This window comes from Sceloporus occidentalis, unplaced genomic scaffold, assembly GCF_023333645.1.
Source record: "Sceloporus occidentalis isolate IW3139 unplaced genomic scaffold, rSceOcc1.0.p SCAF_13, whole genome shotgun sequence".
NCBI lineage: Eukaryota > Metazoa > Chordata > Lepidosauria > Squamata > Phrynosomatidae > Sceloporus > Sceloporus occidentalis.
In genome coordinates this window covers 19,859,658-20,119,821 of record NW_028316993.1, presented here as the reverse complement: position 1 = coordinate 20,119,821, position 260,164 = coordinate 19,859,658, and the positions used below count along the sequence as shown (strand labels likewise).

The 260,164-nt window shown below is 42.8% G+C and overlaps 5 protein-coding genes across 8 annotated transcripts; all 5 read right to left on the bottom strand.

The window, feature by feature from the left end:
* Positions 1-9,229: 9,229 nt before the first annotated feature.
* On the bottom strand, positions 9,230-13,103 carry LOC149305156 (mediator of RNA polymerase II transcription subunit 18). The gene is made up of 3 exons (XM_089478793.1): positions 12,948-13,103; positions 11,224-11,309; positions 9,230-10,186 (listed from the first exon to the last, which is right to left on the bottom strand). Exons 2-3 carry the CDS (start codon positions 11,294-11,296, stop codon positions 9,633-9,635), a joined length of 627 nt encoding a protein of 208 aa, XP_089334919.1. The 5' UTR covers positions 11,297-11,309; positions 12,948-13,103; the 3' UTR covers positions 9,230-9,632.
* A 34,706-nt stretch (positions 13,104-47,809) lies between these two features.
* On the bottom strand, positions 47,810-102,160 carry LOC149305155 (sestrin-2-like). Of its 2 annotated transcripts, XM_089478456.1 has the most exons (10): positions 101,906-102,160; positions 64,928-64,993; positions 59,537-59,734; positions 58,011-58,193; positions 57,013-57,225; positions 55,503-55,662; positions 54,921-55,039; positions 53,807-53,997; positions 52,360-52,504; positions 47,810-51,506 (listed from the first exon to the last, which is right to left on the bottom strand). In XM_089478456.1, exons 1-10 carry the CDS (start codon positions 102,002-102,004, stop codon positions 51,420-51,422), a joined length of 1,461 nt encoding a protein of 486 aa, XP_089334582.1. In that variant the 5' UTR covers positions 102,005-102,160; the 3' UTR covers positions 47,810-51,419. The 2 variants fall into 2 exon arrangements, with proteins under 2 accessions (XP_089334582.1, XP_089334583.1); XM_089478457.1 differs by lacking the exon at positions 64,928-64,993.
* Positions 102,161-104,358: 2,198 nt separating this feature from the next.
* Positions 104,359-170,138, bottom strand: FAM76A (family with sequence similarity 76 member A). Of its 3 annotated transcripts, XM_089478611.1 has the most exons (10): positions 170,026-170,138; positions 166,774-166,838; positions 164,878-164,932; positions 164,038-164,190; positions 161,618-161,772; positions 160,615-160,701; positions 159,927-160,058; positions 143,349-143,484; positions 142,276-142,377; positions 136,373-139,556 (listed from the first exon to the last, which is right to left on the bottom strand). In XM_089478611.1, exons 1-10 carry the CDS (start codon positions 170,104-170,106, stop codon positions 139,470-139,472), a joined length of 1,053 nt encoding a protein of 350 aa, XP_089334737.1. In that variant the 5' UTR covers positions 170,107-170,138; the 3' UTR covers positions 136,373-139,469. The 3 variants fall into 3 exon arrangements, with proteins under 3 accessions (XP_089334739.1, XP_089334737.1, XP_089334738.1); XM_089478613.1 differs by lacking the exons at positions 136,373-139,556; positions 142,276-142,377 and adding an exon at positions 104,359-104,416; XM_089478612.1 differs by lacking the exon at positions 159,927-160,058.
* A 2,854-nt stretch (positions 170,139-172,992) lies between these two features.
* LOC149305153 (digestive cysteine proteinase 2-like) lies at positions 172,993-188,724 on the bottom strand. Its single transcript, XM_089478865.1, has 11 exons — positions 188,685-188,724; positions 187,696-187,767; positions 187,025-187,117; positions 184,931-185,103; positions 184,175-184,415; positions 182,938-183,139; positions 181,348-181,541; positions 180,459-180,550; positions 179,110-179,271; positions 175,429-175,618; positions 172,993-174,174 (listed from the first exon to the last, which is right to left on the bottom strand). The coding sequence occupies exons 1-11, from the start codon at positions 188,722-188,724 to the stop codon at positions 173,987-173,989; spliced, it is 1,647 nt and encodes a 548-aa protein (XP_089334991.1). The 3' UTR covers positions 172,993-173,986.
* Positions 188,725-201,728: 13,004 nt separating this feature from the next.
* LOC149305152 (digestive cysteine proteinase 2-like) lies at positions 201,729-253,226 on the bottom strand. Its single transcript, XM_089478715.1, has 11 exons — positions 253,163-253,226; positions 239,797-239,856; positions 227,885-227,977; positions 224,204-224,376; positions 213,666-213,909; positions 210,337-210,532; positions 209,412-209,605; positions 208,374-208,465; positions 207,010-207,171; positions 206,211-206,400; positions 201,729-202,101 (listed from the first exon to the last, which is right to left on the bottom strand). Exons 1-11 carry the CDS (start codon positions 253,212-253,214, stop codon positions 201,914-201,916), a joined length of 1,644 nt encoding a protein of 547 aa, XP_089334841.1. The 5' UTR covers positions 253,215-253,226; the 3' UTR covers positions 201,729-201,913.
* Positions 253,227-260,164: the final 6,938 nt, after the last annotated feature.

The following is a 260,164-nucleotide window of genomic DNA, read 5'->3' as shown; positions in this document are numbered from 1 at the left end:
AGCTGTTCAGGGTGGTAAGGAGTTTAACACAACTGCCTCCCACCCAGAACCCTCTATTAGAGTCAACCATAGCTTACTGTAATGCTTTTAATGATTATTTCACAGATAAAATCTCTCGGATAAGAGCTGATTTAGATGCCAACTTTAAGTCAGAAGCAAGGAGAGAGGCATCCAACGCCTCCGCCATTACTGTTAGACTGGATCAATTTGAGTCGGTAAGTACTGAGGACGTGGACAAACTCCTTAGTAGTCTGAAAAAAACGACTTGCCCTCTTGACCCTTGCCCATCCTGGCTGGCTGTCCAGGGGGGTAATATAGTCAAGCTGATGCTGAAAAATATAATCAATGCATCCTTCAGGGAGGGTACCCTGCCTTCTTGTCTTAAGGAGGCAGTGGTCAGACCACTCTTAAAAAAGCCCTCCCTGGACCCTCTGGATAGAAATAACTATAGGCCAGTCTCGTTGTTGCCATTCTTGAGCAAGGTGATCGAGAGGGCGGTCGCCAATCAACTACAGGCAGTCTTGGATGAAGCTGATTATCTGGACCCATTTCAAACCGGATTCAGGGCAGGATACGGAGTTGAGACGGCATTGGTCGCCTTAGTTGATGATCTCCGTCTAGACATTGACAGGGGAAGTGTGACCCTGCTGGTGCTCTTAGACCTCTCAGCGGCCTTCGATACCATCGACCATGGTATCCTTCTAGAACGCCTGAGAGAGTTAGGTATCGGAGGCACTGTTCTACAGTGGTTCCGGTCCTACCTCTCAGGCAGATTCCAGATGGTGGCACTAGGAGACAGTTGCTCTTCTAAAAGAGAGATAAAATTTGGTGTACCCCAGGGCGCAATATTGTCTCCTATGCTGTTTAACATTTACATGAAGCCGCTGGGAAAAATCATCCGGAGACATGGGGCAGGATGTTATCAGTACGCTGATGACACCCAAATATATTTCTCTATGTCTCAAACTGATGCAGTGTCTATGGATGGCATCTCTCCTCTGAATGCCTGTCTTGGGGCGGTAATGGACTGGATGAGGGAAAACCGACTCAAGCTGAATCCAGGTAAGACAGAGGTACTTGTTATAGGAAACCCAAGCCCAGGTATGGAATTATGTCAGCCAGTTCTGGATGGGGTCACACTTCCCCTGAAAGACTCTGTCCGCAGCTTAGGGGTGCTCCTTGACTCGTCGCTTCACCTGACAGCTCAGGTAGATGCGACAGTCAGGAGCACTTGTTATCAGCTTCAGCTGATACGCCAGCTGCGCCCCTTCCTGGAGCAGGGAGGCCTTGAAACAGTAGTACATGCGCTGGTCACCTCTCGATTGGACTTCTGTAATGTGCTCTACATGGGGCTACCCTCATGCCAAGTTCAGAAACTTCAACTTGTACAAAATATGGCAGCCAGGTTAATTACAGGTTCTCGTCATAATGATCACGTAACACCGGTTTTGAAATCCCTTCACCAATTAGTTTCTGGACAAGGTACAAGGTGTTGGTGATTACCTTCAAAGCCCTACATGCCTTGGGTCCAGAATACTTAAGGAAACACCTTTTTCCCTACTGTTCGTCCCTCGTCCTCGGGGAAGAATCTACTTCAGCCAATAAAATCTAGGCTAACTTCAGTCACCCAGAGGGCCTTTTCCATCGCAGCTCCGAAGCTATGGAATGACCTGCCGAAGGAGATCCGTGACATTTCTACTCTTACAGCCTTTAAGAAGGCTCTTAAAACGGATCTCTTCTGGCAGGCCTTCCCTACCTAGTTCTACTCCCCATTTACTGTGACTTATGTCACTCTGTCCACCAATTCTTCTCTTAAATTTAATGAGAAGAATTAAATTAAAATTAATTAAAATAAAATCCTTGCCTCAAGAAGAAGAGCCCTCCCTCCATGACATCATCATCAGACCTGGGAGGGAGTGAAAAAGAGAGGCCCAACTTCCATCAGGCCTAACTGTGAATGTACTCACTTCACTCTCTGTAATTTTATTGTATTTTATTTATTTATTGTATTTTATTTTATTATCTTTATTTTTACTGTTGTAACCCACCTGGATTCCTTGTGATTGGGCGGGCTATAAATAAATCATTATTATTATTATTATTATTATTATTATTATTATTAATTCCCCCTATCAATGGGTCTGCTCTTATTTGGTTGGTAAGGACCTCCAGTGATATAAATAATATGCCATGATTCATAAATAACTATGACTCATGGCAACCCTGTGATTGAGACGTGCCTAAGATCCCCTATTTTCATCCACTCTGCTCAACTACTTGCTTACTTTTAAAAAGAGTCATCTGACTGTTATCAACCATCGTTCACTGTTACAAAATACATCCTTTCCCCAGCCACCTCATCGTCCCCACAGCACCCACAATAGTGTATGATTGTAGTGCAAGAAATAGCATTTGAACAACAATGGGATATTCTGCTATTAGTGTGGTTGCACTTCTGTAGTGATAGAACTACAAACTCATTACACATTGCAAAAAGAAACAGTGTTTTTCTCCATTATGTTATAGCTGTTGTTGGAGAAAGGAGTTAAATACAAGCAGCCAGTTGTTTGCAGCTAGAAACTTCCAAACTCTGGACCCAATATTATTCCTTCTGTAGTTCTTCATTTTCCATTTCTTTATTCAGTTTGTGCAATTACAGGTGTTTTAACCTTTATATTCCGCAGTATTCAGGGAACCTTAGCCAGGCTCTGCTACTGAGCTATAGCCCTTTTGCATATGTGAAATAAAAGTACAGCCTCTACATATGATGTGGCATTAGAGCAAATCAGGCCATTGGTGCATGAACTATTTGCCACTACCCAGTTGCAACAGGGTAGTGGAAGAACCAAGAATGAGGATTGCTTAATTTTGGGGCATTTGATTGAAGAATGCTCTACAAAGGGGGTTTCTTCTGGTCTAGAGACCTTATATTCTTTACTGAAAATCCTGAGTTGTGACAAACTGATTTTTGCACAGAGAATGTCAGCCCTACTCTTGGTTAGGGGTGATGGAAATGGTACTCCAACAGGATTTTTGACTAAGAAAGGCTATAATGGACAAACCTGAAAGTCAAGGAACCTGTTTCCCCTTTAGAAAGCCACTACAGTTACACAGAACAGGACTGGACATCTGGAGGGCACCCAGATGGGGAAGGCTGATCCGTTACATTGCAGGGAAATTTATGATGTGTCCTTTGCTCATGAGCTGTTAGTGCTCATTCTGTCATGAAGCTCACTGCCAGTTTTGAAAGCTTATATAGCATTATCCTCAGGACAAATGTTGTGTAATTATCTGATACTGGAATTTTTAAAATAATAAAATCTGAAGATTATGCTTTAACCACACAATCTGTGCTTCCATTATTGTGTGTGAATGTGCCTTCAAGTTGCCTGTTTAATTTGGATATTTGGTGCTACATTGCTCAAAGGTTTTACACTTTTTAAAAAATGTTTGTTGGTACATCCTCACTTGTTGGTTATCAAAAATTAGATGAACAGTTTACAGCCCACCATAATTTCATAAAATAGGCACATGTCTCCTAAAAGATCATTAATTGCCTTGGCCGCATAATGACACATAATGCTGAAAGCTCTTCTCCCATGGCTTCACATCAGTGTACAATTGTCTATTCCATACTTGCTTCTGAAGCAGGGAGCGTGAATACACCAATCTTCCTGATCCTACCCACCCACCCAATCTTTGTGTTGGACTAAAAAACCATCACCTGCAGTCAGCCATAATCAGAGGCTGTAGTCCAATGCATCTATGGAGCACCAGGCTGGGGAAGGCAGGAAGAAACTAAGGATAACAGAAGTAGATTCTGTGTCTGTGTCTCTTTAATAGGCAGGAGCAATGCTATGGAGATATGGGGAATCCATAATGGAGGGACCACAACTTCTTACAGGCTTTATAAGATATTTTGCTGCCTGAGGCAATGAACAAGATGTCTTTCCATGAGGGAAGAAAGGAAAAAAACTCCAAAAAGGAATCCAAAAAGGGTAGAAGGTGAGGTCATTCTGAGGAACGAAGATGATCCACGTCCTGCTAGGAGCAAGGCAGGAAACTAAACTGGACCTCCTGGGTCGCCCCTCCCATTAGGGGGCAGGGGGGTCCTTTTGTTATTTAAATCTGTCCCTGCCTTCTAGGAACTCATGGGAGGAAAACCCAATTTTCAGGAGGATTTCACCTTCTCCGCTGGGAAAGGTTTTCTCTCTCTTCTCTCAGAAGGCAACTAGACTAACAGTTGGGTCTTCCTTCCACAATGGTGATGGGATAATATTCTCCAACTCCCTTAAGGCTAGCATAGAGCACATCTGTCCAATCTGGAACACACCCAATAGGAACAGGTTGGTGGTACTACCAGCCTCCGCACATCACTTGGCTGGTTTGCTTAATGGTAGGACTTCCCTGGCTTCTCAAATCTTGCCTGGTTGTTTGTCAAGCAAAGCAACTGATTGGAGGGGCCCTGGCTTTTTTCTCCTTTCTCTTTTTCCCCCATATTCAGGCTTCCTTTAAAAATTATCCCCTGCTCATTGTTTAAAATAGGATGGAAAATAACCTTATTAACTCATTTTTAATTCCTTATTTATAATTCCTTATCAGTAGGATGTTAGGGGTGGGGAAAGGCCATGGATCAATTCACACTGGTGGCTTCAATATTAGTGGAGCAGAGAATCCCCTCCAAGTTTTCATCTGAATTTTAAAGGTGCTGTCCAAGGTGCTGAACCGTGTCCCCAAAACAGCTTGAGTACTTTGGGTAGGTTCTTTACATTTTAGAATAAAACCAGACTTGATTCAGTGCCCCTTTGATATGGGAGGCACAAGCCACCAATGCTTTGTATACATCAGATTACCCCATCCCACCCAACATGATTTTTTCATCTCTCTTCCTCCTACACACAGCAGCATTTTTAATTCCCTTTCATTATTCACAGTTTAATGTTCCATTACAAAAAAAAAGTAAGAATAAAAGAGGACAGGAAAAGAAATATGGAAGGAAACAAAGCCATCTCACAATGATATCAGTGAAGACAACATGAACATTGATTAAGCATACAGGTGAATGTATGCAGTCTAGACCATAGGATAAACATTCAAATGCAGATACAGCCATGAGATCTCAAAACCACTCAGTTATAGATCGTGTTTATCTTTTTAACCTTGGCAACTATAAGTCTTTGGCTGATTTGTATGGACACAGAGAATCCATTTACACTGTCCATCTGTCAAAATCAGCTTCAAAAGGATATAATCTAATAGAAGACATCCGCACTTAGCATCTGCAAATATCAAGGAATTTTGTGCTTGTATGTTAACTTTTTTGAAAGACACCCCTCACATCTCTGCAAGAGGCGAAGTATAAACAATAATTTCCAGTGAAGAAGCATTAGAAAAGCAGCTTTCTATCCTGTTTTGTAATACCTGATAACAGTAGAGAATTTTAATTATTTTTGGCATTATTACTTTATTAACTACTCACCATCCAGGTAGCTGTAATTACATGATCACTTACCATACAATGGAAACTATTTAGTGGAACATTATGGCCAGTTCTGAAAAGATCCAGCTCAGAGAGGATGAGTCTTAACACCAATTATGTAACACAAAAGAATAGCATAATTCTTCTGTGTGGTACAAAGGATGCTGTAGGCAAAGTCACATTCTGTTATTGTGAAAGAATTAAGCACAACTAGCCAAGTCATAGTGAGGGATCATCACCTTGGAAAAACACAGCAGGAGTCATTTGTCATTATCTTGCCTTCATACAACACTTTGAGTTCCAATGGCAGCAACCAAGAAGTGACATACTACTTATTCTGAAACACTGAGCACTGGGGCAGGTTACAGACCGCCGAAAAGTGGCGGCCTGTACCCGCCCCTTTCCCCGGTGTATCGGGGCTTCAGTGGCTAGAGCGGCAGCCGCTGAGGCCCCGACCCACCGCTTTCCGGGCCGTGGGGAAGCGGCAAAAGGCCTCTTCCTCGCAGCCTGGAAAGGGGTGTCCTTGGGGCTTCAAGCCCCAAGGACATCCCGCGGTGGCGGGGAGGAGGAGAAAGGGGCCGCTTGGCCCCTTTCTCCTTTGCGTTGCTGGCGCAGCCGTCTGAAACGGAGCTCCTTCTTGCACTGTGTAAAGGGCGCTCAAAGCGCCCTCGTGCGGCACGATGGCGTCATGTCTGCGCCGCCTCATTTGGAGGCGGCGCGTTTGTGACGCCATCATGGCGGCCCCCATGTAGATGGGGCGCCGCCATCTTGTACGTCCTCAGGACCTATTAGGCTTGGGGGCGTCAAGAAGTGATACCCCTTTTTAAAACTAGGACGTCCTGAGGACGTCCCTTATGGCCGTTTGTAACACGCCTAAGTATCAGCATTTCCATGGTTCCCAGTGGAAAAGACAGAAATGTAGCATATGTGGCCCTAATATATATTTTTTGCAATGTATTTTATTGAGTTTCATTAAAAAAAATCAATTTCATACATGTTTCACGAATACATATAAGCTTCATTTTCTTTTCTTAAACTTCTGTAGCTTTACAATCAAATATTTCATCATTACTTCCTTTACTTATCTCTTCAGTTGTTTAATTACCTTTTCATTCCAGCTGTCTTTATCTCTGATTTTTCTTTCTCCTAGTGAGATAAATGTCCGTCAATTGTCTTAAAGTCCTTTAAAAATATCTATTTGTTTAACTTAAACTACTCATCTGTGATAGTGTTTATAGAACTGACTGCACCATATATTTAAATTCTATATCAATATTTTATAATGCATTTCTATTTTTCAAATAAAATTACTGCATATTTTCCTTCTTTCTCCTTCAGGTAATTGACCAACGGCTCCCATATTTAACAAAAGTCTCGATTTGACTTCCCTTTCATTAACATTGTTAAATTATCCATTTCCATATATTCATACAATTTCAGCATCCATTAAATTTGGAATTTCACTATCTTTCCACATACTTGCGTAAACTATCCTAGCGGCGCACACCATATAAAATATTAATTTACCATATTTACGTTCCAATTGTTTTTGTTCTAACATACTCAATAGATATAGCTTTGGGTCGTTATTATATTCCATTTGTAATATTTCTATCATTGTTTTATGGATGCTTGTCCAAAACTCTCTTGCTTTTTTACATGTCCACCAACAGTGGTAATAAGAGCCAACTTCTGTTTCACATTTCCAACATGTATTTTTACATTTACTATCTATTTTAGCCAATATCTGTGGTGTCAGGTGCCATCTGTATTGCATTTTTAATATATTTTCTCTTAAGCCATAATTAGGTGTATATTTCATTCGCTTTTTCCAATTTTTTCCCCATTGAAATAGAGCAATATCCTGTCCCATATCCTTCGCCCAATCAATCATACATTTTTTTATCACTTCTTGTTCTAAATCGCGTTGAAGTAAAATTTTGTATAATCGGGAAATTTCATGCTTTCCTTTTTCTCTAATTATCTTTTCCATTTCCACATCTGTTTTTCCAATTCCTTTTGTTTTTTGGTCCATAAGAAATCTTTTTTTAAATTCTTCTGTATAGAAACCAACTACATTTAAATCCTTCGTTATTTAATTCTAATTCAGTTTTTAATTTTCTTTGTCCATCTTCCATTTTTGTGATATCTTCATACATAGGCCATTTTTCACATGACATTTTTTCGTTTTTAAAGTGTGCCTCATTAATGGATGTCCATAATGGTATTTCTGTAAAACAATTCTTTGAGTTTCTGCCATACATTTAACAGTGATTTTCTAATATAATGGTTGTTAACTTCTCGATTAGCTTTAGTTTTCTTGTACAGTAAATATCCATGGAGACCAAATATTAGAGCTGCACTTTCCAGATTAAGTATCTTGTTTTTCTTAAGTCTCATCCAGTCTAATATCCAACTCATTACCGACGCTTGACAATATAGTTTGAAATTTGGTAGTACCACCCCTCCTCTTTCAATTGTGTCAGAAGTTTCATCCTTAATATAATAATAATAATATGATTTATTTGTATACCACTTTTCCTACGATCAAAGCGGTTTACAGCATACATATGCATATACAAAACAAAGCAAGTAACAACCCCCCCCCAAAAAAAACCTCTGGTTCTCTCCCCTCAAGATGGAGGTCGGGGGGAGGGCTCTTCTTCTTGGCAGGCAGAGGCCTGTTGTTTCTTGCCTGCTTCTCTCCCCTCAAGATGGAGGTCGGGGGGAGGGCTCTTCAACTTGGCAGGCAGAGGCCTGTTGTTTTTTGCCTGCTTCTCTCCCCTCAAGATGGAGGTCGGGGGGAGGGCTCTTCTTCTTGGCAGGCAGAGGCCTGTTGTTTCTTGCCTGCTTCTCTCCCCTCAAGATGGAGGTCGGGGGGAGGGCTCTTCAACTTGGCAGGCAGAGGCCTGTTGTTTTTTGCCTGCTTCTCTCCCCTCAAGATGGAGGTCGGGGGGAGGGCTCTTCTTCTTGGCAGGCAGAGGCTGGGTTTTCTATTATTCCAAATAAAGTTTGTACTGTCCTTATTCCATGTTTTAAAAGGGAATTTGTTTGTTGTAATTGGTAAGTTTTGAAATAAATACATCATCTTGTGGCCCTAAACTTCTGTGCCTTTCTTAGTCACCTCAACCACATTGCTACAATTCAGAAAGGAGACCAGGTTAACTATTTTTTAGACACAGGGCTGAAAAACCTGCGGCCCCTCAGATTGGACATAAGTGCACAGAAGTTGTTTTTTACTTACTCAAACCACAGATTCATCTAGCCCAGTACTGCCACATGGGACTAGAAGAGGCTTTCTGGGGCTCCAGGCAAGATTCTTTTCTTGCTCTACCTGGTTATCCTTAGTATTTCCTTGTGATACACTGTTCAGCTACTAATCAAGGCTGATGTTGCTTATTCCAAAATCAGAGAGTAACAGGTGTGTTCAATGGATATGAACTCCAACACCCCTCACACATTGCCAGATTGGTCAGTGCAAGTGACGATGGGAGTTGCAGTTCATATTCTAGAGGGCCCAAGGTTTCTCAGTTCTGTCTTAACAAATGTTAACTAATCCTAAATACTCACGATTTGAAAATTTACTATATAGGTGGATCACATCAATTTCTGAAAAAAGGTGGGGAAAAGGAGACCACACGGAACAACCCAAGCCAGCCTACTCTGGGATGTTTGATCCTTTTGTCCTGCATTTTTACCTCAAAAGAAAGAAAGAAAGAAAGAAAAGAAACAAGAAACATAATATTCAAATAACTTTCCTTAACAAATGCAAATTTAATATGCTTCTGCATACAAAATAAAAATTCCAAGAAATGGTTCACCACAAAATAGTTTGAGTTATATGAACCACTGTGCCGATTCTGAAAATGGGAAGGAAAAATGGTTCTGCTTAATCTTGTGTACTGAAAATCTGACCAAAATTCTGATATAAAATACAGAATCCAATATTGCTAACAGTGCTGATCACCTTCTTAATTTGGAATCACTAGAAAATAATCTGTCTGTGAATCAGCATGAGGCCAATCAGACCAGGCTAATTTTGCCTTCTGTAAGGAAATATGAGCCAAATAAGCCTGTCTGCACTGACCAAAGCTTTCATAAATCTTTCTGTCTCAGTAACAAAATGAATCTAGGCTTAGGTGCAGCTAACCACTCACATCAACCTTTTAGGATCAATTTTTTCTAAGTGAACTAAAGGCTTGAGCTGCTCAGCAAAACTCCTCATGTCATCAGAAACCATGTCTTGTCCTGCTGGTGCTACAATGCTGAGCTCCACAAGGTAGGAAAGAGACAAGGGCTCAATGTTGTCAGTATTTCCTGGGATCAAGATGCGGAAGATCTTGTATACCACAATCTTCATAATGCCCTTGCGGAATACATGCCCCTTGGCAACAAATTCATGGTCCATACGAAACCCCATCTCCACCAGGAAGTCTGTCAGGTTCTCAGAAGTGGCAATATCAACACAGTTGCGTACCAAGGCATGACGGTTTTTGTCTCCCATTTCTGGCTGCCCAAGATACCGCAAATGCCAAGGCATGCCAGGTTTGTCCATGGAGCGCCGTGTGCGGAGGACAAATGGGCTGGCCTGCTGGCCCTTCAGGAGGAACACCATCTCATGATCCAAAAAGGTTTCAGGCTCCATGTTGTCACATAGGCCACGGAGTCGATGGAGGAAACTCTCCAAGCTCTGATCCAAAACACTCCCTTTGCAAGAAAGGGAAGACAAGTTACACCATTTGAATCAATAATCGTCTCATTAGCCAAAGCAGAGAATCCCCCGTCCTAACACATCTGCTAGATTTTTTTGTTTAAAAAAACCTGTGCAATGCTGAAAATAGCACAAAAGCCTCCTTAGGCACAATATGATCATAAACATCTCCAAAAAACCCAAAATCCTGGGGAAGCGTGATTTTAGAAAGAAAGGGATAGCTTAACAGAAATATTTCCATTTTCTTCTTTAGCAGTGTTTCTTTGACAGTGGTCTCTTGGCAGTGTTTTTTTCCCCCTTAAATATTTGATATCGTTTGTCGTGCTTTATTGTTATGTTATCATGCTCAATTAATGATTCTCATATAGAATTGTGCATTGCCAAGCTGTAGATCATAAAAAATTATAGCAGATTTTTTAAACAAAAGATAAAACCATGATTTTATCTTGGCATTAGGGGTTTATACACTTGAAGGAAACTTGCGTTCTTCAACATTGCCATTACACAAATACACTCTAAGAGCCAGGATCCAAAGTTACACAAGAGAAAAGAAACAATAAAAGCTAACCATATAATCCAATGCAATACTATCTAATTAAGTTATGATTAAAGTAGGAACAACAGCCCAAGTTTAATAAAAGATGAACAAGAACAGGCTCAAAGCTTTTAAAAAAGATTTACAAAGGGCCCTGATGACTTCCTGATTCAAGTTGTTACCAGAAGTATGAGGCTATTACCAAAACAGACATCCTCTGTTTTTCTTAACTTGGCTGTTCTTGGTGGTCAGCATGTGAAAGCCCTCTTTTGGTAAGTTCAGACACTGATTAGCACACCTAGGCTTGCTGTTCTATGATGTGCAAAACAACCAACAATTGCCAGCTCACAGTCTAGGTAGCTGACCTGTCTTTTTCACAGTCCTGTTGCCATAAAAAGAGTGCATGTGCGTTATGAAATGCCTGTGCATTCTTCTAACAAAATGCCATACTGCATGAAGGAGATAGGAGAACCAGGACAATCCTTACTGGTGACTTACCTTGAAGTAAATATTCCATCATGTTAATGGTACCACCAGTGACTGGCATCATTGTGACAGGAGGGGCCTCCATGGTACTGTCTTCCCTACACAAAAAGAAAGGATAAAGAACAGTGCATTTTACTTTGAAAAAATTGTTATATAGAATCTTTATCATTAGTGATGTAAATAATTACATTTAGGTCCTTTAGAGAAAATATATCAGTGATATCTCCAAAGGACACCCCTGCTTTGCTCTCTCCTCCAGCCCTCCCAAGCATTACAGGTCCTAGTACATCAACTCCACACTCGCTTGTACTAGGAATATGTTACTGAAAGTGCTTGCATTAGATTAGTGGGAAGATTTCCCCCCACATATAATCTAGTGCAGTGTATTAGTATCCATTTCAACCAGGAAAAGTAGTCCTATATAATCAGGAATGGAGACTTCAAGAAACAAAAGAAGCACATCACATGACAACTCTATAGTGACAGAGTTTCTGATGCAAAATCCACACATGTGCTCATACACCAATTCTATGGATCTCCCAAGGATATTTGAATGTATACACGATCACTAGAGTTGTTCAGGTTTAAAATACGCATAAAATCATAGAACTCGATGGGGCACCATAGTCTTGCCAGCAAACCTTAGATGCACTTACTCAAAAGTCCCACTGACTACAGGGAAGAGCTTATCCACACTACATTCATAGCATGTACCTTCAAAGCATGTATATCACATGTATCTTTATAGCAAGCAATAGCAAGTACATACTTATCAGTGCACTTAAGCACTCCTGAAGTGGTTTAGTAAGCTAATTGCCCCCAACAATCTTTGATAGTATGTGCCTTCAGAGCCAGCCGGTATGTGGTTTGAGCAATCGACTACAACTCTGAAGAGCAGGGTTTGAATCTCCGCTCAGCTACGGAAACCCATTGGGTGGCCTTGGGCAAGTCACACACTCTCAGCCTCAGCGGAGGGCATGGGAAAACCGTGAGAGTGGGCTTTGCTTTATATGGGCCCCATGTAGAATATCCAGGATTCCCATCGTCTTGCTGTCATCTCTATCGTTTTATTATTGAATGTTCCTTTATTGTTGTTATTGTTATTTGGGAATTTTAAACGTTGTGTGGGAGGCAGGGATAATGGATTTTACCAGCTATACTGTGAACCACCTCACTCCAACCGGAGAGGCGGGGAATGAATACATTTTCAAGTTGGAGACGCCTTGAAGGCAAACGACAACAACCACCAGTCACCTTCAGGGATATATCTATTCTAGGTCCAACATCTGAAGAGTGGGATGAACACGCATCCTCCCAGTGTCATTGGACTGCAGCTCCCATCATGGGCTAACAGCCCACCCTTGCCCTTGCGGCCTCTTGAAATGGCTCCAGGAACATGTCAATGTGTAGAAAATGAAAGCAAGGCAAAAAGCCAGCCAGCTCTTGGCTTGCTCTGGGTCCATAACACGCTGTGGAAATAATCCCACTCTGAGACCTCTTTTATTACTCTGCCTGTGCCAGGGAATCCTGGGAACTGTAGTCTATTGTGGCACCAGAGCTTTCTGACAGAGAAGGCTAAATGTCTCACAAAACTACATTTCCCAGAATTCCCTAGCATTGAGCCAAGAATTAAAGCGCTCTCAAACTGGGATTATTCCTGCCTGCAGTGTATTTAGGAATCTAAGGCGAGAGCCCTGCTTTGAACTGAGAAGGCTGAAGGAAGGGAGGCAGAGGACCTTTGAGGAGAAAGTCGACCACTCCGGGGTCCAAAGCGCAGACAGGAAACCGCCCTTCGGTTCTCCAGAAGCTCAGGCTGGGTGAGGAGCGTAATGGCAGCCTGAGAGGAAAACGACCCTCAACCTGAACCCCTTCTTCTCCTCTTCACACGAAAAACCAAAACGCGCATGCGCATTACCCCCCCCACGTATCATGGCGCCATCATTTTCTGCCCGAAGAAACAAAATGCGCATGCGTGTTCCTCCCTTCCATTTCCCCCCTAAAATGGGTGCTGCCCTCGCCTTCGTGACGTCAGAGACGACGGAAGCCTCCCATTCATCCTCCTAGGTGAGCTTATCGCTTTTACAGTCTTAAAACGGTCGCTTTATAAACGCAGTCCCTGCCTTCCTGTTGCATTTTGGGGGTTGTAGTTTATAGGAAGGGGCGTTTAGAATATTCACTTCAGAGACATAGGGAGAGAGAGAGCCTCACTGAAACGCCGAAATGCAACAGGAGGCAGGGACCACAATTAAAAACGACCTAGCCCCGCCCCCTCGCTAAAAATACATAAATAAAATGCGCATTTCTCCCCAATATTTAATGGCCGTCTCTATCTTCTCTCTGACGTCAGAGGAGGGAGCGTTCCTATTTTTCGGTAGGCCTGAGGCGAGCGTGCGCGCGCAGCAATGTTTGTACAGGGAGAGAACGGAAGGCTTTTTTGGAGCAGGGTCTTATTTTTATTCGCTTGCTTCCTTTTTATGCTGCCTTTCTCCCAAGGGAGGGGCCCAAGGCGGCTCACAAATAAAAAACATGTTTAAAAAATTTCAAGAAAAATATTAAAATAACTAAAAACAGCAAATAAAGCCAGTATAAAATGACATTCATGCCTTAAAAACTGCAGTATACACCCTTCACCTGCTGCTTTGTCAGCAAAAGCGGCTTCCTCACACAACCTGTTCCTAACAATAACAGCCTCAACAAATCCAGAGATAGCCCTGTTAGTCTGGAGAATCAGTATCTAGAGAGATCTGGTAGCACCTTTGAGCCTCACTGAAAGAAGGAATGCAAACAAAAACCCATCAGTGATACCTTTATTGGCCAACCGAAATGCACAATAGACTTGTTGCAAGCTTTCGAAACTCCATTGGCTTCTTCATCAGGACGATGCTACAAACCAAAAACATACTGTGTGACCCTAGGTTGGGAGGAGTGATTCCCATGTTAGTCTGTGTATTGTTCTGTTGATGAATGGCAAGGCACAGATAATACACAGATTAACATGGAAACCACTCCTCCCTATCTAAGGTTACACAGTGTGTACATCTTCAGAGAATGCTGGCATGAAAGAAAGTGGGCTCTATATATATATATATGTGTGTGTGTGTGTGTGTGTGTACCCCACTCACTTCTCTGAAGATGCCAGCCACAGATGCTGGCAAAACGTCAGGAATAAACTCTTCTAGAACATGGCCACATAGCCCCGCAAAACCCACAAAAAACTATGGATACTGGCCATGAAAGCCTTCGACATCACAGATAAAAAGAAAGTTGGGAGGGTAATCCATAATGGATGTTTGTGAGACTGAACAATTCAAAACCGACTACGAGACTGAATTCAGAACAAATTAGTTTTTTTTAATACAAACCTTCTGCATTGAGTAGCTGGAGGTTTGTGGGTTTCCAGTAAAAATAAATAAATCTAGCCACAGATTTGATCTCGCAAGAGAGATACCTACACAGCCTGCTATTTGGAGAAGTCTTTATTAAGCAAAAGCCACAAGAATGGTTTAAGCCTCTCTTGCACCAAGACATCCTCGCCTGGATTGTCAGACATCCTTACCTATTACTCAGTTTCTATGATGACTGAAGGAGATTATTATGTGCAAGCTTTTGAATCATCATATTTTTTTTTTGAAAGATTGCAAAACAATTGCAAAGACCTGACTCAGAACAGCTGCATATTTTCTTATTACATAAATTGTATGCTTTCTCAAAAGCATATGGTTTGTGGGGAACCCTTGCTCTTCCAGATATTTTAGATTACAGCTTCTGGATGCTTCACCTAACATGGCCACTAGTAAGGGATTGTGAAAGTTGTAGTTCAAAGCATTTGGAGGCCAAAGGCTTTTTACCCCTGTCCTAGCCAGTCTTTGTCCAGACACTTTAAAACAGGGGTAGGCAACCTTTTTGAGCCGGGGGCCAGGTTGGTGTCCCTCAGACAACTGGGGGGCCGAAGCCAGGGGGTGGAGCTTCCACCCCCCAGGGGTGGGGCTGCGTGCCGGGGGTGGAGCTTCCACCCCCCTGGGGGCAGAGCTTCCACCCCCAGGGGCTAGGCCACCTCCTCTTTGCCGGCCCCTGACGGTGCCCCAGGCCCTGTCAGAGGCCGAGAAAGAGCCGGCGGGGACCGCCAGCGCTGGAGGCCTCCCTGTCTTTGCTGGCCCGCTGCCGCCAGGGGCCCGCTGCCGCCGTCGGAGCCCTCCTGGAGGGCCCCTGCGACGGCAACTGGCCTCCCAGGGGCCCGCTGCCTTCGCCGGAGCCCTCCTGGAGGACCCCAGCGACGGCAGCGGGCCTCCCAGGGGCCCGCTGCAGCCATCGGATCCCTCCATTTTGAAGGGCAAAATGGCGGCGCCCATTAAGAGGCCCGCTGCGGCCTCCGGAGCCCTGAAATGGGGCTCCAGGAGCCGCACTGGAGCTCTGGGAGGCCCGCTGCCATCGCAGGAGCCCTCCTGGAGGGCCCAAGGGACAGCAACTGGCCTCCCAGGGGCCCGCTGCCGCCGGAGCCCTCCTGGAGGGCCCCAGCGACGGCAACTGGCCTCCCAGGGGCACACTGCAGCCGTCGGATCTTTGAGTACATCAGAAAGTAACAGTGTCGCTATCTTAGCCACCCATGAAAAAAGTTTTGGGTTTTAGAATACTTTTGATTTTGGAAATCTGGATAAGGGAGACTCAACCTGTAATTCAGTTTTGCAGTGGAGGCAGATTGATTAATATTTCCTGACTCAAGTGTGCGGCTTCATATGTTCCTATGATATGTAAATGCAAACTTAACAATATTCCATGGCTGTGATTTGTTTGCTTCTCGGTGACTGCATTCCAGGTTTTTCTTCTCTAATCTACTTGATGGCAACATCTCCTATTTTTTGATGTCTTCACATTTTTCTTACAATGGTACAGAGCATTTTGATACATGCAATAATGCCTTGAACTCGCTGGAGAAAAGGAGCATAAGAAATGTCATGAATACATAAATAACAAAAATAATGATCAGAGGTTCTCTGACTGTTGATGGAAATGTGAACGTTACAGTCCTTCAAAGTGCTTGTCCCACTGTCAAGTCCCACCAAACTTCCTGGGAACGTTGCACTGATCTGTTGGAAGGGCGGTATATAAATAAACATTTTATTTTATTATTTATTTATTAATGTAAATGGAACACTGCTCTGCAGAGAAAAAAGATTCTTAAAAGCAAACAAAAACAGATCTACAGAATAGATGGGCTGAAAAATATTTTCAAATCAGGAGTGGTTCTCTGCGAGACTTAGGAAAAGAGGGGTTTTTTTTTGAAATCCATTAAAAGGGAAAGGAGTTTATATAATCTGCGCTGCAGAAATAATACACTTTTGACACTACTTTAACTGCTGTGGTTTAATGCTGGGGAACCCTGGCATTTGTAGTTTCTTGTGGCACCAGAGTTCTATGACAGAGGAGGCTGAATATCTCAAAAAACAACAAATCCCAGAATTCCAAGGCACTGAACCACGGCAGTTAAAGTGGTGTCAAACTGCATTATTTCGGCCGTGCAGATTAGACCAACACAGACAGATTGTCTTTCTCTGAATATGCTCTTATTTAAAGGAGATCCCTTCAAAGAAAGCCCTTAGTTCTGTCATTCTGACTTAGGACGATAACAGGATGGTTTCATGTTCCCTTTCTTGATCCTGCAGCATCTGTTTACAATAATTTTTGAAAATTTTTAAAAATCTTTATTATTTTCAATACCATAAAACAACATAAAAGACTGCTACATCAGGACATAACACAAGCAAAATATTTTTTAAAGTGGCCATTGTACCTTGTACCCTTGTGCAAAGGGATCTTGTAGCACCTTTGAGACTAACTGAAAGAAAGAAGCTGGTAGCATGAGCTTTTGTAGATTTCCATCTACTTTCTCAGATCTATGGGGTGGAATGGAGGTCCAGGGACAGACAGACTTATATAAACAGGCTGTTTGTGAGAATGCAACAGCCTCAATATAAGTCAGCTTCTTATAGACATAATTCACAGGCCATCTGTTACCTTCTGTCCTCTATCACATCTATGGCAAGATAGGAATCTGCTGTAAACTGTTTTACTGCTGGTGATCTTAACCCATCTAGGAGCCAATGTGCACTTTAGCATGTAGAAGCCATTCACGCTTGGACTTCAGATAGCTCACCTCATAGGTAGCATGAGCCAAGGCGGAAATAGTTTTGATGAGTCCCAAAAAATGGAAACCAAACTCTGCCAAGAACTAATTCTTCACCAGCCTTGCAGGCATTTTCACTGGCCAGAATGGGGAATGATATAACTTGAGGATCAGCTATTTTGTATTTGATCCAAACCCACAGAGATGAACTAGTCAAAGGGGTTGGAAGTAATGGAATCCTTGGGTGAGAACGACCATGCTGTCTTAGGATTTGTTATACATAGGAAAGGGGAAGCCAGACTTGGACAGACTTGGCACTGTGGCTTTTAAAGGATGTTATACTGTTCCATGTGCAAATTTGTTATTGCTTTTAAACTTTTATTGTAAATGTATTTAATTTGTTATTTCTGGATACTGCCTTGGGTCCCACTTTGGGAGAAAGGCAGCATATAAACTAAATAGAACTGCTAGTACTGGTTTGTTGATATAGATCAACACATCTGATAGCTTTTCATATTTGCATTGGGGCCATATATTTATATATATGCCCCCAATACAAGTATCAAAAGCTATCAGATGTGTTGATCTATATCAACAAACCAATTCTAGCAGCTTTCACAGCCATCAGGGCAGATCTTTTCCAAATCTACTGCCTCTGGGTGCCTTCAAGTCATTTCCAACATATGGTGACCCTAAGACAAACATTATCATAGGGTTTTCTTCGTAACATTGCCTTCCTCTGAGGCTGAGAGAGTATGATCAGAGATTCAAACCCTGGTCTCCTGAAGTCCTAGTCCAGTACTCAAACTACTACACCAAACTGGCTCTCACACTTTCAAAGCTAATGGGTCTTAATTCAGGACTAAGCCACCCTGAAATACTTTACATAGCAATAGCTCAGAACAATACATATATTGCTTTGGGGAATTTTTATTTTCATAGAATCATAGAATCGTAGAGTTGGAAGAGACCACAAGGGCCATCCAGTCCAACCCCCTGCCATGCAGGAAATCACAATCAAAGCATCCCTGACAGCTGGCCATCCAGCCTCTGTTTGAAGACCTCTAAGCAAGGAGACTCCACTACACTCCAAGGGAATGTGTTCCACTGTCGAACAGCCCTTACTGTCAGGAAGTTACTCCTAATGTTGAGGTGGAATCTCTTTTCCTGGAGCTTGCATCCGCTGTTCCACGTTCTAGTCTCTGGAGCAGCAGAAAACAAGCTTGCTCCCTCCTCAACATGACATCCCTTCAAATATTTAAATAGGGCTATCATATCACCTCTTAACCTTCTCTTCTGCAGGCTAAACATCCCCAACTCCCTAAGTTGTTCCTCATAGGGCATGGTTTCCAGACCCTTCACCATTTTAGTCGCCCTCCTTTGAACATGCTCCAGTTTCTCAATGGCCTTTTTGAATTGTGGTGCCCAGAACTGGACACAGTATTCCAGGTGGGGCCTGACCAAAGCAGAATAGAGTGGCACTATTACTTCCCTTGATCTAGACACTATACTTCTATTAATGCAGCCTAAAATCGCATTGGCCTTGTTAGCTGCTGCATCGCACTGTTGACTCATGTTCAACTTATGGTCCGCTTGGAATCCCAGATCCCTTTCACACGTAGTTTCATTCAGCCAGGTGTCCCCCATCCTATATCTGTGCATTTCATTTTTCCTCCCTAAGTGCAGTACCTTACATTTCTCCGTGTTGAATTTCATTTTGTTAGCTTTGGCCCAGTTTTCTAGTCTGTTCAGGTCATTTTGAATCTTGATCCTGTCCTCTGGGGTATTAGCTACTCCTCCTAATTTGGTGTCATCTGCAAATTTGATAAGTATGCCCCCAATTTTGTCCTCCAAGTCATTAATAAAGATGTTGAATAGCCCTGGGCCCAGGACAGACCCCTGTGGGACCCCACTGGTCACTTCTCTCCAGGATGAAAAAGAGCCATTGTTGAGCACCCTTTGGGTTTGGTTGGTCAACCAATTACACATCCATTTAACAGTTACTTTGTCAAGCCCACATTTTACAAGCTTGTTTCCATGAATATCATGGGGAACTTTGTCAAAGGCCTTACTGAAATCAAGATATACTATATCCACAGCATTCCCTTCATCTACCAAGCTGGTAATTTTATCAAAGAAAGAGATCAGATTTGTCTGGCATGACTTCCTTTTTCTGAAATCCATGTTGACTTTTTGTGATTATGGAATTGCTTTCTAGATGTTCACAGACTCTCTTTTTAATGATCTGCTCTAGAATCTTTCCTGGTATAGATGTCAGACTAATTGGACGATAATTGTTTGGATCCTCTTTCTTCCTCTTTTTGAAGATAGGGACAATGTTTGCCCTCCTCCAGTCTGCTGAGACTTCTCCTGTTCTCCAGGAGTTGTCAAAGATTATTGCCAATGGCTCCAATATTACATTTGCCAGTTCTTTTAATACCCTTGGATGTAGTTCATCTGGTCCTGGAGACTTAAATTCATTTAGGTTAAACAAGTATTCCTGTACTATCTCTTTACTTATTCTGTGCTGAAATTCCTCTTTTCTGTCCTCTGCTCCATTATCCTCAGATTGAGCACCCTTTTCCTTTTCTGAGAAGACTGAGGTAAAGAAGGTGTTGAGTAATTCTGCCTTTTCTCTGTCCCCTGTTAGCATTTTGCCATCTTCTGCACGCAGTGGCCCTACCGTTTCCTTCTTCTTTCTTTTGCTGCGGACATATCCAAAAAAGCCTTTTTTGTTGTTCTTAACCTCTCTAGCAAGCCTGAGTTCATTCTGTGCCTTGGCTTTTCTGACTTTACCCCTACACAGGCTCGCTATTTGTTTGAATTCCTCTTTGGTGATTTCCCCATTTTTCCATTTCTTATACATGTCCCGTTTTAAACTTAGCTCAGTTGAAAGTTCTTTAGTCATCCATCTTGGTTTCTTGAGACATCTCCCATTTTTCTTCCTCATTGGAACTGTTTGAAATTGTGCCTTCAGTATCTTTTAAGAAACTCCCATCCATCTTGAACTCCCTTCTCTTTTAATATTGCTGACCATGGGATCACACCCAGTATTTCTTTAAGTTTACTAAAATCGGCTTTCCTAAAGTCTAGAATGCGTGTCTGACTATGCATGGCTTCTCCTTTCCATTCTATAACAAACTCCAGGAGAACATGGTCACTCCCACCTAAGGATCCCACCACTTGCACCCCATTAACCTAGTCATCCTTGTTGGTTAGGATCAGATCCAAAATAGCTGATCCTCTTGTTGCCTCTTCCACCTTTTGGACAATGAAGTTGTCTCCAAGGCAAGTGAGGAATTTGCTAGACCTTAAGGATTGCAAATATCAGGATAGTTGAAGTCACCCATCACTATTATATCTCTCCTTTCTGAGTGTGTGGTCATCTGTTCTAGAAAGGCATTACACAATTCCTCCATCTGACCTGGGGGTCTGTAGTAGACTCCCACCATAACATCCTTGTTGTTTCCCTGCCCTTTAATTTTTATCCAGATACTCTTCACCTGGATTCCAGGATTGATGTCCTGGATCTCTTCACTGGTGTAAATGTCCCTGACATATAAGGCTATTCCTCCTCCTTTCCTGTTTGACCTATTTCTCTAAAAAAGGTTATACCCCCCTATTTCAACATTCCAATCGTGAGACTCATCCCACCAGGTTTCAGTGATGCCTATTATATCATATTTGCTTTGTTGTACTAGGAGTTGAAGTTCATCTTGCTTATTTCCCATGCTCTGTGCATTAGTGTAAAGACATCTAAGACCATGTGTTCCCTTTACTTGCTGCCTGTGCAAGTTCTTTTGCCTCCCACTTTTGGGTCCTTGCACTGTTTGCCTTGTTCCCTCTGTGTCAGTTTGACTATTTTCTCCAGCCCTTTTGCCTTCCAGAATACTGTCTCCCTCCCCCACATAACTCAGCCCTCCTGATCAAATTCTTGAGACTATTGGCAAAAACGTTTTTGCCAAATGGCGTGAGATGCAAACCATCCCTTGCCAGAAGTCCCTCCTCATGGAACCACAGACCATGATCCAAGAATCCAAACCGTTCTTGGCGGCACCATCTACGGAGCCAGTTATTTACATCCGCTATTTTTTTCCCCCTTCGTGGACCATGTCCTTCAACTGGGAGAAGAGATGAGTTGACAACCTGTGCTTCCATCTCTTTCAGCTTCCTACCCAAAGCCTCATAATCCCTTATGATATTCTGAAGGTTGTGCCTTGCAGTATCATTGGTTCCCACATGAACCAAAAGAAAGGGTCAGTAGGCTTGACAAGTTTTGTCAGCCTCTCTGTCACATTACGGATCTTTGCCCCAGGGAGACAGCACACCTCCCGAGACATCTTGTCAGGCCCACAAACCACTGGTCCAGTGCCTCTCAGCAAAGAGTCCCCAACGACCACCACACGCCTCCTCTGAGGCTTAGCAGCGACTGTTCCCTTTGGTGGAGCTCTCAGGGTCCCCTGCTCTGTCCCTCATCATCCCTGATAGTGTAGAGAGACTGAAATTGATTCTGTAGCTGCAAGCTTACATAATGTTCCTTGGTTTCCCTACTTCTGTGTGTGACCTTCCTCCAACTACCTACTTCTGTTGTGTGTGAAGTGACCTCCTCCTCCCCAGCAACTTCCTCTGTGTGTTTCCTGTTCAGGAGCGTCTGGTCCGTTCTGGTCAGGAAAACCTCTTGCTCCCTATGATGCTGAAGTGTAGCTTCCTGGGCCTCCAGCTGCTGTACTTTCTCTTCTAAGAGGGCTACCAATTTGCACTTGGGGCAGGTGAAGTTCCCCATATCCCTAGGCAAGAAGACAAACATCCCACAAGTGTTGCAGGTCTGTCTGGAATTACCATGATGTTTTCTGCTAAGCTGAGAGTGAACAGGGAAGGCATTAGTATGTGGCAAATAATACCTTCATTCCTCCTGTTTGTCCTGTGTGTCATGGCATTAAATTGTTGCTGTAATATATTAATGGCCTCAGGCAATCATGGAGGATGTTTATGAAGAATATATATTTTGTGTGGTACTAGGAATAATGCATATCGCTTACTGGAAAGCATAAGCAGGGGGGTAATGTGCTCATGCTGTACTTGTGAGCATTACATAGATGTACCAGATGTCATAACCACAAAGGAGGACAAGGCACCACAAAATGCAGAACATTCCAATAAAATGTAGGGCATTACCACCTAAAACTCAAAATACTGTGAAGTCGCAGGCTTTCACAGCTGGCATCCATGGATTTTGTGGTTTTTTTTTTGGGCTATGTGGTCATGTTCTGGAAGAGTTTATTCCTGACATTTCTCCTGCATCTGTGGCTGGCTTCTTTTGAAGTTGTCAGGAATAAACTCTTCCAGAACACAGCCACATAGCCCAGAAAACCCACAAAAACCTAATACTGCTAAAAATTAATTTTGTATAGTTTATTACTGTATTTTTCTGACTAACCTATGTTTGTTAAAATGCCTTGTTGGCTTCCAATATGCTTACAGAACTCTGAGCAAAATAATGCTACAAATTGTACTTTACTATCTTCCGACCCTTGGCTGAATCTACATTTAAAATATTCCTTTCATTTGTCCATTGTTCTGAAATTAACGGGGAACATTTATTCAACATTTCTATTGTGTCCTCAAGCAGCCTAACAGAGCAACAGGTGCAAGTCTTGTATGCTGCTGCTTCTAGGAAAAAAGAACTTTGGAAGGATCCATCCTAACCCCAATTTGCAATGAGGACAAGGTGCTAAGTAGACAAATTTCTCAAAGGGGAAGAGCAAAAGTGTTGGTACTCAATGGGTTTCTTAGTCATGCTCAAAATGGAGGAGACATTGGAATTCCTCCTGGAGAGAAGGTTAAAATGGAGGACATCTCTTGGAAGAGAAGGACGTCTGCTTATCCTGGCTTCATATGGACAACTGTCAACTTTTGGAGGAAGAAATGACAGTGGACCCTTGTTATACGCTGGGGTTTGGTTCTAAGATCCCCCGTGTATAACAAAATCCGTGTATGCTCAAGTCCCATTAAATATAATGACATATCAAAATGGTGTCCCTTATAAAAAATGGAAAATCAAGGTTTGATATTTGAAATTTATACTTTTTTTAAAAAAAAAATTGCAAACCGTGGATGCTTGAATCCATGTATTAAAAATCTGTGTATAAGAAGGGCCCACTGTACTGGACTAGATACACCTTTGGTCTGATCCAGCAAGGTTTTTTGTCTGATATTATGGACACACAGCTGTATTAGGGCTGATTCCCATGTACACACCCAAACCACCTAAAGCCACTTGGATGGCCTTCTCCTTCAAAAAGATGGTGGGGGAGAGAAAAGAAGGAGGAAAGGATGTAATCATTTTGTTCCAGACTTTGTCCTTGGGAAGAGCAGTCTGCTGCTGTCTGACCCAGAAGGAGAAATAATCTTCAGCAGCACTTTGGAAACTTGCAGTCAATTAATGGAGGAGTGTGCATTCTTATCACCTTCGCAGATTGCCTCATGCCTGCAGAAATGTTTTCCAAAGATCTCTGTAGGGAAAAAAAAAAGAAAAAAAAAGAATGGTGAATTGTGAGAGTTTGGACCCTTTTAAAAGTGTTTATTTGTTTTAATGACTCCTTCCTATTCCATGTACCACAACCAACTGCAGTTCCCAGAATTCCATAACATTGAGTCAGGGCAGTTAAAATGGAGTCAAATCAGATTATTTCTGCAGTGCAGATGAGGCGAGTATTGCCACACCATTTAATGCTGGTGGTCCAACATCTGCAGCCGCAGAAAACAGAAAACAAAAACCAGCAACTTGCCATTAAAACAGGGGGAATGTACAGTATGTACATATCTTCTGGCCTGGAAGGGAGTGAAAGGACAGGCCGAACACCATTGGGTCCGGCCTCAATTAAGAAAAAGAGCCCTCCCTCCGGTCCATCTGCCTTGGTCCAGGCCTCAGAGGGAGAGAAGAATGCTGGACCTGATTCCCTCCCCACCACCATTCCCTTCTCCTTTTGTGTTGTGTCTTTTTAGATTGTAAGCCTGAGGGCAGGGAACTGTCTATTATCCCCTCTGTTGTAAACCACTCGGATTCCCAGTGATTGGGCGGTATATAAATAAATCCTATTATTATTATTATTATTATTATTATTATGTACTGTACTTTGTTTCCAAGGTGAATTGCACTTCTGAAAGCTTGTGCATTTAGCATGCAGGGGGGGCAGGGGAGATACATGCTTCCCTACACTTTTTATAAGGAATATTGAGCTGGATATTCATGGAGCCTCAATGACAAATTTAATAGCAACGGGGTGACAGTAGCAGCCACAAAAAACAGTCAGGTAACTACATGCTGACTATATTAGCTATGGATGCAAAAGTCATACTGAAAGCACTCTGATATCCTCATTATATATTTTATCCAGTAGTATTTTGCTATGAAACGACTGGATGCCAGCATGTGCTGGTGAGGCTGCAATGACCTATAAAAGACAACAACAACAACAACAACAACAATTATTATTATTATTATTATTATTCCGCATTTTCCTTGTGGAATCAAGGCGGATTACAAAGCAAAGGGATCAAAAATACATAATAAACAATAGTGAATATCAATTACATATATTAAAATAACATGACATAGCTCCTCCCTCCATAACTATCATTCTTGAGCCTGAGAGGGAGTGAATAGGCTGGCCCAGCTCCATCAGGGCTAGCCTGATGAAAGAGGCTTCTCCCTCCTTAACTGTCATCCTTCGGCCTGAGAGGGAGAGAACAGGCTGGCCCAGCTCCATCAGGGCTAGCCTGAAGAAAGACGCTCCTCCCTCCTTAACTGTCATCCTTCGGCCTGAGAGGGAGAGAACAGGCTGGCCCAGCTCCATCAGGGCTAGCCTGAAGAAAGAGGCTCCTCCCTCCTTAACTGTCACCCTTCGGCCTGAGAGGGAGAGAACAGGCTGGCCCAGCTCCATCAGGGCTAGCCTGAAGAAAGAGGCTCCTCCCTCCTTAACTGTCATCTTTCAGCCTGAGAGGGAGAAAATAGGCTGGCCCAGCTCCATCAGGGGTAGCCTGAAGAAAAAGGCTCCTCCCTCCTTAACTGTCCTCTTTTGGCCTGAGAGGGAGAGAATAGGCTTACCCAACTCCATTAGGGCTAGGCTGAAGAATGAGGCTCCTCCCTCCTTAACTGTCATCTTTCGGCCTGAGAGGGAGAGAATAGGCTGGCCCAGCTCCATCAGGGCTAGCCTGAAGAAGAAGAGCCCTCCCTCCGGTCCATCTGCCTTGGTCCAGGCCTCAGAGGGAGAGAAGAATGCTGGACCTGACCCCCTCCCCCCCACCAATCCCTTCTCCTTTTGTGTCGTGTCTTTTTTAGATTGTAAGCCTGAGGGCAGGGAACCGTCTATTATCCCCTCTGTTATAAACCGCTCGGATTCCCAGTGATTGGGCGGCATATAAATAAAACCTATTATTATTATTATTATTATTATTATCAAACATAAACTGGCATAATAAACAGAACAATCCCCATCTTTCCCTCAACAACAAAATAGCAATCAACTACAGATTACATACTTAGAGTAGTTATACTGGTTATGTATAAGCAGCTCGCAATTGCTCCTTGCCACACTCCTTCCTTTGTGCTGCCATTTTATGCCCCCCTCAGCTTTTTCTGTGCATCCCACTAGCAGAGAATGATGCAGTTAAATTCACAGGCTATAATTTTGGACATCCCTATTGAAAGGATATTTTTATATGGTGTTTGTCCCATAGACTCTCAATAATTAGACTTACACAGGCTGCATGCTTCTGAATTTCAGAGGTACAAGGGAAATCCCGTCTTCTTGTGATATGTGCAAAGTATGACAGTCTCAGTTTAGTCACCTTGCTTTCCAGGGAGTGTTCAAACTTGATCTTGGACCCATTTATTTGTCTTTGCGGCAATTCATGGTATGGGCAGAACTCTCTTCCAGGATCACTTTTCAAATTAGTTGATTTTCTTCCTATCAGCTTTCTTCACTCTCTCATTTTCACAACCATACATAGAAGCCAGACATACAATGGCATTGGCAAGCCTGACCTTGGTATTTAATGACATATCTTTCCACCTGAGGATCTTTTCTCGTTCCTTCACATTTGCCCTTCCAAATCCTAGGACCCAGAGAGATGCAAATCATGTCCTGGCAGAAATAGCTGCCCTTCCTGACCTCTGGTGCTACTCATTGGGTGATGACCAAAAGGAGGACTTATTGTGGACTATGTGTTTGTCCTGCCAATATTAGCTCAGAGAGGGTTTGCTTTTGTCTTCTCCTGAATCTGAGAGAGTATGACTTGCCCCAAGGCCACACAGTGGGTCTCCACGGCTAAACAGGGATTTGAACCCTGGTCTCCATAGGTGTAGCTCAATGCTGCAACCAATGCACCACGATACCCTCCACGCAAAGCATATACTGTGCTACTGAACTAGTTTTCATATGCTACACACCTTTCTCCTTCTATAAACAACATCTTATTGAAGCTTTGCTTTACTATCGCATCCACTGACTCCCAGTCCCTTGGCTTTCTCACACACCTGGCTCTTTGCTCTGCCAGAGGCTCTCCCTGATGAATAACTCACTGGAGATAACTCTTGGCAAACAGTCCTTCATTCAGTGCCATTTCATCACCCCAAGCAACTGAGAAGGCTAAGAAAACAAGTTACTAAGGAGGCCTTGAGTTCCCTTGCATGGAACAAACAAAAGGCATTCATCCTCCAGGTGGAGGAGGAAAAAGGAGCCAGTCGCCTTTTGCTTTTTGCAGCAGGAAAATATTGAGGAGGACAACGCAGTCCTAGCAATGAGGGTAGACCATTTGTGGGATGGTGGCCAACTTATGCAAGTTTCTTTTCTGGACAGTAATGCTCCCAAGTTCTGCCACAGTGAGCCTTGGCAGCATATGGATTAGTACAGGGATAACTCCATTAACAAAAAAGCTCCTTTTTACAAACTTTTTATGCCTGCCCAGCCTCCTCTTTCCTCCTTCTCCTCTTTTTAGCTTCAAAGGGTTTTGTTTTTTTTTTAGCAGCATTGGTGTTGGGAGGATGGTGAAGGAGGGATGGAGAAAAGCAGTGTTGAATTGCAGCAGCTTGTCTGCAATAAACAATGCAATAAAGCTGAGAAAGAATGGGGTTCTGCTGATGCTACTGTAGCTCTGTGGATGGCCCTATAACTGGGAAGGTAAACTCGCTGCCTTTAGGATACCATACTGAGCAGATGTGAACCGTAAAACCGAGGGAAAAGGAGAGAGCAGATATGCATGCTTTGCTAGCTACTCCCAAAATAAACCGAGATCATAAGAAAAGTGGAAGCTGGTGAAAGGACAGGTTGCTTACCTGTAACTGTAGTTCTTCGAGTGGTCATCTGCGAATCCACACAAATTGGTTATTCTGCGACTGCACAGCATTTCCGGATCCTACTGGAATCACTAGGGAAGACTTTTTGGCGGTAGCTCCGCTCACTCTCTATCTAGGCAGGAGGTCTTCCCACCCTTTCTCAGTTCAAAAATGGTCCGCCGTAAGAGGAGACAAGGAAGAGAGAAGGACACGACAGAGGGGAGGATGGGTGGGATTTGTGTGGATTCGCAGATGACCACTCGAAGAACTACAGTTACAGGTAAGCAACCTGTCCTTTTTCGTGGTCTCTGTGACGCACACAAATGGGTTAGACTGGCAAGCTTCTCCCATTGTGGAGGAGGGAGTGTCCTGGCAATAAACAATTATTAAACCAGAAACAGTATGAGTGTCATGTTTAACAAGTGCCAACTAACCTTTTAATGCATTCCGGAAAGGAGAACAGCTCTGCCAAAGGCTGCTTCATGTCGGTGCCTGGTATCAAGTCTATAGTGCTTGATAAAGGTCAGAGGTTGTGACCATACCGCAGCCTTGTAAATGTCCTCCAAGGGAACTCCAGAAAGGAAGGCTGAAGATGAAGCTACCGCCCTGGTGGAGTGAGCTTGAATTCAAGCAAGTGGAGTCTTCCCAAACATCTCATAAGAGAAAAGGATTGTGGAAGTCACCCATTTGGAAAAACGTTGAGGTGTGACTGGAAGCCCCAGTTTGGGGTTGGAGTAGCAGACGAAAAGTCTAGGGGAACGATGAGAGGACGCAGTCCTGTCGAGGTAGAAGGCTAGAGCCCGACTCACATCAGGGCAATGGAGTCGGTGTTTGGTGTCAGTGGTTGGGTTTGGTGCTAGCATTGGCAGGATGATATCCTGGCTGAGATGAAAAGCGGACACAACTTTTTGGAAATGTCCAGACGGAGGACAACTTTGTCCTTAAAAAATTTCAGGTATGGAGCATCCGTACAGAGGGCACAGAGTTCACTGGCACGGCGTGCCGAGGTGATGGCTACCAAAAAGGCTGTCTTCCAGGTGAGGAGCCTGAGGTCACAGGAAGCCAGAGGTTCAAAAGGTGAGGTAGCGAGTGCTGCTAAGACAAGCTGGAGGTCCCAAGTTGGGATAGGGATCACTACCGGCGGTCTTAGGTTGGCAAGGCATTTGAAAAACTTCTTCACAAGTGGGTCAGTGAAGAAGGATGGGCAGCCGGAAAATTGAAAGTGTGCACAGATGGCCATGGGGTAGCATTTCAAGGACAAAATGAAGAGTCCAGATGCTGAGAGGTGATGGAGGAAGTCCAGAACAACAGAGATGGTGACCTCCATTGAGGACAGAAAAGCCAAAACCTTTTTCCCACTTGAAGGTGTAGGAACACTTAGTGGAGGGTTTTTGGGAAGCCAAAATGATTTCCCAGACTGGTATCGAGAGCCCGGTCAGAGCAGGATCCTCCAAGCCACCAGATGGAGAGTGTCCATGTCGGGGTGGTGAACCCGACCATCGTGGAGGATGAGAAGATCGGGACAGAGAGGCAGAGGCCAGAAGCAGTTCTGGGAGAGGTGGAGAAACAGGGCAAGCCACGGCTGTCTTGGCCACCATGGGGTGATCATGATCGCATCTGATCTGTCCGTTTGTAGCTTGGCTACCACTCTGGTGATGAGAGGAAATGGGGGAAAGACATAAAACATTTTGCTGGACCATTGGAAGAGGAAGGCATCCCCTCGGAACTGAGGTAAAGGGATTCTGGAACAGCAGTGGTTGCATTGAGTGTTGAGATGTGAGGCAAAAAGGTTGATGTCTGGGGTTCCCCACAGAGAAAACAGGTGAAGGGTGACTTGAGGATTCAGTTGCCACTTGTGACAAGAGTCTGGAGCTCTGCTCAGTTTATCTGCCAGTTCGTTCTCTCCGGGGAGATGTATGGCTTGCAAGGTGATCCACCTTCGGATGCACCAGTTCCAGATTTGAAGGGTGAGGCCAAGAAGGGTGGTTGACCTGGTACCACCTTGCTTGTTGATGTAATACATCACGGTTGTGTTGTCCGTGAGGAGGATGACAGCCTGGTTCTGTGGGGAGGGTTCGAAGGCTTTGAGTGCCTTTTGAACTGCTAGCATCTTGAGCGCGTTGATGTGCAATTGGCGCTCTTTTGGGGACCATCTGCCGTGGACAGAGAGGTCGTTGAGATGGGCTCCCCAGCCTGTGCTTGAGCCATCGGTGGTCAGTGAAGACTGAATTTGTGGTGGGAGGAAGGGGATGTCCACCAAGACATTCTGTGGGCTGAGCCACTAGTGGAGGGAGCGGGCGACAGGCCTTGGCACAGTGAGCCACCTCCGTGGATTGTCGAAGGCAGGAGCCAGGACTGGAAAGGACGCATGTGGAGACGGGCCCAGGACGTTACATATGTGGTGGACGCCATATGGCCGAGGGCGACCTGAGCTGTCCGGGCAGTGATGTGCCAGGAGAGAAGGCAGCGACGGATTGCAGACCTGAGATTGAGGAACCTGTCATGAGGGAGGTATTCTTTGCAGGTCTTTGTGTCCAAGGTGGCTCCTATGAGGCGCACCTGCTGGTCTGGGCAGAGGGTGGATTTCTCTTTGTTGATCATGAGTCTCAAGTGCTGAACGAGGGAGAGTGCCAAGTCGAGATGGGAGAGGAGCATCTGTCTGGACGGGGCCACAAACAACCAGTCGTCCAAGTAAGGGAAGACGATGATGTTTTGTTGATGGAGGTATGTGGCTATGACTGCCATGCATTTTGTGAAAACCCTCAGTGCAGAGGAGAGTCCGAAGGGCAGCACTCTGTACCGAAAGCAGTCGGGGCCGACAGAGAAGGCAAGGAAGTCCCAGTGGTCTTCTCGGATGCTGATGTGGAAATAGGCATCCCGAAGATGGCAAACCAGTCTGACTCCTGTAGAAGAGGCAAGATGGAAGCCAAGGTTACCATATGAAAACGCTTGTAGGCCATGAAAGAGTTCAAAAAACGCAAGTCCAATGACTTATTAATATCACTTAGTAACCCACTAGAAGATATCTCAACCTTACAAAAGGAATTAGAGAGATTTGAGATGATATCAGGTTTGAAAATGAATAAGGAAAAAACAGTAATAGTAACAAAAAATATGAAAGGGGAAGAAGAAATAGAGTTGAAAAAAAATTCTGGTCTTCAGATAAATAAAAAGGTAAAATATTTAGGTATAGAGCTATCAAATAAGAATACAGATTTATTTAAAAATAATTACAACAAAACTTGGACGAATGTTAAGAAGAAGTTGAAAAGCTGGGCAAATATTAGACCAGGGGTCGGCAACCTGTGGCCCGCGGGCCGGATGCGGCACGCGGGCGCCTTTCTGCCGGCCCCCGCTCCTTCCTGCCGCCGAAATCGCCGCCGATTTCGGCCGCTCCGGCCACCATTTTGCCTTTCAAAATGGCGGCAAAGTCTTGCGCGACCATAAAGGTCACGCGAGACTTCGCCGCCATTTTGAAGGGCAAAATGGCGGCGCCCATTAGGAGGCCCGATGCGGCCTCTGGAGCCCTGGATCGGGGCTCCAGGAGGTGCACCGGGCCCCTGGGAGGCCCGATGCGGCCTCTGGAGCCCTGAAACGGGGCTTCAGCAGCCGCACCGGGCCCCTCGGAGGCCCGATACGGTCTCTGGAGCCCTGAATCGGGGCTTCAGCAGCCGCACCGGGCCCCTGGGAGGCCCGATGCGGCCTCTGGAGCCCTGAAACGGGGCTTCAGCAGCCGCACCGGGCCCCTGGGAGGCCCGATGCGGCCTCTGGAGCCCTGAATCGGGGCTTCAGCAGCCGCACCCGGCCCCTGGGAGGCCCGATGCGGCCTCTGGAGCCTTGAATCGGGGCTTCAGCAGCCGCACCGGGCCTTCAAATGGGCGCTGCCCACCTCCTTCCTGGCCCCGCCCTCCCTCCTCCCTCCTATAAATGGAGGGGCAGGGGGGGGGAGGGAGGAGGAGGCAGAGAGAGAGAGAAGGAGGGAGGGGAGGAGGGGAGAGAGAGAGAAAGGGTGGGTGGAAGGGAGAGAGAGGGAGGGAGAGGAGAAGAGAGAGAGAAAAGGTGAGAGGGTGGGAGTGAGAGGGAGGGAGGGAGGAAGGGAGAGAAAGAAAGTGGTTTGAGACAGTGGCATGCACTTTTTGCTGTTTTGTGGCCTTGCCTAGTCGCTTCCATTCTTGCAAATATTGCTATTATTGTTGTTGTTGTTATCCTTTGATATTCTCTTTGCAAAATCCCCCCACATGGACTTGCTTGCTCTTTTCTGGGTTGAGACAGTGTGCATGCGTTTTTCCTGTGTTATGGCATTGCCGGCCCTAGTAGCTTCTTGCAAATATTATGCGGCTCCGCCCCTGGAGGGTGGAAACTCCGCCCGACATGTGGCTCCGCCCCCGGATAGTGGAAGCTCCGCCCTGGCATGTGGCTCCGCCCCAGAGGGTGGAAGCTCCACCCCCATGTGCGGCTCCGCCCCCAGAGGGTGGAAGCTCCACCCTCCGGCTTCGGCCCCCCAGTTGTCTGAGGGACAGCAACCCGGCCCCCGGCTCAAAAAGATTGCCTACCCCTGTATTAGACTATCGCTGCTAGGAAGGATAGCGGCTGTTAAAATGTCTATCCTCCCCAAATTATTATTTCTTTTTCAGTGTATCCCAATTTTTAAAAACAATGCAGTCTTTTCTAAATGGCAGAGGGATATAAATTCTTTTGTGTGGGAAGGAAAGAAGCCATATATAAGACTTAAATACCTACAGGATTCGGTTGATAGAGGTGGCCTCGCACTGCCAGATTTAAATTTGTACTATGAGGCTAGTGGGATGATCTGGCTAAAAGACTGGTTTGAATTGAATAATAATCCATTGTTGAACCTGGAAGGTACAAATTTAAGATTCAGGTGGCACGCCTTCCTGTTCTACGATAAAATTAAGATTAATAAAGATTTTAATTGTCACCCTGTCAGGAAAGCAATTTATAGAATTTGGATTAAATATAAGAAGTTGATCTGTAATAAAATCCCAATATGGTGCTCTCCCTATGAGGCGCTTCTAAGAACTGACCCACTAAGAAATGAAAAATGGTTAAAATATATAGATTTGTTAAAGTCTATGAAACAATCATCATGGGAAATGAAATCGCTAGAGGAATTAAAGAAAGAGGGGAAAATTAACCATTGGTTCCTGTATTTCCAGCTAAATGAACAATTTAAAAAAGATTTAAAGAATAGGGGAATAACAAATGAAAAATCAGAACTAGAAGAAATCTTATGGGCAAAAAAAAGGGACAACAATATCAGCATTGTATAGATGCCTTTTGAAATACCATACAGAAAGTGAAGTAGTGAAAACAAATATGAATGCATGGGCACAGGATACTGCGCGCCCGTGTCATACGCGGGCGCGCCTTACGCGGCCCTGAGCATACGCGCTCAAGCCGCAGGGCGCGCGCGGGGCGGAAGGGGCGGAGCGTCCCATTCAATTGAATGGGTGTGCGCGCCTGTTGCGCCCTGCGCGCGCCTGCACCGCCGCGCCGCCATGCACGAGCCCCATTGTTTCCAATGGGGCTTGAGCATAGGCGGAATTCACCTTACGCGGAGGGATCCGGAACGGATCCCCCACGTAAGGCGAGGACGGACTGTATTGGGAAACCACTGAATCTGGAACAATGGGAAAAATCTTGGACTAAAAGATTGAAATATACTCTGTGTCAAGATATAAAAGAGAACTATTACAAACTATACTATAGATGGTATCTCACGCCTGTAAAACTTTGTAAAATCTATGGAAAACATGACAACAAATGCTGGAAATGCGGTAAAAAGAGAGGGATATTATTTCATCTATGGTGGGGGTGTAAAAAGGCAAAGAGATTTTGGAAAACAATCTGTAAAACGATTAACAAAATATTAAATATAAATCTGGAGAACGAACCTGAAATCTTTTTGTTAAATATGCTCAATGATGACTTAGAAAAGAAATATGGTTGTGTGATATTTTATATGATATGTGTAGCAAGAATGGTATATGCAAAAGCCTGGAAAAGTAAACTGGTCCTAAAAGTGGAAGAATGGGTATTGAAATTGCAAGAAATAATAGAACTGGATAAACTGTCAAGAAAACTGAGAAATGAAAAAATGACAATTTTTGGGGGAAAATGGAAACAGGTATTTGAATATATAGAAAATAATTGGGGAAAACAGACAATTAAAATATTAAAAGATTGGTAAAGAAATAAAATTTAATGGAATAAACAATGATAAGGTGAAAGATTTGATGAACCATAATTGTAAAAATGTTAAGATAAATGGTACAGTTAAAGAAGGTGAAATATGATTTAATTTTCACATTGGTTAATTCATTATTCTACATTTTCAGATATGAAAGAAATTTTTCTGTTGCTAGGCGAAACTCATTAGGAAAAGTGGATACCCCTGCTCAGCAATATGAGAATGAAATTTTAAAAAAAGATGATATCTCATCATGAGAAAAGGAAATTAAGAACAGGGGGAACATATTTGAAGACTTAACTAACTCTTAAGAAGTGTGAGAATAATACAGGTCCGACTGTAATAGCAGGAAGATTTTTATGTATTGTAAATACTATATATTTCAGAAAGCTTTTGGACACTGTAGCTGATCTTTATTTGTTTATTTGTCTATGTAGTGTTTGTCTTTTTAAATCAATAAAAAAATTTCTTAAAAAAAACGCAAGTCCAAGATGGGACAGAGGCCACCTGAAGCTTTGGAGACAATGAAATATCCGGATCATCTGCTCAGAAAAGGAGAAGATGTCGTCGGAGAAGGAGGGAGTCTCAAGGAGCGCCAAAGATCGCGGCTGGAGAGGTCGGGTGTAATCCAAGATGGAGCGGTCCATGGATTCAGCGGAGTGTGACCTGGTCCTGGTCCGGGCCGAGAGGGCTTGAGAGGCTATCGGTACAGGGACTGAAGGGCAGATTTGCAAGGAGACAGCAGAGGTCAACTGCACGGGACGGGATGGTTCTGGTTGGGAGACGGAGGAGAGGCACGACCGAGAAATGGATCCAGCAGCTGACCTTGGTGGAGGCAAGGTGGGTTCAGTCGGTTGGAAGGTTGAGATGAATTGGCCACCATGCACTTCAGATGGATCAAGAGGCAGGAAGTACGATCCCGTAGCTTGATCAAAGATGACATCCTGTCTAGGGGGTTCAGCAATGACAGAGGATGAGTCGTCATCTTGTTTATCCTCAAAGTCCACGCCCTCCGAAGTTTGGGAGAGTTGGTCTGGGAACACCGCATGGGTGAGAGAGGAAACTTCCTCTTCGCCCTCTGAGACTTGATAGGGATCGGCGAGGGAGTGTAAAAAGGTGATTGTCTTGGGTCGGGCCCGAGAGTCGGGACTGGGAGACATCTCGGTGAGAGGTGTTGGTTGGGCACACAGTACCGAAGCCAGGTCGGTGTTGGCTAGCTGGGGTGGTGCATTGGTGTGGGACCGGCGGTCGGTGTCAGAGTCTGCAGAAAGATGAGGCTTTTTTGCGGAATGATGGGATGAGTCCCTGGACTTGTCCTGGGACTTGTGTTTCTTTTTCTCCAGTTTGGAGGATTCAGAAGACTTACTCCTCTTTGATGAGGATGGGTGGCCAGCCGCATCCTGGCCCGTGGACCTCAGTTTATCTGGGGTTTGGGACCCAGAGACATCCGTTTGGGGTTTGCCCTCATCTTCAGTAGCTTTGGCAGGGACCCTCGGAGGAGACAAAGGGGTAGTGCCCTTGGCAGTAGTAGCCTTGGCAGGGACCCCAAAAGCCAGAGATGAGAGCTTGCCCTTAGCGGCGGCGGCCTTGGCAGAGGCTCTGGAGGAAGTGGGTGGCCTCAAAATTTGCACGTAGAGCATGGATCTCAAGTGTATCTCTCTATTCTTCCTGGCCTGTGGAGTGAAGGCCATGCAATGAGGGCAGGATGTGGCCCTTGCCCAGGCAGAGGAGCCACAAAGAATGTCCATTGAGTGCCGGGATGTTGGTCCCACAATCGGAGCACTTTTTAAAAAAGTGCGCAGACATTTTTCAACAAAGCCAAGGGACAAAGAGAGAGAATGGTCGAGGAGTCTGAGTTGTTACCGTTAGTCAGAGTCCAAAACCAAGGCTAAATCACAATCCAAAAGAGTCATCAAGGCAAAACAAAGTCAGAGCAAACGCAGTAGACAAAACTGAAAACTAAGGAAGGAGCGATTCCTGGGCGAGGTTCCTAAACTGCTCACACGGTGGACAAAAGGACCTGAGAAAGGGCGGGAAGACATCCTGCCTATATAGAGGGTGGGCGGAGCTACCGCCAAAAAGTCTTCCCTAGCGATTCCAGTAGGATTTGGAAATGCTGCGCAGGTGCAGAATAACCCATTTGTGTGCTTCGCAGAGACCACGAAGAAGAAGAAAAAAATATAACTAGATGCATTTTGGAAGAAGCTTTCAAGTGGTCTTTAGAAAGTTCGAGTTTTGGTTTAATTACTATGGGCCCATCCAAACAAATCCAAATAAAGCTGCTTTGGATCTCTTTGGAGGTATGCTGTTTAAATGATGCATGCATCCTAAGAGTCCGGAAGCCGTGCCAAAGCCATGCTCCATTCTTAAGGACTGGAGCACAACTTTGGTGCAGCTTCCGGACTCTTACGATGCATGTATCATTTAAACAGCATACCTCCAAAGTGACCCGAAGCAGCTTTATTTTGGCCTGTCTTGATGGGGCCTATATTTAATTACTATAATGACTTAAGCTAATGAGTGAACCAGGGGTGCGGGGGGTGAGTGCTGAACCATGTGACAACCCAAGGCTGTCTGTGGCACCACTGCTCCCCAAACACCTGCCTTTTAGCCAAAACAGACCGTGGGGTTTGCCTGCACTCCTTTAAAATGCTGAAGAGACAGTGAGAGTGGGGCGAGGCTCAGTGGGAGGAAAAAGGAGAGGCCTCAGCTATTTTTTTTTAATTGTAAAAAGTTGCTATTGCTACTGCTAGTATTCTTTTAAACATTTCTTAAAACCTTATCAAATCATCAAATTTTCGCATTCACCACATGGAACTATGTAATCAAATACATTTAGTCTGTGTGTATGATATTATAATTTAAAGGTAATTTAAATGTCACAGTGACGAGTTGTTTCATGTCACATATAGTGATATATGCCAGGAATTACGATTTACAGTGGACCCTTGGAATCTGCTGGGGTTTGGTTCCAGGACCCCACATGGATACCAAAATCTGTGGATGCTCAACTCCAATTAAATGCAGTGGTACAGTGAAATGATGTCCCTTTTAAAAAACAGGAAAATCAAGGTTTGTTCTTTGTGGAATTTATATTTTTGACAATACTTTCAAGACATGCATGGTTGAATCTGTGGATATGGTGGGCCAACTGTATAAATAACATTAATACAAAATCATTACTAAGGATTCTGACATTTAATGTGATATTAGTGACTTGCTTGCAGTATCTAACTTTCTGATGGTTGATAGTCATTGAAATAATTACTTGATACTACTGCCATGCGCCAGTGATATAGGTGAGAGCTCACAGACTTTTTCTGCCACAGTTTTCAGTTCTTATCATTCTTACCAGTGTGCATTTTCTGGAGTTCATCTGTTCTAAAGCATTAACGTTTTTCCATGCAGCTAAGAAAAAATAAAAGAGAGGCTATGTAAGAGCTGAGGTTTTAGGTGAAATTTCCTTTGCAAGAGATTACCTCTTCCTTAGGGGTGCCATATCCCAGTGGCCCCCGGGACAAATCCGCTTTTGGGGGTCCCCTCCCGGTCTCTGTCCGGTTTGGCCCCCAGCCCCCGGTTCGGGCCCCGCACGGCGCCAACCCACCTTCCCCCGCCTCCCCACGCGGCCGTGCCACCCTCCTCCTCCTCCTCCATTCCAGGCCATGCGGCAATGTGGAGGAAGCGAAGGAGGAGGCGAAGGAGGAGGTGGTGCGCCTCTTGCGCGCGGCCGCATGGCCTGGAACGGAGGAGGCGGTGGGTGGCACGGCCGTGCGGGGAGGGGGAGGGGCGCGCAGTTGGTGCACCTCCTTCTCCTCCTCCTCCTCTGTTCTAGGCCGTGCGGCCACGTGGAGAAGGCGAAGGAGGAGGCGGTGCGCCTCCTGTGCGTGCCCGCACCCCCTCCTCGCCTCCGTGCCACCCTCCCCCGCCTCCCTGCGCGGCCGCACCACCCTCCTCCTCCTCCTCCTCTTCCTCCTCCTCCGTTCTAGGCTGCGCAGCAGTGTGGAGCAGGCGAAGGAGGAGGCAGTGCGCCTCCTGTGCATGCCCGCGCCCCCACTCCTCGCCTTGCGCGCGCCCGCGCCCCCCCACCTCCTCCTCCGTTCCTTCCAGGCCACCCAGCAAATGAAGGAGGGGGAGGAGGAGGAGGAGGAGGAGGAAGAATAAGAAGAAGGAGAAGAAGAGGAGGAGGTGGTGGTGAGTGAGTGGCCAGAGGCCTCAAGGTGGCTTTTTTTTTTGGGGGGGGGGGTTTCTTTTAATGCTAACAAGTCTCCCTTATTTTGACAGTGATAGTGTGATGATGATATGAGTCAGCTTCAGAGATATGCAGGCACTGTTTCTGAAGCCGAGAGTACATACTTCTGAGAAGTACAGTTGAATCCGAGGGCAAACCCACTTCTTGTTAAACCACCTTGACATATTCAGTATGCATAGCATGTTCAGTGTGAAACCCAAAGAGTTTGGTTATCGAATAAGCCTCTGAAATATGCAAGAGGCCATGTTAAGTAAAGCCATGTTCAATGCCCAAATGCGCTGTTTGGAATGGGGGGAGGGGGGTGGCCAGAAAGGGAAAGTACATTTCTGCCATCTGTCTAGGAATAATGCCCAAATGTCCTCCATTTTAATCATGCCTAAGAAACATGAATGTATATTAACATTTTTTAAAACCATAATTTTTTTTCGCGTGTCCTCCATTTGAAATTTTTGTCCTACATTTGTCCTGGTTTGGAGGTCCAGACTTATGGCAACCCTACTCTTCCTGCAATTGGGGCCAACAAGGGAAGAAGTCAGTACAAATTATAGGCGCCCAGAAGGGGTCTTGGGCCCTAACATCTCAAGGAATGAGATTCTTCTGATTTGGAAAGTCTAGGCCTCAGCAGCTGTCCAAGGATGTCACGTGCCAAAGCCTCCTCTGAAACCGTAGAAGAGCAACAGAGCTATTAGCCATCTGAGGACTGCATAGCATGACATTTCCCAAAGAGATAGTCCTGTGGTGTGCATAAAATTGCAGCATCCAGTGGCCCATTCAAGCACCACGTATGAGGCACGTAATACCAATTTAGCTCTGTTATCTGCAACTCGCCAGCTAAGCTTTCACTCCCGGCACAGAACATTCTCTTCCTCTCACTCTTTGCTGCTCACCGCTGATAAAAGTTTGTTATCCCAACCGTGCTTACAAAATTTGTGTTGAGTAACCCTTGCAACCTAGAAAAAAGGCAGGCAAAGACACTTTGGCCACTGACCCACATGGCTGCTCCCATCATCAGCTGCTATCACCAGTCAGTGGATGCACTCCTTTTGTGGGACTATCCCAATGGTTTTAAAACTGTGGGGTGAGACTTCTGGGTGTGTGTGAAAGAGTTGCTCAAGTGGGGCATGAAGCTTGGCGGCCTTGATCCTTCATTTCCCAAACTTTTTTTCTCCTAGAAGAGAAGAGAAAAGATGCTTGCAGCCTCTGCCTGAGGGAAGAGGAGGAGAGCTAGGTTCATAGAATCATAGAGTTGGAAGAAACCCCAAGGGCCATCCAGTCCAACCCCATTCTGCCATGCAGGAACTCTCAATCAAAGCATACCTGACAGATGGCCATCCAGCCTCTGTTTAAAGACCTCCAAGGAAGGAGACTCCACCACACTCTGAGGGAGTTTGTTCCACTGTTGAACAGCCCTTACTGTCAGGAAGTTCCTCCTAATGTTGAGGTGGTCTCTTTTCTTTTCTTTTCTTTTTTTTATTTCTTGTTTTTACTTATATTACATCGGCATCACTATTAAACAAAATTTACATGCTTTACAAATTCAAAAAAGTTACATTAAATCAAACAACAAATTCAAAAAAGAAACGAAAGAGAAAAAAATGTATTACCCCCTCCCCCCCCCCAAATTTTTCCAAAAATCTATAAGATCAGTTCCATTTCCGTTTCCTTTGTCTCTTTTTGTTTCGCTTTTATAGCAGAAAATCATGTTTGATATCAAATGTCTTTCCCCAAAATTGAGTTACCGGGAGCCATTCTTCATTTAAGTCCATTTCAGATTTGTTATTTAATATTTTTGTGAGTCTATCCATCTCTTTTAGCTCATGTACTTTTATCATCCAATCTTCTATTAACCTTCTTGCTTATAACATCAGATGAACCTGAGAGCCAGTAAGGTATTGTGGACTAGATTTGGGAGACCTGGGTTCATAGAATCATAGAGTTGGAAGAGACAGCAAGGGTCATCCAGTCCAACCCCCTGCCATGCAGGAAATCCAAATCAAAGCATACCCGACAGATGGCCATCCAGCCTCTGTTTAAAGACCTCTAAGGAAGGAGACTCCACTACACTCCGAGGGAGTTTGTTCCACTGTCGAACAGCCCTTACTGTTAGGAAGTTCCTCCTAATGTTGAGGTGGAATCTCTTTTCCTAGAGCTTGCATCCATTGCTCCATTGTGTCCTGTTCTCTGGAGCTACAGAAAACAAGCTTGCTCCCTCCTTAATATGACATCCCTTCAAATATTTAAATAGGGCTATCTTATCACCTCTTAACCTTCTCTTCTCCAGGCTAAACACCCCCAGCTCCCTAAGTCGTTCCTCATAGGACATGGTTTCCACACCCTTCACCATTTTGGTCGCCCTCCTTTGAACACTCTCCAGTTTCTCAACATCCTTTTTGAATTGTTGTGCCCAGAACTGGACACAATACTCCAGGTGGGGCCTGACCAAAGCAGAATACAGTGGCACTATTACTTCCCTTGATCTAGACACTATACGTCTGCCGGCCTGAGAGGAAGGAGACTCCGCCCTCCATAACTGCCATCTGCCGGCCTGAGAGGGAGTTCACCAGACAGGTCCAGCTCCATCAGGGCCAGCCTGGAAGAAGACACTCCGCCCTCCATAACTGCCATCTGCCAGCCTGAGAGGGAGTTCACCAGGCAGGTCCAGCGCCATCAGGGCCAGCCTGGAAGAAGACACTCTGCCCTCCATAACTGCCATCTGCCAGCCTGAGAGGGAATTCACCAGGCAGGTCCAGCTCCATCAGGGCCAGCCTGGAAGAAGACACTCCGCCCTCCATAACTGCCATCTGCTGGCCTGAGAGGGAGTTCACCAGGCAGGTCCAGCTCCATCAGGGCTAGCCTGAAATAAGGAAGAGCCCTCCCTCCAATACATCTGCCTTGGTCCAGGCCTCAGAGGGAGAGAAGAACCACTGGACCTCATCCCCTTTCCCTCCACCATTCCCTTCTCCTCTTGTTTTGTGTCTTTTAGATTGTAAGCCTGAGGGCAGGGAACTGTCTGATTAAAAACAATAATTGTAAGCCGCCCTGAGAGCCATTAGGGCTGAAGGGCGGGATATAAATGCCTAAATAAATAAATAAATAAATAAATACTTCTATTGATGCATCCTAAAATCGCAGTGGCCTTGTTAGCTGCCGCATCACACTGTTGACTCATGTTCAACTTATGGTCTACTTGGACTATAAAATATTAAAATACATGTATTGTGAGAATGAAAATATGCACATTAAACAAACACATTTCACATTATTTTTTTACTATGTGAGGGGGGGGGAGGTCATCCGCATGTAGATGTAAAGCTTAAGATGTTTGAGAACCACTGGTCTATCCTGCTCAATAGAAAGGAAAGCCAAAAGAAACTGTACATTTTAAAAGTCATCTTTTGTGTGGCATTTGGAGAAATCTCAGCTAGTTTTGTAGTACTACTGCCACCATCGATGTATGAAGATTTTTTTTCATAAAAGATGGTCATTACTCAGTTGCACAATAAATATTTGAGAATTTAGGATTAGCCCTCAGTTACGATACGTGACCAAAAGGTGTAAGTACAGTGAGAATCAGGCATACCCATTGTGATATTGCTAGCCATAGTTTGTAACCTTCACCATAGTTTGAGCTTCCAGACATATTACAAATCAGAAACGGGGGAACTACAACACTCCTCATCCTGGTCATTGGTCAACACAGTAGGGGCTAATAGGAATTGGAGTACAACTTCTGGAGGGCAGTGAGTTTCCCATCCCTACCATAGGCACACTATGGTTGAGAGATGCTTTAGTTTTTCCATTTACTCAGCACTTACTCCCATCTCTATGCTGCAGCCACTTCTTGAAGCAAAGAAGGGGTCCAAATGATGACTACTACTTTGTGACTTTAGATGTCAAACAGAAAACCAACATTAGTTAAGATGGCAGTTTGAAAATCAGTTTTAAACTAAAGAGTTACATCCTTGGTTTGGCAGCTCATTGCAAACTATGGTTTGTAAGCTGGTATGGATTGAGCTGTAATGTCAGACAATTGTATTGGGAGTCACTAGTATATTCCTTGCATTGCAGGATAAACATATCAGTTAAATGAGATGGTAACCTAAAGCACATAATAAACTGATAGTGGGAATCATAGCCCTCCAGAAGTTGTTGAACTGGAAATTCCTAGCATTCCTAACTATGGCCTATGACAGTTAGGACTACAGTCCCAACATCTTGAGAGCAGCACAAATCCCAATTTTGTCATGTTTGAACTAATATCCACAATAGCATTATATAGTATATGAAAGCAACAGATGACTTAACATGCAATATCCAAATTTAGTTTTCACAATGGAACTTGGGGCAGCTTCCAAAGTTATTTTATCTCCCCAAACCTCCATCCATATTTCCCAACAAACGTGCCATAAATTAGGCAGTAAATGGCTTCAGAGTCTTGTCTTTGTAAAGCAGCAACTGTCAGACATGAAGAAAACATAGGAATTGGCCTCCTATTCAATAATGGTCTATGGTGACTCTCAAGATTCCAGCCAGTCCAATCCTTCACATTGGTAATTGAACTGGATGGTCAAGAACAAAGTAAACCTTAATCTCGATGAAGTACAAGATATTCCTGGTCAACTGAAAGGCAGATTTTGGATCAAAGATCCTATTATAGGGAGTTAAAAGTTGCAACTCAGCTTGAAGATCCAGGGTTGCAGTTGCATCCTATTATGACTCCTGTAATGTACTTTGAAAACGTTAGCACCGGATGCTATAGCCAAACTGCTGACCAGCAGTTTGCAAGCATTTTACTCTCTGGTTGGTAACAGGAGCCTTGGTCCTTTTTGGGTCCATACATGCCTATCCAGGTTTAAAATCTGCCAAGCTATTTTCTCAAACTCCCTGTGAAGGACCCAGGCTACCACTTTCTTTGTTATCCTTCCACCAATAGGCAATATTTTTAATTTAAACCTTAAATTTACTTTTTAAAAAATCTGGTTGAGTGATGTTATTTCCTTTTATAGGTGTTTGTAACCTGTTCTTATGTTTGAACAGTATTTCTTTTTGCTTCAATTTTACTACTGCTAGGCACCTTGGGTTTGGTAGAAAAGGCAAGACAAAAATGCCCTTTTTTGTCCTGAAAACGTTTCTTCTGAAACTTTTTGTTGCATGCAGCCAGCTATAGCACATGAACTTTCATGTAACATTTAAGAGCTGAGCAGTTGAGGCCTTCCAGATGCTGTGGTCATCCAGACTGTAATTCCCAAGTCATATCCGCCACAACCAAGTATGGGAGTCATGCAGTCAACATCTGAAAATCACAGCGGTCCATCCCTCGGATTTTCTGAAACAAGTTAAAACAGCTGGAAGTTCTTATCTGTTTGTTACATTGAGCTACATATATGGTATACCTATAGTGCATATCTCATCCCATCCCAACCCATCCAGTAGTCACAATAAAGATGAATACGCTATAGCTGAAGTCCAAAATCTCTTAAAGGGCAGTTTGGGGACCACTGCTATACAGTTTCTTGCCCTACTTTCAATTTTCACAGTACAAAGTAGGGATCTGTATTGGCAGAGGTGGCACAATGTGTAAATTTGGTCAAGAAAAAAGCTCAGTGGTAACTAAGGAACATAGCTATGCAGCTGTGTGCTCAGGCATTTCCACTGCAAATCCATACTAAATCCATACTAAATACTGTAGTAAATAATAAAGACCTGCTTTACAGGCTGTTGTAGTTATTACCAAGAAACTGACAGCGTCACATAAGACAAGGTTCTGTTGCAGGCTTCCACAAACTCCTGGACAGAAGTGAGAAAGAAACGTCTATTATTCCAAACCAGAATGGCAAACTCAATGAACTCCAATCTCCTCCTTTTGAGAAATATTCAAAATCTAGCTTTCATAGAATCATAGACGCTCCAGTTTCTCAATGTCCTTTTTGAATTGTGGTGCCCAGAACTGGACACAGTATTTAACAGATTAACAAGATATTCCTGTACTATCTCTTTACTTATTCTGTGCTGAAATTCCCCTATTCTGTCCTCTGCTCCATTATCCTCAGGTTGAACACCCTTTTCCTTTTCTGAGAAGACTGAGGCAAAGAAGGTGTTGAGTAATCCTGCCTTTTCTCTGTCTTCTGTTTGCATTTTGCCATCTTCTCCACGCAGTGGCCCTACCATTTCCTTCTTTTTCGTTTTGCTGCGGACATATCCAAAAAAGCCCTTTTTATTGTTCTTAACCTCTGTAGCAAGTCTGAGTTCATTCTGCACTTTAGCTTTTCTGACTTTACCCTTGCTATTTGTCTGAATTACTTTTTTGTTATTTCCCCCTTTTTCCATTTCTTATACATGTTCCGTTTCAAACTCAGCTCAGTTGAAAGTTCTTAATTCATCCATCCTGGTTTCTTGAGACACCTCCCATTTTTCTTTCTCACTGGAACTGTTTGAAATTATGCCTTCAGTATCTCCCTTTTGAGAAACTCCCATCCATCCTAAACTCCCTTCTCTTTTAGTATTTCTGACCATGGGATCACCCTCAATACTTCTCTAAGGTGGGTTACAGACTGCCCGTTTGGGGCGGCCTGCACCCGCCCCTTTCCCCGATGTATCGGGGCCTCAGCTGCCAGACCGGCAGCCTCCGAGGCCCCGATCCGCCGCTTTGCAGGCTGCAGGGAAGCGGCAAAAGGCCGCTTCCCCGCGGCTTGGAAAGGGGTGTCCTTGGGGTTTCAAGCCCCAAGGACACCTGGTGATGGCAGGGAGGAGGAGAAAGGGGCCGCTTGGCCCCTTTCTCCTCTGCGTTGCTGGGTGCAGCCATGTAAAGGCTGCGCCCAGCGACGCAAACCCCAGAAGGAGCTCTGTTTCGGAGCTCCTTCTTACGCCGCAGAAAGGGCGCTCTAGGCGCCCTCGCACGGCGCAAAGATATCACATCCACGCCACCTCGTTTGGAGGCAGCGCGGTCGTGACAACGTAATGGCAGCGGCCGTGTGGAACGGCCGGCGCCATTTTGTACGGACTCAGTCCGTGCTACGGTTAGGGGTGTCTGGCAGAGACGCCCCTTTCTAATCCTAGCATGGACTGAGTCCGTCCTAGGGTGCCCGTCTGTAATGGTCCTAAGTTTACTGAAATCCGCTCTCCTAATGTTAGAATGCATGGCTGACTATACCTGGCTTCTCCTTTCCATTGTATAACAAACTCCAGGAGAACATGGTCACTTCCACCTAAGCATCCCACCACTTGCACCCCATTAACCAAGGGGGTGTTCCTACTTGGCAGATAAAATGGATTATATTGGAGCAATTCTGATTCGGATTATGTTCCGGGAATAATTCGAATTTTTTTCCATCGTTTCCATTACCAAAAGGGGCAAATTACCAATTCATTTAGACCCTGTTTTCGTTCCCATTTATTTTAAATCGCTTTATTTTAAAACGGATTAACTTGCTCCCCGTTCCCATTTGTGTTCACAAGCTGTCAATCAAGTGCCTAGGCTTCAGACGTCACAAGTCTTCTTTTTTTGGGGGGGGGGGCAGCCAATGAAAATTGGCTGCATCTAAGGCTCTTCTGTTGTGTCTCCCCAGACTAGGAGGCTTGGCAAATCGGATCAAGGAGGAGAAGGCAGCGGGCTTCATTACCGGGGAGAGACTCTTTGGGGAAGAGAGAAGATAAGGCTCGATCCCCCCCCCCTCAGATCCCTGGGCATCCAGGCTCTCCATTACCCAAAATTGCTTTGCCTCCCCCATTGCTCCCTGAGCTGTCTGTGGGGCGATCAAGCAGGGATGTCCTGCAAAGCACATCCCATAGTTCCTCTGGAAGGAGCGTCCTTTTCCCAAAATCACTTTGCCTCCCCCATTGCTCCCTTGGCTGTCTGTGGGGCGATCAATCAGCCATGTACTGCAAAGCCCATCTGCTGCTCAGGCAGAGGTGAAAAAAGAAAAAAATAGTTTAAAATGGTGTTCAATGTCTCTCCTCACACATCGGTCTACGAATGAGGAGCAGAGGGGAGGTTGCAATCCACTGGGGTAAAGGCTATGTGAATGGAAGAAAATGGCGCCGGCGATGCAGAAAGAGAACAAAGAGGGTGACACCCCCAGGCCAGCCCCTTGAGCGTTGCTCCTCCAAACTCCAGGTTCCCGAATCAGACACCCTTGTCGTTCCCATTCGGATACAGCGAATTGTACCCCGCTTTCAAAAATAACCCGCGTTATAAACTGCTATTATTTTAAACCTAATTATAGGCTGATAATCTGGTTTAAACATTTTAATTCGATTCTGATTCGAAACACGGTGGGAACGAATGAGAGGTAAGGGAGATTTAATTTGGGCTTCTGTGGGAACGATGCACCCTAAATTCAGATCATGACCCGCTTTATAGGTAAGTGGGAACAACCCCCAAGTCATCCTTGTTGGTTAGGATCAGATCTAAAATAGCTGACGCCCTTGTTGCCTCTTCCACTTTTGGACAATGAAACTGTCTTCGAGGCAAGTGAGGAATTTGCTAGACCTTGAGGGTTTGGCTGAGTTTGACTTCCAGCAAATATCAGGATATTTGAAGTCACCCATCACTACTACATTTCTCCTTTCTGAGTGTGTAGTCATTTGTTCTAGAAAGACATCATCCAGCTCCTCCATCTGACTGGGGGGTCTGTAGTAGACTCCCACAATAACATCCCTGTTGTTTCCCTTCCCTTTAAATTTTATCCAGATGCTCTGCACCTGGCTTCCAGTATTGATGTCCTGGATCTCTTCACTGGTGTAAATGTCCCTGACATATAGTGCTATTCCTCCTCTTTTCCTGTTTAGCCTGTTTCTCTTAAAAAGGTTATAACCCTCTATTTCTACATTCCACTTATGAGACTCATCTCACCAGGTTTCAGTGATGCCTATTATATCATATTTGCTTTGTTGTACTAGGAGTCCGAGTTCATCTTGCTTGTTTCCCATGCTCTGTGCATTAGTGTAGAGACATCGCAGGCCATGGGTCCTTTTTACTTGCTGCCTGTGCAAGGTTTTTTGCCTCCCACTGTTGGGTCCTAGCGCTTTTTGTCTTGTTTCCTCTGTGTCAGTTTGACTATTTTCTCCAGCCCTTTTGCCTCCCTCCCCCATGAAACTCAGTTTAAAGCCCTCCTGATCAAATTCTTGAGACTGTTGGCAAAAACATTTCTTCCAATTGGTGTGAGATACAACCCATCCGTTGCAAGAAGTCCCTCCTCATGGAACCACAGCCCATGATAGAAGAATCCAAATTGTTCTTGGCGGCACCATCTGCGGAGCCAGTTGTTCACATCCACCGTTTTCCTCTCCCTTCCTGGACCATGCCCTTCAATTGGCAGAAGACAAGATAACAACTTGGGCATCCATTTCTTTCAGCTTCCTACCAAGAGCCTTGTAATCCCTTCTGATGTTCTGAAGGCTGTGTCTTGCAGTATCATTGGTTCCCACATGGACCAAAAGGAAGGGGTATGACCAGTCTTGTCAGCCTCTTGCCCCGGGGAGAGGGCATCTTGTTGAGACACCTCTAGAGACATCTTGTCAGGCCTACAAATCACTACAAATCACTGCTTCTGTACCCCTCAGCAAGGAGTCCCCCACTACGACCACACGCCTTCTCCAAGGCTTAGCAGCGACTGTTCCCTCTGGTAGAACTCTCAGGCTCCCCTTCTTTTTTCCTTCTTTTTAAGCTGACACAGCCCCGAATGAAAAGAAAAAGGCAACTTTATTAAAAAAACAACCAAACAGGAACTGGTATAGCAAAGTCATAACATTGGTACAATCAAGAGTAAATATACAGTTTTTTAAAAAACAAACACATATGGTAACGTATATGGAGCTATGGAGACTACAGTCAGGGTTGCCTGGTTTATCATTTGACACTGGGGAGAAGAGGGGAACAGGTTGTGGAAAAGAAAGGCTACTGATGGCAGAGATCTCAGAAGGGTCATTTCACCAGGACTGGAACAGTGTCAAATGTAATGGCATAACCAGGTTAATGCTATAGACATCTATTCTCCCTGCCCATCTACCATTCACTGTCTGCCACATAGCATTTATACTATGCCAGGCCATTTAAAGGTCAGAACAAAAATGTGAGCAAAGTATCACAGAAAAAAAAAAGACTATTTAGAAATGGACATGTGATAAACATGTCATTTGGTTACGCTCCTGCATTATTTAACGAGGACAGTATATTTCAGCTTGCAAAGCCAAACTGGGGAGGAAAGAAAGGATATTTTTAAAAACAGCTTGCAGAAAGAGTTGAGGCCAGCTCAGCTCAGTCTAATGAGACAAGCTAGCTTTTGAACTGCGCAGTACGTTTGCTATCTGCATGTGCAAAATAGCAGAGCTTTGAAGAGTTACCTTTTCGACAAACAGTTTCAAAAAATCCATGCATGCTGCAGATTCTGGGACTCGTAGTGCCAAAGGTAACTTTTCTAAAGCTTGGAATCTGCAGAGAAGGTAAGCAGCATTACAGAATGAGTACAGAAATTAACTTTACAGGCCTCATGTGTTTGTCTTTAAGCAGGGTAACCCAAGAAAGCAAACATAAATCCCACCGTGTGTGTCTGTGTTTTATGCATGTGTCTGTGGCAAGTAAGAAATTTCAGAGAGACAAAAAGAAACTTCCTTTGTAGTTTCTCAAGACAGTTACAGAAAGAGTGTAGGGGTCTTAGTTTCCAAGGAAATAAAAATCCAAACAAACATGAACATAATTAAAAACTCTATACCCAGCTGGGATTCCTGCAACTGAAACCAAAGTTCTACACTACCTTTCTTCTGCCATTTGGTACAGACTAGTTGATGAAAGCTTGAAATGACAACCAGTTAATGAATCCCAAGAGGAAGGTGATGGACTCTCCTTCCTTGAAGATCTTTAAATGGAGGTTGGATGGCCATCTTTTAGGAGTGTTTTAGTTGTACAGTATATTCTTCTATAGCATGGGGTTCGACGTCTGTAGCTCCTTCCAGCGTTATGGTTCTAAGCACCGTTTCTCTGGTTTACAAGGCCTGCAAAACACTGCTTTAGCTTCTGTGGGTACAACTGACCTGAGGTGCTGTCAAAGAGAACTTCCGGAGCACTGTTACAGTGTGGTACCACGGCCAGTTTGAGGTACCCAAACCATCTCTAACCTGATCAGATCCCATACGAAGCCATCTCTAACCATCTCTAACCTGACCAGACCCCATACGAAGGAAAGGCCAAAGGGGACAGTGCTGGCTTTCAGTCAGTAACACACACACACACACACACACACACACGAGTTCAACCTCAACAAACACCTGTTTATGCCTGCAATGGTTAAATTTAGCCCTTGTAATCTGAGTTGGTTGCTTCACAAAGGGAGGGGAGAAGGACAGCTTGCTTGTTTTTCTCTAGAACTGTAAGAATGAGATTTCTGTTCTTAAGACACTCTTGAAAAAGGGGAGCCAAGACAAACAGAGGGCACAAAACAAAAAAATACAGACATACTCCAAGAATTTAGGATTAATTGTCACACATGAACAATCCAAGGGGTAAAAAATGTGAGATTTCTGGACATGAAAGGAGCAATTAACACAATCTATCACTGATGTACCTCAGCTTGGGGCAGGGCTGGGCAGTACGTCTCCCTCCAGATGTTGTAAGACTCTTATTCGAATCAACCCCAGATAACTAGGCAATGGTCAGGGACGATGCCATGTTGAAGTCTATCACCACCTGGAGAACAACAGACTGCTGCCACTGCCACCTTAGGAAGGTAACATTTTGAAATGATGGACACAGTTTTTTCATCAAGAGGAACAAAAAGTATCTGGATAGGTTTTAGAAACCACCTCTTAAGTTTTCTTCACAGTTTAGTAATCTACTCTCTTCTTATCTAGACCACCAGAACTCCCAAGTGAAACCAATTATGGCTGATAAAGCTGTGGACATGCAGGAACATTGCCCACGCACACATAACCCCACCAAGACAGAATAATATTGGGATCACACCCATTTCTTTCAACATGAAGAAACACACTTTACTTCAAGGGTCTATGTGGTTACTGGGGTTTGGCACATTTCCCCAAAATGAATAGGAGGGATAGTTTAACACCCCCTTCCCTGTCTGTGTTTTTACAAACGGGACACACTTCCATTTTGGATAAAAATCAGAGACCTGTGTACTTCATGCTTTAGGTCAGAAACTGGTTGATTTCCTATAGTAAAATCACCATCACCATCATGTCAGGAAAATCTTTCCATACAGTCCTCTTTTCTACCAGTGAGGAGTGTATTGCCCTACAGACGTGGCCAGACCACAACTCCAATGATCCCTTACACTTAACTGTGGGGGCTAAGGCAGCTGGAAGTTGCAGTCCACAACACGCTGGCTGTATGTTCCCTAACCCCACTCTTTTCTTGGCTCAGTATTTTTTTCCCTCAGTGGTTAAGAGATGTGCCTGTCTTCCTGTGAAATAAGGTAAGTTGGAGTGCAATTTTCAAATGAGGTTTGAAACTAAGAAATGAACAATGTAGTGTGATTGCCAACTATAGTAGCATACAGCTTAGTTTAGATTCACAGAAGCTCCCCATATAGATTCATATAAACCCACCTAATTAGCTTCTCAAGTCTTTAGACAGCAGCTTCCTAAGAACAGAGACATGAAGAATCTGCTTGAACATTCAGAGTCATACATTCAGAGTCCCACAGTCAGTAGGAACCCAAAAGAAAAAAAAAAGGCAAAAGAAAATACAACAGTGTCGTGTCACAGCAGAGAGATCCCTTTGGTTGACTGTGTCTTTGTTTCAGCTGGCTGAGCAGCACCTTTTGTCAGAAAGGACACAACCATGAGATCCAACATTCATTGCACTAATCAACATTCATTGGCCATAGCGAAAAGACTCTGAGGCTATATGCTTGGGCATACGCCAGGCCAACAAAGGTACACCAGTTCTTCAGAAGTCTTCAAGTTACCAGATTAAGTCCTTGAAACCATTTGCTTACTGGTTGCAGAACCTAAACAACCAAAGAGCAAGCATCCAATAACTCCAGAGTCTCAGTGGAAGAGGCCAGTCTTGGGCAAAATCAGCATTCACCACATGTGGCTAAACAGTTTGGTATCCCTTTCCTCACAACTGACCCACAACAAACTTCCTCTTGGCAGGAGGTGATCAACTCCCCTTCAAAACACATAACATGACTCTCCAAAAAGCCACAGGCAAGGATGAGGCAACAAAAAGTATTCCCACCCCCATTCAGCATTCCAGAAAGAAGTCTTTTGAGAGAAAGATCTCCTGTGCATCAGGCTAGTCTCCCCAGAAAGGATAAAGGGGAGCACCATCCAGTCAGGTCATGTAGCGGGTGATGGCACGTAGTGCATAGAGCAGGGCAGCTTGCATGCGAGCCTCCAGCAGGAGCAGATTGATGTGCACCTGAAAGATAAGAAGGGATTGGTTAAAATGGAAAGAAAGCATAGAGAGTGAATAAAAGAATGGGAAAAGGATGGAAGGAGCTCACAACAGGACCCTAATAGATACCCATTCAACTTCCCCTTCTTTGATTCTCTGTCTAGTGACTGGTACGTCAATCAGCTCAAAGTGCCATGTGATGCCATATTAATTTCCTGTCATGCCCCTGTTATGGTATTTTCTGGAGTGGTGTGAAATTTAAACAGCATCCCCCCCCCCCCCCCCCCAGCAGAGCCAGGATGGCAAAGTGGTTTGAGCGTTGGACTACAACTCTGAAGACCAGGTTTTGATTCCCAGTTTGGCCCTGAAACCCATTGGGTGACCGTGGGCAAATCACATGCTCTCAGCCTCAGGGTTAAGGCAATGAAAAACTTCCTTTGAACAATTATTGCCAGGAAAACTCCATGATACATTCACCTTAGGGTCAATTCAGAAATGACTTGAAGGCACACAACACATGCATACTTATACACACCCCCCCAGCAGTGGAACTTTTGCTCAGAGTCTAGCACTAGCTGATTTCTGTCTTTACCCTTCCAAAAACAGAATTATATAGAAATCTGGACAAGTTTTCCATAACCCACTAAGAATTAGTGCAAGAGGCAAATTAGTATGGTTTCGAGCCAACAGGAGTCCACTCCCTTTGCCATGGAATTCACTAGGTGACTCTGGGCCAGCTCCTATTTTTCAGCCATCAGAGGGATCAAAGGTTTTGTCCTTACTTTGCAATGTCTTAAGCACAAACTAGCCTTTAAGATTCCTGAAGAAACATGAAAAAAATAGCTATTCCTGTAGAGACATGTATGTGCTTTATCACCTTCTCAGAATGCTTGAAGTGACGCCAGAAGTGAGTGTACATCCTCTTGGTAGTCTTCTCTGGATAGCAAGCAACAGTTTTGATATAGACTTTCAAGCTACGCTCCAGAAGCTGGTTCACCTCCCTGTAATCATAGTCATCGTATCTGGAAAGGAGTGCAGATAGGAACATTATGTGGTTGCTTTATGCGAGGTCAGGTCATTGGTACATATAACACAGCAGGCTAGCCTTCTCTAACCTAGGTCCCTCCAGGTCCTTTTGAATGCAACTGCTGTCATTTATGGTCATTGGCCATGTTGCCTGGGGATGTCAGCCCAAAAGATCTGAAGTTGCTAGCTCAGGAGAGCTGCAATGGTATCTGATTGCACAACTTCCATATATATTACCCAGAATGGCCAACAATGACAACCTGTGGGAGGAACTGAGATTTAAAAACTTTTGGGGAGCCCACAGCTTCCTACTTCTCCTCCTCTAAAATCTTGGGAGCTTTTGTGGGCACAATACCTCATGGCTTTCAGACTGGAAAGGCCACAGGTTGAACTCAAGGCATTGGGCTTGCAAAGTACATGTGTTGCCTCTGCTCTGTCCAAGTAGATAAGGTTCCTTTAATTCCATTAAACCCACAAGAGACATTCCTCTTACTTTAAGTATATTATTCACATGGCAAACTCAACAGAGGCACTGACAGAACAAGCCCTCCCACATTGTTTGAGTGTGCCTAACATCCTACCTGGATGACTCAGTCCCTTACTCACAACAGTCTAGCAAGACTGATGCAAGGCCACCCATGTGGCAGAGTGATTCATCCAAACACAGCTTGCAAAACCCACATAAACAGATATTCTACATAAAGCTGAGCAACTGGACAATAGTTTTCCATAACCTGCTTCATACCTAATACAAAATCCCAGTTTGGCATCATGTCACTGAGCTCTGGGATCATACTACTTCTTGCATTTATTTGTTGCTCACTCAGTTATCACAGTTTGCTGCAAACTATAGTTTGCTGCTGTTTGCCAGTTCATATGCGACCACAAACCATAGTGAACCCATTTCTTCAGAACTAAGAAAGAAACTAATTGGTATGGAAACAGAGGGACAACTGGGGCCCATTATGAGGCAAACGTGGTCTGACATTACATGTAAACTGGTACAATATTTTAATTTGTGACAATTTATTATCTAGTTAAGTAAAGGTCTAAGAACTAGAAGATAAAAGATAAAAAAGATAATTCAAGCCAAAAGGTACAACTGAACAGGAATCAGTGTTGGAATAAACCAGACATAGCAAGCAGTCTGGAAATCTGAGATTTAAGAGTATGGACCAAAAACTTGAGAGAGAGCACAACTAGCAAAAATGATGTCAAGAAGCACCAAAAGATGAAATCTGCTCTGAAATTTGCTTTGGTAAGGCAACATAGACTGAACAGGTGGACAAATTACGTACCGAATACCAAAGACGCAGTGAACATAATTCCAGATAGCCCTCCTGAGCATGGATGTGTCCACCCCACTGTGCATAGCGATGGTGTTATACGTTAAGTTGTAGACCACTTGGAATTTCTCATCAAGCAATTGACCCACATCAGGATAAAGGCGGTTGATGAGTGAATAACCATGATCTTCCCAGGTGTAGTCCTGTATGGGGGGGAAAAATCTCTCTGGTATCTTTGTGCTACACAACTGATCACAGGGTTGGGAACATGTGGTCCTCTAGATATTGCTGGGGCCCTGGCCAGCAGAGTCAATGGTGAAGGAAGATGGGAGATACAATCAAGAAAAACCTGGAAGACCACATGTTTTCCACTTCTGACCAACTGATTATGTAAGCTGTCCACTTGGGTTGAAGGACACATCTCCACTTATCTATCTAGTCATGGTTTTAAACACATTCCTGTATTACTGCACATCCTCTAGTAACCCACATGTAGTGGTGGTGGTGGTTCTTGCAATGTGCTATGACTTGCACGGAGAAGTATTACACTCCTGCAGGTTATACTTGACAGAGATAAGGATTACTATATTGCATTTCGCATGTCACTCCAAGCTTGGTAAAGTGCCTGTTGCACAACTGGCCATCCATAGTTAAACCTAAATTTGAATGCAAAGTCCTGATGTCACATCACATCTTATTAAAAAAAAAAACCCTGGTGACTGCCATCTTACCTTTCAAATTCAGATTAAAAGATGGGCACAAAGCTGAAAGGTTTGCAAAGCAAACAAATATGCAATGTAAGCAAACTGTGAAAAGATTATAAATCTATAGGATTTACACTAGTGAAGCAATGGGGAATTAATTGCATGAGGCCATAATTGCATTGTTTTTCTCCCTGCAACACTCCTGCAGGCTGCACCAGTATGTTGGTGGTGCACTGGAAGTGACATTAACTGGTTCTCAACTGGCCACAAAAATAGGCTTTGGAGGCTGCATGCACCCTGTGGTTTGCACTTTCCCCACCCTGTTCTCATTGATGCTGTGTTTGAGAGAACTGGGAGGGGGTATTGGGATATTATGGACATGCACATAAAATACAGATCTTGAATTCACACAGATGAGATACCTGAGCTCGGAACGTTGGAGGTGTATGTTCTCCTCTTCTAGTAAAATCTTTGTATCCAAACTCAGGATCCTCCACAAAGCACAAGACGTTGGGAGGCAGGGAGTGTTCAACAGTATCTCCTGGAAAAAGAGACATTTTTAATGCGTTCATGTTGTCAGTGAGAACCACACTTCCCCCTCATCACCTCCACAGTTCTTCCCCATGAAGTACTTTTCTTAAAACTGGAGAATATAAAAACCAAACTCCAGCCTATGGAAAACCCACTGAACATATTTTCATAATGCAGCCATACCCATACCTGATTAAACACCTGATGCTAGATCAGCCTTCCCCAAGCTGGGGCACTTTAGAAATGTAGGACTGGCCAGTTCTTGGATTATGAGAACTATAGTCCAACGCACCAGGTTGGAACAGACTGTGCTATACAGTGAGGCTGGCTGGGAAATCCCTCTACATCATCCAGCTCAGTTGATAGCAGCATGATTCTCTATTTTTCTCTGTCCTTCCCAAGCCTAACTGAGTCCTAAACCCTCCACCTCCCCTGCCCTAAATCCCAACCAGTTACTCATTCTCTTATCCTACCAGAGGGAGTAACGAGTAGGCTCTCTCTCTTTTCCATCTCAAAGCATGTTTCCATTTCCTCTGGGGTAACTTCTTCTTCTTCTAGCTGGCATTCCTGCAAAAACTTCATTCTTTCCATCAGGACTTCTACTTCCTCTATAGCATCTGTGCCCTGGGAAAACTGGGAAGCAAAAAAGGTCAGGGTCAGAAAAGATGGCAGAAGACAAATGCACAATGCAGTTTCACACACTCTTCAACCCAAGGCATATTTGGAGCTTTTGTATACCTGTTCCACACATGCATTAAGTCTTGGAACAGTAGTGGGGAACCTAATACTCTAGGACCAAATCCAGCCCTCCTGGGATACAATTCTGGACCTTGAGATTTCCATGGTGACCATGCACTCTTCTCCATAGCACTAGATTGGTGGTCTTCCAACATTTGTATGTCTCCCCTCCCCCATTCTAAAAGGTTAAAATGATTCTCTCATCATTAATTACTGGCACTTTAACATAAATGTACTAGTATTTTGGAATCTATTTTGTCGCCTTTGGCATTGCCCATCAAAAACTTAAATGGAATTTAGCATCCCTAGCCCTGATCTACAGTTTTGCCTGCTGAGGGCCAATAACTAAGCAGGCACTACTGCTCTACAGCCATGCTTTGTGGGCCAGAACTGCATTGATCCTGCCAGCAGATATAGGGATCAGCACAAAGACACATTCTTCTGTTGCCTTCCCCCCACCAGTATTTGGAAACTTCAATATAATGGATGCGCAATTGTAACCACTAGAGGTTTCTGAATTGTATCTCCCATAATCTCTCATAATAGGCTATCTGGCTAAGATTACTGTGACCTGTAGGCCAAATGTATCTCAAAGACAATGGGTGGCTATCCTGCCCAACAGATTTTTTTTATTTTTATTTAGGTATTTTAAAGCTAAATTAGAAAGTATTTTCCTCTGCAAAGTAAACCAAGGCAAACAAACCCTGCAAAATTATTCAGTTACAGTTTGCAAAGAACTCCATAATTCCTACACCTGGGGAAGAGCCCTTTTCAAATGTTCTGTCTTATAGCTACTACTGGGAAGGGTAGATGGGAGTTGTAGGCCAAAATGTCTGGAGAGCCAAATGTTCCCCTTCCCTTCTTCAAATTAATGGGCACCAATATTTCATAGCAATCCGGGATGTTTATTGCAATCCAGGGTGTTCCAGAAACAACCAGGCCTTCTTCAGGAAAATTTAAAGCAGGGATGTTTTCATGTTCAGCGAGTTGTGCGTCTTCGGTCTCCTATCCCCAAATGCCTCCTTTTAGTTTTTCCTGCACTCTAAGCAAAGCTTAAAAATGCTATTTTTTCCAGTTACAACTCCCTGATCCCTGCACCAACTGGGGCAAATGACTATGCTAAGTGTGGTGTGCTAGGAGTTATAGCCCCAAAATGTAATTTTTCCAGTCTCTGGTTTAAAAAACTAGAAATGCATTCATAACAAAAAATAAATATAAAGGCCTCTTTTCAATTCTTCAGCTTACACTTGAAGTGTTCATCCCCTCATCTGAGGATGGACTGCTGTCACAGCTGTGGGGAGAAGGTGGCTGGAAGACGTGGGCTCCTTCCTGGTCAGTCTCCAGATTGATGCCGCAGCCAAATACAAAGGAGGCCAACGAGTGGTAATGTGTGAGGAGCACCAGAGCTTGGATGAGTTCTGCCAATGACCAACTGTTCTCTCCAGTTTTCAGGAGTGCCTGTGAAGAAAAACCCCAAAGAGTTTCTCTCTTAGTGATATGTATCGAAGAAAGCTGCCCATCTCCAAGCAGGAAATGGATGGCACTAATAGAGATCAGGCATAGCCTAAATATAAGATAACCAAAGGTAGCCCAAGATGTTTTCTGCCTGAAACAAAGAACAAGACACCTCCCATTTGATGAAGAATAGCTGACTAGATTGGCTGTGGAATCTTTCTCAATACTGGACTGTCTGGTACCCAACTCTTTTCCCTCCAATACTTTGTTGCTGCCCTCGAGTATGTGCAACCTGAGCAACCACTTTGTTCAGCTTTATGGCAGAATCAACAGTGAAGGTAACATAAAAATATCAGGTAGCAGGTGATAGGATAGCCCAGTGTATTCTGGAGACCAACTACTACAAGTCAGATGATTGGGTCAGATGGACAATTAGTCAATTCTTATGGTATTTATGGTGGTATACATAGCAATTTCTTGTGGTATTCATTCTTCCCTAACTTGTGGTCTTCAGATGATCATCCTTAACACAATGCATGCACCTGACTTCTAGCAGTCCTTGCCAGGATATATAACTCCCAGGGCTCAGCAGTGCTGGAAACCGAACAAAATATTCAGAGGGTGCTAGGTCAGGGAAGGCTGCTCTCAAGTATTTGAGACGATGTATAAACATGGGCATTCTCTCAGACTATTCAGTTGTTTTTCTAAAACTGCAGAACAGAAGTGTGAATATCAGCAGTTTCAGGCTGCACAGATGCAATCCCCTTTGGGCTGATCCTTGTTCTCACCTCCATGTGTTCCTTGGTAACCAGCCAAGGCCGATGGGCCAGAATCTTGTTGATTTCATTCAGATTCCTCAGTTTCTGTGGGGCATATTGTAAGCCACGAAGCCACTCTGAATCCCCACCCATCTGTAGGAATTCCCCCATGTGGAAGCCAACCAAATAAGAACATTGATGTCTAGCAGCAGCCTGAAAGCACAGAAAAGGAAAGGGACAGTGAGAAAACCCATGAACACAGTCTGCTTGAGATCCTCGTACAAAACAAATATGGCAGTTTGACAGGGCCCAGACAGTGTGACAACCTTCCCTCTTCCTGTTTGAGCAGTGCTAGAGAGGACTTAATTTCTGAAAATGGAAGATATCTAGGACACCAAATGCCAGGGCAGCCATGTTGGCTGTAAAACAAATTCCAAGTTGTGTATTGTAACAATAATTTTGTGACAACCAAAACAAACCCCCACATACATTGCACAGGCTTTCAAGACCACTCAGTCCCTTTGTCAAGCAAAGATGTTACAAAAAGCAGGTAAGGGACAAAGGAGAGTAGTAGGAAGAAAGACCTCATCTTAAAATTATACAGCCTGCATGTAGTATTTAAGGGAGGATGAGACTGCAGACTCTGAAAATTCACCTCAATGCTGGGTTTGCTGGGAACAGGCAAACGACAGAAAACAATAAATGCTGATTCTATGTGTTGAAAGTACAAACAACACTTCTGCAAACTGTCTCCATACAGTGTGAAGCTCACCTACCATTTATAGGCAGAGAGCAAAAACTCCTCAGGCCGGCATATGTTGCTGAATTACAACTCCTCGCAGCTCTAATGAACACAGCCAAAGGGGAGGAATGCTGGGAGCTGAAACTCCAACAACAGCTGGACGACTATATAGATGGTCTCTAATGATTCTGTAAACATCCAGTGGCTTCTGCTCATCAGTTCACCTGGCTCCTTCTCCTCTGTATTCAGACTGTGAAGCAGACATTTATTTGTATCTCACTATTTTCCCAGGACTGGGACTCAAGACAAGATTCTAAGGGGAAGGGAACACAATGCATACACCTGACCAAAGACCCCATATCAAGCTAAGCAGGTGGGAAAACGAGAGAGGATGAAACAAACAGGTTTTGATATAGGATGAAACCACAAACAGCCTTTGCATTTCATATTATCACAAAGAGGGGTGATGTGAAATAGTCACTATACCATAAATAAATCCTGCAATTTGAATGAAAGATAAAGGCATCCTGGCACAACACCATGACCTGAAAGGAGAGGAATCTAATATCCATTTTATTGTTTAAACCAAGGATTGTAACTGTGCAGTTTTCCACATGTTGTTGGACGCAACTCTCTGCATTCCTCATCTGCTACAACTCCCAGTATTTTGCTCTGCTGCCTAGGGGTTGTTGGGAATTGCTGCCTAACAACATATGGAGCTCTGCATGATTTATACATACATATTTAAGCAAAATAAGGATTCTTCATATTCTTCAACTGCCAGGTTATCTCTCCTTTCTCCCTGCCCACTCACCATGATCGCGATGTAATGGCGCTTGTGATATGGCAGGGGCCCATCCATCCGCAGCAGGAGATACTGTGTCTTCCAAAAGCTTGTCAGGTACTCAGGATGCAGCCCCATCACCATGGTAATGTTATCCACCCTGACTGTTGAAACAAAGGCCTTGATGAAGTGGTGCCGTTGGGCACTTTCAGCTCCTTCTTGTAGGATCTACAATAAGACAAAAGGTGGCGTGAGAAGGAATAACCTTGTGTGAATATAGTACTTCTTGAACAGTCAAAGCACTCCACATACATTTTGCAGAATCAGTCCTATCAGTAAAAATGAGGTTGAGGGCTGAGAAAATGGGACACAGAGAGAAAGATTTGCTTGCTGAACGACCTCAGAGGAACATTATTTGTATTTCCTCCCTTTTGGTCTAAAATGCAGATGGGGGACATGTAATCTCTTCAGTAATCCTGATGTATTTGATAAAGAAAGTTGTTGTCCCATTATCCCCAATCAGCATGACTACCATATCTGAGATGTGCCTAGTTGTGAGAAGGCTGGTCTTCAGAAAGCTCTTGCAATCCTAATGGTATAAAGAGTTTTAACCCAATTAATAAAACTGAAACCTATACAGGTGCCTGTTTACAGGTGAACCTGCTATAAATGTATTTTAATTACAAAGGCTTTTTGTGAAGGAATCTTGAAAATAATAATTCAATGACCTGTGGGGGTGGAAATGAAGATGTTTCAGCCAAACACTGCAAATTTCCAGAGTCTTTAGTCAACAGCAATAATTGAAGAGGAGATCCTAAAACTGTACTTCCACCTTGTGAGGAAAGGGAGACTTCGGTTTGCAGGATTTACTTTGTGTGTGGTTTTGGAATTTTTTAAAAAAACGTGAACCTTAAGATCCACCAAGAAGAACCAAGTGCACAAAAGACATGGTTAAAATTAAAAAAAAATGACTTAAAAGAGTGAGCAGCGAGTATTAAAAACTGGACACAGCTTGCATTCCTGCCACATACAACACTACCCTCCTGGTTACCCCAAGCATTTCATGGATGTAGTTCCTGTACCTGCTATTCTTAAGAAACTGGTGTGTCAGATATCCTTTTGAATCACTGCAATTCAACCAAATCTACCAGCAGACCAAGAATTACTTTCTGCCTATCCTCTTTCTACTGGAGGACATTTGTACAACCATTAACATTATAAAAAATAAAAGATGGTAGAGATCTTTCAAAGCAACAAAAGTGCTCAGCTGTCTGATGTGATCTGGCTGTTTGTTCAGTTTATCAGTCCATATTCATTCCAGGCCAACCCAACACACACCTCCCTGCCCTTTCCTCCCCAGCTCATCAGTGGAATTTTAAAAACACAGTTCTCTGCTCTTGGAGTCAAATACTCCCCTGTGACATCTTTGGAAGCAGAAACTGTCCATGCAGCCAACATCACTGAACTGTCCAGGAACAGCCAAGGCTTGGGTTGTCGCAACCCCCTGAATGCAAGTGGCTCAGCACAGAGGCCATTCTGAAAAGGAGGATGGGCCAGTAAGAGCGAGGGGGGAAGGCATGCAAAAAAGGGAAGGAGGCCGCTACCTGCCAGCCTAGGAGAACAAGCCAGAATGCAAGCAGCAATGGTGGAGGAGCTGCTTCTGCAGTTTGATTGGCCACCCTGCCAAGGAACTTGGAAGGCAGTCAACACAAACCCAATGGGTGGATGAAACGCCTGGAGAAGTAGCTGAGGCTGACTTCCTGATCTAGGTTGTTTGTGCATACCAGGAGGGTGCTTGATAAATAAGGAGATGATGACACCACAGGGCAATGCAACAACATGTGTCACCTCCCATCACCCAAGCAAACAAGAAAAAAAATGAGGAAGCAACAAGGACTATGTGGCTAGAAGAAGCAAGCAAACCCCTCCCTCCACACCCCTCCAAGAGATGTCCAACTATAGAAGTGGGTGGCTGCTGTTGTTAATGCTGTAGTTGTCTCTAACTCACGGCGACCCCATGGATGAGACATCTGCAAGACATCTCCACTGCTTTGTTCAGGTCTTGCAGATTCAAACCCGTAACTTCCCTGAATGAATCTAAACATCCAGCCTGTGCTCTACTGCCTTCCACCTTCCCTAGCATTGTTGTCTTTTCTAGTGAGTCATGCCTTCTTACGATGCGGCCAAAGTATGACAGCCCCAGTTTGATCATCTTGGCTTCCAGGGAGAGTTCTGGCTTGATCTGTTCTAGAACCCATTTGTTTATCTTCTTGGCCATCCATGGCCTCCTCAGCACTCTTCTCCAGCACCACATCTCAAATAAATTGATAATAATAATAATAATAATAATAATAATAATGTTTTATTTATATACCGCTATTCAAAAGATCATAGCGGTGAACAGCAAGTAAGCTAATTAGCAAGTAAGCTAATTTGCCCCCAACAGTCTGGGTACTAATTTTAGCGACCTCGGAAATTGATTTTCTTCTTGTCTGCCTTCTTCACTGTCCAACTCTCATATCAGTACATGGTGATGGGGAATACAATGGCTTGAATGATTCTAACTTTAGTGACTGGCTGCCTCTCTCAAAACAGGAATGGGGTGGGGAGTTAACATCTCAATTGCCTTCCAGTCTCTTCCAGTGCCAACCAGGTGTAGTCTTCTGTTACAACACTGTTAGGGGGTGTGCAAGCAGGGAACAAATAACACCTCCTTTGCTTTAGGCAAGGAAATAACTACATAACAGGAAAAGATTATTCAAGGTGGTGGTAGTACGGGACTGGAGGAGGGGAATTCAATTTGCAACCATGAAATGGTGTAGGTGTGTATCCTATAAACCACCTCAGAAGCAGCACTTTAAACGCATGTGGGACGCATGTACTTTAAACACATATATGAAGCATTTAAAGAGCAGAAAAAAACTCTTGAAGACTCATAGATATGAGGAAAACACAGGATTTTGGCAGGAGAAATTTACATTTTAAAGTGTCAATCATTTCTATATGCCCATAGAGAACTTGGTCTTCAGCTGCAGATCCTTATACAGTCAAAATGAAACCATTCACTCAAGAGAAGGAAGTATCAGCAGACTCAAAGCTTCAAAGGTTTGTCTTAGTTCTTAAAAATATAGTATATATAGTAAATACAAATTTGGGTAATCTGTTTCTGCATCTCCCCTACTGTAAATTGGAAGTAAATGCTGTATGAAATGGGGTATTGTAGAAAACTGGGGTAATAGCTGCACAACAATCTTGTAGTATTGACAGACTTTGGCTTAGGGCATGGAAAACAGATTGAGAGGTAGTTTTTTGTGGAGTTTTCAGGCTATGATGCCATGTTCTAGAAGAGTTTATTCCTGACAATCTGAAGATGCCAACCACAGCTGCTGGCGAAATGTCAGGAATAAACTCTTCTAGAACATGGCCTCATAGCCTGAAAATGCCACAAAAATTACCTCTCAATCTCTTTTCCATGCCCTAAGCCAAAGCCCATCAATATTACAAGATGGTTGTGGAGCTACTACCCCAGTTTTCTACAATACCCCATTTTGTACAGCATTTACTTCCAATTTACAGTAGGGGAGACGCAGAAAAAGATTACCCAAATTTGTATTTATTAATCCACATCAGTAAAAGAACCACAGGAGGTCTCCCTGTCCTCTGCCCATTGTGTGCCTAGGTATTCATGATGTGCATGCTGGTGCCCACTTCTCAAGACAAAGTAGAAGTGAGGGAGAGGCACAGGAATGCTGACTTTCCACCCCTCCCAATAAGAAATTCCACTCTTTTGGTATCTTCAGCATTCTCATTTCAAAATTACTATACCGCCCAAGTAGTGGTGCCAACAGAGACAGAGCCCAAACAGGTCTACTGAGAAACAAGAGAGAATACATTCAGGAATATGTATGTCTGCACAAGTACAAAAACAAAGTCTACGAAGTCCCACCAGTAAAGATTTAGCCTGTCCAGAAACCAAAGAATGTTGAGAGCTAGAAAAGGAAAAAACAAAAACTATGGGAGGGGGGTGGTATGTCCTCTTCAAGCTCTCTGGTGCTTATCGCATCCCAGAGGATGGTACAGCTCTTTGGTAGAAACCCTGAAGGGGAGTACCCCTCATACACCTCAACATTTTGTTACAGGTAGGGTTGCCATAAGTCAGGACCTCCAAACCGGGACAAATGTAGGGCAACATTTTCAAATGTAGGACACATTTTTTTTTTGAAATGGAGGACACATGAAAAAAAATGATGATTTTTTAAAAAAAAATGTTAATATAAATGCATGTATCTTAGGCATGATCAAAATGGAGGACATTTTGGCATTATTCCTAGACAGATGGCAGAAATGTACTTCGCTTTCTGGCCAAACCACCCCCCTCCATTCCGTCATCATCACTATCATTTTTAAAACAAGGCAGACCTGTTAGCATTAAAAGCACCAAAAATACACAAAAAAGACACTTTGGGGGAAATAAACCTTTGGAAATGGGCACCCACCTCCTCCTCCTCTTCCCCTCCTCTTCCTCATCCTCCTCCCCTTCTTCCTCTTACTTCCTCCTCCTCTTCCTTATCTTCCTCTTCTTCCTCTTACTTCCTCCTCCTCTTCCTCATCCTCCCCTTTTTCCTCTTACTTCTTCCTCCTCCTCTTCCTTCTCCTCTTCCTCCTCCTCCTCATCATCATTGGTTGAATTTTGCACCAGGAAATGGCGCTTTTCCCTCCCCCTGGCCCAGAGGCCTATCCTCCTCGGTCCTCCTCCTCCTCCTCCAAAGCTCACTGGCCAATGGCAGACTGGGGCTGGAAACAGGCCAGCCCCCACTCTTCTGCCATTGGCCAGACAGCTTCGGGGACGCGGGCTCCTTTTTAAGCCCCCCGCGCACGGGTGCACAAAAGGGGCGAGCGGCGCTGCTGCCCGGGCAAGTGCCGCGGGTGGCGCAGCAGCTGCGCAGAAGAAGGAGGAGGAGGACTGGAGGAGGAGGAGGGCGGCGCAGCAGAGGAGGAGAAACAGGTGGGTGGCCGGCCAGCACCAGCCGCATTAGCGGCGGCCCGGAGGCCGGGCCCAAACCCAGGATTTAGGGGGAACTGGGCCGGGGCCGGCCAGGTTCCCCCCAAAGTGTGATTGTCATGGGAGCCGCCGGGTTATGGCATCCCTAGTTACAGGTCTTATTTGTTAGTTAATTCTAAAGCTCTTGGCACTTTTTCTAAGAAATAAAGTGAATGCTCTTGAAGTGAGGAGGTGCATTCCCAGCCTCATTTCATACTTCCCTGGTGAGAGAACACTTTCCCTCTAAACTGGATCCTCAAAGTGCAAATGACACAGATCTCAAACAGTTACACGTCCAGAACTACAAGTTTTGGCCATTTCGAAGAGAAGCATCCTGGTGTGAGAGAGAAGTCAGCAAAGTTTCAAGCCATACATCTTACCTCTTCTGCTGGGATGAAAGAACTCGGGCCTCTTTCCAGCTGTCGGGGAATTTTTATTCTTCTGTCCTGGGAAAGAGAAGAGCATGGACATTAGACACTCCCATCTTGCATACAACCAGTCAGGACTTCAAAGAGGACTCTTCCCTGTCTCTGCTACACTGCCAGGAGAATAGCACTCAAAGGCTATATATGCATCATAGCAAACAGTTGCTACGAAAAAGGCACAGGCACAGCAACAAATGTGGAAGCAGTTATGGGGAGGGAGAGGTAAGAGAATGAAACATAGGGGTGTGTGGGTGTGTAGGTGAGAGAGATCAGATGTCTATTCAACACCAGCTCTTTCTCTTCTACCCACCTCCTACTGAGTCAACTGCTGCAATTGCTCTGAAGAGATTTCACCAGGCATACTCAGCTAGAACTGGTCAACCTGACATGACCCAAGGAGTGGTAACATGACACGGGTCTGAGATTTACCATGGCAAAGTTTGCTCCTCTGATCCTTGCAGCCAGGAACATGGAGAGAAGAGTGAAGGGGAAATCCTACCCAGCCCCAATGTGGCTCTAAAGGAAGGGTTGGTTAGCCCCTGCTACGTCTGTGTGGATGCCACAGGCTCTTTGCTGCCTGATGAAACAACCAAGTCAGTTGCAAGGAGAAATGTCTCCCTACAGCAAGGTGTAGGCTTACATCAGCAAGAATTCATTGCGTTTAATCTCTCCACTGCCCCCCTGGGAGTTCTTTAACCCAATTTCTGTTTCTTATTCATCAGACCAGTGGTGCCAAAATAAAGAGCCCTAGGCTGCAAAGACTATCCAGATAGCTGAATCTAGGGAAATATACATCCTGAATTCTGCAACTAAGTGAAGAGCAAGCAGAGTTGGAAAAAGGCACATCCTAATAAGTAGTCCTTAGCTGACCACTATCGCAGCTGAACAGCCACTGTTTCAACAGTTCCAGGGTGGGGATTGTGTAGCTTTTCAGGTGTTCTGAGACTGTAACCCCAGTAGCCCCAGCTACAGAGCCAATGGCAAGGGGTGGCAGCCTCTGTAGCATGGCAATAGCTTGCGGGGGGCACACATTCCCTACCTCTGCTGCATTGTGCAAGTGGATTCAGAGTATTTTATTGGACAAGCTAGACTTTGGGAAAATTACTTTGTTGGATTTTAGGCCCCAGAATTTCCCAGCCAGCATGGAAGTTGATCAAGCTGGCTGGAACTCTGGGACTTGCAATCCAAAAGTAGCCCTCTGAGTTTGAAAATAAATATATGGAAACCAGCTATTGAAACCAGTTTCTCTCAATTCCTTCCTCTCATCTTGTGGGAGGAGAGTCTACAGCACCCTTAAACAGGATCATGAGACCTCTGTAAAACTCAGGTTTAGGTGTATATCCCAGGGCTCTACTCTTCCTTGCATTCTCGTTCAGTGTGGCAGAGGCAAACCTGAAGCAAACACAGATATGTACTGCTCCTACAACACATGGTAAAGTACCCTTTTAGTTTGTCAAAGAGAGCAGCAACAAATATTACACCAAGCTGCTACTATGCAGAATGTGTATTAACAAGTATACTGTATATGTACAGAGTGTATAGAGACAGATGGGGACTCTCCCCAACAATGTATTCCACCTAGGAAACACAGAGACAGTTAGGAAACATCTCTTGTGAGCTACATGCAGCCCATGGGCTACACTTTGTCCATCACAATGTACACAATCCAAAGGCTTTTCTATCATTTATGAAGCATACATTGTTCTGGAATTGCTTCTCAGTCTGCAATCAAAATTTAACTTGAGCATTCACATTTTCTTGTATCCATGGTCAATCCTGGAACCAATCTCTCATGGACACCAAGAGCCTACAATACTTGTAGAATTTTTCTGTCATCCAGTGATGCTTTTCCTTTGGCTACCAATAGTGTGTTTTTGCATCTTTCCCTGACAATGTCCCTGACTTCAATCCAGAGTTCTTTTGGTTCGTTGTCAATTAAGCTTAGTATTGCAAATCTACATGGGTTTTAAAATTCTACAGAGGTGTTGCTCAGACTGTACTTTGGCACTATAACTGATTTAGTAGTCTTCTTCCCTTTAGGCTTTGAAATCGGCAGATCATGGTCTATGTCATAATCTGTTCCTGTTATGCAGTGAGAACTACTCCCTCTTCTGCTTCCAATTATGTAGTCTATTTGATTTTTGTATTGGTCATCAGGGAACTTCCAGGCATACAACTGTCTGCCTGGTTGCCTGAAGAATATCCCTGCAATGAATAAAATGCTTACCTTGTCCTCTTGGTTTATTTCTTGATACTATGCTACATTCTCCTACAATGTTTGATTCTGCTCTGTATCCTGGTTTTCTTCCAATCGCCTATGATTATCAATATGTCCTGTTGTATGAACAATACCTCTAGAATACTAGCATAGAATCTTTCAATTTATTCCTTTTCTATCTCTACAGTGGGAATACTTCAGTTATATTGACAGTTTATTCTATAAAGACTTGTTGCTTTTATCAGGTTAAGACTTTGCATTATATCCTGTGACTACTTTTGCTACATCTTGCCTCACTATTAGCTCCACCCCATTTCTTCTTAGACTTTCACTTCCACAGTGAAACACCATATAATTCCCTGACTCAAAACACCTAATTCTTGTCTACTTTAGCTCACTCATACTAAGCATTGTAATGCTTCAATCTCCATTTTATGATTTCTAGCTTTCCCTGATTCATTCCTCTTGTGTTCCATTTTCTTATTACCTACATTGTAGCTGTGGACCCTCCTTTCACCTCTGTGCATGTCAGAAGCTGCAAGTCCCTTTGCCATGAGTCCAGTTGTATTGTTAGCCACAATGCTATTTATAGTTTCCTTTTGCTGTACCCCAGTAGCTAACTGAGTGCCTTCCAACATGGGAGTCTCATCTTCCAGGATGATCTCTTGCTTCATTTTGATTTCTCTCATCATCATAGCATGTTAGAAGTAATCACCACTATGGAGGGGTATACCATTCCCTTTTTTGTGTACTAAAAGGAATCAGCAAAACTGCCATGCCATTGTCTCCAAGAGCTGCTCCACAATTGTGTCCCCTAGTATACTGTATTATACTGTGGACCCTTTACTTACACGGGGATCCATTCCGGACCCCCCCCCCCACATATGGTGAATTCTGCTTATGCTTGAGCCCCATCTGTTTAAATGGGGCTCATGCGTGCGGTGGCGCGACAGTGTGCGCACGTGCCATGGGCGCGCGCCCCATTCATCTGAATGGGACACACCACCCTGCGCGCTCCCCGCAGCTTGAGCGCATGTGATCAAAGCCGTGTATTGCACACCCGTGTATAACGCGGGCACGCTGTACTCCTCAGCAAATGTCTGTCTGACTTGAGATATCCAGTAGCCCTACGATTGTCAACATAGCTTCTTGCCCCATGGGAATACACCACCTTACAGCCATGGAAGGGAAATGGAATCTGGAATCAGGTATCTTGGAAGGCATAGAAAATCATGACTTTTAAGTGTGAGCAGAATGCTTCCCATTCTCCACTAAAGACAATCTTAGCATGTCTTGGTTCAGAATGCAATACAGGGTTTCAACATAGAAAGCTTAACCATGCATATGGTTATATTCATGGTTAAACTTTCTATGACTTATATCATACTCGATATAATTTAGGTAAGTTCAGTCAATAAATTGAAAACTTGCTAAAAGTTGTTATTTTAAAAGAAAAGTAACTGTCTGCCCCAAACTAGAATCACAACTTGCTTGGCCCTTTTAGATGAGCTCTGTTCTTTCAGGGAAAATTGTGACATGCTACTTGGTTAAAATCAGAAAACATTCTGCTACGCCTTGGAGGAAGGGGGAGTATGGGATTTTAACAGCAAACTTATCAGAAATGCCAACTTATGAGAAATACAAATGACAGGGGGGAAAAACTATGGATATGTCTCCTCAGAAGTATATATACAGTATATGATCAGTGCCTGTAACAGATAACTAAACACAATTTTTAATTTTAGGTCTGCCTATTCAGCATCTTAGCACTCACACTTAAGAATATATATAACACCTCTCTCTCTCTCTCTCTCTCTCTCTTTCTCTCTCTCATACACGAACAAACACTATCTTAGGATTTTTCATTGATATTATTTTAACAGTCTTGATAATAAATTGCAGAATAAGATCATGATTGAATGATGTTCCTTGCTGGATGGGAAGCAACAATTCCCTTTTCCCCAACAGCCTGAAATACCTACTCCAGAGAGCAGGGAACCTCCCCCCCACTTAAACAGGATTAAATCATTAGATCCTGATCTAAATCAGCATTCGTTCTCATTTTACAAAAGGGGCACTAAAGTTGGCAACAGCAAACCTATTAAGACCAGCCAAACTAATCGGAATCTGACGAGATAGGAACTGACAACCTCTTGATTAACACCTGTCTGATTAACCATAGTGCTATGCAAGCCTTCTATTTGTCTTCTAATATTTTGAAAAGGAAGGGATACGTGGAAATTATTGCAGGGAAGGGATGGGGACAATACTGCCTGCTTGACTCACATCAACAGGGAAATATAGGAAAGTTGCTTTCCTTGATTACAGCTCCCAGAACCCCTCAGCCAACAGCACTACTGTGTTGGCTATTCTGGCAGTTGCATCTGAAAGATAAGATTTTTGGAGATGCAGACCAAAAAAGATTAGATAGCAAGATGTACATCCAAAAAGTGTGAAACCATTGAAAGTTGGAATGGTCAACTGCAGTTCCATTTAAAGTTTATCCCATAAAGGGAATACTTTTCTAGGACTGGGAGCACTCTGCCTGGAAGCATTTAGAAAAACTGTGCTCTCTTTCCCTTGCAGTAAATCACTAAACTACATCAAACGTCACAAAGAACATTATCTTTGCATCCATCCATATTCTCTAGCGATAATCGTGTTCAATATTATATATCCTACAGGTACACTATAGGTAAAGCGCTAGGACTGTTTAATTTTCCCTATTGAACATGCACTCAAAGGTAGCCAACCTGGATCTCCTAATGTGAGAAACTGTTCTAAATTTTTCCCAGCCAAGGTCCAGCCACTTTAAGCTATTCTGCAAGGGACAAAGAGATGTTCTCTAGTATAGCAGGGTTGGATTGGGCCTCTTTATTCTAGTAATACCCCTTGAGACCTTCTTGCTTATAACATCAGATGAACCTGAGAGCCAGTAAGGTATTGTGGACTAGATTTGGGAGACCTGGGTTCATAGAATCATAGAGTTGGAAGAGACAGCAAGGGTCATCCAGTCCAACCCCCTGCCATGCAGGAAATCCAAATCAAAGCATACCCGACAGATGGCCATCCAGCCTCTGTTTAAAGACCTCTAAGGAAGGAGACTCCACTACACTCCGAGGGAGTTTGTTCCACTGTCGAACAGCCCTTACTGTTAGGAAGTTCCTCCTAATGTTGAGGTGGAATCTCTTTTCCTGGAGCTTGCATCCAATGCTCCAGGGCTTAGTCACTGAAGCAGCAGAAAACAAGTTAGCTCCCACCTCAATATGACATCCCTTATTGTACTTAAACAGGGCTATCATATCACCCCTTAACCTTCTCTTCTCCAGGCTAAACTTCCCCAGCTCCCTAAGTCGTTCCTCATAGGGCATGGTTTCTGGACCCTTCACAATTTTAGTCGCCCTGCTTTGAACACGCTCCAGTTTCTCAACATCCTTTTTGAATTGTGGTGCCCAGAACTGGACACAATACTCCAGGTGGGACCTGACCAGAGCAGAATAGAGTGGCACTATTACTTCCCTTGATCTAGACACTATACTTCTATTGATGCAGCCTAAAATCGCATTGGCCTTGTTAGCTGCCGCATCGCACTGTTGACTCATGTTCAACTTGTGGTTTACTTGGACTCCTAGATCCCTTTCCCATGTAGTCTCATTCAGCCAGGTGTCACCCCTACTATATCTGTTCATTTCATTTTTCTGCCCTAAGTTCAAATTCCCACTGAGCCACAAAACTCAATGTGTGCCCTTGGGCCAGTCACACTCTCTCAGCTTGGGCTACCTAAAAGAACTGTGAAGATAATGTAGAAAGAAAAGCCCATGCACACCATTTGCAGAAAAAAGGTAACAACGAGAAGACAAAATTCAGAGGCCAGCTCTCTGGCAGTTGGCGAAAGAGAACTTTATTCCACAATACCTAAAACCCTTCTTTGATCTTTTCCTCCTTTTATTTTTCTAACTGACATAAGCCCAAAAGTTCACTTCCAGAGATGCATGCAAGACAAGACTTTCTGGAAGAGTAACCTTTGCCACTTTTTCATCTCTACTCGGCGCCATGTGTTTGCATGCACACACACATACACACATAATCAGCAAATCCAGTTCAGCTGGAAAATACAGGTCTTCAAAACTGCTGACTCCACAGAGTTTTCTCCAGAGAGAGAGAATATATGCATGTTGAAAAAAAGCAAGAAGCATGTTTGAAAGGGGCAGGGACTGGAGGGCAGAAATGCAAAAGTCCGGCTTTGCAGGGCCAGGGAGCTCGAGGCAACTTAGCCTGCCAAACAGCTAGTTAAACTGCATATCTAGTTAAAATACAGTATATTCCTTTGTCACCAGATATTAAATCAAGCCAATCACAGCAAGGAACGTAATTAGATTTCCAGCCAGTGTTGTTGTGTAATGCCTTGAGCTCCTAGAGAGGCTGTTTTAAAAGTCTGATAATAAAACCACCACAGATGGTTATTATACTTCAGATACTGTTATCTTTTTATGACATTACAGTATGTCATGTCAATTCCCTGCATGTCGAGGGCTTGATCATCTCTACTTTAAACAGTCTGTCAACCAGTGCAAGGATTTGCTTATCTGTCAACCAATACAAGGATTTGCCTTATCAAACCATCCAATTTTTGCTGGCCCTGACAGATTTTGGCTCTCCAGGGTTTCAGATAGGAATCTTTTTGAGCCCAACCCAGAGATGAATTAATGAATTGCATATAACTTAGGACAGTCTGAAAACCATAGTTCTCTGGGTGATGTACAATACATTTAAACAATACAAACATATACCATGGAACAATGACAGAAGACAACACACAAGGATGAAAACACCCAAGTGACACCATGACTGGACCTGGGAATCTATTTCTTGTATGCTTCCTTGATTTAAAACTGGAGATAGATCTGAGTAACATTACAGTACATTAGAGTTAGGAATAGGTAGTGTTGGGGACTACACTCACCTAAAATCCTGATGGCAACATATCTGGAAGTTGTAGCCCCCAAAGTGACTTTTTTGAACTCTGCTATGGATTTTATATTTTCAAAAATGGAGAAATCAGCCATAATGTCTGTTTCCTTGTCCTACTGTTCATAGGTTTAACCTGAACTTCAGGAAAGCCTAAGCCAACTGTCTGATCCAGCATCTAAATTCATTTCTAGCCCTGACAATATAGAATCTCCCAAAGGTACTCGTCACTACTCTCCCTACAAAATAGCATTTGAGCTTCAAACTGGATAGACATGGGTTTGAATTTCAAAGGTTTTGGGGTTTTGTTTGTCTTTTCAAACAGGGAAGCAAGTTTTATTACTCTTTCTTTTATTGCCTTTGTTGTTCCAAGTGAGCTCAGGGCTGCTGGAGTCTGATAATCTCATCTGACATTCTACAAACCTTCCTTCCACACCATCTCAAAACAACATGTAGATTATATGACTCTAACATTGTCACTTCCTCTCTCTCTTCCCCTACATACATTTAAAAAAACATCTTTGCCTGATGAAGAACCATGTATATTTCAAAAGCTTGCAGAGGATTTTCTGCCTAGTTGAACATAATTACTAACTACAAACTGACTATGCCCTCCAACTTTATGGCTTTCAAAACCAAGCCACTATCCTCATCCCCATTATTTATGTAATATTCCACTTTGATGAAGAATTCTGGGGAACTCAAAAGATTGCCCTCTCTTTTGTGACTTTTTTTATTAGTCCTAATACATGCAGCTACCTACTATGGATTTTGAATTTGCTTTCTAGGCAACAGGGTTGTTTAGATTCCACTTGGTGGATCTTAGGGATCTAGGTAGAAAACCAAAGTAGATCTCTCAAACTCACCCATCCTTGTTATACAGGGCCCTAGGTGGGGGCTTTTTTAAACCTGTTTTAAGACATTCACAACATGAATACCATTGACAGAATCCCAGATTATTAATGAAATACTGGTTTTTTTCCAGATAGTTAATTCTAGATAATAAGCTTTTTCATCATATTTATTCAGGATATATTTATGTGGCTGAAGCAGAAATGGAGACAAGCAAGGGACATATCGAAACAGATCCTGTTATGTCCTCATCCCAATGTTTACTGTCTCCCATACATGACTAGCATTATGTGGAGTCAGTTAACCTCGAATATGTGTATTCCAACACTTTGGGGACCCATTTAAAAATGTGCTGTTGGTCCAAGAAGAAAAGGGGAACAAGTGAGAGCATACACAAAAAGCAGATCAGAACATGGAAAAGTTACTTTTTCAGACTACAACTCCCAGAACACCCCAATTGGCATGACTTATCCAGCCAGGCTTCACTATCCTGGCCCAATGATCCAATGCACCTAATTTTTCAGATATGGAAAGCTGACAATGTGGTATTAGATCACTGTCTACCTCAAAGGGTTAGCATGCTTGCTTTGAGTTTTCCTTGGCCTTCACCAACCCTCAAAAGCCAGTGATGAGGCCGATTTGCCTACTTACTAGCTGGTCACAGCATTACTGAAGGTGGCTCATGCCAGTGATAGGACCACCAGTCTTTTTGATTACAAAGTTTGAAAGGGAAGGGAAAAGGACAACAAGGAAAATTGGGAGGAGAGGTAAACATTTATGATTTGTCCAGTCTGTTCGAGGGCACCTTCACTTGCCCAAACAATCCAGTTTACTCCTAAGTATTCCAATTCAAGTCAGAAGACTAGCTCAGGGTAAGGGAATTATGACTGCATTCAGACACCTATGGAGATCAGTTACAATCAAATATGACCCTCCCTTTTTAACTTACACCTCTGATACAAAACAGCCTAGCCATGCTTTCTTACAATTCTACCTAGAATCCAGTCAGACAGACCTACCTTGATGTTTTCCTTTTTAAGATAAAATGCAATCTTCTCTTTTTCTTCTGTCAGCGCTCAACACATACAGCTCAGCTCCAGTCACTTCCCATGTTCAGTGGCTGTTGTGCTTCCTGTTCTAATGCTCCCTATCACTTAATAAGTCCTGTGTCTGCCCACAGATATGTCACGTCACCGTCAATTCAGTATGATGTAACCAGAGAGAAAAAATCTTGAAATACACACACCGTATTTCAGTGTGACTCCAGAAAGCAAGCAAGGTAGAAGAAACAGATGGAGAACAAAAGTGGTGGGGGCATTTTGGAAAAGAACAAAAATAAGATACAATAAAATAATTAACCCTTTGCCTACTCTTGGTATAAGATTAACATAATCCTGGTATGATTAACATAACCACTTACAGGACAGCTGAAGCAAATATCTTCAACTTCTCTACTAAGAAATAAACATTACTTAGAAGTCTTGCAGTCACAATCTATTCTCTCACAGCACCAGATATCAGTGACATAAGTTAGCAGCGATGAAATGAATGAGATGGCAATTACAACATCATTGGTGAAAATTTCAGAGAGAGTCTGATGGAACGTGGGCTACGGCCTGTTTGAGCCACAGCAAAGGGGGAAACAAATATTAAACAATTAAAACTTGTTCTCTCTGCCACCGCTAGATCTGCAAGGAATTGTCTGGCAGAGCTGACCCAAGTGCTAAAGGATTTTTTACATCCTGGCCCACAAGAGAATCTGTCCTACTCAACAGTTTACCATGAAGAATTTACTCAGCACTTTGCAGATAAAAATGCTTGGATGTGTGGCTACAGCTAATACATGTTTGGTGCATATAACTCTGGCCCCTGCTTGTCCACTGATAATGGATACTTTTCTATTTGTACAGTACAGTGGTGCCTCGGGTTACGAAATTAATTCGTTCCGCTGTCAATTTCGTAACCCGAAAGGCTTTCGCAAGCCGAATCCCCATAGGCGCTAATGGGGAAAAGCCGCTTTTTGGTGCGAAATCGCGCCGAAAAGCACCAAAAGTTTTTTCGTAACCCGAAAAAACTTTCTTAACCCGAAACAGTTTTTTTAAATTATTTTTTTTTCGTATCCTGAAAATTTCGTAACCTGGGTAATTCGTATCCCGAGGTACCACTGTATATCCTGAGGATGTGTTCTAGACGCCTGCCTCTCCTGGCTTTTTAAACAGGCCAGGGGAGGATTAACTGAGTGGGTAAAAGGAGGTGTTAATGGCTCTTAAAAAAAGTTAGAGGCTGTTTTAAGACCTCTATTGAGAAAGATTTCCCTGGATCCCACTATTCTGGATAATGAACAGACAGTCTTCAACATTACATTTTTAGGAAAGGTACTAGACCTTGTGGCATCCAACCAGCCCCAAGGGTCACTGGATGAGATGGATTGTCTAGTTCCCCTTCAGTATGACTTCATGCCTGGTTATTAGACAGAAACTGCATTGGTCCCTTGCAGGAACTTGACATGGGGAGTCTGTGTCTGTTTGATTTTGTTGGATTTCCCAGTGGTTTTTGATGATGTCAACCTTCTGGGCCACCATCTGGGATGGGACTTTGGAATACTGTTCTACAGTGACCCAAAAGGTTGTGTTTCAGGATTCCTGTTTGATCCCTTGGCTGTTGGCCTCTGGGATCTCACAGCGTTCTGTGATGCCCCCCATGCTATTTAGCATATACAGTGGTGCCTCGGGTTACGAAATTAATTCGTTCCGCTGTCAATTTCGTAACCCGAAAGGCTTTCGCAAGCCGAATCCCCATAGGCGCTAATGGGGAAAAGCCGCTTTTTGGTGCGAAATCGCGCCGAAAAGCACCAAAAGTTTTTTCGTAACCCGAAAAAACTTTCTTAACCCGAAACAGTTTTTTTAAATTAATTTTTTTCGTATCCTGAAAATTTCGTAACCTGGGTAATTCGTATCCCGAGGTACCACTGTACATGAAACTGCTGAGAAAGGTTGTTCAGAGTTCTGGAGTTAGGTGTCACCAACAGGCTGAGGACACCCCAGCTCAATTTCTCCCTTCCATCAAACCCCAAGAAATTTGTCTCTGTGCTAAACTCTGGCAGCAGTAGAGCACTGTATGAAGATGAACAAATTGGAGCATAATCCAGGCAAGACAAAGGTGCTCAGATGAAAGGCAGATCAGGGAATATGGGTACAGGTTGTATTTAATGGGAGTTACACTCCCATTGAAGGTGCAGCTTTATTGCTTGGTTGTATTCTAGGATTCATCCCTAAGCCTGGAGGCCTAGGTTTCTGCACTAGCCAGGAGTGCATTTGCTCAGTTCAAGTTAGTGCACCAGTTGCACCCTGCAAATGTCAGCTATGGTCATGCCTTAGTTATACTCTGTTTGAATTTCTGTAAGGTATTCTACATGGCTCTGCTTTTCAAAAGTGCCCAAGAACTATAAGGCTGTAAACAGCTGCAGTCCTACAAAGTATCTGCTCCAAACTGCTCCCATTTTCTATAGGGTTAACCCTTGTTTGCAGGTTGCTCAGTTGAGACACTGAGGTACTCCTTCCTCCTGCAAATATAGACACTGTTTGGCAAACAGCCTTGGGGAGTTAGTTAGGTTTATAAAAACCCATGTTAAGTAATAATCAAGACTTATTAAAACTAATTAACCTCCACAACATCCTCCTCCAGCTGTCTCTTCACCAAGGGAGAGGGCTATTGTTTCATTTGGTTCAATCCCATAAGACTTGCTGCAACCAGCTAATCAGAAACCTAAACCTGTGGGTTTTAGCATGGATAGCCTGGCTCCATCCAGAAAAGACAGAGCCAGTATCAGGTACCCAGGTTAGCAAACAAGAGGCAGTGTGCTGACTAGGTAAGGTGACGCTGCAGGAGAGCAAGCCACTCATGCTTAGTCAGGAATTGGCAAAAACATACTTGATAAGCAGGTCAGAAGAGGTTAAGCAAATTACAAGTCATGCTACAAAACAAGGTTATTCTGGTGCCACAAACTGTGGAAGGCCAGGAGACTTCTTCTCAGCCTCTGTCTGGCAAGCAAATCAAATCAGCTGAGCCAGCTCTTTTATGTCAAATAGAGTACCTTTGTTTGTACAGATTAGACAGGTCTGCCCTATGGTATAAACAATAACCATTATTCATGGGAACAAATTAACATAGGCAATTAATATAGACATGACAATTGTATCACTGGTCCCAAAGCATGCTAAGAAGAATAGTCTTAGCCAGACACAACTGGATTGAAGTCCATTTAGTCCAGCATCCTGTTTCCCACAGAGAGAACCAAATGCTTCAAAGAATACTCACTTGACCATAGAGACTTATACCTGTCACGACTAGGATTGAATTACTAGTCCCTGCTGTCTCCTTATTTGGATACAGCTGGGACCGAACCTGAGGCTCTTTCCAAGTTCTATCTCTTCCTCACAAAAGCGCCATGTAAAGTTGTGTTCCAGATGTAGAACTTGGAAGCTTATTTTTGAAAGTAATTCAAAAGCTACTCATTATAACGGTTAAAAAATAAGCCACTGTCATTACTCACTGCAGTATTTCAGTAACTCATGCATCTTCTTCAATTAGTGGCTTATTATTACAGTAATCCATTTTTGGCTAGGTTTTTTTTTTTGGAGGGGGGTTGAAATGTTAAGACTGAAGGCCTCTGCATGATTTTAAAATTTCAATACTTCTAAATTGTTAAACTAACCTCTTAGGATGTCAATTTTTACTGTTTAAAAATTTAAGTGGTTTCACTCAATTTCACTTAAGCTGTGCAGAGAGCTTCACCACCACTCCCATTTTCCAGGACAACCCTTAAAATGGCAAGTAGACAGATTCTCTTAGAAACCTTCCACAGGTTGCACGGACACCCTACTTGTTTAATTTCAAATATCCATTTTTTCAAAATAAGAATGGCAATTCTGATAACTTCCAGGCTTTATCTTGCTTTTTGGCATCCACATACCTCCTAACATGGGGGTAGGGAGAATATTTGTTACTGGATCCACCAGTAACAAATATTCACCTTGGGTCCCTTCTGGGAGAAATGTGGTACAAATTAAGTAAATAAATAAATCAGAGTTGTCTCCTCGCATCCTAGACAGTTAGAGTTCTGGAGTATGCACACTTAAATGAACCTTGTTGGCTCCCTACATTTTCTCTGCTTTCAAAATTCAGGGATGAGGGTGCTCATGTAGTCAGATTGGCACCAACCCTACCCTACTCTCAGACCATCAGGGAAGAAATTATTGGAATACGAGATTAGTTACAACTTCCCATAAACCATTTACAGCCGTGGCCCCTAAATTATGGAACAACTTACCGGAAGAGATCCGTCTTATTACCACATTAGAAGCCTTTAAGAAGGCACTTAAGATGGATCTCTTCCGGCGGGCCTATCCATCCGACTTTCTATAGTTGATTTTAAAGAACACAGCATGGAAAACAGATGATGATTTGGATATTTTAAATGATTGGTAGCAGTATTGCTGGCCGTTTTATTGTTGTATTTTTAGATAATATTGTATTTTGTATTTTGCACTGTTGATTTTTTGTTGTGATCCCGCCTCGATCCACAGGGAGAGGCGGAAAATATAAAATTTATTATTATTATTATTATTATTATTACCCAAGAGGATGGTGTCAACAAGCACAAAGGAACCCCAAGGTTTCCATAACCCCAAACCCTTTGGTAGACAAGACCAAAAATGATGCCTAAACACTTAAAGCACCCAACAGTCCAAAGAGATGCTCAATGGATGTAAAATACTGATACTGGAAAGGGGAGCAGGGATAGAAAAACACAGTGTGTGTGGTGGGAAACGGAATTGAGTATCTTGGGAAATGGCATGACCAGGTGCCTTCCTTGGTGTGTGTGCCTTCCAGTCACCTGTTGACTTATGGCAATCCCATGAATTTCATGTTTTCTTAGGCAAGGAATACTCAAGAGATGGTTTTGCCACAGTGCAGCAGTATAATGGCCCTCTGGTGGAAAGTAAGAAAACTGACAACTCTCATCCTAGTACAGCAGACCTTTGTTATCCGATGGGGTTAGATTCCAAGATCCTCTGTATAACAAAATCGGTGGATGCTCAAGTCCCATTAAACATAATGACATAGCAAAATGGTGTCCCTTATAAAAAATAGAAAATCAAGGTTTGATATTTGAAATTGATATTTTTTTGAACATTTTCAAACTGTGGATGCTTGAATCCGTGTATAAAAAATCTGTGTATAAGAAGGGCCAACTGTAGCCTTCAATGGTCATGTTTGGTGGGGATGACAGGCACATTAGTCAAATATATCTCAAGGGCAGTGGGTTGGGAAGTCTGCTTAGACTATGCAACACATGAACCTGCTAAGATAGTTTGAAAAACCACAATCGACTTACACTAGAGTTCACTGTCAGGTGCTTGAACCTAGATAGATCTTACAGCACTTTTGAGACTCACTAAAAAAAAAAGAAGAAAGAAATTGGCAGCATGAGATTTCCTAGACTTCGGTCCTCTTTCTCACATGCATTTGGTGGAGTGGAAGCCAGGGACAGACATATATATGCCACTGGTATGTGAGAATTTCAATACAAATTTTGTGTGGGGTTTTCCAATTTAAACCCCCGTTTTTGTACGGGATTTCCTGTGTGATAAACTCCACAGAGTGTTGCTGGCTGCAGTGGCTGGGAATTGCTGTCCAGCACATCTAGAGGGCTATAGACAGGAATCATAAAACTGAAGGGACCACAACGGCCATTCCTTACCACACAGTAATAGATAACTAAGTCACCCCTGAGAGATAGCTGCTCAACCTCTGTTTGAAAACCTCAGAAGAGTCCACTACCTGTGCAAGCAGTCATTTCTAATATCAAACAACTCTTTCTGTTATGAAACTCCTTAATTGTGTTGGAGCAACAAAAAATGCTAGATTAAGGCTGGTCTAAGTCTCTGCCTTGGTGCTACTTCAGTCATTAAAAATTCAGAGACCCATTATGGCTCAGTGGTATACACAGAGGAAAACAAGAAGCTAAGATAACGGTTCCAGATTGAAGAATATAGCCAACTTTTAAGAGATGCTTAGAAGTGTTCATTGAACCACAGTGTGTTTTCAACTGGAAGACCACCTATCTGATTCTGCAAGTAATGGATAAGACCATTTTGCATGTTATCTGATGAAACTTTCTATCACTAAACAGCATCTGGACTTGTCTTAGCCATCTTTTGCAGAGACTGATGCAGTGGTCTTCCAATTCAAATTATGCTGGCCCTGATTATCTTTTTCAAGTCCACATTTTGAAGTGCTTCTGTTTCTTTTTCTATGGCATTTTCCTACACCACAGCTGCAGTGAAAATGCATCCACATACAAGACAGCTACCTGCTAAATCAGGTTTGCAGATACAGGTACTTCCTCCCTGGTTCACTGTAGCACTGACACCCATGAAACAGTTTTGTGGAGCCAAGCTAACAGGCTGCTGCAGGTGGAAAACTACTCATCCCCCCCCCCAAAAAAAACCCTCCTCCTTTTCCAAGTCAGTGATGTACCACAAATGACTAACATGTGTAATTGCGACTTGACATAGGCTAATAATCATTTGTGGGCTATTAACCTCTGCAGATTCATTTGGTAGGCTGCAATAAATCCATAAGAGGTAACCTTATCTTTAAAAGCACCTGCTCATGCACTGCAAAAATTACTGGTTAAATTATAAAAAGCCTCAGGCGGATTAAGATGTTTTCTGACCTCAGATACAATCCTTGCATATAGCTGGAAAAAAACTGCACTGAACATTGTGGGGCTCCCCTCTGAATACACACTGAAGCCTCAAAGGTAAAGTTAAAACAAAAGATTCTCCCCCCCCCCCCAGCAATTTCCCCCACAGAGAGCTATAAGGAGACACCTGACCAGTTTCTTTGATATTACAAGCACTGAACCCTGAGCAGTCCCCCTCCTTTGCCTGAATTTTAAAATTTCACCAGCAGATCGGTTGGAAGATCCTAGTACAGAGATGGGCAGCTTCCAACCCCAGGATCAAATTGGGAAGGGGGGAATTTAGCCCTCCAAACTTATGAGGAACTATGAGAATTAATCTGTTTCTCTTCCTTCCATGCAGAAAGATATCTGGATTTTTTAAACCTTTTCCTTTAGTATAAGTTGCACCTCAGTAAACAGCTCCATGTTATTCTAATTCTGTTGCACCTTCTCTGAGTTTTATGCTTTGCCACACTCCCAATCTCCCATTTAAAACGGAAATGAGGAACCTTTGGTCCTCTACATCCTCTCAGATTCAATCCCAGCCACTATGGCCAACACTGGCAATTCCAGGAGCAGGAGTCTAACAAAACCTAAAGGAGTGCCGCATGTCCAGCTTGCATGTGCTGCAAAACAATTTGTGTTTTTCCAAAAAATACCTTGAGGCCTTACTTTTTCTGCCTGAAAAGGCCTACCATTGCTTGCCCTATTCAGAGCATGAAAAGCTACTGTTTTAGGTTTCATATTTAGAATACACCCAAAACATAACCACCTTCCAAAACTGTCAATTTTTCATGCTCTAGTTTTCATGCTCTAGTTTTCTATTCTATTGGTTGCATGTCCGCGCCCTCTGGCCACTCTTTGTCTTCTGCGTCTGGGTCCTCGAGAGTGAGGAGGTGATGTGGCCTGTTGTAGAAGGGTTTTAGTGAGTTGACATGGTAAACCTTAGGCCTGAGACCAGTGTCTGGGAGATGTATGAGGTAGTTTACAGTTCCAATGTGCTCTAGCTCAGTGGCTGGGCCAGTCCAGGAAGTTTCAAGTTTATTAGTTTGTGTCACCTTCAAGACCATTACTTGGTCTCCAGGTTTGAAGCAGCAGTCCCTGGCAAACTGATCATACCAAGCTTTCTGATCATGCTGGGCTTGTTGAAGATTTTGATGAGCATCTTGCCATGATTGCCTGAGAGTGTTTTGCAGATTGGTTACAAAATCCATGACATTCGTATATGGTGAAGGTTGGTCGCCTTCCCATTGTCTGCACACCAACTGCAGTGGTCCTTTCACCTCATGACCATAGACTAACTCAAAAAGTGAATAACCCAAGCTGGGATGATGGACGGATCTATAGGCAAAGAGGAATTGCTGAAGAGCTAGGTCCCAATCACTGGAATGTTCATCTACAAACTTACATATCATAGTCCCTAAAGTGGCATGAAAACGTTCCACCAGGCCATTTGTTTGATGGTGGTAAGGGACCGAAGTGAGATGCCGTACTCCATGCGCCTCCAAGAGACAGTGCATGGCCTTGGACATAAAGTTTGTTCTGGCGTTGGTCAGGATTTCTAAAGACCAACCCACCCTAGCAAAGATGTCCATCAGTGCCTGGGCTATGGCCTTGGCTGAGATGCCACCCAGCGGTGTAGCCTCAGGCCACCGTGTACAAAAGTCCACCAATGTGAGGACATATTGTTTTCCTCTGGCAGTCTTCCAGGGCAGGGCCCCCAAAATGTCCACCACCACTCTCTGAAATGGTACATCTATGATGGGCAAGGGTTTTAGAAGGGCCATCATCTGATCCTTGGAGTTTCCTACACGCTGACAGACCACACAGGATCGAACAAAAGTGGCAACATCCTTGTTCATCCCCTCCCAAAAGAAAGCCTTCATAAGTCTGTCCTTAGTTTGTGTAACTCCTGTATGGCCAACTGGGGTGGTCATGTGCCAGGCTGAGGAGCTTAACTCTATACCTAGTTGGGACCAGTAATTGCTTTTGTGGTGACCAGTCCTCCTTAAAGTCCTTTGGCCAAAATTCACGGTGGAATCTGTCACCACAAACTTGGCGCGCTCGTTTGGTGAAGTGGCATGTGCCTCACCCCTTGCCAAGAACTAGGCCGCTTATAATGTTGGGTCTGATTGTTGTTCCTTCTGGAACAAATCCTTCGTTATCGGGACTGGCTGGTCCTCCACCAAGGGAAGAGTAGATTGTTCTTCAGGCCGAGAAGGGGTATGGCCACTGTTTGAGTCTGGAATTGACACTGAAGTATCTTCTGCTGGCTCAGTGTCGCCATGTGATAGTGGACACTGGTAGTCTGGTCTGTGTCCCTGGGTGTCTCTACATCAGGTAGGAGTACCAGGGACGTCTGGACCTGCGCGTCCACAGTAGCATCCCGGTCACCCTTGAAGTCATCCCGTACCCTGGGGACCGCAATGATGGACTCTTCTGAGTCCGTGCTCTCTCCTGTGGTCTCCGTCATGATGACCATGGGGTCATCTTCGTCTCGAGGTTCCTCCTGCTGGGTGCTGGGGTAACTGGGCATCTGAGGTTCACTCTGGCTTCGCGCGTGCATGTGACGGCAAGTGGGGCGCCATTGTGCTCGTTTGACGTGGAGGAACAAGTCGTACCCCAGTATTGCAGGACATTCAAAGTCACTGTATACTGCAAAAGCTGGCCTGGGAACATTGTTAGAGGGGGGGCCCTTTAATTTTCCACATTTTCTTTTCCCTTTTGCCTTAAGGGGCTTGTGGGTACTTCTGCTCAGAGGAAGTGAGTCAGAGACTTGCTCTGAAAGGAGCTAGTCTACATAACTATAAGGCCAGTGAATTGAACTCAAGGACAGAGTTTGAGGACAAAGGCCAAGCCCTCAGGGGGTCTTTACACTGGTATTTAGCAGGGGAAACCCACAGTTTTGTTCAGAGCCTCCTTAAGACTTCTCAATATGGACACTGAAGGCCCTGCTGCAGTCACCTGCAACACCTGTGGGATCTTTGTCTTCTTGCCTAGGGATATGGGAAACTTTACCTGCCCCAAGTGCAAGTTGGAAGCCCTCTTAGATGAGAAAGTACAGCAGCTGGAGGCCCAGGTCACCACACTTCAGCATCATAGGGAGCAAGAGGTTTTTCTGACCAGAACGGACCAGATGGTCCTGGACAGTAAGCACACAGAGAAAGTTGCTGGGGAGGAGGAGGTCACTTCACACACAACAGAAGTAGATACTTGGAGGAATGTCACACACAGAAGTAGGGAAACCAGGGAACATTCTGTAAGCTTACAGCTACAGAATCGATTTCAATCTCTCTCTACTATCAAGGATGATGAGGAACAGCAGCAGGGACAGACCTCAGGGACAGAGCAGGGGACCCAGAGAGCTCCACCAAAGGGAACGGCCGCCGCTAAGCCTCGGAGGAGGCGTGTGGTGGTTGTGGGGAACTCCTTGCTGAGAGGCACTGAACCAGTGGTTTGTGGGCCTGACATGATGTCCCGGGAGGTGTGCTGTCTCCTTGGGGCAAAGATCCGTGATGTGACAGAGAGGCTGACAAAACTTGTCAAGTCTACTGACCATTATCCCTTTCTTTTGGTTCATGTGGGATCCAATGATACTGCAAGGCATAGCCTTCAGAATATCATAAGGGATTATGAGCCTTTGGGTAGGAAGTTGAAAGAGGTGGATGCACAGGTTGTCATCTCCTCTCTTCTCCCAGTTGAAGGGCATGGTCCAGGAAGGGAGAAGAAAATAGCGGATGTAAATAACTGGCTCCGTAGATGGTGCCGCCAAGAACGATTTGGATTCTTGGACCATGGGCTGTGGTTCCATGAGGAGGGACTTCTGGCAAGGGATGGGTTACATCTCACGCCAGTTGGCAGAAACGTTTTTGCCAATAGTCTCAAGAATTTGATCAGGAGGGCTTTGATCTGAATTATGTGGGGGAGCGATACAGTATTCTGGAAGGCAAAAAGGTTGGAGAAAATAGTCAAACTGTCATAGAGGGAACAAGGCAAACAGTGCAAGGACCCAAAAGTGGGAGGCAAAAAAACTTGCACAGGCAGCAAGTAAAGGGAACACATGGTCTTAGATGTCTTTACACTAATGCACAGAGCATGGGAAATAAGCAAGATGAACTCAAACTCCTAGCACAACAAAGCAAATATGATATAATAGGCCTTACTGAAACCTGGTGGGATGAGTCTCACGATTGGAATGTTGAAATAGGGGGGTATAACCTTTTTTAGAGAAATAGGTCAAACAGGAAAGGAGGAGGAATAGCCTTATATGTCAGGGACATTTACACCAGTGAAGAGATCCAGGACATCAATCCTGGAATCCAGGTGAAGAGTATCTGGATAAAAATTAAAGGGCAGGGAAACAACAAGGATGTTATGGTGGGAGTCTACTACAGACCCCCAAGTCAGATGGAGGAATTGGATGATGCCTTTCTAGAACAGATGACCACACACTCAGAAAGGAGAGATGTAGTAGTGATGGGTGACTTCAACTACCCTGATATTTGTTGGAAGTCAAACTCAGCCAAATCCTCAAGGTCTAGTAAATTCCTCACTTGCCTTGAAGACAATTTCATTGTCCAAAAGGTGGAAGAGGCAACAAGGGGGTCAGCTATTTTAGATCTGATCCTAACCAACAAGGATGACTTGGTTAATGAAGTGCAAGTGGTGGGATCCTTAGATGGAAGTGACCATGTTCTCCTGGAGTTTGTTATACAGTGGAAAGGAGAAGCCAGGCATAGTCAGACACACATTCTAGACTTTAGGAAAGCTGATTTCAGTAAACTTAGAGAAATACTGGGGGTGATCCCATGGTCAGGAATGCTAAAAGAGAAGGAAGTTCAAGATGGATGGGAGTTTCTCAAAAGGGAGATACTGAAGGCACAAATTAAAACAGTTCCAATGAGGAAGAAAAATGGGAGATGTCTCAAGAAACCAGGATGGATGATTAAAAAAATTTCAACTGAGCTAAGTTTTAAACGGAACATGTATAAGAAAGGGAAAAATGGGGAAATCTCCAAAGAGGAATTCAAACAAATAGCGAGCCTGTGTAGAGATAAGGTCAGAAAAGCCAAGGCACAGAATGAACTCAGGCTTGCTAGAGAGGTTAAGAACAACAAAAAGGGCTTTTATGGCTATGTCTGCAGCAAAAGGAAGAAGGAGGAAACGGTAGGGCCACTGCGTGCAGAAGATGGCAAAATGCTAACAGAAGACAGAGAAAAGGCAGAATTACTCAACATCTTCTTTACTTCAGTCTTCTCAGAAAAGGAAAAGGGTGCTCAATCTGAGGATAATGGAGCAGAGGACAGAAAAGAGGAATTTCAGCACAGAATAAGTAAAGAGATAGTACAGGAATACTTGTTTAACCTAAATGAATTTAAGTCTCCAGGACCAGATGAACTACATCCAAGGGTATTAAAAGAACTGGCAAATGTAATATTGGAGCCATTGGCAATAATCTTTGACAACTCCTGGAGAACAGGAGAAGTCTCAGCAGACTGGAGGAGGACAAATATTGTCTCTATCTTCAAAAAGGGAAGAAAGAGGATCCAAACAATTATCGTCCAGTTAGTCTGACATCAATACCAGGAGAGATTCTAGAGCAGATCATTAAACAGAGAGTCTGTGAACATCTAGAAGGCAATTCCATAATTACAAAAAGTCAACATGGGTTTCTGAGAAACAAATCATGCCAGACAAAACTGATCTCTTTTTTTGATAAAATTACCAGCTTGACAGATGAAGGGAACTGTGGATATAGTATATCTTGATTTCAGTAAGGCCTTTGACAGGGTTACCCATGACATTCTTGCAAACAAGCTTGTAAAATGTGGGCTAGACAAGGCAACTGTTACGTGGATTTGTAATTGGTTGACCGGACGAACCCAAAGGGTGCTCAACAATGGCACCTTTTCATCCTGGAGAGAAGTGACCAGTGGGGTCCCACAGGGCTCTGCCTGGGCCCAGTACTGTTCAACATCTTTATCAATGACTAGGGGGGGAAATTGGGGGAATACTTATCAAATTTGCAGATGACACCAAATTAGGAGGAATAGGTAATACTCCAGAGGACAGGATCAAAATTCAAAATGACCTGAATAGACTAGAAAGCTGGGCCACAGCTAACAAAATGAACTTCAACAGGGAGAAATGTAAGGTACTGCACTTAGGGCGGAAAAATGAAATGCACAGATATAGGATGGGGGACACCTGGCTGAATGAAACTATGTGTGAAAGGGATCTGGGATTCCAAGTAGACCACAAGTTGAACATGAGTCAACAGTGCGATGTGGCAGCTAACAAGGCCAATGCGATTTTAGGATGCATCAATAGAAGTATAGTGTCTAGATCAAGGGAAGTAATAGTGTCACTCTATTCTGCTCTGGTCAGGCCCCACCTGGAATAATGTGTTCAGTTCTGGGCACCACAATTAAAAAAGGACATTGAGAAACTGGAGCGTGTCCAAAGGAGGGCGACTAAAATGGTGAAGGGTCTAGAAACCAAGCAATATGAGGAACGCCTTAGGGAGCTGGGTATTTTTAGCCTGGAGAAAAGAAGGTTAAGAGGTGATATGATAGCCTTGTTTAAATATTTGAAGGGATGTCATATTGAGGAGGGAGCAAGCTTGTTTTCTGCTGCTCCAGAGAACAGGACCAGGAACAATGGATCCAAGCTCCAGGAAAAGAGATTCTACCTCAGCATTAGGAGGAACCTCCTGACAGTAAGGGCTGTTCTACAGTGGAACAAACTCCCTCAGAGTGTGGTGGAGTCTCCCTCCTTGGAGGTTTTCAAACGGAGGCTGGATGGCCATCTGTCGGGGATGCTTTGATCTGGATTTCCTGCATGGCAGAATGGGGTTGGACTGGATGGCCCTTGCGGTGTCTTCCAGCTCTATGATTCTAAAGTCCAGTGCCCCTTCCATCCTTTGTATTGGAAGAGGACACATGCTGTGGGGAGCTGTGCTGGCGGCGCCCTGAAGCCTTTTACCAGAATCTTGGTATCGTCATCAATGAGGGCAGGTTCAACAAAGAATCAATGTTAGGCTGAGATTTGTGCACCCGTGTCTCTGTATGCTACCACTTCCTTGTCACCCACCCGCAGGGTATGTCTCCTATGTACAGCAATCATGGTGGGATCAGGGTCCACTGGCAGGCCAGACATGGGCACGTGATCCTGGGCCGTGACCAGAACATGTATCAAGTTAGGTTTTTCCAGCGATGGAGGTGGAAACATCCTATAACGTGGGCTGATTCCATCTCTTGCTCCAAAATAGGCAGGAAAAACAGACTTGAAGGAGTCACCACCAGAGGGAGCGACCCCCTCCATCCCCCAGTCTTTTTCCTGCCTCGCTCCGAGTAGGCTGTGTTTTTCCTTTTCTCCTCCTCCTTTGTCTTAAAGACTTTAATATTTCTTCTAATATTTCTTCTATTCTTCTTCTATTCATAATCTGTTCTCTCCTGCCTTGACAACTACCTGCAAAAACAACTATGTTTTCTTTAGTCTTGCTCTATCCCTTTGACTTTCTAAGGGCTGAAACAAAGCCAGGCAGGGAGAGACAGTTCAGAAGCTGCTGGGCTATGAGTCAACTAGGCCCAACTCCAGCATTAAAGAAGAAGAAGACAGCCCAGCCATGTCTGGCTGAAGCCAGGTGTGGCCGGAGGAGGGAGATCCCTCTGTCCTGGACCAGATGCGCTCCGCTGCAATCTCCAACCCCAGGAAGGGGTCTGTGCAGTGAGATGGACATCCCGAAAGGAATTGGCGCAGTGGAGGAGGGAATATTCCCTGTCCTTAAGCAAAAGGCGCCACACCGCAGTCACCATCCCCAGAAGGGGTTTGGGCGGTGAGATGGACAACCTGAGAGGCCTTGGCGTGGCCAGAGGAGAGAACCACCTGTCCTTGGCCAGATTGCGCCCACTGCAGACATCAAACCTGGCAAGAGGTTTGGGCAGTGAGAGAGAGAGAGAGAGAGGAGGCAGACCTCAAGAGGTGAGTGATGATCCTACTTCTAATCCTAGGTTTGTGGGTTAAGATTTACCCCAGACATTTGTTACTGCCTTTCATTGCCAGTTTTCAAAGAGATTTCTTTTACCTCAATAGTGTGATTAGAAAATTTGTTTCTGACTTACATTGTCAGTTTTCAAAGAGTTTTCAGTGACCTCATAAGTGTGAGTGGAGAGTTTGTTTCTGGCTTGCATTGCCAGTTTTCAAAGAGATTTCAGTTATCTCAGAATTATGACTGGAGAGTTTGTTTCTGGCTTGCATTGCCAGTTTTAAATGAGTTTCTGGCTCACATTGCTAGTTTAAAAGAGTTTCTAGCTTGCAATGCCAGTTTGAAAAAGATCTCAGTTGCACAGAAGTGCAAGTGGAGAGTTTCCCTCCAAAACCAACTGCCTCCTCCTCCTCCTCCTCTCCTTCCTCCATGATGCACTCGGACTGAAGGGATCAGAGAGGGTTAACAAAAAGATCTGCCAGGTGCATCATCCCCTAGTTGGATTTTTCAATCACTCCTTTGGGAGAATTTGCCTAAACAATTTATTTATTGTGCTCCCCTTTTAAAAGAAGAAGCAAAGCTGCAACTTAAGGTGTGGCAGCCATTTTGATTCAGGACACCAAGTCAAAAGAACAAAGGCCTGCTGCTTCTTCTTCAGTCTGCATCTATTAAAACAAAATATTAACTGGAGTTCATTCCTCAAAAGAGGAATGTGATCTGACTATATATATATATATATATATATATATATAAAAAATACAAATAAAAATGAGGGCCTTTCAGTAGCTCTTGAAATCTCTTAGACTTTGGGGTCTGATGATCTTTTATTATTACTGTATTTGTTTTTACGGTATTATTGTATAAGACAATTAATATATTGGATTTTAATGGCACCTCGGTGCAATTAAAGCTGGAGGATCCTGATCTTCCTCAAGGGAAGGATTTTCCTCCCCCCTCCAAACCTGGGCCTTCAACACCAAATACTCCATTTTCATACAGATTTTATGAAGGTCATAAGTCCTCCATAGATTGTTATTGTGAGACCAAATTCAATAGCTCTGTGTGTGTGTATAGTTACAGCTCACATCAATTTGTTATGGGAATCAGCAGATCCCACTTGTGATTGCCGTAGTTTATGCTCAATGAAAGTTGTTTCTCCTGTTTCCATTTTTTCTAGAGCTATGTGTGGCCTACAGCGCTTGTTAAAAACAAACAAACAAAAAACACTTGAGGACATAATAAAGTTCTGCCAGAACATTAAGAAATGGTTTAAGATATTGGCTATTTCAGGAGACACTAGCCTTAATGTGATTTGATACAATCCAAGACCACAACTGGTTTAGTTCCAGTACAACAACAGATTTGATCAAAGAAATTGACACATAGATGTCCATTACAAACAAAATCTTAATTTCCACCTCGTACTGGGGACAAATTGCTTACAATAAAGTCTCTTGGCTGAGTCTAAGGACAACAAAAAGACCTTACCATCTTTTATTTTAAAAAAAAGGGGGTTCCTTTCTATAATACATTCCTCAAATGGCCCTGATTTTCCTGTATTGTCTAAATATGATAATGGAGAGCCTTTAGAGAGCAAGATCGCTCCCTCCATCTTTGTGACTGAACATTTTTGCAGTGTTACTACACAATGGTTAAGATTTTTAAATAACATTTTTGAGGCCACCCCTCCACTCCAATTAGTCTACAAGAAACGGTCTTGATTTGCCATAAGGCAAAGGTGACTTTTCTTAGACCAGGGCCTTCAATCCTAGAGACACTCTTCAGAGCGGTCTTCACAAAGATATTAGGTAAGAGTGGGATAATCCTGCCACATTACACCTAAATTCTGTGTCTGTTAATAAGCTTTATTATTTACCTTGACAGGTAATGGCAAAACTGCAAATCTAACTGATGGATGACTCAGTATAAGCCCTGGGTTTTTCCCATTTATACTCAAGCTTTACAAGACAAACATTCCCTCTCTCTTTCACACACATACATATACAGTATACATGTATATATACATATACTGATGAAAAAACTTAGATGATTTTGGAAAAGTAAGCGGATGTAGAGTAAACCTGAGTAAATCTACAATTATTACGAAGAATATGAAAGCAAGAGAAGACCTACTATTACAGGAGGGTACAAGTATGACAGTAAAGAAACGTGTTAGATATTTAGGGGTAGAATTGACAAAGAAATCAAATGAACTGTTCGATAATAACTATGTTAAAGTATGGAAAGAAATCAAAGGGAACTTCATAAAGTGGAACAAATTACACCTATCATTATTGGGAAGAATCTCAGCAGTAAAAATGTGTGCCCTTCCAAAAATTTTATTTCTTTTTCAAACCTTACCAATCAGAATACCAGAGAAAATTTTCAAGATCTGGCAAGGAGAGATGATGAAGTTTATTTGGGAGGGGAAAAACCCCCGAATAAAATTAAAAGTAATGCAAGATGCTAAAGAAAGAGGAGGTTTGGCAGTTCCCAACCTCATACTATATTATGAAGCAAACTGCCTGATTTGGTTAAAAGAATGGATGACGTTAAAGGACAAAAAATTAATAGAATTAGAATCAGAAGGTCTCAAGTTTGGTTTACATGCATTTCTTTTGTATGAAAAAGAAAAAGCAAACAGAATGATAAATGTACATTGTATTAGAAACTCTATATTCAAAATTTGGAAAAAATATAAGGAAAGAATTGTTATTGGCTTACCAAAATGGGCTTCCCCATTGGAAGCCCTATATAGAACGGAAATGTATAGAGAAGGGGATTCGCCCACTTATAAAGATCTGTTAAAGATAAAAGACAAAAAATTCGAGACTAAAACCCAACAGGAACTAGGCTTAGTAGATATAAACTTAAATTGGTTTGAATATCGGCAAATTCAAGAAAGAGCAAAGGAGGACTTAAAAGTATGGGGAGCTACGGAGAAAAGATCTGAATTGGGAGATATATTAGGTATGAAGGAGAGTAAAAGAGGACTCATGGGAAAGATATATAATTTATTACTAACTTGGCATACTGAACAGGAGGTTATCAAGGAATCTATGTTAAGTTGGGCAAAAGATATTGGCCATCCTATTAATTTAGATTTATGGGAGAAAGCGTGGAAACGTAATATTAGATATACGGCAGCTCAAAATTTAAAAGAGAATTGGTACAAAATGTACTTTAGATGGCATCTGACACCAGTGAAATTAGCTAAAATAAATAACAAAACAAATAATCTTTGTTGGAAGTGTGGTTGCACAACAGGCACCTACTTCCACTGTTGGTGGACCTGTAAGAAGGCTAAAAAATTTTGGGATGAGATAATAGGTGAGATAAATATAATGTTAAATATTAAGCTGAAAAAAACCCCGGAAAGTATCTTGTTGGGGATGTTTGAAGATAAAGTGAGCCAAAAATATGTAAAGATCTTGACATATATGGTTTCTGTTGCTAGGATCTTATATGCCAAAAGATGGAGAGTCAAGGAAACTCCCAATGTAGAAGAATGGGTCAGTTACCTATATGATATGATGCAGATGGACAGACTCTCAAGCATGATGAAAAATATTCCATATGGGAAAATAGAGGAAGAATGGACAAAAGTATTAGAATACATGAAGATGAAATGGAAAGATATCCTAATAGTATATTAGATTAAGATAAGACAGTGTATAAACTTGTAGGTAGATTCTATGTAACATCTGGTGTGCCTTTCTTTCCCATCTCCCTTAGCTCTGCTGTTAAAAATGAAAGATAACATTGAGATAATGATGGTCTTTCTCTATATACAATTATGCTCCTTTTTGATGTTTTGGGAATAATCTGCTATACATAGAATGATAAGATAGAAAGAGGATAAATCGTCTCTTGGTTTAAACGTTATAAGAATATACCTTTGGGAATGTATAAGATTATTCGTGTTCTGCTCAGTAGAATGGAAATCTTTTTTTATATATATATACACTGAATAGTATGATTTAAGAGAGTACCAGGAAATATAAAGAGAAGGCGGTGGAAGACATGGTATGAAAGAGAAATTGTGTTGAGGTAAACACAAGGAGTGTTAGCTGGTCAGTTCCTTTTAATATGTGAGATGACTGTGTTAAATGTATTTAATGTTTGAAGTAAGATGTATTTTATTTTTTATTTTTCTTTTTTTTTCTTGTTTTGATTTGATTCACTGTTTAGATTCAGTTGTGTATGTGTTGTATGTGTATAAATTCCACAATAAAGTCTATTTAAATTAAAAAAAAAGAAAAAGAAAAGGATTGTCTGATTTGGCCCCTGATGGCGTTCCAAATAATGGTGGATGCCAGCTTAGCGCGATGCTAATCATTTTGTTACTCTCAATAAGCAAAATGAATAAATAAAAAATATGGCCAACAGTCTCTACTCCACAATATAAATTGGTTTCAATTAAAACCAATAGTGTTTGTTTTCAACCACAGCTACTAACAGCTCAATTCTGATTCAAATTGACAAGTTAACATTAAGGGTTCATGTACACCAAATGACTGACCCAATCCAGGTCACTGATGACAAAACCAACATTTCTAATAACTTGATTCAAGAAATGATTTCAACATCTTTTTGTCACAATCAAAACAAGGCATTGATAAAATTGTGGCTTGTCTTGGATGCATTTTAACATGCTACAAGAAGATTGAGATACCTCTCTTGTGATCAGTTGTTGATCACTCCATTTACAGTACAGCTACTTCCTGTGCAGTACCAACAATCATATCCATCTAAGATAAATGTAGGACATGACATGGCCTTCATCTTCCACATTTACATGCCACCTCTGTTGAGTTGCCTTGAATCAAGAAGATGCTTCCTTTGGAAGACACATCTGGTGGTTCTCACATAAGTGATATGCCTCAGTTCGCCCACCCATTGGTTTGGGGAGCTTTGGTAAGTCCCATGTTATAGGATGTTTCCACCTCCATCGCTGGAAAAAGGAACATTGGTTCTTACCTGTGAGATGTTCGTTTTCAGCGATGTAGGTAGAAATATCCTCCCCACCTACAGAGTTGTCCTTGTGTGGGAAGTGATGTCCTGGCTGTGATTTTCTGTGATATCCTGCATTGGGCAATGTAGGTTGGTCCCTTTTGAGGTCCAGGTATCTATCTGCTGCTGTTGCAGCCTCTTGGGTATTTGTCCAACACATAGTGGACCAGATCAGAAGGAGCATGGGCTAAGAAATGATCCAGGTCAATGTGAAAGTAGACCTCTTCCATTGAAGTTGCTTTAGTCATCTGGAACCAACTTTCTCATCTGAGTTGTACATCATAAGCCAGGTCTAGGTAAGATGCGTTTGGCTTTTTGCATGTCTCCCTAAAGTGCCTCCTGGCTGCTTCAGGGGTGAGACCAAGGTGTTGTTGTGCTTTCTCCACGAAGAGTTGGAAATTCTGCATCTCCCCCAGCGCCATGCTGGTTTCAACGTCTCGGAGGACTCCGGAAAGCTGCAGGTGAAGTTCATGCATATACTGGTCTTCAGGGACCCCATGGTGTACACAAGTCTGCCGAAAACCTTAAAGGAAGCTTTCAAAATTGTCACCTTCCTTGTAAATGGGGTAGCGCCGAGGTCGCCCTTCATCTCACACCAGTAAAGGCAGATGTTGGAGCCAGTCTGACAGTAGTTTGTGCATCTTGGAGCTATTGCGCTGCAAGTCTGAGAACATCGTCACCACCCGCTCAGAGTTATTCTGCTGCAGGTCTGCGACCAATGACAGCAGCTGTGCAGAATTAGTACACTGCATGTTTGCCATCAGGAGTTGGGTGAGCACATCTGTAGTGGGTGTGGGCCCTGAAGATGGGTCAGGAGATTGGGGTCTATCCCCATCTGTTGAGGTTGACTGCTTGGCTGTTGTGTCCATGGTCTTGAGTTTTCCAGACCTCCAAAGCATATACTATTGACTAACTGTATTGGAGCCAAGCGAAAGAGCTAATAAAAAAACCAAACACAATAGCTTACGTGAAATGAATGTGTGTGCAGAACAAGCTGCAGTATATGTGAGAACAGAAGTGAGAAAGAAAGAACAGAAGAAACTAACTTTCCTTCCTGCAATTCCCCAACTCCACCACCTGGTGTTGGTAGTCCTCAATGAGGTCGGAGAGGGGGGGAAATCGTATCGCTTGTAAAACAGCCCACTGACCTCCCTTACCTCAGCTAGGGAAAGGAAATAGCCTCTTTCGGTCCTGAGATGAGGATGCCCCCTATTTTTCAGACCCTCTCCCCTCTAGCCAGGGAGAAAGGGTAAACCAATGCCAAGCAGGAAATGCCTCCTTGGATTACCCCTGGCCAGCCAGGCAAGAAGATCAAAGGCACCTATTTGTTGCCCTTAGCAACCCCTTTTTGCTCCCTCCTTCCAAGCCTCTGGAAAAAAAACCCTCACCTGAGACCTTCAAATTTCTTTGTCCCAGCTAGGGAAAAGAAAACCCCTTTTTGGAGGAATGTGGCCACTCCTGACCAATTCCCAGCTTCCCAGCCCACTGGCTCTGGCAAAGCTTGCACCTCAACCTCCTCTTGTTGGCTCTCAGCCCACTGGAAAATCCCCCTGCAAAAGCAGGCAACCCAGCTGTTAGGTATAAGGGGGTGGTGTGGGCAAAGACATGCTCCCCTTCTTCTTCTAACATCAAACAGCCCAAAAGCACACTCGTGGATGGTTCAAAACTTTCCAGTCCACAAGATTCAGGATCCTTTGCCCCCTGGTCTCTCACCAAGGAGACAGGGAAAGGAAAATCCACACAGGCAAGAGAGACAGAGACCCCAGCCTCTCCCCTGTGGACCTAGGAGCACCCAGTACTCCCTCCTCTCCTTTAGGAGTCGGGGGGGGGGAATGAAAACCTGCTTTCTGCTTCAAAGGAGTTCCCCCCTTTCCCTGGCACAACAGCAGACCCACACAGGGGAACAGAAAAGAAGTCCCCTCTCAGGAAAAGAAAGCCCAAACTGAGAGGACAGACCCAACACTGCAATTTCCCCCTCCACAGGCTCCCTTCCCACCCCTAGGCAGGTAAAAGAGAGAGTTAGGGAGAGACAGAAAGAAAGAATGCAACACTTTCTTCAAAGCATCTAGCCAAAACTATAGCTCCCAAGTCCAAAAAACAACTGGCTGCCACCATATGATGATCCTTGGGGTCCAAGTAGCCACACAGCCATCCTGTTCTTGGCCCTTAGCCCCGGTAGATCACTTAACTTCCCCTAGAGTCTCCTGGGTCTCTGTTCCCACTCCCCGCTGAGCTGAATGAGATCCCTTGAGATCCTCTAGTCAAGCTGCCACCACCCAGTGAATCTCCAATGGACTCCCCTTAGCACACTGGGACTTGCTAAGGACTTAAGTTCCTTCCCTTGCTAACCTGAGCAAGCACAACTGAGCTAAGGCACATGTAGAGGAGTACAGAGACAGCAGATCCTTTTAAAGAAAGGTCTTTATTCTAAATAGATAGAATAGAGCAATAAGGTATCATTCATGCGAGGCCTCCTTGCCTTGCAGGTACAGAATGCATGGCTAGTGATTTGAGTCCTGGACTATGGCTTTGGAGACTTGAAACTAAATTCCTGATTGGCCATGGAAACCCACTGAGTGACCTACAGAAAATTACACTCTCAGGCTCCAAAGAAGACAAATGCAACCCACTTCTGAATTAATCTTGCCAAGAAAATCCCATGCCTTAGTATTGCCGTTATCTGGAAATGACTGGAAAGCACACAACAGCAACAATAACAGGAACACTGGACCCTTCCCATCTGTGTGGGTGTGGTACCTGGGTTCCCCATGAATAGCAATAAACACAACTGCACCACATATTTAAAAGCATCAAATCTCAGATCTTGGAAGCTATGTAGGATCAACTCTGGTAGTACTTGGATGGGAAATGGCCAATATATTCCAGGTGCTGCATGCTATGTTTCAGAGGAAGGAGCTGGCAAAACCACCCCCTAGTGTAAGAAAACCCTATGAAATTAATGGGTTTGTCATAAATTGACAGGTAACTTAAAGGCACATAAACACACAACTGGAAAGAAGTTTCACTGAACTTCACCATTCTTACCCCTGACTGCAGCGGGTTTAAGTGTACAAAGCACAATTAAACCTTTGGCTTTTAAATAATAAATGCAACCAATCTCACAAAGAATCTTTACCCTTTAAGTGGTTGTTATGAAGTAGGAAAACCATCAGAGAAGTGGAAAGTATTCAGCCTCTGCTTATGTTCCTCATTCCCCTTAATATCTTGTCTATACTGTCCTTCCAAACTGTCCTAGAAGTAATCGGAGTCCATCCTTTGACTTTAAACAAGACAGAGGAACAATGGGAGGGTTTGCTATTATATTCCATCTGAGAATTGTCAGTTGGAAGGTATCTCAAGGCTGATCCAACCCAACATCTTGCCAGTTCAGGAATCCACAGCTAAAGCACCCCAACAGACAGCTTTGTAATCTGTTTAAAAACTTTTAATGAAACAGTATTTTCTCTTAATTTGAACCCAGTATTTCAGGCTCTACCCATAAAAGCAGCAGAAAACAAGCTTCCCTGTGATAACCCTTCAGATATTTGAGAATGGCTATCAGGTGACCTCCCAATCTCTCTTATGCACAGCAAACATACCAGACTCCCTTAATCATAGGTCTTGCTTTCCAGACCGTTTACCATCTAGGTTGCCCCCTCTGGACATATTCCTACCTTCTCTCTCTCTCTGCATACATGTATGTATGCTCACCCAGTGCTGAAGTGGAGCCAGGGCACTCAGAGTCAAAGCGCTGGGACTTTGGTTAGCAGAACTGAAGATGTTCTTTCCCACTCTCTTCATACCTCCATATTCCCTCTGCAACATAGCAGCTAGGGTTTTAGGTGGTGGCCTTCCCCTTAATAACATATATTTTGGAAGTCATCCCTCTTGTAATGCAGTGTTGTGGGATAGCTTGCTCTTCAGCAGACAATTAAATTTCACAAAGGATCCATTCCTGGCAGATAAAGAAACTCCTAGAACCGATTATTTGGTCTGGGTCAACAAAGCTGTCTACTTCTTTTACTCTCCTGGATGTACACGTGTAGTGGATGTCTATGGGGACTCCCATGGTGATCATCTGAACTTCCAAATTCACCACTATACACAAGTGGTGTTTGTGAGCAAGTGTGAGAGAATAATAGAATATTAGAGCTGGAGGGGGCCACAAGGGTCACCCAGTCCAAACCCTTTGCAAGCAGAAATACACAGCTAAGGCACTCCTGAAAAACGTCCATCTAATCTGTTTGAAGACCTCCAAAGACAGAGAGTCTACCACCCTTCAGGACAGTCTATTTCATGGTTGCAGCTCTTACAGTAAATAATTTCTACCTAATGTATAGGTGAAATCTCTTTTCTGGCTATTTTAATCCATTGGTTTGTGTTCTATTCTCTAGAGCAGCAGAAAACAAGCTTGCTCCATCCTCAATATGACATCTCTTCAAATATTTAAACCAGTCTTCTCTTCCACAAGTGAAACATACCCAACTTCCTAAGTTGTTTCCAATAAGGCTTGGTTTCCATGCTTTGACCATCTTGTTGCCCGTCTCTGAAAATGTTCCCTCTCGAACTGTGGCACCCAGAACTGGACAATGTATTCCAGGTGCCTGATCAAAGTAGAATAGAGTGGCAATGCTACTTCTCTTGATCAAGACACTATTCTCTTATTGATACAACCTAGAAATGCATTGGTATCACTGCTTGTGGATTTTGAACTGGTTTTTTTTTTTTCTGGCTGCCACATCACACAGGCCTTCTTGTTTAGCTTGTGGTCTACTAAAACCCCTAGATCCTTTTCACATGTACAGCTTTAAAGCCAGACATCACCCATCCTATATTTAAAATGAAGGCAGGGGAGGAGGAAAAAATAATAAAAAGAAATGTGGTAGCATTTTATATCCACGAAAGCATACAAAAATATAAACCAGTTAGTCTTAAAGGTGCTGCTATGTTTCTTTTTCCCCTCCTCCATCTTCCTTCCTTCTTTTGATGCTGAAAGAGACTAGCACTGGTACTTCTTTGAAAACCATCTTATATTTGTGCATTTAATATTTTCCTGCCTAGATGTAGCACCTTACATGTCTCCTTGTGGAAAGTGAGAAGAGAGAGAAAAAAAGAAAGGAGAAAAAAGTTTAGCTGCTTTTGCCTTCATCTGCAACCTTGGTAAAAATCACTCCAAAAGCCTCCCTAGCCCTCTGTAGTATGAAGGAGGGTCTTTAAAGAACTCCATCCACATGAAGTTGAAAGGGAAACCCAAGACTAGTTCTGCAGGATTTGATGCAGTTCAAAATGCCATCCCTGCCATTCAGGACTACATGACATACGGCTGGCCCACCACATTTGCTGCACTGACTTTTACAGCTTTTTTTTTTTTTTTTTTTTTTTGCTGGTTTGATTCATATGTTCTCTCTAGGAATCTCTGGTGCTGCAAGTTCCTAGAGAAAACACTTCTCTTGGCATTTTTAGGTCCTCCAGCATGATTCTATGATCAACTTCTCACAGATATTGACCATAGAATTGCACTGGGGGACCTGCAGATTCCTAGAGAGATGTTCCCTCAAGTAAAAATAGTGTTTTTTCATTTGATTTTTCACATTCACAGAGGTCCTTTACCCCTAACCCTAGCAAATGTGGAGAGACCATTTTACATGGATAGTCTGCAGTTCTGGCATAAGGAGATAGGGAACTGGAGTGAAAATGCATGCTTCCAGACTCCCAACTGGCTATCCCTGCATGCTTTTAAAATTGTGGATTAACCTCTCCAGAGCTAACACTAGTGCTAGGCCGCTGCACAATGTGGCTTTGAAGTGTCCTGTGGCCTACATACTGACGAAGATGTGTAATTTCCACTGATCCATAAGAAATGGAAACCAGAGACAGAAGAGACATAGTTGTGTTAGTCTATTTCCGCTCAAAAGATAAAGGAAGCCTGTTAATACCTCTGTGAATCATTGAGAAAAGGAAATTTCAAACATTTTGTGGACTCAGCTCCATTTCACCAGATGCACAGAGTGCAACCTTGGTGGAGAGACACTGAAACCAAAGGGTTGGGGAGTGGGAATTGGAACAAAAATGCAAAACATGTGGGTTAAAAGGGTAGTTGAAGGGACAAAGATAGGAGATAGGTTTTAATTACATGCAAGACTAGTAAAGGAATAAAGTTTCTAGTCTTATAGTTATGTTCCTAATCTTACTAGTGATGACAGCCAGCATGGTGTAGCACGGTGGTTCTCAAACTGTGGGGTGGGACACCCAGAGTGTGTGTGTGAGACTTGCTCAAGCAGGCCAAGAGACCTAAAGGGCCTGATCCCTCCTCTGCAGCTTCCCAAACCTTTTCTGTCCTGGAGGGGAAGAGAAAGGAAAGGACTGCCTGAGGAAAGAGGAGGGGAACTATTTCCTTGTAAGATGTTAAATTATGAATAGACATGAATGTGTGAACAAAACTATGCACATTGAACAAACAAAATATTTTTATTAATATACTATCTCAAGCGGGGAGAGGTAGATGTAAAGGGGTAAACTGTCTGAGACCCATTGGTGTAGTGGTTTGAGTATTAGACTGTGACCCTGGATAGCAGGGTTTTAATTCCCTCTCAGCCATGGAAACCCCCTGGATGGTCTTGGGGAAGTCACATTCTCTCAGCCTCAGAGGTAAAACAATGGCAACCCTCCCTCTGAAGAAACGTGCCAAGAAAGCCCCATGAAAGTGTTGACTTGGTTGTTGTGTGCCTTCATGTCCTTTCCAATTTATGGAGACCCTCCTATCCTGGGGTTTTCTTGGCAAGGTTTCTTCAGAGGGGGTTTGCCATTGTCTCCCCCTGAGGCTGAGAGTGTGTGACTTGCCCAAGGTCACCCAGTGGATTTCATGGCTGAAAGGGGAACTTTAAGGTCACTCATAATTTGGAAACAACTTGAAGGCACAAAACGTCTTAAGAGTTTAGCTGGGGAAGATGGATGTTGCAGCCGAACACATGAAGAAAGCGCCACCTTGCGGGGGGGGGGGGAAGAACCTGATCCATGGGGCATGTCTGTACATGCAAGAGAGACCACAGACAGCAAAACAAAATGGGATCTTCTTCCCCAAAGTGCAACATCACCCAAATTCACAAAACAGGGTTACCCTTATGAAATATTATATGTCACAAAGCTCAAAACCAGACTTGAGACCTAGCTTCACTTTCCTATCCTGGAACTGATGCAATCTTGAGTCTGATATAACCTCTTTGGAGGCACTTCCTCAATTCATTTCTATTGATGTATCCCATTCCTATGCTGCCTTTCTCCCAAAAAGGGACCCAAGGAAGCTCACAAATATAAAACCACTACACACACACACACACACACACACACAATAATAATAATAATAAGAAGAAGAAGAATTTGGAAAACTAAATCAACCCATGCTGGAGAGCCAGTCTAGTGGTTTAAGCCCAGGGTTCGAATTCCACCTCAGCCATGAAACCTACTGGGTGACCTTGGGCAAGTCACACTCTCTCAGCCTCAGAGGATGGCAAAGACCCTCCCCCCCCCCCCGGAAGAAACTTGCCAGGAAAATCCCAGGATAGGTTCCTCTTAGGTTCACCATAAGTCAGAAATGATTTGAAGTCACACAACAGCTGAAAACAGTATATAATTGATTAAACATATACATAAGCATATTACATAAACATAACACAAACATATACCACTCTGGCTATCAGGGCTTGATTCCCCACTCCAGCTTAAAAACTCACTGGTTCGCCTTGGGCAAGTCACACTCTCTCAGCCACATCTCTTGCCTTGACAATGGCAAACCTCCCTCTGAAGAAACTTGCCAAGAAAACCCTAGGAGAGGGTCACACAACAACAACGAACCCAAGTGAAAACCATAATTAAAGCCTGACACAAAACAAAGTCCTTTTTAGGCTCAACTCTAGGTCCAAAACACACTGCAGAAATAATCCAGTTTGAGACTACTTTAAATGCCCTGGCTCAGTGCTAGGGACTCCTGGGAACTGTAGTGTTTGTGAGACATTGACCCTTTCTCTGTCTGGTGCCACCATAAACTACAATCCCCAGGACTCCCTAGCCTTGAGCCATAGCAGTTAAAACGGTCTCAAAGTGGGTTATCTCTGCAGTGTGGACTGTTGAGACTCCCACCCAAGTTACCTTTTTCCTCCTCAGAGTCCCGGCGCAACTCTGTCGGGGCAAATAGCCCTGGACCCCGGCTGGGTCTCCCCCGCCGCTCTCGGGTTCTGCCACCAACATTGTGTGGATGGAGCCACAAAAACAAACACAGTGGGAACCTTTGTGACTCGGAACCAAAGTGGAGGACTCTCGGGGGCGCAGGGGAAGCGTGCCCCGGCGACACCGCTCCCTCTATATACAACCCAAAGCTAACCAAGCAACCGCTCTGTCAGCCCACCTTCGTGCAACTGAGTCCAGGCGTAGGAACATGGTGGTTTTAACCGAGGCCACGCCCCCTTCTCAATCTCTACTGCCAAACTAATTGCCCTCAGCGGCGTTGTTGCCACCAATCCTCTTGAGGGGGCGGGGCTTGTCTCCACCCCAAGGTCTTCATTGGTCGGTTTTCTGCCAACCAATAAGGAGCAAGGAAAACAAGCAAAGGGTTCTGGGAGGTGTAGTTCCTTCCCACCTACTTGGTGGTTTATGTCCATGCAGGGTGAACACAGGGGTGCTCCTTTTCCAGGAACTTTTCTGTCCTTCATTTCAGCTTTCTGTCCCCCAGGAGGAATTTCAAAATGTCCTCCATTTTGAGCATGATAGAGAAGCAGGAATATCAAGAAAAATGGAAGCCATTACAAAACAAAAGCTGCAAACAGTCATATATATGTATGTGTGTGTGCGTGCGTGCGCACGTGTCTATATATATATATTAGCTTTTATTTTGTAATGGTTTCAGTTTTTCTTGATATATATATATATATATATATATATATATAAAAATATGGCCTGAGAGGGAGTGATCAGGCAGGCCCAGCCCCACCAGGGATAGCCTGAAGGAAGAGGCCCCTCCCTCCTTAGCTGTCATCTTCCGGCCTGAGAGGGAGTGATCAGGCAGGCCCAGCTCCACCAGGGATAGCCTGAAGGAAGAGGCCCCTCTCTCCTTAGCTGTCATCTTCCGGCCTGAGAGGGAGTGATCAGGCAGGCCCAGCTCCACCAGGGATAGCCTGAAGGAAGAGGCCCCTCCCTCCTTAACTGTCATCTTCCGGCCTGAGAGGGAGTGACCAGGCAGGCCCAGCTCCACCAGGGATAGCCTGAAGGAAGAGGCCCCTCCCTCCTTAACTGTCATCTTCCGGCCTGAGAGGGAGTGACCAGGCAGGCCCAGCTCCACCAGGGATAGCCTGAAGGAAGAGACCCCTCCCTCCTTAACTGTCATCTTCCGGCCTGAGAGGGAGTGATCAGGCAGGCCCAGCTCCATCAGGGATAGCCTGAAGAAAGAGTCCCCTCCCTCCTTTACTGTCATCTTCCGGCCTCCTATTCCCCTCCAGCTATGCTCTGACTGTGTGGGGAAGAGGCTTGCGTACCCTAATGAAATTGTGAGCTATGCTGGCGGTGGTATAATAGCCACTGGTAGGGCCTCTCATGCCAGACAGGTCACAACTGAAGGGTCTGACCAAGAGCGCCAAAGGGCAGGATGGGCTCTCTAGCCTTATGGCAACCATCCTAGGAGAAGGAAAACTCTAATCCCAAACCCGAGCAGATGGTGCTCGTCTAACCCTGTAAGGTCAACCATCTAAGAGAAGGAAACTCTAATCAAACCTACGACCCGAGGACCTCGCTGCCACCGTCCATGCTTGCCAAGGCCTCAGCAGATGAACCTCTGGTTTAAAGGGTGAGGCCAGTTCTGTGCATGCTGCGCTCCACCAGAAAAATCCATTGCACAGGCTCGAAGGATACATCCAACGTCATCAACACGCTTGTAAAAAGCACAGATGAGTCCTTCCTGAATCTTCGTAAAGCCAAGAAGAATACACAAAATAAAAGCTGAAAACACTCATATACGTGTGCGTGTGTGTATATATGAGTGTTTAGCTTTTACTTTGTAATGGTTTCTATTTTCATACACACACACACACACACACACACACAAAATTAAAAGCTAAAAATGTGTGTGTGTGTGTGTATGAGTGTTTAGCTTTTATTTTGCAATGTCCTCCATTTTTCTTGAAATGTGTGTGTGTGTATACACACACACACACACACACACACAAAATAAAAGCTAAAAACATGTGTATATATGAGTTTTCAGATTTTATTTTGTAATATCCTCAATTTTTCTTAGTCCTAGTCCCTTCCTTCTAATACTCAGTTTCCTCTTTGTTGAGAACGCAGCCTGCAACTCCTGAACTCTCTGGAAATATGTATGCATACGATAGTATGGCTAATACATGATACTTGATTTTTAAGAAATTATGTTTTTAAGAGATGGTTTATGGGTTGTCTCATACCACAACTGCAATGAATGTACTTTTATTCATTTTACAATAGCCCCTGAAGAATGCCCAGTTTGTGATAAGACCGAAACTTGTTGGGCTTTTTAAGATAATAAAGTTTGTGGACCATCAACAGCCCATGAGACTTAGTTTCCTTTATCTCTTCTAATACATTTTATGGTGCCTTCTCCTCCTTTGCAGTGAGGACATCTGGGTACCTTTCCTGGAAGAGAGGGAGAAATTTATTTTGAGGTCTGAGTTTTGGGCTACTACTCTGGAGACCAGGGTTTGGTTCCCCGCTCAGCCATGAAACCCAATGGATGACCTTGGACAAGTCACACTCTCTCAGCCTCAGTGGATGGCAATGGCAAAAAAACCCAAACATCTGAAGAAACTTGCCAAACCCCATGATAGGTTTGTCTTAGGGTTGCCATAAGTTGGAAACAACTTGAAGGCACACAACAACAACTACCATTCTCAGAATGTAGAAAAGCTATCTTGTTATTAGCTGCCCTTGAGTAGATCTTCATTCATGGTGATCCTGTGGATGAGACATCTCCAAGACTCTCTATTTCCATTGCTCTGCTTAAATCCTGCAAATTCATGGCTGTGACCCCCCCTCCATCTGGCTTATGGTCTTCCTCTCTTTCTTCTACCTTCTACTTTTCCTAGAATTGTGAAGTCAAAGGCTTTCATGGTTTTCAGGCAGGTTTTCGGGCTAGTGGCCATGTTCTAGAAGAGTTTATTCCTGATATTTCACCAGCATCTGTGGCTGACATCTTCAAGATGCCAGCCACAGATGCTGGTGAAACATCAGGAAAACCCACAAAAAGCTATTTCCTAGAATTGTTGTCTTTTCCAATTAGTGGTGCCTTCTCATGACATGGCCAAAGTGGTAGAATAACGAAAGAATAACATTTCCAAGAGAGTGCCATGTCAGTCTATAGAATCAGTACATAGAGAGATCTTGTAGCACCTTTGAGATGAACTGAAAGAAGCTGGCAGCATGCGCTTTCCTAGACTTAAGTCTACTTCTTCACATGCATTTGTTTTTTATTGTATATTGTATATGTTCTGGTGTAGCGTATTCTACCCTTTAGTAGAAAGGGTGTTATAAATTATTATTATTATTATTAAGTCTACCAAAGCTCATGGTGTCAACTCTTTCTTTCAGTGAGTCTCAAAAGTGCTACAAGATACTGATTCATACTGATACTCTCTCTTTATTGCTTTTGGCCAATGGCCATTGCAAAAATCAAAGTAATATTACAATACACATAAAATTTCCATAAAAATAGTATACAACAGATTGTACCAAATAGCAAAAGTTTAACATTAACAATTGTGGATAACTTGGATAACATGAATATGTTAAGATTCACAGTTGGGCCCTTTTAGATCAAGTTATCCCCATTACAGGGAACAGAAATCTCTGCTATGTATTTCTCTCTAGTCATTTTAGCCAGAGAAAACAATGCTACACGCCAGGTCACATATTTATCTGTGTCCATAAGGAGGTAAAGTACTTTTTCCTTGAGAGTTCGAAAATATTTTATTATTGATTAAAGGTAAAATAAAATGCTCTTTTAGGATCTTTATACAAAGGGCAACAGGTTAAGTAATGTACCAAATCCTCTGAATAGGGGCAGCCAACAATACATCTCCATTCATTTTTCGGAACTTTTTTAAGCCTACCATCTCTTTCAGCTGAATCAAACATGTTAAGTCTCAGTTCTGTGAAGGCTTGACACAACTGGGCAAAAGTGAGGTTGTCGAAATAATCTGGGTGATCACAAAATTGTCTGAAACTATAATATAAAGGGGCACATGGGGATTCATGGACAGTATGTAAATCTGCAAGGGTAGTAACTTCTAATATTGTATTATTTATTTTTACCTTCCTTGCTGGATAATCTAACCCTGCCAGTTTGCTCATTGAAAGCCCATACTTAGTAATTAATTGGGCTGCCCCGTGAACCCAATTATTAACAGGTAGTCCATTATTAAGTTCCAAAATACATTTTTTGGTAATCTAGAGGTTGGCATCTCTTGGATCTTAAACCAATAACACAAGATCTTTTTATCTATTTGGCTTTCTAAAGTTGGGACAGAGGTTTCGAGATGAATCATAGCAGTCAGTGTGTTCCTAGGAAGTCCTAGTAATGCCCTTAAAAATAGTTCTGAGGCACTTCCAGACCTGGGACCTTAGGTGTGCCCCAGATCTCTGCCCCATAAAGGATTTGTGCCAGAGTGTTAGCTTTAAAGACCACTAGAGCAGGGTTTACTAAGTTGCCTCCCTTATTAACAGCAAAGCTCAAGGTTGCTTTAACCAAACTATGAGCTTGGATTTTAATGTTTGTCATATGTTGTTTCCAGGAGGCTGATTCAGAAAAGAAAATTCCCAGATATTTAAAGGATTTAACTTGTTTTATTACATGTTAATCTAAATGCCAAGAGTGTACTTTGGGGCGCCTACCAAACACCACAACCTGAGTTTTATTATAATTTACTGTCAGGACATTTTTTTTACAGTATGATGAAAATCTGGCAATGAAACGTCTTAAACCCACCTGGGTTCTGGATAAGAGAATAATATCGTCAGCATACATTAACAGAGAAGGTTTTTGATCCAGAATAGTAACTAGGGCATACTGTAAACCCTCTAACACCTTAACAACATTATTAATATAAAAATTAAATAAAAAGCATGCTAAAATACAGCCCTGTTTGACACCAGTATAGGTATTTATTTTGGGGAAAAGATGGCCCTCCAAATCAACTTTGACCTGTATCGAGGTGTTAGTATATAAGGCCCTAATTAGATATAATAAGCGGGGGTCAATATCTGCCTTCTCTAGCTTTTGCCACAACAGAGCCCTAGGAATTGAGTCAAAAGCTGACTTTAGGTCAATGAAGCAAACATAAAGCTTTTGCTTCATGTATTGGGTGTATTTACAGATCAAAAAATTTAATACAAAACACAAATCAATAGTAGATTTCCCCTTTTGAAAACAAGCTTGGACTTCAGATATTAAATTGTGTCTCTCAGACCAATCTTCTATGCATTCCAATAGGGTACGCGCATACAGTTTGGAGGAGATATTCAAAAGAGTAATTGGCCTGTAATTGGCAGGATTTTTTTTTATCTCCCTTTTTATGTATGGGGGCGGTGATACTTGATCTCCATCCCTTGGGGATATGTCCTGATTTATTTATATATGTAAATAACTTGGCCAAAACAAGTGCCCAATAATCTGATTTTACATGAAATAATTCCATGGGAATCATGTCTTCCCTGGGAGCTTTATTAATAGATTGTTTGGACATTTTTAAAACCTGTTCAAGGGTAACTTCTGGCCATTCTGGGAAGGCAGCAATTTGGAGAAAATATGGATGGGGATATGGAGTTTGTTTACAAGCTTGGTAGATGAGGGGAATGCTGTGGATGTAGTGTATCTTGATTTCAGTAAGGCCTTTGACAAAGTTTCCCATGACATTCTTGCAAACAAGCTTGTAAAAGGTGGGCTAGACAAGGCAACTGTTACATGGATTTGTAATTGGTTGATGGGACGAACCCAGAAGGTGCTTAACAATGGCTCCTTTTCATCTTGGAGAGAAGTGACCAGTGGGGTCCCAGAGGGCTCTCTCCTGGGCCCAGTGATATTCAACATCTTTATCAATGACCTGGATGACAGGATTGGGGGCACATTTATCAAATTTGCAGATAACTCCAAATTAGGAGGAATAGCTAATACTTCAGAGGACAGGATCAACATTCAAAATGACCTGAAATGACTAGAAAGCTGGGCCAAAGCTAACAAAATGAAATCCAGCACGGAGAAATGTAAGGTACTGCACTTAGGGCAGAAAAATAAAATGCACAGATATAGGATGGGGAACACCTAGCTGAATGAAACTACATGTGAAAGGGATCTGGGAGTCCAAGTAGACCACAAGTTGAACATGAGTGAACAGTGCGATGTGGCAGCTAAAAAGGCCAATGCAATTTTAAGCTGCATCAATAAAAGTATAGTGTCTAGATCAAGAGAAGTAATAGTGCCATTGTATTCTGCTTTGGTCAGGCCCCACCTGGAATACTGTGTCCAGTTCTGGGCATCACAATTCAAAAAGGACATTGAGAAACTGGAGCGTGTCCAAAGGAGGGTGACTAAAATGGTGAAAGGTCTGGAACCCTTGCCCTATGAGGAACGACTCAGGGAGCTGGGGATGTTTAGCCTGGAGAAGAGAAGGTTAAGAGGTGATATGATAGCCCTGTTTAAATATTTGAAAGGAAGTCATATTGAGAAGGGAGCAAGCTTGTTTTCTGCTGCTCCAGAGACTAGGACCCAGAGCAATGGATGCAAGCTGAAGGAAAAGAGATTCCATCTCAACATTAGGAAGAACTTCCTGACAGTAAGGGCTGTTCGACAGTGTAACACACTCCCTCGGAGTGTAGTAGAATCTCCCTCCTTGGAGGTCTTCAAACAGAGGCTGGATGGCCATCTGTTGGGGATGCTTTGATTTGGATTTCCTGCATGGCAGGGGGTTGGACTGGATGGCCCTTGTGGTCTCTTCTAACTCTACGATTCTGTGATTCTATGATTCTATACGGCTATACATGTTTACAAAATATTCCCTCCATACATTAATTTGAATTACTGCTTTTAAAGAATGGTCTATCGTTCTGACATTGCCTGCTCATGCAATAATATGCCAAAATTTTTGTGAATCCTTTCACGTAGCGGCGTGATTCATACTGGTAGAATTCAAAGATTTAGCTGTATTAGTCTGTAGAATCATTATGCCAAGGGATCTTGTAGCACCTTTGAGACTAACTGAAAGAAAGAAATTGGCAGCATGAGCTTTCCTAGACTTCAGTCTACTTCCTCAGGTGCATAACTGTTGTGGGGCGGAGAGATTTTGTAGCATCTTTGAGATTGAAAGAAAGAAATGGGCAGCATGAGCTTTTGTAGACTTCAGTCTACTTCCTGAGATGCATTTGGTGGAGTGGAAGCCAAGGACAGACATATATATGTCATTGGTATGTGAGGATGTCAATACGAATTACAAATCCTTTGTGTATGGAAATGAAGTTGCAAGTCCAATTTTAACGACATTCATTAGTGCACAAAGGCATAGGAAATGGGTCTTTGTGCATGGAGATGAAGTGGCAGATCCAGTTTTGCAATGGGACTAGCCTGTGGTGAGGGGAATAGAAGAACATAGGCCAACCCCATGAAGATGGGGTCAGATGGTATTGAAGTGCTAGTGTGTCAGGAAACCTTTGTCTTTGTTCAATCCGTTGCTGAGGGACTGTAGTTTGTGGATGAATTCAAGTTCTGCTGTTTCTCTTTCCAGTCTACCTTTTTAGTTCTTTTGTTCAATGACTGCTGTTCTGATGTCTGAGATGAAAAGCCTGGGGAGATGGAAATGTTTTGCCACCGGTGTTTATGTATTCCCATTCCTAATGTCTGATTTACTGGTATGTCCATTTATCCTCAGGCGCAGGGACTGGCCTGTTTGCCCAATGTACAGTGCTGATGGGCATTGATGAGTATTGTATAAATCACATTGGAGGATGAACACATGAAGCCCCCCCCCCCATATGGTGGGTGATGCCATTGTCTCGTGATGACATTGCCTGGACAAATGTATGGGCAGAGTTGGCATCTTGGTTTGTCATGTGTCGTCCTGTAGGTGAGTACCTGGTTGAGGTTTGGCGTCTGTCTGTAAGTGAGTACAGGTCTGATGTGAAGTCGAAGGCTTTCATGGTTGGCATCCATTGTTTTTTGTGGGGTTTTCGGGCTATGTGGCCATGTTCTAGAAGAGTTTATTCCTGATGATTTGCCAGCATCTGTGGCTGGCATCTTCAGAGAAAGATGCCTTCTCTGAAGATGCCAGCCATAGATGCTGGCAAAACATCAGGAATAAACTGTTTTAGAACAGGGACACATAGCCTGAAAACCCAAAAAAAACCCCTAAGAGTACAGGTCTGCCACCAAGAGGCCTTGAAAGAGTGGCATTATCATCCCGAATGGGTTGTAGTTCATTGATGATGCGCCTGAGTGGTCCCAGTTGGGGGCCGTATGTGACCACTAATGGGGTTCTGTCATTTTCTCTGATTCATACTGTTAGCCTCAGGTTCATCATCTTGGCTTCCAGGGAGAGTTCAGGCTTGATCTGTTCAAGGACCCCTTTATTTGTCTTTTTCAGTTAAATCTCATAACCTTGAGGACAAATAGAAACACAATGGGACTTGCTTGCAGCCCCAAGCCATTTTAGTGCCTGAGGGAAAGGGCGTAATGTGAACCCTTCCCATTCCAAGTACAAAAAGTTGACCAACCTTCTTCAGCAATGGTGATAGAATAACATCCTTCACTACACCTAGCAAGCCTAGTTTAAAAAAATGTGGATGGGTGAGGCACATGACACATAAGAGATTTATCCTACCAACATCTGCAGCCTGAGGCGAGGCAGTGCTGCCTAATGGTAGGTCCAGCCCTACATCTATGTAAGCGTAAGAGAGGAGTCTCGCTTTGCTCTGTAGGGTACTACAATGAAGGCTATGTGTGACCACTTGAAACATTCAGAGTTCATAGTCTTGTCTTCCCATATTTAACTGTGGAAGAATTTAAGGCGACAAAGTCCTGCATGCTGTGTGATGGTCCATATTTAACTAGCATGATTATAACAAGGGCAGAAATATTTTTTGAGAAGCCAACAAGATAGATGTCTCGTTCCATTCATTTTCTGAGATGAGTGAAGAAAATAACAAGGGCTGTGGAACAATAAAGGAGGGGCAGGGTCAACATTGTGCATCGTGCGGTCTCTTCCAACTCTATGATTCTATGATTCTATAAGTTGCCTGCCAACTTATGGCAACCCCATACATTTAATAGGGTTTTCTTAGGTAAGGAATACTCAGAAGTGGTTTTGCCAATTCCTTCCTCTGAAATATAGCCTACAGTACTTGGTAGTCATTGGTGGTCTCCCATCCAGGTACTACCCAGAACAGACTTAACTTAGCTTCTAAAATCAAATAAGATTTGGTACCTTTCTGGTATTTAGTAGCAACATTACCCTCTTCGAGCAACATTTGTTTCTTGAAGGCCTACAGCACTTATCCTGATCATACATTTGTCCTTCAAGATAAGCAGTGCTGAAAAAGGCACATCAGAAGCAGCAAAAAAGAAGTCATTGTTTATTTATCCGAGTGTCCCAACAATTGGTGGCAATCTTTTAAGTCTGTAGCAGTAGTAGATAAAGGATAATAATCTCTGAAAACAGAAAAGGGGGCTTTAATTGCATTTAAAATAATGGAAAGGCTAAGTGAAATAAAGAGGTTTTAACAGATTGTCTACAATTAAACAAAGGTCAAGCCAGTCTAATCTCTGATAGGAGGGGGCTCTGTAAGTATGGCACAGCCAACTGAACAGGTTTCCAAAGTAGGGTTTCCAAACTTTTTATCTGCTATTGGTAGGCTCATACCAGAAGAGGAAATCTCACATATTTTGTCCTGGTCTCTAAGCATTTCGGCCAGGGCAGGGATGTAAGCTACATGGAATGCTTATAGCCCCCAGACCTGTTTTTGTGTACCTGGGATCTTTCCCTGTGTAAAAAAAAAAAAGAAAAAAAAAAGGGGGGGGGGAATGCTGTTTCTGGAAGAACACCCAACACCCACACCACTACAAATACGCTGCCTCTCAGTGGTAAGATTAGCCATGGTAAATAAGAATCTGTGGGACTATCTACTTGTTACGGAGTGTTGCTTTAAAAAAATGGCTTTTTAAGGGTAGATAACTGTGCTTATATTAAGAACTATTAAACGTCATGATGGGTAAAGTGAAGCAGAGGCTGGTTTTGTGGCCTCAGAATAATGGACCACTTTTTTTTTAGCCCCCAAATAATAAAAAAAGTGAAATACATCTCCTGGAAGCTTTCAAGACTATCAATTCACCTTTTATTTATTTGATTTATATTCTGCTTTTCTCCCGAATGGTACTCCAAACAGCTTACAATATAACTTTGGAGCATCTAAAGCAATATAACTTAGAAGATCTAAAGCAATTCAAAGTGCTGGTTTTGATCTTCAGAACAAGATGATCCCAAGCTTCATCTTGTTTTGCTTTAACATTTTCCCTTATACCGAGGAAGGAGGTTTTACAAAACAGGTGCCAGTGACATTAAAATAACCTCTCTGGACACCTGGAAGTTGTTCGCCCAAAGTTTAGAGTTTACACATAGAACCATCAGCATGAACTATCAAAGCACCATTGAACTAGAAGCCAATGTAGTTCCTAGAAATCTGTGGGTGTTGTGTGGTTAAGAAAATACACTCCACAAAGCAACCTGGTCAGCCCATTTTGCAACTTTCTGAGGGCTGTTTGAGTTAGCCCCAGGTCAGCACCTTGTAGTTTTTAAGGAGGTGATTAAGGCAAGGATCATTGTGACCAGGATCACGTTCTCCAGGGAGAGGTTTAAAGAGTTAAGACTTCCTCATATCTCTCCTGTCTTGTAAGGTCCCTAGTTCTGCTCAGAAGCTGTTTGATATTGACTAAGAAGATAATCCATTTTTCCCAATGTCATCTGGTGAACTGGACAGGATCCTTTATGGCCTTGCCTCCTTAAGATAGCTTTAGCTGGAATTTGGTCCTTGGTTGCAAATGCACTCTTCCTCTGAATTGTGACACATCCATACCTCCAACTGTCTCAGTGTGGCAAGGATAGTCCTGATTAAACCTCTGTCAAGCCACATTTTCAGCTGCTTTTAAAATAGAATCATAGAGTCATAGAGTTGGAAGAGACCCCCAAGGGCCATGCAGGAAGACACTGTCAAAGCATTCCTAACAGATGGCCATCCAGCCTCTTTCCCAGTTTCTTTCTCCTCCTCCCACTTTCCCCCTTTGTCCTCTGCTTTTCTTGTTTCTCCACACATGTACCAGTGTGTTTTGACTGTGAAATGGAGGTTACACACATCCCCTCCAACACATGCAAGCAGTGCAATTCTAAGCATATCTACTCAGAGATAAACCCCACTGAGTTTAATGGAACTTTTTCTTATGTGTTTATCACACTGGGAAAAAAGACGGGAGCACAGCAGGATGCTCCTGTTAATCTTGTGAGATTTGGCAAAGATTATCATACGATGTTGCAAATATCCCATAATTATTCCGTGAATAAAGAGGAATCATAGCACTACTTTTTATTCACGGGATTTTCCTTGCTTAGTGAGTTGTGGCTGTGGAAATTTTTATAAGTGACGTTGTATGAGAAGCTGCATCTGGAGAAAAATAATTTCTCTACAGTTACTAAAGGTTAGGGTTGCCATAAGTCAGGACCTCCAAACCGGGACAAATGTAGGACAAATGTAGGATAACATTTTCAAATGGACACATTTTTAAAAAGGGAGGACACGTGAAAAAATTTGATGATTTTTAAAAAATGTTAATATAAATGCATGTTTCTTATGCCTGATCAAAATGGAGGACATTTCAGCATTATTCCTAGACAGATGGCAGAAATGTTCTTCCCTTTCTGGCCAAACCATCCCCCCTCCATTCCAAAACACACACAACAGCACATTTGGGCATTTCACATGGCTTTACTTAACATGGCCTCTTGCATATTTCAGAGGCTTATTCCATAACCAAACCCCTTGGGTTTAACACTTAGCATGGTTTAACATGGCTATGCATATTGAACATGTCAAGGTGGTTTCACAGTTCTTGCACCAAGTGTACTTCTCAGAAGTGTGTACTTGGTCAAGGGACTTTGGTTTTTCTTCACTGCGCATGAGTTTGTAAAACTCAGAGCAACTTACATTGGCCATGCCACAGAGGCTTGCTGATATCAATATCACCACCGTCGTCATCATCATCACTATCATTGTCCAAGCAAGGCAAGCTTGTTAGCATTCAAAGCACCAAAATGCACTATGGAAAGTCACACCATCTCGGCTTCAGAAACAGTGTGCTCATGCCTCAGAAGCTGACTGATATCAATATGATCATCATCATTATCATTGTCAAAACAAGCAGACTTGTTAGCATTAAAAGCACAAAAATTACACCAATCTGGATTAGATATCATTCATTGGAAATAAAAGTCCACAGAACATTAGCATTGAACCAAAAGCATTCTCTTGTGCCGGCAAACTACATGTCCCACTCACAAGTACGCTTAGCATTTGAAACAGAGCAGGCATTCTCTTGGAGGGGCCTCTTCCACAGGGTTGCCATAAGCCAGAAATTCTGACATACTCCAGCTCCCAGAATTCCATAGCCTTTGAGTCAGAAAAGATTTAAAGCATTGCCGGCCAAACTGGGTTATTTCTCCAGTGTGGATGCAGCGTGATGGAGCCACTCCCATCCCTCCCTCCCTCCTAGGCTCCCTTTTGCCTGGTGCCTCCCCCTCATCCCCCCCCCCCCACATGGCCCCCACAAGTCCTGGCTTCCCTCTTGTTAGGAAATGCAGCTCTGGCCAAGGAGGGAGTTGGGCACACAACAACAACAACAACAGCAGCAGCAGCAGCAGCAGCAGCAGAGGCAGAAGGGGGAAGGAAGAGAAAAAAAGAAAGGAAGGAGAAAGGAGAAAAGGAGGAGAAAGAAGAAAAATAGGACAAAAGATAAAAAGAGGAGGAAGAGGGGAAGTAAAAGAGGATAGAAGGGGGTTTAATTAAGGGAGTTAGAGAAAGGTTGGCTAGAGGCAGGGTTGCCATAAGTCAGGAGTTGGGCACACAACAACAACAATATAATAATAATAATAATAATAATAATAGTAATAATAATAATAATTTATTTATAGCCTGCCTAATCACGAAGAATCCGGGTGGGTTACAACAATAAAATACATGAATTACAATGAAGTTAAAAATCAAACCCTAGACCTACTGCCCCCCCCATACCCTGTACTAAAACAGAATTAAACAATAATAGTATAAAAAACATTAAAAACATTAAAAGCATTTAAAAAGGCAGAAACATAGGCGGGGAAGAATAGACAAATGAGGGGACAATACAGTGGACCCTTGTTATACGCTGAGGTTTGGTTCCAAGATCCCCCGTGTATAACAAAATCCGTGTATGCTCAAGTCTCATTACATATAATGACATAGCAAAATGGTGTCCCTTATAAAAAATGGAAAATCAAGGTAAATTTATACTTTTTTGGAACATTTTCAAATAGTGTATGCTTAAATCTGTGTATAAAAAATCTGTGTATAAGAAGGGCCGACTGTATCTCTATATCTGGGAAGGTTAACTAAGTTGGAAAGGCCTGCCGGAAGAGATCCGTCTTGAGTGCTTTCTTAAAAGCTGTCAGAGTGGAAATGTGATGTATCTCCTCCGACAGGTCGTTCCATAGTTTAGGAGCAGTAGTAGAGAAGGCCCTCTGGGAAACTGATGTTAATCTAGATTTTTTTGGCTGTAGTAGATTTCTTCCAGAGGACCTTAGTGTGTGGGGCGGACAATAGGGAAGAAGGCGTTCCCTCAAGTACTCTGGGCCCAAGCCATGTAGGGCTTTAAAGGTGATCACCAACACCTTGTACTTTGCCCGGAAAATAATAGGCAGCCAGTGCAGGGACTTCAAGACCGGTGTTATATGGTCATTCCTAGATGTTCCTGTGATCAATCTGGCTGCCATATTTTGTACCAGCTGAAGTTTTCGAACTTGGCACAAGGGTAGCCCCAAGTACATTACAGAAGTCCAATTGAGAGGTTACCAGTGCATGTTCTACTGTTTCCAGGTCCCTCGGCTCCAGAAAGGGGCGCAGTTGGCATATCAGACAGAGCTGATAGCAGGCGCTCTTGACTATTGCATCCACCTGAGCTGTCAGTTGGAGCGACGAGTCAAGGAGCACCCCCAAGCTGCGAACAGAATCCTTCAGGGGAAGTGTGACCCCATCCAGAACTGGCTGACACAACTCCATTCCTGGATTCAGCTTGAGTTGGTTTTCCCTCATCCAGTCCATTACTGCCCCAAGACAGGCATTCAGAGGAGAGATGCCATCCTTAGTCACTGCTTCAGTCCGAGACATAGAGAAATATATTTGGGTGTCATCAGCGTACTGATAACACCCCACCCCATGTCTCCGGATGATCTCACCCAGCGGCTTCATGAAAGGAGGGGGGGAGGAGGAGAAAAAAGAAGGGAAAGGAGAAAGAAGAAAAGGAGACATAAGAAGAAGGATAGGAAAAAAGATAAAAAGAAGAGGAGGAGGAGGAACAGGGGAAGAAAAATAAGAGGAGGAGAAGGAGGAGGGGAAAGAGGAAGAGAAAGAGGGGAAGAAAAATAGGAGGAAGAGGAGAGAAAAGAGGAAGAGAAAGAGGGGAAGATAAAGAAGAAGAGGAGGAGGAGGAGGGGAAAGTGGAAGAGAAAGAGGGGAAGAAAAATAGGAGGAAGAGGAGAGGAAAGAGAAAGAGGGGAAGAAAAATAGGAGGAAGAGGAGAGAAAAGAGGAAGAGAAAGAGGGGAAGAAAAAGAAGAAGAGGAGGAGGAAGAGGGAAAGAGGAACAGGAGGAAAAACGAGGAAGCAACTTGCCTGCAAAGCCCTCTCCAGGCTCCAGCCTTGGGCCCGCGTGAGGCTTGAAAGAGAGGAAGCTCCTCCTCCTCAGGCTGGCTGGCCAATGGGGAAAACTGGAGCTGGGGCAGGCTTCTGCAGCAGGGGCAGGCTGTCCGGCCATTGGCCAGGCAGCCTGAACAGGAAGAGCTCCTGCTCAGCCCTGTGTGAGGCCGCGCAAGAGCACGTAAGGCAGCCCAAAGAGGGCACAATGAAGAAGCGCCAGCAGAGGCCCAGCGGCGCCTCCGCACCTCTGCACGCATACAAGGGCCAGGCCGGTGGGCGGGCACATGCAAGGGCTGCACTGGTGGCTGGGTGCGTGCACGCGAGGGCTGTGTTGGCAGCCACGGCAGCAGCCATGTCAGTAGCTACAGCTGCAGAGCAGCTGTGGTTGCTGCTGTGGCAGCCGCGGCAACAACGTCCAAGTCCCGGGCAAGGGCCAAAAGCGGGACGGGACGTTCCCAACCCGCCAAAAAGCGGGAAAGTCCCGCCCCAGACGGGATATGGCATCCGGCCAGAGAGAGGAGAAGGACAGGAGCTGCTTGGCAGCCATTTTGAGACCGTGTGCTTGTTGCTGAAGGGGCGGAGCTTCTGTGAGTCACATCTGTGAGTCACAAGGGGGCGGAGCTAGCAGACTAGCTTTATATACCACCTTCCAGAGCCTTCCAGAACAGTCCGGCCAGAGAGAGGAGAAGGAGAGGAGCTGCTTGGCAGCCATTTTGAGACCGTGTGTTTGTTGCTGATTGGGCGGAGCTTCTGTGAGTCACATCTGTGAGTCACAAGGGGGCGGAGCTAGCAGACTAGCTTTATATACCACCTTCCAGAGCCGCGCACCGAATTTTAATTTTCTTTAACTCAACAATTCTACTCAAGGAGCATCAGGTTAGAATCAGATATTGAAACAGAACCTTGCCTTTAAGTGTAAGATAGCAGCCAGGACATTCCTTTAAAGTAGTATTCCCAGTAGATTGACTGTTATAGTCATTACTAAAGACTTTGCAGTATGGACAACGAGGGATCTGCTGCAGTCACCTGCAACTCTTGTGGCATGTTTCTCTTCTTGCCTACAGAAGTGGAGAACTTCACATGCACCAAGTGCAAGTTGGTAGCACTCTTGGAGGAGAAAGTGCAGCAGCTGGAGTCCAGAGTAGCTACACTTCAGCAGATTAGGGAACAAGAGGATTTCCTGGACACAACAGAACTAACAATCTTGGATGAGTACCACGCAGAGGAAGATGCTAGGGTGGAAGAGGTCACTTGCCATACACAGGAGGCAGTCAGCTGGAGGAATGTCACAAAGATAAGTAAGCCAAGAAGGGATTGTTCGGGGAGCTTGCAGCTAGAGAATCGATTCGAAGCTCTTTCCTTATCAAGGAGGATGAAGAAGAGCAGCATCAACAGACTTCAGGGACAGAGCAGGGGAGCCTGAGAGTCCCACCCGAGGGAACAGTCGCTGCTAAGCCTCGGAGGAGGCGTGTGGTCGTAGTGGGGGACTCCTTGCTGAGGGGTACAGAAGCAGTGATTTGTAGGCCTGACAAGATGTCTCGAGAGGTGTGTTGTCTTCCAGGGGCAAAGATCCATGATGTGACAGAGAGACTGACAAGACTGGTCAAGCCTACTGACAGATACCCCTTCCTTTTGGTCCACGTGGGAACTAATGATACTGCAAGACACAGCCTTCAGGACATCAAAAGGGATTACGAGGCACTTGGTAGGAAGCTGAAAGGAATGGATGTACAGGTTGTCATCTCGTCTCTTCTGCCAGTTGAAGGGCATGGTCCAGGAAGGGAAAGGAAAATAGTGGATGTGAACAACTGGCTTCGCAGATGGTGCCGCCGAGAAGGATTTGGATTCTTCGATCATGGGCTGCGGTTCCATGAGGAGGGACTTCTTGCAACAGACGGGTTGCATCTCACGCCAGTTGGAAGAAATGTTTTTGCCAACAGTCTCAAGAACTTGATCAGGAGGGCTTGAAACTGAGTTCTGAGGGGAAGGGAGACAATATTAAGGAAGGTGAAAGGGATGGCGAAAATAGTCAAACTGACATAGAGGAAACAAGAAAAAAATTGCAAGGACCCAAAAGTGGGAGGCAAAAAAACCTTGCACAGGCAGCAAGTAAAAGGGACCCATGGTCTGCGATGTCTCTACACTAATGCACAGAGCATGGGAAATAAGCAAGATGAATTCAAACTCCTAGCACAACAAAGCAAATATGATATAATAGGCATCACTGAAACCTGGTGGGATGAGTCTCACGATTGGAATGTGAAAATAGAGGGGTATAACCTTTTTAAGAGAAATAGGCCAAACAGGAAAGGAGGAGGAATAGCACTATATGTCAGAGATATTTACACCAGTGAAGAGATCCAGGACATCAATCATGAAAGCCAGGTGGAGAGCATCTGGATAAGAATTAAAGGGGAGGGAAACAACAAGGATGTTATGGTGGGAGTCTACTACAGACCCCCAAGTCAGACTGAGGAATTGGATGATATCTTTCTAGAACAGATGACCACACAGCCAGAAAGGAGAGATGTAGTAGTGATGGGTGACTTCAACTATCCTGATATTTGCTGGAAGTCAAACTCAGCAAAATCCTCAAGGTCTAGCAAATTCCTCACTTGCCTGGAAGACAATTTCATGGTCCAAAAGGTGGAAGAGGCAACAAGGGGGTCAGCTATTTTAGACCTGACCCTAACCAACAAGGATGACTTGGTTAATGGGGTGCAAGTGGAGGGATCATTAGGTGGAAGTGACCATGTTCTCCTGGAGTTTGTTATACAATGGAAAGGAGAAACCAGGCAAAGTCAAACTCACATTCTAGATTTTAGGAGAGCAGATTTCAGTAAACTTAGAGAAGTATTGAGGGCGATTCGATGGTCAGAAATACTAAAAGATAAAGGAGTTCAGGACGGATGGGAGTTTCTCAAAAGGGAGATACTGAAGGCACAATTTCAAACAGTTCCAGTGAAAAAGAAAAACGGGAGGCGTCTCAAGAAACCAGGATGGATGACTAAGGAACTTTCAACCGAGCTAAGTTTGAAACGGAAGATGTATAAGAAATGGAAAAAGGGGGAAATCACAAAAAAGGAATTCAAAGAAATAGCAGGCATGTGTAGGGGTAAAGTCAGAAAAGCTAAAGCGCAGAATGAACTCAGACTTGCTAGAGAGGTTAAAGACAACAAAAAGGGCTTTTTTGGATATGTCCGCAGCAAAAGTAAGAAGAAGGAAATGGTAGGGCCACTGCGTCGAGAGGATGGCAAAATGTTAACAGGGGACAGAGAAAAGGCAGAATTACTCAACACCTTCTTTGCCTCAGTCTTCTCAAAAAAGGAAAAGGGTGCTCAACCTGAGGATAATGGAGCAGAGGACAGAATAGGGGAATTTCAGCACAGAATAAGTAAAGAGATAGTAGAGGAACACCTTGTTAATCTAAATGAATTTAAGTCTCCAGGACCAGATGAACTCTATCCAAGGATATTAAAAGAACTGGCAAATGTAATATCAGAGCCATTGGCAATAATCTTTGAAAACTCCTGGAAAACAGGAGAAATCCCAGCCGACTGGAGGAGGGCAAACATTGTCCCGATCTTCAAAAAGGGGAAAAAAGAGGATCCCAACAATTATCGTCCAGTTAGTCTGACATCAATACCAGGAAAGATTCTGGAGCAGATAATTAAACAAACAGTCTGTGAACATCTAGATGGCAATTCCATAATCACAAAAACTCAACATGGGTTTCAGAGAAACAAGTCATGCCAGACAAATCTAATCTCTTTCTTTGATAAAATTACCAGCTTGGTAGATGAAGGGAACTGTGGATATAGTATATCTTGATTTCAGTAAGGGCTTTGACAAGGTTTCCCATGACATTCTTGCAAACAACCTTGTAAAATGTGGACTAGACAAGGTAACTGTTAAATGGATGTGTAATTGGTTGACCGGCCGAACCCAAAGGGTGCTCAACAATGGCTCCTTTTCATCCTGGAGAGAAGTGACCAGTGGGGTCTCACAGGGCTCTGTCCTGGGACAGTGCTATTCAACATCTTTTTCAATGACCTGGATGACAGAATTGGGAGCATACTTATCAAATTTGCAGATGACACCAAATTAGGAGGAATAGCTAATACCCCAGAGGACAGGATCAAGATTCAAAATGACCTGAATAGACTAGAAAGCTGGGCCACAGCTAACAAAATGAAATTCAACATGGAGAAATGTAAGGTATTGCACTTAGGGCGGAAAAATAAAATGCACAAATATAGGATGGGGGACACCTGTCTGAATGAAACTATGTGTGAAAGGGATCTAGGAGTCCAAGTAGACCACAAGTTGAACATGAGTCAACAGTGTGATGCGGCAGCTAAACAGGCCAATGCAATTTTAGGCTGCATCAAGAGAAGTAATAGTGCCATTGTATTCTGCTTTGGTCAGGCCCCACCTAGAATATTGTGTCCAGTTCTGGGCCCACAATTCAGAAAGGACATTGAGAAACTGGAGCGTGTCCAAAGGAGGGCGACAAAAATGGTGAAGGGTCTGGAAACCATGTCCTATGAGGAATGACTTAGGGAGCTGGGGATGTTTAGCCTGGAGAAAAGAAGGTTAAGAGGTGATATGATAGCGCTATTTAAATATTTGAAGGGATGTCATATTGAAGAGGGAACAAGCTTGTTTTCTTCTGCTCCAGAGAACAGAACCCGGAACAATGGATGCAAGCTACAGGAAAAGAGATTCCACCTCAACATTAGTAGGAACTTCCTGACAGTAAGGGCTGTTCGACAGTGGAATGCACTCCCTCGGAGGGTGATAGAGTCTCCTTCCTTGGAGGTCTTTAAACAGAGGCTGGATGGCCATCTGTCAGGGATGCTTTGATTTGGATTTCCTGCATGGCAGGGGGTTGGACTGGATGGCCTTACTGGTCTCTTCCAACTCTACAATTCTATGATTCCATGATCCCTACTAAAGGTACAAGAGCCCTGTCTTCTTTTTCAAATATTAACCTTACCCAGGCTGGGCTACACTACGATTTTATACCTCTTCTTTTCCACTTAGGTTCCCTCCTCCTCCTCCATTCACACAAACATACACCAATCCTGAGAATTCTGGTTTAGTACAGATGCCAAGAAAGCAACTACAGATATCACACCTCACACCTTTCTTTTTCCATTGTCAGAAACCAGCAGGTCTAGGGTTTTACAAGGCCCCATAGTCAATAATTAAGTAATTCCACTGCATTCCTAATACACTAAAAGACAGAGCTTGTGTAACTTTAGAAGCTATTTCATCAGTCTGATGAAATGTTCAAGCACATCAGCAGAGCAGGATAAAAAGCTGTCTATACAAACACCCTCCTGTCCTTCTGTCCTTTCATTGTTCTTGCACTACTCAGAAGTAAATCCTATCAAATTCAATAGGACTTACTTTCTAGTTTAGATCTATACATTTAGTCACACACTACCTGCAATGGGCTCATTTCCAGCACTGAAAAGCTGAATATTCTGAAATGAGTTGCTCCATCGTCTTACTCCAATAATAGTATGGACCTTTGAGGCGCACCCTCGAGTGAGAGCAACCTCAGATATGGTCAGTCTCCATTCCTACCTCATTACCCAAAGGCAATATGGAATTCTATGCAATTCACTCCACACATCTAAGAAAGTAGACTAGGATTGCATCTACAATGCAGAAATAATGCAGGTTGACATGGCTTTAGCTGTCATGGTTCAATGCTATGGAATTATTGCTGTGCTACACTACAGATATGTAAGTTTAGCCTTCTCTGTCAAAGAGCTCTGGTGATGCCAACAAACTACAAATCTGTACAAAGCATTGAACCATGACAGTTAAAGTGGTGTCAAAGTGCATTAATTCTGCAGTGTGCAGCCCAAGCTCTCTCTTAAAACTATAGCAACAGCAACAAGAAATTTCTCTGCCTTCCTCCTATTCTTTGGTGAGACCTTCCCGAATCCCAAGTGACAATTTTCTCCCACCATGGGCTGAAGATGCTAGTCTAGGCATGTTGGAAATGACTTGAAGTCACACAACAACAACAAACAAACAAACAATCTACATACCCTAAAAGCAACAGATCCTATCTGTTCTTGGAAACAAAGCAGGGTTAGCCCTGGCTAGTACTTGAAGGCTGCCAATGAATACCAACTGCTGTAACCTATATTTCAGAGGAAGGAACTGGAACAAACCACCTCTGAGGATTCCTTGCCTAAGAAAGCCCTATGAAATGTATGGGGTTGCCATAAGTCAACAGCTGACCTGAAGGCACATACACATACTCTTGAGTGCCTTAAAAGTACTCACAATGTTCTAATCCTGTTAGAAATGCCTGAACAGCATTGTTTGGCTTCTTTGGAACACTATCATATTAGCAACTCATAACTGCCTTGTAAACAACTAATATATATCCCAAAGGTTCTCTCCTCCTTTGTGGTTTATAGCTGATGAGTCATTAGCTTGTAATAAAACACAGACTCTCATTTTATTTAAATCTTATTTAAGAATCTAGGTATACCTGGCAATAACAACATCTGCTACCAAAGTCCTAAACCCATTTATTTATTTAAGACATTTCTATGTTGCCTCCCAGCCCAGAAAGGGCCTGAGGTGGTGAACAAATAAAAGCTGTTAAAACAGGACAATTACAATCAGCCCTCAGTATCCACAGATATTTTATCCAATCATCCATGGCTTGAAAATATTCAACAATAATTTAAATCCCCCAAGCTAACCTTGTTTTTGCCATTTTAAATAGGGGACACCATTTCACTATGCCTTTGTATTTAATGGGACTTGAGCACCCATTGATTTGGGTATCGACAGGGGGTCCTACCCCAGCGGATACCAAGAGCCCACTGTATAATTTTTTTAAAAACACATTATTAGTTCAAATTGGAGTAGCCCTGTGAAATCAATAGTGCTTATATGACTGTGGATTCAGTGGGTCTGCTCTATCTGAGGATGGCACAACTGGATTTATGTGTGCAGTTCAGGGGTAGGAACAGTGAAGCCCTCAAGCAGTTGTGGAGTGGAACTCCCAGCATTCCTTAGTATTGGCTGCTAGGAGTTACACTTGAACAAGATGTGGAGGGCTGAACAATTCCAAGAGAATTGTAGGCAGATATAAAGGGCTAGCTGTAATCGGAAAACAGGACTTTCTCCTGCTATCCAGTCCTCAGCCTTATCCCTGGGCTCCTAACAGGCTTGGTGTTGGTGATGCAAAGATGGAGGGATTGTCATAGGTTTTTCTTAGGCAAGGAATACTCAAAGGTGGTTTGACAGTTCCTTCCTCTGAAATATAGCCTACAGCACCTGGTATTCATTGGTGGTCTCCAATCGAAGTACTAACCGGGGCTGTCCCTGCTTAGCTTCCAAGTCCAGACAAGGTCTGGTGCCTTTAAGGTATTTAGGTTGTTGTTGTTCATAGAATCATAGAGATGGAAGAGACCACAAGGGCCATGCAGTCGAAGCCCATTCTCCCATGCAGGAACTCTCAATTAAAGCATCCCCGACAGATGACCCTCCAGCCTCTGCTTAAAGACTTCCAAGGAGGGAGACCCCATCATTTTCCGAGGGAGTGTGTTCCACTATTGAACAGCCCTTACTGTCATTACTCCTAATTTGAGGTGGAATCTCTGTTCCTGTAGCTTGCATCCATTGTTCCATGTTCTAGTCTCTGTAGCAGCAGAAAACAAGCCTGCTCCCTCCTCAATACGACATCCCTTCAAATATTTAAAGAAGACTATCATATCACTTCTTAAGCTTCTCTTCACCAGGCTCATAGGGCTTCATGGTTTCCAACCCTTCACCATTTTAGTTGCCCTCCTTTGGACATGCTCCAGTTTCTCAACATCCTTTTTTAAGTGAATTGTCCAGAACTGGACAGAGTAGAATAGAGTGGCATTATCCCTTTCCTTGATCTAGAGACTATACTTCTATTGATGCAGCCTAAAATCACATTGGCCTTTTTAGCTGCCACATCACACTGTTGACTCATGTTCAACTTGTGGTCCACTTGGGCTCCCAGATGTAGTCTCATTCAGCCAGGTGTTGTGTGCCTTCAAGTCATTCCCAACTTACGGCAACCCTATGGTGACCCTATAATGAAGCTTTCTTGGAGAGATTTGTTCAAATGGGGAGTTTCCCATTGTCATCCTCTAAGGCTGAGAGATTGTGACTTGCCCAAGGTCACCCAGTGGGTTTGGGCCATCCATGTTCTATTTGAATACTGTAACCACTGTAGAACATTTTATTTCATTACTATTGGATAAAATACTTCCATTGGTATTTTAAAAAGATAAGAAATCCAAGTACTAAGTTATTACCCATGCTGCTCCATATAAATTTTGGTATAAATGATAGCCCTTATGACCTTTAGATGAACTCTAGTTACCTGTCCGCCATTAAGAGCAAAGCGAGGGGACATGTACACACCACACCCAAGCGCATAAACATTGTCATTCTAGATAGTCTAGGGAGTCGCAAATGGGATTATCATATTGCCCAAGAAAAGCAATGTTTGCCTTCCCTGAGGCGCTTACCCCCTCCCCGAACCTGTTGTCCGAGCAGATTAAGCCTAAAAGACAATAAGACCTAGTCATCCAGGTGTAAAGAAAATAATTAAACACCTTTGCCAGCAATGGACATTTTGCCCCTATAAGAACTCCCAGATTTGCTTGTTCACTGGGCCAGTCTGGATTTCAGGGGGAAGCTCTGTCCCTTTGAACCATGACCTGGCTCCTGACTCCTGGTCCAGTCATTCTATGACTGAGCCTCATGCCATCCCCATCATATTCCATTTGGACTCCCGAAGAAGTCTACTGAAGTAAGTATAGTAATGCCTGAAATCCTATTTAATGCTAACCCCTGATTTTCCTGAGCCTTGTATGAGTGAGAGGTGTTAGTGAATTGTATGTGTTTTTTCCCCTTATAAATAAATTGGATATTAATTCTAGAAGTCTGTCTCAGCTCCATTTATTGGATTCCCTAGTGTCTTGGTATACACAACGGGAGGCGACCCTGCAGGGCTGTTGTAGCTGGCCCATCTCGCAATATCGAGCTAATAATAAATTCCCCTAATCAGATCCTTGGCTACAAAGTTAAGCTTTTTAAATCTCAGTGTTTTAAATATTTTTCAATGTGGGATAAACAACCACAGGCCTATGTACCCGCTTCAGGAATCACAAGTTTCCAGGCTTAAACAACCAGTGGCTAGACATTTTAACTTGGAAAACCGCAGCCGCTCTGATTTGTCTGTGTTTGGAAATGCAATGCCATCTCTTTTCAAAAATTTGGATGTAAGGGAGAAATTCTGGATCCACAGAATTAAGACCTTAAAACTGCATCCATTAAATGTGAAAGAGTGCTGAAAACACAAATTGCCACCTAAATTGCAACCTTAGATACAGCTTACTTTTGTTTTCATCTACTGAAGAAGACACACAAAAGCCTAAATGTTTTTCTAAATTATTTACACGGTCAAAGACACAGCTGTGTTAGGCTGGAATAATTGGTATGCAAAGGGATCTTGTAGCACCTTTACGAATTGTGGGAAAGAAGTCTGCAAAAGCTTATGTGACCACTCTTTTTGCACAGCTAGTCTCAAAGGTGCAGCAAGATCCTTTTGCATACTTCTTTAAGTTCTGTTTGTTAATTGCGCTAATAAATTCATCTCTCTCTATCTCAGACTAGGGCTCTAAATAGCAATCTCAAGTCTGTGGCTTGATAAGTTCTGTGCAGCAAAGTCCAGAAAACAGAAATAGCTGCCACAAACATCCCAGGTCTCTCTCTCTCTCTCTGCCCAGCAACAGCCTCCTTCTGCTTGCATTGGGAAAGTCTGCCAATAAGAGTTAACTGCTTTTGCACTTTGCCTTTAAAACAAAGCCAATGAGTGCGCAGTTGTGTGAGGAGTTGATGCTAGCGCAAGGTTGACTGGAGAAGGGGGCTGTTCAGCCAGTCTGAGCAAAGAACACCACAAATGTTTTGGGGCAGGAAGAAAGAGGAAGTTTGTGGTCTAGCTCAAAGCACACTCCTCCTGCCACATATTGACTTATTAGCAGCAGGGGTGGGAAAAGGCACATGGCATCTAAGGGCTATTTTTATACCGTGTTTCATCACTGCAAAACTGGCTCCACAAGGAGCCCGTCTATTTGGGAAGGTTCTTGTTATTGCCAGGGGCTGAAGTGTTTTCTGAAGTGCCATCATGCTAATAATCTCACTATGCGAAAACTGTGGCTGGAAAAACAACAGTGGCCAGTAGCATTTTTAAAGACAGACGCCTTTACTACATGGAGAGCTTTTCGTAATCCCAAACTGCTGCATTATTACACCTCACTGAAAAAGTGGAAGTTTCCATGTTTTGGACCTGCATTTCGTTTGTTTCATGTTTCCACAATGATGAGCCACAACGGTCTCATATTTTTGTGAAAACATATTCAGAGGTAGCCTTGTTGGCTGTATCTGTTGTTTCATGCCATCAAATTGTTTCCAACTTATGGTGACCCTATCATGGGGTTTTCACAGCACGTTTCCATCCTCTAAGGTTGAGAGAGTGTGACTTGCCCAAAGTCACCCAGTGAGTTTCCATAGCCAAGCCAAGATTCAAACCCTGGTCTCCAGAATCATAGTCAAACGACTACACATACTGGCTCTTGTTGGTCATATTGCAAAGTACAATAAGATTCCCATTCCACAAAATAGTGAACTGTTTTGTGGTTTTTGGATATTATTGTGCTTGGCTCTATGGTCAACACAACTAACTTGAATATGTTTCCTGGGTGTGAAGACACTACGCTTTAGCTGCTACAGGGGATCTTTGAGAAGGAGGCAATGGACTGGGACTCTTCTGGCCTGGGAGGGAGTGAAAGGACAGGCCCAGCGCCATCGGGCCTGAAGAGCCCTCCCCTCCCTCCTTCCAACTGTCATCTTCTGGCCTAGAATCTCAATGCCATCGAGCCTGAAGAGAAGAGCCCTCCCCTCCCTCCTTCCAACTGTCATCTTCTGGCCTAGAGGGAGCGAAAGGACAGGCCCAATGCCATCGGGCCTGAAGAGGAAGAGCCCTCCCCTCCCTCCTTCCAACTGTCATCTTCTGGCCTAGATGGAGCAAAAGGACAGGCCCAATGCCATCGGGCCTGAAGAGGAAGAGTCCTCCCCTCCCTCCTTCCAACTGTCATCTTCTGGCCTAGAGGGAGCGAAAGGACAGGCCCAATGCCATCGGGCCTGAAGAGGAAGAGCCCTCCCCTCCCTCCTTCCAACTGTCATCTTCTGGCCTAGATGGAGCAAAAGGACAGGCCCAATGCCATCGAGCCTGAAGAGAAGAGCCCTCCCCTCCCTCCTTCCAACTGTCATCTTCTGGCCTAGAGGGAGCGAAAGGACAGGCCCAATGCCATCGGGCCTGAAGAGGAAGAGCCCTCCCTTCCCTCCTTCCAACTGTCATCTTCTGGCCTAGAGGGAGCGAAAGGACAGGCCCAATGCCATCGAGCCTGAAGAGAAGAGCCCTCCCCTCCCTCCTTCCAACTGTCATCTTCTGGCCTAGAGGAAGCGAAAGGACAGGCCCAATGCCATCGAGCCTGAAGAGAAGAGTCCTCCCCTCCCTCCTTCCAACTGTCATCTTCTGGCCTAGAGGGAGCGAAAGGACAGGCCCAATGCCATCGAGCCTGAAGAGAAGAGCCCTCCCCTCCCTCCTTCCAACTGTCATCTTCTGGCCTAGAGGGAGCGAAAGGACAGACCCAATGCCATCGAGCCTGAAGAGAAGAGTCCTCCCCTCCCTCCTTCCAACTGTCATCTTCTGGCCTAGAGGGAGCGAAAGGACAGGCCCAATGCCATCGGGCCTGAAGAGAAGAGTCCTCCCCTCCCTCCTTCCAACTGTCATCTTCTGGCCTAGAGGGAGCGAAAGGACAGGCCCAATGCCATCGGGCCTGAAGAGGAAGAGTCCTCCCCTCCCTCCTTCCAACTGTCATCTTCTGGCCTAGAGGGAGCGAAAGGACAGGCCCAATGCCATCGAGCCTGAAGAGAAGAGTCCTCCCCTCTCTCCTTCCAACTGTCATCTTCTGGCCTAGAGGGAGCGAAAGGACAGGCCCAATGCCATCGAGCCTGAAGAGAAGAGCCCTCCCCTCCCTCCTTCCAACTGTCATCTTCTGGCCTAGAGGGAGCGAAAGGACAGGCCCAATGCCATCGAGCCTGAAGAGGAAGAGTCCTCCCCTCCCTCCTTCCAACTGTCATCTTCTGGCCTAGAGGGAGCGAAAGGACAGGCCCAATGCCATCGAGCCTGAAGAGAAGAGTCCTCCCCTCTCTCCTTCCAACTGTCATCTTCTGGCCTAGAGGGAGCGAAAGGACAGGCCCAATGCCATCGAGCCTGAAGAGAAGAGCCCTCCCCTCCCTCCTTCCAACTGTCATCTTCTGGCCTAGAGGGAGCGAAAGGACAGGCCCAATGCCATCGAGCCTGAAGAGGAAGAGCCCTCCCCTCCCTCCTTCCAACTGTCATCTTCTGGCCTAGAGGGAGCAAAAGGACAGGCCCAATGCCATCGGGCCTGAAGAGGAAGAGCCCTCCCCTCCCTCCTTCCAACTGTCATCTTCTGGCCTAGATGGAGCAAAAGGACAGGCCCAATGCCATCGGGCCTGAAGAGGAAGAGCCCTCCCCTCCCTCCTTCCAACTGTCATCTTCTGGCCTAGAGGGAGCGAAAGGACAGGCCCAATGCCATCGAGCCTGAAGAGGAAGAGCCCTCCCCTCCCTCCTTCCAACTGTCATCTTCTGGCCTAGATGGAGCAAAAGGACAGGCCCAATGCCATCGGGCCTGAAGAGGAAGAGCCCTCCCCTCCCTCCTTCCAACTGTCATCTTCTGGCCTAGAGGGAGTGAAAGGACAGACCCAACGCCATCAGGCCTGAAGAGGAGGAGCCTTCCCCTCCCTCCTTCCAACTGTCATCTTCTGGCCTAGAGGGAGCGAAAGGACAGGCCCAATGCCATCAGGCCTGAAGAGGAAGAGGCCTCTTCTCCCTCCTTCCAACTGTCATCTTCTGGCCTTAGAGGGAGTGAAAGGACAGGTCCAACGCCATCGGGCCCGGCCTCGATTAAGAAAAAGAGCCCTCCCTCCAGTCCATCTGCCTTAGTCCAGGCCTCAGAGGGAGAGAAGAATGCTGGACCTCATCCCCTCCCCCCTCACCATTCCCTTCTCCTTTTGTGTGGTGTCTTTTTAGATTGTAAGCCCGAGGGCAGGGGACTGTCTATTATCCCCTCTGTGGTAAGCCGCCCGGATTCCCACTGATTGGGCGGCATATAAATACATCCTGTTGTTGTTGTTGTTATTATTATTATTATTATTATTATTATTTGGGGTTTCTACCTCTATCAAAGGGAAAACATTTTTTTAAACTGGGACTACATTTGGCATGTTTTAACAAACAACATTTAAAATCTTCTAATGCAAAAGCATGGAGGCTTGAGAGATTCGGTGTTCACAACAAAAGAAGTTGTGACCTCACAAAGTATGGAGACATCCGGCACCTTTTTGCATTGCTAATGAAATTCACATTTTATCTCCTGGACTTTGACATCACTGTATTGTAGATGCTGGATATTATTATGCTTTAATATTTTCTTGTTTGCCTGTCTGCTGGTGCACATACACCTGTCAGGAATCTGACAATAAGTTTTGGGTAGCTGTGCTAGTCCATAAGAAAAGAAAAGCAAAAGCCACAGTTGATTAATATTTTTATCAGAACCAATTGCCACAAAAGAGTGCAGTCTTTTGAGTTCTCAGGAACTCTTCCTCGGCCAAGTGCTGACTGGCTTGACAAAGAATACCAGAGGACTCAAAAGCTTGCATACTTCTGGTGGCAGTCTGGTTGGTCCTAATAAAAATATTGCCCAACTCCAGATAACATTTCATGCCCTGCTGGCTGAAGGAAGAATCCTGGGAACTGTAATGCAAAATATAACTTTCCGAAGTTCTGATAAATATAAAACGAAGCCCTTGCTCAATCCCACTCTCAGCCTCAGAGGATGGCAATGGCAACACCGCCGTCTCAAAAGAAACTTGCCAAGAAAATCCCATGATAGTTTTGCCTTAGGGTTGCCATAAATTGGAGATGACTCGAAGGCACAGAACAACAGCAGCCCCAATATGGTGATCAGTTTGATCATGAAGTGAGATCAATTAATAGTCTTCTCTTCACTCCCATGTCAGCAGTCCCCTGGAGCCTGGCTGAAGAAGGCCTCCTTTAAGACCCAGCTTCTCTCAAGTAACTCCTTCAGCACAGTCCTATTTGCATTCTCACAAAAAGGCTGAAGGTTCAGGGAAATCCCAGAAGGCTGGGTGAATTAGCCCCCAGACCCAAAGATGATTGATTTTCAGATGAGGAAGAAGATTCTCCAGTTTTCTGATTGTAGCCAGTTTAGAGATCACAGCTTGATTGGCCAAAATATCCTAAAGGCACCAGATCCCATCTGATCTTGGAAGCTAAGCAGGGTCAACTCTGATTAGTACTTGGATGGCAGACCAGGATGAATACCAGTTGCTATAGCAGTGATGGCGAACCTTTTTAGATTCGCATGCCAGGGGACGGGGCTTCTGCCCCTTGGGATGGGGATGCGTGCTGGGGTGGGGCTTCTGGCCCAGGGGGTGTGGCTTCCACCCTCCATGGGCGGAGCTCTTACCCTGCCTTTTTCCCGGCCCCCAGCTGTCTCTCACAGACAGCTGGAGGTCAGCAAAGGCCCGTGAGGGGGAAGAGCCATGGGCAGGGCCCCAGTCCTCCTCTTCCCGGACCTTTCTTTGCCCCAAAGGGCTCTCTAAAGCCCTTTGGGGGTGAGGAAAGGTAAGTGGGGAAGGAGGGAGATGGGGAGGGCCCCTGCCTCCCTCCCCACGGAGCTTTCCCTGCCCTCCAAATGCCCTAAACAGGGCACTTGGAGGGCAGGGAAAGGTAAGTGGGGAAGGAGGGAGATGGGGAGGGCCCCTGTCTCCCTCCCCACACAGCTTTCCCTGCTTCCAACTGTCTCTCCAAAGACAGCTGGAGGCAGGCAAAGCTCCCTGAGGAAGCCCTGGCGCGCGACGGTCACTCCTCCTCTCCCCGCCCTTTCCCCGGCCTCTAGCTCTCTTGAAGAGCCAGCTAGGGGCTGGGAAAAGGCTGTGAGGAGGTGCCAGAGGCACGCTCCTCTGGCTCCTTCTCCGGAGTGCCCTTTTCTGGCTTCCAGCTGTCTCCAAGAGACAGATGGAGGCCAGGAAAAGGCAGGGAGGGGGAGGAACGGGCACGCGCGTGCCTCTTCCGCCTTCTCCCTCGCCCCGTGCCTGAGGAAATTGGCCAAAGTGCCACTTCCGGCACGCGTGCAGTGGGTTTGCCATCACTGTGCTATAGGTTATTTTTCAGAGGAAGGAACTGCCACCTCGGAGGATATCTTGCTTAAAAGAACCCTATGAAATTAATGGGATTGCCCTAAATTGACAGGTAACTTGAAGACACATACATATACTCTTTGTAGGAGTCCTCAAAATGTATAGGGCTATTCTTCCTTAGACAAAGACTTAAGAGCCCTGTATCCTGTCAAATTAATCTCAGCCTCAAAGCCTCAATAATCTCAGGGCTTTTGTTATCGTTGAACCCACGGCAAGATAGGAACAACCCCCAGTGATTTGGTCCGGATAATATGAAAGTCTGTATTCTTCCATACAAGCCTGCCTAGGCTTTGAGATCTTCAGATGAGGCCCTATTCTCGATGCTTTCAGAGGAATGTTTGGTAGGAACTTGAGAAAGGACCTTCTTGGTGGTTGCTTTAGTCTGCAGAACTCCCTTCCAAGACCTCTCTCTGATGTTCTTGCACTGGCAGGGAGAGTTTTCTATTCTACAGTACTAGGCTTTCAGTTATCGACAATATAAAACAAAATGTCTAACATTTGAGTTGTTAGAGAGATCTTGTAGCACCTTTGAGACTAAATGAAAAAAGAAGTTGGCAACATGAGCTTTCATAGACTTAAGTCTACTTCCTCAGATGCAATCCAAATGCATCTGAGGAAGTAGACTTAATTCTACGAAAGCTCATGCTGCCAACGTCTTTCTTCTAGTTAGTCTCAAAGGTGCTACGAGATCTCTCTACATACTGATTCTACAGACTAACATGGCTATAGTTGGCCCTCCACATTTGTAGCTTTGACTTTTGCAGATTTGATTATTTGCGGTTTTGATTAATATGTTCTCTCTAGGAATATCTAGGTCTTTCAGTGCGACTCTGCCAGAAGTTGACCATAAAGGTGTGCTGGAAAAGCTAGATGTTCCTAGAGAAAACCTTTGTAGGCCCTCCAGCATGATTCTCTGATCAACCTATGGCAGGTGTTGACCATAGAGTTGCACTGGAGGACTTGGAAATTTCTAAAGAGATGTTCTATCAGTTAAAAAGAATGGTAGTTTTTTATTTGCAGTTTTTCCACATTCACAAGGGTCCTTCACCTCTAACCCCAGTGCATGTGGTGGGACCACTGTATATCTTTGAATTCTAACATTATTTGAGTTGTTGTTAACTGCCCTTGAGTCAACCTTAACTCGTGGTGAGCAGCACATTTCAAACAAGTTAATTTTCTTCCTATCAGCTTTCTTCATTGTCCAGCTTTCACAACCACAGATAGAAAGAGGAAATGCAAATACTTTGTTACTGAATAATATAACTTTACACTTCAGGATCTTGTGTGGTTCCTTCATAGCTGCCCTGCCAAGTCTTAGTCTTTTTCTGATTTCTTAACTGCAGTTTCTGGCCTGATTGACTGAGCCAAGTTATGGAAAATCTTGAATTATTTCAATGTCTTAATCTACTACTTTTAAGACATGTAAATCATCTTCGGTCATTATTTTCTCAATGTTCAGCAGCAAAACTCCATTTTCACTTTCTTTCTTGACTTTCTCCAGTAATTGTTCCAAGTCTTTGTTATGTTCTGCTAGTAGTATGGTGCCATCTGCATATCTTAAATTGTTGATGTTCCTGCCTCCAACTTTCACGCCTCCTTCCTGAGTCTAATGTTGCTTTATGTATGATATGTTCAGCATACAAGATAAAATGCAACCTAGCCTGACCCTTTTGCAAATTCGAAAGCATTCTGTTTCTCCGGACATTATTATTCTGTCCTGAGTAGAGGTGAAAACACAAGCTGCCCCAGATCCATACAATGATCCTTTAATCTCTTTGTTTGCATTGATTTAACTGGTTTTCTCTGGACATTGTTGTGCCCGGAAGAATTTCCAGTACCAGTAAGCAAGGAGTGGTACATCAAACAGTTCAGGGAATAAGGCAATCCTAGTTTACAATTACAGTTCAGCAGGCATTGTAAGTCAGTATTGTAAGAGCCAGCATGGTGTAGTGGTTTGAGCATTGGATTATAACTCTAGAGACCAGGGGTCAAATCTATGCTTGGACATGGACACCCACTTTGTATCCTTGGGCAAGTCACATACTCTTAGCCTCAGAGGAAAGCAAAGGCAACCCTCTCTGAACAAATCTTGCCAAGAAAACTCAGCAATAGGGTCATCTTAGGGCTGCCATAAGTTAGAAACAACTTGAAGGGACACATAAACAACGTTGTGTTGTAATGTTGTTTTAGTGTACTTTCAAGCTGTTTCCAGCAGAATCCATTGTGCAACATTGCAAATGAATTAAAAAGGCACCAGATCCTGTCTGATCTTGAAAGCTAAGCAGAGTCAACCTTATTTAGTACCTGGACAGAAGACTACCAACAAATACCACTTGCTGTAGGTTATATTTCAGAGTAAGAGGCAAGCAAACCATGTCTGAGTATCCTTTGCCTAAGAAAACCCTATGAAATTTATGGGGTCACCATAAGTCACCCGCATACTATTCCTACAGCTTGCAGGCTGAGTGATTATGCTCTGGTCCATCAACCTGAAAAATCACTTCATTTTGGATTCTTAAGAAGGTATATGCCACTGATCTAAAATCACAGGAATGTATGATGTCAACATTGAAGAATATGGACTAATTTTTATCATGATCTCACCCATCCAAATAAACAGATTTCAATCCAAGACAATTCAATACTACCCGCAGAACAATAAGACAATAGTCCAAGAGATGTCTGAAAGCGGGCCCATCCAAAGGCTCAGGTATCAAAAAACTATCTAGACCTGCTGGAACTGCAGACTCAAAGGGTCAGCTCAGCCTTTCATCTCCACAACTCACAGAGAAAGAAAACATGTTTCCAAAGGGGTATGGCTGCTAATCTGTTGCAGCCAAAACAAAGAAACGCCAGTAATTTAAACTAGGCAGATAAAACTGTATTACTAGCAGAAAATAGACTTGGAACAATGACAAAAGTAATTAAGGAAGAAAATGAAAAGCCGATTAGAGCTGAATAAGAAACAACAAAAAGGCCACAGAAGACTTACATAACTTTAAAATGGGTGACAACATTTTAAAATGGGTTAAAACATTTTTAAAGTCTTTGTTCCATCATTAATGAAAATGAAGTCTTAGAAGGGCAGCTAGGCGAGAGAGAACTAAGTTAAGATTGTCAAGTGTAAATGTCCATTATTGAATACCAAAGTCAGGACTACTCATGCCATGGTACAGTGGGCCCTTGGTATCTGCTGGGGTTTGGTTCCAGGACCCCCTGTGGATACCAAAATCTGTGAATACTCGAGTCCCATTATATACAACGGCAGAGTAAAATGGTGTCCTTTACATAAAATATCTAAATCAAGGTTTGTTGTTTGGATTTTATATAGTTTTTGGATATTTTCAAGTTGTGGATGCTTGAATCTGTTGCTAAAGAATCCGTGGATAAAGAGGACTGACTGTACTGTATTTCTGATCTCTGGTTATGGATGCAAAAGCTGGGCAGTGAAGAAAGCTGATGGTATGGCAAATCAACCCATCTGAAATGAGACAGTGGCAAAGAGTTCTGTGGAAACCATAGTTCACTGAAAAAGATAAATTAATGGATCCAAGACCAAATCAAGCCTGAACGTTCACTAGAAGCCAAAATTACTCAACTGAGGCCAGTGTACTTTAGACATACGATAACATGACTCACTGCAAAAGCTGATAATGCTCAGTAAAGCAGAAGTCAGTAGAAAATGAGAAATAGCACATTACAGGTAGATTGATTCTCTCAAGGTAGCCATGGTTCTGTCTGCAAGGCGAGAGCATGTCTGTTAATAACATCTCTTGGAGATCTCTCATTCAGAGGATTGCCATAAGACAAAACAAACTTATATAACATAAAATAGTTGCTACTCTCTTCTCTATTTGGGAGGACTGTAAAGGTTTTCAGGTGTGTTCCTAGTCGCATTTGAAATTAGAAGGATGAAGAAGCCTGTTTTTTCCTCCTTTCATCTGTTATTTTAATAAATCTTCCAGTACAATTTTAAGATTATTATTTAGAACTATGGGATTTTGTGGTCACACGGTACAAATATACAAAATAGTATTAACTACAGCTAGCTAGCTTGCTTTAAAAAACTGTCCAACTTGCATGGCCAGCATCAAATGTAGGTTACATGGGAGCATTAATATACAGGATATAATCTTCTATGTTGATGTATCACCACTGACTCTGATAATACTGCATGAATGCTCAAGTTTAATTCTGAACTAGGACTGTAAGGATTTTTTTTTCTCCATTCAAAGTTACGAGCTCTTTGAGAAATATGTGAGAGCCTCTGATCAAGTGCAGAGTGCCTCTTGGCACAAGTAACCATAGTTGACCTTCAACTGATCTTAAATATAGAGGCATGATTCCTGGATTTAAATGCAGTTTCCAGATAGGCACCTGCTTTAGAGCAGTTCTTATTTCAATACAGATTTACACAAGTTCTGCCCTGTGAGTAAAAGGACTATCTATCTATCTATCTATCTATCTATCTATCTATCTATCTATCTATGCATAGCTTAGAAGATCTATCATTGCACATTAGTATTTTTGCTGCCTTTAAATGTATATATAGTCTGCCTGCCTACCTGGAACCTTATCTTGGCAGCTTGCAACATTTGCATGCATCATTCTGATCTCTCTGAAAAAGCAACTTCTCGAGAGTCTCAGCAGCAATGCTTGGATCTGGTGGTACTCCAACACTGTCCCTTCTGATGACTGTCCACTTTTAAGGCCAGTTTGGGAAGGACAAGGGATATGGTTCAGCAGAAGCTGAACCAAGGTGTCCATTGCTTCTCCTTGAATCTTCTCTCTTCAGCTGTGGAGTCTCACCCACTTCACAGTCAAAAGGGACGTGGCCCACTGGTTGAGGATCTCCTCGGTATTGCTTTGTTGAACATCTCTGGGAGGTTTTGTGCCTTCAGGGCATCACTTGTGGTGTTCATGCAGTCCACAGGGATGGGCAGGCTTCTCATTCCCTGTTGTCTAGGACTGCACTCCTTTCAGCCTTTCTTCTCCAACTTTATAATACAGACAAGCTCAGCAGCAGATATTACTGTCTCTATTAGCTGATATATGCAAGTAATCCTCCTCCAATGTTCTCAGTCCCTGCTCAGCAGGAAGTCTCAAATAAACACTGCTGTCTGGCTGATGCAATCTTTCTTTGCAGTTGGAGAAAAACAGATGCAGAGCTGAAAGCTGCGACAGGTAAAGAGCACCGTAGTTTAGACCATGCAGGACCCTGGTACATTCTATGAGTTGTAGTTTTTTCTGTTCACAATGTGTGGGAAGCAGCAGCAAGCAAACCCAACAAGAAGCCTTGTAAGCTACTTTGGCGGCTTTTTCAAACTGAAGAATAAGGTAAAATGCTTTAAAAACTAGCACACAATAATAGTCACTGTGATTTGGAAAGATTGAAGGAGACACATCAAAGAAAGCTTAATTACAGAAAATATTGTTTAATCCTGTACATACATCAAATTCCATCATAGCACCAAATGTTCTCTATGCTTCACGCCAATGGCCTGTACTTGGATTAGGAAAAATGACTTTTTGCTGACTCAAACCAAGACATAGAGAAAATATCAAAACATGAAACCACTGAGAGATCCCACCCTCCCCAAAACCGTTTTTTGTTAAGTTTACACTTCTTTTGTACAAATCAAAGAATCTCTTTGAACACCACTAATATTACAAATATATAATAAAAAGAACAGCACCACTATAAATCACCCACTTTTAATGCATGATCAGTTGTCACAATTAAGAAAAAAAGGCCGTTTACAGGAAAACCCTTGCCTTTAATTTTTCTTGACTGAGGAAGCTAAAAACCAACCCCAGTTAAATTTCTATGAACCAGTTTCTCCTAAAAATGTTTCAAGTATAAAAATTAGGTTTCTGCTTTACTTTCTGTGAGATTCTAACATGTCCAGTCTTTTTTTAAAGCAAAACAAAGTAAAAAATAAATAACCCACAGCTTGGAAATTTCAGTATATTTTCTTTTCTGTTTGAGGCATGTAGTTCTTCAAAGTAGTATTGAAGAAAATCATCCTTTTATTCAATTGCAGCAGAAGTCCTTTCATTTTTAAAAAGGCAAATTTTGCATTGCTTTGTGTACCTGTGTGTGTATTTCTCACCTGAGCCATCTCTTCAGATGTGGTTCTGTAAGCAGTAACCTGGTCAGAAACTACTTGTGATTTCAGCGGGTGTTTGAATTCTTGGTATTTCCCAAAATACGCCTTGAGAGAAGCTCTCACCAACCAGTAAAATTATTCTCATTTCATCTCTCCACAGATTAGCATGGGGTTAGTGATCTTAGACTCTCTTTTGACCTTACATACCCTAAACCATTTCTTTTTTTCTTGTGAAGTCATGATTGTTTTGGAGAACATCCACTCTCCTTTCCTAGAACTCCTCAAACATCTTTTGCATGGTCACATTCCATGACAACCATTCCATATCCAGCTCCCTTGAAACACTGCATAATTGTGTCTTGTTGTGAAAACACAAAAATTAACTCCATATTTTCTGAGAACTCTCTCACCCTACCTCTGATTCTAGTAAGAATTTACTAATCTTGATCACAGAAATGCCCAGCTCTAAAAAACAATGCCATGTAAGCTAGCACAATAATATTTTCAGATAGGATAGGTTACCTCCCAATCAGTGATCAGTATACTGGTAGATAAACCAGGATAAGAAAAATCCAGTTAATGATCCCAACGTACATCCAAATTAATGTCCCCAATTATCCTGTTAAAAGACAATTAATCCTCTAGGATTTAGGGGGACCACTGATGATTTAAACAGCATCCTCTCACACACAATTCTACAGACTGAAGAGAAATGTTTGAGAAATGGTACTGAGGCTTTAAAGAACTACATAAAAGCATTACATGAGAAAGGAGCATTTAAAAATTTCTCTTTAAAATTCTGAATGTAACTAACGTACTAAAATTGGCTCCTATAACTAAATAACTGGTTTAAGAAAAAGCCACAAAGACTGTGGAGGACACAATCCCTCTGTCCTGTCCAATTCAATGGCAGCTAAAATAAAAATGAATGAGAAAATTCTCTATACTGTCAATTCATGGGCTTAGAAGGATGGGGGTGGGGGGGGGTGGAAGATGCACTTCAAACCACCCTTATCATTGTATTATGACAGGAAAAACAAAATATTAAAACTCAACAGGCAAGCATGCTACTGAATGGGCACGCACAGAGATTTTCATTGCATTCAGAGCAATAACTATTGAAGTGAGGTTCTGGAAAGAATCCAGTTGAACCTGTTGAGCTATGGGTTTGTAGCCAAAGGACTCCATGATATGGGAGAAATTCTCTTCTAGTGTTTAAGGGGAAGTTATTGCACCTGACTTTTCTGTTTTTTTGCCCTTTGATAAAGCTGCAGCTTGTTTCAGGAGCTCTCTGTTCTTGGCCTATTGAGGAAAAAGAACCAGAGAAAAAACATGTTTGAATGTACTGTAGTTAACTCAATTACTGTTGACAAGTATGCACAATCCTGGACTAAAAAGAAAGAAAAGAAGAAAAGAAATATTCAGAAACAAAACAAACGCAAGTTCTGCTCAGATAAAAGCTCAATTCTGTGGCCTGCATATAGTATGGAAATCAATTTTCCTGCAATTTAATTATTGAGAATGATTTATTTCAGTCTTACCAATGGGGGGAAAAGGCACTACTGCTCCTAACCACTAAGGGTGTTACTGCCTCCTGACATTTCCTGAAGACACTGCCCACATACTTTAAGCATATCTTTGCAGTGAAAACAAGGAAAGTGGATATTATTAGTATGCTGGGTTTCTGCTTAGTATCACATGCTTCGGGACTTCTTCACCCTGAAAGAACCATTGCATATACACTGCCATCGATATAAGCAATATGATCCATCCCATTTAGCAATGGGCTGTAGCTCAGTGATGGTTAAGCACATACTTTGCACGCAGAAGGTCTCAAATTATTTCCCTGGCATCTCTGTGGAGTAAAATCCTGGAAAGCCATTACTACTCAGTGCATGAGCGAGACAGATAAATAATGAGATTTTATAAAGCAGCCTTCTGTGCTATAATAGCTCTATCAAACTGCAATAGACAATGTTTCCGAGATGTGTGAAAACTCCTTTTCACCTTCTAACTGTCTTATCTTTAACAGCACAGTCAGTGGAACATATTCACAGGGAAGTATGCTGGTCACTAGGCTCCTCCTGTAATAGAATTCCCCCTAAAAACTGGCTAAACAGGAACACTATTAAGACATTTGATTGGGGGTGGGGTGTTGTTTGACTGCATGTTCCAGCAGTCCTAGCCAGCACAGCCCAAAGTAAGGGATAGTGGGAGTTGAAGTTCAACAACATATTGAAGACCACACAATTCCCATTTCTATTTTAGAGAACATCCACAGACAGGTAGACCAACAATCCGACTTAATAGAAGGATGCGTGGTAATATCCAGCTGTTCAACGGCTTGCTGTCCAATCCACCACTTTGCAGACAAATTTGCTCAGATTCACTCTGACCTGGACACCAGAGTTAATACATATCCAGTGGATGTAATCTTGGCCCTTGTGTTGATGGACATCATCAGTCTAGTGTTGATGGACACTTTTCAACATGTGCAGTGTGAGGATGTGGATCCTTGGAGAGGTGAGGGCCATCACATGTGTACCTTGCCCTTCCTAGCTTATTAAACAGATCAAAGGAATACTGTCTGAGTGGGTCAGGGAAGTGATTAATGCCTCTTTATAACAAAGCAGCCCACACTGAAGGAGGCTGTGGTAAGACCTCTTCTGAAAAAGTTTCCCTGGATCCTACTATAGCAGAAAACTATAGGCCAATCTCAAACATTCCATGTTTTTGGGATAATACCTGAGCATGTCATGACTTTTCAATTCCTGAGGTTCATGGATGAGGCAGATTATCTAGCTCCATGTCGGTCTAGTTTCAGGCTTAGTTGTTGTTGTTGTTATTATTATTATTACAATTACTATTATTTATTTATTTATATAGCGCTGTAGATTTGCACAGCGCTGTACATAAAACAATAAATATATAAGAGTAAGCCTGCCTATGGCGTACAATCTAAGAAATTGGTCACTTTGGTGGACAATCTATGCAGGGAACCAGACAGGGGGAGTGTGTCTCTGTTGGTTCTGCTGGACCTCTTGGTGTCTTTTGATATTATCAGTCACTGTATCCTTTGGAGTTGCTTCTCTGGGATGAGGCCTGGGGATACTGTTCTACTCTGCTCATTCCTGGAGGGGCGTTCTCAGAGAGTGGTGCTGGAGGATTCCTGCCCGACTCCTTGACCATTGGCCTGTGGAATCCCTCAGAGCTGCCTTGTCCTTTATGCTATTTAACATATACATAAGGAGAGGTTGTTCAGTGTTTTAGGGTCAGGTGTCACCAATACACTGATAAGTCCCACGTTATTACATTCTACCTAATTCTAAGGAAGCTGTTTCTGTGCTAAACTGGTGCCTGTGGTAGGGCTTATCCTACAACACCTAGCTGAAAAGTCCATTAATTAATTTTAAATGTGCCTTTATTTAATACCAAGGGACAAATCTTGGAAGAAATTACAGGACACGTCAATGGATAAAAGATTATTAATACTTATTTGTAGCCTGCATGAAGGCACATCCCTCAGAATAAGATGTAACAACACAAGACATCTCCTTTATTATTTAATTTATAAATCAATTTGCTGGTTAAAACTATAAGGGATAAAAAAATCCACTCTCTTCCACTGGCTCACTACCTGATGGGCAAGGGTATGTCACATGCTCTCGAGCATCAGAGGAAGGCAATAGCAAACCTCTTCTGAACAAATCTTGCCAAGTGTTCTTGTGCAAAATTCCAGTTCTCTCATATACAAAAATGTGCATTTCTGCAAATAATCTCCCCAAACATGTCAGGATATGCAGTTATTGGGTGACAACTGTAAAAAGTTCTCACTACTGTCTTATTCTTCCTGCCTGGTTTTCCAAGTATAGAAAACTCATTTTCGACCAAGAGATGAATACAGGTAAACATTCTTTTCATTTCTAGTAGAAGACTGAAAAAGTCTCATTGAGCTTGTCCATTATAATACATGTCTCTTAATCTCATATACTTCTTGATGGATCAACTTAAATAAAATCACCTGCAATTGTTCCATGACTTCCTTGTGAGTCTTTTCCATTTGGTTCATTTTAACCCTCATCTGTGACTCCTGGTATTGCAGATCAGCCTTCAGTTCAGTTATCTGCAAACCAACCAATCAAAGGGGGGGGGGGGTGTAGGTTAAATTGCACTGAATGTATGTCATACAGTGGGATACATCCTTGTAGAAAATCAACATGGAAATCAGTTATACTACTACCTTACCAATAGGATCATAAACTGCTGTGTTAAATTCCATATATTCTTAATCTGAAAATTAAGCAAAACTCTCTCTCATGTAGGTTAATTCCCTCATGGCTTAATATCCAAATATGTAAAACATAACCTATTCCCATTCATTCTACAACTACAATATCTGAGGATAGTTGACTTATAAAATAACAAAAGTTTAGAGAACTTAAAACAATGTAAGGGTAAAAGGAATGGGAGCACCAGCTAGATTCTGGAGGGTTTAGCATTTCAGATATTTTGGACTTCAACTCTTAGAAGGCCCAACCAGCACTGACAAAAGTCAGAAACCTTACATTGTAAAAGTGATTTTCCAAATTATTTGGACAATCAAAGATTTCACTACCTATCCTTTAAAAAAAACACAGCTATAGAAAAGTGCTGAGGGACCAGCGTGGTGTAATGGTATGAACATTGGACTAGGACACTTCAGAAGACAGCTTCAGAAGATAGCAATGGCAAACCCACTCTCAAGAAACATGCTAAGAAAAGCCCATGATAAGTTTGCCTTAGGGTTGCCATAAATTGGTAATGACACAACAACAACAACAACAACCAGAGAAGGTGCTGGAGGTGGGTGGCTCCACAAATGTATTCACCATGTTTTTCAGGATGGATTCCATTTGGACTCATTCCCACAGGTGTACTGGGCCTCAGGGTTCCCCAAAATACATGATGTCAGTAAGGACCCTCTGATTCACCCTTCACAGAGTATGGCAGGCGAGATGGTAAGTAAACAATGCTTGCCAGAAACATGCTCATTAGTTCCCTTTCAAATAAACTCCCCCCCCCCCCCCGCCAAAAGAAGGCTGAAGGAGACACTACCTTTTTCTCTTTTTCCAGTATCATCTGATCCTTCTGGTGCAGCATTTTCTTCAGAGTTGCCACTTCTTCTTTCAGCTGAGCTATGATGACAAAGTGGTCAGTGCCAGGAGAGTCCAAGGCCAGGTCTGGAGAAAAACTAAAGGAGACAAAAGAGATCTTTTTATACGTAATGACATTTTACTTCACATGGAGGATAAATCATGAATAAGAGCAGTTAGTACCATAGAGCATCAGCTTGATAACCCATGGTCATTATTGCCACTCATTGAGATTCTTTATTTCTTTTCTTTTGAAGGATTTTCATACCTTTCAGTGCATTGTTTTCAACCTAGCCAAACAGTCATTTGGTTTCATATTTAATACTGCTTTGCTACAAGAGAAGGCACACTCCTACCAGCAAACAGCCTATAATGGATTATCAATTACATAAAATGTGTTACTGTGTGTTTCAGCATTTTTTGTGTTTTAGTGTTCAGCTGGGGGAAATGTGGGATATTAAGGAACCAAATGTATGAGAAAAGCTTGAAGGAGCTGGGCATGTTTATTTTGGTGAAGAGAAGAATGAAGGGTGACATAATTGCACTTTTAAAATCCTCAAGGGCTGTCGCAGAAAGAAGGGGGGAAGCTTGTTCTTTCCTACCCCAAAGGTAGAACAAGATCAAATGATTTGAAGCTACAGGAGAGTAGCTTCCAACTGACCATTAATTAGAAGAAACCTTTTGACAGTAGGAGCTGTTTGACAAAGGAACCAATTGCCTATAAAGGTGGTGGGGTCTCCTTCTTGGGACTTCTTCCAAAAGAAGCTAGGCAGCAATCTGCTGGGCACATGTTAGCTAGTGATCCTGCACTGAGCAAAGGGTGGACTCCATGAAACCCCTTCAACTCTATGATGCTATGATTCATTTCCTTGCAAACAAAAAGAGGTAGCTACAAACACTAGTAGACCCAAAACTACCTTTATATGGCCTTGTAGAAAAAGCAGAGCAATAATATGTTTCCATGTGTATTTGGGACTATATTCCCTATGAAGAGCAAGCACACTGAGATTCCCAGCAGCATCCTGTATCCAGCTGGTAGTGCACTTATTTTCCATGCTTTTATTGAAGAAACTGAGCAGTATGATTTTTTAATGCTACATGCTGAACACACCATGTTTATAGCATGAATGCTGTTGTATGACTATCCCACACACTTTGAAAAGGCAATAGATCATTGTCATTCCTGGAATAGACCTAAACAAAGTTTCACGGACACTGTAGCACAGGGTGGGAATGATGTGGCCCTCCAGATGTTATTGGACTGCAAGTGCCAGCAGTCATGACCAGAATAGCCAGTAGCAAGGAATTCTAGGGGATTGTAGTTCATCTGATTTCCACTCCTGTTGTAGAAGAAAGGAACACAATGGGCTGGATTGTGAACAAGTTAATCATGTTAATTCCCATTGGAAATCGATGTGAAAGGATGGCCACCATCAATTTCAGTCCAACTAATTTAAGATTCAATATAGAAAAAGTACACCTAACTTGGTTTAGATTCATCAGCTTATTAAATACAATATAAGTATTAATGTTAAAGACAGAAGTAAATACAATATAAGTATTAATGTTAAAGACAGAAGGAACAATCCATATGGTAGAAGAACCTTGAGTTACACTAAATATTCTCAGAATGGAAGATAGTATGGTTCAACTCTGTTGACAGTACAAGAAATTCAGAAATACCATTAACACAGAGAATGGAAAAGGAAGTCACGTGTAAGAGAGGTAAGTAAGAATAATGATGATGATGATATAATAAGAATAAGTAAGTGAGAATAAATAAGAGATTAGGTTTTAAGTTAAACATTTCACAATTACATGCTTTTGCAGCACCCAGTATTTTTATTTTTTTTAAAAAATATCACCAGTTTGGAAGCAAAACTCAGTAGCAAGTTACTAAATATACTAGTGTGCATAGTAAAAGGAGCCAAATGCACTGTAGTTGATTATACTCAACATAACAGCCAATTTAGTCCTTTATAGGTCAGTATCATATTAACTAAAGTCAGTTTTAAGGATTTTTTAAATTGTAATTTTTATAGGTTACATAATGTTGGCGAAACTTAAATACATTATCAATACATTTTCCAGTTATCATAACATAAAACCTGTTTCTATACCTTCTATTTCTGGACATAACAAGAAAATGAACCTTCTTCATTTCTATGGTTCTTCCAACCTCCTCTGACTTACTCAATAAATGATATATCTCTTGTTAATCTTAAAAGAAAAAAATTTAATTGTTTCTTTCACCTATTATTGTCTTCCTTAATTTGTACTGATGGGTACAAATATTAAGTAGCAATTACCAAATTAATTAAATTCCCTTTTGCTTACAATCTTCTAAGCCTAACTACTTTTTCGCATTACTTTGAGTATACCTTTTATTTTAAACCTCTTTTTCCAAGTCATGCTTAAACTGTCTAAGTCAGATATATACATGATTCTCCTTGGTCTCTTTTTAAAGAGTAACAGAGGGTAAAAAAGAGAGAAAAAAAAATAAATCAAACAAGACAATTGTTTTCAAAAAGACGTAGTTTCCAGACCTTCCATTTTCCTCTTTTTCTAACTTAGTTGATATATCTGCCAAGTAACTTTTCCAATTCATAAAATGCTTTTCCATTTATTCTTTAAAAATTGATAAAAATTGTCCCAATGTTGGAGAACATGATCTTCCGTTTTGTCTTTCATCCAGCACGTTAATTTGTCTATTTCAGCCATCTCGTATAGCTTGATTAGCCATTGTTCTGTTGACGGTGCCTTTGGATTTTTCCAAAACTTTGCGTAGATTATTCTTGCACATGTTAAAGCATAGAATAAAAATTTACCATTTTGTTTAATAAGATCATTGCTGATCACACCTAACAAAAAGACCTCTGGCTTGAAAGGAATTTGGATTTTCATATCTACATTTAAACATTTATGAATGTTAACCCAAAACTGCTTTGCTATTTTGCATGACCACCACAAATGGAAAAACGATCCAATTTTTTCCTGGCACTTCCAACAAATGGGATTTGTATTTTTATACATATAGGATAGTTTTTTAGGGGATAAGTTCCTGCGAGGTCGTATTTTTTACGCCCTTCGTCCAAACTTTGACCCATTCTTCATAATCCAAATTATGGCCTACATTTTGCACCCACTTTACCATAGAATGTCTTATTATTTCCTCCTCCGTATCCCATTCTTGTAACATCTTATAATATCTGGAAATCAATTTCGTTTTCCCCTTTAGTGTAATTTCTTCCCACTGAGTTTTTTGGTTTTCTATCCCATTTAATTTTTATCAATTTTCCATCTTTCATATAGTTGTCTATATAAGTACCAGTGGCATGTTATACCAGCTTCCTTAAGTTCTGCCTGAGATTTTATTTTTACTTCGCCCTCTACCGTATCTGACAAAAGGTCTGAGTATCGTAGCCACTTGAGCTTTGCAATGCCCTCTTTACTAAAAAGGCTTCATGGGGTGAGCACCATTGTGGAATATTTCTACATAATCTTGTTTTAAGTTTTTCCCATACAAAGATTAAGGCTTTTTTGACAATATGATTCTTAAATTCTTTATGTAACTTATCTTTCCCATAAAAAATATATCCATGCCACCCATATCTCATGTCTTCACCTTCGAGTGCTAGAAACTTTTCGTCATTTAATAATATCCAGATAGAAAGCCAATTTAGTACTGATGCAAAATAATACAATTTCAGGTTGGGTAAACCTAGTCCCCCCTGATCTTACAGTCACACAAAATTTTTTGATTAATCCTTGCCCTCTTCCCGCTCCAAACAAATTTTAAGATATCTGATTGCCAGTTTTTGAAAGGTTTGAGAGAGTGAAGAACAGGTATGGCTTGAAACAAAAACATAAATTTGGGAAGTACATTCATTTGTATTACTGAAATTTTCCCCAGAAGACACAACTGTAAATTTTCCCATTTCTTTAGATCCAATTTTATTTTACCCCATGTTTTTTCATAATTATTATGGTAAAGATCTGTATTTTTTGTTGTTTTTATACCTAAGTAGTTGACTTCCTTTTCAATACTCAACCCACTTCTAGCCATTAGTTCCTGTTCTTCACTTTTTACCATGTTTTTTGTTATCATTACAGTTTTCCCTTTATTCACTTTTAAACCCGAAATTTCCTCAAAATTTTTCAAAATATCCATCAAGGGCTTAATTCCTTTCATTGGGTTTTCTAATATAAAAACAATGTCATCCGCAAATGACCTAAGCTTAAATTCGTACTTCTTAGTCTGAACACCTTGGATTGCCTTCTCATCTCTCACAGTATTACATAAAGCTTCCAGGATGAAGATAAAAAGGAGAGGGAATAGGGGGCACCCCTGCCGCGTGCCCCTGGCAATCCTAAATTCTGCTGTTTTGCTTTGATTTATGATTAATCTTGCCTTTTGGTTGTTATAAATTTCCCGAATCTACTTAACAAAAACTGGACCGGCCTTAATTTTTTCTAACATGGTAAACATAAAATCTCAACTAACATTATCAAAAGCCTTTTCTAAATCTGTGAAGATCAGTTTCATTGTGGCTTTCGAAGTATTCAATCACATCTATGATGACACGGATGTTATCCTTAATCTGCCTTTGCGGTAAAAAGCCTGCTTGATCTTTGGAAATCCAGGTATTTAACACTTTCTTCAATCTCTCGGCAAGGATTACAGCAAAGATTTTATAGTCTGTGTTCAAAAGAGATATTGGACGATAGCTCTTCATGTCCACTGGATCTTTATTCTCTTTTAATAACAGGGTGATGTTTGCATTGTTCCATGATTCTGGAAATTTTTTAATCCCAATAGCATTGAAAGTCATCTTAAGTGATAACATTACTTCATCCTGAAATTTTTGGTAATATTCTATTGGAAAGCTGTCAGGGCCCGGTATCTTTCCCTTCTTGCCTTTCTTTATTGCTTCTATTACTTCTGCTATGGTTATTTGACCATTTAAGATATTTCTTTGCTCATCATTAAATGGTGCAAAGCCTGCCTCTGCTTTATTTTTGGATATTTGATGTTTTTTATATAAACTAGAAAAGTAATTTTTAAATTCTTCCTTGATTTCTGATTGATTCATTGTCATTTTACCTCCTTTGGTCTTAATCTCTGTTATAATGTTTCTTTCTTTTTTTTTTAAATCTATAGGCCAACCACCTGCCAGGTTTATTTGCCTTATCAAAAAAAATTTGTCTCATATATCTAAGGCGGGTTATAAACCGCTGCTTTGAGGCGGTCTGCCGCCGCCGCCGCCGTTTGCTCTGTGCGGGAGCCGCAGCAGCCACACCGCGTGGCTCCCGCACGGACCGAAAAAGAAGCTCCAAAATGGAGCTTCTTTAAGCGACGCCTCTATGACGTCATGAGGCGCCAGGGGCGGACTCGTGACGTCATAGACGCCGCGACACGTGCGGGCGCACAGCGTCCGATATGTAAACATGGCGGCCCCCATGTGGAAGGGGCGCTGCCATGTTGTACGTATGGAATACGTACTAGGGTTGGGGGTGTGTGGAAGCACCACCTGTTCCTAACCCTAATACGTATTCCATACGTATTTTTTGGCGGTTTGTAACCCGCCCAAGTTTGTTTTGAATTTCTTTGTTTTCTTCCAATTCTATTTGTTTTTTAAGTGTCTTAATTTCCTTTTTAGCAATTTTGCTCGTTGTATGTTCATGTAGTTCTTTTTCTTTCTGTCGTAATTTTTGGTATAGCAAGTTCAACCTCTCTCTTTTCCTTCTGTTTATTATTGAATTTTGTTGAATAAAAAAGCCTCTTAAGACTGCTTTGGACGCCTCCCAAACTGTAGTTATATCAATGTCATCTTTTATGTTCTCTTGGAAGTAGTGTTTCAACATTTCTTTTCCTTTTTTCAGAATTTCTTCTTTAAATAAAAGGGAGGTATTCAATCTCCATAGAAATTCGGTTGGTTTTAAATTCATCACCATTTCAGTGGGGTTATGATCGGATATAGTTCTAGGTTGGGAGTCCATGGATATTATATCTTTACAGAGTGTTTTAGAGGCCATAAAGAAATCAATTCTGGATAAGCTTTTATGTCTCTCTGAAAAGAAAGTAAAATCCTTAGCTTCTTTGTACTTAAGTCTCCAAACGTTTATCAAAGCATGTTCGTCCACTAATTTCTCAAAAGCTTGTGGGAGTTTCCCTTGTGTTCTTTTAATTTTAGATTCAGATTGACGGTCCAGTTCCAGATTGATTACGCCATTCCAGTCTCCCATTATTAACACTTTATCATAGTTACAGTTTCTAAGTTCTGAATTCAATTTTGCATAAAATGCATCTTTCCTATCTAATGGGGCGTATATTCCCACTACAAGTTGTTTCCCTTCTAAAAAGTCAACTTCAATGCCAATATATCTTCCATCATTGTCTGGGAAAATGATTTTTGCTTTGAATCTATTATTAACATAAATGTCCACTTCTTTTTTCCTTTGAGTGCTTGCTGCTATGAATTCATTTCCCAGTCTATTATTTTTTAACAAACGGATATCTTTCTTGTTAATATGAGTTTTTTGTAAACTAATAACATCAAGTCTTTGTTTAACTAAGTAATGAAAGACTTTTTTGAGTTTCTGAGGGGAATTCATTCCCCTCACATTCCAGGATAATATTTTAATTTTCTGCATTTTATGTTTTGTTTGTTATACTTTCCTCTAGGCCTTTTTGACCCTCTTGATCCTCTTTTGCCTTTTCCTCTCCCTTTTCTTCCTCTTCTTTGTTTTCCTCCTCTTCCGATTCTGTTGATCTTTTTTCCAAAATTTCACGATTTTTCCTGATTTTTCATCACTGAAAAATCCTTCATTTTCATCACTGAGTTGATTCTAAATTGTTCTGATTTAAATCTAAAAGAGATTCCTTCTAGCCGTTCCCATCTGTAATTTATGTTGTTTCTTTTTAAAAGATTTGTAAGTGGCTTGTATTCCATTCTTTTTTTAAGGATTCTGGCAGGTATATCTTTAAAGACAATCAGTTCTTTTCCCTCTACTTCAAATTTGTCTTCGTAACTCAAAAGAATAAATTCATCTCTAGTTTTTTTCCTTGTGAAGTAGATAATTATATCCCTAGGCAATTTTCTTTGTTTTGCACCTTTGAATTGATCCTAAACATTTTACTTATTTCCCATTGAAATTGGTCCAAATCTGCTCCCATATATTCGGCTAAATGAGTTGTCAAATATTAGTATAAATCTTCATTTTCTTTTTCCTTCAATCCTCGTATTTTGATGCAGTTTTCTCTTTGTTTTAAATCTTGTATTGCTCTTTCATCTAAATCTTTCTCATAATTTATTTCAATATCTCTCACTCTTCTATTAATTTTGTCAGTTTTGTCTTCAATTGTTCCCATGTTTTTCCCCATCTTTTTGATGTCCTCCATTGCCTTACTTAAAGTTTCCTTCATATCCTTCAATTCCGATCTTATTTCCTGCCTTATTTCTTGTTTAATTTTTTTTCTCATTGCTGCTATGTCCCTTTGTGTTGCTTTAATATCTTCCTTCATTTCTAGATACAATTCTTTTAGTTCTTCTAACATAGTCGTCTGGTCTGGTTGTTTAGAGGGTGGTTCCAATGATGGTCTTCTCTGGAAGGCTGAATCTTGCTTTGCTTTCCTTGTATACATTATTAATCCACTGCTTTGGCCTTCGCTCTGACCGCTATTTCCTTAGATCTTCTCCACTACTTTAGTCTCTACCTTCTCCACTGTCTCCTTAGGAGACTGACCGTCTTTTCCGCTGCTTTGCCCTTAAATCTTTCTCCGCTACTTTAACCTTCCCCGCTGTCTCCTTGGATCTTTCTCTGCTGTCTGCTTGGGTCCTCTGCTGCTTTGGCCTCCGCTTTCTCCGCTGTCTCCTTGGGTTCTCCGCTGCTTTGGCCTCCGCTCTCCCCGCTGTCTCCTTGGGTCTTTCTCCGCTTAAATCTTTAAACAAATAAACTCTTACTCAGATGCTGTATCTTTCTTGCAACGAGAGTTCCTTGTTTCCATAAATTGCTCACCCTTGTAGGGGTTTCCTCTCGGAGAAAAGAAAGAAAGAAAAAAAGTAGCTTTCTATATATATCTGGATGGCTTAGTTCTTGTCAGAGTACGCGTCCCAGTTCTCTTTCCTTTGGGAAAGGGATTCACCAACTTCTCTTACAGTAGGTAGAGTCAAATAAACCCCACCTAAAGGCGCAAGTCCTCCAAGCTTCTCCTACCTGTCCTCCAAGCTCTCAAAGAAAGAAGAAAGGAAAAAAGGTAGCTTTATATATATATCTGGATGGCTTAGTTCTTGTCAGAGTGAGCGTCCCAGTTCTTTTTCCTTTGGGAAAGGGATTCACCAACTTCTCTTACAGTAAGTAGAGTCAAATACACCCCACCTGAATGTGCAAGTCCTCCAAGCTTCTCCTAGCCGTCCTCCAAACTCTCAAGGAAAGGAAAAAAAAAGGAAAAAAGATAGTTTATATATATATCAGGATGGCTTAGGTCTTGTCAAAGTAGGCGCCCCAGTTATTTTTCCTTTGGGAAAGGGATTCACCAACTCCTCTTACAGTAGGTAGAGTCAAATAAACCCCACCTAAAGGTGCAAGTCCTCCAAGCTTCTCCTAGCTGTCCTCCAAGCTCTCAAAGAAAGAAGAAAGGAAGAAAGGTAGCTTTATATATATATCTGGATGGCTTAGTTCTTGTCAGAGTAAGCGTCCCAATTCTTTTTCCCTTGAGAAAGGGATTCACCAACTTCTCTTATAGTAGGTAGAGTCAAATAAACCCCACTTAAAGGTGCGAGTACTCCAGACTTCTCCTAGCTGTCCTCCAAGCTCTCAAAGAAAGAAGAAAGGAAAAAAGGTAGCTTTATATATATATCTGGATGGCTTAGTCCTTCTCAGAGTGAGCGTCCCAGTTCTTTTTCCTTTGGGAAAGGGATTCACCAACTCCTCTTACAGTAGGTAGAGTCAAACAAACCCCACCTAAAGGTGCAAGTCCTCCAAGCTTCTCCTAGCCGTCCTCCAACCTCTCAAAGAAAGAAAAAAAAGGAAAAAAGATAGCTTTATATATATATATATATATATATATATATATATATCAGGATGGCTTAGGTCTTGTCAAAGTAAGCGTCCCAGTTCTTTTTCCTTTAGGAAGGGGATTCACCAACTCCTTACAGTAGGTAGAGTCAAACAAACCCCACCTAAAGGTGCAAGTCCTCCAAGCTTCTCCTAGCCGTCCTCCAACCTCTCAAAGAAAGAAAAAAAAGGAAAAAAGATAGCTATATATATATCAGGATGGCTTAGGTCTTGTCAAAGTAAGCGTCCCAGTTCTTTTTCCTTTAGGAAGGGGATTCACCAACTCCTTACAGTAGGTAGAGTCAAATAAACCCCAGCTGAAAGTGCAAGTCCTCCAAGCTTCTCCTAGCCGTCCTCCAAACTCTCAAAGAAAGAAAGAAAAAGGAAAAAAGATAGCTTTATATATATATATATATATATCAGGATGGCTTAGTTCTTGTCAGAGTAAGCGTCCCAGTTCTTCTTCCTTTGGGAAAGGATTCACCAGCTCCTCTTGCAGTAAGTACGAGTCAAATAAACCCCACCTAAAGGTGCAAGTCCTCCAAGCTTCTCCTAGCCATCCTCCAAACTCTCAAGGAAAGAAAGAAACAATATATATATATATATATATATATATATGTGTGTGTGTGTGTGTGTGTGTGTTAGGATGGCTTAGTTCTTGTCGCCAGGACTCTAGTCTAGTCCGTTTTCAAAAACCAAAACTTATTTTTTTCCCCACCAGTTCTGAGAGGTTCTTTATAGCAAAGGGAAATAAAGTAAAGCACTATAATAGTTCCATAAGTTTGCCTTGCTTTCCCCTCTGCTGCTTTAGCCTCCGCTTTCCCCGCTGTTTCTTTAAGTCTCTTTCTCAGCTTTAACCTGTACTTTCAATCTCTGCTCCCCTTCAACACAGTTGATTACTCTCAGCTGTTTGGGTGCAAATCTCTCGCAGCTGTGTTACTCCTTTCAAGCAAACTTTAGTTTTTTTTCCAGTTTTTGAGAGTTCTTATTCTTATTCATTAAATTTTATTTGTTTAACTTTAGACAAACAGTTCATTCCTCTTATCCCAACCTCCTAATTAAATGTCAAATTGACAAAATAAAACTAACGGAGGTGGATATTCCGTCTTTTTCAAAGTAGGTTACTCACGCCCATGCCATTTCTTTGGCTCTATCTCTCCTCGTAGTGAACTGAAGATATCTTGTCTCTTCAGTCACTGGAGGCTTTTATATCAACGTTCTTAAATTCTTCCACTTCTTCTTTAGTTAAAAATTGGGGGCAACTCTTGTGCCTTATGGCTTCCCACAGAAACGGCGATGCTCTTTGTCCTTTGCCCACTTCGAATCCCTCCCATTTAGAAAGAGGTTGAAGCAGGCAACGCTGGCACTAGCAGAGCTTCTTCATTTAGGCAATGCCATGCCTAAAATTTTTCTCTCTCCGTGTTGGAAAAAACGGAGGAGAAGACGTCTCTGTGGAGGGCTGTTTTCAGAGACTCCTGGAAACACGTCCGTCGGGCTGCCGCTCCCAACCCGGAAGCCTGGAATACACCTCAGTTTTAAGGATATTTGAGGCTCATTTACCATATAAATTTAATACTAATCAAGAATGAATGTGGGATTCTATTTGTTAATGAGTGTGGAACATTTCAATGAATTTAATATTTAATTAGGAATTAATTTTAATTACTTTCAGCTAATAGCTATATGTTTTAGATATATACAGTTGTTTTAATGTATTTTAACTAAAATATATTTTCAAAACACAAAAAGGGCAACCCAATAAAGCAATTGCTAAGGTAAAGTGTTAACTCTCCCTCTCTCCCTCAAACTTTTTCTTCACTGTTACGGCTTCTCTTGTGGGTTTCCTTCATTCTTCATAGGATCAGGCAGTAGCATAGCACCCTAATATAGATTTCCACCTTTACAATCAAATAAAATGTAAAATGTAAAATAAAATGCTGCAGCATAGAAAATTCCAGTTTGAGAATTCAGCCATTTCCCCCAAAATCATGTCCATCCTACCCAGATAACAATGGACATTCCCGGGACACTTCAGGCCATCCAGACTTCTAAGACTTTTGTAACTCTGCACACCTTGGGGCTTCTCCCAAACCTACTGACACCTCCCTGTGGTGGTGGATGGAGCTCACTGACAATGGTATTCCTCAGAAGTGATGCTGACATTCAGCTTCATGTGGGTCACATCTACCTTGCCAGGCCGCAAAATAACAAGAACCTAGTGATTATTTAATAACTATTATTTAGTGATTATTTTAATTCGGCAGACTTGCACAACTTGTTACCTACAGCTTGAGGAAAATATTTAAAAAAACAAAAACAAAACTATAATGCCCAGATATTTTGAGCCAGCAACTGGGGATTCTTGTGACTCTAAGCCACAAGAATAGTCTGCCATAATCACTAGGCTCTCATTCTTATTAATCTGTGTAACTGCTGTTGAACTTCACACTGCAGTGAGGGCTCACACCATGACTGAATGCTTATTCATACAAAACAACCCCCTGCACATAAAAAGATCACTCAGCAAGGAAAAAGCTAAATTATAACCCTTTTCCTGACATCTAGTTTTTTATGGGAGGGAATTTATTTGTATGAAGAAATATTCAGTTGCCATGTGGGACAGCCCATACACAACCTTATCCATCTTGATGGAAAATTATGTAACCAAGAGTTTTATGAGTCAACACTGTACCAAAAGAAAATAAGGCTGCCTTCTCACTGCATAAATACTGCAATCTGACACTGTCATGGCTCCATCCTATGGAATCCTGGGATTTGCAGTTTAATAGGAGGCACCAGAGGTCCCTGACAGGGAAGGCTAATTATCTCACAAAACTATAAATCCCATAATATCTATAGTACTGAGCCATTGCAGTTAAAATGATATCAAACTGCATTATTTCTGCCATGCAGCCTTAATTTCTCTTTCTTTAGAACTGGACCTTGAGACTTGTGTATATTGCACTGGGTAGGAGTACATCAAAATGCACAAGTAAGCACAATTACTGGCAATAAGAGCTTTCAGTGAAAATGTGCTGGTATCTGGGTTTGTCCCTGGTCCTACCCATTCTTAGAGTGCAGCCCTGAAGACTTTTCTGAAACTGAATTTCAGATCAAGATGGGCTGAAAGCAGTTTCTGTTATTTAAACATAACAGTCAACCAACAGCCTTCCAAAATCCATTATGGCAGATTCTATTCCAACCTTGTAAAATTGAAGGGTGGGATACAAAAGCTGGAAAAGCGACAAATGATGGAAGTCATTAATGGTATAAGACCATTTGGGAGGAGTGCCAGATTTGGCCTAGACCTGAGGTTCCCCACTGCTGGTTTGAATCAAGACATTGAGTTCAACCAGAATATGGCCTGCTGGGGTTTTGGAGAGCTTGCTGGAAGAATCTACAGTCGGCCCTTCTTATACACGGATTTTTTATACACGGATTCAAGCATACACGGTTTGAAAATGTTCCCAAAAAGTATAAATTTCAAATATCAAACCTTGATTTTCCATTTTTTATAAGGGACACCATTTTTCTATGTCATTATATTTAATGGGACTTGAGCATACACGGATTTTGTTATACACGGGGGATCTTGGAACCAAACCCCAGCGTATAACAAGGGTCCACTGTATTCCATAATTCTCACAAACCAGAATTCTGACTGCAATTTAATTCTGCTGGGTTATTTCTGCTCCCTAGTGGTAGTGAACCGATACTACAAGAAGCCATGTTAATTACAATTAAATTCCCTTCCAAATAAAGTTCTTCAGAAATTGTAAATATGTATGTATATTTAAATAGTATAGAGTATAGGAAGACTAGAACAAAAGCTGTAAGGAGCCCTAGTGACTCGGTTAAAGGCCAGTACTGCAGTACTGCAGCCACAAGTTTGTGAGTTCGATTCCAGGGCTCCAAAGTTCACTCAGCCTTCCAGGTTGGTAAAATGAATACTCAGCTTGTTTGGGGCAACTGGTTTACAGATTGTAAACCACTTAGAGAGTGCTGTCTTCACTATTGAGGGGTATAGAAATATAAATGCTATTGCTAAATGCTAACAAGAAGTATAAAAGTATACACACATATAGATACATCTGCCACTTTGAGTCTGGTGGATAGAAATGCAACTGATATTTTACATAAAAATATATGTGCACTTGTACGTAATCACCGTAATATACTTTGCATACTCTTTACATACATAATGGACTTTAAACAAAGTATCAGCACAGAAAATGGTCTTCTAGTATACAGTTGTATTATTAAAAACTAATAAAACCCCAGATCAGTCTGAGCTTGAATGAGAAATTTTGTTGGATTTCAATGTACAGTACAACCTCCTTATCCACAGTGGATACATTCCTGGACTTTGTGTGGATACGTAAAAGCATGGATAGTGGCAGCAGATAGATGGTGAGGGAGGGAACAAGGCAGCACTACCACTTGGCTCCTTCTTCCTTATTTCCTGCCTGCCTTCATTCACTCTTTCTATCCTGGCAGGGGGAGGCTAGCTCCCCATGAACCCTTCTCCATCCTCACTGGTCATGGGATGAGGAAGACTGTTGGGGGGACTGATGAGGAGGGGGATAGGCGAGGATGGAGAGGGGTGCACAGGGAGCTACTGAAGACCAATGGGAGGGAAGGAGGGAGCCAGTCGCTTGGTTACTGCTTCCTTTGCATCCGCTCACCTTGGGCGCAGTGACTGAGCAACTAGCCAGCTGGCTTGCCAGCCTTCTTTCCATTGTTGCTTGTGAGAGTGTGGTACTCATCACCAAGAGTGACACACAGCTTTATGTAGCCTGGTGTCCCTGTGCCTCTCTTGGCAGAGGAAGGAGTGTTCATCTCTTTCCTCAGCCGAGAAATACAAACTGGAGGTGGTGGTGAGCCAGGCTCGGTCAAGGCACATGCTGTTGGCTGGCTGGCTGCTGCGCAAAGTGGGAGGTGATGGCATGGGGACAGCCCCTATCCTCTTCATCCTGCAGTGGGCAAGGACAGAGCGGGGTGCGCAGGGAGAAGAAAAGAACTGACTGGTGGCACTGCTTTCTTCCTTTCTTCCCTCCCTCCCTGTCTTGCATGATGAAAAGGCAAGGCAGGACCCCAGCTACTGGCGGCATCCATAATAATAAACAAATAATACAATTTTTATTTATGTTTCCCCGCCTCTCCCAATTGGATCGAAGTGGGCTTACAGACTTACTTGTAATCCATGTATTACAAGTAAGTGAAACTGCAGGTACCAGTCCTGTGGATACAGAGGTCATACTATATTTCTATTTTCAAACAGAAAGATGAGATGTTTGTGTGATCAAGGGATAAATAAAAGAGAGGAGCAGGGGTCAACAGAACCTTTGAGGTGGTACAGATATATAGGGGAGCAAGGTCCCAGTGTCTGTTCAAAAGACAGGCAAGACTTATTGAAATAAGAAACTGATTTGAGAGCCAGTAATATTGTTGCAACTCTTAAGTCCCATTTTAAACCAATGAAATTTAGCACTTATTCCCTGTTCCTGTTTCAAATGCCCCAACATTTACGTGAGTGGCTAAAACTGTGCTTGTACTTGAGAAAAGATGTGGCACAATTACAGAATTAGTTGTAGCACCAGAGCTTGGAAAAGTTATTTTTTAGGCTATAACTCCCAGTATCTCTTAAGCAGCATGTCAAATGTAGAGAATTTTGGGAACTGTAGTTCAAAAAAGTAATATTTCCAAATTCTGGATAGCAAACTAAATTGAAGCGTTCAAAAACTTGAAGTGTCAGCTTATAATGCAACTTTTATTCATTCTGTTCACACAATTATTGTGGACTTTTCTGTATGAACAGCAGCACAGAGCACTCTTACATAAAAGGAACAAGTCACTTCATCATGTACAATCTATGTTTTTGGCAGTTTTTTTGGTGTGCAGTTTGCTGGATGTGGCATCATGTTGTAAGAGTGCGAGACAGACAGCACTTGTGGCATGATTAACATTAGACATAGAAATAATGAGAGGGAAAGGAACCTGAGAAGTGGAATACTAGTGCCATAAAGTCCACTTTTTACAGAGAATATGAGTTTGGGTTCCAGGTATCCCAAAGTGTTTTGCTTCATATCTATGATAAAAAAGATGCCAAATGGTAATGTTTTGCTGAGAGGTTGTCTGGCTGACAGCCTCAACAAGATGCATTCTAGAATGATCTACACTAACTTTATGATTTGAATGGATCATAAACTGCCTTGGGAGACATGATGCCACCATTTAAAATAAATAAAAACAATGGAAACAGAATCAACTGTCTAGGAAGCAGTGTCATTCTGACCAAGTCAGAGCACCTGTAGTTCCTAAAATAATAAAACAACTACCCTTCACTAAGGTAACAGTGGGGGCCAAGCCAAGGCTGAGAGGGAAAGAGGATAAGATATACTTCTTGCCCTTAGTACCACTGGGGAAAGCATCAGAGACCTAAGTGAGACTATCTTACGCTGTGTCAAACTATTCCCCACCCCCCCAGCCCCAATTTAACTCGATATGGCTCACTCTGGGAAGCAGAAGTTCTCTGGTGTTTCAGACAGGAATCTTTTGGAAGCCTTGCATAGACAGGCTGTTGACCTAACCTGGAATCTTCTGCATGAAAGCTTACGCTAAACTATGGCCCTTAAAAATTTAACCAAGCCCAAGGCTGCCCACGCAGAGTGTCCCAACAACATCATAGATAAGCAAAAGCTAGGTATGATGAAGGGAGGAGAAAAGAGAGAAAAACAAGAGGAATTTCCTATAAAATCTTGCAGTGCTATCATATAAATAGCACAGAGGGAAACTGTTCTATGAACACTTTCCCTTACAAATCGAGAACCACATCAATCTGTAGAATTCTTGAAATGTTGATATAAGAAAGCTCTGATTGCAACATCTAGATGTCTTTGGCTGCTCACAGTAAGAAGTTAAGGCATTTTCATGTCATTTGACCATCTGCTTCAGGCATCTAAAAGCACAAGGTCTTGTAACAAGATAGTACAGTGTTTTCCTAAGCCCACTTTGAGGACGCTTCATCTAAAATAGCCTGTCAGCATTCAGAGTCCACCAAACATGCTCAATCCCACTAGGCTATTTTTAAGAAACTCCCTCCTTGTTCTTCCACATTGTTTGCACTTCTGCAGTTCTTGGAGTATTTCCAAATCTACAGACATTCCCCTCTTATGCATGATTAGTGCCATTCTGGTTATAAAAGTTTGTGATTGATATCCAGTAAAACCTTGCCACTGCACATTATGGATATCATGCCTTGATATGTCTATATGTAGCTACCAAAGACAATGAAGAAGTGACAGAGAAGTAAATGAGAATGTCTAGCAAGTGATTAACAGTTCATAAAGATACACTCAGATGTTCTGGCTCACGCTCAGACATGATGAGCTCCAGGAGGCAATCCATTAGCATAGATTACTTCCATAAATGAGACAATTCCCGGGGTTGGGAATGAAACAGGGGAGAAAATATGTGATCTCACTTCAGGATGTCAGTGCCTTGAGAAACAGGACAATCATGGGCACCGAGACTCTGTTGGGAAGCAGCCCACTGCACCAACACGGACGGGGCACTCTGGATAGGGGGGCAAAGCATCTCGGGAGAGGAAGGAACGCTGAGAATTAGAGAGGAAAGGGAGGAATGAAAATATGCACAGCAAGAAAGTAAATTTTAACTTTAGCTCCCTCATTCTTTCCTGAAAAAAACTGCGGAACCCTATCCTGCTATTTCATTTTTTTGCTCTTTCGATCAGAAAAATCCAACACATTTTGCACAACTGCAGAACAGAGGCTATAATCTCAAGAGATGGCTGGGACTTTTCTTCTCCCAGAATAAGAGAGGGGGAAATTTGAATGATTTAACATGCTTCTCCTTGACCACAGCTTTCTTTGATTTCTCTCTCTCTCTCTCTCTCTCATATATATATATATATATATATATATATATATATATATATTCTGCACTGTCTGAACCAAACCTTCAATCTGGAATGTCTAAGCTGCATTGTACAACCATAAAACTATTGTCTGTTGTCAAATGTTCTTCCCATATTGAAAAGGTGGGTCCACAAGAACCCTAAATTCCAGAAGAACTATATTTGTTCTAAATTCTTTATTTTTAGTCAACAGATCTGACTTCCCATCTGCACTTCCAAAATTTAAATGGCTCACCTGTCCCCATTGGTTGATATGGTATCAAACTTGGACTTTTTCTTTGGAATTTCATTCTGAATAGATGATGTAGATAATGTTTTCTGGCTGCAAAAGGAAACAAAAAACATACACTGATAAAATGCTAAAAGCTTTGCAATTCCACACCAGGATTCTTGGGTACTGTCTTGTTTTTAATACCTGTCAAAAATCCTGGAAGTAAAAGCTCTTGTAGCATTTCTTGAAGTCAAGCAAAGATTTATGACTTTCAATGCATTCATTTAAAAAACCTGGACATGCTCAGTAGCTAAACATTTTACAACAAGATAAAGAAATGACATTCCACAACTCAGTTGTTCCCCAGCTATCTAACCTGTATGAAGGGGTATCTAGATACTTTTATTATCTTCCAAAACACTACTTTGGATTCTTCTTACTATAGGAGAAAAAATTACAGTGTGCATTAGGAAAGTGGTGTGTCACATACGATTGTTGTCACCTTCCATTTGTCCTTACACATTTCATTTTGTCCTTACAATTACCTTGCGAAGTATGTTAGGGTAAAGAAAAGAGAAATAGACAGACAGCATGTGTTTGTGTGTGGGGAGGGGAGTGAGGGAAAGAGAGAGACAGACAGACAGATGTCAGACACAAGGTGCTGATGGAGAGAAGGAGAAAGACATTAGCTTTAACATTAAAAAAATGAAGCAAAGATGGCTATGTAAGGGAGATGGTGATACGGTGGGTCCTTCCTTTATGTGGGGGGATTAGTTTTGGATCCCCCTGTGTAAGGGGAATTTTGTGTATGCTCGTGCCCCATTGAAAACAATGGGGTGCATGCTTGTAGCACCGTATGCAGGCCATACACTTTATTGTCACGTGGCTTTAGCATAAGCTTGAAGCTGTATATAGTGTGTGCATGTGTGGTGCAGGGGCACTGTACTTAGCCCATTTTCTGCTACTTCCCTTCTCCAAAAGTTATTATGAAAGTGAACATATTAATGGCAGAGTGAAGCAGAATTACCTGTAGTGGCTGCTGCTGCTAAGTCGGCCGTACTGTTCCTTCTCTGTCAGGTTTGTCCGGGACGAGGTGCTCAGATGTTTACGTTGCTCTTTGGTCTTCTGTAACACTCTTTTATAGGATAGTGTGCAAAGCCAACAAAGTAGCTTCCCATCCACCTAAGGCAACCAGAAAGATAGGACATTAGTTCCTTTCCTCTATCAAACCAACCAACCAACCAACCAAACAAACAAACAAAAAATGGCACATTAAAAAAATTAATTTGCACTTCTTCAATAAAAATGTCAATTGGAACACAATTATATTTCAGTTTGTGCACATCTGAATTTTACAGAGCATTCTTGGATTTAAATATATATATATATATATATATATATATATTTTAAAGGAAAACTTTTAAGGAAAGCTCCTTTTAATATTTATGTAGGTTTAAAAACTTGCTATTTCAGTAAAGGAAACAAATGAAATATAATCAATTTACAATACAAACAGGATTTCATAATCTATAACAAAGCAGTATTTATTTTAGCAAATATGCCACATATAAACAAATAAACAGTATTTGCAACAGAGTGGCCAAGATGGGTTGGTCCAGAAGTTTGACTTTGAGGTCAGTCAAATTTATTTGTTTTTGCAAGTTGTGTATAAAGGAAATACCAAATTTATCACCATCATGTAGTCCTTTGGAGGCTTGGATGCAATAGATTATTTTTTCTGCAAGCGCTATTTGCCAAACTCTATTTAACCAAGACAGAAATGTAACTGTAAAGAGAAGCTTCCAACCCTTGGCTATTTCAATACATGCCATGATTATTCAAAAAAGGCAAAAAAGAATATCTAGAAAACTACAGACCAATCAGCCTGCAGAGGAAAAATATCGGAACAGATATTACAGGAGTCTGTTTGCAGTATCTTGATGACAATGCAGTGATAAGTAAGAGCCATTATGGGTATGTCAAGAACAAATTCTGCCAAACTAATCTTATATCTTTTTTTGACACTAGTTCAGCATACAGTAGGAATGCTATGGATGTCTTTTATCTGAATTTCAGCCAACTTATGATTAAGAAACTGATTAAATATGGAAAACATGGAAACACTGTCAGAAAGATCCATAACTGGTTGGAAAACTGTTCTGAAAGAGTCATCAATAGCTGTACTTCAAACTGGAAGAAAATCTGGAGTGGAGCTCCTCAGGATTCTGTCTTTGACTTATTACCCTCCAACATTCATAGCCATGTTAATCTAGAACCATGGTGATGAACCTATGGCACATGTGCCCTCTCTGGAACACAAAGCCATTTTTGAGAGCAAATGGAAAGACGGGAGGGAGGGGGAAGAGTAGGAACAGGTGTGTGCTTGTTCCTCCCCTTCCTCTACCCTCCCGTGCCTTTAGCTGCATCTCTGGAGTCTGTTCTCTGGGGAGGCAGCTGAAGGCCCAGGAAGGTGGGGGGAAGAGGAGGAACAGGCACATGTCTGTTCCTCATATTCCCCCGGGCCTCCAGCTGTCTCTGGGAAAGTCCTGCCTCCAGAAGTCCTGTCTTTCTCCCCCCTCAGAGGCCTTGCTCCCCCTGGCACCGGGTAACACCAGATGCAGGAACGCCTTTGAGTTTGGGCACTCGGTCTCTAAAAAGCTCACCATCACTGATCTAGAATATCAGTTACATAGAGGGATCTTGTAGGATCTTTGAGACTAACTCAGTTGTAGAATAAACTTTTGTAGACATTGATCCAAAACGCACTGAAGAAATAATCCAATTTGAGACTGCTTTAACTGTGCTGGCTCCATGCTAGGGAATCCTGGGAATTCTAGTTTGTTGTGGCAGCAACAGAAAGAGAAGGCTAAATGTCTCACAAAACTACAGTTTCCAGAATTCCCTAGAATTGAGCCAGGGCAGTTAAAGCAGTCTCAAACTGGATTATTTCTGCAATGTATTTTGGACCTCAATCTACTTCTTCAGATGTATGGAGCGAACTGGTGCCCAGGAAGGACTTTTATAATCAGACTCTGGCTTCCAGAGTAATTGAACATTAGAAGGAATGTTCTTGACAGTAAGTGGTTTGGCAATGGAACCAATTGCCTAGAGAGGTGGTGGGGGTCTCTGAATTTCTTCAGAAAGAGGCTGGACAGCTACCTCCTGGGGATGTTTCTAAACTGGTGTTTCTAAACTGGATGTTTCTAAGCTGGTGTTTCTAAACTGAACAGGGGTTTGGATTCAAAGGCCAATGAGGCCCCTTGTTGCTTTCCAGATGTTGTTGGACTACAATTCAAACCAGCCATTGCTAACATTGGAGAGATAATGGGATGGCAATTGTTGTTCAACAAAATCTGGAGAGTCACATGTTCCCGAGCCTTGTGACACAGATGGATGTGACAATGCTCAGAATCTAGGCACATAATGAATCAGAACAGAGATACTCACTTTTTTCCTGTCATCTTTCCTGTCAAAGGCACACTGTTGTTTACACTGCTCACAGGAATGAGGTGGTCCATATTTCTTCTCAGAGTTTGTACAACGCTGGCACTTGTTACCAATAAATGCAGCAATTATGTTGCAGTACTGACAGGGTTTAGGCTTAAAAGATAAGCATCAAAGGTAGAAGGTATCACCATCTCTATATACTCAAATGGTACCAATATTTCATTTTTCACTTTTCTCAGTTAAATGAACTGAGAAAAGTGAATGCTAAATGTATTATACTCCAAAGCCAATTGTGACATTTACTTTGATCATTCATCCAAGCTAATAATTCTATGTGTTAAGTCAGGGGTGAGCTACTCATTTTATGTGGATTATCTATTTTCATGGGGGGGGGGAAGAATCCTTATTTTCCACTAAAATGTTTTATATTTATAAAGCAACAGTGTTCATTCAGGGTCAGCTGGCATTTAAGGCATTAGTAATCTGTGTTAAAGTGTCTCGAGTGGACAATCTTATTTAAAACCAATGAAGCACATTAGCTAAATGAGATCATGTACCCTCTAGTCTATCTTTTCTTGCAAGAATTCCAGTGAATCGCAAGTGAAAAATTGGAGTAGTCAACCTGTTACTTTTCAGATGCACTACAATTCCCATAATCCCTGCTCATTTGTCAATCTGTCTGAGGCTAATGGGAGTCCAGCAGTGTTTGGAGTGCTGTAGGTTTTTTAATCGAACATGGACAAGTATCATTGGTCTATTTTCAGCTCACCACTGCTTTTAACCACTTTCAGAATTAAGAAAACTTTCCAATATACAGAGGGAAATTACTTTCATACATACCGTTCCGTAAAGTTTTACATTCTGAGCACACTTTTTGCATATTGTGTTAGTTTTGCTAGAAGAACAAAAAGAGGAATATAATAAGATATTGCTGATGTGATTTGCATTTATGGATTACAGAATAAACTGAACAAAGGAAAAAAGAGTGCCTTTGTGGCTTTTATGAATTGTATGTCATTTATGATGTATCCTACATTATTTCATTATCATGTGCCTATTATTATCAATCTATGAAGTGTTTTCACTTGGTGTTTTAAAAAAGGCATAACACATGAAAGTGATTGCAGATCAAGAAACCATTTCCTGCATTTTCTTGCATCTAAATTAATAGAAGATGATGGTGAATATTCTGCTCAGGAAGGGTTAATCAGGCAGAAGAGATTTCCAATGTAACTGCATTCTGCACAGCAGTCTTATCTATGTCTAATTCAGAAGTAATCTCCACTGAGTTCAGCATAATGTGGATTGCAAATCTATACCCATTAACCTGGAAGTAAGTCCAAGTGAACTCAGAGACTTACTTCTGGTTAGACATATACAGGATTCTACTGCAAGTCCCAAGGCTTTTCCAGCTATTGCTGATGTGGACTGTGGCTGATGAGAATTTTTGTCCAAGGTTTCTGGAGAACAATCTGGTTTATGGGCTCTCAGTCTATGTCCTTAACATTACATATTTTGTTTATTTTTAGTTTCAAGCAACAAATTGTTAATTATTCTAACTTCAGTGGTTGCATTTGTTATGAGGCTGTTTGCTGGTTCAGAATACAGCTTTCTCAGAGCACTTGGATCCATATCATGGATGTAACTAAAATGACATGACTGCCATAAAAAAAACACCACTCAGTGCTTGGGAATATTACTTTTCTTTGTGATAAAGCCTCCACAGGGGCTGGCCCATGCAAACAAACAAGATCAGCCTCTCCAGATAGTAACAGTGAATTGTGGAGCTCAACCACAAGGAAGCAATTTTGACTTCATTTTTAAAGCAGCCACATTAGATTGGTAGCTCATGAACCTAGTGTTTTTTCCTGATAGAATGTTCTATCACAGTGTTGGGGAATGCATGGCCCTATAGACACTGAGGATTGCCATTCTCATGATACTTCCACCAGTTCTTCTATCGGGGCTTGATGAAAACTGCAGTCCAACAACAGCTGTAGGGCCAAGTACCCACTTCTCTGCTCAGAAATAACTTCCAAATTGACATGAATTTCATGAGTACCATATATACTCAACTATAAGTCGACCTCATGTATAAGTCAAGGGCAAGTTTTGAGGGCCAAAATTATGGATTGGGCTATGACCTGTGGATAAATTGAGGGTAAAATGTAGAGGCATATAGCAAAGGATCTAAAGGATGAAGCAAAGCAAAACAATGTCAATGAACTTATAAAATTCCAGCAGACATAACTCTGTGTGCTTACTTTTAAGACTGGATGGATGAGAGAGTAGAGGGGGTCAGGGCTTCATGTGCTTTTCACCAGGAGATGGTTCCTTCTTTTAAATAAGAGTTAAGATACAGTACTTACATTGACCCGTGGATAAGTCGAGTCAGTTTTTTGGGGGTCAGTTTTTGACCTAAATTTCTAGATTTATACATGAGTATATATAGTACGTATACTAATACTGACTTTGTCCGCCTGACCATAAACTCAAAAGGCCTGACTGAAAAACCATATTAAAGTAATGCACCACCATTTAAAGTTAAAACAAAAGCTTGAGTGTTGTAGATTGTCAACAAGCACTAAAGGCACACAGTATGCAAAGAAAGAGCAAAAAAAAAAAGACTCTTGTTTGGGAAACATGAACAATAAAAAGTAATTCTTTAACATATATTGCAAAGTAAATAGGTCTAACTTTTCTCAGTAATCCACAGTACATAGCCTGAGCCTTTACCTTTCTTGCTGGAATTCAGTTCTACAGTAAGTACACTTCACCATGGGATGTGCAATCCGACACTCCTGAAAGAAAGAAAAAAGATTTTATAAAGTTATAAATATATCTGCAAAAGTTTAAAAAAAGCAGTTAACATATACTAATATCCTATGTCCTAAGGAAGGAGATACTGACAAGACTAATATTACATTCATAAAGACTCACGGTAAAATTCACAGTCCTATCCTGGCCGTTGTTCACTTTAACATTAATGTAGGAAAAAGTACAGACTTTTATGGACAAATCACTCCAGCAGATCACTTGTTTCAAGGTGGAAAAGGCAGGAGGTGGGGGATGAAGGAATCCAGCAGCATCTTTAAGACTAGCTGATCAGTTTTAGCATAAGCTCTTATAGATAATAGAGTCATAGAATCAAAGTTGGAGGAGATTGCAAGGACAATCTAATCCAACTTCCTGCCATGCAGGAATACACAGCTACAGCACTCTCGAAAGACACACATCCAACCTTTGTTTAAAGGCCTCCTATGAAAATGAGTCCACCACCCTCTGGGGCAACATATTCCACTGTGGCTGCATCTGCACTGCATAAATAATCCAGTGTGTCACCACTTTACTGCTATGGTTTAATGCTTTGGAATTCTGGGATTGGTAGTTTGTTACGACACCAGAGCAGTGTGAAGTAGACTTGGTCTACTTCCTTACATGACTCTACTTCCTTACATGACTCCGAGGAAGTAGACCAAGTTCCAGTCCTCACTGCAGAAATAATCAACTTTGAGTGCTAGGGAATCCTGGGAATTGTAGTTTATTGTGGCACCAGAGCTCTCTGACAGAAAAGGCTCAATGTATCCCAAAACTACAGTTCCCAGAATTCCCTAACGTTGGGCCAGGGAAGTTAAAGCGGTTTCAAACTGTATTCTGCAGTGTGTTTTGCACCCAAATTTATGAAAGCTTAAGCTACAACTTCTTTCATTGAATTAGTCTCAAAGGTACTACAAGATCCCTTTGCACATTGGAAGATGTTTGACTAAAGCATAACATACAAATAAATTCAGAGACTATGGCCTGTTACAGACTGCCAAAATAAAGCTGCTTCGGGTCTCTTTGGAGGTATGCTATTTAAATGATACATGGGTCCTTAGAGTCCGGAGGTCACACCAAAGCCACAATCCATTCCTAAGCACTGGAGTGCAGCTTTGGTGCAGCTTCCAGATTCTTAGGATGCATGCATCATTTAAACAGCATACCTCCAAAGAGACCCGAAGCAGCTTTATTTTGGCAGTCTGTAACAGGCCATAGTCCTGTTAGTCTGGAACATCAGTATCCAAGGGGAATCTTGCAGCACCTTTGAGACTAACTACGTAGAACAAGTTGTAACATCAGAGGAAGTAGACCAAGTCAATGAAAGCTTATACAACGACGTCTACTTGGTCTCAAAGGTGCTAGCTGAAATACTGATTGATTCCTAGATTAGCATCTCAGTTGCCTTCATTGACTACCCTGTCTTGTCCGTTTTAATAATTTTAACAGCATTGTTTTATTGTTATTTTTTACAGTTGATGTATTGGTTATGGTGGGTGGGTGGGTTTCTGGGACAATGTATTTTATTGTATTTTAATCTTTTAATGTTGTTAGCCTCCTTCATCTTTAACGGAGAGGCAAGGTATAAATAATTTATTATTATTATTATTATTATTATTATTATTCAAATACATTTTGAGGCACCTCACTGACCTAATCTCAGTTCAAATATTGATTCAGATACAGACAGAGGCATTTCACTCAGCTGAAATACTGATTCAAATACATTTTGAGGCCCCTCATTCAGTTGAAAGGGACGCACTAAAACAAAGGACAGTACTTGTCCATAGGGAAACCATACTTGCTCATAGGAAATCATTGGAGAATACTTGCCCTTTAGGAAAACATGGAGATTACTTGCCCATAGGGAAACAATGGGAACACCTGCCCATAAAAAACATGGGGGTTACTTGATTCTCTATGGGCATGTATTCCCCAATGATTCTCTATGGGGAAGTACAGTGGACCCTTGTTATACGCTGGGGTTTGGTTCCAAGATCCCCCGTGTATAACAAAATCCGTGTATGCTCAAGTCCCATTAAGTATAATGACATAGCAAAATGGTGTCCCTAATAAAAAATGGAAAATCAAGGTAAATTTATACTTTTTTGGAACATTTTCAAACCGTGTATGCTTGAATCCGTGTATAAAAAATCTGTGTATAAGAAGGGCCGACTGTAATGCCTATGTTTTCCTATGGGCAAGCAATCCCCACAATTCCCTGTGGACAAGTATTCCCCAATGCTTCCCTATGGGCAAATAATAATAGTAATAATAATAAAATTTATTTATATCCTGCCCCTCTATCAGGGTGGCTTACAAAGATTAAAAAAACATGCATTCCAAAATCCTCAATTCCCCTCTTAAAATACAATTAAACGATGTAAGAGTTTAAAAAACATACATAAAAATAAAATTAAACTAAACTTTAGACTGTGACTAAAGTGCAGCCGGAGATCTTAGAGTTCTTCTGATGGCCGGAGAACTATTCAGGAAAGGCCTGCTGGAAGAGATCCGTCTTTATAGCTTTTTAAAAGCTATTTAGGGTGGTAATATGACCGATCTCGTCCGGCAAGCCATTCCACAATCTGGGAGCAACAGCTGAGAAGGTCCTCTGGGAGGTCGTTGACAGCCTAGTTTTACAAGGCTGTATCAGATTTTTCCCTGAGGATCTAAGTGTGCGGGGAGGATTATATGGAAGGAGGCGGTCCTGAAGATAGGTTGGACCCAAGCTATTTAGGGCTTTAAAGGTGATAAGCAACACCTTGTACTGGGCCCGGAAACTGATGGGCAGCCAGTGAAGTGATCTTAAGATCGGTGTTATATGGTCTCTTCTGGATGTGCCAGGGACCAGTCTGTCTTGTGCTTCCCTTTCAGGAGCTGCAGTGCTGATTCAAATACAAACAGAGGCGCCTCATTTCAACTCGAATATCCCTATATTCCCAGCATTCCTGACCAGGAAGGAGGAGGCCACCAAATCACCTCAGGAAACCTCAGCTTCGTCCTCCAAGTGTTTGGAACTCCATTTCCCAGAAGCCCCGGCTCCCGCAACCAATGGCGAGGCATCATGGGAGTTGCAGTCCAAACACCTGGGAGGCCAAAGGACCCCCCCCCCCTTCCTCCCTGACATTCGACCCAGCCGCCTCTGCTCCCTCCGTTCCCGGCCCAGACCTTGCAGAGCTGCTGGCCCTGGCTGAGCGCCTCGAAGGGGAAGCGCTGGTGGCACTTGGTGCAAGCGTAGAGCGCCGCCATCCCACTGCCAGCACTGACAGGCGCAGCCCTGGCCCAACCCGACGCAGCGCATTCGCCTCCTCGTACGGCCATTGGCTCAGGCCCACGCCGCTCACAGGCTCAAAGGCGGGCTCTCCGGGCCTACCTCGAGCCCCATTGGTCCTTGGAGACATCACTCACATGTTTAAGGCGGGGCGGCGGCGGGTTGGGGGAGAGGAAAGGAGGGCGGGTGGCGCAAGAAGGCCGGAGTGACTATAGAGCTAGGAAAGTAGAAAGTGACTATAGAGATAGGAAAGTAGAGCAAGAGAGAGATTCGCTTCTGGAGTGGGAACTGGGGAAGTTAGAAGTTTGTCGAGACTAGAGAGCACACCTTTGAGGCCGCGTGCCTCAGGCTTATTAGAATTCCCGTATCCAAAAACACCCACCTTTGGTAACCTTTGGCACTAACATTGCTGCTAACCCGGAAGCCAAAGTATGGAAGGAGCCCTGGTGGCGCAGTGGTTAAATACCTGTACTGCAGCCATTCACTCGAAACCACAAGGTTGCGAGTTCAAGACCAGCAAAAGGGCCCAAACTCGGCTCAGGCTTGCATCCTTCCGAGGAGGGAGCTAAAATGAGTACCCAGACTGTTGGGGGCAAATTAGCTTACTTGCTAATTAGCTTACTTGCTGTTCACCGCTATGATCTTTGGAGTAGCGGTATATAAATAAAACAAATTATTATTATTATTATTACGTGAGTCTATTTTTCTGCGGTGTTCTCGCCTAACTTCTCCTGCTCTCCTTGTTCTCGCGAGATTTGCCTGGGAGGAGGGGGCTTGGGGAAGGAAGAGTCAGGAGTCAGGATGGAAAGCCTTCAAGGAAATAGTCTGTTTCTTGTTCATTAAGCTGGCGCTCAGCAGCATTACAGTGTGTAGCCCACTGTTAATATTGCACACCAGACCATGCAGTATCAACAGTGGACTACTCTGTAATGATGTGTAGCCATTTTATGTGGCTGCCATTGGTTCCTAGCCCCCAAAGTATCATAACTCTGCAGATAACTCCAAATTAGGAGGAATAGCTAATACTCCAGAGGACAGGAGCAAAATTCAAGATGACCTGAATAGACTAGAAAGCTGGCTCAAAGTTAACAAAATGAAATTCAACACGGAGAAATGTAAGGTACTGCACTTAGGGCGGAAAAATGAAATGCACAGATATAGGATGGGGGACACCTGTCTGAATGAAACTACATGTGAAAAGGAGTCCAAGTAGACCACAAGTTGAACATGAGTCAACAATGCATTGCGGCAGCTAAAAAGGCCAATGCAACTTTAGGCTGCATCAATAAAAGTATAGTGTCTGGATCAAGAGAAGTAATAGTGCCATTGTATTCTGCTTTGGTCAGGCCCCACCTGGAATATTGTGTCCAGTTCTGGGCACCACAATTCAAAAAGGACATTGAGAAACTGGAGCGTGTCCAAAGGAGGGCGACTAAAATGGTGAAAGTTCTGGAAACCATGCCCTATGAGGAACGACTTAGGGAGCTGGGGATGTTTAGCCTGGAGAAGAGAAGGTTAAGAGGTGATATGATAGCCCTGTTTAAATATTTGAAGGGATGTCATATTGAGGAGGGAGCAAGTTTGTTTTCTGCTGCTCCAGAGAACAGGAACAGAAATGGATGCAAGCTGCAGGAAAAGAGATTCCACCTCAACATTAGGAGGAACTTCCTGATAGTAAGGGCTGTCCGACAGTGGAACAAACTTCCTTGGAGTGTGGTGGAGTCTCCTTTCTTGGAGGTCTTTAAGCAGAGGCTAGATGGTCTGGGATGCTTTGATTGAGAGTTCCTGCATGGCAGGGGTTGGATTGGATGGCCCTTGGGTGTCTGCTTCCATTTGTGGCATAGAATTCTTACTCAAAATTAAAACATCTCCCCCCCCCCCAACTCAGGAACTCACCGTCAAAGCACCTCCATGCGTGAGATGGCCATTTCAGATACTGAGGGATTTTTCAGAGAAGAATCAGATAAAGTGTGCTGGAATATTTAGTGATATTTAGCAATAAAAGTGAAAAGTAGAGACCTACAAATACCAGTCCCCACACTTAGACCTACTTCACACTGTAGTATTTGCATGGGCATAGGAAAGATAACTCTCCGTTCTTGGTATCTGATAGCATGAAGGCTTTTGCAAACCTTTTGGATTGTAAAAGGTATGAGGGGTTCTCGTCAGTTATGAAGATTGTTGGGAGCCCCAGTTCTGCACCAGGTCCTGGTCCCATGGTTATCTAGAATCCAAAAATTTTAGATTCAAGGAAGGATGCTCGATTTCACTGAAATACCCGACTTTCAAGCGTGTTGTGCTTTGCAGAAGACATCTTCAAAAATCCAAAGGAGCACTACTGTGTTTAGGTAACTCCCCATTTTATTTAATGTGGTTTGTGTATAAGAACTTTCTTGTGGATTGTGCTGACTCTGAGCTGGGAATCAAACAATGGCTTTTACGTGCTTCACATATCAGACATGAAGAATTCACAACATTACTTGGGAGGCATTAGACACATAAATAACTTCGTTGAATCCATGTGTGTTCATTTGATGCATATCATTTATTCACAGAACATGAGTTTTATGTGCTCTAATGTGCTTCTTTTCTTTTTTGTTCCAGCCACTCAGGAAAAAATGAAATCAAGTGTTTGGGAAGACAAGAGTTGCTACAGCAATATGGTTTGGTATAATATTGATAGGCAGAGCAGTCCTACCGTGCAAAGTCAAGCTGTTTTCTCAGGCTGTAAATGGTTTGTGATATTGAGGGGGAAGGAGACTCCTGGCAGTTCTCCACTTTTGGAGAATTGTGGTTTGTTCTCGACAGGGATGAAAGACCCAGGACTTTTGGATTAGTAGGAACTTTACTTGGCATTTGCTTGGACTCTCCTATTCTGAGTTTACATGCATTATCTACAGTAACTGGAAGGGAAATGGATTTTCCCAGCAATGATGAACTGTTATGACCTATACCTCTTGCAATCCAAAGTGTTGAAGGGTAGCTTTACAGAAGATCTATTCTTGGTGGAGATTAAAACTGCTGAATCTTGCTTCAAGTTCTAATAAACATAGCCAACTGCACTTTTAGAATATCCGTGGGGATGTTGCTATAGAGACTGTCTGAATAAGAGCATGCACTTCGGATTTTACCATTGGTTCTAGAACAATGATAATCAAACCCAAGTCCCCAGATGTTGTTGTGCTTTGGGCTTTGAATACCATTGCGCACTGGTCATGCTGGCAATGAATGATGGGAGGTGCAATCCAACAACACTTGGCAGCTGAAGCTTGACAAACACTGTGCTAAAGAATGTATTCTGCATATCTGCTGTAGCCTGTTCCCCTGTTTGATGGACGATACTATTGCATTGTAGGTGTTGAAGCAAGATTCAACTGCTAGTCTTGTTGGCTTATGTAGGAAGAATGTAAGGGTGGGAGGGAGCACCAACTTGTCTTTTGTTTCAGCCAGTAAAATATTTGGATTAAATGAGTAAAATATATTGAAACAACACGGATTACTGTGGCACCTTAAATACTTAGCAGTTTATGGCAGAAGCTTTCTCCAAATAGATTTGAGGTATTAAATCACATATTCATGTTGCCTATTTCAGAGACTTCCCCCTTGGTGCATCCACACTGCAGAAATAACCCAGTTTGGCATCACTTTAATTTCCACAACTCAATGCTATAGAATCCGGGGAACTGAAGTTGGTTGCAGCTCTGTCAAAGTGATGCCAGCCCAGATTATTTCTGCACTGCGGAATGAATATCCCTGAAGTCCTCCCTAATTCAAGTTAATGGGATGCTGTCATAAAATAGGTTTCATCAGAGATCTTGAACACTAGAAATCATTTGGTATCTTCACCAGTCTTCCCCGTTATGCCAGGATTGGGTAGCTAGCAGCAGTTGCCACCCCACAGTTATTCTCTTTCATAGAAATGAGGATGTAGCCATCATTGCCCCAATATGTAGACCAGGAATTCTTGATGAGCCAGTAGTTAGCCCCTTCGAGGTTTCCGTATCCTACTGCTAGGACTGCATGATCCAAATCCATACTTCTGTTTCCTAGAAGAAAAGATATGAAAAGAGTCCAATGTGAGTGCCAATATGGCAAGACGGAGAGCGAATATGGTAATGTGATTAATTCTCATGCATTGCGGCTGGTAGGGGACGTTTTTTGTCCTCGCAAGTCACATTTTGTCGCAGAATCCATACAGAATCCATCAACAATGTAGGCATTCTGCTCCATTCTCACCTGAACATTTGTAAATGGTTTCTGCAGAATGGCTATGTATACTTTTTAAAAAAACTAAAAAAGGGGGCAAATCTATTTATTTTTTTGTTTGGAGAGGGTGGTATTGGAGGGCCAGTGTGGTGCATTGGTTTGAGCGTTGGATTAGTACACTGAGAAAATAGGGTTCAAATCCCAGCTCAGCCATGGAAACCCTATCGGTGACCTTGGACAAATCACACTCTCTCAGCCTCAGAGGACGGCAATGACAAACCCTTTCTGAAGAAACTTGCCAAGAAAACCCTATGATAGGTTCACCTTACGGTCTCCATAAGTTAGAAACAACTTGAAAGCACACAACAAAAGTACTTTTTGGTGTCAGTCAATATACCATACTGGCACACAAACACACAATGTATTGTGTTGTTGGTTTTGGTGAACACAGCAAAGTAGCAGTGCTGTGAAAAACAGACTTTTGTTTCATTCTTTGGGGTCAAGAAATATCTGATAGTATACCCTAATCTTAACTTACATCTTCAATACATTGGAATTATCAAAAAATATACCAAATGCATTCTGTATATACTCATTTATAAGTCTAGAAATTTTAGTCAAAAAATTGACCCAAAAAATTTGAGTCGACTTATCCATGGGTCAATGTAAGTACTGTACTTTAACTCTTATAAAAAGGGAACTATCCCTTGGTGAAAGGCAAAGGTATAATCTGTCCTGAAAGCACTGATCCCCCTTTGCTCTCTCATCCTTAGTATGAGCACAAACAGTTATGCCTGCTGGAATTTTGTTAAGTTCTTCGGCATCATTTTCCTTTGCTTCATCCTATAGATCCTTTGTCACATGCCCCTAAATTTTACCCTTTACTTATACATGAGTCATATCAAAATCCATAATTTTAGCCCCCAAACCTGCCCTCGACTTATACATGAGGTCGACTTATAGTCAAGTATATGTATTTTAAAATCTTGGTACAGGCAAGTTAAAGGGTGGCATTTCGAAATGTATCACTACACCACTGCTGCATTTCCACCCCACTGCAGAGGCTTTGAACTAAACAGTGAAATCTGACTTACCACAATTTGGTTCATAGTAGATGCCACTGGAGTAGAATGCAAAGGACTTGTGGGAAGCATCAATGTTCACAGCCACAGGGCCGTGCTTGTAGAGAGCAGCCTTCAGGGCTGTGGTGTTTCCAGGTGGCACAATGGCAAAGCCAGAGACTGCTGCCATCCGTTCAGTTTGGTTGTAGTGACAGTAGCCATTCTGCAAGAACAAGAAGCACACACATCTATTTTCACTGCAAGAAAGCTATTTGACAGTTTCAGATAGAAGTCTGCAACTTTATTTAGTGTAGATGGCACAGTGTTTTGAGTGTTCTCCTGCAACCTTGGAGAGCAGGGTTCGATTCCCAGCTCAGCCATGAAACCCACTGGGTGACCTTGGACAAGCCACACTCAGCCTCAGAGGAAGGCAATGGCAAACCTCTTCTGAACAACTCTTACCAAGAAAAATGTATAAATACCTTAGGGTTGCCATAAGTCAAAAATGACCTGAAGGCACACAACAACAAGAACAAATCTTTTTCGCTGTGTTAATTTACACGCCACATCCCTAGCTCTCACAAAACAATGTGGGCTAACACTCATATACCAGGATGGGACATTTTAGTCTCCAAAGCCATATTTTGTTTAAATATTTATTGATTATTTATTTATTTATGGTATTTATCCCCCGCCTTTCAGCCCTAAAGGCTCTCAGAGCGGCTTACAATAATAATAATAATAATAATAATAATAATAATAGGTTTTATTTATATGCCGCCCAATCACTGGGAATCTGGGCAGTTTATAACAGAGGGGATAATTGGTTCCCTGCCCTCAGGCTTACAATCTAAAAGACACGACACAAAAGGAGAAGGGAATGGTGGTGGGGAGGGGATCAGGTCCAGCATTCTTCTCTCCCTCTGAGGCCTGGACCAAGGCAGATGGAGCAGAGGGAGGGCTCTTCTTCTTCCAGGCAGACAGTTGGAGCTAGACTGCCTCTCTCTCGCTCAAGATGGAGGATGAAGGGAGGGCTTGTCTTCTTCCAGGCAGGACTGATGGAGCTAGCCTGCCTCTCTCTCCCTCAAGATGGACGATGAGCGGAGGGCTTGTCTTCTTCCAGGCAGGCCTCTTGGTCTGGAGCTAGCCTGCCTCTCTCTCCCTCAAGATGGAGGATGAAGGGAAGGCTTGGCTTCTTCCAGGCAGGACTGATGGAGCTAGCCTGCCTCTCTCTCCCTGAAGATGGAGGATGAAGGGAGGGTTTGGCTTCTTCCAGGCAGGCTTGGTGGAGCTAGCCTGCCTCTCTCTCCTTCAAGATGGTGGCTGAAGGGAGGGCTTTCTTCTTCCAGGCAGGACTAATTTTTAATTAGGCGGTTCCCTGCCCTCAGGCTTACAATGTAAAAATATCCACACAGAGGTAGACTGAGGCTGCATCAGCAATGCAGAAATAATCTAGTTCGAAGCCACTTTAATTGCCATCAATCAATGCTATGGAATTCTGGGAAGTGTAGTTTCTTGTGGCACGAGAGCTCTCTGACAGAGAAGGCTAAATGGCTCACAAAACTATAATTTCCTGAATTCTATAGCATTGAGCCAGGGCAGTTAAAGTGGTGTCAAACTGGATTGTTTCTGCAGTGTGGATGCAGCCTTAGTAGAGCCACGTGACCAGACACCCTCCTTTTCCAGGACATGTCCTACATTTCAACCTTTTGTCCAGGAGGAATTCCAAAATGTCCTCTGTTTTGGGCATGACTAAGAAGCATGAATTTACATTTATGTGCGTGTTTTTAGCTTTTATACGTTGTAATTTCCTCCATTTCTCTTGAATACCCTACTTTTTGTTGCACCTTGTCCTCCTTTGTGGTGAGGACATCTGGTCACCCTGTTATCACTTCCATATTGTGCTTCTGGACTTCCCAGAGTTGTCTAGTGAGCTCTTGGATGCTGAGCAACAGCAGCATGTGATATAATCCAGTAGGGTAATTGTGTTGTTAAAATGCAGAGGACATCTGGTGTTGGGGAGAGATAAAAATACTGTAATCACAGCAGAAAAGGGGAAAGGAATTTTCCATCCCTGCTGTGAAGCTGCTACTTGTATTATTGGTTAGTATGGCGGGTTACAGACCTCCGAAAAGTGGTGCTCTGCTATCGCCGCCGGTTGCTGTGTCCGGGAACCGCAGCAGCCAAACCGCGCACTCGCAGCATCACATCCGGGGCGCGACATATGGACGCTATGTGTCTGATACGTCAAAATGGCAGCACCTGTGTGTATAGGGCGCCGCCATTATTATGCCCCCATCACGTGCTAGGCGTGAGGCCTATATGGACGCTAGGTCCTCGGCCAACCCCTAGCATGTGACGGGGGCGCTGCAAAGGCTCGTTTGTAACGGGCCTATGTTTTCAATGCAGTTATAAACTCTGACTGTCTTAAAGAAAACTGATTTCTACTAACACCAAAGGAAGAGCTGATACAACACTTTATGTAGTGACGAAGAATACACTTGTCCCGCCATATTTGCTAGGGTTAGGGGCACAAGACCCCCGTGAATATGGGAAAAGTGCAAATAACAAAAACACCCTGTTTTTACCCGAGAGGACCCCTCTCTAGGAATCTCTAGGTCTTCCAGTGCAACTCTGTGGCCAACGTCCAACAGACACTGACCATAGAACTGCATTGGAGGAGCTACAAATGCCTAGTAGAGTATTCTCTCTAGGAATCTCTAGGTCTTTCAGTGCAATTTTTAGTTCAAGTTGACCATAGAGTTGCGCTGGTGGGCTTAGATATTCCTAGAGAGAACATATTAATCAAATCCGTGAATAATCAAATCCACAAATATCAAATCCGTAAATATGGAGAGATGAGTGTATAACAATTTTTCAGTGAGATCACACCCATTTTCATATCTAGGCCTGCAACTACCATTTATTCAAAGTGCCTGTGCTGAGTCTTTTACAAAAGAATACCTTTACATTTGTCTTATTCACACATTAGCATTTTAACCAGTCAGGAGTGGTAAATAATTCCCTTCTCTTGCAAAAATTTCAGTTTGAAAAGGGAGGGATCAAAAAAGATCCTTTCATTACTTTGTAGGTTCCCATTTCTTCCCATTTCTTCTGCACACGAAATGGGAACAGGGTTTATTTTGTCTTTTGTCTCGGGCAGAAAAATGTATTGGACATTAAATGAATATAAAGCACCCAAAACCATAAAACTGAAGTCTGAACGGTGACTTGACAGCTTTCTCAAATTCACTATCAGTATTCCATAGGTCACAAGTAGGTAACAGTAAATATACAGGAAACCTAGTTGTGACCTATTGCTTAGAATACTGATAGTGAATTTGAGAAAGCTGTTAAATCACCATTCAGCCTCCAGTTTTATGGTTTCCAGCATTTACTGTATATATTAAGACTGAGAATATCTTTAGAATGGCTATAGAGAAAAATAAGACTCTATGGAATATTAGCAATAGAATGAAAGATAATTATTGCTAGAGAACTAAAGGAAGTAAGACATAATAACTTTGTTGTTTTAATATGGCAAATTTACATAACTTATGACATATAAGTTTTAAATTTATTTTAAAAAATAGGTCACAAGTAGGGATGTGTGGTATAAGTAACAATATGTCACCTACAAAATTCAAGGTGTGCATCATAATTCTTATTCTCAGTGAAACTGCCACTTTCCTTCCAGGTATGTTGTGGACTCACCTGCCCCAGGTATGGCCCATAAGACTCTGTGCTGGGAATTCCACCATGCTTCATGATCCATTCATAGGCATGCCACTCCATGCCACCATCACAGGCATGGTTTCCAAAGCCCCAGGAACAATCTATTAAGGCTTGCTGAGACAGTGGAATGAGCACTCCAGTCTGTGGGGAAAGAAAGAAAGGTAGTTCTTTGAATGATGCTGCAGCTGATATTCATTGTGCCGCTATATAATGAGTCACAGTAGTGACTAATATAACTAAGGGGTGAAAATCATGTTGCTCTCCAGATATGGTTGGCCTTAGCCAGAAACCCCAAGCGAAAGGAATGGTGGGAACTGTAGACAAAGAATGTCTGGAGCCACACGATTTCTATCCCTATGTAGATCAGTCTTGTTGACACTGAACAGCAGCAGTTCTCCAAAATTTTGGATGGATGTCTTCTTAAGTCTACCTAAAAAACCCCAAAGATTAGGATATTCTGCACACAAGGAATCCCATGTTCTCCCTCTGTGCTAAGTATCTTAGCGTTTTTCCTCCTGCTGCTAACTTCCTTGACTTTGAAATCTATGGAGTTTATCACATGGGGACCATACATACCTCCATCCCAATAATGGTTAAAGCATCTGCATCCCGCAAAAGTACAAAAGTGCGTGAATGGTTTTTACATGCACAACACACTAACATGTTAGAGGCTCATTACTAAAGCAAGAAAGAGGGTAGAATGTGCATTTGGTTTTCACACAGATGTGTGTAAATCTTGATGGTTTGGGAATTCCGTTTTTGCAAAAGTAACATGTCCCACACATGGCAGCAAACAAAATCACCCAGAGAAATAAACAATTTTATTCACACAATTTTCTTTATTAAAAATATACTGTACTGTCCCTTACTTTCCCAGGAATGATATGCAACCTAAATAAGAAGAACAAAACATTATTCAGAAGACAGGAAAGTTTAAAAAACAGCATAAAAGGCTGATTTCCTCTTGGCAACTGCACATGACAAAGCAGCACTGGAAGTAAACTCATCCCAAAGAACCATGGATAATCTGGCAAGAAGTTAAAAATTGAGAATCCTGTGAATAAACTGCAAATAGCTTTCACACTAGAGCAGTTGTGCAAAAAAAGTGATACCATGAATGAAACGGAAATGAATTCATGATATTTTCCTGAAAATGACTAATTGCTGGTTCATGTCTCTTTCTGGTCAGATTCTTAGCGGTTTGCGCACAACATTGTGTGAAAACCAATTGCACAATTGCACCTAATACTTTGGATAATGAGGGGTTCTTACTAATACTCTGGATAATCAGGGGTGCAAATATTTATTTTATATGTGTAGGTTCTCACCTTGAGAAAGAGTGCACCCTCCAGTGTTCCAGTGGTAGCAAAGCTCCAGCAGGAACCACACACAGCCTGGTCTTTGACTGGGGTCACAGCACCTTCATTAGGGAGCAAGTTGGGGACAAGATATATAGATATGGAGATATGAACAGTACTGTCCAAACAAAGAAACAAAAAATCTCTGACTTCTACCATACATATACATGTATACCATGTAAATAACAGTTTGACAGAAGCTGAATACTAGAGTAAAAATTTCTGGGCTGCAAAAGAAATAAGATTTTTGAGTCTTAAAGAAAAATGTCTTAACTCAGTATGCTAAACTCCCAAATGAGAGTGTTGTTTTTAATTTTAACTAGAAATTGTATTTCCTTTCTTTGACACATTCAGGACAATGCTGTGCACCTTGATTAAACTGCAATGCAGTGTAGTGGTACATTGTTGGCCTGGGATTTGACAGATCTGGGTTCAAGTTCTCACTTAGCCCAAACTGGAAATTAACAAGAAAGGAGTTTTCATGGTGCGGGTTGTTTCCAGTTTTGGTTTTAAAGTTATCTTTTAAACTATTTTAATTCTGCTGTTAGTTTAATATTATTTTTAACTCACTTTTGTATGTTTTTAGCTGTATATGTTTTTATGGTAGCTTTCTGCTATTCGTAGGCCAGTCTGGGAAAAAGGTGGGATATAAATAACGAGGTGGTGATGGTGATAAAAGTCACTGGTTTTATAACCTGGGGCCAGTCAACTTTGACTACCACCCCTGACCTACCTCAAAGTTGTTGTGAAGATGAAGTAGGAAAGAGCAGAGATCTGTACTCTGCCTTGACCTCATTTGTGGGAAAGGAGACATATCAATGTTCCTAGTATATAGATAAAATAATTATACAATAATCACCATAAAGCCTCCAGTCCAGGCTGTTTGGCAAGATGAGGCCATCATACTGTTGTGATAGGAAGGCCCAGCCTTTATTAGGTTGTCCAGCCTTTAACCTCCCTCTCATCACTGCAATCTCTTCTGGGGTTCGATCAGTCAAATGGTTCATAGACAGTTTGTAGGAGAGATGGGCACGGTTTTTGGAATGAATATACCTGGAAGGAAACAGAGAAGGGGACAAACAAAAACAAGGATTTGAAAGACAATCATTCTGCTGCCCACCTGCAAGATTTGAAAATATTGCGAGAGCAGCATTGTTGCCTGTGATGTATATCTATACTCATCAGAGTATTTTCTTGCACACGGGTTCTTCAAGTTTACACTAAGGTGCTTATCACACAGAGGTTTTTGCAGCTCAGATCTGGTGTGACTCCTGGTTCAGCTATGCAAATTCATGTTATAACATGAATGTTTTATCACACCTGGTTGCCCTTCCGTTGCCCTTCCGAATCAAGGGGGAATCGAATCCAAGGCAAGTCACGTGATGCGGATTCAAGCAAAGCAGAGTGAGTGCAAATTGTATTACCACACTGGTGGGATTCAACAATTTGAATCGGCACCCTTGCGCATGCTCAGTGGGGGTCTGAATGCATCGTGACCTTGTATGTTTCCGGGGTGAAAAGGGGTGCAAGTTCTTGTTCCCTGTTTTGCGTAATTGTGTGATTGCATGAATATTTGCCTCGTGAATATTTCTATGTCTTCTTCATCCCCTTTTTTATTTTCCCTTCCATTTCAGCAATTTCAACACACACATAGACAGACAGACAGACAGACAGACAGACAGACAGATCTGTATATTCACATTCACACACATACACACATATAAAAAATGAGTTGCCTTGAAAGTTGCCCTGAAAGTGAAAGGACCACCGAAAGTAAAATGGGAGAAATTGCAGCACTGCATCATGGGAAATTTGCAACCTGGGGGGGGTTGCGGTGGTGTACCAGAGCAGAAGCAAAGTTGCATTCCACACCAGACCAATTCAGAGTGAAATCAAAGTGAGCTTGAAAGCGAATTCTGTGAATTCACTTTTTCCCGAAATCATCAAAATGAGAAGTCACTTTGGATTCACTGCGCATAGAAAGGAATCGCGTCTGATAACACATTCACGTTATAACATGAATTCGCATCGTTGGACCCGCAGTCACTCTGGATCTCAGCTGCAAAAAGCTGCAAAAACCTCCATGTGATAAACACCTAAGAAATATACAGAGCCCATGTGTGTGGAACTAAGAGCAGTGCAAATTAAAATGGCATCCACAACATGAGCATATACTGTATACACAGACTGAGATGTGGTGATTCTGTGTTTTTCTCTAATGAAGACAGCTGCATCTATATGGCTGCAGAACTTGGAAAAGTTCTTTCTTTGGATTTTTGTTGCCAGAATCCCTAGGGATTTCTGCTGGTTGTGGTCCAACAAAAGCAACTTTTCTAAGTGCTAGTACTATGCACTTTGACTTGGAGAAATTAGAGATGCTGTTTGCAGCTGTGCCTCAGATTTGGCCAGCTCTGCATTCTTCTGCTCCTCTCTTGGCTGCCTGTTGTACCTTACATTGTGGATGAAATGACGCTTCCTGTGCTCCTTCTCCTTCTCACTCTTGTAGGTCTTTTGGAACTTCTCCTTGTAATGATGGAACAGGTGCTCATGGATTCTACTGACTTCTCCAGTTCCCTCAACAAATTCCTGCATGGGATTGGCCAGGAGACTGTGTTCTGGTCCACCTCCAGGCCAGTGGGAACACTGTACACCTATGAGAAGTAGAAATTACTGTCACTGCCATGTGTGAATCAGCTACAGATTATTACTCTTCTTCAGGTCTATGTTGCTTTCTGTGTACCTTGCAGGACAAATATGAAAACACTGACAACAAATTATTTTCAGACACACACTGTTACATACTATGTTAAATGAGTTGAAAAATGAAATGCACAGATATAGGATGGGGGACACCTGGCAGAATAGACCACAAGTTGAACATAGGTCAACAGTGCCATGAGGCAGCTAAAAAGGCCAATGCAATTTTAGGCTACATCACTAGAAGTATAGTGTCTAGATCAAGAGAAGTAATAGTGGCACTCTATTCTGCTTTGGTCAGGTCCCATCTGGAATACTGTGTCCATTTCTGGGCACCACAATTCAAAAAGGACATTGAGAAACATTGGAGCGTGTCCAGAGGAGGGCGATTAAAATGGTGAAGGGTCTGGAAACCATGCCGACTTAGGGAGCTGGGTATGTTTAGCCTGGAGAAGAGAAGGTTAAGAGGTGATATGACAGCCCTGTTTAAATATTTGAAGGGATGTCATATTGAGGAGGGAGCAAGCTTGTTTTCTGTTGCTCCAGAGAATAGCACCCAGAACAATGAACGCAAGCTACAGGAAAAGAGATTCCATCTCAACATTAGGAGGAACTTCCTGACAGTAAGGGCTGTTCAACAATGGAACAGATTGCTTCCTCGGAGATTGTGGTGGAGTCTCCCTCCTTGGAGGTCTTTAAAAAGAGTCTGGATGGCCATCTGTCAGGTATGCTTTGGTTGGGAGTTCCTGGATGGCAGAATGGGGTTGGACTGGATGGCCATTGTGGTCTCTTCCAACTCTAGGATTCTACAATTCATCTTTTGTCCCTCCAGATGCTTTAAGCTCCTAAAACCTCCAGTCAGTATGCATCTTGAAGTCCAACAGCACCTGGAGGGCTGAAGGTTGAGAACCACTTCTCTGTACCATTGATCATCAGGATGGAACTTTATGGCAAAAACTGTTAAAGAGAAAACATTGCTCTGTACATACCATGAGGAAGATTGAAGACGGTAGATGGGAAGCTCCGGGAAAAGCTGGTATAGTCTATCTCATATTTGTCATAGTGGGAGCCCAGGAGTGTGTTGAATCCCCACATCTCATAGTGTACTGGTACAGCTTCTGTAGAAGCATTTGACACCCACAATTTATAGGTGTTCTTCTTCTTGCCCCAAAAGGATACACTCTCCAGGACTGTGCAGTGCTGTCCCTTGTAATTATCCAACCCTATAGCCTGGGATTTAGAGTGTGAGTGAACAAAATTGAGTGAAGGGTTAATATTATTAGCAGGATATTGAGGAATGTAAATAACAAATACAATTCATATGCAACATTAGATCCTAAGATCATGGACAAATGTATGCACACTACAGATTGAGTCTTCCTTATTCGAAATTACAAAACTACATTTTGAATGGTTCCAAAAATATTAAACTGCAGCTGACAACAGGAGAGGCAAAAGAATAAACTAATATAGTGGTAGAAAGAAGGAGACATCATTAAAGGTCAGATGAAATAAAATATTTGGCAACATCTAAAACTCAATCTGAGCATATTAAATGTTTATTAATAAATATATACATGCATTACTTTCTGTATAATATTCTATATTTTCTCTTGGTAAGTAAATGAAAATGCTATTTATATCTTTAACCCTATAAAGTCTACTAAGAAGTGAGTCCAACTGAGTCTAATGAGAGCTTTTCCCATGTAAAAAGATGCTGGGGAGAAGGAGTGTGAGGAGCTCACCTTGAAATCGGTTAAGCTAGGAAAGACACTTTGAGCCCTGATGGGTTTGTTAGAAGTTCCATTGACCCGAAAACATTCCTTAAAGTTGGCCTTGGTTTCTGTGGTTTCAGGGGTCACCTTGAAGCTAGCCCCATAAGGTTTTTCACCACCAAACTGATAGGTAATCACCTGGCCTGGAGAAGAAGAAAAGTAGGGTACCACCAAATATTTCAAAAAGTGTTACATTTTAGCCAAACAAGTTTATGTCGCATAAGCTTTAGTGGATGGACTTCAACCCACTTTGCCAAATTATTATATATCTGCATAGGTGGGTAGAAGATTGTAAACAATGATATCAGATGGAACTGAAACACCCAATGGAAATGAAACAGTAGTCATTAGCAGACAGTAGTTTGATGGTATTAAAGATTTCATTGCACTGAGAAACTGTCTCCAAAATTGTGTGCCAGCTTTTCAACCGGCTCCTGCAGCTGTCTCTTTAATAAGAGTTAAATAAAAATGAGAAATCATTTGTTTAATGTGCTCTTGCATGACTGGCCATTATGGAGTAAGGCTCAGCTACCATAATTGCTATCTAGTGGACATCACTATCAACGGGTACCCCTTTCTAATCACTTAGGTTGACAATAGCAGGAAAACCATTGTTTTCCCACTTTTATTTAACTCTTAAAGTCTATGAGTTTCTGCCCATAACAAAAGTGACAGCCTGTGATAAAATATGATCAGTGCCAGCATGCCAGAAGCATCTTGCCTATTTCATTTTATTCTATTTCTAACTGGTTGTATGTACAGCACTGTGTAAATTTGCAGCGCTCTATAAATAAAGCTTAACAACAACAACAACACTTGAATCTAGGCATATATAGTTCTTTGACCAGTCTTCTGTCTTTGTTTCAGTACTCAGATAGTAATGGGTGATATTTCTACAGGTGCGTTATTATTACTTTATGGTTCAAATCAGAACCAAAGGTTTTGATCATATTGCCTATTCTTAATCAGCTTGTCATTACAGAAAGATAACCATTAGCTCTCCCATCCTTCTTTCTAGAGTCTAGATCTTCTGTTTCATAGACTCATAGAGTTGGAAGAGACCACAAAAGCCTGCGGAATGTATTTCAGGTGTATTTCAGAGCACGTTCTTTCCTGAGTGGAGAAATCTTGGCTTCCCAGATGTTCTGGACTTCCAGAAGCCCATTGCCAGCAGTAATGAATGATGGAAGTTATAGTACAAAACATTTGGAAGACCAAGGTTTCCCCTCTATTGCTCTCTTTGAAGGGTGGATCAATCCAAGTCTGTTTTAAAGATAAAGAACCATAAAAATAAAAATCCCAAATTTCCACTGAAATCCCAGTTTAACTCTATACCATAACCATGCACACCTTCAGTTTGCTAGAGTCTAGATCAGTAACTAGCTGCTCTGAATGTTGCCTGTTCTTTACTAACATCCTTTCTTTGATTGGCTCCAGAATATCTCGAGACATCTGAGCAATTAGTACAAGGACAATGATTTTGAATAAATATCCTCAAACATATCTTATCCTCAGTTATTCTATCTTGGTAATGGGATTATGGCCTGCACAGGGCCTCCTTGGATTCCAAGTCTACCATAAAATGTTCTGTTTTCCCAGTCATCCTTGTTCCTATCCTTATTCAAATCCAGATATTCTGGCTCCAGAAATAGCTAGGGTGCACAAACAATTGAGATGTAATCAGTATAACAACACAAGGCACCAATGAAGGAGAAAGAATGGAGAGGAGACATAACATATAACATAGCCCAGGTTCAGTCCCTGTCATCTTCAGTGCAAAGTCTAACCCACCTCACAAGTTTGTTCTGAGCATAAAGTGTTCAGATGGTGGAAAGGATAGATAGAAATATCCACTGAGGACAACAACAATGAAGCAATGCTTTGGAAAGTTCCCTTCTCAAGAGAGCAGAGTAGTCAATATGAGGCTATATAGACAAATAGCCTTTACCTAAGACAAAGAAGCTTCCACTTTTTCCAAAACCAATGTCTATATTTATTGGAAAAATAGAAAAGAGGCTGCTTTAACTGGGCTATCACCATTATCTCACTATTTGCTTTGCTTACCTTGATAATATTGGATACGGCTTTTCCCTGCAGATTCGTTGAACCATGCTTCAAATGGTTCTACAATTTCAGCATAAGGTAATTTGAGGATACCTGAAAGAAGCAATTTGGTGACAGCTGCTTAGCTGAAGCAAGAAAATTGCAATACAAAAAACAGGTAACTGTGGAAATCATTTTTTTTATACTAAATGTGAGAAATGGGGAGATCATCTGGAAATGATTTAACTTGTGGAATCTCTGCTAATTTGTTGCATAATCCATTATCTTCCAAAACAACCCCTCAGCAGGTAAGCTATCAGCACCTTTGACATATATAAATAAATCATGATGATGATGATGATGATTTGATTATTATTTGAGAACTGATCTCTTAAACCTGGCACTTTCCAGGTATCTTGGACCATAAATGGCTGGGGATGATGAGGAGTGTAGTTTAATCCTTCTGGAAACTGTGTGGTTGAGGAAGGGTGTCTTAAAGTACAGAGTCTAAAAACTTGTTAAGTTGCATAGAACCCATGCAGGGGATGGAAAGTGATGGAGAGGCAGGATAACCAAGCTAAAACTCACTGGTATTTTTTTTTAAAAAAATATTATTATGAAGAATGGATGTTCTGTTTTACCCACTTTCAGCAAACCACATATTTGTGAAGTACTAAAGAACACTATATTACCTGTAATATGATAGATATCCCAAAACTTGGGAGGCACCTGGAGATGAGTGTGTAGATGTGTACAGTCCACCACTGAAATGCCTATAGAGAAAGACAACAAAACTGGATTTAGTTAAGTAACTTTAATATACAGTGGGCCCTTGATATCCACTGGGGTTTGGTTCAGGGACCCCTATGGATAACAAAATCAGTGGATGCTCAAGTCCCATTAAATACAATGGCATAGCAAAATGGTGTCTCTTATATAAAATGGCAAAATCAAGATTTGCTATTTGGAATTTATAATTTTTAAAAAACATTTTCAAGCTGTGGCTGCTTGAATCTGTGGATAAGGAATCCGTGGGTATGGAGGGCCAACTGTATATGAAACCTTCCCCAGAGGAAATTATGTTTGAGGTAGTCACCATTTGTTTCCAACTCTACAGAAAAAGACTTTTGCTAATGGTTATCTTTCTGTAGTGAGAAAAGATCCAGAACATATACTATTAAAGAAAAAACAAAACAGAATATAATTAGTGCAAAAAGATTCTTTAGAAAATTCCCTATTCACATGTATATAGATAATCTCTAGCTGAATTTTCCTCAAACTATCTGCTATGGGGATCCAGCAATTACCTTTTTCCAGCATGCTGGGGACTGGCATCATATGTGAACCCATTGACTACAATTGTTTCTTTCTTTTGTGGGCATTTGCCAACGACCAAGAGTCAATGGTTCAAGGACCAGTGCCAGCTCAAGAACCACTACTTTGAATAGCACAGCTCTGGCTCACAGTTGCTCTGAATTGCTGTAACCACATGTAATCTCTCCAAATTTGGTTCTGAACTCAAAGTTTTCATTGGTCTCACTGCTTTTAGCTGTGCTTAGTTCTCATAGAGCATCTTCCAGCCCACGTTAGCCTTGAGATATTTTGAAAAACAACACCGATGCTACAGATGATGAGTACACAGCCCATAATCGGAAAAAGAAAAGAGAAAAGAGAAACTTACCAAGAAAACACGCCCATGCTGTTAAGATCAGCACCCCCATTCCAGCCATAGACGTGGGCCAGAGAAATGAGAAGCAACCTAAGAAGGAGCAATTTTATTAAGCCACAACGGTTAAACCAAAGCCCTCCCAAAGGGTAGGAGTGGAAGTGCTGTGTGGCTCCAGAAGAGGTCTGATTGGTTGCTTAAAACTCCCAATAAAGAAACAGAAAATTAGGTTACAAGGCAGTTTACTGGTTTATTTGTCTTTAGTATTAAAATGGATATTGGCCAAAACCTAATATTTTATCACCGGAGACCAGGAGTCAGGATTAGGGTGGCAAACTGAATATACGAGATCGAAACTCCTGGCCCACATCACAGAAGGACCAAGAGGATAATCTTCCCTGTGTTGTTTTGTATTCAGGCAAGTTCCCAGGAGAATACAGAAAAATACATAAAGTATGCAATAATAATAATAATAATAATAATAATAATAATAATAATAATAATTTTATTTATACCCCGCCTCTCCAATGAGATCAAGGTGGCTTAAAACAATATTAAAACATTAAAACACAATCAAATACAATGCCCCATAAACCCACCCACCCACCATAACCAATAAATCACAGCAATAAACAACAACAATAAAACAATACAGTTAAGATTATTAAAATGGACAAGACAGGGTAGTCAGTGGGAGGCGACTGAGATGCTAATCCGGGAAGGTCTGTCAGAAGAGAGCTGTTTTTGCCACCTTTTAAAAGATATCAAGATTAATAATATAGTGGGTCTTCTCCGGCAGGCCATTCGATAACTTGGGAGTGGCAGAGGAGAAGGTCCTCTGGGAAACCGCAGCCAGTTTAGTTTTTGGTGGCTGCAGTAGATTTTTCCCAGAGGACCTAAGTGTGTGGGGCAGACTGTATGGAAGAAGATGATTGTATGGAAGAAGGCTGGGCCCAAGCCATGAAGGGTTTTAAAGGTCATAACCAACACCTTGTACTGTGTTTGGAAACTAATGGATAGCCAATGAAGGGAATTTAAAATTGGTGTCATATGTGAGCAGAACCATGATAGCTCAGCCTAGTATGCAGGAATTAGACAAAATCCAACATCCAGGGCCATCTGGAGAATACAGTAAACCCACAAGCAGGATGTAAAGCATCTCCATGTAGTCCTTGGGGGGTCCCAAAGATAGCCAATACCTTTATTAGGACCAATAGCCTCTGTTTAAAAATCTCCAGACTCCAACAACCTCTGAGGTAGTGTGTTCCACTGTCAAACAGCTCTCACTGTCAGGAAGTTCCTCCTAATGTTGAGGTGGAATCTCTTTTCCTGTAGCTTGCATCCATTGTTCTATGTCCTATTCTCTGGAGCAGCAGAAAACAAGCCTGCTCCATCCTGAACATGAAACCGTTTCAAATACTTAGACAGGGCTATCATATCACTTCTTAACCTTCTCTTCTCCAGGCTAAACATACCCAGCTCTGTAAGTTGCTCCTCATAGGGCATGGTTTCCAGACCCTTCACTGTTTTGATCACCTTCCTATGAACCCACTCCAGCTTGTCAACATCCTTTTTGAATTGTTTTGCCCAGAACTGGACAGTATTTAAGGCCTGACCAAAGCAGAATAGAGTGACACTATTACTTCCCTTATCTAGGCACTATACTTTTATTGATGAATCCTAGAATTGCATTGGCCTTTTTAGCTGCCACATCACACTATTGACTCAGGTGCAACTTGTGGTCTGCTAGGTCAGGTCGAGCTCTTTCTCTATTTTTGCTTTTTTGTAGTGCAGATCCCTTGAAACAGAGTTTACAGTAAAAAAATATGCTGTAAACATTTTTCAGCTAAAAGAGCATTTTCAAGCTGCAAATGTCAAACTGTGTCATCAAAAGAGGGGCTCCTGGATGATGGACTGTATGGGACCACTCAAGGGCTACATGGAGATGCTTTACATCCTGCTTGTGGGTTTACTGTAATCCTCCAGATGGCCCTGATTCCAAACACAGTGTTGGAATAGTTGCAACCTTGTTCTGATTCAGCAGCGGGTCTCCTATGTTCCTAAACAGAAGATAGAATATTTAAAATGTCATTCCTATGTCATCTCTTGCTCTTCCCGCAAGTCTTGCTAGCTTCAGTTCAAGGCTGAAAACAATCTGTCCTTTTGTTGTTTTCGCCAGTTGGTTCCTTCTGAAGTCATAACATAACCAGATGAGACGCCAGCCCCTTTAGCCAGGTTCTCCATGAACAATACTAATTCAGGATGACTTTCTTTGCCTTCTTTGGTTAAATAACTTAGTGTATACTTTCTTTAAAAAAATGGTTAAAATAGTATATTTTAATAAAGCAGGAGTAAATATTTCTTTAATCAGAGACAGAAGCTATGGTTATAGCACCATGATTAAATCCTATGGAATCCAAAGATGTGCAGTTTGGGTATTTAGAATTCTCAGCCAGGGAAATCTAGTGACTCACCAAACTACAAATCCCCAGATTCCATAGAATGCAGTCATGGCAGTTAAATAACTATAGTGGTCGAACTGTGTTGTGCAACGTGACCCTAAAAGAGCAAACAATGATCAAAGTGTTTTTGGGATTTGGTTCTTTCTTTTTGCATGACAACATAGTAAAACATCATTGTGGATTTAGGAAGAAAAGACTTAAGCTTACAAAAATTAATACATGGAGAGCTTATTCATAAAACAATAAATGATTGTCTGTTATCTTTTTTGTGGCTTTTTCGGGCTATGTGGCCATGTTCTAGAAGAGCTTATTCCTGACGTTTCGCCAGCATCTGTGGCTGGCATCTTGCTGGCAAAACATCATGAATAAACTCTTCTAGAACATGGCCACATAGCCCGAAAAAGCCACAAAAAATTATGGATGCCGGCCATGAAAGCCTTCGACTTCACATGACCCTTTATTCTTATACAGCAAAAGTCAGGAAGATGTTGCCTTCCAGTTCTTGTAAGACTGAAGGTACCATGAGTCCAGGCCAGCATAGCTAATGGTGAAGGATGATGGGAGCTTCAGTCCAGAGCTTGAACAATTATTTTTGAACTCCTTTCTCCAAGCCAGTGAGTCTGAATCTCGCAGTGATTGACAAAGCAATGCATGCTTCTTCACTTACTCTGCAGCTGGGAAATTAAATTACAATAATCAGTAAGTGCTATCAGTCTTTGCGGAGGGCAAGAGGACAAGCAGCTACAGATGAGCTACAGACTCCTCTCTCCAGAAGCATTTTTCTCTTAACAAGAAGCTTGTTCAGGTATATGCAGCATGAATCCTCCCTTAGTCAATGAGGTCCCTGGAGCATTGCACTTTTACAATCCAGCCTTGTCACTGTGTTTTTGTGGGACTGATACTCCAGCAGACCTATTGGGAACCTGAAGCCCTTCTCCCTTTATTATATTCACACTTTTTAGTTTTCTGTTTGCAACCTTTCCCCCCTGAAAGGCTGCAAACAGAAAACTAAAATAGTGTGAATATAATAATAAATAATTAAATAAACAATAAATAATATTGTGATGATAGTACATAAATATATTGCTTATAATAAATAAATAAATAAATAAATAAATAATATTGTGAGAAAGATAAAATCTACAAGTTTTTGTTGTTCTGTGTCCTTTATGTTTCTCACAATACTGAGACCCTTCTTAGTTTCCAGTTGTTAATCCAGCAGACTTAATCATTATAACCAGTGGTAAGGACTGATGGGAATTCCAGTCCAAAAACATATACCAGGCCATAGCTGCCCACTCCTGTTACAAAGGTATTTAATAATAATTAATAATAATTTGTTTTATTTATATACCGCTATTCCAAAGATCATAGCGGTGAACAGCAAGTAAGCTAATTAGCAAGTAAGCTAATTTGCCCCCAACAGTCTGGGTGCTCATTTTAGCTCCCTCCTCGGAAGGATGCAAGCCTGAGTCGAGCTTGGGCCCTTTTGCTGGTCTTGAACTCGCAACCTTGTGGTTTCGAGTGAATGGCTGCAGTACAGGCATTTACCCACTGCGCCACCAGGGCTCTTGTTGCAGCAAAGGTACTTGACTGGATTTTTATTCAGATGTGATGCAATCCCATCCTTAGTTTCTAGTAGTGCACCATATAAAATGCTCAGAAAGGCTAACCAAGCAAGGAGAAATGTCGGCAATACTTGAAAAACTCTGCAGAGTTTTGCATTTTTGTTTATGCATGAACCAGATTTGTGAAACACAGCCAAATATGGCTGTGTCACCTAAAGAGAAGAGTCTACTGTCTGTGGAATTGTTAACAGTGTCCAAGGAAGTAATGGAGTAATGAAAGTGAGACAAATCAGGGCAAAAGTGAAGGTAAAATCACCGAAAACTGTAACCACCCACCACCAGGATCTTATTTCGTAGTCATAATATACATCTATTCTGCATGATGTTGGCTAGGAAGTGAGAGGGGAAATCATTATCTGCATGCTATGTGCAAGTTTTCCTGATTCTGCAAAATGCATCAGAAATGTTTTCTTTGTCATTTGGAGCAATGACCTGGATGAAAATACTTTCCCTATCTTTTGTTTTGTAATTTTTTTTTCATGGCAATGGTGTGAACTTGCATTACAAAATATTATCACCCAACATGGAAAGGAGACAAACTGTTTTTGCCCAACAACAACGTTCTCCTTGTCTATCTGGACTCCAGTCCTGCCCAATTTGAGTTCCTTTTTAAGCAATTTGCAAGTTATAGATATTTGGACAAGGAGTTCCTACTGCTCTCAAATAATTGTTGTGCACATTTATTCCTTATGACTTTAAGAAGTTGTATGATTGCCTTTAAGATGAAGAGCGCATGAGGCAGCTTCTGTGAAACACTACACTACGCTACACAAACCAGGGTGACCAGGAGGACAAGGCACAGCCAAATGTAGGACATTCAATAAAAAAATACAAAACATTACAAAATAAAAGCTAAAAATACTAATAGAAATATAAATTCATTTCTTTTTTTAAAAAAATTAAATTTTTATTGCATTAAAAGACAGTACAAAAGTCCAAATACAACAAACACACATGTCTATCTACAACATGATACAACACAAAACATGACCTTAACAAAACAAAACAATGACCATCTCTATCATTTATATACACCATTTTCTCTATTACAGTCAATCGAATCTAATATCTTACATTTAATTAACTTTCTTGTTATCAAAATATAAATTCATTTCATACATTTTATTTACAGCTACGTTACATATACATATACGTATTTCATTACGTACCCAACCACATTTTTCTGATTAATTTACCTTTGTTAAAATGCCTTGCTAGCTCACAATATATACTTAGATCTGAGCAAAACGATGCTTAAAATCATGCTTTAGTAGCAATAAACCCTTGACTACATGAAATTATTCCTTTCATTTGTCCATGGTGCTGAAATTAAGGGAAAAACACTTCCAACATTTGCATGGTGTCCTCAAGCAGTCCATTTCCTAAAGAATTTGCTGTCCTTTCTCCTCTGAGAAACAAGGCTGCATCTACATGGGAGAAATAACTTGGTTTGGCACCGCTTTAACTGCCCTGGCTCAAGGCTATGGAATTCTGGGGGTTGGAGTTTGTTGTGGGGTCCAGAGTGGAGCTCTGCTTTGCTCTGGACCCCACAACAAACTCCAACTCCCAGAATTCCATAGCTTTGAGCCAGGGCAGTTAAAGCGGTGCCAAACCAGTTATTTCTCCAGTGTGGATGCAGCCTAACACATCCTGAACTCTGAGTTTGAGTGTCGACTGCTGCTGTACCTTGGAAAAAAGAACTTTAGAAGGAACGATGCTCTCCCACAATTTGCAGCGAGAAAAGTCTGCCAAGCAGACAAATTTCTCAAAGGTGAACAGCAGACGTGGTGCTACTCAATGTGCTTCCTAGGCTGCAAGAACAATCTTGTTTGACACTGCTTTAAGTGTCATGACCCAATGTTATGGAATCTTGCAATTTGTAGTTTGTTGTGGCATCAGAGTTCTCTGACAGAGAAGGTCTTCCAAATGTTACGCTGTAGCTTGCACAATCCTTAGTCAGCATACAGTAAACAAGGGATTAAGATGAAATGAGGTGTAGTTCTAAAATATTTGCAGGTCTGGGGACTGTAGTTTTGTGATATATTTGGCCTTCTCTGTCAGAGAACTCTGATGCCACAACAAACTACAAATCCCAGGATTCCATAACAATGGGCCATGGCACTTAAAGCAGTGTCAAGCGAGATTATTCTTGCAGTGCAGATGCAGCCTAGGAAGCACATTGAGTAGCACCACATCTGCTGTTCTCCAGCGTCAACAGCCACAGACAGAATGATCTTTCAAAATTCAGGCTTTACACCTCCTAAATAATGGAGACGGCATTCCTGAAATTATCACCTTCAGGTTCAAAACCTGGACAAACATGAGAAATGTAGACATTCCTTCTCGCTAAGAGTGCCTCACAAATGTGGGGTACCCCAAGACTTGAAGACACATCAAAGACGACTCTGCCTTTCCTGACCCCGTCCTATGGAACCCTGGGATTTGTAGTTCGGCAGAGAAGGCTAAAAGGACTTTGTAAAACTACAAATCCCGGGATTCTGTGGGATGGAGCCATAGCAATTGCATCAGCATGAAACTGCATGGTTTCTACAGGACAGAAAAGTGTGTGTGTGTGTGTGTGTGTGTGTGTGTGTGTGTAATTATTACATACAATTGGGTAGTAAAATGACATTTTATTCTTTCTTTCTTTCTTTCCAGGATTTATATCCCACCTTTCTCCCACAATGGGTATTATCACATGGGGGAAAATTGGAAGTTGAAAGTGGCGCCAGTGCAGGGTCATCCAGGGTTTAGGGACACATTCACAGCTGCTTTTCACATGATATTGCAGGCAATCAGAAGAGAATCCAGGCAAAATGTGAGGTCAATCAGGAAATAAGTAAATTCACAAAACTACCAGATTTACGTGTTCATTTTGCTTGTGAACTGTTTCCCTTCGCGTCATGCCAGTCATGTGGAAAGCAAGTCTCAGTTGACTTCGTGCCTTAAAGGGATACACACACTCTTCCCTCTTTAAGGGCACAGCTGCTGGGAGAAGACAGAGAGAGGATGCTTTGCAAGTCCTCCTGGACATGAGGGAGAAATGGAGGACATTCCTTGGAAAAGGACAGCATGGAATCAGGCAGGCTTATGGACCCAGCCTCTTCCTTTCAATCTCTCTCTCTTGTGTGTGTGTGTCTTTGTGTGTGGGTTTAGGAGTTTGCAAAGGGCAGCCTCATTCTGCCTTTCTCTGAAACACCTTTTGGGGCTCTGTGGCAAAAAGGATTTGCCTCCCCTCTCTGGAGCATGTGTGTATGTATGTGTGCACTTGTAGAAATGACAGTTTTGAGCATGTTCAGAAAATAAATGTATTTATAAGCTTGCAATGGGGATTTGTTTGTTTCTTTTTGATAGCCAAATTCACATTGTGACCATTTTAATGTGCTTTTAACCCCTTGTGCTCTGTGTGTGATAACCAATAACAAATGGGATTGCTTTTCTGGGATGCCACCACTTTAACCATTTTTGGGATGGAAACACATAGAACCTATGTGTGATAAGGTCCTGAGAGAGTGCTGGTGCAAACTACAGTTCCGAGAACGCCATAGCATTGAACCATGGCAGTTAAAGTGGTGTCAAACTGGTATATTCTGCAGTGCAGATGCAGCCTATGTAAATACTAGTCTGCTACATTGTGGCTGAGGAAGCCCTTTTGTGTTGAAACGTCTTTCATAAATTCCCAGGGACAGGGATAGGTAGTTTGTGTCTTGCAATTGGAAGTAGTTTGTGACTTGCAATTGTTCCTTTCACTGTGTTGTTGTAGTCCATTCTTACTGATGTGTTATCATTGTGCTGAAGCCTTTGTGTATCTGTACTAACAATTGCTCATGATTTAATTAAGTTTTGTAGATGTTATTCTGCATTACCTACTTTAGTAGGTTATTCATAGTAGATAAATTGAAGTTGCTTTGCATATTGGAATTGTTTAGATGCAATTCAGCATTACTTCCGTATGCCATTCATAATAGATAAACTTAAGCTGATTTCTATATTGTAATTGCTATCTGTACATACCGTATAAGTTGACCTCATGTATAAGTTGAGGGAAGGTCTCAGGGTCAAAATCCTGGATTTTGATATGACCTGTGGATAAGTCAAACGTAAAACTTCGGGGGCTATAAGGAAGGATGCAAAGCGGGAAATACCACTTCTGTCCCTCCTTCTTCTCTGGACCTCTCCCAACTGATTCCCAGGTGCTGGAGGAGAGATTTTAGCATTGGATTGTGAAAGGAAGGAAGTGGATTTAAATGGAGAGGTGTTTTTTTCCCATAGAAATCAAGGTCTTGCAAAAGGGACTAGAGACAGAAGCAAGTGGTTTTAAATGGAGAAATTTTTCCTTAGGAAGCAAAGACTTGCAAAATGGACTAGAGAATGAAGCAAGTAGATTTAAATGGAGAGGTTTTTCCTTAGGGTTCAAAGGCTTTCAAAACAGAGCAGAGAGAGGGGTAAGTGTTTGTAAATGGGGAGTTTTTCCGATCGGAACCAAAGACTTGCAAAGCAGACTGGAGGGGGAAGGAATTGGTGTTCAATGGAGTATCAGGCTTGCTTGCTTTAGGACCCTTCTAAGCACTACTGGTGTATTGACCCTTATATAAGCCTACCCCAAATTTTAGGGTCATTTTTGAGGCATAAATTTCTTGACATAGTCGAGTATATATGGTATACCTTTTCCTGTGAATATATAGTATTACCTTGATAGTACATGTTTCATGTTCACTCGGTTATCACTAAACCTATTTTGCCCTAGTTCCCCCTCCAGCAGCAAGGTTCGGTTGTTTTCAGGTGAGTGCTGTTGTATTCCTTTCTTTCTTTTGCCTCTCCTGTGGTCCCAACAGACGTGTCTCTGAGGATGGTGGGAATGATAGAAGTGCCCTCCCTAAAGATCTTGGGCAGACTCATATAGGAGATACTCTTATGAGTGTTAAGTTCTTCTGTAAAGAAGGGCAAAGACAGACAAGACTCATCTTGGCATTAAGAGAGGAGGGATCTAACATTCAACATAAGTCGGAAATTCACTGAAAGCACACCACAACATAAAAATGTAAATAATGAATAATTAATTCACTAATCTTGCCCAGTAGACATCACCACTGATAAACCTGTGCTAAATCACATTAGCTGTCTGAGTGTACCTGCAGCTGGATGTTACTTCTTATAATGGATGGCCAATGTCAATGTTACTTTTTATAATAAATGGCCAATCTAAATTAAGTAAGAGTGCACTTAACTTCAGCTTCTGATTCCCAAACGAAGTAAATTGTTATTATAATATACCATACAACCAAGTACCCAATGTCAACGGAAGTTTGCAGGTTAGCTTTTGCTCCTCCAAGAGCAGATGATGCATCCACTAGATTCCAGTTACTTAGCAGCTAAAGGTTGTAGTTACCCAATTACTTGTGATGGGCCCAGAAGTTATTAGTTAGCAAGGCCTGTGGCTGCCAGGCAGCAGTGTTTCAGGGCCAAAATACAAGATGCTGGAGTCTGATCAAATCTCCCTTGTGAATGTGTTTCTTTTAAAGTGTGTTTGTGGAAGTGGGATGGTCGGATTGGAATATGGATTCAAGGCACATCTTCAGTATAAACTAAGGTTGAAATATGTCTGGAGCGACATTCCAACATTTGGAGATCCATTTATTCTTGATTTCTGCTGGAAAAAAAAAAAACATGTTGGTTGTATGTCAGCCTAACTATAATGGTTTCCCCCAAGGAACCCTGACAATTGCCATTGGGTGCCAATTCTTTTTAGAGAAATCTTTAACACATAGCACAGAACTACAATTCCCAGGATTTGATTTGGTGGGTGAATGCCTACGAAAGTAACTTAGGCCTGCAGTGTCAGTTTGTCTTTTCTTCCCTTCCCAAGACACTGAAACAGCTCCAGGCCAAGCCCAGTTAACATTAAACATTAGTAAGTTGCTTGAGCAAATAGAAATCATGGTTGTGTGAGCCTCTCACAATGACATAACTTTCCCAGCAGTTATTATCAATGGCAATAAATGTTGTGTCAAGCTTAATGCTTATGATGAGAGTTAATTGCACCAGAAACACACCTACCCTTTTAATAAGTACATTTGAAAACATACTGTAATTATTGAGAAGATACCTATCTTTTTATCTGAGCTTGCATGTTTTTGTGTTTTCTTTCCCTCAGCATTTTTGCCGTGCTGGGATTTTGGTACCATTTGACATGTGTCTTTACTACATTCTCAGTTATTCTGAGCAAATCTTGCTTCGCTGATGGATGAGATGCTGTTATTTTAATTCAGAGAGTGGGAAAGTAATGCTGTCTGACTCTGGTAACTGTAGTGAAAATAGTAACTTTGGCTGGCTCTGTATGACACATGGCACACATGAGTAACTGGTCTCTGATTATATCATTTATTAATATTGGTGTGCCCTGGAAAGGACAAAAATATTAATAGACATAATGGTGGTTCTGTAAGTAGTGGGGCTGGAGGATAATGCTACTACTGGTTTGTGCAAGGAAAGGCAGAACATAGATGTAGACAATAAATACACATCAGCAAGCACAATAAGAACACACAATACATATACACTCTTTAAATGGCTCAGCTGAAAAGAACCGAAGAAGTGAGAGAACTAAGCGCAACCTTTGGTTCAAGTACTGAGTTCATCATATATCCTTTGTACAGCTGTTGTGCATTTCTTTTTTTGAGGTGTGTGAGAGATCCCTCTCCTTGACCACAGCAGCAGGTTTAACCCTCATGCACCAGCATCACAAATATCCATTGAGTGCGCCCAGTGTATTTTCTGGCCCAAGGAGAATTTTAACGCATTGAAGGTTAGCAGCAAAGTTGGTTTTTTGGGGGGGATTGCACAATGCATTACATTGGGTGGGTCAAATAAATAAATAAATAATAATAATAATAATAATAATAATAATAATAATTTATAGCTCGCCTCTCCCCAGAGGATCATGCAATCCAATGGCCAAACCAATATGCTGAAATTTGTAGACATTGACCAGAATCCTGTAGTGGCTTTGTAATGGTATGAATACTGCAAGATGAAGGAAGTGCTGGAATGGAAAAGTGCTGGAATGGAATAACTGTATGATAATGTAGAAATCGATTGTGTTGTTAATACTGTATAAAACCAATAAAAATATTTTAAAAATAATAATGGTATGAATACTGTTGTGTAAGTGGCTGGACTTTCTCAGAGGTTGCACAAACATGGCATTCCAATTGCAGAAGCCTGTCATGATGATGTAAACTTTTGTAGTGGAGTCCTTAGCAATGGCTGAGGTTTTGAAGTGACTATTTCACACAGGAGGATGCATGGCAGTACTGCCTGAAAGATGACTGTCTGTGCAAGAGGACAATCTAGTACTGCACCATAGCTACACTTGCATTATTTCATAGAATCATAAAATTGGAAGAGACCACAAGAGCATCCAGTCCAACCCTTGCCATGCAGGAATGCACAGTCAAAGCACTCCTAACAGATATGTTAAAAACCCTCCAGAGAAAGAGACTCCACCACATTCCAAAGCACTGGTGAAAACTCTTACTGTCAGGAAGTTCTTCCTGATGTTGAGGTGGAATATCTTTTCCTGTAGTTTTAATCCATTCGTCTGTGTCCTATTCTCTGGAGCAGCAGAAAACAAGCTTGCTCCATCTTCAATGAGACTTCCTTTCAAATATTTAAACTTGGCTGTTATATCAGCTCTTAACCCTCTCTTTCCCCGGCTAAATATAGCCAGTTCTCTAAGCTGCTCTTCATAAGGCATGGTTTCCAGACCCTTCACTATTTTGGTCATCCTCCTCTAGACACACTCCAACTTCTCAATATCCGTCTTGAATTGTGGTGTTCAGAACTGGACACAGTTTTTCAGGTGAGGTCTGACCAAAGCAGAATAGAGTGATACTATTTATGCTATGAAACAAATGTGTGCTAGACCAGTCATTATTTACAGGTCACAAAAGTTACAGAATGCCTACACTGTAGGTCTATTTTGTTTGGATTCTGCAGCACCCAGGATATGAAACGTCCCATTCTAGTGCTTGATGGTCAAAGTCATCATTTGATTACAGTCACAAAAGAAAGTTGATCAGGTAAAGAGTGGAATATGTGTGTGAAGATAGTGAATTCCTTGAAATGTATATAATTAAAGGCAGGGCTGAAGATCCTGTAACTCACCAGATACAATTGAATTGTAATTGCCATCAGGCCTAGACAGCTTGGCCAAGTGGGAAATATGATGGCAGTAGTGGACCATCAACAGCTGGAATGCCAAATATTTCCTCAATCCTGGTTTAAGGGAATCCACCAAAATTCTGGAATCTGCTCTACCACAGTATTTATTTCAGAGACATTTTGCAAAGACCTTTAAGTGATTCTGGTGAAGTAATTTTAAAATAACCCCTAAAACATGGCTGGTTCAATTCATCAATTTAAAGAAACAAATAGGAGAGGAACGGGCTCGACAGACCGCCCCGAAACGGCAGGCTGGAGGCGCACATTTTTGCTCCTGAGGGATGCCTCAGCAGCCAAACCACGCGGCCTTCCACCGCACCGAAAAGAACTGGCTAAAAGCGGGTTCTTTTTGGTGTGCATGGCGGATGCAAGGAGTGCACCATTGCTGCACTATCATGTGTTGATGAGGCAAATGCGGCACTGCAACGTGCGGGTGCTGCACTACGTTTGCATCATGATGGCAGGCCCCATGTGGATGGAAGGCTGCCATGATGGTGGCGCTCTTATGTACTAGGGTTTGGGAGCATGCAGATGCTCCACAGACCTGAGCCCTAAAATCAGCCCCAGGGCACCACAAAGCACCCGTTTGTACCGGGCTGAAGAGGAGAGATTGGGCCTGCTTCCATATTTTTGAAGAAAGCATTATGAGAGTTACAATTCCCATGAAATATTAGAAGGAAGAGCTGACATTACTGTCAAGAAAGATGGACTTGGTAATTTCATTTATACCCATTTTTCAAATCAAATATGCCTTTACAAAGAGACTTAAAATATAACAAGGCTAGAAAACACAAAAATAGTTCCATTTTTAAAAACAAACAAACCCTGAGTCTGTTTTAATCCTATTACTGAGGCAAACATATTCATGAATGAATATATTAGGGAAGTTTAAAACATTAAAACATGAGGATTTTGATTCTGTGAAAAGAAATTATGCCATAAGTGGGAATGTGGCATCAGTAGCAACTCCACAATTGTTGTCTTTCATAGACATAAGGATGTAGCCGTCGTTGCCCCAGTAGGTGGACCAGGAATTCTTGATAAGCCAGTAAAGTTCTCCTTGAAGAACACCATAACCTACAGCCAGGACTGCATGATCTAGCTCACCTTTCTTGTTTTCTAGAAGAAATTTTAAAAAAGAAGAATCAGAATCAGTTTTGGACATACTGAAGCTTTAGCATAGGCAGGGGGGCCAAGCAGTTAGACCTTCTGAGTGTATTTCTTAGGTTGTGAATCCAAAGTCTCATGCACAGAATAGCGTTCCTTAGAGGGAACACCACTCTCTCACAATACCAAAGATAGGATGTGTCACAGTGGTTAGGGTACTGGACTGGAATTTAAGAGATCCCAGCTGCATCCACACTGGAGAAATAACCCGGTTTGGCACAGCTTTAATTGCCTTGTCTCAAGGCTATGGAATTCTGGGAGCTCCACTCTGGGCCCCACAACAAACTCCAACTTCCAGAATTCCATAGCCTTGAGACAAGGCAATTAAAGCAGTGCCAAACCGGGTAATTTCTCCAGTGTGGATGCAGCCCCAGATTCAAGTCTCCCTCTTGACTATCTCAGGCCAGTTATTCTTTCAGCCAGACTTAGCTCGTGATACTAAAGTGGACTGCATGAGGGTCTAAACTCTGGAAGGAAAGATGGGATGTAAATGTAATTTATTTATAAAGAATAAATAAGTCAATAAAGTTTAGGTTCCCCAATGAAACTGACTGGCAGGAGATTCAGTGTATTAAATGTCACTCAGTGTATGAAATGTACTTGTGGAAGCACTGTAACAGTCACAGGCTTAGGAAGTTTTAAAATGGGGGATTAAATATATAACATTCATAGAAGAACATAATTGACTATGTTTTTTTGTGGGTTTTTCGGGCTATGTGGCCATGTTCTAGAAAATTTTCTTCCTGATGTTTCGCCAACATCTGTGGCTGGCATCGTCAGAGAATGCATTCTCTGAAGATGCCAGCCACAGATGCTGGTGAAATGTCAGGAAGAGAATTTTCTAGAACATGGCCACATAGCCCGAAAAACCCACAAAAAACCATGAATGCTGGCCATGAAAGCCTTCAACTTCACATAATTGACTATGATGTTCATATAGATCAGGGATCGGCAACCTCCAGCCCGCGGGCCGGATGTGGCCCGTGGAGGCCTTTGAGCTGGCCCCTGGCTCCTCCTGCCGCCGCCGCCGCCTCCGGTTGCGGCTTTTCCCCGCTCTGGGCGCCGCCATTTTGGGGGGGAAATGGCGGCAAAATCTCGCGCGACCTCAGGGAAGGTCGCACGAGATTTCGCCGCCATTTTCCCCCCAAAATGGCGGCGCCCAGGGCTCCGACGGCTGCAGCGGGCCTCTGGGAGGCCCGTTGCCATCGCTGGGGCCCTCCAGGAGGGCTCTGATGGCAGCAGCGAGCCCCTGGGAGGCCAGTTGCTGTCGCTGGGGCCCTCCAGGAGGGCTCCGACGGCAGCAGCGGGCCCCTGGGAGACCAGCTGCCATCGCTGGGGCCCTTCAGGAGGGCTCCAACGGTGGAAGCGGGCCCCTGGGAGGCCAGTTGCCATCGCTGGGGCCCTCCAGGAGGGCTCCTGCAACATCAGCGAGCCTCCCAGAGGCCCGTTGCCTTCCTGGGACCCTCCAGGAGGGCTCCCACGGCAGCAGCGGGCCTCTGGGAGGCCAGTTGCCGTTGCAGGGGCCCTCCAGGAGGGCTCCAACGGCAGCAGCGGGCCCCTGGGAGGCCAGTTGCCGTCGCTGGGGTCCTCTAGGAGGGCTCCGGCGGCGGCAGCGGGCCTCTGGGAGGCCCGTTGCCTTCACTCGGGCCCTCCAGGAGGGCTCCGACGGCGGCAGCGGGCCCCTGGGAGGCCTGTTGCCGTCGCTGGGGCCCTCCAGGAGGGCTCCGGTGGTGGCAGCGGGCCCCTGGGAGGCCCGTTGCCGTCGCAGGGGCCCTCCAGGAGGGCTCCGGCGGCGGCAGCGGGCCTCTGGCGTCAGGGGCTGGCAAAGATGGGGAGGCCTCCAGCGCTGGCGGTCCCCGCCGGCTCTTTCCCAGCCTTTGACAGGGCCTGGGGCGCCGTCAGGGGCCGGCAAAGAGGAGGTGGCCTGGCCCCTGGGGGTGGAAGCTCCGCCCCGGGGTGGAAGCTCTGCCCCCGGATGGTGGAAGCTCCGCCTCGAAGGGTGGAGGCCCTGCCCCCCAGCACACAGCCCCGCCCCCGGGGAGTGGAAGCTCCATCCCCCAGCTTTGGCCCCCCAGTTGTCTGAGGGACAGCAACCTGGCCCCCGGCTCAAAAAGGTTGCCTACCCCTGATATAGATTTTCTATTTAGGGGCATTCTTTCCAGAGCCTGGAAAAGTTATTTCTTTGTGTACAACTCCTAAAACCCCACTCACTATATACTCCATGAAAGTAACTTTCATCGAAATATAATACATGCAGCACAAAAGTGAGGAAATACATAACACTTTAGTCAGCTTGTATCTACCAGCTTAATAACAAGTTTTGACCTAGAGCTGAAAATAATGTGATGTTGGTGCCAGTTACTCTTCCATGGACAGGGTGTTCCACCACAACTGAGGGGCCAAAACAGGGAAGCCTTAAGTCACCTCTTATTGCAACATTATGTGCCAGTGGTACTTGGAGAAGAAATCCTGTGAGCCATGAGTAGGCTCTATGTGGTGTGCCAATGAATATCAGTTGATATGAGATAAAACACCATGGTGCCTTAATGCCCAACCTGTGGCCTTACTGGAAGTGTCTAGTCCAGGATGCTGGACTAAAGTAGATGTGCTCTTGGTCAAATCCAGCTTGGCTCTTCTGTTCCTAATGTAGGCAATTTGGACCCAGTCATGTCATGCCTGTGCCTATTGGAGGGGATAGGAGACTCTTAAAAGGCCAGGAGTGCTGAGGATCCCATGGAAGGCCAAAAAGATGAACAAATGGGTCATAGAACAGATAAAGCCCAAACTCTCCCTGGAAGCCAGGATGACTAAATTGACGTTGCTGTACTTTGGACACACCACGAGAAGGAAAGACTTTAGAAAAGGCAATGATGCTGGGAAAAGTGGAAGACAGCAGGAAGAGAGGAAGACCATGTGCCAGATGGCTAGACTCGATTAGGAAGGTCACGGGTCTGAATTTACAGGACCTAAGCAGAGCAATGGAACACAGAAAGTCTTGGAGGTGTCTCACCCACAGGGTCACCATGAGTTGGGGATAGCTTAAGGGCAGCTAACAATAATAACAACAGGAAAGTAAGCTGCAGAAATGTCCTGCATTAAGGTGAGGAGGGGGCCTAAATGCCTAAAGGCACCAGATCTTGTCCAACCTTGGAAGCTAGGCAGGGTCAGCCCTGGTTAGTACTTTGATGGGAGACTGCCAACAAATGCAGGTGCTGTAGGCTATATTTCGGAGGAAGGGAGGAAGGAAAACCCCGTTTCCTACCTAAGAAAACCCCGTGAAAGTCATGGGATCATCATATGTTGATAGGCGCGCGCACGCGCGCACACACACACACACACACACACACACATTAATACAATACTTTTGGTTGAGCTGGGCTGGGAGTATCATGAACAGAAAGCCTGCAATTTGAAAGCTCAGGTATTCAAAGATATTCCCTCCAAGTGGGAGTGCATACCTCTTGAGTGATATCAGTTTGTGAGTTATAGTTCTAGAGATGGACCAGAAATAGAGAATTCACTGGGGCTCATTCTCTCTCTCTCCCCCTTCTCTTTCCCTCCCTCCCCCTCTCACCCCCCCCCCACCCCCCACACATACATTCCCTCTGTAAAACGGGGACATGTGTAAAACTGGGCTGTATGGATCAATGAGGTAGGCAAATAAGAAGGCAGGGTTACATCAGATCATTTTAACAGTAATATCCATACTGCACACTTGGCCAACCCAATACTTTACATAACCATGCAGATTACTAGGCAGGCTAAAATTCTCAAGATTCTCAGCCTCCTACCTGAGTTAACCCAGTTGAGTATTCTTTAAAGAAGGGCAGGAGATTATCCAAAACATTTAGAAGATGAAAGATTCTTCCTGCCCCATCTTATTAAGCAGGCTGACAGAGCAATGTTCTGCATGTTACATGGAAATAAGGCCTATTAATTTGATGAGACTTATAGAAAACAGAATTACAGTCTAGAGTAGTTCTTGAGAAACAGATCCACCTAAAAGTGCACCCTCCTCAATTCACAATTTTCCACATGGTGTGTGGCACAATGTGACTTACTACATTTGGGCTCATAGTAAACACCGTTGGAGTAGAAGGAGAATGTTCTGTGGGAGGCATCAATGCTGACAGATACAGGGCCATGCTTGTAGATAGCAGCCTTCAGTGCTGTTATGTTCCCAGAAGTAACATTCACATAACCAGAGAGTCTGCCCACGAGATGTGTCTTGTTGCTGTGACAGTAGCCATTCTGAGAAGATACCAAGAAAAGATAAGTATGTACAAAATGAAGTTTCAAGATTTCACTCCTGATTTCATTTTCTACTATCACCAGTCAGGGAATGCTTAAACCAATTTTCTTCAAGCTGGTACCCACCAAATCTGCTGGACTACAACTTCTATAATACCAACATAAAGATCTCTTGGACAACTAGATGCCAATGTGCAGATCATCTGTATCACCATTTAAGAACATATCTTGACCCCCACCATCTCTCTTCACACAGGTACTCTCATTTGGTGGCATTTGATACCCCCAAGGCAAGAATTCCAATACAAGGATGGAATTCAACTTCAGAAAAGTTTGCAGATGAGGCATTCCAGTGGGATGGGAGACAAAATGCAAAAGGGTAGGAACATACTACCATATTTTAGATTGCATTTCAACCTTTTAGAATGATGATGGAAAGGTAAAATACTGTAGCTAGGAAGCCTACTGAGAGTGGTACCATGAGTCAGGAGTGTGGCCATCTGGGAGACCCAGGGGTCAGAATAGGATGCTAAGAAGGTCAGATTTGATCCATGAATCTGAGGTTACCCATGCCTAAAATGCCCTATCAGATATATTTCTGCTACTCACTTGGCCTTTGTATGGCCCATAAGACTCTGTGCTGGCAATGCCACCATGCTTCAGGACCCATTCAAATGCTTGCCATTCTTCACCACCATCACATGCATAGTTCCCAAAACCCCAAGAGCAGTCAATGAGGATTTGCTGAGAGAGTGGGATGAGCTGTCCAGTCTGGGGAAATGGAGGAGAAGAAAACATCAGACTTGGCTGCATATCCTGGGGAAGGCAGAGAACTACTACTAGTTTGGTCTAACAGTACTAAACTGGAAGCATCAGAAAACCACACATAAAAAGACTCCCATAAAAGAAAAATCCCAGGGCAGCAGTGGAGGTATTGGCAAGCTCTGGTTACCAGGTACATATTCTTTAGGTTTCCCCACCTTTGGGGTGACCACCAGGCGCTTTTTTCCACTTTTTGAATGAATGAGCAGGAGCACCGTAGCCACTGCCTCAAAGGTAGAAGTAGATGAGCTTCCCATAGGCTTATTGCTGCCTCCACTGCTGTGCTACATCATATTATATATAATGACTTCAGAATCTGAGACCTGTCACATGAAGCCAGGTGTGGAATTTTTCACTTGTAGCATCATATCACTGCTCAAAAAGTTTTGGACTTTTGAGCCTTTTGGACTTTGGATCAGATATGTTCAACCTGAATTGCACCTTTTGTTTGATCCTGAGTGACATGAGGTTGGAGTCCCTTTCAACTATGCTTCTGAGACAAAACATATGGCTCCCCTCCTCTGCACTTGAACCTCACAACCAACCTATCAGATGGAGAAGTGGGGAAGGGAGAGAGAGATTCTAGAAACTAGCTCTCTCAAATGTCAGTTCACAAAACTACAATGCTGCTCCACACTGTGTATTGCCACATGGGAAATGCCCTGAAATGCCTGTGTATGTTGCCCTTAACTATATATCAGAGAAAGATGAGGAGTAACATGCGAATTAAAATAGGAAATCCAGTGGTCTCTGTAACTAGAAGTCAAAGAGGTCAAAACTTGTGCAATTATCTCCTTATCCTTAGTATCCTTATCCACTCCTTATCCACAGATTTTTTTATCCATGGATTCAAGCATCCACAGCTTGAAAATATTCATAAAAATATATAAATTCCAAATAGCAAACCTTGATTTTGCCATTGTATTTAATGTGACTTGAGTATCCATGGATTTTGTTATCCACGGGAGGTGCTAGAACCAACCCCAAAAGGTAACAAGGGTCCACTGTATAAAATTTCTGAGGAACCCCAACTGTACATCAGTTTGTGACTGTTGTTAAAACTTTTGCTGGTGTGAACCCCTTGACAAAAGGGTTCCTGTTACCAAGTACTTTTCAGTTAAGTCAAAAAGAAGAGATGGACAAGCTCTTACCTTGAGGAATAGAGCCCCTTCAAGTGCTCCAGTACTAGAAAAGCTCCAACAGGAACCACACACAGCCTGGTCCTTGACTGGAGTCACAGCACCTGGAAAGATAAGAAATACACAGGGTCAAACTAGATGATGCCTTATTAGATTTGATGCAGAGGTATTTCCTTAACAGATGAAAAATGTGTGTAACAGCTTATGATTTTTTTCACCTACTATCTTGCACTGCGTTAATAATGGGTACAGGATGGAAAAGATGGTTTATACACAATCCTCTTAACATCCAGTTTGAGCCACAGTTTGGACACTTCCATTGTCACCACCACCATCAGCCTACACTTTTGTAACACGGCTCATCTTAAAACTTAATCTGCAGAGGAGCTTAGATCCTACAAAGAGTTCTGGATTCCAAACTGGAACTTCCTAATAGTAAGAGCTGTTTGATAGTGGAACATACTGCCTTGAAGTGTGGTGGAGCCTCCTTCTTTGGAGGTTTTTAAACAGAAGCTGGATGGGATTGAACTGGATGGCCCTTGTGGTCTCTTCTGACTTTATGATTCTATGACCAGAGACAGAGGTGATATGAGATTTCCTGCATGGCAGGGGGTTGGGCTGGATGGCCCTTGTGGCCCAAAACCTAAGAAAACATGCAAAAGTGTGACTGATTTTCAGAGACATTGGGGATAACACAACATTGAACTGGCTAGAAAGTTGACAAAATGTGATTCTTTTTACTTTCAGGATTTTACGGAAGTAAAAAGAATCACGTTTTGTCTACTTTTTAGCCAGGTTAATGTCGCGTTAATGCACCTTAACAGTGACGTCGTCTGAAAATTAATTGTGCTTTTGCAAGTCTTTTCTACTTTCTGTCCAGGTTAATGTTGGGTTAACCCAGACGCCGTCTGGTAATCTGCTTTTGCAGGGGTTTTTCACTTTAAATTCCATTTTCGCATGTGATCCCATAAACTCCATAGTTTGAAAAAGTGCACGTAAAATGACCATTTTGCCCCTGTCCAAATGGGATTGGCAGCCAGCGTCACTCACCATAGAGTCGCCAATCCAAGCTCTCTGGAAGGATGAGACCAACAAAGAGCTCCTCAGGGAAAGGCAGGCCATTGTTCCGTGCAGTGCTCTTGAGCTTCCCCCGCATCACAGCCATCTCCTCCTGGGTGAAGTCAGCCAAGTGGTTCAGGGCCAGTTTGAAAGGGAGGTTAGCTCGGTTCTTGGAGTGCACAAACCTAGAACAAAAATAAAAGGCTGTTGTACAAGAAACAGCTTGGGCAGCAAACATCTCCCAATAGTTTTCCTCAATAGCTTTCGACAGTCAGTTTTCTCTATCCCAAGTAGGGTTGCCAGACTGGGTCTGGGAGAGGGCTACTGTAACTTTGATGCTTAACAGATCTGCAAACAGGATGAGGTACTGTAAAGCTCCATCAACTCAGATGAAGATGTCAAGTCTCCCTCCTCTTCCAAATCCCAACTTTCATCTCCCCTCCTTTCCCAACCTTTGCTTCCTTGATGGAGAGTGGAGTGGATGTGGGTTGGAGGAGAACCCAATGTAATTGGAACTTCTATGTTCCCTCTCCCAGCTCTCCAGTGGCAAGTCATATTAGGGAAGCAACCACATAGAAGGGCTACAACTTTATGTAAGATGTATGCAACAAAGGTCTTAATTTTGGTGAAAGCTAAACCTTAAAATAATAGGGATGGAGAACCTTTGTCTTCCCTTAAGTGCTAGACTACAATTCTCACAATGGTTGGAAATTGAAGGCCAAAATATTTGGGGAGTCATAAGTTAGAATCTGTTAAATGGCAGGACTGAGTCCAGGCTAGGACATTTAATTAAATAATAGAGATGAAATACTGCATATAAGTATGTGCAGAGTATCCATTCTTCCCAATAAACTACATATCCAGCCTTATGGAGGAAGAAGATGGGATGTGCAAGTCAACAAAAGTGTCCCCGTACCTCATATTGTGGGTGAAGGTGTGCTTCCTGTGTTCCATTTCATGCTCATTGTCATAGGACTTTCCAAACCGTTTTCTGTAATGGTGGAACAGCCGGTGAGCCCGATCCTCCTGTCCTCCAACAAAATCTGCCATGGGATTTGCCATGATGTGGTGCTCTGCAGAGTCCCCTGGCAATTGATCGCATATTTTTGTTTCTAAGGAGAGAGGACACAGAATGGGGAGGGTGGAAAGTCATGTGAGCTGTTAAAATGTGGCATCTGCTTTCCCAAGTCCATACAAGTAGCCTGGGACCAGGGAATCTGAAGGATCATTAGGACTGGCTGTTTCATTTGGCAGAGCTATAGCAGGTGCCAGGGTATGGAGAGGCACTGGAAGGTAAATAACACTTATGTATCACAAAATGTGTCCTGTATTTCCTAGACTGGGGTAGGAATCATGTAGCCCTCCAGATATTGGTGGACTGCAACTCCTAGCATTCCTCACCACTGGCTAAGCTGTCTAGAGCTTCTAAGAGCTGCAGCCCAACCACATCTGCAGGGTTATATCATTTTTTTTGCACCAAGGGTGAGGAACCTTCACTCTTTTCCACAATGCTGTACACAGATATGATACTATCTCAGTGAACAAGCCAAGTGGACTTGTAGGGAGATTATGCAATGTGAATGGGGCACATTTTCATGTATTGTGCAAGAAAAGGCCTGATGGCACAACTTCCTTAGAAAAAGATGGAACTATATGATTTATGAACTCCTTTGCCTTTCATGGGTTTTCTGATCTGCCTTCCCTTTGGCCTGTTATGAATTTGGGTTCTGAAACTCATATTACGTAAAGTGAACATAGTACTTTATGCATGGTAAGTATTTTATCTGTGCCTAAAAGAGGAGCTATATGAGCTATATGAAGTTTCCTGTGAGGGTTCAAATGCAGTAAATCAGCACACATAAACTCCATAACAAGGTGTTTTCCCCCATAGCACTAGTGGAGACTCCATACTAGTCCTCAGAATGCCTCTGAGGATATTATTTCAATTTTTGAGGTGAAACAGGCATAGTCTAACACCTATAATATGCAGTGGTGGAAGTGGTGGCCTGATTTGTCTTAAGCCTATTATTGTGGATTAGATGCCAAGTGGAGTTCCTCCACTTCTACTTCTCTGTAAGGGATCTGTATATCTGCTGCCATTTGTCAGTTGGTTTGTATCTATTTGGAGTTCCTTCAAGTCCATTTACTTGGTTAGTTATGCTTCCAAATTCATGAACAATGATATTGTCCAAATATGAATGCAAATATCGACATTTCCAGTACATAATCTTGAACCCTGGATTTTCAGAATATTTATCATGGGGGTACATATTTAGGCTATTTCACTGAAATAATCAATTGCATTTCAGGAAGATCACCTATAACACAGACTTCTTTGTCCAGGCACATTCATAGATCATTCTATGTATGTAAGGGATCAAACCATCTTATATCATACTGGGACATCATATTCATCTTTAGAAACACCATTAAGAGGCAACCATATAGATTTATATTGGTAAGGAATCCAATATCTTTCACAATGGTATAACATATTCATCTGAAGGAATTCTGTATACTTCAAACAGGCATTTATCTATCATATAATAAATATACTTAACATAACTTGGCATACTATCTACAGAGAGGGATCTTTCCCTCCCTCTCTTTTCCCTTTACCAGCAAATTAAGAGTATGGTACTTAGCCTAGGAACAGCATTTTAAAAACAGCTGTATGTGCAGTCAGTTGAAGTGATGGCAAATTGCTTGCCTCTGTCTCTTGGAAACCTGCTTTTATACACTCCACTGATTTCTGCTTTTCCTTCCTTCCTTCCTTCCTTCCTTCCTTCCTTCCTTGTCCCCCCCCCCCCTTTTCTTCCCTTCTTCCTCCCTTCTTTTATTTTTCCTTGGCCAATTACCATAGTTCATCTTGTTTCAGCCAAGAATCAGTGGCCACTAATTTACAAAGGCTGTACATATGTATATGTATGTGTATATGTATACATATATATAGACATATGCACACATATACACATACATACATACATATGTATATATATCATCGCTGTACCTTTCCAGCTATGCAATGTCTGTCTTGCTTATGTTGTTATCTTTTTTGTACATTTCATCTAGCTAGCAGTACTCCTTCATGGTCTCTTTACCCAGGTACATCTCTTTATCAAACTTAAACTGTTTATTTTTTAAGCAGCACACAATTGCCTTCACATGAGCAGTGGTCTGTTACCCCCTTCAATCCTGAAATTTGCAAAGTATGTGTGTATATGTGCCTTCAGGTTGTCTTATAATAACCTTATGCATTTCACAGGATTTTCTTAGGTAGGAAATACTCAGAGGTGGTTTTGCCAGTTACTTCTTCTTAAATATAGTGTACAGCATCTGGTATTCATGGGTGGCCTCCCATCCCAGAGCTGACTCTGCTCAGCTTCCAAGCTCAGATAGGATCTGGTGTCTACAAAGTATTCAGGCATATACACAAAATACAGTGTTCAGCCTGTAACAGATGGTTATGACACCAAAAACTGTCTAATTGCCCTATATCTGAAGCTGAAAATGGCTGGAACAGGTGATCCAAAGCCATCCTATTGCTTAGTATATAAAATTATGCATAGTGTTGAAACCAATAAAGAGAGGAAAAATATCTCTCCCTTTCTTGCCCAAATATAGTCTGAATTATCAAACAAAGCTTGATTGTGGGAGATGCGGGAGAAATTAAATGAAGTACTTCCTCACATATTACACATAGTTCAGCTACAGATTTTGTCGGCAAGAAATGTAGCTAGCCACAGTCTCCAGCTTGGATGTCCTTAAAAGGGGTCAGATGAATGAATGGCTACTAGTCATGATGACTACATATGCCACATAGTAGGTCCAGTTATCTGAAGAACTGGAATTCTCCCGTGTGAGCTCACCTCTATTTTGATATTCTCCTTCTCCGCTCCCCCTGTCTTTATCCACCCCAGATATAAATATTCAATGGAATGTAACACACACACCTGCTAAAATGTCATATTCAAAAAAGGCTAGCAGGGCTTCTGAAATGGAGGGATCCCTTTGACTATCTAAGACCTACATGCATACATACACTGAACTAATAAAAATTGCCAACACCATGTGTTCCAACAGAACCAGAATCAAGGTTGGTATGGACTCTTATTTTATTTTACTAGTGTGGATCTGGCCCTAAGCTTTGGTGGTTCCCTATGGGAAGTGAATGTTGGACTAGGTCTTTGATTTGAGCTAATAGTTTTCTTGTCTAAAAGTATAATTCAAACATTTGTTACTCACCATTAGGCTTCAGGACAAAGACGGAAGATGGGAAGCTGTTGGAAAAGTCACTGTAATCTATCTCGTACTTGTCGTAATGGGACCCCAGCAAAGTGTTGTAGCCCTTCATCTCGTAGTGTACAGGCGACACACCACAGCTTGTGTTGGTTACCCACATGGTGTAGATATTCTTCTTGTGGCCCCAATAGGAAATGTTCTGCCAGACAGTGCAATACTGGCCTTTGTAGTACTCTTCCCTTATAGGCTGGAAAGGCAGCAGAAACAATTGCCATGAAAATAGGAACAGACGAAGTGGTTGTATCAAACAGGTTGGATTATTTGTCTGTCTAAGCAACCATCACCTATTCCAACCTTCATCTGGTGTCCTCCAGTTGTGTTGCTCTATAGCACCTATTACTATCTGCCAGTTTGCAAAGGCAGAGCTTATCCTGGGGGGTTGTACTCCAATATATCTAGGGAAGACCTGCACAACATACGGCCCAGGGGGCGCATGTGGCCCTTCAGAGGATTTTGGGTGACCCACAAGGATGTGGGATGCTTTCAAGGCTCCTCCACTGCTTGGCCTTCTCCTGAGGAAAGGGCCAGGCAGCAGAGGAGGAGGAGGATGGGCAAATGCTTGCCATACAAGGCTTCTCCACCATCCAGCTTTCTCCTGAGGAGGAAGCCAGACAGAGGAGGAGGAGGATAGACAAATACTTGTCCTTCAAGGCTCCTCTGCTGCTTGGCTTTCTCCTGAGGAGTAGGCAAGGTGGAGGATGAAGATGGGTTAACACTTGCAATGTTCCTCTGCTGCTCGGCTTTCTCTTGAGGAAAGGGCCAGGTAGATGAGGATGGAATATTAATATTAATAAATAAATTAATTAACTTTTAATTAAAACCTATCTGCGGCCCAAAAAAGTTAACCTATTTTAATTTTGGCTCTTTTCTACCACCAAGTTATGCAGGTCTGATCTAGGGGGTACTAGGGTGAGGAAGGATGGTCTAGTCTAATGGGAAATTATATTTTCAGGCAAAGAACTTGCCCCAATATCAGCTAGCTTTTGATTATTATTTAAAAAAAAAAAAAACATCTACAGATGCAGGGAATTGGAGGTGGGACATTTGACACTCCAAGTGTGTGCACTACCTTCCCCACAAATCCCCCCAATATGTGTTAGTTATGATCAGATCTTCTCACTTTAGGTAGCTGTTTGCTGTTTGCTTCATTTCCTCATCTTCTCAGAGAAGGTCTGCTAAGCACCCCAAATGTAATGCAGAGATTTTAGGATCATATTCTAAAAGCGCACATTAAATTCATACAGGGAACTGGCCAGAACCAGGTGTCCTGGTAAAAGCTCTGCATGAACACACACATTTGCACCCATTTGGCACATGAAAATATTACTTTTTGAGGAAAACAGTTCACAGAGGACCCAGCTAGCATAGTCGCTAGCTGGAAGATTCTGAAAGTTATGGCCAAAAAATGTAATTTTTTTCAGGCTCTGCACCAAAATCACTTTTGGATTTTGGGGAAGAGAGGTCTCTCTCATAAAGAACCTTTGGGATTGGGGTGCTCTCAAACAAAGGAACAGCAAAGACAATGTCCAACCGTTTTCCTATTCAACTATGGAGTGGAAAGGCCCTCTGTCCAGCATAACCAGATATCATAACCACAAAGTTACAAAATTACAAGTTACCACAAAATGTAACACATTACCAAATGAAAGCTAAAAAGACTAATTAGTAATATAAAATAAATTTCTATTTGTATTAGTGACTAATATAAATAGAAATTAATTTCATGTGGTTTAGTTACAATTGCATTACATATACTGTATTTTATTATGTATCCAGACATATTTTTCTGATGAGCCTACCTTCATTCAAATTCCTTGTTGGCTTGCAATATTCAAATTCCTTGTCGGCTTGCTAAAAAAATGTACTTTACTAGAAACATATCCTCAACTGAATCTACATTTAAATTTAAATTACATTTAAATTTCATTTATAGTTTTTCCATTTACTCTCTCATCCTTTTTGCTTCTTGCTCAACCCAAATCACACAATTCTCCCCCTTCATCTTGGTGCCACTGATCTGCTTCAGCAACTCAGATCCTCCTTCCTTTCCACATCTCCATCAGAAAAAAATACACACACACATATACAAAACCTCTACATGGTCAGTGACATGTCACTGCTTTCCCTTTCCCCATACCCTGGGATCATGCTACTCAAATGAGTGTTTCCATAGTTTGCAATCTTTTTGTTTCCTCATCTTTTCCATCGCTTCTTGGATGCAAGCAACAGCTTTTCTGTAGTCATTCGGGTGCATCGTTGCAGGCTAAACATTTTGGTCATGTTTGGCCAAAACTAACAACCCCTTAGCAGCAGTGATAAATCTATTGAGCTACCTCCTGCTTGCTTTCTGGGGCACTGGATGACACAAGAACAGGTTTTAAGGCTCAAAATAGAGGACATTTTGGAAGTCTTTCTGGACCCCAGACAGAAGGTTGAAATGTAGGACATGTCCTGGAAAAGAAGGTTCTGTGGTCACCCTGCTTCGGTCAAGATGCTTTAGCTGTGGATTCCTGCACTGGCAGCACCAGATGACCCTTGGGGCACTTTCCAGCTCAGCTGGAATCTGTAAACCAAGGGCCCCCAACAAGCTGGGATGGAAGCCTTAGGCCCCATTCTCACTGGCACTTTTGCCCTGGAAGGAACTGGGCACATTCAGGGGGACCCCATCCCGAATCTCTCTGTAAGCAAGTGCCCACTACACATCAGGGGCATTTTAACCCGAATGCCCTCTTAGAGAAATTGGGTTTAACATGAAGGTGCCTGGCTGTCAATCAAATTTAGTTCCGCGATTGTCAAAGGTGACGTTTGCAGCACTCATTGGGGCATCGGAAGTGTGTTTCCCCCCTCCTTTTTTTTTAAAGAGCCAGGCACCAGAATGCGCAGATTCTGTCAAATTAAAAACCTCTTGTGTGTGTGTGTTGTGGGCATTTGGGTCAGTGCAGGTTATGATCTGCCCTTGGCCCCATTTTCAACCCCCAAATGCAAGCTAATGCCATCTCTGCATCCTGTATCCCCCCTCCTTGCCACCCCAGAATGCCTCATACACAATAATAATAATAATAATAATAATAATAATAATAATAATTATAATAAATTCATCACCTCTGAAATGCCAGAAAAGGATGCCATGCCATGAATTCTTTAGGCTACTCCTGAATTCCTTAGAGACAGTAGCAAAAGCATTCTGTGTATCAATTTGCCAAATTGGAAAGAGAAATATTGTAACATTTGGATTGCAGCATTCATTCGTAAAGGAAAAAAAGGTTTTTTTGCAAATTACTCTTTGCAACATTTCCCCTTTGCTGGAAGCGAGGAAATGAAAGGGAAAGTGAACAAGCTGCTAGCCACATTCTATCTATCTATATATCTAATATATATCTACTACCTGAAGCTAAAAAACATGCACATTTTTTGTCAAAAATAATTTACAAAAATAAAAAGGGGGGGGAGGTGCCTGGGGCAAGCTCCGTTCATGCCCTGCATCTGACCTGACCTGAACTGACCCTTTTCCTCCTGCTTACATTCTCTTCAGAGGAGGTTTGCCATTGCCTTCCACTGAGGCTGAGAGAGTGTGACCTGTCAGTTCCAACTAAAATAGACCCATGGAATCAGTTGGGAATAAAAGGGAAATGCAGCACAGGCATTCTGACTGTAGCAATCACATATAACACTAATAATAATAATAATAATAATAATAAAGGCTCTTAAGTTCCAGGAGCAAGAGCAAATGAAAGTAGCACAAGTAAGCACACACACATTCTATGTCACCCAAAAAACCATGTGCATAGATTGTCAAAAATAAAAAATAAAAAGAGAGAAGTGCTCCTTCCTCAGCCTGATTTCCCTTCATCCCTCCTCCGGCTTGGCTCCGCGCCCAATTTCCCTTGGCAACCCTCCTCCTCCTCCTTCCTTCCAACCCTCCCCTCCCTCTGAGCTGTCCTGAATTGACCCTCCCCCCCCCCGGCTCCTTCATCCTCCTCCTCCTGCTCTGTTATAGAATGCCCTCCATGGCCCCCTTCTTCCCGCAGCTCCCTCCTCCTCCTCCTCCTCCTCCTCCTCCATCACTTTCTCCAGTCCCCCCACCCTCCCTCTGACTGCCCTCTGAGCCCCTGTCACCCCGATTTCCCCTTTTTGCCTCCTGTCACCCTGCCTCCTGTCAGATTCCCCTTTTCCCTTCGGCTCTTTCATCCTCCTCCTCCTCCGATGAGGGAGGGAATGCTCTGCCCTCTGCCCACCCTCTGACCTAAATCCCTCCCCTGAACTTGACCCAATCATGATCAGGGGCAAGTTCATATTCAGCAGAACCTGGTTTTTTTCAAAAGGAACGGCTTTTAACCCAATTTTGAATGTCCCGGGCTAAGGGGCATTTGCAGCGGAACTCTGGTGCATGCTTCGAAATGGATTGTGACAGATTCTGAGCAAATATGAACTTCATGTGGAAGAATCGATTCCTGATCCAGGGTAAATTGTAATCATAATAATAATAGGTTTTATTTATATACCGCCCAATCACTGGGAATCCGAGCAGTTTACAACAGAGGGGATAATAGACAGTTCCCTGCCCTCAGGCTTACAATCTAAAAGACACGACACAAAAGGAGAAGGGAATGGTGAGGGGGGAGGGGATCAGGTCCAGCATTCTTCTCTCCCTCTGAGGCCTGGACCAAGGCAGATGGAGCGGAGGGAGGGCTCTTCTTCTTCAGGCTAGCCCTGGTGGGCCAGCCTATTCTCTCCCTCACAGGCCGAAAGATGACAGTTATGGAGGGAAGGCGCTCTATCTTCAGGCTAGCCCCTGATGACGCTGGGCCAGCCTATTCTCTCCCTCAGAGACCAAAAGATGACAGTTATGGAGGGAGGGCGCTCTATCTTCAGGCTAGCCCCTGATGACGCTAGGCCATCCTGTTCTCTCCCTCACCGGCCGAAAGATAACAGTTATGGAGGGAGGAGCCTCTATCTTCAGGCTAGCCCCTGATGACTCTGGGCCAGCCTATTCTCTCCCTCACAGGCCGAAAGATGACAGTTATGGAGGGAGGGCGCTCTATCTTCAGGCTAGTCCCTGATGACGCTGGGCCAACTTATTCTCTCCCTCACAGACCGAAAGATGACAGTTATGGAGGGAGGGCGCTCTATCTTCAGGCTAGCCCCTGATGACTCTGGGCCAGCCTATTCTCTCCCTCACAGGCCGAAAGATGACAGTTATGGAGGGAGGGCGCTCTATCTTCAGGCTAGTCCCTGATGACGCTGGGCCAACTTATTCTCTCCCTCACAGACCGAAAGATGACAGTTATGGAGGGAGGGCGCTCTATCTTCAGGCTAGCCCCTGATGACTCTGGGCCAGCCTATTCTCTCCCTCACAGGCCGAAAGATGACAGTTATGGAGGGAGGGCGCTCTATCTTCAGGCTAGTCCCTGATGACGCTGGGCCAACTTATTCTCTCCCTCACAGACCGAAAGATGACAGTTATGGAGGGAGGGCGCTCTATCTTCAGGCTAGCCCCTGATGACGCTGCACCAGCCTATTCTCTTCCTCACTGGCCGAAATTGTAGTCTGAATGCTTGAGGAAACTGCCTGCCTTTGTCTAATGCCAGGGCCAGCCATGCAGTATGTACATTCTGAATCTCTTTTGGGCTCTGGGGTTTCACCTTGGCCTTCCCACTAGCCAAATTCTCTGACAATGAGAGGAAAAAAAGAATGCATGTGCCACACTGGTTTGGTGTCAGTAAAACAAACAAACAAACAAACAAACAAACAAACAAACAAAGAAAAGCTTGACATCAAACTTTTTTTGTTTGATAAATGCCACACTGTACAGTGATTTTCCATTCTTATCAGGGCAAGGCATCTGGGCGCAGCCTATTTTACATGCTTACTAGAGACTTGGCACAGGCAAGAGCAGCTTTGCCATGCAAAAGAAGTAGCTGAATCAGGAAGCAAGGAGGAACCAGCCAAACTGCCTGATGATCTGTCCAAATGCTTCTGTTGCTGTAGCTCTCTAAGCAGAAGTTGGGAAATTTCCTCTTTCGGCCTGCAACTCTTACAATCTTCCACCCAAAAAAGCCACTTGAGGATTGTGGGAGGAGTAATCCCCAAAATGTAATGTGTCCATGCTCAATCTCTAAGGCCTCTGTAAGAGGGAAAAGATGCTGCATTGTCAACAATTGCTTCCCATTGCCTGCTAGTCAACTTCCCCTATTGGGAATCCCTTCAGGCAAGATGGAGAAACCCATGGTCCTCCCAATAGTTTGAATTACAACATTCATTATATTCTACCATTGGCCATACTGGCTAGCTAGAAGTTCTTGGAGCTGAAGGTCAAAACACCTGAAGGTATAGCAATAGTAGGAGCTATCACAGTCAGCTACCAGAGGCAAATGAACTGGAGTCTCAGTGGTAGAGGTTTTGGATGCAGAAATTCCTGAATTCAATTCCTGTGATTTGCATTTTAAAAAAGGATCAGTTGGCAGGTGATGGAAAAGATCTGTTTCAGATCCTTCAAATCCGCTGCCTGTCAGAGTAGAGGCCACTAGAAGTCAAAGAGTTTGACCTCTATTGTAAGACACCCTTGTGTTCCTTGTGGAAAGGTGACAATATACAGTCCGTGACTTACATGCAAAAGGCCCCAGGTTCAGTACTTGGCATGTCCAAGTAAGACCAGGAAATGTCTCTGCCAGATATATTGGAGAGCTGTTGCTGGTCATGATCAACCAGGAGTGGGGAACATTTGACCTCCAGATATTTTGACTTACATTTTCCATCAGCCTTATTAAGCACAGACAAAGGTAATGTGTTATGGGAATTATAGTTTTAAAAACTGCAGAACCAAAGACTGCCCACCCATGATGGGAACAATGTTATGTTAGATCAGAGATGGTGAATATGGATCTTCTGTTAGACCAGAGCTCACAGCATTTTGGCTGATGGGAGCTACAGTCCAGCAATATCAGCAAAGACAAAGTTGCCCATTCTCAAGTTAGACAGACCAGTGGTGTAACTTTGTATAAGGCAGTTGCTATATCTATATCTATATCAGTTATCAAGCTATGAGAAAGGAGTAACAGGAGAAACTGAAGTTGTGATCCATCTGTATGCTCTATATCTCTGGCACAGAGTCCATAGAAATGAATGAGAGTTGCACAAGTGCATGAACAAGCTTCTTACATAACTCCTATTCATTCTGAACATTCTTGCACAGAAGGTGTTCCCAATCTGCAGTCAAGCAAAGGTTCTCAATTAGGTCCTCAATTAGGTCTACAAAAATGCAGTATCTTGACCAGAGCTTGTACAAGTTTCTTTTAGACTTCAGGTCTCATAATGCCTTAGGCAGCTTGGCAACATCTGTTGGGAGTTGCAGTCCAAAAGGAACTTGTTCAAGTTCTCATCATGATCACATCAGGATGAATGGTGATTGTACCCATGCTTCAGATTCTGCAGCTCTGCTTCATGAAGTCTACTATGCAGCTTCACATGCCAAAGTTTATTTTTATTTATTTATTTATTTATTTAGGTATTTATATCCTGCCCTTCAGCCCTAATGGCTCTCAGGGCGGCTTACATTTATTATTATTTTTTAACCAGACAGTTCCCTGCCCGCAGGCTTACAATCTAAAAGACACGACACAAAAGGAGAAGGGAATGGTGAAGGGGGAGGGGATCAGGTCCAGCATTCTTCTCTCCCTCTGAGGCCTGGACCAAGGCAGATGGACCGGAGGGAGGACTCTGCTTCTTCCAGGCAGGACTGGTGGACCTAGCCTGCCTCTCTCCCCTTCAAGATGGTGGCTGAAGGGAGGGCTTGTCTTCTTCCAGGCAAGGCGGTTGGACCTCGCCTGCCCCTCTCTCTCCCTTCAAGATGGTGGCTGAAGGGAGGGCTTGACTTCTTCCAGGCAAGGCGGTTGGACCTCGCCTGCCCCTCTCTCTCCCTTCAAGATGGTGGCTGAAGGGAGGGCTTGTCTTCTTCCAGGCAAGGCGGTTGGACCTCGCCTGCCCCTCTCTCTCCCTTCAAGATGGTGGCTGAAGGGAGGGCTTGTCTTCTTCCAGGCAAGGCGGTTGGACCTCGCCTGCCCCTCTCTCTCCCTTCAAGATGGTGGCTGAAGGGAGGGCTTGACTTCTTCCAGGCAAGGCGGTTGGACCTCGCCTGCCCCTCTCTCTCCCTTCAAGATGGTGGCTGAAGGGAGGGCTTGACTTCTTCCAGGCAAGGCGGTTGGACCTCGCCTGCCCCTCTCTCTCCCTTCAAGATGGTGGCTGAAGGGAGGGCTTGTCTTCTTCCAGGCAAGGCGGTTGGACCTCGCCTGCCCCTCTCTCTCCCTTCAAGATGGTGGCTGAAGGGAGGGCTTGTCTTCTTCCAGGCAAGGCGGTTGGACCTCGCCTGCCCCTCTCTCTCCCTTCAAGATGGTGGCTGAAGGGAGGGCTTGACTTCTTCCAGGCCAGGCGGTTGGACCTCGCCTGCCCCTCTCTCTCCCTTCAAGATGGTGGCTGAAGGGAGGGCTTGACTTCTTCCAGGCCAGGCGGTTGGACCTCGCCTGCCCCTCTCTCTCCCTTCAAGATGGTGGCTGAAGGGAGGGCTTGACTTCTTCCAGGCCAGGCGGTTGGACCTCGCCTGCCCCTCTCTCTCCCTTCAAGATGGTGGCTGAAGGGAGGGCTTGTCTTCTTCCAGGCAAGGCAGGTGGACCTCGCCTGCCCCCCTCTCTCCCTTCAAGATGGTGGCTGAAAGTTCTCCCAATTGTAGTTCCCAAACTCCATGGCAGGACATGACTTAACACCTCCATCCCCCAAAAGACAGGGGAAATAGTGTGCAACATGCAGAGTATGGAAAAGTTACATTTTGGACTAAAGTTCACAGAATCCCCCAGCCAAATTCTCCAGTGACCCTCCTAGAATTCTAGAATCATAGATCTGGGAAGGGATACATGGACCAGCAGGTTCAACCCACTGCTCAGTGCAGAATTTGCTAAAATTTCCCAAAAAAGGAACTTCCCCAGGCTCTGAGACTACAAGGGAAATTTATGTTGTTAACCAGGTTTTTTGTTTAATTTTAGAGGAATGTGCAAGACCAGAACACAGATGACCTCTATTTGATTGTTGTATCAAGGCATAAACAGCACAGAAAAAGGAAGTAAAAATTGTACCAATACACCAATCACTATTTGATAAGAACAGTGCTACAGAAGAGGAGGTAAGGAGGAATAATCTTGTGTGTCATTCCAGAGAGAGATGGAAAGAGATATAAAGGATGTTTGCTTCACTGAGAGCGAGACTAGCTATTATGTACAGGAAATATTGCCAGAGGTTTCCCAACTTTTATTCAATGGTAAGTAGCACAAAGAGGCTGCAAATTTGAGCAGAGGAATGAAGGAAAGGAAAAGGGGTGCCTAACACTTTCCTATCAGGCCATTTCCCCTTCCTTAAAAATGCTCCCTCCCCAGCTGCTTTTTCACTTGTAGAGAAAATCAAATGCAAACTCTAAAGTAAGTCACTAAGTGCCTGTACATACAGGCCGAAATAAAGCTGCTTAGGATCACTTTGGAAGTATGCTGTTAAAATGACACACACATTTTAAGAGGCCAGGAGCTGTGCCAAAGCTGTGCTCCAGTCCTTAGGACTGGAGTGTGGCTTTGGCACAGCTTCTGGCCTCTTAGGACTCATGCATCATTTAAAAAGCATACCTCCAAAGTGACTCAAAGAAAGCTTTATTTTGTCCTGTCTGTATGGGCTCTAAGTTTGGTTCCAGCTGTCGGTCTCCAGGGCTCATAACCAGCTGAATAATTTCCATGTCTGTTGCACTATCCATTGTTTTAACTGCAAAGAGCACTCTGCAATGCAATTAGTAACTAGTAACTAGCAACTAGTAACCCTGGTGGCACCGTGTTTAAATTCCAGTACTGCAGCCACAAGGATGTGAGTTCAATCCTAGGCTCCAAGGTTGACTCAGCCTTCCATTCTTTCGTAGGTTGGTAAAATAAGTACCCAGCTTGTTGGGGGCAATTGGTTTACAGATTATAAACTACTTAGAGAGTGCTGAGTCCATTATTAAGTGGTATAGAAATGTAAATGCTACTGCTATATGCTATAACTCAGGCTAAGAGACAGCTTTTCTCCAAAGACACACGGGCATGGTACAAACCGCCAACAAGCGGCGTACTGGTGCCAGCATTAGGGTTAGAGAGCGCACACCATGTACATGCTCCCTAACCGTAATACGTCATGGTGACATAATAATGGCAGCACCCTGTATATATGGGTGCCGCCATTGTCACGTAAGCACTGTGCGGTGTCCACATGGTGCCGCGCAACACTTATGTAACCAGTGCACCAGTGGTGTACTTGTTACACCACTGCTGTGGCGTAAAAAGGACCCGTACGGTTTGGCAGCTGCGGCTTCCCTCTGGCGGAAAAACCACCGCTGCCAGCCCGGACCTTCAAGAAGGTATATACTGGGCCGCAGAGTCTATGGGCATCTGTCCATCTCTCCAGTGTCACTGGCTTACCTTGAAGTTTTTCATGTCAGGAAAGACTTCCTGGGCCTGCACATGATCTTCTTTGGTGCCATTCAGCTGGAAGCACTTTTCAGCATTCACCACTTTCTCTGTAGTTGCCGGTGTTATTTTGATCAAGGTGCCGTATGGTTTCACACATCCAAGTTGTAAAGTTATCACCTGGCCTGAGGAATGGCAAGAAGAGGAAAGATAAACTGATGGGGATAATAAGATTGAGAACCATAACTGAATGATAAAGCTTTGCATGAAGAAGGTCTCCCTTGTTAATTCCCTGGCATTTCCAGTTGAATGGATCTGGCCTTCTCCACCTAGTAACTTCCAGCATTCCTCACCATTGGCAGTGTTGGCTAGGCCTGCTCAGACTTGCTATCAATTAATTACCATCCTAGGAGAAAACAATACTAGGAAATATGAATAAACTACTGCTAGACGTATATTGCCTGGATTTGGTGAGATGGTTTCTGACAATTTTTGTAGTTTGAACGGGTTCAAGAAGCTTCTTACAAAGATGAAAGGCAAAACTGAACATATTTTAAATAAATAATATATGCTGGCTAGACATTTGGAGAACAAACACCTCAGACACTGCAACAACAATCCATCAGGAAGACCTAAAAATGTAGCCTGCATTCTTATTTCAGTAGGCCTTGTGTAAACTAAAGCTATCTAGCTGTTAAAGGTTATTTTTTTCATTTATCTGTCATCTGGCTTTCTATCTGAATGTAAATGAATTTAACATGCAAACTAAGATCAAATGTAAATGACTTTTCAGATTGCCAACAGTTAAGATTTAAGCTGTGCAAGAAACTCAAGTAAATAAAAGCAAACTGTTCAAATAAAAGGCTAACTTCAATTATATCAAGGCTTCCAAATGAAGCAAACAACAGTATTTAAAAAAGCAAATAAAGGGCCCATTCAGACTGACCTTTTTGCACTGGAAGGAACTGGGAAGCTCTGGTTTCTCCCTCCCCGAATCCTTCCGGAAATAAGTGCTGACTACCAATCAGGGTACTTTAACCCTGAATGCCCTCTTGGGAGAAAGCGGGTTAAAGTGAAGGCGCCTTTCCTCTTAATCAAATTTAGTTCTGTGATCATCATAGGTGACGTTTCCAGCACTCATTGGGCAATCAGAAGTGTGCTTCCCCACTCCTTTTTTTTTTTTTTAAAAAGAACCAGGAGCCAGTATGCACAGATTTTGTCAAATTTAAAAACCTCTTGTGTGTGTGTGTTGTGGGTATTTGGGTCAGTGCAGGTTATGATCTTCCCTTGGCCCCGTTTCAACTCCAAAATGCAAGCTAATGCCATCTCTGCATCCTGTATCCTCCCTCCTCGCCACCCCAGAATGCCTCATACACATGTAATAATAATAATAAATTCCTCATCTCGGAATGCCAGAAAAGGATGCGATGCCATGCATTCTTTGTTTTCCCTAGGCTACCCCTGAATTCCTTAGAGACAGTAGCAAAAGCATTCTGCATCAGTTTGCCAATTTGCCAAATTGGAAAGAGAAATGTTGTAACACTCTCATTGTAGCATTCATTCGCAAAGGAAAAAAAGTCTTGCAAAGTGCCCTTTGCAGCATTTCCCCTTTGCTGGAAGCGAGGAAATGAAAGGGAAAGTGAACAAGCAGCTAGCCACGTTCTAATATATATCTACCTGAAGCAAAAACCATGTGCATAGACTGCCAAAAATAATTTTAAAAAAATAAAAAAGGAAAGCTCCCTGGTGTGAGAGGGAGGCTTGCTCTGTCCCTCTGACCTGCCCTGAATTGATGCTTCGTCATGCTTATGTTCTATCTATATATCTATCTACCTTTTGCAAAAAACATGCACATTTTTTGTCAAAAATAATTTTAAAAACTTTTGAAAAAAGGAAAAGCTGCCTGGTGCGAGCTCCGTTTGTGCCCTCCTTCTGACCTGCCCTGTAGTGACCCTTCCTCCTGCCTCTTCCTTCTCCTCCTCCTGCTCCATTACAGAATGCCCTCCATGGCCCCCTTCATCCCCCCGGCTCCTTCCTTCCCTCCTCCTCCTCCTCCTCCTCCTCCTCCTCCTCCTCCTCCGTTACTTTCTCCAGTTCCCCCCTCTGCCCTCCCTCTGATTGCCCTTTGCAGCCCCCGTCGGTCACGCCAATCCCCCCTTTTTGCCTCCTGTCACCCTTTGCCTCCTGTCAGATTCCCCTTTTTTCCATCTTTCCTCTAGCTCTTTCCTCCTCCTCCTCCTCCTCCTCCTCCTTCTTTGCCCTGATGAGGGGAGGGAATGCCCTGCCCACTGCCCTTCCTCTGACCTAAATCCCCCCCCTGAACTTGCCTGATCATGATTGGGGGCAAGTTCATATTCGTGGAACCCGGGTTTATTCAAAAGAGACAGCTTTTGCCCCAATTGCAAATGACCTGCACTAAGGGGCATTTGCTACGAAACGCTTGTGCATGCCTCGAAATGGATTGTGACAGATTCAGGGCCAATATGAACTTCACGGGCAAGAATCGATTCCTGATCTGGGGTAAAGTGTAGTCTGAATGGCTCCAAAATCTTGCCTTTGGCTGCAGCCTCACCAGTTACATTTGGCCTCTGCTTGTTTATCAACTGGTGGTTTAGAGGAGGATTCCAGCTATTAAATAAAATTATAGATTTATAGTCCCAGTTTATAAACTTTAACCAGAAGCATTTATAGATATATGGAATATTCCATCTGCAGGATAAAAATATTAGAGACTACTCAGGTCTTGTTCAAGACATTTTGCTGCCTGAGACATACCAGCAGATCAAACTGCACCCAGAGCCAGACCTATCATTACATCGAGCAGGACAGGGAAACCTCAGCCTTCTTGGCTTCTGTATGACTGTCTCTCTCATTCTTGAAGGTTTAAATGTTTCTCTCTTGAGGCTCAACTAGTGTAATAGGAGCTTGGAATTAAAACATGTTGCTATTTGGACCCACTTTTTAATCCATCCTTCCCTAGATCTTTTTCGAATCCAGGCCTCAAGCTAAAAGCAGTTCCTCATCTTCAGGGTGGTATACATTTGCCATCTTTTGGAAGCAGATTCCTCAAAAAAGCAGGCAATTGTTTCTTATTCTATTATTACTGCTAGGAAACAGAGAGAGCTGTATGTGGAATTGTCTGCCTCACATCCCAAAATAACTTGGTTGGTCTTATGTACCAGCATAAAGGTACCCATTTGTTGCTCTGCCTCAGACAGCAAAATATCTTAGGACTGATCCTGGTTACAGGTTGTCTTGACAAATGAGACAGAAGATTCCACAAGGATCCTTCCATCCTTATTTCTTTATTGTGGTATTTATACCCCACTCTTCAGCCTTAAAATCTTTCAGAGTGGCTTACAGTTATTATTATTTTAATTAGACGGTTCCTTGACTGGAGGAGGTGAATGAATTAAAATGTACATGTGTGTGTATACACATGTGCACCACAGTTTAAATTCAAATTGCATATGTTTGTTACAGATGCTTGACTCTTCATCACATCTAGTTTGACTCAGGTTCTTTGACCATAAGCTTCTGGCAGCTGAAATCTAAAACACCTAAAGGAGAATCACTGCTCTAGCCAAAACTGTATTTGCCTGCCTACCTATTTCATCTTTAATCAAAGACCGTAAATAAATAAATACATGCATTACATTACATATATACATCTTTAATGCACTGGTTTCTTACCATTGTAGTATTCAATGCGACTCTTGTTTCCAGTTAAGTTGTACCAGGCTTCAAAAGGCTCTTCAATTTCAGCATAAGGCAGGTTGATGATTCCTACAGGACATAGTGGAAGTTACCATATTAGCAAATGACCTGTATTAGTACCCCATCTAGAAATGGGGTTTTCTTCCAGTCTGAAAGAAACAGAAAGGCTGAAAGCCCAAGGCATAGCTTCAAGTTGCCTGATCCAGCAACCTTCCTGGAGCTAAGCACTTTTGCCCTGGGATTAACATCTAGATGGAAGGCCATCTGGGAAGCTCACAAATAGTGCTTTTCAGGATGAAAGTACAACAGAAACAAAACAAAACAAAAACAACAGTTTCTGGAATCACAACACAGAATATTCCCATTTTCCCATCCATTCTTTCTTTTTCTCTTATCTTCCTTCTTATAAGAGCTCTTTGGGCAGATACATCAAGATATGGTCAAGATACGGCTGCACTCATTTTGTAAGAAAGGAAAAATTGAACCAAACAGAGTCCATTTAGTTCAAAGTTCAATTTGTTACAAAATATGTCAATTTTTTTTTTAAAAATTGGTTAGTTTATGATATCCTATTCACTCATGTGAAGGTGGATGGGGAATTTGATTTCTCCAAGAACAGAAGATTTCTTGGTGACCATGTTATGGTTTTCACAAAATTGGGGGTGGGGGGAACAGTGGCTGCCCCAAAACAGTGGTGCATAACATCATTGCGTCACATTAACTTACCCAGTGATCAGTGGGAACATCCTTCTTGTCTTGCCCAATATTTGATAAATCATTTTTCATGCTCCCTCCCTACCTTACCTTAAGATTTACTGCTTGATTTCAACATTTTAAGGTGCAACCCTACACATATTTATTTATTCATACACAAATACTACCAATTTTTTTGGGACATACTCTCATATTAATGGATAAAAGATTGCACTTATACCCCACTTACTTCCAGGTCAAGACTTCACAATGATATTCTTATGGTGCCTAATAAACAACTGTACCAAAATGTTAGGAAAAGTCTTTTGAAAAGTTTTGTCACATTATAGCTTTCATTCCAACAGAAAGATAAAAATCATTGAACACAACCTGTTTGATCCTGTGGAGACATTTTGTTACAGCAATATAACTTTTAATTAGTAAGGTGAAATAATTCCTTACAGCTCTGTCACTGTAAGCAATAACTTACAAAATTTCATAGGAAATTTATCTGGAGAGATAGCGGGCTTCTCCTTGCCAGAGACCTTGAAATCTATCAGAGACTTTGGCCCGTTCCGCATCGGCGTAAAGTATGTCCCCAGGATGTACTAGGGTTAGGAAAGGGTGTCGTTTACGCACACCCTTAACCCTAGTACGTCCTGGGGACGTACAAAATGGCGGCGCCCATTCTACACGGGCGCTGCCATCTTGACATTGCAGAGGCATAGCGTCCGCACATCCTGCAACGGAAGTGACGTTGTGAGTGTGCCATTGGCCACTTGCAGCGCCACTTCCGGGGCACAAAAAGAAGCTGCTTTTTGCGGCTTCTTTTTGTTGCATTCATAAACCGCGCGGTTTGACCACTGCGGTTTCCGGACGCAGCAATCGGCGGTGCCGGCAGAGTGCCCTTCTTGGGCGCTCTGTAACATGCCCATATCTCCAAATTTCCTGTAATATCTTTGCTGTAATCCTCCTTGACTCCCCAGAGAAAAGGTGGAAAATAATAATAATAATAATAATAATAATAATAATAATAATAATACCTTGGCTGGACAGATGACCAAAATGACCCCTTCATCTCTGAAGTGCTATACCTCACCTTTTAACACCTGAAACAGGTCCTTATATAAGGAGACTATCACATGGGAAAAATTGGGAGTTTAAAAAGGCATTTTCCTGGGATAGTTGCGCGATCGCAGTTAAGATTTTCACATGACATTGTGATCTGAGAGGACCTATCCTGGGAAGAACCAGGAATGCTCCAGCAACAAATCACTCACAGGATTTCCCCATGAATGGTTTGTTGCTGGACCATTCCTAGTTCTTCCCAGGATACAGTAAGTCAGGGGTAGGCAACCTTTTTGAGCTGGGGGCCGGGTTGGTGTCCCCCAGACAACGGGGGGGGGGGGGGAATAAATAATTAAATAATTAAATAATATAGGAAAACATTTTCAAATGTAGGACACATTCTTTAAAAATGGAGGACATGCGAAAAAATTTGATGATTTTTAAAAAATGTTAATATAAATGCATGTTTCTTAGGCATGATCAAAATGGAGGACATTTGGGCCTCAGAAGCTGGCTGATATCAATATCACCATCATCATCATCATCACCATCATCATCATCACTATCATTGTTAAAGCAGATCTTTTAGCATTAAAAGCACCGAAAATACACAGAAATGCACTTTGGAAAGTCACACTGTCTCACCTTCAGAAAGAGTGAGTGCATGTCTCAGAAACTGACTGATATCATCATCATCATCATCATCATCATCATCATCATCATCACCACTATCATTGTTAAAACAAAGCAGACCCGTACAAATGGAATGGAAATCCTCCTCCTCCTCCTGCTACTCTTCTTCTTCTTCCTCCTCCTCCTCCTCCTCCTGCTCCTTCCTCCCTCCCTCCTCCTCCTCCTTCTTCCTCCTCCCATGATTCAATAGTGATGTTAGTCTGTAGAATCAGTATGTAGAGAAATCTTGTAGCACTTTTGGGACTAACTGAAAGAAAGAAGTTGGCAGCATGAGCTTTCGTAGACTAAAGTCTAATTCCAGGAAGCTCATGTTGCCAACTTCTTTATTTCAGTTAGTCTCAAAGGTGCTACAACATTTGTTTTTTGTGGGTTTTTCGGGCTATGTGGCCATGTTCTAGCCACATAGCCCGAAAAACCCACAAAAAACTATGGATGCCGGCCATGAAAGCCTTTGACTTTACATTGGAAATCTCTATGGGGAGAAATTGTTCCAAGACACTCGGAGACTGGAAAAACGCTGGACCAGGAAAGTACATCTACTCTGCTCACTAACTTTCCTGCTACGCTGCAGAGACACAGACACCATACCACAATTTCTCACAGCAAAAAGGACCTTCAAATCACCACAGGCTAACCGCATCTACAACAGGATGGAACAGGCTCTGTTACGGGAAAGAATACACACCACCCGCAAAGAACTGGACAACATAGACAAGGAACTGCTTCCACTCCACTTCAGCATCGGCCAAAAGATGAACTCCCAAGATTGGGACAAAATTGACAGCCTTTTGCTAGAACATGGCCACATTGCCCGAAAAAAAACACAAAAAAGTATGGATGCCGGCCATGAAAGCCTTCGACTTTACGCTACAACAATTCTCTACATACTGTTTCTGATGTATGGTGCCCCTAAGGCGATTGTATTGTGGGTTTTCTTGGCAAGATTTGTTCAAAGAAGGTTTGCCATTGCCTTCCCCTGAGGCTGAGAGCATGTCACCTGCCCCTGATCACCCAGTGGGTTTCATGGCTGAGTGGAGAATTGAACCCTGGTCTTCAGAGTCATAGGTTCAATGCTCACACCACTATGCCATATTGGAGTAGTGAATTTGATTTCAGAAATCCAAGAACTCAAATGCACCGTGAAACCTAGACCTCAGTAATTTTATTTTGGGGGGACTGTAACTCCCAGAATTCCATAGCTAACATGGCTATTGGCCATGCCAGCTAAAGGATTCTGGGAGTTATGCTCCCAAAAGTTATTTTTTCAAAACTCTGAATCCATATCAGAAATAGGTTATAAACGAGTCACACTTTTGAAGCAAGTAAGTGGTAACATAAGATGATGGCCAACATTCTTATCACTCCACACCCTTGTTTTCTTAGATCTGTAATGGTTGTTAAAGAGTAAACCATCTACATGAAGGTTTTGCCAGGGGGAAGATTTCCAGCACACTGTCAGAGATTCAAGTTGTAATGTCCTATCACAGGTGTTTATCACAGGGAGGTTTTTGGAGCTTTTTGCAGCTCAGTTCCGATGTGACTGTGGGTCCAATGATGTGAATTCACACGTGATTCCTTTCTATGGGGGCTCCTTCCGTGGTGCTTCCGCAGTGATTCGAAAGTGACCCCTCATTTCTGTGAAAAAGCTCACTTCGATTTCACCCCGAATTGGTCTGGTGTCGAATGCAACTTTGCTTCTGCTCTGGTAGAGCATCACAACCCCCCCGGATTGCAAATTTCCCATCATGCGGCACTGCAATTTTCTCCCATTTCCTTTCGGGGGTCCTTTCACTTTCAGGGCAACTTTCAGGGCAACTCATTTTTTATATGTGTGTATGTGCATGAATGTGAATATACAGATATGTCTGTCTGTCTGTCTATCTATCTGTTGAAATTGCTGAAATGGAAGGAAAATTAAAAAAGGGGGATGAAGAAGACACAGAAATATTCACGAGGCAAATATTCATGCAATCACGCAATTACATGAAACAGGGAACAAGAACTTGCACCCCTTTTCACCCCATAAACGTACAAGGTCACGAAGTGTTCAGACCTCCAATGAGCATATGCAAGATTGCCGATTCGAATAGTTGAATCCGCATGGTATGCACCGGTGTGGTAATACAATTTGCACTCACTCTGCTTTGCGTGAATCCACTTCATGTGACTTGCCTTGGATTCAATTCCCCCTCAATTCGGAAGGGCAACGGAAGGGCAACCAGGTGTGATAAAACATTCACGTTATAACATGAATTCACATTGTTGGACCCGCAGTCATCCTGGATCTGAGCTGCAAAAACCTCCGTGTGATAAACACCAGAGTTAAGGTGAAGAATCCCAAGGGAGGTTGAGAAATCATGGAAGAAGTTTGCTCAGCTGGATTTTTAAAAAACGTTTTTCAGCAGGTGACAACACAAAGCAATGTTCCTAAAAAACTGAAATTCATAAGCAAGAGTTTATCTTGTTGCATCAGAGACAGAAATGATGCCCTGTTACTTACCGTATATACTCATGTATAAGTCGACCTCATGTATAAGTCGAGGTCAACTTTTGGGAGCAGAAATGTGGATTTTTATATGACCCGAGGATAAGTTGAAGGTCAGTCTTAAGGGGGCAGCCCAGCTGGGGAGAGGCTCCAGGACGATCAGCTTCTCTCTAGCCGGGCTGCCTTCTTAGGAGGAGGGAGCCCAGCTGGAGAGAAGCCTGCGAGGGATGCCTTTCCCAGGCTTCTCTCTAGCCAGGCTGCCTTCTCATGAAGCCTCTTCATGATGAGGGAGCCCGGCTGGGGAGAAGCCTGCGAGGGAGGGACACCCTTCCCAGCCTCCTCTCTAGCCAGGCTGCCTTCTCATGAGGCCTCCTCATGAGGAGGGAGCCCGGCTGGGGAGAGGCCTGCGAGGGAGGGACGCCCTTCACAGCCTCCTCTCTAGCCAGGCTGCCTTCTCATGAGGCCTCCTCATGAGGAGGGAGCCCGGCTGGGGAGAAGCCTGCGAGGGAGGGACGCCCTTCACAGCCTCCTCTCTAGCCAGGCTGCCTTCTCATGAGGCCTCCTCAAGAGGAGGGAGCCCGGCTGGGGAGAAGCCTGCGAGGGAGTGACGCCCTTCCCAGCCTCCTCTCTAGCCAGGTTGCCTTCTCATGAAGCCTCCTCATGAGGAGGGAGCCCGGCTGGGAAGAAGCCTGCGAGGGACGCCCTTCCCAGCCTTCTCTCTAGCCGGCTTCCCTTCGCAGGAGGAGGGAGGCCGGCTGGAGAGACGGCTACAGGGCGAACGCGCGCCCTTCCCAGAATCGCCCCAGCTGGGCACTTCGTTGGTGAACCCTACTGACCCTTGTATACGTCTACCCCAGGATTTTGGGGACCATTTGGGGGCAAAAATTTCTCGACTTATAGTCGAGCATATACGGCAATTTGTAAATGCTCCACTGACATGCTTCTCTTCCGCATGGTTCCCAGAAACATTAAGCTAAAGCAATAAAATGGAGTACATTTGTCCCTCCACATTCACTGGAGTTAGGGGTACAGGGCTTCCATGAATGTGGAAAAACCACAAATAACAAAACACTAATTTTTTTGTCTTAGAGAATACCTCTCTAGGAATCTCTAGGTCCTCCAGTGCAACTCTGTGGTCAACATCTGCCAGACATTGACCATAAACTGCGCTGGAGGAGCTACAAATGCCTAGTGGAGTGTTCTCTCTGGGAATCTCTAGGTCCTTCAGTGTGGCTTGGAGGGCCTAGATCAGTGATGGCGAACCCACTGCACGCGTGCTGGAAGTGGCACTTTGGGCCACTTTCTTGGGCACGGGCAAGGGAGAAGGCGGAAGAGGCACGCGCGTGCCCATTCCTCCCCATCCCTGCCTTTTCCTGGCCTCCCTCTGTCTCTCGGAGACAGCTGGAAGCCAGAAAAGAGCGCTCTGGAGAAGAAGCCAGAGGAGCGCGCCTCTGGCTCCTCCTCGAAGCCTTCTCCCAGCTCCCAGCTGCCTCTTCAAGAGAGCTAGAGGCTGGGAAAAGGGCGGGGAGAGGAGGAGCGACCGGCGCGCGCCAGTGCCGCCTCCTCAGGCAGCTTTGCCTGCCTAAAGCTGTCTGCAGAGACAGCTGGAAGCAGGGAAAGCTCCGTGGGGAGGGAGGCAGGGGCCCTCCACATCTCTCCACTTACTTTTCCCTGCCTTCCAAGTGCCCCAAACGGGGCTCCTAGAGGGCAGGGAAAGGTCCGTGGGGAGGGAGGCAGGGGCCCTGCCATTCCTCTACTTCTCCTTTTGCCTTTCCTCACCCCCAAAGGGCTTTAGAGAGCCCTTTGGGGTGAAGAAAGGTCAGGGAAGAGGAGGACTGGGGCCGTGCCCATGGCTCCGCCCCCTCACGGGCCTTTGCTGACTCCCAGCTGTCTCTGAGAGACATCTGGGGGCCGGGGAAAAGGCAGGGGAGGTGCCCCGCCCAGAGGGTGGAAGCTCCACTCAAAGAGGGTGGAAGCCACACCCCCTGGGCCAGAAGCCCCTCCCCAGCATGCAGCCCAACCCCAGGGGGCAGAAGCCCCACCCCCTGGCACGCGAACCTAAAAAGGTTCGCCATCACTGGCCAAGATATTCCTGGAGATAATATATTAATAAAATCCATGAATAATCAAATCCGTAAAAGTCAAAGCCGCAAAGGTGGAGGGACGAGTGTAGAAGCAGTCAAGCACTGAACAAGATGTTGCTACATCACATATCTATTTCAAACAGATGTTAATGCAATACAAAGGATGACAATTCATGGAGGGAATAGCTAGAATTTGGCAGAATGCCTTTTTTCCAATCTTGGTAAGTGCCCATGAATTAAGGCAGAGATAAGCAAAGCATAATCATCCAGATGTTGAGCTGAAATACACAGCAGCCCTTGCCAGCTAGCTAATAGTGAAGGATGATGTGAGGTGCAGTACAACATCTAGAAGACAGTGCTTTGCCCAAATACGTCCCAGTATCTTTTTCCAGTTACGATCAACTATGGCAGCACAGAAACCTAAGTTTGCTGAATCAAAATATAGAAGTCATAGTTAAATAGTAATACAGCACTGTTGTTGTTAGCTGCCATTGGGTTGACTTTGACTTATGGGGACCATGTGGATCAGACATCTCCAAGACCTCCTGTCTTCAGCTCTCTGCTCAGATCCTGTAGGCTCAGGCCCATGGTTTCCTTCAAGTCTAACCAATTTGGATGTGGTCCACCTCTCTTTATTATTATTATTACTGCCTTCCACCTTTCCTAGCATCATTGTCTTTTCTAATGATTTACCTTTCCTCATGATGTGGCTAAAGTACAACGGCCTCATTTTAGCCATCTTGGTTCCAGAGAGAGTTCAGGCTTGATCTGTTCTAGAACTTATTTGTTCTCCTTCTTCACTGTTCATGGTAATTATCTCTAGCATCACATCTTAAATGGCTTGATTTTCTTCCAATTGGCTTTTTTTACAGTGCATCTCTTACATCCGTACATGGTGATGAAGAATACAATGGCTTGGACAGTCCTCACTTTAGTATTCAGTGTTATGTCTTTACAGTTTATGATCTTGTCCAGTTCTTTCATAGCTGCCCTTCCCAATCCTAGTCTTGTTCTGATTTCTTGACTGCAGTCCCTGTTCTGATCAATATTGCGACCAAAGTAGGGGAACTCTTTGACTGTTTCAATTTTCTCATTGTCTAGCATGAATTTTCGCAGATCTTCTGTGGTCATTATTTTCATTTCTTTAATGTTCAGTATTAATCAAACCTTGGCACTTTCCTCCTTGATCGTCTTTAGTAATTGCTCTAGATATTTGTTTGCTTCTGTGTATCTTAGGCTATTAATGTTCCTTCCTCTTAACTTTACTCCTCCTGCCTCTGAGACCAAGACTGCACTGTGTACGGCGCGCCCGCGCCATATGCGGGCGCGCCATATGCGGCCTTGAGCATACGCGCTCAAGCCGCGGGGCACGCGCGGGGCGGAAGGGCCGGCGCGTCCCATTCAATTGAATGGGAGCGTGCGCCCGTTGCACCCCGCGCGCTCCCGTGCTGCTGAGCCACCGTGCACGAGCCCCATTGTTTCCAATGGGGCTCGAGCATAGGTGGAATTCGCCTATTCCCCCGCGTAAGGTGAGGATGGACTGTACATTATTTCCTGCATATAATAAATAAATTATTTTGTCTAACCCCTTTGCCAATTGGGAACCATTCTGTTTCTCTGTATTCTGTTCTGACTTGTCTTGAGTACAGGTTGTGCATCAGAACAATCAGATATTGTGGCACTCTCATTCCTCTAAGCGCAAGCCATAGCCTTTCTTGATCTATGCAAAAAAAAAAAAAAAAGGATTTGCGGTAGTCAACAAAACATATGCAGATTTTCTTCAGGAATTCCTTGGTGTGGTCCATTATCCATTGTAAGTTTGCAATATGATCCCTAGTGCCTCTTCTTTTCTTGAATCCACCTTACACTTCTGGGATTTCTCACTCCATATATGGTGGGAGACTTTTGTGGAGACTTTTGAGCATGACTTTGCTTGCATGGGAAATTAATGCAATGGTTCTGTAATTGCTGCAATCTTTTGTGTGTCCTTTTTTGTGGAGGGGAGTGTGTGTGTGTGTGTGTGTGTGTATTAATCACTTCCAGTCTTTGGGCTACTGCTTTCTTTTCCATATTTGCTGGCAGATTTTAATTAAAACTAAGCTTGATTCTGTCTCTGTGTTTGGACTCTTTCTCTCTGTTTCTGGTGATTTGTTTTTTCTAATTGCTTCGAGTACGGCTTTCACTTCGCTTTCCAAAATTTGGGGTCCATCTTTGTAAGTTTCTTCTTCTCATGTGTCATTCATCCTTGCACATTTTTATACAGCTCTTCTGTGTATTGTTTCCATATTATTATTAGCAATAGCATGCCATTGATAAACATGTTTCTAGAAAAATGAGTTTGGGAAAACTATTTGCTGCAAAATTAGCACAAACCTGTGCAGGTTAAAAACTGGGAATAGCTAGGGCAGGTGTTCGCAACCTTTAGTACATCGGATGGCTTGAATTCCCAGAGGTTCCAGCCAATATGGCCAATGTACAGGAATTCTGGGAGCTGATGTCCCAAACTTCTGGAGCACTAAGTGGGGCACCTGTCAGAGAAAATTCTATCTAGATGGGTTAAGCTAGAGAAAGAAGACAAATTGGATTCCACAAGTTCCTTGCCTGTATTTATTCAGCTGTACAGGGAAATTATGGTCTTGGGTTTTGCTTCCCACCAAAACATTAATGGTGTAAGCTTGCATTTCCTATACAGCCAATAACACAGTGAATCAATCTATTGCAAGGTACAGCATTAATATGAACATGTAAAAGAGAATGAAATATTGAGTGCAAGAGTCCCAGACCCCTATATAGCATCAGCACTGACCCATTGGTAATTATTTTTTTTAATTTTATTAATACATTCTAAAACAAAACATGACAATAAACAGTACACCAAAAACAACAATAAATACAGGCAATAACTCAGATAAGGCCCTGAAAATTATACTGTAAATAAAAGGTGTATTCAGGAATCCTGAAAGACATCTTTCCATAAAAATTTAGCTAAAATTGGGGGATGTCTAGAGACTAAATCTTGCTGGATGTATTCAATAAATGGGTGCCAAATCTTATGGAAGGTCAATCCAGAGTGTAAGCCTCTCGCTCTGTTGTTATTCTCTGCCCTTTTCTCCATTAACCACAAGTCCCAGAGTCTAGTCCACCATCTTGCAATATTCAACTTTGCAGTTTTCCAGTTCCTGGCTATCTCAAGCCTGGCAACAGCCAGAAGCAAACTAATAAGTTCTTTATGCTACAGGGCTTTATTTTCATTCATAAAAATGGAGACCCATTGGTAATTATGTCTGCATTGAACTATAGCTGGTTTTGGAATTTCTAGTGTTACTAGTTTTGCTAGAAGAAAGGAAGTGGCTTGGTTACTTCATGTTTCCTGAGCTCATAGCAGGACTGCTTTGATGATTTCATAAATAAACATTTATGGGCTATACATGAATCCAATTTTTAATAAGAAGAGAAGAATTACCATAATGTCTGTTAATGATTAATTTGTTTTCACTGGGCCATATAGGCAAACCCTGTTTAATTTAGTTGCTTATTTGAACTGTTTTGAATGCAGTTTTAAAAATTAATTCAAGTACTTTGAAAAACAGTGAGATCTGGCTGTAATGCCACAAACCAAACCCACACACACACAGTAAGAAATAAACAGAGAAAAGCTTTTCATATTTTTAAAAACAAAACTTTTACTAATTTCTGGAAATCCAAATGGCAGCTGTTTTGAAAATGAAATAACTATTGTATAAGAATATTATGGAAAACAAATGTTAGGAATTCTAATAACCTCAGTCTAAAACAGTTTGAGACTAACTGTCCTGGCTCAGTGGTAAAGAATCCTGGGAACTGTAGTTTATTGTGGCACTAGAGCTTTCTGGCAGAGAAGGCTAAATGTCTCACAAAACTATAGTTCCCAGAATTCCCTATCATTGAGCCAGGGCAGTTAAAGCGGCATCAAACTGGATTATTTCTGCAGTGTGTTTTGGACCCTCAGTAACTTTGCAAGGTTTGTTTAGCTCTGTCCCTTTTAAAGTGAGGTGTAAGAAAACTTCACTTCTTTAAATGTGTGAATTACCAGTGAAGCAATTTTGAATTGCTTTGAATTACCAGCGAAGTGATATACACATATAAATCATCTGATATTTTCAAAGATGTTAACAGGGATGTGGCGACATCATCCACATGCAGTTATGGCAGTTGCTGTTGAGATTTAGCATTAGTAATTTCAGTTTACAACTGGAATTCCTGCACAAACAGATAAATTCAGTCTGAATCTAAGATTAGAGCACAATCTAAGATTAGATGAGAACACAATTGAAGTGTCTCATCAAAAGTAAATTCAATAGGACTTACAAGTAGCTGTTTACGGAACTGAAGCTTTAGGGTCAGAAGAGAGATTTGTAAATTTAAGAGGCATGTCAGTGTAAAAAACTAAGATCAAACTGTCACAAAGAGCTATAGAGTCTTTTCCAATGTGGTTTGCTTCCTGTATCCTGAGCAGAGATTGACAATCATTTTGTAAGTAGGAGAACCAAATCAAACTATGCAAAGGATATTTTTCATGATTCTGATTCCGATTGCCTCTTATACTCACTAGACAGAAGCACAACACCAGTTCCATGAACCAAACTGTGCTTCCATATCTGATCCAGCACATGTATCAAAACCAATTTTACTGCACAAGAAAAGTCAACACTACAAGGGAAAAGGCATACTGGAGGCAAGGCTTGGTACTCCTCAGCATTTTTGTCACTATGGGGAAATGGCCCAGGCTTAGGAACTTTGCTGTCAAAATAACAGAGTTGTCCATATCAGACATCTTAGCCAAAGTCAATAAAGCATGCTGAAAAACCACACAGAGTAAAGCTTACCTTTGACATGGTAGAGGACTCCAAAATCAGGGGTTGTTCTTGAAAAATTGCATCCGTGACCTGAAATAAGAAATATATTTATATGTTGAATACTTAAGATATTGCAAGGGTGGTCAACACAGGATGGGAGTCTCAGGGCAAGTAGCTAATATGGAAGCAATGACTGTCTTCTCTGAAGATGCCAGTCACAGATGCTGGTGAAACATCATGAATAAACTCTTCTGGAACATTTCCACATAGCCCGAAAAACCCACAAAAGCTATGTCTTCCAGCTGTTTGCAATTTTCAGAAACTACTGGCTGCCCTTCAGAAGCCACTGTTTTTCAACTTCTGCTTCCTATAGCTAACAAAATGGCCTTGGGAATAACTATGAATTAAGAAGTCCCTGGCTTGAATCTTGCCTCTGTCATGAATTGAATAGGCAGCTCTGAAGTAAGACAGAAGAAACTTCTGTCCAGCCACAGCTGGATGCCAACAGCAACCAGAATGTTTTGTTCTGTGTCAGCTTTTGTTTCTCTGCCTGAGCACCCAACATGTTTCCTCAGAGTCTGCATCCGTGCTGCAGAAAGAAATGGGTTTGGCACCATGTTAAGTGCCATGAATCAATTCTGGGAACTGTAGCATTGTGAGACATTTAGCCTTCTCTGTCAGGGAGTTCTGGTGCCACAACAAACTACAGTTCCAAGAGTTCCACAGCACTGACCCATGACCGTTAAAGTGGTGTCAAACTGGATTGTTTCTGCAGGGCAGATGCAGCCTTAGATGCTGGATTGGGGGGGGGGGGGATAGTGTGAGCCAAGGCTTGCTTTAAGTGGCCATGCTGGCTGTGGGATTTGGAGAGCCACAGCCCCAAAACTGGTGACTTTTCCAGGTTCTGTGCTAGTTTATTAGAAATACAAGTGAAAAGTTACTTTCAAGGTGTAGCTTTGTGACATACTAGAAATCTCCCTTTGTATCAGAATCCAAATTCAGAAGCCAGTATCAGAATATGCATGGAAGAAGAAAAACAGAACTGACCCAGTGGCCAAGTCCAGAACATAAATTGGACAAGCTTGTTTCAATTCCCTCTGAATGAAATACCACAGAGCACCTATTGCAATAATACTCAAAACATTTGTCCCTGTCATTAAACAATTCTCACTTCCTTTGACTGAAGGAAACACGCCCTGAAAATGGGACTTGCCTCTTCCTTCCTGTCCGCTTTTTTCCACAGAGGGGACAAAGCCCTCATTTGGAGGCCTTTTGGCAGAAAAGGTACAGAACCTTGAAAAAAAAAAAAGCTATCCAGTTCAGCACAATTAGCTCCTCTGGGCGAAACTGTGAGATACTGTGAGAAGGAGGAGGAAAAAAAAAAAATCAAAGGAACAAGTGACTCTGGTTGTTATTGGCTTCCAGCTAGGGCTGGAGCCATTGAGTTACTGGGTTTCATTACAAGGCTTCTAATTTAGACAAGAACGCTTCAGAAGGAAATGTCCTCTTCTCTCCAGGTTGCTCTAAGTCAGCAGTTCCTGAAGACTCCCAGAAACCTTTTCCCTCACCTCCTTCTGCTTGCTGTAGCCTCCTGACATCAGAGCACAGAAAGTTACTTTTAAGAAGTTAATTGCTTGCTGTTACTGTTTTGAGATCTCAAAAGAAGTTAATTATCCCGTGAATATCCCGGAACAATTGCGTAATTATGCTAAACAATTTCACACGACGTCGCACAAAACCCACAATTAAAGTGGTCACAAAGAAGCATTAACGCACATCTTTTTACTTTCAAGATTTGTCTAGTTGTGTAGGATTAGAAAAACTAACTCCCAGCACATTGCATTGTGCTAAACAATGCAATGCAAAAATGCAAAAAATGCAAAAGACAGCAAGGTTCCTTAAGTACCAGACAGACACACTGCTGATAACCTGATAAACTCAGCTGTTTTTTTTTACTAATTGCTCTTGCTGATTGGTTTTCAAAAGGCAGCCCTGTACAGTCCATGTTATAGTAGACAGAGTTGCAACAGAGCATGTCAAAGTTAATGTTCTGAACTGCCGTTCTTGGAATCTCTCCACTTGTTATGCTGGCGTTTAGGTTCGGGGACAGATAGCCCAGAAAAGTAATGTTTCAAAGAAATGGAGGTGAGCAGATCATGGCTAATGGTAGCTAGGCTCTCTCTGTGGGTTTCTAACCATGCCTACACTGGGCCTCCAGTGACAAAATCCTCCAGTGGATCCTGGACCATTTCCAGATTGCAGATCTACATTAGATTAGAAAGAAATATAAGAGCCCCATACGGAATAGGTCAGATATGAACTTCTTACACCTGACCTATCTTGTTGGACTAAGCTGCACTTTATTGGTGTTCATCCAGTCCATTATTAATACTAAACAATCTGTCATTACTTTTATTGCCTCACCCTGTATTTACACAGAAGAGAATTTATGCTGGTATCATCTTCATATTGAGACAGAAGAGAAACATGAGTCAGAAAACCTGTGCAAAAGGCACTCATAAAAGATGGTGATAAAACACTGCAACAGTTTAGTACAAAACCATTATCAATGTTGACCTTATACAATAATAGGCAAAATGCCAGTTACAAATAAGTTCAGTTGTTTTTCTGCTACATGAAATGGAGCCAAAATACAACTGACCTTACTTGCAACTTGCATTTTGCCTATTATGGTGTAACTAAGGTCAACATTTATAATAGTTTTGTACTAAACTATTGAAGTGTTTTATCACCATCTTTTGAAATGAAATGCAGCAAACGTAGCAAAATGAAGTCCTTATACAGGATTATTAAAACTGGCTTCCTATCTATGTCAAACTGTTTATGGAAGATATACAGGTAGCTGGGCAGCCATTGAAATCTACAGCAGAGACAGAATTGATTGAGCTCACTGCCACAAACTGGTGAAACATCAGGAGCTTTATGTTGGTGTTTTCTGGAGGATTCTTTTTTTCAGGAGGAAGCCCACAGTCCTGTTCCAGTAATTTCCTAAGACTTTTCAGTATGGACACTGACGGAACCACGGTAGTCACCTGCAACACTTGTGGGATGTTTGTCTTCTTGCCTACAGGAGAACTTCATATGCCCCAAGTGCAAGTTGGTAGCTTTCTTGGAGGAGAAAGTGCAGCAGTTGGAGTCCAGAGTAGCTACACTTCAGTATATCATGGAGCAGGAGGATTTCCTGGACACAACAGAACTAACAATCCTGGAAGAATACAATGCAGAGGAAGATGCTGGAGCCGAGGAGGTCACTTCACCTACACAGGAGGCAGACAGCTGGAGGAATGTCACACAGAGAAGTAGGCCAAGAAGGGATTGTTCGGGGAGTTTGCAGCTAGAGAATCGATTCGAAGCTCTTTCCCTTATCAAGGAGGATGAAGAAGAGCAGCATGGACAGACTTCAGGGACAGAGCAGGCAAGCCTGAGAGTCCCACCCAAGGGAACAGCCACTGCTAAACCTCAGAGCAGGCGTGTGGTCGTAGTGGGGGATTCCTTGCTGAGAGGTACAGAAGCAGTGATTTGTAGGCCTGACAAGATGTCTCGAGAGGTGTGTTGTCTTCCAGGGACAAAGATCCGTGATGTGACAGAGAGGCTGATAAGACTGGTCAAGCCTACTGACCAATACCCCTTCCTTTTGGTCCACGTGGGAACCAATGATACTGCAAGACACAACCTGCAGAACATCAAAAGGGATTACGAGGCGCTTGATAGGAAGCTGAAAGGAATGGATGTACAGGTTGTCATCTCGTCTCTTCTGCCAGTTGAAGGGCACGGTCCAGGAAGGGAGAGGAAAACAGCGGATGTGAACAACTGGCTTCGCAGATGGTGCCGCCAAGAATGATTTGGATTCTTTGGTCATGGGCTGCGGTTCCATGAGGAGGGACTTCTTGCAACGGATGGGTTGCATCTCACGTCAGTTGGAAGAAATGTTTTTGCCAACAGTCTCAAGAACTTGATCAGGAGGGCTTTAAACTGAGTTCTGAGGGGAAGGGAAACAATATAAAGGAAGGCGAAAGGGCTGGAGAAAATAGTCAAACAGACATAGAGGAAACAAGAAAAAAAGTGCAAGGACCCAACAGTGGGAGGCAAAAAAAACTTGCACAAGCAGCAAGTAAATGGGACCTGTGGTCTGCGATGTCTCTACACTAATGCACAGAGCATGGGAAATAAGCAAGATGAACTTGAACTCCTAGTACAACAAAGCAAATATGATATAATAGGCATCACTGAAACCTGGTGGGACGAGTCTCATAATTGGAATGTGGAAATAGAGGGGTATAACCTTTTTAAGAGAAATAGGCCAAACAGGAAAGGAGGAGGAATAGCACTATATGTCAGAGATATTTACACCAGTGAAGAGATCCAGGACATCAATCATGGAAGCCAGGTGGAGAGCATCTGGATAAGAATTAAAGGGGAGGGAAACAACAAGGATGTTACGGTGGGAGTCTACTACAGACCCCCAAGTCAGACTGAGGAATTGGATGATATCTTTCTAGAACAGATGACCACACAGTCAGAAAAGAGAGATGTAGTAGTGATGAGCAACTTCAACTATCCTGATATTTGCTGGAAGTCAAACTCAGCAAAATCCTCAAGGTCTTGCACATTCCTCACTTGCCTGGAAGACTATTTCATTGTCCAAAAGGTGGAAGAGGCAACAAGGGGGTCAGCTATTTTGGATCTGATCCTAACCAACAAGGATGACTTGGTTAATGGGGTACAAGTGGTGGGATTGTTAGGTGGAAGTGACCATGTTCTCCTGGAGTTTGTTATACAATGGAAAGGAGAAACCAGGCATAGTCAGACACACATTCTAGACTTTAGGAGAGCGGATTTCAGTAAACTTAGAGAAGTATTGAGGGTGATCCCGTGGTCAGAAATACTAAAAGGTAAGGGAGTTCAGACCGGATGGGACTTTCTCAAAAGAGAGATACTGAAGGCACAATTTCAAACAGTTCCAGTGAGAAAGAAAAATCGGAGGTGTCTCAAGAAACCAGGATGGATGACTAAGGAACTTTCAACCGAGCTAAGTTTGAAACGGAACATGTACAAGAAATGGAAAAGGGGGGAAATCACAAAAAAGGAATTCAAAGAAATAGCAGGCATGTGTAGGGGTAAAGTCAGAAAAGCTAAAGCGCAGAATGAACTCAGGCTTGCTAGAGAGGTTAAAAAGAATAAAAAGAGATTTTTTGGATATGTCCACAGCAAAAGGAAGAAGAAGGAAATGGTAGGGCCACTGCGTGGAGAAGATGGCAAAATGTTAACAGGGGAAAGAGAAAAGGCAGAATTACTCAACACCTTCTTTGCCTCAGTCTTCTCAGAAAAGGCAACGGGTGCTCAACCTGAGGATAATAGAGCAGAGGACAGAATAGGGGAATTTCAGCACAGAGTAAGTGAAGAGATAGTAGAAGAATACCTTGTTAATCTAAATGAATTTAAGTCTCCGGGACCAGATGAACTACATCCAAGGGTACTAAAAGAACTGGCAAATGTAATATCCGAGCCATTGGCAATCATATTTGAAAACTCCTGGAGAACAGGAGAAATCCTCGCAGACTGGAGGAGGGCAAACGTTGTCCCGATCTTCAAAAAGGGGAAAAAAGAGGATCCCAACAATTATTGTCCAGTTCCTCTGACATCAATACCAGGAAAGATTCTGGAGCAGATCATTAAACAGAGAGTCTGTGAACATCTAGAAGGCAATGTCATAATCACAAAAAGTTAACATGGGTTTCAGAGAAACAAGTCATGCCAGACAAATCTGATCTCTTTCTTTGATAAAATTACCAGCTTGGTAGATGAAGGGAATGCTGTGGTATATCTTGATTTCAGTAAGGGCTTTGACAAGGTTTCCCATGACATTCTTGCAAACAAGCTTGTAAAATGTGGGCTAGACAACGTAACTGTTAAATGGATGTGTAATTGGTTGACCGGCCGAACCCAAAGGGTGCTCAACAATGGCTCCTTTTCATCCTGGAGAGAAGTGACCAGTGGGGCCCCACAGGGCTCTGTCCTGGGCCCAGTGTTATTCAACATCTTTATCAATGACCTGGATGACAGAATTGGGAGCATACTTATCAAATTTGCAGATGACACCAAATTAGGAGGAATAGCTCAGGGACGTAGCCAGGATTTTAGGAAGGGGGGGGATCCAGACTAAGTGCCACCATTATAATGGGGCTTGGGTGCAGCGGCACAGCAGCACATACCATTCATTTTTCTAATGGAAGGGGGGGGGGGTCTGGACCCCAAGATCCCCCCCCCCTTGGCTACGTCCCTGAATAGCTAATACTCCAGAGGACAGGATCAACATTCAAAATGATCTGAATAGACTAGAAAGCTGGGCCAAATCTAACAAAATGAAATTCAACACAGAGAAATGTAAGGTACTGCACTTAGGGCAGAAAAATGAAATGCCCAGATATAGGATGGGGGACACCTGGCTGAATGTGAAAGGGATCTGGGAGTCCAAGTAGACCACAGTTGAACATGAGTGAATAGTGTGATTCGGCAGCTAAAAAGGCCAATGCAATTTTAGGCTGCATCAATAAAAGTATAGTGTCTAGATCAAGAGAAGTAATAGTGCCACTATATTCTGCTCTGGTCAGGCCCCACCTGGAATACTGTGTCCAGTTCTGGGCACCACAATTAAAAAAGGACATTGAGAAACTGGAGCGTGTCCAAAGGAGGGTGACTCAAATGGTGAAAGGTCTGGAAACCTTGTCCTATGAGGAACGACTCAGGGAGCTGGGGATGTTTAGTCTGGAGAAGAAAAGGTTAAGAGGTGATATGATAGCCCTGTTTAAATATTTGAAAGGATGTCATATTGAGGAGGGAGCAAGCTTGTTTTCTGCTGCTCCAGAGAACAGGACCCAGAACAATGGATGCAAGCTACAGGAAAAGAGATTCCACCTCAACATTAGGAAGAACTTCCTGACAGTAAGGGCTGTTCGACAGTGGAACACACTTCCTCGGAGTGTAGTGGAGTCTCCTTCCTTGGAGGTCTTTAAGCAGAGGCTAGATGGCCATCTGCTGGGAATGCTTTGATTTGGATTTTCTGCATGGCAGGGGGTTGGACTGGATGGCCCTTGTGGTCTCTTCCAACTCTATGATTCTATGGTTCTACAGGTGGTCTGGGGAATTCATGTCAATTTTGATGAAAAAAGAAGATAGACTCCTGAGAAGCTATTCTTCTTTTTGTTTGTCACATTGCACCTATTACGGATCTGATATGTGTATTATCTTTGCGTTTCATTTATTGTTTTTATGAATTTTATTCCCCATGTTTTGACCAAGCTAATAATAAAAAAATTATTTTAAAAAAATTAGAACTCAGCAAGAATAAAAGACAGAGATAGCACTCAGATAACTAGCTCCCTTTAAAAATTACTTACCAAAGGTTTATATGAATAAAAAGGCCTTTGCCTGCTGGTAGAAAGACAACAGGAAGGGAGCCCAGACAGCTCCACTTTGTTCCAGAGTCTGTGCATGGATAATTTATTACGGCCTTAGACCAGCTTACAGAGATGAAGTGAGATGTCAGTCCAATAAAATTATTGACATGAAATGAGAAGGTAGCACCTTGTCCTCTTATACAGGAAAATGTCTTTGAACAGTCCTGATGGTGCTCAATTTAGGGATCGCCTCTAGGAATTCAAAAAGATGACTGAAGTTTCAGCCAAGGCAGACGTTATGAATTTTGCAGACTGTGCATGGAACTGTATTTGATGAATGAAATATGTTGAAGTTGAAGCTTGAAATTCTTGGTACCTTCTTAAAGCTACAGATCCTAGAATGCCATGGGAAAGATTCAGGGTATATCCACACTGCAGAAATTAAGTTTGACACCACCATGGCAGTTAGCCATGACTCCATCCTACATAATCCTGGGATTTATAGTTTGGGGAGGCACCAGATCTCTCTGACAGACCAGGCTGAATACCGCACCAGACTAAAACCACCAGGATTCCATAGCTGGAGCCATGGCAGTTAAAGTGGTGTCAAGCTGCTTTATTTGTGCAGTGTGGAAGAGCTGCCGGCCACCTGATTGACTTGACATCAGTTTAGGATCTTGGGTGTATATCACACACATACTCCAGCACACCTAGATTCAATAATAAGACAAACCCAATCTAATCTAATCTAATCTGATTGCTCAATAGTAGCACAGTTATATCACAGGTACCAGCGTAGGTGATCCATCAAATCTGTTTGATTTCTGAGGCAAATAATAAGATGGTAGCTACTCTAATCTGTGTACAGAAACCAAATGGACAAGCAGTTTAATTTTAGTTTGACAATGGCAAAAGGACAGTGTCCTCCATTATCATGGAGGGTAACCTACTAGTTTAGGGACCTTAGGACACACAGTCTATTCTCCAAGAAGGAAAAATGTCAAAGTGGCACAGGAGGAGTGTGTGTGTGTGTGTGTGTGTGTGTGTGTGTGTGTGTGTATGCTATTACAGTGGATCCTTGTTATATGCTGGGGTTAGTTTCCAAGATCCCCTGTGTATAACAAAATCTGTGGATGCTCAAGTCCCATTAAATATAACGACAAAGCAAAATGGTGTCCCTTATAAAAAATGGAAAATCAAGGTTTGATGTTTGAAATTTATACTTTTTTTGAACATTTTCAAACTGTGGATGCTTGAATCCGTGTACAAAAAATCCGTGTATAAGAAGGGCTGACTGTATTACCCCCCAACACCTGAAGCCATTGCCACTTTCTGCCTCACAGCTGGACTGACCCTGATGCAATAATTGGGAGCATGGAACTGACCATATTTATATTTGAAGTTTATGACAGTGTGGCGTAATGGTTTGAACATTGGACTACAACTCTGGAGACCAGGGTTCGATTCCTTGCTCGGCCATGGAAACCCACTGGGTGACCTTGGGTGTGTCACAGAACCTCAGAAATCTCCATGACAAGTTTGCCTCAGGGTTGCCATAAATCAGAAATGACTCGAAGACACCCAGCAAGAACAACCTGTGGCACAGTCTATTAGCTGTTCTTGAATGGGTGTGCACTCGCTTGTGGCTTATTAGTTAGGCAAATCAAGGTGAGAATAACAACAATTCCAGGAGGTGTTGCACACATTCAAAGATACCATCACTGAGGTGGAAAAATTTTGCTTTATGCAGCTGTTATATAACTGTTAGGACATACTGACAAATGATTAACATGCATTCCCATACCACAGGTGCTGTGTGTAGGGAAATGTCCACAAGTAACAACATGAGTGCAACAGTGTCTATGTTCTGGTCCAGCAATGTATTGCCAGGTCACCCAGGTGTGCAACTCAATTTCTACACAGAGATTTGGACCAGGTACAATTGGCTTTCAATGCAAAAATACAGTAAGTAGGACTTTATGAATAGATTAGGTGCTAAACTCCCTGTGACCACTTCCACGTCGGTAAAACAACAACAACAACAACAACAACAACAACAACAATGTGAGCTCTGCCTTGCATTTTCCTAAGAATTAAGTTCTGGTTTGCAGCAAAGCTGCACACTTAGTGAGGAGATCTCCAAATCAGTAAGATTTGCATTTACTGTAACTCCCCCCAATCTGATATGGTCGCACCCCATGTACTTAGCATACCTATTACTGCAATGCACCCCTTTCCAAATTGTATCATGACCTTTGGGCTGAAAATAGTTCTCTAGGGGCTCAAACAGACAGGTCAAAATAAAGCTGCTTTGGGTCACTTTGGAGGTATGCTGTTTAAATGACACATTCATCTTAAGTGGCCAGAAGCTGCACCAAAGCTGTGTTCTAGTCTTAGGACTGTAGTGTAGCTTTGGCACAGCTTCCGGCCTCTTAGGACGTATGTACCATTTAAACAGCATACCTTCAAAGTGACCCAAAGCAGCTTTATGTTGGCCTGTCTGTTCAGGCCCTATGTCTCTTTCATGCATTTGGAATATGCATCTAGACTGAGATGTAAAAGTACATGTTTTGGTAATTTGCAGTAGCTCAGTGAGGGCTTTGAATGTCCAAAAGGTAATCCTATTTACATCCCCATTTCTCTAAAAAATTTATTAAATTCTCTTCTGAAATGTAAAAAAAGAAGAAACTTGATTGAAACTAAGGATGTAAGTGTTGGATGCTCACCTCTGGAACCAAAAACAAATCTCTGGGCTGAGCACATCACTTGAGTGAGACAGTGTTGAAATTATCTCCTCAATTCCTAGAATGGTCCTAGCAATAATTTTACAGTAATCCTTGGATAAGGAATGTATGGCCTTGATTGCAACTCCCATCAATAGTTTAGCTGACTTAGGCTGATGGGAGTTACAGTCCACGATATCTGGAGTAGCTCACCCCTTCAACAAACTAATCTGGAGGTTAATCATATTGTGGATCACTACAGCTAAATAGACTTCCTTTAAAAAAAATTGTTACTAACAAAATGATGATATTTTACATGTACAGCTGCCCCTCCAAGTCTGCAGATTTGAGACCCACAGACTTGAAAATCTGGGGAAGGGCAAGTGCCATTAACGTCAATGGGATGCGCGCCTGCAAGCACACATTTAGTTATGTTTTTAACTTTTGCATGTTTTTGTATCTTTTTAAAACTTTTTTTTTAGCTAGTTGATTTTAATTTTTTTATTGTAAAGTATTAAATGGTTTTATTTGTGAGCTGCCTGGGTCCCTTCCTGGGAGAAAGGCTACATAGATATAAATAAATAAATAAATAAATAAATAAATAAATAAATAATAAACCATGAGGGAATGCAGTCAAACTCACCTAGCAGTTTCCTAACTTAATTATGTCTCTGGATCCACCTATATTTTCGTGCGGGAACCAAATTAAGGAGCTCACCCCACAATGATAGGATTATTAACAACAGAAGGATTCTTAGAGTAAGGAAGAAAGATGAAGGAAAAAAGAGGAAAGAAAGAAAGAAAGAATGAATGATTGTGCCTTATTTTACTTTATCTATGTATTTTTTCTTCTTCTTTCTTTTTGCTTAGATCATTATAATTTGGTCTTAATAGATAATTAGTTTAAGTAAAGTGTAGAGACCTACTATATTTTATTAACCTTGGAGCTAATTTAGAAAACTTTAGGATTAAGTAAACAACGAATAAGAACAAAGTAAATAATGGTATTCACGAATCTAGTTAGAGTAGCTGAAGAAGATGAGAAATAGAGGACATTAGAAAATATTTTTATTGAGTAGTAGCACACATACTGTAATATTTGACTAAATAAGGAAAAAAGGGTCTACAAAGAAATTTATGGAAATGATCTCGTTTACAAGATAGAAAGCTCTTTCTTAGTTAAATGTGATGTATTTTGTGTGATGACATGTTTTATGTTTTAGATGTGCAAGGAAATGATATAAGATGCAATTCCTGGGTCAAGCTAAACAGTGGTTAAGGGGAAGAAGCAAGCATGTGAAAAAGGAAAGTGTAGGTAGACAATGGGAGTAAGACAGTAAAAGAAGAAGATGGAGGATCAAGTAGAGAAGAGAGGCTCCAAGAGGGAGAACATTAGTGATAGCAAGTAGATGGAGAAGATAAAGGGAAACCCAGGAAGATGCGACCAATACAAGTATGGGGGGGGGGAGGGTATGGGGATCTTATAGATAATTTTTCATTCTATGTAAAGTCTGTATGTGTTGTATATTTGGTGTGTCTTAATGAAATTATAATTAATTAATTTTTTTTAAAAAAATACTCTAATTAAATAAATAAATAGTGTCATCTGCAAATTTGATAAGCATACATTTTATTCCATCATCTAAATCAGACATAAAGGTGTTGAACAACAACACAAGGCCTAAGACACAGCCCTGAGGCATCCCACTAGTCAATTCTCTCCAGGATGAAGGGGAGCCACTGGTGATCACTTTTGGACACACATCCTATTGCAAATCCATCTAACACTAGCTTGACAACTTTCCTGTAAGCATATCAGGGAGGACCTTGTCAAAAGCCACAATAAAATCAAGATACAGTCTAATTACACCATTCTCTTGTAACTATTAAAAAAAGATATGATTAGCCTGGCATGATTTGACTTTTAGTGAGCGTGGGATTCTTTTCTAAGTGCTTACAGACTGTCTGTTTCATGATCTACTCTAGAGTCATTCTTGCTATTGATGTCAGGCTGACTGGGCAGTAATTGTCTGGGTACTCTTTCTCCTTCTTTATTTCTTTTTGTTCAGGTATGTAGGAGCAAATGCTGAACTGCATCCCGACAGTCCCTACTGATACACTGCCAAGGGGAGTCCAAAATACAGGCAGCTGTCTTGATCCGTGTAAATAAGGCTCTTTATTTTCACCACCGGCAGGTCTTTTATACAGCTAATGGGTCTTAAACCACCAATTTAAGACTGTCACCCACAAATGATACAGGAGATACCTCACATCAATATATTGTTGCTGGAGAAATCCATCAATTACTGTAAGGATTGCCACTCCATTCAGAAGAACAGTTGACCTTGAAGCGAGTGATAATGTCATCTTGCTTGATACTGTGACCCTTGACGTCATGATAGAAGTGCTTCTGTCTTCTTGCCCTTCACTTATTTTGCAGTCTTATCACCTGGCCAAAAGGTCTTTACAGCAGTCACCATGTAGCAAAACAGTCTAGAAAGTTACTTTTGGAGTCGTTAAGCCCCCATAATCCCATTGGCCATGATGCTTGGGGGATTCTGGGTGCTTTTGTCCCAAAAGTAACTCTCCCAAGGTATATGGCAGACACTTTAAGAGTTGATTACTCACCCTAGCAGCCTCTACTTACTAGGGGCAGTCCATTCTGATAAGAATGAAAATTCCACATAACTGAAACACATACAGTGATCGACATGTAAGCATATTGGAAAGCAGACACATGACGAGTACACTGAAAACACCACTGATGACTTACAAAACTCCTACTTTGTAGGAACAAATACCAGAAATGCCTTTGCCTTCCTCTGAGGCTGAGGGGTTTCTTGTCTGAACACAGATTTGAACCCTGGTCTCCAAAATCTTAGTCCAGTGCTCAAACCAGTACGCCACACTGGCTCCTATAAAAATGGGACCTGCAACAAAATGATGCAGTGTGGAGTGCTGCTCTTGAGGATTCCAGTCATTCAGTTCAACTCTCCAGCAGTTTTTCTTCAACTCAATCAATCTTCACAAGATTTCTCTTCTTGTGGATATCTGCAAAATGTGAACTACACAAGTAGTGGCACTCACAGCCTGAACAATAAAAATGGAGCCAAGTGAAGAGCAAGCATTTACTTGATTGAGCCAGCAAAGCAAATCTATGAACTTGCTTTCAAGGTAGCCTTAGCACCTACAGCTGCAAACATCACCAGAAAGGAAAGCTCTGACTATAATACGCTCTGCCAGCCCAAAACTCACCTAAAGCAAAACTCCAAAAGCACAAGATCAACAGACTGCAAAATGTCTCCATGTCTGCTCTGGCTCTTCCCTGCTTCTTCTGAAACAGAAAAGTATACCTTCCTCTTTTTAGATGAAGGCAGCCAGCCAGCCAAAGGGAGCATCCCTCTCTGGGGTGGAGCTTCATCTTGTGTTTCCAAATCACTTGCAGCACCTTGTTTCAGTGCAACACCTTGTATCAGTGCAGGTAGATGGATAGAGTCTGTCTTACTGAATATTGTTCAACTGCAGCCCCCATAAGCCCCCATATACTTGACTATAAGTTGACTTCATGTATAAGCCGAGGGCACGTTTTGGGGCTGAAATTATGAATTTTGCTATGACCTGTGGATAAGTCGAGGGTAAAATTTAGGGGCATATAGGAAAGGATTGGATGAAGCACAGCAAAACAATGGCGGGTTACAGACCGCCATTTAGTACGTATTCTATACATACTAGGGTTAGGAAGGGGCGGTGCTTCCGCACCCCCCTAACCCTAGTACGTATAGAATACGTACAAGATGGCGGCGCCCTGTTCATACGGGCGGCACCATCTTTACGTATCGGACGCTGTGCGTCCGAACGTGTCGCGGCGCTAATGACGTCATGAATGCGCCCCTGGCACATTAGGGCGCCGCAAGAAGAGGCTCCATTTTGGAGCTTCTTTTTTGCTCCGTAACGGAGCCGCGCGGTTTGGCTGCGACGGCTCCCTTACGGAGCAAATGGCGGCGGTGGCAGACCGCCTCAAAGCGGCGGTCTATAACCCGCCAATGTCAAAGAACTAAGTAAATTCCAGTAGACATAACTCTTTGTGCTTACTCTTAAGACTGGATGGATGAGAAAGTAGAGGGTGTTCGTGCTTCATATATTATACTCTTGCTTTTCATCAGGAGGAGGTTCCTTCTTTTAAATAAGAGTTAAGATAAAGTACTTAAACTGACCCATGGATAAGTTGACTCAGGGTTTTGGGGTCAATTTTTTGATCTAAATGTGTAAGTCTAGAGTATATACAATAGTTAATGCACCTGGGAATTGCAGATCAGCAATATCTTTGAAAGGGACACAAGTTCCCTACCCCTGCCTTACAATGTCTGCTCAGAAGTGAGCCCCAGGGTGCAGTAACACTGTAGAAATCATGCAGTTGGACACCGCTTTATAGCTATAGAATCCTAGGATTTGTAGTTTCACAAGGTCTTTAGCTTTGCCTCACAAAATTACACATCCAAGGATTATGTAGGATGGAGTTGTTGTTTGCCTTCAAGTCGTTTCCAGTTTATGGTAACCCTATGGCAGACTTATCATGGGATTTTCATCACGAGATGTGTCCAGAGGAGGTTTGCCATTGCCTTCCCGTGAGGCTGAGAGAGTGTGATTTGCCCAAGATCACCAAGATCACCCAGTGGGTTTCCATGGCTGAGTTGGGAATCGAACTCTGCTCTCTAGAGTCATAGTCCAGCACCCAAACCACTACGCTATGTTGGCTGGCTGGCTGGCTGGAAGCATGGCAGTTAAAGTGGTGTGAAGCTGCATGATTTCTGCAGTGTAAATGTGCCTCTGGTGAATTCAATAGAATCATAAAATCATAGAATCATAGAGTTGGAAGAGACCGCAAGAACCATCCAGTTCATCCCCCTGCCATGCAGGAACTCTCAATTAAAGTATCCCTGACAGATGGCCATCCAGCCTCTGTTTAAAGATCTCCAAAGAAGGAGACTCCACTACACTCCGAGGAAGGAGTGTGTTCCACTGTCGAATAGCCCTTACTGTCAGAAAGTTCTTCCTAATGTTGAGGTGGAATCTCTTTTCCTGTAGCTTGCATCCATTGCTCTGGGTCCTGTTCTCTGGAGCAGCAGAAAACAAGTCAGCTCCCTTCTCAGTATGACATCCCTTCAAGTATTTAAACAGGGCTATCATATCACCTCTTAACCTTCTCTTCACCATGCTAAACATCCTCAGTTCCCTAAGTTGTTCCTCATAGGGCATAGTTTCCAGACCCTTCACCATTTTGGTCGCCCTCCTTTGGACACATGGCTCCAGTTTCTCAACATCCTTTTTGAATTGTGATGCCCAGAACTGGACTCAATATTTCAGGTGGGGCCTGACCAGAGCAGAATAGAGTGACACTATTACTTCTCTTGATCTGGAAACTATACTTCTATTTATGCAGCCTAAAATCGCATTGGCCTTTTTAGCTGCCGCATCACACTGTTGACTCATGTTCAACTTGTGGTCTACTTGGACTCCCAGATCCCTTTCACATGTAGTTTCATTCAGCCAGATGTCCCCCATCCTATATCTGTGCATTTTATTTTTCCGCCCTAAGTGCAGTACCTTACATTTCTCCGTACTGAATTTCATTTTGTTAGCTTTGGCCCAGCTTTCTAGTCTATTCAGGTCATTTTGAATTTTGATCCTGTCCTCTGGGGTATTAGCTATTCCTCCTAATTTGGTGTCATCTGCAAATTTGATAAGTGTGCCCCCAAATCTGTCATCCAAGTCATTGATATAGATGTTGAATAACACTGGGCCCAGGACAGAGCCCTGTGGGACCCCACTGGTCACTTCTCTCCAGGATGAAAAGGAGCCATTGTTGAGCACCCTTTGGCTTCGGCCAGTCAACCAATTACAAATCCATGTAACAGTTGCCTTGTCTAGATTCTGGGCATCAATAAGGCTGGGAGTCACTTACTTGTAAGTAAACATAGTATCAAATTATGCTGTAAGGTTGCCCCTTCTTTTTCAGGCAGAGTTGCAGTGTGATGAACCATCGCAATTCGCATAATTATTTGCATAGGCTAATTAATAGGCATTGTGCAAACTTGGAACAACGATTTGCATTTAAATAGGAATGGAATATAAAACCAACACATTTGCTTCCAGTGGGGAAAACTGACTAGGTGGCCTGTATCCCTGCTGCAACCAGCGCTAACTATCGGACAACTTTAAACAAAAGAGGCCTCCAAATAGCGAACTTTCCTCAGTAAAGAAGAACCAGTAGTGACTGAACATTAAAGGGATTTCCTAAGGTTCTGTTTCTAGTTTTGCCCAGGGTTCTGCCCTTTTAAACGCACCTTTAAAGTTAAGATGAAAACCTGTGGAAATTCACAACCTCACTGATGCAGAAGCCGGAAGATGCCATTGCCCAGGATACATGCCAGTCAATTTTGTTTTCTCTGTTGAAAGATGTGAGAAGCTGCCACACCAAGTTAAACCACTGGTCTCTCTAGCCTGACTAGTTTCCAGTTTTCTTTTGTAGTCTTGCTTGAGATCCTGGGCATCAAACATGGCTTTCGGCATGGAAAGTAATACTTCTATTTACCTGATTTTTTAAAATCCTTTTTTCACTGTCCAGCTTTCACACCTGTGCCTGGTGATGGGGAATACAGTGGCTTGTAGGAGTCTGACTTTACTGCTCAGTTGGAGTTTTTAAGGGTTTTTTTCTAGTTCTTTCATAGCTGCTCTCCCCATTCCTAATCTTCTTCCAGTTTCTTGACTGTAGTCTGAACAATGTTTGATCCAAGGTATGGGAACTCATTTATGGTTTCATTTTCCTTATTGTCTAAATTGAATTTATGTAGATCTTCTGTGGTCATTATGTTTGTTGTCTTTATATTCAGCAGTAAGTCTGCCTTTGCATTTTCTACTTTGGCCTTCCTTAGTAGTCCATGATGGTTTTTGCTAGTACAGTCACCCCTCAATTTTCATGGACTTGAGATCCGTGATTATTCATGGAAGGGCAATCTCCATTAAAGTTAATGGTGCCCACGCCCATGGTGCCTGTGCAAGGGCGCGCACGTCCATTCAATCCTATGGGGTTTGAATATATGTGAATTTCTGAATTCACAGGGGGTCCAGAATGGATCACTCATGAATTCGGAGGGAGGACTGTAGTATGATGTCATCTGCATATCTGAGATTGTGGCTGTTGCTTTCTCCTATCTTCAGTCCTCCTGTTTTTACATCTAAGCCTGCTCTTCATATGATATTTTCTGTATACAAGTTGAACAAATATGGCGATAGAATGTAACCTTACCTGACCCCTTTGTACCATAATACCATAATAGTACTGAATGTCATAAATAGCCTCAGAGTGCCTACTACCAAGTGTTGCCAGGTCTCAGAGCACTTACTGTAATTTCAAGGAAGTGCTATATTTCCTTGGGCCCCCAGGCAGGAAGACAAATGTCAGGATGAGTAATGAATTAGTACACCAGGGGTACATGAGGAGCAAAAGGTGTGTGTGTGTGTGTGTGCATGCACATGCATTGGCATTAAACCTTAGGCATACTTCTCCATCCATTTCCAGATGGCACCAGGAGTCAATGGAGTAATATGAGGGTTTTAGCACGTGTGTTGCAGTTGCACAACACTGGCAAACCAAAAAGCCAAAGGTGAGGGAAGGAAACTGGCCAGAGAACCATTTGGAGCAAGGTAGGATATGGAGAGCCAATGTGGCATAGTGGTTTGAGTATTGGACTATGACTCTAGAGACCAGGTTCAGTTCCCAGCTTAGCCATGTGAACCTACTGAGTGGTCTTGGGCAAGTCACATGCTCTCAGCTTCAGGGGAAGGCAATGGCAAAACTCCTCTGAAATCTTGCCAAGAAAATCCCTTAGGTTCGCTTTAGGGTCACTGTATATGACTTGAAGGCACACAACAACAACAAAGGATATGGACAATTAGCATCATGATACCTGAGATTTCTTGTTGCACAAGCTTTGGCAACAATAGTGCAAGAGCTGGAAAAACCTCCTCAAAGGCTGCCAGGCCACAAACCCAGCAGCAGCACAGGATTTGGAAAAACTTTTCATGGGTCGCTTACACTGTAGCAAAGGCCTTGCCTACACAATTAGAATTGTCCTCATTCCAGTCAAATAGAATGTGATCCAGCCACACGTGATTCACAGGAGTTTGGGGTTTTTTTGCTGGAGGCAGGGGCGAAACTTCTAAAAACTCAGCAGAAAAAGGCTTTGCAGGTTTTACTGGAATGCCAGCAGAAATCCACAGCAATGTGCATTATTGGATGCATGGTCATCTGTCTGCTCCATGTGGATTTAAATGGGTGCATGCTTTTGGCAAAGGGAGGGTGAATAGATGTGATTGGGTGTAAATTTGCACAGGAAAGTGAAGTAAATTAACCATTGATATTAATCTGTGAATATCCAAAGCAATTCACTTATGTGTCGACTAGCCCTAAGACTGAACCAGTTTTTGGCTTTTGTAATCTCAGGGAACTGGAAGCTGCTGACTTGGCAACTGGGCTACCTCTGGGGCTTTCTTGCAGAGCATTCATCTTAACCAAGCATCTGTCCTCAGCATGGAAACAAAGACAGGGATTCATGTGCATCAATTTAGTTATTTAGGTTATTCAGTGGCTCAATATATATTGCCTTTTGCCATGGATAAGAGGCTCTTAAAGTGGCCTACAATGCTAGCACCCTGATGGGAAACTCATACCCTAATTTTTACATTTCCAGAGAATCCTGGTCTCCGGAGTCATAGGTGTTTATCACACTGAGGTCTTTGCAGCTCAGATCTGGGGTGACTGCGGATCCAACAATGCAAATTCACATTTTATAGCGTGAATGTTTTATCACACCTGGCTGCCCTTCCGAATTGAGGGGGAATCGAATCCAAGGCAAGTCACGTGATGCGGATTCACATAAAGCAGAGTGAGTGCAAATTGTATTACCACACCGGTGCATACCATGCGGATTCAACTATTCGAATCGGCACCCTTGTGCATGCTCAGTGGGGGTCTGAATGCATTGTGACCTCGTACGTTTCTGGGGTGAAAGGGGGTGCAAGTTCTTGTTCCCTGTTTCACATAATTGCATGATTGCGTGAATATTTGCCTTGTAAATATTTCTGTGTCTTCTTCATCCCCCTTTTTAATTTTCCCTTCCATTTCAGCAATTTCAACAGACAGACAGACAGACAGACAGACAGACAGATAGACAGACAGATCTGTATATTCACATTCATGCACATACACACATGTATATATCTCCCCCCAAAAAATGGGTTGCCCTGAAAGTTGCCCTGAAAGTGAAAGGACCACCAAAAGGAAATGGGAGAAAATTGCAGTGCCGCATCATGGGAAATTTGCAACCCGGGGGGTTTGCGGTGCTGTACCAGAGCAGAAGCAAAGTTGCATTCCACACCAGACCAATTCGGGGTGAAATCGAAGTGAGTTTGAAAGCGAATTCTGTGAATTCACTTTTTTTCCGATTTCACCAGAATGAGGTGTCAACTTTGGAATCACTGAGGAAGCCCCACAGAAGGAGCCCCCATAGAAAGGAATCGTATGTGATAACACATCACATTATCTTGTGAATTTGCATCATTGGACCCACAGTCATGTCGGAACTGAGCTGCAAAAAGCTCAAAAAACCTCAGTGTGATAAACCTCATAGTCCAACACTCAAAGCACTGCACCATGCTATGTGTCTATATACTTGAAAAGTGGGGTGCTGTCCTATGTCTTGAGCAGTAGAGGGAGCTGCAGGCCAAGCTGCGTCATGTGCTTTGAGCACTCACAAAAGTAAGTGAATTTGGAAATACTGTATGTATTTTAGGTTTCCCAAGAACTTATAGTCATCTGTGGCAATTCTTGGGTTCATGTTCTGGGTACTTCCAGACTGAGAGATCATAATGCTACCAGTCAGAATACTATTGACTATAGCTATTTTGGTTTTTGGCCCTTAATGGATATTTTTGTACAGGGAGGGGACCTCTAAAAAAGTAGTATTGGCATATACTAACAAAAATCCATCAGTGATACCTTAATTAGCCAACCAAAATGCACAATAGACTTGTTGCAAGCTTTCGAAGCTTCATGGGCTTCTTCATTAGGAAAATGTTACAAACCAAACAGGAGGGAAAAAACCACAACTGGAGATGCCTGCATGTTGTTTCAGTTCGTAGTAAAGATGTTATGATGGGGAGGATAGATTTTGCAGGCACGTTCCTCCTCCTTTTGTC

Coding starts and splice junctions, on each gene's coding strand:
- LOC149305156 (XM_089478793.1), bottom strand. CDS start 11,296: ATGGAGGCCCCTCCTGTCACAATGATGCCAGTCACTGGTGGTACCATT. Junction 10,187..11,223: donor GATGGAATATTTACTTCAAG/GTAAGTCACCAG, acceptor TTTCTTGCAAAG/GGAGTGTTTTGGATCAGAGC.
- LOC149305155 (XM_089478456.1), bottom strand. CDS start 102,004: ATGTTGGTGGCAGAACCCGAGAGCGGCGGGGGAGACCCAGCCGGGGTC. Junction 55,040..55,502: donor CCTACTCGTTACTCCCTCTG/GTAGGATAAGAG, acceptor CTCTTTTTCCAG/GAGATACTGTTGAACACTCC. Junction 53,998..54,920: donor CTCCAACGTTCCGAGCTCAG/GTATCTCATCTG, acceptor CCCCCCATACAG/GACTACACCTGGGAAGATCA.
- FAM76A (XM_089478611.1), bottom strand. CDS start 170,106: ATGGCGGCGCTCTACGCTTGCACCAAGTGCCACCAGCGCTTCCCCTTC. Junction 160,702..161,617: donor AGCAGCAGCAGCCACTACAG/GTAATTCTGCTT, acceptor TTCCTTTTGCAG/CCAGAAAACATTATCTACAT. Junction 139,557..142,275: donor AAGTCATGGAACAATTGCAG/GTGATTTTATTT, acceptor TTTCCTCAATAG/GCCAAGAACAGAGAGCTCCT.
- LOC149305153 (XM_089478865.1), bottom strand. CDS start 188,724: ATGGGGGTGCTGATCTTAACAGCATGGGCGTGTTTTCTTG. Junction 187,768..188,684: donor AGCATGGGCGTGTTTTCTTG/GTAAGTTTCTCT, acceptor TAGGCATTTCAG/TGGTGGACTGTACACATCTA. Junction 187,118..187,695: donor GGATATCTATCATATTACAG/GTAATATAGTGT, acceptor TGCTTCTTTCAG/GTATCCTCAAATTACCTTAT.
- LOC149305152 (XM_089478715.1), bottom strand. CDS start 253,214: ATGGAGACATTTTGCAGTCTGTTGATCTTGTGCTTTTGGAGTTTTGCT. Junction 207,172..208,373: donor AAGGGGCTCTATTCCTCAAG/GTAAGAGCTTGT, acceptor CCATTTCCCCAG/ACTGGACAGCTCATCCCACT. Junction 202,102..206,210: donor TTACTATGAGCCCAAATGTA/GTAAGTCACATT, acceptor AATTTCTTCTAG/AAAACAAGAAAGGTGAGCTA.